Source organism: Alligator mississippiensis, chromosome 5, assembly GCF_030867095.1.
Source record: "Alligator mississippiensis isolate rAllMis1 chromosome 5, rAllMis1, whole genome shotgun sequence".
Classification (NCBI taxonomy): domain Eukaryota; kingdom Metazoa; phylum Chordata; order Crocodylia; family Alligatoridae; genus Alligator; species Alligator mississippiensis.
The window spans coordinates 9,069,862-9,346,208 of record NC_081828.1 but is presented as its reverse complement, the minus strand read 5'-3'; the positions used below and the strand labels follow the sequence as shown (position 1 = coordinate 9,346,208).

Below are 276,347 nucleotides of genomic sequence, written 5' to 3'. Positions count from 1 at the left end.
TGTTACCCATTCTGGAAGTAAGGCGAACAAGCCTTAAAGAGAGGACAGAACCATGTGCTCAGTTTTCTGCCCAGCTGAAAAGACATCTCAGTGGCCCCCTTACCCTATGCTGGATCCTTGGCTCTGAAATGACAGAGGATGTATCTACACAAGCCATTTACTGTGGAGTAGGATAATTAGCTCTGCAGTAAACATCTTATGTCTACACGTGCAGCCCTATTAGGCCTCAGGAAACGAATAAAATCCATGGCAGAGTAGTACTTGTAAATACAAGCACCATCCTACTGTGGAGTTTTTTACTCCATAGCAGTGCACAAGTAAACACTGACTCAGCTGGCTGGGGCACAAGGATGCTTCAGTGTGGGGACTGCCTGCCGGCTAGCCCTCCACTGGAGCACCCTTGTGCCCCAGCCATCCCCTCCGCAGCACACTGAGCTGAGTCAGAGCAGCCCCAGGCTGGCAAGCTGGGCCCCCTGCCACCTGGAGCTGCTCCAACCCAGCTCAACACGCTGCAGTCCCAGATGCATGTTCAAATGGTGTACCCAGGAGCAATAATCTCCAGCATGATATGTGCCAGAGTTTATTGCTGCATGCTAATAGCATATGTAGATGCTCCCAGAGGGAATATGCCAGGCTTGCACCAAAGCAAGCTCTCCTTGAATGGAGAGCCAAGGGCCATGTTTGTTTGGTATGAACAGGCCCCAGAATTAAGCATTATGTGCGTCGTGTCCCGCGGGCCTAGAACCCTTGGGCACATGGTCTTTTACAAGCCACTGTCATTTTAGAGCACAGAGATGTATCTATATTTTTTGCATGTGTGTTTTAACTTTTTTTTTATTTAAATCAATTCGTCTTGAGCTTTTGAAAAGCATTCCATCACAGCTCCAAGAAATGCCCTGGGCTGATGAAACAGCCTGCATTCTTCCTAGTGGGATAGAGCTGCTCCAAGGATAAAAACAACACTTTCAGACACTTTGAAGATTACCCAAATACATAACTGGTAGGGCTTAGCTTTTCTACTGCAAGGGTTAGAGATATGTATCCTGGATTAAATTCCCATATTCCTCTTCCCTGGATCCTTGATGCCCCAGCCAGCACCTCCGCAGCAAGCTGAGCTGGTTCAGAGCAGCCCCAGGCTTGATGATTCAGATGGTTGCAGAAGTGCATTATCTCAGATATGGCAAAGCAAGTTTGTTTCTTTTCAATTATCCTGTGACTAGAGACTTTCATAACAATATTTTGCACTTCTGTAGTGCCTCCTATCCAAGAAGCCTAAGGTGCTTTATGAAAGTCTCTGTGCACTCCTGGGAGGGAAATAAACATACAGATGGGGAAGTCAAGGCACCAAAATGTTCTCTTTTAAAGTCACATAACAGGTTGACCCAGGAACCAGCTGTAAGAGTCTTACCTCCCAAACAGCTAGGATCACAAAGCTCCAGTCTCCCTGTTTGCCAGCCAGAAAACACTAAGAAAAATTGGTTTAGACTGATTTTTATGATATGTATTAGTGCCTTTGTGGGGAGATAACAGTCCCATCAGGAGAGTTATTATTAGTAACCACTACACAGGATAAGAAAACTTCATGTGTGCAGTACTCTACAGTATAAGCAACTTTTTCTTTGCCGTGCTCTCATCAGATCATTTATTTTCCTTTAAAAGTCAGTTGTGTCTTGACAAGTGTTAATATTTTCTTCACTGCACTATGGTGCTTATCTCCTTCTGAACATGATGTTTGGTTAAAGAAGTATACAGGAGTGACTTATCCTTAGCCTAGTCGGGAACAGAGTGAAACTGCGTCACTGCGACATGCAGCTGAACCTCCATCTAGCCCCCAGGTCACTAGTACCTTAATGGGCTGAAAAGACTCTTGCCTTTAAAGAGAGAGATTGCAGCCAGGGATAAAGGTTCAAACTCTCTTTATATTAAATTTGTTCTGAAGTTCTTTTTCTGACCTTATAAATTTCCAGTGAGGATCAGAAGGAAGGGTATGATGGTAAAGAAAGAAAAGGAGTAATGCTATTGATGTTCCTTGGAAAGGCACAGAATATTTCAGCATGTTCCATTAGCAGAGCAACTTTCATATCTATGTCCCAGATGATTTCTACAGCATCAGTAGTTAACACCATGAAACAAAATGACTGGCATGCGTAACTATGTAACTCTCATTTCTTTGCGTTCTGTGTATTGTACCTTGCAATCTCAGGACTTACCTGTTTGGTGAAGAAGGCAGCCATTTCGTGTTCCAGTTATCCTAGATCAGCACAATCCAGTATCTCAAGACATGGAAATCTCCAAATTGGTCGGGGTTGCAAGGCTGAGTCACAGAAGGTTTAAACTGCAGCACAAGTGTAAAGTAAGTTGATATGACAAGGAACAGCCCAGTAAACTCTAGGAAAGAGTCCATCCATACAATGACCAAGTCCGACCTTCTATGTACTTTCTTCCCTAAATTAAGAGCATCTTAATGGCCATATAAAACTAACACCCATAGAATAGAATAATGACTTTCTTGTGCCACGCTTATGTCTGTACAACAACATGTAAATAAGGATTTACCATAGCCAGACAATACAAAGGCAAGAGGATAGTGCTTAACCATCACATAGCTATAAGAATACAGACAGATTTGGTAGACTAGAACAATTATACGTAGATGTTAGATGTTAGGGTTGGAAGGGACCTCAATAGATCATCGAGTCCGACCCGCTGCATAGGCAGGAAAGAGAGCTGGGTTCAGATGACCCCAGCTAGATGCTTATCTAACCTCCTCTTGAAGACCCCCAGGGTAGGGGAGAGCACCACCTCCCTTGGGAGCCCGTTCCAGACCTTGGCCACTCGAACTGTGAAGAAGTTCTTCCTAATGTCCAATCTAAATCTGCTCTCTGCTAGCTTGTGGCCATTATTTCTTGTAATCCCCGGGGGCACCTTGGTGAATAAAAACTCACCAATTCCCTTCTGTGCCCCCGTGATGAACTTATAGGCAGCTGCAAGGTCACCTCTCAACCTTCTCTTGCGGAGGCTGAAAAGGTCCAGGTTCTCTAGTCTCTCCTCGTAGGGCTTGGTCTGCGGGCCCTTAACCATACGAGTGGCCCTTCTCTGGACCCTCTCCAGGTTATCCGCATCCCTCTTGAAGTGCGGTGCCCAGAATTGCATGCAGTACTCCAACTGCGGTCTGACCAGCGCCCGATAGAGGGGAAGTATCACCTCCTTGAATCTGTTCGTCATGCATCTGCTGATGCACGATAAAGTGCCATTGGCTTTTCTGATGGCTTCATCACACTGCCGACTCATGTTCATCTTGGAGTCCACTAGGACTCTGAGATCCCTTTCTGCTTCCGTGCTGCTGAGCAGGTCATTCCCTAGGCTGTAGGTGTGCTGGACATTTTTCCTCCCTAGGTGCAGCACTTTGCATTTCTCCTTGTTGAACTGCATCCTGTTGTTTTCTGCCCGTTTGTCCAACCTGTCCAGGTCTGCTTGTAGTTGTTCCCTGCCCTCCGGCATATCCACTTCTCCCCATAGCTTTGTGTCATCTGCAAACTTGGACAGAGTACATTTCACTCTCTCGCCCAAGTCGCTGATGAAGACATTAAAGAGTATCGGTCCAAGGACCGAGCCCTGCGGGACCCCACTGCCCACACCCTTCCAGGTCGATACCGACCCATCCACCACGACTCTCTGGGTGCGACCCTCTAGCCAATTTGCCACCCACCGGACTGTGTAGTCATCCAAGTCACAGCCCATCTCATAGCCAAGTATATTTCTTCTCATAGTTGCCTTCGGGAAGCATTTGCAAGCAAAGGTCTTGATCACAGGCTCTAGCATAGTGCAATTAGTGTTGCCAACTGTCTGCAAACTTACAGACACTATAAAAAAGGCAAAAAATGCCTGTCTGTAAAATCCATAAAAAAATCAAGCCATCTGTAAAAAAAACAAACCAAAAAACCATGCAACTGGGGCTTGACTGAAGATTCCTCATCAGAAAGAAGCTAGAAGCAAGCATTGATGCACACAGAGCAGAGCAGCACCAACTGGCATCAGAGCAGGATTGCAATCCGCTGAAGGATGCCAAGAATGGAGGAGATTCTTACCTGCTTTGGGGACTTACAGACCCTGGCTGCTGCTCCCACAGTGTGGTCCAAAAGGGAGGGGGTGCAACCATGCCACTGCTGCACCCCCTCTGGATCTGCCTTTTTTTCATTATTCATTTGCTTGTAAGAACAGGGAGCTATTCACAATATATTTTACTTTTGGTATCATGGAAAAACTAGGGGTGCACCAATAAAGACTTTCATGGCCAATACCGCTGGCTGATTTATTAACCAGTCATATTGGCCAATACCAGTCTGATAGCTGACTTACAAAAATGCAGCCCTGCAGCTTGGAGAGCAGCATTGGGCTGGTAAGTCTGTGGAGGGGAAGGGGTGTGGAGGAGGGAAGAGGCAGATCAAGGCCCCCACGGTGAGGGAGGGGTGGGGCAGGAGCAGGGGCAGGCTCTGCCCAGCCAGGGTGGTGAATGCAACTCTTCCAGGAGTGGGAGAGAGCCACGGGAGGCTTGTCCGGGTGACACAAAAGTTGGGGAAAGGGGGGTGGCTCCCTGCTGCTGCACAGCCTCCCGGGGGGATTTGTACACAGGGCAGAGGCGGGCTGCCCACTGCAGGTTTGAGTTCAGGGGCTGCACCAGCCTCTTCCTGGTGGGGAGGGCTGGGCTGGGGCTGCACTTGGGATGGGTGGGGGCAGGGCAGGGTAGGCAGTGGCGGCACTGGGAAGGGTGCCAACAAGGGGGCTATGGCAAATTTTAGGGTGGCTATAGGCCACCCTATAGCCACTCCTCCTAGCACTGCTGTCATCTGCCCTGCCCCTGTCCAGCCTGAGTGCACCCCTAGCCCAGCCCCCACTGGGAAGAGACCCGCACAGCCCTTGGCCCTGAGCCTGCAGCAGGCACCCCACACCCTGCCCCCACCCCAGCCCCCACAAATCCAGGGGGGCACATGCCCCCCATGCCTGCCCCAGGGGCCACCCTCTCTCCCCACCCCCCCCCCCCGTGATTCTCAGACAAGCCTCTCACGGATCCCGGCAGGGTCACAATCACCAACCCTGGCTGGGCAGCACCTGCCCCTGCCCCACTTCCTCCCTCATTGTTGGGGCCTTGATCTGCCCCCCACCCACCCCCCATGCCCCTTCCCCCCAGACCTGGTTGCCTATGACCCAGCATGATGCTTAGTCCAGGTCCTATGGCTCAGAAATCCAGAGTACAAAATCCACCACCTCAATTGTTCCTAACTTTGTAACCTTATAGACAAGTTTATCAAAGAAGTCAAAGATGGCTGTTTGTCTATGGGAACTCAATTATTTTGTTACTCCCTAGAGACGGTTCCTTCAGCTCAAGGATAAGGGTCAGTGAGGTAGGAGTGGAATGGCGATGTTGTCCCATACACAAATAGCTATGCATGGATTTTTTCAGCCTAAATGATCTCTTTCAGATGAAGGAAAAGAAATAAAGAATATTGGGGAGAGCATAGGGACTTGGGAACATTTGGCATTTGACTGAAGCATTACATGGTAGTTGCTTCTCTAGTCCACCTGTGTCCAATAGCAAGACTCCTATGTATTTAAGGGTGCAGTAAACAAAACAGAAGTGAAAATATCATCTGCAAGTGGAAATATCATTATTGCTTTCTGTCTGCTCTGGATAAGTGGAGTATTTCACTCTCTCCAGAGGTGTTAAGCTGACAAAGTCCAAAGAGATTTGACTTATGAAATTCAATTATTTTTGTGGCATCTTCAACATCAGTTCAATAAAGAACAGCAAAGCTGGAGTCAAGAGGTGTGCAACACACCCCTCCTAAGCTAGCTAAGTACATTTCATGGCGGCAGAGATTAACCCCCTCTGCAAGGCCAGCTAAAGTTTTATGAGTCTACATTTTCCTAGTCAGCTCTTCCTGTCCTAACCACTGGTGAAATGAGATCCTGCCCTGCAATCAGGGCTGTTGATAAATTATGCTCACCCCTCCCTGCCCTCCTTGGATCCCAAAGTCACACTAGACATAACTTGCACCCTTTGATAAGTATACTTGCTTGCTTCCTTATAACTGACATCTGATAACCTCTTTGCTAGGAATAATACTCATGTCTTGTCATTGCATACCAGGTTATGTCGAGGAGATGACAGCGGGTAGTAGAACATCCATTGTGTATGACTAATAACAATAGTGTCACTTCACTCTTAAATTCAGGTTTGTAAGTTAAGTACACAGGAAGTTTGGCATGTACCCTGCCATGCAGCACCAAACCAGAAGTAAGTCACCACACCTTGCTGAACAGTAAAACAAATTAGCCTGGCTGAAGTGCCAAATGAACAGGGCTATGCTACTTCCAGTTCAGAAGGTAGCCTCCTTGGGGCAATACCCACTGTTTCAGCATCACTGGGCATGATTAAATCGATGGTGTACAGATGCCCTTACTGACCAACCTCCATCCCAAATGAAAAAGCTGTACAGCAAACCACTAAGGGGCCTCTTCTTCCTTTTCTCCGTGAGTACTTGAGCTAAGGTATGCTTAATATTCTGCCTCCATGTTTCACCCCATTTCCTATGAGCAGCATGCCACCACACACAGGGAAGGACTATCCATCTTTTCTGAATGTCCTCCTCCCTGGATGGAGCTCTGGTGATCTCTAAACTCCATTAGCTGTATATGTTTTTCTCCTTCAAACAGCTCTGCCAGGACTAGACAAACAGATGTATGGCTGAGTAGTTGAACTTGCTGGAAAAAATGTGCCTGCTATACAATTTGTTTCCAGCTCAAGTTTTATCCAAACATCCATTCTTTCCAGACTGCTAATCTTTCTAATTCACGTTTGATTTTTTTTTTTCTCAAACGGCTTTGCGTGGACTTTCTCTCCTGGGCCAAAATGTGGTCTCAGTAATACCCACTCAAACCCGTTCACTGCAAGGCAGTTGCATGGATACAGCTAAGAGCAGAGCACTGCTCACCAGGCAGTAGAAAGCAAATCAAGTTATCTTCTTCTATTTGTATTCATGGGCTGAACAGTTCTTCACACTGCAATATCCAGGGGGAAATAAGAATTTATATTGACTGTTTAATAGTTTATGGATCCAGAAGTGGAAAGGGCCTAATACATCTTCATCTGTACAGCTCCAGCTGTCTTGTTCTCAAAGATGTGACAAAAGGAAATGGGAAATGTCCCATACCCCACACAGCACAAACTCTCAGAGCGAATTTTCCCCAGAGCTGTTTGGCTAAAGGTCTGTGCTACTAGTTTTCAGGGTTATAGCTCCTTCTCACTTTTATGCTATCTTTGATTTAGCTTAGTGAGCAGTAGCTGAATCAGAGAAATAAGCTTTGTTCTTTCGTTCTTAAACATGAAGAGATGTTACTAGCCTTATCTCTCCCACCATACTCACCAGGGCAATGCTGCTGACTTCAAAACTTAATGCCCTCCAAGGCATCCGAGCCAAGCCAAGCGTGTGGAGCCTGGTTTCCTTTGTGCTGTATTGCTGCCTGTGCCCTGTTGAGTAACCGTGCATTTCTTCACCTTGTCTGTCATGCCGACACGGCAGTAGGCGGACTGCACAATGCGGTTCCTCATTCTGACAAATAAACCTGCCTTTGGCTTCCCCAGAGGGCAACCGTCTGATGGGTTGGTGCCTCTGAACTGTAGATCATGCGTGTGGATCATGATTTCATTAGAGCACCACAACTTTTGTTTAAAGACTCTAAAAAAGCTGGCTAAAACAAAAAGCCCCTGGCCCCAATCCTGCCGCTGTAACTCGGGCAAAACTGCAGGGGCCCAGCTTGGCAGCGGAGACTGGCAGCGAGGGCAGTGGGTGGGCTCCCTGTCTGATCTCTCCGGTGTTTCTCACCAGTGTGAGAGCTGGCACTGGGCTAGGAAACCCACCCACCACTGCTGCTTTCCTCAACCAAGTCCCTGCACAGCCACCCCATGGCCTCAGCTGGAACAGGGAAGGAGCTGTTAAGACAGCAGTGGTGGGGGCAGGTAGATCTCTCTGACCCGTCTCTGCACCCCAAGGATTAAGAAGAGAGGTCGGCGGGAGGGTGCTGAGAACAGACCTGATCCAGGGACTTAAAAAAAGTCCCTAGCTGCTTCTCCTGTGGCATGGTCTGCCCACCCTGGGGGGAAGCTAGGAGTGGGGGTACTGATACCCTGCAGCATCAGTCCCTGCTCCTGCACCCCCTCTTCAAAATCCTGGATCTGCCCCTGCAAATAACTGGTACTCCCCAGTAAGAAAACCATTCCTGTCACTTTTAAGTGAAATGCCTCCACAGCCAGTATGTGAAGATTACAGTGGTAGCAGAGCTAAATTAATTGCTGAGTATCTGCTCATCATGGAGAATAGATCTGCAAGAAGAAGAGAGACACTGTGGTATTTAAAAAAATCACAATATGCAATGATGTAGAGGGGTGAACATCTACATTTCAAAATTATGCAAATTGGTTCTAGACTGTCCAAAGATTATTCGTCATCCTCCTGCTAATCCTACTCGATAGCACAAAAGCAGCTACTGTACTTCTGTTATACTCAGCTCCATTGTCTTGGTCCAATGCCTTTCTGTAAACAGAGCTCTGGTGCTGCAAGTGAAGACTGCTGTAGTTTAAGAAAAATGCTGCTTTTAAGGAGTCTGTTTGTTGTGGCCTCATCTTATTGCTTCTTTAGTTCAGCTGAATTTTCAGAGAAGATATGCACGGCTATGCTTCTGTGTATGGGTGGTGCAGTGCAAGTAGAACTGCAGGTTAAAGTATGAAAAAATTAACCAAGGTCGATTAGCTTCCTCCTTTAACACTCAAGAAATGCCCTGCTACCTTTGTACTGCAAACAAATTCTCCATAATTTAGTGTCTCGGTGTAATATGGGTGTGTGCCACATAAATTAACCTACATCTCAGTGTGAAGAGTGCATGAATCATTTATATCAAAAGACTTTAGTGTGTCAATAGGACATGCATGCATGTGGTGTATGTATTATTTGAGGTTCAGAGCATATTGTGAAGAATGACCTTGCTGGGTCCGAAAGGTTACAGGGTGTGGCTGGCATGCCTGTGAAGTTTTTGGGACATAAGGTGATGTGTGTGCATCCCATGACAAGTGCATGGCATGGCATTCATTTATACTGCAGTGGCCGGGGATTGCCAGTGGCACATGTGAAAATACATGATGGGGATATTTTTTCTGTTCAGTTACTCCCTACTGGCTTCTCTTTCATCTCTAATATTTGGGAAGGGGCAGCAGTCGAGATTTGTACCCAGAATAGCACAGGGAGATGCAGCGACACAAGGCATGGAACAGTTATACAGGACTGAGTTCTAAAAGCTGTAGAAAATCCATAAGCTTTACAGAGCTCCATAATGGGAATGTCTGTGGAGATGAAACGGAGAGTAGGAACATCCAGTGTTGCAACGTAACCTAGTCGCCCTTCCTGGATGGACACCAGTCTGTTGTGAGTGGACCGACTGCTGGATTCTATGTCCTAGGTCTCCATGTTCTAGATAACTAAGCAATTGTGTTTTCTAGATCTGGGCCATCCCAGTATCTGGAAATTAATAGCCCTTTCCTTCCCAAATTCCCTGTTTTAGAGAATACAGGCATAGCAAGCAAATTTCTTAACCACCATAACTTCTCTCTGAAACAGCATGTCGCAGGGCACCTTAGTGCCTGCTCCTAAGAGAGGAGAAACTGCCAGGGAGAGAGCCCTGGCAGAACCAAGTGAGCACAGCTGCGGGTTGCCGGAGCAACTAAGGGGAGCCAGCTGCCTGTAGGGGGCAGGGCCTGGCCCTTATAAAGCCCAGGGCAGAAGCCGGGCTGGCAGTTCCCTGCTGGCAGCCGGAGAGGCAGGAGCTCTGGGAGTGAGGATGTGGAAAGGAGCCTAGCAGCAAGTACCATGGTCATAGGGCTTCGGGTTTGAGTTATAGCCAGACGGCTGGAGCTTGCATTTGTATTACAGCCTAGGGGCTTGTGGTTTTGCTTTATGTTTATGTTATTACATCCGGAGGCTTGGGTGAGGCTGTAGGGGTTGGAGGAGGCCTCAATCACAGGGACCCCAGAGAGTGTGGGGTGCCCTAGCGCCACGAGGGCGCATTATTGTCATAGCGCCAGGGAAGGCGCAGCTCGCACGCCAGTACGTGAGCAACTGGCGGCGAGGAGTGCAGCTAGTGGGCCGCGGGCGCAACCCGTAGGTTGCGGACGGGGACCTAGACCCCGGATTGCGTGTGGGGGGGGAACATAGACCCCGGCCCCAGAAAAGGGGCAATATTATTGAGTAGCCCAGTGTGGGCACGGCGAACCCCAAAGAGGGGGAGCGCCATTGTATGTTATTGAGTAGCCCAGTGTGGGCACGGTGAGCCCCAAAGAGGGGGGAGCGCCATTACTGAGGAGCCCTAGAGGCTCCATATCAAGGAGCCCGAGATGGGCATAGCGAACCCGGCCACAGGCTAGTGCGGTAACACCCCTCAGACTGAGGCAGGGCGCTGCGGTTGCCCCGAGAAGACAGGGAGTAGCAGCGCGGGGAGCCAGGGTCAGAGAGGGTGCCCGTGCGGTTGGCCTATAGGACCAGGGCCCGCTAGGGAGTCCCTGAGCGGGACCGTACCATCAGGGGAGGCCCAGTGGGAGTCTGGGCACGAGAGAGACAGACCGGACAACGTCCATTACATCTGCGAGGCTTGGGGCGTGGTATCAGGGGAGGTAGGAGCCACGCATAGCCCATAAGGCTGGGGCGCTTGGGTAGTGCCCATTGTACGGGGAGACCCACGAGGGGTCCAGGAGCTTTCGGTCCTGAGGAAACACAAGGCAGCCTCCCAATTACATATTCCATCAAGACGTGGCAGGCGAGAATGGAGGGTGCCCTCGGGCCGGAGTAGCGCGGTGAGAGGGCCTCAAGGAGATCACGGCCCTCCGTGAGGACCCCGCCGTGACACAGCACTAAGGCATTACACATTGGCAACACATAGTGGGGTGCATGTGGGTGCATGTGAGCCCCCTGAGATCAGCTGGGCACCCCCTAGAAGCGCCACCTATGAAACCGGAAGTCTGGTTTTGCTGCTGGCTCAGCTATCGGCCGCTGGGGGACCCCCCGCTCCTGGTTGGCGATTGACTGCTGGTGCCCCCCACCCAGACTCGGGAGGCACCAGTCACCCATGACATTACAGATCTTTAGGATATAATATAATCTTGAATGCAGCCCCAAGGCTGCTCTCACCACTCCAGAGAATTCAGTGGTTGGCCAATGTCATTAGGCTAAGAAGCCCTTCCTGCCTCCTCTCCACCACTCCTCTTCTCCTAGCACATGGCAGCCTCTTGAGAAGAAAAACATCCCTGTTTCAAAATAGTCTTTGTTTCCCGCTTGCCTACATACTTTGGCAGGGAGAGTCCCAAGCTCTATCCCCCATATTGTGGGCTGGCTTCTGTGTAGGGAGTTCAAAGTCAATGGCCTTGTTCCAGTAGCAGACTCGTTCAAGAGTGTTGAGCCATGATGACTGTTATGGTTCTTGAAATATAGTTCTACTCTCAGTATTAAGCCCTGGATACAAAATTCAAGCTTTCATCCACAAAGGAGGATGAAAGACAGCCCAAAAGTTACAGCCCCCAAACAGAGCCCTGGAACAATACAAATTTTTCCAAAATACATGGAGCTCATAATTACAAAGGCATGTTCCTAAACTGTAATGTAGGCATTCCTATTCAGCTTGAAAAAAATATAAAGAAAAAAAGAGACACTGCATAATAACAGGCATGCTATTTATGGATCACGGCTTTTTTTTCTGCAGCACAGATCAGCAGTATAAATGCTCTGGCATAGCAAGGCCAAATTTGAATCCATCTGGGGCCTAGTAAGAAGAGACTCCTCACTGGAGTATTAGGCTAGGGACAGAAATTACACATAACCTGGTATAAGTGATTGGAAACTGGTTCAAATCTGTAACACAACAGAAGTTCAGTGCATATAAACCGTTTTCAGAATGGCCAGAACCAGTTTAAAACAAACCTGGGTGGATGTAGTATCAGACTTAACTGATTTAGGCTAAATGAGTGTGCCCGCTGGGCCTCGAACATCTTGTCCCGGACGGCTTTGGTCCAGATAGAGGATGGTGTCCACCTTGTTATCCCAGGTGGCCCGTCGAGTGGATGTTTACTCCCGACGTGGTCCTCCCCTATCTCGCCTGCCACGACTTTGAATCTTACTACAGTGGGGGGGTCGGGACCACTCGGATTCCCCCGAGGGCGCGCTGTCTCCCTGGCGGTCTTATGCGAGGCTCCACCTCCCCTCTACCTCGCCCTTATACCCAGCCTGGCGGGTCACTGTTGTTCCTGTGGCCAAAATCCTGAGTGATGGGCCCCTGGTGTCTCCTAGGTTACCGTATACCTTGACTTTCCTTAATGCTAACCCCAATCCTGAGGCTCACACCACCATCAGGTCTTCCCTGTGCCCTGATACTCAACCCCTCCAGAAGTGGGAAACACAAACCATATCACCACAAAACCCTAAGAGAAAAGAGCGTTCTAGACACCTCTCGGTACCCACATCCAGCCCTTAAGGCCTAATCAGACAAATCCTGCTTCCCCTTGACTTTTATGGGGCTATCCTTGGTTCCCCATGTGGTTGTGGTACCCCGTGGCTCTCCCCAGGCTTCCTCTCCCTCGCCGCCCTGGCTCCTATATCTTCAAGCCCCCTGAGGCCCTCCACCATCCCACCTGGTCGGATGCTAGGTAGTGGGTTGGCCTCTACCCCTCCCCCATGATGGCCGCGGGAATTAGGGTCCCTCCGGGCTCTTCCTTCCTGTTCTTCGGTTCTTCACACGGGAGCTCCCGCTCCTAGTGCCGTGTTGTCTTCGCTGCAGCCAGCGGCTCCTGGCTCGCCGTGTGAGGTGTCGGATCCTCCCCGGCTGGGGAACACCGCTTCCGGCCCCGCTCGCTCCGCTCAGAGCTTAATGGAGGCCCCTCCGGCTGGGGTTTCTCCCAGCGTCTGTCCCCCCGCCTCTTTGCTGGCCACCCCCTTTATTTCCGCCGACCGGTGTTCACCGCTGATGTCACCGGCCGGCCGCAGCTGTATGAAGGTGTGTCTGATGACTCGCGCGGGCTCCTCCTGGTGTTCCCACTTCACCGCAGGTCTCGCTATAGGTGAGCATTCCCTTTTACTTTTGTTTTTTTCTCCCTGTTCTTCCACAGACTCCTGCTCCCGGGGTTCCCCCCTCGCCCGTTTGGGTCCTCCCTTTTGTCTCTCCCTGCAACAATGAGTTTACTGAACTTCTCTCTCACATCTCTTCCAGGTTCAAGTTAACTCAGTCCCCCAGCATCCCAGGATGCTTTGCACTTCCCCCGCAAACCCCTTTGCAGAGTAGGCAGGCTAGCCTTGGTCCAAGCTGTCTGCTCCAGCAGAGCAAGGAGGTGTGCTCTAGTGCCCCCTGGTTTCTGGCCTGGGCACTGCAGGCACGTGGGTGCATTTTTGGAATCAAAAGTGAATGTCTGTTCACTTGCTTAGTGTCTAACTCTAAGCATAAAGTCAACTTGCTAAATTTTCTGCCATGGTTTCTAGTTTTCAACTTAAATCCTCATTACTGCGTAGCTTTATAGTCCTATCCTCAGGCTTCTCAGGAGATCCTTTCATCAGGCTATTCTTAGGTTTCCCTGGAGACTGCAAACTCTACCCACCTTTTAGAGCCAGGGTCCTTCCCTTGTTTCATGATAAAGCAATGCCATTAGTTTTCTCCAGGCACTTGACGAGAGGAAGAGAAATGTACTCCATTCTTTCTGGCTAACACTATTTTAAACTGTAGCACTCTCGGGTTATGCAGTGGGTCAGCACAGAGCGAGTGAACCAAAGGTCATACTGGAAAGGCTGCAATGATCTGGACCTTCATCAAACACTTGAGGGCTCAAGAGGAGTGTGAACCATTCTCTTTCCTCTAATGAAAAACGAAACGATTGAAAGTTCTTAGTACAGAAAAACGTAGGATGTTCTGGTCCAACAACCACAAAGAATTACTGAGAGAAAATGACTAAGTGAGGGTGGCATGTAGGATATAGGAAAGCTTCTTCTTTTGTGTGACAAAAACAGTGTCCGTATCCTTATCTCTGTGCACTTTGGCGTTTTGGTTGATGCGGGAGCTCTTGGTCATCACAGACGTTACCAGGATCTCTATGTGGCAGTGGCTCTCGTCGATCCCCAAAGCTGTGTCTGCTTCTGAATGACAATAAGGGGATGCTAACCAGGGTCCGCTTGAAAGAGGGGTCCATCTAAACCACAGTTTAACTTTCACTTACTGCACAATAGGTGTGGACACAAGAAACATTTACTGTGGGGCAGCTGACATGCCATATGTTTCCCCTTTTCCCTTGGCTTTCAGCTTGGGATAATTTGCCTGTCTGTTCAAATCCTTATTTTCTGTGGCAGACTGAAAAGCAAATCTCACTTTACTGAAAGACCACATGGGGCAGAGGCTTGAAGATTAACCTGAATTTCACAGCCATGAAGAACAGGCTTGAAGTTAAAAATTCCTTTTGCGAGCACTACCAAGTCGGCTTACCCAGCCAAGAAATCATTCATTTGCTTTACTGGATCCCTTCTGAACACAGCGGAGATGAAATGCTGGAGTCCTTGTTAAGAAAAGGAGAAAAAAATGCATGCATATAGAAACCACTTCCTTTAACATAGGCTCCAACCTACAACCCTGAGATTAAGTGTTTCTCCCTCAAAGACACTTCAGAGGGAGATCAGGGTTCAAGACTCTCCTCGGGCTAAAGGAGGTTCTTCTCTGCCTAGGAGAGTGCCCTAATGACCAAGATATAGTAGCCCAAATTCTGTTCTACCTATTAAGCACGTAAGTGGATATGAGCACCTAACAATTAATCTCCTCCACTCTGCTTGGATCCCTGAAAAGCAGTGGATTGTCCTTCACCCCTTGCTGCTTTTTTGTGACTTCATCATATGGCTAAGATGACAGTGTGCTACAACAGTCAGTACATTAATGGGTATTCAAGACTTGAACAGGGTGGAACAGAATCGTATTTGGGCACCTACGTCCATTTAGATACTTACTCAGGGGAACAAAATCAAACTCAAAATCTTTAAACAACAGCTTTCTTAAACAACTCAACGGCCAACTGTTCTGGGATCAAAATGTTTTCGTCAAAAGTTTCAAGATTATTGGAGGTGCCTTTCTACATCGTGTTGCTCATAACTCCTACTAAAGTCAAGGAGCATTAGAGGTGAAGAGGAGTTTGATTTAATGCCTTCCTGGAAACAGAAGGGACAAATCTACGGTCATTATTTGTCCATTCCTTATATTTCTTGAGTAATGGGGTTTCTTGAGCAGTGCATAAAACTGTCTAGGATAAACACTGCTTCTTTCACCTTTCCGCTTCCAACCCGCAGCAGAATTTATTATTATCTTATGAACTTGTGGTTATTTTTTATCTTTTTTTTCTTACTCTCTACATCTTAAGAAATCAGAAATTGTCAAGAAGCCATATGATTCCGTCTCCGATTTCAGGAGAACTTTTAACCTTTTTTTTTCTAGCAAAACCTGCCTAACTGAATGGTGAAAAAGACAATATACAAACCATGAGCTCAGTTATACCATCATGACATTGAATAGGGTTTTGGTTACTACTTAGGGTGAAAAGGGTGGCAGGATCTGGTCAGGAGAGGAAAATGGGATAGATCTAAGGAGCATCCTCTCCTAACAGTGCCAGGTCTCTAGTAGTTTTCCCATGTTCCTCACCTTTCGCATTTTCTACAAAAATTCAAGTGCTTCTGCTAATACCTTTGTCTAGCTCCAAAAATCCTTTGCAAAGTTAAATGAAGCACTCCACTCAACTTCCTTCTGTTCGAGTCCAATACCCATACCGACAATCGGGTGCATACACAAGGACTGACTAATTGAATTGCTGCTTTCTGAGACTGCCTTCCTTTGATAACATTTTAATAAAAAGTTCCCTCTTGTGGATGGGTACAGGCAGAGTATGGTATTGATAGTGAATGCTGCCTAATGGAAGAGGTGGCTCTGCAGCTGGACAAAGAATCGGGAGCGATCAGATTCCTATAGAAAAGAGCAGTTATAAAAAGAGGTCCAAAAAGCCACGAATGAAAGAGATGAAGCGCTCATTATTAAAGCTAGTTACCAAGGTCTGTCCTTTGAAAGATCCATTGATGCTAATGAGTATTATATATCAGAAAGCAAAAAATACCCTAAAATTGTCCATTCTAAAGTCTCTAATGATCTCTCCTGAGTTGAATGCAAAAGACATTTCTCTATCTTCTCTCCTTTGAAAAGGCTGATAGTTTAACTCCTTCATTTCCTTTTTTTGTCCTGATTGCATTCAAGATATCTATGTTGCTACTCTTATTTTTTTGTGTAAAATACGTTTTTAAAACAAAGGCAGTGCCGTTAGTAATTCCACTGATACATCCTTTATTGGCAGACGAGATAAGGCCATGCATACATGAAATGCTTCCCAGGCTAGGTATGATACACAGGTGTGAAACCTTAAATAAGTCATCCTTGCATATTGTGACCATCCATGCATAACCCATAGACTTATGCTAACACTGGATGCATGGATGAATTCCAGGGGGAAAAGAACAAACGATTTGCATGTTCTGTTGCAGGGATTTAAGTGAAAATAGGAACGAGATAAATGAAAAGGACAAATCTAGTAGCGGATCCAGGCATGGGGCAAGCAAGGTTTGCCCACCCCTTTGGCTGTGCCACACAATCTGTGCCTGCTGCAGCTCTGCAGAGCCCTGAGCTCACCAGCTGATACAGCAGCAAGTGACCCAGAGCCCACGCTTTCATGGGCTGAATGCTGCTGTTGTTCCCCGCTCTCCATCTTTCCTTTGAATTCAGCAGCAGAGGAAAGGAGGGGATGAGCAGTCGTGGCAGCATTCACTCCCTGGACTTGGGAGCCATGCAAAAGCAGGGGCTCGAGCTAGACCCTGCGCTGAGAAGTTACACACAGCATAGCCAAAAGGGGCTTGACACTTTAGGGGTTTAATAAAGCACTAGAACAGGCTACTCAGAGAGGCTGTGGCATCTCCATCTTAGAAGTTTTTAAGACCCAAGTAGACAAAGCCTTGGCTGGGATCAGGGTTCAAATGATACTCTGCAGTGGTGGCAGCCAGAAGGAGCTGCTGCCGCCGCCTCCTGAGCTGGTTAGAAAGGTTCAGGGCAGGCTGGGAGCTCTTATTGTGGGGGGAATCAGCTCCCCCAAACTCCCCTGAACCTTGCTGTATTTCAAACCCTTGCTGGGTTGATATATTTAGGGGTGGTCCTGCTTTGAACAAGGGGTTGGACTAGATGTGACCCCCTGAGGTCCCTTCCCACCCAAACTGGCCATGCTGTGTGGAGCAAGGCCCCTGGTACATTTGAAGGGTGCATCTGGTTTGCAAGGCCTACATAGCAGACTGCCAGCTCAAGGAGCCCGGAGGCAGTCTGCAAGCTGCAGCGGCCGAGCTGCAAGCAGTAACCCTAAATACAGGCTGCTCAGCAGGACTGAGCCTGCTGAGGGAGATGAGTAGTGGTCGTGGGAAGTCAAAAAGCTCCCAGGGAAGGAAAGCCAGAGAGAGACTTCCAGAGAGAGGCAGCCAGAGTACAGACTGATACTCTGGTGTTCCTGTGAGGCACGTGTGCCCAGGCATGTAAAGGACTGTGGAAAGTGGTAAAGACGGGGGAAAGACTGTTTGAGCGGAGCAAATCCCTGGACCCGCTACAGCAGGGTTGGGCAATTTTTTTGGGCGGAGGGCCGCTTGCTGAGTCTTGGCAAGCCATCGAGGGCCGCATGACAGGCAGCCAGGGGCAGATAAATATTAATTTTCTAAATTTTTTAGGGGCCCCACGGGCCATATTTTGCCCACCCCTGCTATGGCTCTTAACAGTTAGATGGACCAGTACTCAGGTTTCGGGGGTAAAGACCGTGGCCTAGCTTTGTCCCTCTTGTTTATTATTCTTGGTCTGGGTTTTGTCTCATTTTGAACTAGGTATGTGTCTAGCTCACTGCAAGTAGATCTCACTCCGCAGGGTTGTGGATCTGCCTAGGAGTGACATACTGTTTAACAGCTAGTACTGGCATTTCCATTTATCTTCTGCAAACAAGGAAACCAGCCTGTGGAAAAGACCAGCGACTGATAACTTTAATGAGCTGAATATGTGCATAAGCAGAACATTTGTTACACTTTGCAAATAAGGGTATCTTTGGGTTTGAGTAGATATAATTTGGTATAATTATTCTCTCTCTCTCTCGATGAGGCCAACAGATCATAGGGATACCCATAAGTACTGTTTAAATATTAGCTGTTATTTAACCCAGTGTTCCCCCAGAGCTGGCATTCAATGCATTTGATTCCTCTTGGGTTTCTTAAAACACCAAAAAGAAATGCAATCGTGGTGTGAATGTGGAAGTGCTTTCCCTTAATATGCAGATCTAAAACAATGCGTAGTCTATAAAGCATCACCAGTGATATTTATGCCAGCATATTTCACTGACTGCCAATGTGGCATGTCCTCACCTTTACAGGATAACTTGGGAAAAGACAAGCAGCACTGTACAAACATCACACTCTATCCTTTTCCCACCACAGTTGGGCGCACTATTCTGTGGGGAGCTTTTGCAGTGAACTGTAGGCTAGCTCCAGGAATTGCGTGTGCTTGGGGTCAAATCCCCACACGTCCCTTTGTTCCCCTCCCATCATTTTGTCATACTCTTCATTCTCTCCTTTCCCTCCCATCGTCAGGTCTTTTTATTTGCTCCAGCTTTCATGTTGCCATTCAAGAGGTGAACTATGAACAAATCAGCAGAGTTCTTGCATTGAATTGTCTGATGGTTTAAGGTTCCTCCCATTCACATATGCTGGTGTTTATTGAACCTGGTGATCACTGTAGGTGCCACCTCTGGGTATGGACCTCTTCAGACTCTGCATCCTGTACTCAGTGACTTCTGCATTGCCATTTGGTCCTATGTGGGGTCCCAGTTCAGGATGGCCTTGGGGTCTGTGTAGCATGAGTGGGTGCATGAAGCAGCGGCAGATGCTCTGAAGGCCTTTTGAAGACTGATCCAGTTCCATCCCTTTGCCCAGCTTTGCTGCTTGTAAGGATGATAGGAACCAAGTCATCCAGAGCCTGTTGGAGGGGGGAAGACAGCAGTAAGAAGACCACAGGTACAAGGACCTAGCTTGAAGCCATGCAGGCAAGGCCAGCCATGCACATCCCACTACAGTTCTAAAATTACAAGTTTAGTAACATATTTACTGCTAACTAAACGTCCCCAGCAGCCTGGGCAGCCTCACCTCCAGCAGCCCCGAGCTTTCACACCCCCAGGACAACATCCAAATAAACCTCTTTATTCCCTTTTCAACTCCACAGACGGACATGCCCCTACAAGGTGGGAAAGTCCTGTGTTTCTTCCCTTGATCAGGCCAGTACACAAGGCCTGCTTGAATTTTTTTATTTAGCTACGGTGCTGCACAGAGCTGTTATTTGACCCCAGCAGTCCTTCCTGCCCAGAGTAGGGGGCTGGACCCGATAATCTTACAAGGTCCCTTCCAGCCCTAAACGTTTGGGAATCTGCGTAAGCTAACCCAGCAAAGGAGCATGCAAGAAGAGATGCATTTCCAAAACACTGTGGTTTGAGTGGAGGAAGTGGGATTTCACTCATTGGGACTCCTGGCTGCTGAGCTTAGAGATGGCCATGGGGACAGGCGTGTTGTGGGAATGCTTCTGGAATATTGCACCAGTACAGGATGGCCTCCATGTAGGGGCTGCAAACAGGTGTAGCACAGGGCTTATGCCTCTCAGAAATGGTATGCCTTGAGCAGAAGTTTTATCATCCCATCAGGAGGACTTACAATCCACACGCCTGTGTGCAAGGTTGAGGAAAGACAAGGGCGAGACGGCCTCCGGCACCCACTCCAGCCTGAGGGAACACCTTGCAAGTGCCCACTCCATCTTCCCTCCGAGCCTGCTCTTTCAGGCTGCTGCCACCCTTGATGGTGGGCTAGCTGCTTAGTGGATTCCTGAGTCTCTTTGTAAAGTTGTAACATCCAATCCATCCCTGGTACGTGCCATGTCTTTCCTTGGCATACAGCTACAGTTGCCATTATAGAGGACAGCCCGGTTGTCCTCTGGCATTTACTGATACAAAACCCGACGCCTTTATGTCCTCTATTTTTCTCTTCAAGCTTCAAGAGAAAAATAGAGGACATAAAGGCATCGGGTTTCGTATCAATATAGGGCAGAGTAGCAGAAAACCAGACTGTCCTCTATGATGGCCACCCTACGTGCAACAAACAGCGGGTGCCATCCCTCAGCTTCCACTCCTGATCCTGCTTAAACGCTTCCCAGCTCCTCTCCTCCTCCAGAACGACCAAACGGTTCCCTGGGACCAGCCTTCTCGCTTGGTCTGAAGGGATCCAGGCAACCTCCCCATTGCTGCTCTCCTGCCCTCAAGCTTTTTCAAGGTCTTTCCTCTCTGGGGAACTCCAGCAACTTGCCCACTCACTCACAGAGGCTTTTCCCAGATCTCAGCAGGCAAATTCCCTCTACTTGCCGGCAGCTTCTCCCTTCAGCCAAAATCTTTCCTTCCACCTGCCAGAAACCTATTAACTAAGCCTGTGTAAAGTGGGTAGTATTCGCTTCGGATTCGGCTGATTCGGGGGACAGTGATTCGATTCAGTGATTCAAATCACTGTCCCGAATTGATTCAGCCGAATCTGATTCAGTGATTCGGCTGCTCCGAATCTCTGAATCACCCAGGCCCATCCCGCCTCAATGGTTGCCCTGCCCACCCCAGCTCCTGAGACTTGGGGAAAAAAAGCCTTGGCTCACCGGGTGCTGCTGGGCAGTGGGGGTAGTGATCCTTGCAGCCCCTGCTGTGCTGGGGGCTCTGCACAAGCCCCCCGACACTCCCCCCCGCTATCCTCCCCCATGGCTGCCCTCACTGCCCCAGCTCCGGCCCTTTAAGAAAAAAGAAGCCACCATGGGCAACCGTGGTGGGGGCTAGGGGAGCAGGGGGAACTCGGGGGGCTTGTGCAGTGCTCCCCCATGCAGTGGGGGGCAGTGGGGATTGCCCTCGGCCCTGCAGCACCCGATGAGTGGGGCTTTTCTTTTAAAGCGCTGAGAGCTGGGGCGCATGGGGCAGCCATGGGGGGGCTGGGGGAGTAGGGGGGGGCTGGGGGCTGGCAGGAGTCCCCCCATGGTCCCCTCCCCACTCCACCAGCCCCCACTCCCCTGCCCCTACTTACCAGCTCCACGTCCAGCTGTAGCTCCCTGCTGCAGCCACCCGGGACTGTCCAAATCGATTCAAAGCTCTCCAAATCTTTCCAAAGATCTGGAGAGCTTCGAATCGATTCCAACCTTTTAGTTGGGTCCCTATTTCAATTCGGATTCAGAGGTTTGACCACCAAATCAGGCCGAATCTCCTTCGAATCGAATCACCGCCCGAAGCTTCGCACAGCCCTACTATTAACCCTTTAGATGAACCAAACAGCCTCCGTCCACTTCTCTCCGGGGCACCTGGCTAGAGACAGGGCCCAGGCCTGCTTCCTTCTTCCATGGGCCAGCCCTCCCCTGGTAAGGAGTCTTGCCAGTAACTTTGTAGAACAAACTCGATGTTTCCCTTCTGATCTGCTGCACTCAAAATAGGTGTTTTTTTGGCATACACAAGGAGGTCTGATTTTTTCAGGAGGGCAGATGCCCAAGGCTCTGCTCAGAAATGTAGAAAACCTGCCTGGAATTTCAATGCACTTTCCTGTTCTGGCAACAAAGCAAAGAAAGAAATGCCAGGTGTGTGTGGAGGCTGTAGGGCCCGTTACTGCGAAGCATGCGGCTGCTTTTTCTCAACAGATTTTTTTTTAAATCTTCCTCATCATCGGGAATTACTTCATTAAAGTGAAAATGCCTTGTGGCAGCAAGCTGTCATTCAAATATGAATTGAGTACTGTGCATGAATCCCTCTCGGACTACTCGGATCACATCAGATGTCACACCGTACAGACTATTTCCCTTAAGACTTTCAAACAGATTTCAGGTTAGATCTATCAGCTCAGTGCCATGATGAATTAACTATCTCTGTACGAGTAATACAAAAAATTATCCTTAGCATATTTCTTGATTTGTACGGGTACAATTGTTCAGTAGATTAATTTGCAGTGCTATTTACCCTCGCTGGTTAACTCGAGAGGTTTGGGTTTCATTCAGCTGGCATGTTTCTAGCAGATATAGTGGCACTCTTTCACGGCTAGTGAGGGCAGCAGAGCACACGTGCCGACTTTTATTTTTGCTGGGGGAGGGAAAGGGCCTAAGATGATGGATGTGGGGAAAAGTTTTACATGTTTTGGTGACAGCCCTCTTCCCAAGGGGGACCCAGGCCCTCAGGCCCCCATGTACTCAGTGCCTCTGAAGCAGAGTATAAAAGACACACCTTGTTCCCCTCATTTTACCCCAATTCTTCCAGGTTTTCTAATGAAGAAGCACTATATCCACTTTGCCAAACCTTCCCAGTCCCCAAGATCCATTGTTTGCATTGCAGAAGCTGAATGATATGGGTCTTATTTTGTAAAACTTCAGTCTGCCTTTCCCAGGTCAGCTCTGACTTTTTTTCCACCTCCCCCTTAGGAGGGTGTCTTTTGTATGAATACTCACTTAATCCTCCTACTTCTAAGTTTCTTAATTTCACATGTCCCTCTTCTCCCCTCCCCACTCCAGCAAATAATTTTTAGGACTTTCTGAATTTTTTTATAACTCAGTTGCCCTAACAGCCTTTTTATAAATTTATTTTGACCTTGCGGGAAAAGATTATAGAAGTGTTTTCTGTTTCTGGTACTTTAGACCTCTGCCTGTTCCACTGGAATGGAATATACTGAAGCCTCTCTAGAAGTAATCCAGATAACGGCTTTTGTTAAGCTTAACATTACAGCTTGATGCAAGTAGCTAATATTGCCTAATTAGGAGAACTACAGCAATGTGTTTTAATATTGATTTAGAAAAGAAATTTAATACCTGTGTGTAAGTATGGTTAGGAAATCTCCATTGAAAGTGAAAGGAGCCTTATGACACAGCCTTTTCTACCCAAGTGTTGCAATTCTGTGATCTAGGAAGGTTTTCTTCTAGTCAAGACATAGACGTGGGAGGAGGAGATGAGAGGCCTGTGTTCATCATAGACTTCTTCTGTGACTTTAGAAGGGTTCCTACACCCCAATTTCCCCACCTGTAGATGGAGATGGTTATACACTGAGCATTACGTATATGTTATGTACTCCTGCTAGTAGGTGGGACTGGTCCACACTGTGTCATGCCACGGCCAGGCACCTGTAGCAGTTGTCACAAGCAGGGGCAGTGGCAGTGGCAATTGCCACCTTGCTGCCAACACAATTATGCAGCTGTGGAAGCAGCCATTTCTTTGTTCTTCCACCCCAAGTTGGTGCCTGGGGTGGCTGCCCCAGTCACCCTGCCCTACATATGCCACTAATAGTCACAAGCCAGCAGGCCTTAAGGTATGACAGCTCATACTCAGCGCAGAGAGATCTTGGGTTGGTTATAAACCAAGGTGGAAAGGAATCAGCTGAGTACCCTAGAAAGCTGGGAGAGTGCATGTGGGAAGATGAGTTGCAAAAGAGAGGCTGTTCCTGTGCCTACAGGCTACAAAGGGGTCTCTGGCAGCCAATTCCACCATGCCAGCTAAATAGATCTTGCAACTCTCCTTCAAGGAAAGAAAATTATCTGCATTAGTGGAGTCTGCTGCCCCTCTGATTGCACAAAGATTTTGCTGGACTGAGCGCCAAGTTGAATAGCCAATCTTAACAACAGGCAGTTCCCAGCAGGGTGTCCCTTTGAAATCAAAGGAAATGGTGTGATGCGTTAACAAGCTTTTTATCTTGTGAGCTCTGCCTTATTTAACTGAAATAAAAACTTGAGCTGACATTGTTTGTAGGTGAATACGCTGCCTCTAGGGATACAGCTGGAAGAACTGAACAGATGTGAACAAAAGCTTCATCAAATGAGAAGGCAGATAGTGTAGACCATGCACCCTTTAGGTTACCCTTGGTCTTTTAGTGTTGCTGAGATGTGCATGCAGTGCAAGAGCAGCATCTGGTCTCATGGTTTGTTTTCCCCGTAGTGATCCTGTAGAGCACTTAGTAGTGCAAGAGCAGAAGCAGTGAGATGCACATTTTCAATGCCCAATTTTGCATCCTACACCATGGTGCCATGTTGGCAACTGTAACTTCATGACCAGAGACGATTGCAGTTCTCGTGGCAAATGTCTTGGTTAAAACACCAACCCCAGTATTTCATATCTGGATGTAACCCTGACTGCTAGGCGGGCTTCTTGTCACCTTAGCTGCAGCCAGCCTGTTGGACTGCTTTGGGATTAGATATCCAAGGTCTTCCAGATCCTGCAGCTCCAGGGAAGCCCATGATGCAGGTTGCTCCATTAGCAAGGATTTGGGCTTCGTGGCTTTGGTGCTGCCTGCGAAGCGGACTGCCTGGTAGCAAGAGTTCCTTGCATTCTCGCAGAGAAATTTGAAATCTTGGGGTTTTGTTCTGAAAGAGAAAGCAACTGGATTTTGAAATATCAAAATCTTCCACGAAACAGAATAGCCTTTCTCCATGTAGCTCTGAGCACGGACCAGTGACAAACTTTCAAACAATGCAACCGAAGTTTAATGTGTGGAGAGACCCAGAAAGGCCATCGGGTCAGTATTAATGCCACTGGAACGGAGTTTGGCCTATATCTCAGGGGAGGCCCTGTAATCCAGCAAGTTTCCAAAGCTGGATGAGATGCATTTATTAATACTACAGGGGAGGTGGTAGCACTACCTAGTACTGAGATTGACTGACTAGTCTCACTATATTCCACTGAACCAGCATTTCCAAAAACAGTAACAAAATCCACCACTTAGCGCTGTAGTCCTATCTCCCTTGCCAGTAGTGCACATGCTGGGAACAAGTTTCCTTAATTCCTACGATGGCAGAAGGTCTGAGCTGACACCGCAAATGTTCCCTTAAAAGCATTCTTGTAAGTCTGAGTGGATCCACATTGCCTGGCTCCACATCCCTTCTCTGCTTGTTTCCACACACACAACAGTTTTAGTGGCTTGATTACCACTATGTACTATAATCCATTTTTGACATTTCCTACACAGAGTATCGGCTCTTACCAGAAATACCAGTACTGTGTTGTCCGTTTCTCCCCCCCCCCATGTCCCCTTCCTTTCAGAATTTCTTCCCAAGCCTCTAGTTAAGGATCTCTCATAGCTCTGCTTAGTAAATGGTATTTTCCCATGAATGAGCTCAGGCTTTGTCTCCACAGGGCTTCTGGCCTCTGGTGCAAGCCCCTCATGCAGACACAATTTATAGTGGCGGAGCATGATTTGTGCTGCTGTAAATGACTCTGGTTGGGTCACTTGCACCAATGCAAATCAAGCTGTATAGGTGTAAATTGTGAATACACTAGGGATTTGCACAGGGCAGCTACACCCAGGGGTATAGTTGGGAGCCAACACTCCTACAGTCCTAGATATGGGCCCAGATCAGCCTTTTCTTATGCTCAGCAACTACATTGCAAACCATCCTTTTATTCTAACTTCTCTGAGACTAATGTATCTTCTATTCTTTCCTTAGTGACTGTTCATCATGGTTTTTCCATAATTAGGAAGCTGACAAATACATCCTGCAGCTATAACCTGATTAGCAGTACTGTAAGAAACTTTCCATGTTTGTAGGAAACTGCTGTTACGCTTTTAAATTAAAAATTGATTTTATAACATAATGCCCCTGTTTTAAAGGGACAAATATACCCCTCAAGGTCCACAGATTTTAAAATGCATTTATAGAATACTTATTTCTCAAGGACAGCTCTATTAGCAGAGAAGGTGGCATTTTAATAGCCATGTGGATTCAATTCTAGCTTTTGAAATAATCTATTATAAATTTGCATTGAAGAAAACCTGAGGTTTTTGGAAGGAGAATTATAGAACGAGCATTGTTTTATCTACTGGGAAAATAGGTCATTTTTTCTTGTTAATGTTCCCCCCGAACAAGCAATGAAATAGCAGCCTTTGAGTGACACTTAAGCGCACTGAATGGGCTTCACGTTATTTTCTGCTCCTATCTGTAGTGAAACTTTCTGAAATGCAGCTCTCCAGGAGATGCACTGTAACGGATGAGGTTCAGGTTATGCCTATGGAGCAAAATGAAGTTGTGACTGTATTGGGTCATAGAAGATTGTATTTCTGTATTGCACTGTAGAAGTTATAACGTGGCAGGATGCATTTCAGCACAGGCTCTACAACCCCCTGTGGTTTTCCAAAGGCTAGTCCATGCTGAAATCCATGTTGCCATGTCCTAATTGCTATCGTGAAGTCACCCTTGCCAGCAGGATTTAAAGCTATCATGGGGTGCCCACCTCTGCTATAGTCGCATCTTCATTCAGCTGCATGCCGTACTCACCAGGAGCCACCCATCGGTAACAAGGACAATAATAGTAGAAAGAGATGCATGAAAGCTACACAATACAGCATCTTAAAGCTGAAATTTTCAACATTTTCCAAACACAAGCCAACATTTTGCAAACATGGCTAGATCTAAAATTTAAGCATTTAATTGCCCCAGTGATTGATTCTTGTTGAAGATGATCAATGCAGGAAAAAACAGGGTGAGAGGGGAGGATATGTGTGATGTCTCTTTAAAGCTGGATCAGTTAGGCAGAAAGGTGGCTAGGAAAGGTTTTAGGCAGAAGCTCCAACCTTGAAGCAGATAGAGCCCTAAGCCCTTTAGAACAAGTGGCTTTTCGAATAAAATTTGGTGTTTGGTGCTGGAAAAAAACCTCTCCAATTCTGCACCATTGTCACATGACAGCACCAGCTTGTGCTTTCGTTTTCTCCCGTAGAAGAGTCAGCGATGATGAGTGCCAATAAAGACTGAGCCCAGATGTTGAAAAGTCCAACCTTTTTTAGTTCGCTTCAGGAACACACCGCGAAGCTACATCATACGCATCACGGAAACAGTGAAGACAATGCTCATCAAAATGGTAGTGACATTACAACGCAACGACCAGCGCAGGCAGCACTTCCCTCGGCAGGTGGCACTGTATCTTATCTTGACTTTGTGCCGACCTGTGTTACAATCACACCTTCATTTGACTGGGTAGATATACTCACCATGGGCTACCTGCTAGTAAATTGGATAATGCTGCTGCTTCAAGCAGAGCAATATGAACTTAGATAAAATGGTTGGGAGTAAAGCCCATCCGGCCTCTTCAGCTGAGTTCTGAGCGGGGTTGTGGTCCAGGTGTTTTGTGTTTCCAGCAAAAATAGGGAAGGCAAGAAGTGATATCCTTGATATTTCTAATTTCCAGCTACAAACACAGCTAAAAACAAAGCAAAAAAAAAATCTGGGCATTCTTCATACACTGCAAAGAAGCTAAAAAAAAGGGGGGGCGGGGGTCATAAGAGGACTTCTTGATTTCCTTTTTCATATTATCTTTAACCTCTCTGACACCGTTTCCTAAAGGGGACCTGGTAGTAATCTGTTTCACTGTGCTGTTGTGAGGATTAATTAGTGCATGTTTTTACAGCACTCATGAGATGGAGAGTGCTAGATAAATATTAAACCTTTTAATTATGCTCTCCGTTCACCCATTATAGGTCAGATGGATGCGGTAATTAACTCTCCGCAACCTGCCGTGGATGAGAGAGCTAAAGCAAGTGAAATGTGTGCATTATTTCAAACTACTGATATGTCCCACCCTATTCTGTTTCTAGCAAAACAACTGCCTAGGTTTTGCTAAATAAAATGTGGTGGGTTTTTTTTCTCCATTTCAGCCAGTTTTATCTGCAGCAAATGAGCTGCAAATAACAGAAATATTTACTTTAGTTCTGCTTTATATTTCTCTGCAAAACATGCTTTGAAAAAATATATATATCTACATTGAAGCAAACACAGGAATGAGATGAGCAGCACACCACTGATGAGGTTTCTGGATTTCCAGGATGTAAAATCTGGATGTCAAGCTACTGGGCTTACTAGCAAAAATTGATTTCTATTGAGGAAAGAGCCTTCTGCAAATGCAGTCTGTCTCTTCTGATCTCTGGCTACCTTTGAAATAAACACTAACCGAGGGGGATGCGTGTCTCCGTCTTGTGGCTGTTTGAAGAGTCTCATGTCAGAACAGGCAGTCTGTAGACTGACAGAACTAGAAACGTCGTCTTGAGCGTGGGATGGCTATAAGTAACAGCCTGAAAAAACTAGCAGGCCGGAGATCAGTGGCTGAAAGCCGACACCAACAACCGGCAGCGTTACGATTCTGCCCTGGAAGAAGTGTTTCACACTCCCTCTGTACAGGTGTAAATGAAAGCACCGGAGCAGCAATTTCGTCTATCCACAGATGTGCATGACCAATTGTGGAAGGCATTATTGCAACATTTCCCTCCTTTTACTGTCTGAAGGAGGAAGAGGACAATGAAAATCATCAGCATGTAGATGCATGGGCGACTGGTGCCTCCCAAGTCTGGCAGGGCATCAGATCGCAGATGGAGGGCGAGGGGGTCCCCCAGCAGCCGATCGCCGACCAGGGGGGGAGTCCCCCAGTGGCCGATCGCCAAGTCAGCGGCGAAACTGGAAGTGCACTTCTGGTTTTGCAGCTGGCGCTTCCAGGGGGTGCACGGCCGATCTCAAGGGATGCATGTGCACCTGCGTGCATCCCCTACGCATCACCAATGTGTAGATGTCCTCTTCTTCCATCCAGTCAGTGTTGCTGATTAGGAAAGAAGATTTAACTTAAAAAAAAAACTTGAGAAAAACTTCCTAACTGTGAGAACAGTAGGACAAGGGAACAAGCTGCCTAGGGAAGCTGTGCAATCTCCTTCGCTGGCAGTATTTAAGAAGAAGCTAGGTAGGCAACTGTCTAGACTGGTTAAAGAGCAGCAAATCTTGGGATTTGGTCTAAATGATCCTAAAGATCTCTTCCAACCCTGTGATCCTGAGAAGGGGGTGGGTTGGCCAAGCTCCGCAGCACAAAGCCCCGTGGTTTTTTGTTTTTCCCCTCCAGTTGTCTATCGGCTTTCAAAGTTATTTCAGATAAGTTAATGAAGCTGCAAATACGACTGGTACTAGAGAACGCTGCTTTTCATAGGGATGCCAGAGAAAGATGCAGTCTTATATCAGCAAAAGTATTGAGGAAATACCTGTGGTCAGTAAGGCAAGAGAATAATTTGCCAGCAGAGATCTGAGACAGCAGCACTACACATTTTGGGAGATCAGTGTATTGTTTATAAATAGGTTTTTGGTTGTAGCTGTGTTAGTCTAAGGACACAGACAGGCAACTTTCTTTGAGTAGATGTGATATCTTTTATTAAACCAACTGAGTAGTTGGAAAAAAGTTCTTGGCAAACTTTCGGGTGCACTCACTCTTCTTCAGGCGTAGGGAGTCTCTGCTGGTCTGAGACTCGGAGGAATTCTTCGATCCCTTGAATTCTAGGATTCCTCGGAGTCTCAGACCAGCAGAGACTCCCTACGCCTGACAAAGGGTGACTGCACCCAAATGCTTGCCAGGAACTTTTTTCCAAATACTCAGTTTGTCTAATAAAAGATATCACATCTACCCAAAACACCTTGCATGCCTTATTTAGGAATTTGGATTCGTGGCTTCTATTTTCACCCTTTTGTGGTGTTTATTAATGGCTGGTTAATGCTTTATTATTTTTCTAGGAAAAAAATACTTTGCATAAGCTTATCTGTATAAACTTGAGTTAGGAGTAATTTCTCCCATTAACACATGCATTTAAAAATACTCGAGTCATATTAAAGTCTTGTTCCGGCTTTTCATCCTGCATACACCCTGTCTGGGACAAGCCGTGGCCCACACTGCTATTAAGTGAAGTGAGAAGCAGCCCATATCTGGGGTGATACAGACTGGGATTTGCCATCCATAGCACGGTGCCTTCCCCTGCACAAAGGGGTTCCACAGCTGCCCTGGGAGAGGCGGGATCCGTGTCCAGTTCATGCTAGCGACAGGAAATCCAGATCCAGGCTTCTTCTCACTTCCCAGGGCAGCAGTGGGGGAAGTGGTTTTTTTTCCAACGAGGTCTTCTCACCCCTCTATCCCACTATGTGGGATTGGTTGGTGAACTAAGGGGAGCAATAAGTGCTCTACCCATTCCTGCCGAGGCAGGATCCTACTCCATCTATTAGACACACAAATGGACGTTGGTGCCTAAGTGTAATCCTATTCTACCCAGCTCAAGTCCCTGCAAAACTGTTAATACAAAAGATGGATATGTCCTGCTCATTGCTGCTTTTTTTTTTTACTTAGTTTTAGAGCTAAAATGACAACACATGAGAGAAATGCAAGCATTAATGGATTTTCAGGTATGCGACAGGGTGAACAGAATCACATTTAGGAGCCTAAGTTCATTTAGGCCCATAATGGGTACAGTAGGATCTGGCCAAATATGTCCAACCCTTTTATGGACTAGTGGAGACAAGGAAGTGTCCATCAGATGAATATAGCTGAGCAGTCCCCCACCCTTCCTTCTAGCATCTGCACCACTCTCCTACGCACTCCTCTGGCGGCCGCCAGTCTCTCCAGTTTGCACCATCTTCAGCATAGTGGGCCATTTAATTATTGCTTCTTCCTTCTGAAGAGCTGGCCCGTGCTCTGCTGTGTAAGGGAAGAAAGCAGTGTGCACCGACATTCATTCTTTGACTTCTGTAAAAGTGAGCCCAATGCTTGCTCGCTGCCACGCTCAGCACAGCTGGTTATTATCAGACCCGGAAAGACAATTCCCATTGGGAAAAAACTGATTCAACAAAATAAACATGTTTCTTAAGAACATATCAATTCTTTCAACATTTTTAAGGCTTACTGAAATGTTTCATTTTGATAAGGCTGAGGCCTTTCCTTTCAACATTATTCAAAGTAGCAGAATATGCTATATACCATGTGTAATATTTGAAACGATTCAGTTTGCATAAAATGTAATTGAAACAATGAATCTGAAACGAAGCATTGGGGTGTTGTCAAAATGAAACATTGTAATAAAGTTGTTTCAGTGTTTCCAAAATGATTTTTTCCCCCCCGAGTTTTCATTCTATGAGAAACGTTGGCATTTATATGTTTTGTTCTGATCTGGGGCAAAAGGAGATGGGCAACACAGGGGATGGAAATTCTGCTTTGTGATATTGTGAGTCTTATGGGGAGACTCCGACTTCGTAGATCCTTTCAGTGTCTTTCTCCTTTTGGATGTAACAGTTTTCCAAGGTGGCGGTTGTCTGTGGAGAGGTATCGTGTTGTGCTTATCCTTCATTTACTGAACTTTTCTTTTATTAGCATTCTTAATGACACACAGATACACCAAAAAGGAACATGCTCAGTGCCTGGTTTTGTGTGTGTTTTGTTTTGCTGGGGGGGGGGGGGGGGTTGATTTTTTTCCCCTTAACACTGATAAAGAATGAGGTCTTTATTATCCTGTTGCGGTGTGGAAATGGCTGCACACTGTGTAACAGCAGTGTAGATCTCCATCTGTCTGCTTTGATAATGTTTTACATTCACGCTGGAGAAGTGTGACTGACTATACAGTATAAGGCATTATGGAATCAGGTCACCCATTTTTCCCAACAGACAAGTGCAGTGTGCATTAAAATAATTAAAAAATAGAAAATAGACTGTCTTGGACTACAAAATTCTGCACCTGGTTCAGACTTTTATTCTTCTTTAGTCCCTGCAAAGGGTTCAGGAGTATAGATTCAACATTTTCGCTTAGGCCCATCTCTAGCTGAAAGAGGCTTGTTTCTAACAGACTTTGTGTGCTGTGCCCTATCATGTTTTGAAAATGGCCAGACGAAACCTTTGCAATTATTATCTATGCCTCAGTCACTCTTCTTTTCTGGGGCTCTCTTAGCGCATGGGTTTGTCTGCAGCCCCAGAATCATTAATGGCTTCACTTTTGGTCCATCTCAAGGCACACCTGGTGGCAATATTGTTTTTCATTTGTGTAGCATACTTTAATTTTTGCTTTTGGAGCAGCTTGTCTTCTGCTAAAAACTATCCATGCTGCAGCAAAGATTTTTGCTATTTATTTTCTAGCTTTGGCTGGAATAAAATGTACAAGTACTTAAGCTGAAGCAGCTTAATGGAAAATAGGCTTCTATACCAGATCACAGTCCAGCACAGAAAATAGCTGTATTTTTCTTACTGAAGTGGTGCAGAGCAATAACCCTAGTTATTGTCTGCCCAACTGCATGTCAGCAACCAACCAAGGCGCATCAAATGGCAGTCAAGGTGCAAAGAAAGCCAATTTTGTGCAAAATCCTTCTGTAATCAAAGTACCTGTTTTGAGAACAAAGTTGTTTTTCAGAAAGAAACATAAAACATGCCCAGGATGTCTACGAACGGGCTAAGTTCCCACTTGGCTCATCTTTTGGATGCTGTGGACATGTTGAAATAACGATACTTTATGCCTAACCCTTTGCACCTGATGTCTAGGCCATTTATAAAGTGGATGGCTTTGAATATTGCCATGTTTTACACGCAAGAAAGTGGAGGTGAAAAGGGATTAACACAGGAATGCTCCAGGATCAAGCAGCGAGTTACAATAGGGAGTTAAACTCCACCCCTCAACTCCCAGCATCCTGTTCTAACTACTGGCCCATACTGCCTGTGTCAACCTGGTTAGGCTGCTTCCCAAAAATCAGACGTGGCAGCCTTTGTGGACGGAGTATACAAAAAGGTTGTAGGGTCTGGCATGAGGTGAGGTGTTACGGGCCCTTGAATGCTTGCAAGGAGACTGGGGGATGAAAGGATGAACTGGAAAGGATAAACTGGTTCAGAGAAAGCACAGGACTATGGATGGATTGTGCAGAGCTGGAAAAAAGAAGAATGTCTCAGAGCAGCCAGGATCTGGGACCTTGTCATTCTAATGAGAGATCACTTGGGCTGTTTCATTTAGTGACCATCTGTTGTATTAATGTTGTTATCACTTAACGAGTGCCCAGGAGCTCTAGGCACAGATTTCCCCCCCCGCCCCATTGCATGGCTGTGAAATATTTGAATATTCTTATGAGCATCTAAGGTTAAACTTTTGGTTGTTGAATCTGCTTTTGGCAACAGATTTATAGTTTTACTTTATGTCCACAATATATTCTGCGGTGGCCAACAGGGTGGCACTTGGACCCACACCAGTGGCTTCGGTCACCTTATTTCTCACTACACTTGAGAATGCAACAGTGGTTCCTGCCACAACTGCCTCCAAGCCCTGGGCATCGGGACAACACGTGCAGTTCAGCAAACATCACACTAGTACCTCCCTGGGAAAAAGCAGGTTGAAAGGTAGCAAGCCTGTGCATAAATCCACTGACTCCTTGCAAGGGTTTTTAATCATCTTCCTTGTAAGCTCTGCAAGTGACCATTGGGACATCACCCCTTACCCACAGGGTCTCTGCTATATTTCTCTGTGCAAGGAATCATGAGCTTCATAGGTAGGGTGACCATATTATTTTTAAGGAACCCTGAGACACTGTCTGACATGGCCTGAGGTGTTGCCCGGGCCGGCTCTGGCCACGGCCCCCGCCACATGAGTGGCCAGCAAAGCAGGAAGCCAGGCAGACCCCAGCTAGAGTCCCCGTGCTGCAGGGGAGTGAGGGGAGTTTGATCCCCATCCCTGCCCTCCTCTCGCCTGAGGCTGCTGCCCGAGCTGGCTCTGGCCACGCTCCCCACTGCATGAGCGGTTAGCAGGGGGGAAAGCCAGGCAGACCCGGGCTGGGGTCCCATGCGAGTGGAAGAGGGGAGGAAGGGGGTTTTAATTCCCCTTCCTCCCCCTGAGCCTGCTGCCCACCCTCCCTCCACTCCCGGGCCCCTCCACTCCAGCGGGGAAAAGTCTGGCAGGGGCTGCTTCGCCCCCTCCAGGCAGACCAGGCTGCGCCAGCCGGGCTTCCCACCCCCACCCCCACCCCCTTGTCAGCCAGCCCTCACTGCTCAGGCTAGGGAGCCAAGGGGCAGGGCCAACCCTGCTCTGCTTGAGCAGACAGCCCAGCCCAGCCCAGCCCAGGGCTGCAAAGCATGCTGGGGGACTTGGTTTAACTTGAACCAGGAAGGGGTCTAGCACAGAAGCTCCATAAACCGGTTTGTCCTTGTCACAGCGGGGTCCTTCAGGAGGGCTGTGATCTCCTTACGGCCCCCTCGCCGTGCCAAGTCAGCCCAAGGGCACCCTCAAATTCTCGCCCGCCACGTCTTTGATGTTGAGGTAAAGTTGGGAGGCTGCCTTACAGCTCCCTGGGCACGGTTAGCTGGGACCTCTGTCCTCGTGTGTTCCCAGACCCCCTGGGGGCCCCCCGGTATGATGGGTGCTCCCCAGGCACCCTAGCCTTATGGGCTACGCGTGGCTCCTACCAACCCCTAATACCACGCCCCAAGCCTCGCTGATGGGATAGACGCTGGTATGTCTCTCTATATACATATACTGCCTGTCTCTCAGACCTCCTCTACGTACTCTCGCCTTCTCTTGGGCTCTCCGAGCCCACTCGGGGCCTCCCTGTACTGTTGCCCCTTTTCTGGGGCCTTCTCTACAGTGTCACCCCCTGTCTGGGGCCTTTACACTAGTGCCCCCTCCTGGGGCTCCCCCTGCAATGTTGCCCAAACTCGGGCTTCTAAAATACAGCCCCCCGTCTGGGGCTCTCTGCGCCCACTCTGGGGACTTCTCGGCAACGCCACCCGATTCTCTGGCCCACCGCGCTGCTACCCCTTTCTCCCAGGGCCACCGCACCACTACCCCCTCTCACCGGGGCATCCGCAGCACTCTACCCTGCTCCGGGGTTTGTCGCAGCACTAGCCCTTCTTCAGAGGCTCACCGCGCCCGCACTGGGCTTCCTAATAATATTGCCCCCTCTCTAGGGCTTGCTGTGGCCCTACTGGGCTTCCTCATAACACTGCCCTCTCTCTGGGGCTTGCTGTGCCCATCCTGGGCTTTCTAATAACACTGCCTCCTCTCTGGGGCTTGTTATGCCCACGCTGGGGCTTCTCAAAGCTGCCCTTTTCCGGGGCTGGGGTCTACACACCCCACAAGTTGCACCCTCACTGGCACCAGGGTTCCCATACCACTGGGGTTCCCCCTTAGAATACTGCACCCTCACTGGCGCCAGGGTCCCACCCCCTGTGGGTCCCTATGAGGACACTGCGCCCTCCTCAGGCGCTAGGGCCCCCCACCCCTCTGGGGGTCCCTATGAGGCCTCCTCCAACCCCTATAGCCTCACCAAACCACCGGTGTAATACCAAAGCCGAACATAAACTCGAGCCTCCTGGCTATAACTCAAACAGAAAGCCTCCTGGCAGAACCATGGTGCTCAAACCTCTCCGAGCAGCCATCCTTCACCCAGCTAGAGTGGTTCCTATGAGTCTCACCTCCGAGCTCCTGCCCCTCCGGCTGCTGGCAGGGAATGGCCAGCCTGGCCTCAGCCCTGGGCTTTATAAGGACCAGGCCCTGCCTCCTACAGGCAGCTGGCTCTCCTTAGTTGCCCCGGCAACCCGCAGCTGTGCTTGTTACCCTGGCAACCCTCAGCTGGGCTCGTTATGTCCTGCCAGGGCGCTCTCTCCCTCTCCCTGGCAGTTTCCACTCCCTAGGAGCAGAGCACTGAGGTGCCCTGCGACAGTCCTCAATCAGTTAAGTCTGATATGACATTCAACCAGGCTATCTTAAACCAGTTTCAGCCATTTTGAAACCAGTTTATGTGCATTGAACTTCTGTTCTGTTACAGGTTTCAGCCAGTTTCTGATCACTTAAACCAGTTTATGTGTAACTTCTGTCCCTAGCCTTAGTGATCTAAGTTAAAAGTCAATGAGGCCTGTGCTCTTAAATCCCTTTTTCTGCTGCTGAAGATCCCATTTATGTGAGGTAATAGAAGTATACAAGGGACATAAACAATCACAGTTCATGGTACAAATCGACTCCTGGGAGATGAGAATGTCCCCTGTTTAGCCCAAAATTACCCACTCTGTGATTTTTTTTTGCATGTTTGTCTCAAGGCTTGCAGACTTACAGACTCATAGAAAGTTAGGGCTGGAAGGGACCTCAGGAGCTCATCTAGCCCAACCCCCTGCTCAAAGCAGGACCAGCCCCAACTGGATCATCCCAGCCAAGGCTTTGTGTAGCCAGGTTTTGAAAACCTCCAAGAATGGAGCTTCTACCACCTCTCTGGGTAACCTGTCCCAGTGTTTCTACCCTACTAATTAGAAAATTCTTCCTAATATCTAATCTAAACTTCCCTTGCTGTAACTTGAGACCATTGCTCCTTGTTCTGTCATCTGTCACCGCTGAGAACAGTCCAGCTCCATCCTCTTATGAACCCCCCTTCAGGTAGTTGAAGGCTGCTATTAAATCCCCCCTTAGTCTTCTCTTCTCTAGACTAAATGCACCAGTTCCCTCAGTCTTTCCTCACGTCATGACCCCCAGCCCCCGAACCATTTTTACTGCCCTCCACTGGACTCTCTCCAACTTGTCCACATCATTTCTGTAGTGGGGGGCCCAAAACTGGACACAGTACTCCAGATGTGGTCCCACCAGTGCTGAATAGAGGGGAAGAATCACTTCCCTTAACCTACTGGCAACACTCCTACCCATGCAGCCAGTATGGATTAGCCGTCTTGGCAACAAGGGCACACTGCTGGCTCATATTCAGCTTATTGTCCCCTGTCATCCCTAGGTCCTTTTCTACAGAGCTGCTGCCCAGCCAATCAGCCCCCAGCCTGTCCCAGTGCATGGGATTGCTCCGTCCTAAGTGCAGGACTTTGCACTTTTCCTTGCTGAACCTCATGAGATTTCTTTTGGCCCAATCCTCCAATTTGTCTAGGTCACTGTGAATCCTAGACCTATCCTCCAGTGTATCTATTACTCCCCTGAGCTTGGTGTCACCTGCAGACTTGCTGAGGGTGCCCTCTATGCCATCTTCCAGGTCACTGATGAAGACATTGAACAAAACTGGCCCCAGGACCAACCTCTGGGGGCACTCCACTTGATACCAGCTACCAACTAGACATCAAGCCATTGATTACTCTCTGAGCCAGGGGCAGGCAATTATTTTGGGCAGAGGGATGCTTACCCAGTTTTGGCAGGCTGTCGAAGGCTGCATGGGTAGCCCCACCCCTTGACAGGTGCCCCGCCCCTGCCCCCTGGTCACCATCTTGGGACCAATGTTTTGGGACCAATGTCCCAGGGCCAGCACTGGTGGGGCCCAAAGTGGGGTGCAGGCCAGCAGAGGTCTGTGGAGCCAGGCTGGGCTGCACCAGCAGGGAGAGGGGGGAGCTGGTCCGGCTCCATAGAGCCCGTGCCAGCTGGGACCCCACGCTCCTGCCACCCTGCTCTGGGCCCTGCCAGCATTGGCCCCAGGGCACCGGTGTGGGCCCAGTGCTCCCACTGGCTCCCCACCTACTCACACCCAGTGCCCCCCAGCCCCGTGGTATAGGCAGGGGGCAGTGCACAGCCCCAACCCCCAGCCCGTACTTCCTTAGCTTTTCCTGCAAGAATGTTGTGGGAGACTGTATCAAAGGCCTTGCTAAGAGCAAGGTACACCACATCCACCAGTCTCCCCACATCCACCAAGCCAGTCACCTCATTATAGAAAACAATCAGGTTGGTCCAGCATGACTTGCCCTTGGTGAATTCATGCTGACTGTTCCTAATCACCTTCTTCTCCTCCAAGTGCTTAGAAATGGGTTCCTTGAGGATCTACTCCATGATTTTTTCAGGAATTGAGGTAAGGCTGACTAGTCTGTAGTTCCTGGATCCTCCTTCTTCCCTTTCTTGAATATTGGCACTATGTTTACCCTTTTCCAGTCCCTAACCTGTTCTTTTGCCACTGTTGGCTGCTCCCCTCCTCCCCAAACTGCTGCCCGGTGCTGTAGTCTGGGAGCTGACCTTCCCTGTGAAGACTGAGGCAAAGAAGGCATTGAGCACTTCAGCCTTTTCTGCATCCTGTCACTAGGTTGCCTCCCCCATTCAGTAAGGGCCCCACGCTTTCCTTGGTCCTCCTCTTGCTACCAACATACTTGTAGAAACCCTTCTTGTGGACTGCTGTGGTTTGATGCAGTGTGGCAGTTCCTACTGAATACAAGCAACTACTGCAGCATCTCAGATACAGCACCCTGGTGTGGTAACTGTGTAAATTGTGATTTATTTTATTGACAAGCACTGTAATTATATTCTGGAGAAGTTATACTTCACTCCCTCTCCTAGGAACTGTTTTGAGGTATTGCCAGGTGGCTGCTGCAAGTGGCTGTGTCTGTTCTGCACCAGAACTGGTGGGTAAACAGTTCCTGCTTACAGAGCATAAGTCACTGGGACCTGCAGATGGAAGAGGGCTCTTTGAAGTGTAAATGATTATTAAGGGTTGTTGGTTGTAGCCGTGTTGGACTAATGACATAGGCAAACAAGATTATTTGGGTAAATGTGATATCATTTATTAGAACAACTAAATAGTTGGAAAAATGGTTCTTTGCAAGCTTTTGGGTACAAACACCCTTCTGCAGGCACAGGGAGAGTTTCATAGAATCGCAGGATCACAGGGCTGGAAGGGACCCCAGAGGACATTGGGTCCAGCCCCTGCATAAGCAGGAAAGACATCTGGGGTCAGATGACCCCAGCCAGGTGACCGTCCAGTCTTGTCTTGAAGACCTCTAGGGTAGGTGACTGCACCACCTCTGGGGGGAGCTTTTTCCATAGTCTGGACACCCTAGTTGTGAAGAATTTTTTCCTAAAGTTCAGCCTGAAACTATCTTCCAGGAATTTGTGACCGTTGTTCCTAGTTTTCCCCCAGGGCACCCTGGTGAACAGTTGTTCACCGAGTCCCTGATGTACGCCTCTGATATAGCGGTAAGCCTCAGTCAGGTCCCTTCTCAGCCTTCTTTTCTGTAGGCTGAAGAGTCCGAGATCCCTCAGCCTCTCCTCGTATGGCTTGCCATGCAAGTCCCTGATCATACGGGTGGTCCTCCTTGTTGAAGTGCTGCAGCTGCACCAATGTTGAGTAAAGCAGGATAATCACTTCTTTGGATTTACAAGAAATGCGTTGATTGATGCATGCCAGAGTTGTACTGGCCCTAGAAGCTATTGCATTGCATTGCCAGCTCATATTCAAGCTGGGGTCTATTGTTACCCCCAGATCCCTTTCATTTGTAGCGCTGGCCAGGTTAGCGATGCCCAGCCTGTAGGTGTGCTGGGGGCTCTTCCTTCCCAGATGCAGCACTTTGTATTTCTCTACATTGAACCTCATCTGGTTCCCTTCTGCCCCACATGCCAGCCTGTCTAGGTCTGCTTGTATCTGCAGCCTATCTGTGGGTGTGTCCGCACAACCCCATATCTTGGTGTCGTCCGCAAAGTTGGCCAATGGGCTTTTCACCCCCTCATCCAGGTCGTTGATGAAGATATTGGACAGCACTGGTCCAAGTACCAACCCATGGGGTATGCCACAGCACACATCTCACCAGGACGACACCAATCCATTAATTTGGACTCTCTGCATCCTACCCCACAACCAGTTTCGCATCCACTTGACGGTTCTGCAGTTGAGCCCGATATTTTCCAGTTTTCTGATCAGTACCTCGTGGGATACCAGGTCAAAGGCTTTTTGGAAATCGAGGTATATGATGTCAACAGCTTTAATCTCATCCAGGCGACGAGTCACCTGATCATAGAAAGAAATGAGGTTGGTCAGACAAGACTTGCCTGCAATGAGGCCATGCTGGCTGTCATTCAGTATCATGCCTTCTGCAAGTTTGTCACATATAGCCTCTTTGATGAATGTTTCAAGGATTTTCCCTGGAATAGAAGTTAAGCTAATTGGCCTGTAGTTTCCTGGGTTTTCATGCTTCCCCTTCTTGAAGATGGGCACAACGCTGGCCCTCTGCCAGTCCTCTGGGATTTCTCCAGAGGCCCATGATTTTTGAAAGACCTTTGCCAGGGGCTCTGTGATTACTTCAGTCAACTCTTGCAGCACTCTTGGGTGGAGTTCATTTGGTCCTGCTGATTTATATATGTCTAATTTCTTTAACTGATCATACACCAGTTCTATGGCAATGGTGGGAATGGTGTCAATCCTGCCCTGCTTGTTCTGTGCTCTACCTGGCATGTTGTTCCCCTTGGTCTTGTGAAAGACCGAGGCAAAGTAGTCATTTAGGAGTTCTGTTAAACTCTAAGCAGTAGACTGACCTGGAGGCTGAGGGGACGGACCTGTGGCTGGTCAGGGGAGCACCTGACTGGAAGCTGAAGACAGGAGATATAAGCCTGGACCACTGAGGTGGAGTTTCCATTTGTTGTTTCTGTGTGTGCTCTCCTGGGTACAGTAGAAGCCAGGATGCAAAATGCAGGTCTGTGAAAATGCAAATCCATGGCAAGAACCTTGTCTGCCAATAATTCAGCACATCAAGGGGTAGGATAGGCTTTGGATGGCTGCAGGATTTTATTCCAAGCCCCTGCCACTGACCTCTTGTACAATTTCTTTTCTCCATATCTCTGTTTCCCTGCCTGTTAAAATCAATAATATGCCTTCCTCCTCTCACAGCGTTGGAAAACTTTGCAAAAGGTGACTAGTGCATAGAGGCACTGATAGACCAAGCGGGGGGGGGGCCCTTTAAAGCTTGAAAAACAGGACTGGGAGTCAGCTGGGTACAGGAGAGACCCTGTGGCCCAAAGCAAGCTAGGGCCTACTCAGGGACCTGAGGGCAGCTTTCCTTATACAAAAGAAAATAATTCCATCAAGGTGTGGCAGGAGAGAGAAAAAGTGAGGGTACCCCAGGGAGCTGGAGTGGGGCAGCCAAGGAGCTGGAGTGGCCACCAGGGGGCACCAGGGAGCACCACCAGGGGGCCTGGTGCATGGCCACCAGGGGGCACCATAGCCACCCTTGGGGCGTGGTTCTACTGCAGTCTTATAATTATTGCCATTCCTTTGGTTCAAATTCTGTCTGTCTCGTGGCATCCTAAATTACCAAGTGCACTATGGTATAGCCTAGGTTTTGCTAAGTGCCAGGAAGTTTTAGGTCATTACAAGACAAAGATTTGACTAATCTGCATGCTTTCAATGTGGGATTATTAAACATCAAGACAAATTGCTATGGGTGCACCGATAAAGATCTTTTTGGCCGATATCTATGGCCAATTATTAACAAGCCATATTGGCTGATACTGATCCAATTGCTGATATGCAGCCTGGCAGCTTGGAGAGCAGCATCCAACCAGTAAGTCTGTTGAGGGGGGAGAGAAGGGGTGTGGGGGCGCAGATTGAGGCCCCCATGGCGAGAGAGGAAGGGGGGCTGGGGCAGGGGGACAGGTAGGTGCTGCCTGGGTGGGGTATGGGATGGAGCCACAAGTGGCTCATCTGGGGGCACCGGGGGTGTGTGGCTCCTGCCACTGCATGCACCCCCAGGGGAGGCACAGGGGCCATGGGCCCCTGGATCTGCTCACAGGGTGAGGGTGGGCTGCCCACTGTGGGCTGGGCCTGGGGTGGTGCCAGGTTCTTCCAGGCAGGGGGGCAGGCGGGTGGGCTGGGGCTGTGCTTGGGGTGGGCAGCAGCAGCGCTGGGAAGGGAGTTTCCAGCACCACCACCACCCACCCCTGGCCTGAACCTGCAGCGGGCAGCCCACCCTCACCCCCTGTGCAGATCTGGGGGTGACATGCCCCACTGTGCCACCCCTGGGGGTGCATGCATCAACAGGAGCCTCCCCCCAGACAAGCTGCTCATGGCTGTGTCTCACACCCTGCCCTGCCCTGCCCTGCCCTGCCCTGGCTGAGCAGCCCCTGCCGCACTCCCTCACTCACCATGGGGGCCTTGATCTGCCCTCCCCCCATGCCCCTTCCCTCCCGCCCCCATCCCTTCCCCCACCACAGACTTACCAGCCAGACGTTGCTCTCCAAGCTGCCAGGCTGTGCTCCTGGCCCCGTGCATGCTGCAGCTGCACACATTTATCGGCGACATTATTGGCTACGTCAGCCAAAAAAAGCTGATTGCTGATAATGTCCATTTTCCTTTTATTGATGCTGATACAATATGGACCAGTGTACTGGTGCACCTCTACAAATTGCTGTACTACTGCTCTCGAGAAATGTTGTATAAAGTGCAGTTACTACTTGCCATACTACTACTACTCAAGAAATGTTGTATGAAGTGTAGTTAAGTGCATGAGCTGATCCTGCATCCACATAGGTTGCAGTGTTGCCATTGCGTTATATGGAGTAGAATTTGGCCGATAAATAAGACACATTAATTAAGCAATTGTAACTGAAAGAGTTTATATGGGCTGGAAAAAACCATCAGTTACTGTGCCATTGACTTGCTACCAGAAAGTGTGGTATTAAATCCAAACCAGGTGTGGCGGATGGTCATGAATATTTGATCCCACTGAGCAGAACTGCACTTGTTGGGCTGTATTTGCTACTGGCACAAGGAGGCTGCAGGCAAGAAGAGGTTGAGGGATCCAGTTCAACAAGACAAGCTGGAATGTTGCTGGGGCTAATGGATGGATCCCTGGTTCCCAAGCCAGACACGGTTATCATCTAGAAAATTGAACATTGTCTTGCTATTGCAATTTGCACATCAGGAGTTCTCGAAAAACAGAGGGAAGAAAGATTTGCTTTAACCACTGTCTCTGTGTTCACTACTACCTTCCTAACTTTTGATGAGGTACAGTCGTTAAGTAGGAGGATGGGCTAATATTTTTCATAACTCAAAAGAAGTGAAAATTGCAGATAGCACTTTACAATGAAAAGTGTAATTTGCATGTATAAATAATAAGTTAGGCTCTGTTGAAGATGGACAAGAGCTAATCAGAGAATCTTGGTGAAACAAGGTGGTTTTTGTTACAAAGGTAGCGTTATGATCAAAGTGGTTAGAGTCTGATTGTCAGAAGACAGAACAGTCTTGTTAAGTAAGATGGATGGATAATTAAAGTGCTTGAAGACATTGCTTTTCTCTGCCTCAAAACTCCAGATCTGAACTCACTTACCCTCTGGGGTACTCAGGTATTCAAGAAATTTTACCTTTAGAAAACCTCATACAACTTCGGTTGGGGGGGAGGGGAGGAATGATGCCATTATTAAAATGAATGTTTGACTTTCACATTCCCACACTTGTCTATAAAATCTGGGGGGGTTGTTTTTGTTTTGTTTTGTTTTTTAAAAAAGCCATCCATAAAATCAACTCAGTTCTGTCTTCTGAACAAGGCTAGATGTTGATGGGTAGACAGAGCAGAGCAGTGCCACCTGGTGTCTGAGCAGGAGCACAGTAATCTGCAGGGATCTTTGTCAGGGCTTTGTGGCCCATGGGAGACTCCAGAACTTCCTCCTCCCCAGCTGTGTGCTGCCACTGCTGCTGCCTGTCACCTGCATGTAACACTGCTGGGTTGAAAGTAAACAGGGCTGAGTGGCCCCAGCCAGGATAGGAAGGAGGAGGTGCAGCTGAGACAGAGCTGTTGAGCTGGGGAACAGAAACATCAGGTATGGGTCTGTTCTGGGATGCAAGCAGGTGGAGTAAGGTTGGGGTTACCTGGGGCAGCAGCATAGTTCAACGTGCAGTTGGGATATCAGGATAGGAGGGTAAGCAGGGGACTCTTGGGGCAACACGGTGTAAAACCATTGCCATAGTCAAGTAGGGTTGCCAACCCAAAAGGGTTTTTGTTGGGTTGTGTGTGGGGTTTTTTTGGTTTTGTTTTTACTGATGCTCTGCAAACTTTTATTGACAAGCCAACTTTTTTACTATGCTTGGTGTTAAACCCCTAAATTTTGAATATGACCCTTGGTACTGATGCCCAAGGCCTGGCAGAAGGGTTATATTTAATCTATGTGAAACATGTTAGTGGAAACATGTCAGCAACAAGTTTGGTTGTCAGTAAAAAAAATAATTAGATTGTCAGTAAAAAAAAATTCTCTTGCATAGAGGTCATGCACATGCGAGCTGTGCTGATCTGCTAATAAACTCTGAAAGCTTGCTGTACATATGGTGCAGAGGCAAATGTGGGTGGGACTGTGCCACCACAGCCTCTCTGGATCCATCCATGACTCCTTACATGTACTCTCAAACCGCATTTGAGAAGATCTATTCTCTTCTATTAGCCCATATTGCAAGGAAACCACAAACAGTTGCAATTACTTTTTTTTTTGCAACATGTCACATCGAAAATCATTTTTTGTCCAGGGCTGTATTGTTGTAACCCCCCCCTTCCCCCCCTTCCCAGCTTCTTCACTAGAATTTAAAACTGAACGTTGTTTCAATCTGTTATCAGCAGTACTATCAATTATGCAGCGAGGAAACAAAATCACACTATAAAAGAAAAATTGCAGCAGTTGTTGGTAATGGCAATTAATGTTGAATACAGAGTTCTAAAAGGAACCTAGAACTGGGAGCCATCTGTTGCAAGCTGCATTTGATGGTAGAGATGTGTTTTGTTATCTATCTATCTATCTATCTATCTATCTATCTATCTATCTATCTATCTATCTATCTCCTTTTTTCTGCTAGATGCTTTGCCTGCTTAGCTGGCAGGTATTTTTTATCACTAGCATATACCTGCAAATTAACCCAGATCATATTGAAATAACCCTTGATATGATATATTTCTGAACACGGCACATTGAGAATACATGATTCTATCCTTCTATGTGTTTTCTCACTACATTTATATTTTCCTGATCAAAGGTATGTAGAATTCTTATGAGAATCTGTGGTGAACTTGGAGGTCAATGGACTTGAGTGTCTCTCTCTCACTGGGCTCTGATGGAGGGAACAAATCATTCAAGTTTTACTGGCTCATGGAAGGACGCTGCATCTGGACCAAAGGTGGAGGCCTGTATTTGGGAAGCTGGGGTTTGTGAGTTCCAGCGCTGAGAATAGAAGCAAGTTATTGGTGCATCTTATTGGAAATACAGTTCTGCAGTTGAGTTTGAGTTGAGATTCTAGCTGCAAAGTTCAGAAGTATTTGAGTCTGGAGTTCTGGGCTGGTCTCACTTCTTAATACTGACTCTGCTTGATTCTGGTAATTGCAGGGGATGGTGATCCTGTAAGACTATGTACTGCTCAGTATTTAGCACACTTTACCCACTTGCAGAGGGGGAAACATTCGGAGCCTCCCCACTAGAATGGTGTAGATTATGCCTCTGTTATCCCAGGAGAAATCACATTTTCTGTAGGGCTATGCAGTTTGTGACACATTGCAAAGACTTACTCCTTCACTCAAAGACCATGCTAGGTAAACTGGAAATGAAGCAAAAAAAGTTGGTCATAAAGAAATAAAGGAGGGAGGAAGAGGAAACGAGGTAATAACATCCCAGGTATTCTACAAAGGATGGTTCTATGATTCTATGGTGGTGGCATCTGCATGGATGTCATCTCAAGATGGAGACCTTGTGCTCGACTGAAGAGAGTGTGCTGAGGAAAAGATTTGAGGAAGAGAAAGCCTTTCTTGTCCGGTGTCTTCAAAGCTTCATGGCTCTGCTTTTTGTCCTTGTGCCTTTTCCCAGTGGCAATGCCTAGGGGGTGCGTGGGGGTGCATGTGCACCCCATGAGAGTGCTGGTGCACCCCCTGTCAGGCCATGCTCCTTGCTCAGGCGATGGGCAGGAGGGGCAGGCAGGAGCACCAGTGCCCCCCCTGCAAGTGCCGGCCGGGGAGTGTGAGCACAGGCTGTAGGCTGTGGCCGCTTCTGGAAGCCCCACAGCCACTTCCAGGAGTGCCGCAGCCGCTTTCGGGAGCAACATGGCCACTCACCAGTTACTAAGTTTTGCCATGGGGGGACTCCCCCCCCCCCCCCCAGTTGGTGCAGTGAGCCATGGGGGGACCCCCCTGGTCAGTGACTGGTCACTGGGGGGGCATGTGCCCCCCTGACTAAGTTGGCACCCATCACCCATGCCTGTTCCTATTATGAACAGCTCTGATGTCTACCTCAAAGGCTAAAATCCAGATCCATTCCAGTTGCATTTGGCAAAAGACCTGGAGGAATAGTAGGGAAAGTCTCTCTAAGCCTCATTTCCACGTCCCCTGATCCTGGAGCTGGTCAAGTGTTCAATTACAAGAGCTAACGTTATGTCCCGTGGATTGCTTTGCCAGCTGAGAGTAGCCAGTGTATCGCACACTGGCTCCACCTCCTCCAGTCCCTTACACCACCTGGAAACCCCAACCACCCTTCCAAAAGATTTATTGGGTACCAAGTACAACGGTCCCAGCACTACAGTAATTTGTATTGCATCCTATCTGTCCATATTCTGACCTCTGGTGTAAGGGACTGGAGGAGGTGGAGGGGTCCCTTACACCACCTGGAAACCCCAACCACCCTTTGTACTGTTAGTGCCACGGTAATAGCCAGAGGTCAGAATATGGACAGATAGATGCAATACAAATTACTGTAGTGCCGGGACCGTTGTACTTGGTACCCAATAAATCTGTGGCTCTTGAAGTTGCGGGTGAGGTATGTTTCTTGCTTAGAGGAACAGCACAAGCATGCTGGAGTGACCAGCACCAGGTGTGGAGCAGTCTGTACCCTCTTACAACAATAAAACCCCTTGTTCTCTATTGAGTTTGTGGCTCAGCCACCCTTCCATGGGGCTCTGCGTTTCTTCATTTACCATCCAGGCAGGAGAGCATGAGGTCACCCAACACTAACGTCTGGCTTACAACAAGTAGCTTGATCTCTATGTATTTTTGCGCTTCCAAACCTCACCAAAGTCAAGGGATTATTGGCTGTACAAAGAATACAAAGTCAACGTCTAATGCAAGTCAGCCATTAACCTCTCCATGAAGATTCTCAAGTGCCTCTAGCTATACATCAATAGGTTTTTACCTGCCTTAATGGGAAAAAAAAGTCATGTTGGAATACACACTTGAAGTTTCATCAGCGACCATTGAAGCAGTACTGTAAGCCTATGTTTTATAGCACATTTGTGTTTAAAACTAGCAGCTCAGGCAGTGTACCCAGAAAGTCAGGAATTTAGTGCAAATTTCAAGTAAAAAATATAGCTTAACTACTTTTCCACATTAGGGAACAATGTAAAGCCACACAGCTCCACCATATCCACACTGATGTTGGTGACCAGGGTGGATGACTGGAGACCCTCTGGGTTAAAATCCGTGAGGAACATGGCACAGGGGACACAATGGTGGGAGTCTACTATAGACCTCTCACCCAAAGTCAAGAGCGTGACCAGGAGTTTGGCCGGGAACTGACTGAGGCTGCATGCTCCAGGACCATGGTTGTCATGGGTGACTTCAATTACCCAGACATCTTGTGGGAAGATCACTCAGCAAAATCTAAGCGGTTGCAAAGCTTTCTATCGTGCGTGGATGACCTCTATCTGACTCAAGAAGTCTGTGGGCCCACAAGAGATAAAGCACTGCTTGACCTGGTAGTGGCTACTCGGGATGACCTAATCAGTAATCTAGTGATCGATGGGAAGCTGGGTGACAGCAACCACGAGCCGATCACCTTCACCATCTGCCGTAAAGCTGGCAAGTCAGTCAGCAACACTGAAGTCCTTCACTTCAGGAAAGCCGACTTTGACAAGCTCAGGAGGCTTGTCAGTGAGGCCCTAAGGGACCATGACCCCAGGGGGATGGGAGTTCAGGAAGAGTGGTTGCTCCTCAAGGGAGCGATCCTCAATGCACAACCTAATTCTATTCCATCTCGGAGGAAAGGCAGCAGGAGGGCACAGCAGCCCCCCTGGCTCTCCAGGGATCTAGCAAACTGCCTGAGGCTAAAAAGAAAGGCCTACGAAGGATGGAGGATGGGAGTCACCTCCAAGGAGGAATATTCTGCACTGGTCCAGTCCTGCAGGGACTGAACCAGGAAAGCCAAGTCTGTAACTGAACTCCAACCAGCTTCAAGCATCAAGGACAATAAAAAGTCCTTTTTCAGATATGTGGGGAGCTGGAGGAAAAGCAAGGGCAACATTGGACCCCTGCTGAACCAGATGGGGCAACTGACAACTGACGCCCAGGAAAAAGCCAACCTATTAAATAGGTACTTTGCGTCGGTCCTTCATCAGTCCCATGGGACGCCCATGCCCACTACGGGACAGGGAGGTCCGGGTGAGAGAGACCCCTGCCCTCCATCAATGCTGACCTCGTGAAGGAACACCTTGAGAAGCTGGACACCTTCAAGTCAGTCGGCCCTGACAATCTACACTCCAGGGTACTCAAGGAGCTGGTGAGCGTCATAGCTCAGCCTCTGGCATGGATCTTTGAAAACTCCTGGCGCTCTGGTGTAGTGCCCGAAGACTGGAAGAAGGCCAAAGTGGTGCCTATCTTCAAGAAAGGGAGGAAAGTGGATCCGGCAAACTATAGGCCCATCAGCCTGACTTCTATCCCAGGGAAGATCTTAGAAAAGTTTATTAAAGAGGCCATCCTTAATGGACTGGCCAATGCCAACATCCTGAGGGATAGCCAGCACAGGTTTGTTGCGGGTAGGTCTTGCCTGACCAATCTCATTTCCTTTTATGACCAGGTGACTTATCACCTGGACAAGGGAGAAGAGATCAACGTTGTATATCTTGACTTCAAAAAAGCCTTCGATCTGGTATCCCATAATCACCTCTTGGCAAAACTGGCCAATTTTGGCCTTGGGTCCACCACGATCCGCTGGCTGGGAATTGGCTCCGTGGTCGGACCCAGAGGGTAGTGGTTGACGGAAATCAATCGTCATGGTGCCCTGTGACCAGTGGGGTCCCCCAAGGCTCTGTCCTTTGACCCATATTGTTCAACATCTTCATTAATGATGTGGACACTGGAGTCAGAAGCGGACTGGCCAAGTTCGCTGATGACACCAAACTTTGGGGCAAAACATCCACACCTGGGAATAAGCAGGAGGAGCTCAACCTCCTGCTCAGTGCAAACAATTACGATGTCATAGGGATAACAGAGACCTGGTGGGACTCCACCCATGACTGGACCACAGGGATAGATGGCTATACCCTGTACAGGAGGGATCGTGTAGAGAAAAGGGGCGGGGGTGTAGCTCTCTATGCTAAGGAAAGCTACGCGTCCCTGCAAGCCGATATTGGCGACCAGGGTAGACGGCTGGAGACCCTCTGGGTTAAAATCCGTGGAGAACACGGCACAGGGGACACAATAGTGGGAGTCTGTTACAGACCTCCCACCCAAAGTCCTGAGCTAGACCAGGAGTTTGCCCAGGAACTGGCTGAGGCAGCTTGCTCCAGGACCATGGTTGTCATGGGTGACTTCAATTACCCAGACATCTCGTGGGAGGATCGCTCAGCAAAATCTGAGCGGTCGCAGAGCTTCCTCTCATGCGTGGATGACCTCTACCTGACTCAAGAAGTCTATGGGCCAACGAGAGGCAAAGCGCTGCTCGACCTGGTGCTGGCTACTGGGGATGACCTAGTTGGCGACCTAGTGATCGATGGGAAGCTGGGTGACAGCAACCATGAGCTGATCACCTTCACCATCCACCGAAAAGCTGGCAAGTCAGTCAGCAACACGCAAGTCCTTGACTTCAGGAAAGCTGACTTTGACAAGCTCAGGAGGCTTGTCAGTGAGGCCCTAAGGGACTGTGACCACAGGGAGAGGGGAGTTCAAGAAGAGTGGTTGCTCCTCAAGGGAGCGATCCTCAATGCCCAAACTAAGTCTGTTCCATCTCGGAGGAAAGGCAGCAAGAGGGCACAGCAGCCCCCCTGGCTCTCCAGGGACCTAGCAGACCTCCTGAGGCTAAAAAGAAAGGCCTACAAAGGATGGAGGATGGGAGTCACCTCCAAGGAGGATTATTCTGCACTGGTCCGGTCCTGTAGGGAGCTGACCAGGAAAGCCAAGGCTGCAACTGAACTCCAGCTAGCTTTGAGCATCAAGGACAATAAAAAGTCCTTTTTCAGATACGTGGGGAGCCGGAGGAATAGCAGGGGCAACGTTGGACCCCTGCTGAACCAGATGGGGCAACTGACAACTGACGCCCAGGAAAAAGCCAACCTATTAAATAGGTACTTTGCATCGGTCTTTCATCAGCCCCATGGGACGCCCATGCCCGCTACTGGGCCGGGAAGTCTGGGTGAGGGTGATCCCCTGCCCTCCATTAATGCTGACTTCGTGAAGGAACATCTTGAGAAGCTGGATACCTTCAAGTCAGCCGGCCCTGACAATCTTCACCCCAGGGTACTCAAGGAGCTGGCGAGCATCATAGCCCAGCCTCTAGCGCGGATCTTTGAAAACTCTTGGCTCTCTGGTGTAGTGCCCGAAGACTGGAAGAAGGCCAATGTGGTGCCAATCTTCAAGAAAGGGAGGAAAGTGGATCCGGCTAACTATAGGCCCATCAGCCTGACTTCTATCCCGGGGAAGATCTTAGAAAAGTTTATTAAGAAGGCCATCCTTAATGGACTGGCCGACGCCAACATCTTAAGGGATAGCCAGCACGGGTTTGTTGCGGGTAGGTCTTGCTTGACCAATCTCATTTCCTTCTACGACCAGGTGACCTATCACCTGGACAAGGGAGATGAGATTGATGTCATACATCTTGACTTCGAAAAAGCCTTCGATCTGGTGTCCCATGATCGCCTCTTGGAGAAACTGGCCAATTGTCGCCTTGGGTCCCCCACGATCCACTGGCTGGAAAATTGGCTCCGGGGTCAGACCCAGAGGGTAGTAATTGATGGAAGTCACTCATCGTGGTGTCCTGTGACCAGTGGGGTCCCCCAAGGCTCTGTCCTTGGACCCATACTGTTCAACATCTTCATTAATGATGTGGACACTGGAGTCAGAAGCGGACTGGCCAAGTTCGCCGATGACACCAAACTTTGGGGCAAAGCATCCACACCAGAAGACAGGCGGATGATCCAGGCTGACCTGGACAGGCTCAGCAAGTGGGCGGATGAGAATCTGATGGTGTTCAACGCCGATAAATGCAAGGTTCTCCACCTTGGGAAGAAAAACCCGCAGCATCCTTATGGGCTCGGCAGTGCTATGTTGGCTAGCACTGTGGAAGAAAGAGACTTGAGGGTCATCATTGACCACAAGATGAACATGAGCCTGCAGTGCGATGCTGTGGCTAGTAAAGCGACCAAAACGCTGGCTTGCATCCATAGATGCTTCTCAAGCAAATCCCGGGACGTCATTCTCCCCCTGTACTCGGCCTTAGTGAGGCCACAGCTGGAGTACTGCGTCCAGTTTTGGGCTCCACAATTCAAAAAGGATGTGGAGAAGCTTGAGAGAGTCCAGAGAAGAGCCACGCGCATGATCAGAGGTCAGGGAAGCAGACCCTACAACGACAGGCTGAGAGCCCTGGGGCTCTTTAGCCTGGAAAAGCGCAGGCTCAGGGGTGATCTGATGGCCACCTACAAGTTTATCAGGGGTGACCACCAGTATCTAGGGGAACGTTTGTTCACCAGACCGCCCCAAGGGATGACGAGGTCGAATGGTCACAAACTACTACAAGATCGTTTCAGGCTGGACATAAGGAAGAATTTCTTTACTGTCCGAGCCCCCAACGTCTGGAACAGCCTGCCACCGGAGGTTGTTCAAGCGCCTTAATTGAACACCTTCAAGATGAAACTGGATGCTTATCTTGCTGGGATCCTATGACCCCAGCTGACTTCCTGCCCTTTGGGCGGGGGGCTGGACTCGATGATCTTCCAAGGTCCCTTCCAGCCCTAAAGTCTATGAAATCTATGAAATCTATGAAACCTGAAGACAGGCGAGTGATCCAGGCTGACCTGGACAGGCTCAGCAAATGGGCGGACGAGAACCTGATGGTGTTCAATGCCAATAAATGCAAGGTTCTCCACCTTAAGAGGAAAAACCTGCAGTATCCTTATAGGCTCGGCAGTGCTATGTTGGCTAGCACTATGGAAGAAAGAGACTTGGGGGTCATCATTGACCACAAGATGAACATGAGCCTGCAATGTGATGCTGTGGCTAGTAAAAGCGACCAAAACGCTGGCTTGCATCCATAGATGCTTCTCAGGCAAATCCTGGGATGTCATTCTCCCGTTGTACTTGGCCTTGGTGAGGCCGCAGCTGGAGTACTAGGTCCAGTTTTGGGCTCCACAATTCAAAAAGGATGTGGAGAAGCTTGAGAGAGTCCAGAGAAGAGCCACGCGCGTGATCAGAGGTCAGGAAAATAGACCTTACGATGACAGGCTGAGAGTTATGGGGCTCTTTAGCCTGGAAAAGCGCAGGCTCAGGGGTGATATGATGGCCACCTATAAGTTTATCAGGGGTGACCACCAGTATCTGGGGGAACGTTTGTTCACCAGAGCGCCCCAAGGGATGACGAGGTCGAACAGTTATAAACTACTGCAAGACCGTTTCAGGTTGGATATAAGGAAGAATTTCTTTACTGTCCGAGCCCCCAAGGTCTGGAACAGCCTGCCATCAGAGGTGGTTCAAGCGCCTACATTGAACACCTTCAAGAGTAAATTGGATGCTCATCTTGCTGGGATCCTATGAACCCGGCTGACTTCCTGCCCTTCGGGCGGGGGGCTGGACTCGATGATCTTCCAAGGTCCCTTCCAGCCCTAATGTCTATGAAATCTATGAAATCTATGAAATTTTCTCTCAGATCATGACAAATATAACACAGGTACCAGGTAGCCTGGCAGAAGGGAGAACGAGGAGTACTGGAAGGACTATCATATCCATCTACATCTTTAAAGAATTGCATACATCTTTAAATGCTGAGGGGGAGACCGGTTCTTTCATTGACTCATTCGAAAACAATAAAAGGCTAAGTAGTTTATTCTCAGATGAGAGATTTTCTCAAGGTAAAGCACTTGTTCATGTAACGTTGACTGTCTTGAAGTCAGAAAAAAAATCAGTTTAGAGCAAAAACGAATTACCTACAGAAATGTAAATGCCAGAAGCTTGCTGCTTTTACTGTGACTGCATCTATTTGTTTGGAGCTAGACAAAGATGAAAAAGGACATTTCAGCTAAATCTCCTCGGTGCACGGATTGTGGTTAAAAGCACAACAGTTCAGCAGCAGCTGCCCATGCAACAGCCAAGAGAATAAGCCTCTCGCACAGCATACAACTCTCTAGCCTGTCACAAATCTGATCTTCCCTCCCACAGCAAGCCGTGCAGAGAAATATGCCATGCAGCTTTGTCTTGCAAGTCAACATCTCCACGCTATTTTGGACCAGGTTGGCTCCAAAGCTAAAGCTGCTTGTAATGAACACTGCATTCGAGCCTCCTCTCTTTTAAGTCGAGGGGAGTCAGCTCATTTTATAGGGGTATGGAGGGTGGGGAGAAGCAGTCAGAAGGTGTCTACAATCAGAAAGTCCCTGGCCGTTGTAGTCCGATTTTAGATATACTCTAGGTCACTTCTGGACTACGGGAGAGGAATGTGGCTTTTTCCAGCCTGAGGATCAAATGGCAGAAGTGGCTTTCTGTTTAAGTATCAGTAAGAACACCCTCTAGGAAATCCCCAGGTAACCGCAGTCTGATTGATTTAGGATTTCCTTGTCAGAATGGAGTCTTCCAAAGGAAGGATTATAAGCCTTGCATCTTGAAACATGTAAAGCCAGACTGGAAAAAAAAATTGAACTATCTACTGCAAGGGAATGAGCTGGCGGTGGCAGAAGAATGGATTAAATAACCACATAAGTTTGTTCTGTCTCCATTTTCTATGGACATGGTTTATTTTATTTAAAAAACAAGGGCTGATGGCAACAAAAATCCAACTTCAACTCCTGAAACTTGTCACTGAAACAAAAAGTGGGCGAGCATAAGGAAAAACAAGAAGTAAGAATATATTATATGTGTGGTCCCAGAAGCCAGCGGGCTCCAGGGGAAAAGGAGAAAGCGTTGCAACTGGTGCAGTTTGTTCTCAAAGGGCACAAAACAATGAGAAAAGAGTTCTTGGAATAGAGACAGAGGGCAGCTCCTGTAATTAAATCGTCACCTAGAAAAGAAAAATAGAAAAGAAATTGCCACCTAGAAAAGAAAATAGCACTGGAATAATGCCTAGGAAAGGAAAAACTGGAATTGTGAACTCAGTATTTTAAAGGGTCCTCCCAACTACACTAATATCACCTACCAGTATCATCAACATCATTTCTACACGGATATGCAGGAGAACATTCTTCTTTTATGACAGTGAAAGCTTCATTGCCTAACCCCAAGACCTGCTACTGGGTAATATAAAACAGAAGCATTTATTCCACTTCCAAAAAAAAAGAAGTCATTGAGAGTTTTCCCGTGGTGCCAGAAGATAACATTACTTGCGCCATTTCTAGCATTATAAAATATCTATGTTAATTTTTGATTCACTTGAGCAAGGAGTTTGAATATCAAAAATTAATTCACATTTACACTGCATAGAATACAAATGAAGTCACTTCTGTGTGATCTTAGTAGATACTTTGTGAAGTCATTTTTTTTTAATCTGGCAATCCCAAAGACAGAAATCGGCATTTAAGGTTTAATCAGTTACACAAAATCCTGTCTTTAGAACTAAAGCATGGCACTGCCGCAGGTGCACACATCGCATGCTTTTTTTATATAATTTGGGGGTTCCTGAGAGTACTTGTCTCCTTGTTCTGTCTACCTGTATTTGAGTTCGGTGGGCTGGGAAAACTAGAAATGTCTTAGTAAGATGCTAGCATAACTGTAACCCAGGACCTAACATACTATGAGCTGAGTTGTGCTCGATTCACAGAGAAGAACCATTATAGCCCCCTGCTATATTAGCTCAAGCTGCATCAGCTCCTACTTGTAGCTCTGGAGGTCTCTGATTCAATTTGTCATGTGTCAGCCAAGAGACAGATGTATGGATGCTGTCCATAAATTAATTTACACATCAAGAACCTATACAGTAGAACTGACTATAAACATATAGAGATAAAACTCATCCGCCTGTAGCCAGGTCTACATATCCTTTCACAGCATTGGATGAAGTGAACTTGGGTTCACAAAAGCTCATGTACGCTCTCTATCTATGTATACACGTGGGCAGATCTAGAATTTTGGACAGTGGGGAGCAGATGGTAAGGTGCATCATTACATATAAAAACAATGCATTTTTCTCCGGTTAAAAATAAACTAGAAACTTGACTAATAGGCTGGGGGCCTAGGGCTGTATTATTCAATTTAAAATTAAAGATAAAACAAATATAACTTCACTGTAATGAGTTAAAAATAATGTGCAGGGCTGCAAAATAGACACTTCATTACCTGGAGCAGTTAAGAATTGTAGATCAAAGAATAGCTTGATTGGTAGAATATCAAGACCATTAAAAAGAAGAGAGGGTCATTAACATCCATTCGTTAACAGCTTGGCTTTCCGAGCCCAAGTGTTCATCACGCCAGTTCATGCATTCTCTCTTTTGCCCTTCTGTCTTCTGTAAACTAACCTCATTTTAATAATTTTATGCCTTTTAAAAATCTGTCTTGGCTAATTTCATTTTTTTCTCCACTCCTCCACGCTCTTTCTTGGAAGGCAGGTGGAGCCGAAAGATTTCTGCTATTTCTTGCCACACTTTAATTTCAGTTTGACTACTCAGGGCCGTTTTTAATGGTCCAGCTGTCAGGTTTGAACAGCCTGGGTTCACTGGGAAAGCAGGATTATTTCCGGTCTTTATTCTTGCAAGTCAGATAAACAAAACTGAAAAATTGAGCTGCAAACTGCCAGATGGGGCCGGCAGGGCTTATGCACGACGCAATGCCATTTAAAAACCATCCATTGTACTATTCAGCTCACCACAGTATTTTGGAGTGCTGTTTGTGCAAGAAGCACTAAGAAAATTGTATGCTAGACATGTGCCTAGGGAGGGCAAAGTACAATTTGTCTGACAATAGGATAAGTATGTGCATGTTACGTATTGCTTAAAGCAAACAGTTAGCAAAATTAAACTCAATTCTTCATTCAGGTTAATTCACAAAGGGCCAGAATTTTAAATGTATTTAGGTACTTAACGGTGCAGCCAAGTGCCTAACTCTTATTGAAGTCAGAGGGAGTAAGTTAGGCACATGCTTTTAAAAATCCCACTGGGCACCCTAACATTTCAAAATCTAGCCCATGGTTCTCCCCATCATGCTTTCTCATTTCCTGATTTTTGTCACTTCCCTTGAGGACTTGCAAGCATGCATCAGGTTTGCTCACTGCTGTGCTCTTCTGTTTGCGGCATGATGGAGGAGTCCTGGGAAATAGGAAGCTGGATTCTTGTTTGCCTACCACATACTCCTGGTCAGTGGGCTTGTGCCTCAGCTGTGAGATGCCCCGATGCACTGGAAACACAAACAGATTCCCAGTGACTCGAGAGATGCCAGAATCATTACTATATTGAAGAAAAGAGCGAGATCAGATTGCAGCAATTGTCCGGGTGTTGGGGCTGGGCGGTGCAGGCGCTCATGGTGCACAGTTGACAACCCAGAGGTGACAAGCTTGAGGCTACAGAAGAAGTGTTCCCTGTCAGATTCCACCAAATCTGTGAATTCTGCAAAACACCTTGTCACAGGAATACAAGAAAGGAAAGGATCGTGGTATTGAAGTCCTGCCCATACCTGGGAAGACTCTTACCTGCATTCTTCTCGGTAGACTCACTGAGGAGACTCCAACCCCGTCCCAATGTGGTTTCAGACCACTCAGGGGTACAATGAATACCATCTTTTTTGCTAGACATTAGAAGTGCCGTGAACAACACTGAGATCCTTACATGGCTTTCACCGAAACAGACTGAAGCGTTTGATTCAGCCAACAGAGAGATCCTATAGAAGATCCTGATAAGATTTAGATGCCCGTCAGAATTTGTTCCCATTCTCATACTTCTGTGCGGTGACGTGACAGCAACCATCCTTAACGAGGGTCAGAAATGGGCCCCTTCACTATTAGAACAGGATTCAAGCAAGGGCATGTGATTGTACCAACATTCACTAGTCCACATCTCATTGCTGATAAACTGCAATCTGGAGTCTGCGTTCAGTATTGCGTGGAGGAGAATCTCAGATTCACAGAATTCATAGATTCACCCAAGTTGAGGGCTGGAAGGGACCTTGTGAGATCATCGGGTCCAGCCCCCGCTGCTCTGGGCATTAATGTCAACCAGTTATGTTCCAAATCCAAGACAACCTCTTCTTTGGTAATCCCTCGCAGCCGAGGATGGTTGTCTTCCATTTTATAGAAGACACCTGTGCACGACTTCTTTTATTGTGAAGCTGTTGCACATCAGCTTCCACACAGCTCTTGACAGAACAGGACCTTGATCCAATGGCAAGGAGGCCAAGGCAGCTGGGGATCTCATTCTGCTGCAGTCTTCTTCTGCCTTTCCAGCTGTTGAGATTCTAACATCTTCATCTGCCTGCTCTGCTATTGAGGACTTGTAGACCCATGGCTGGAGGCTGGGCAGGCTTATTATAGTGGCTGCCTGTACTTGCCCATCACAGCACCATCAAAGGATATATGTGGTTTTTCAGGAGGGAAACTATTGCCATTTGCTGTCCTCACCACATCCTGGTGGTGCTGCCGCTGCTTGATTTGTGACTGCTTCTTCATTAGTTGCCCCTGCTTATTTCACAGCTAACCTCCCCCAAAGGTCATTCTACTATCCACCACATGTGGACACGCTGGATTGCAGTATAGCTCTGACCCACAGTCCAAGATAGCCAACATCTCCATTACTGATCTTCAATATGTTGATGGGTATGTTGTGGCCACTCAAATGAAGAGCTCTAGGTCACTCTTGATTGCCTCTATGAAATGTATGAAATGCTTGGACTCACAGTCAACTTTACAAAAATCAAGATCCTTTACCAACTCACCCCCAAACCAACTAGGCGCTCCTCCACACAATACAATTACAGTGCAGTCCTTGAGCATGTTGAGCATTTCCCCTTACTTTCCCAAAAAGTAAACATAGACAACAATATTCAACAGATAAAATCTGCCTGTCAGGCCATGAACGTAGAGCCTTGGCCTGGCCAGCACAGCCATTCCTCCCAGACTGCTTCCTTCCACTTGGTCACTCAGGCTGCTCAAGGTGATCCTGAAGCCTCCAGCAGGACTTAGATCCCTATCAACTCAATGGCACTGGAATAGCCAACTGGGGTCAACTGACCCTCCAGTTCCCCATGCAAACACCTGATCTAGAACAGGAAGTGTCTGGGCAATAGGTTTCAATTGATCCTATCTTGCCTTGTTGATCCCCCTGGCTTGTACTGTGACTCCACTCTCTGCTTGATCTCCTGGCTTCTTGACCTAGCTCACCAATGATCACTGCTCTAGAGGTGGACAAAAGAAGAAATTCAAGGACACCTTGAAAGCCTAATTAACCTCAGTTCCTGGGAGACTCAGGCACTGATTTGCCCCCAATGGCACTGTAATGGATGACAAGTCATCAGTCATTTTGAGCAAACTCACTGCAGTATGGAGGCGGACAGATAAGAAAGACAAAAGGAAAGAGCTGTGTCCCAACATCACCTGGATCTACTCCTTCCTTCCAGAACTATTTGCCAATCTTCTCTTGAACATGCGGATCATGGATCAGCCTCCTCAGTCATCTGTGGGAAGGACTCCCCAGTGACCTCATTTACTAGGAGACTGTCATCCTTGCACTGAGAGGCTGCCACTGCCAACGTACGTGTTGCGGGGATTAGCTTTATTGCAGCAATTATCACTTGGAGTTGTTCAGTTTCCTTGGTCTAAATCAGGAGAGGTCTCTGCTCTAACAGTAAATGGAATAGAAACCATTAACAGCACCTGCTGAATGGGAGCGGTGCAGCTGTTTCTTGCTGGAAGCCTTCTATTCATCGCAGACTGCTACTCTTGCTTTTCACCGCTTTCCCTCCTAATATTGTGTCAATACCAGGGTCTTTGTTCCATAGCTTAAGACTTCCTGTGGAGACTGCTGTCAACACACACATCTTCCCTCCCAGTACATCTTTTCATGGTTGGGGCTATCTGGCAAGGGTACAGTTTCCTTAGCCCCTCAAGGACACCACTGCAAGCCTTCTGAGGCTTTAAGTTAGATCTACCCAGTACCTCTATCTCAAACATTGCAAAATAACCATTCAGACCCTCACACAGAGGCCATTAGTCCCGCTGTGTAAGACATTTCTCTAGGAAGCTTAGCCCTAGTGAGAAGCTACATGAGCGGATAGACTGAGCTGGAGAACGCAGATGGGCCTTCTGGAGATCTCATCTCAACGTTGCTGCTGACCTGCATTGTGTAGTGCAGGGAGTCAGACTTGATGATCCGCTCAGGTCCCTTCTGACCCCACCTACTATGAAACCAACTGTAAGGTTATTTTTCCATGTGAGCAATTTTTGTAATTTCCGGAGGGATATAATACAACAGCAAAGAGGAGAAGAAATGGCCCGTGCATTCACTGAGTGGAGGAGAGGCACCAGGCTACAACATCTGTATTTAGAAGTGGCCCACATGATTGCATTTGCAAATGTTTGCTGTATTACCCAGACTGCATAATTATAATAATGACACGCCCATCAAAAGCCCTGCTACAAGGCTTTCAAAGTTCCTTAAAATGTTCAACATTGCTTTGTGTAATATGATCTTGGATCATCTTCTGCGCTATTACACATTGTGTTGTTTGTTTAACAAGGTCTGGCCGTTCTCTCTGCTGCGTATGCCTTAATTAACAGCACAGGTAATATAGATGTGAAGCACTTTGGAGTGCTTTTTTCTTTCCTAACAGAGCAGCATTTTCATGTGTGTAAGAGGTGTAGGAAAACCTGAGGAGGGAGGGGTGATGAAAGAGATCAGGACATCTCTGGAGAAGAAGTAGAACGGTGGAAGGGATTCGATACCTCTGCAGTATTACTGGGACATCTCCTTGTCTCCCAAGGCCTGCCCTGAGTTTAGCTTCCACATTTCTCCCATTTCCAGCCCTGGTCGTTGCTCACACACAATCCTGTTCCAGCTGTAGTTCAAAACCATCCACAGCTTGGTTTCTGACTGGCAGCAGAGGAGCCTGGTCCTCCAGGAGACTGAGGCTGCTCTACTCCTTCGGCTCCCCAGAAAAAGTAGCATAAGACGGCCCCATACTGATTTTCCATCTATCCAGTCCAGATCTGACTGTGTGGGGCCAAGGTAGAGGAGAGTTCAGCCTCTGTCCTGACTTAGACCTTGACCTCTGCTGTGCCGGCCATCAAAGGTCAGAGTTATGGGTGCACATTTCTTGCAAGCCTGGGCTGGGCTTATTCCCGTCACTTTATTGCTTGCTTTGTCCCCACCACCATCCTCTCATCTGCAGACCTTTTCTCCAAGATGATCACTAAATCTCTCTCTGTGTGACAAGCAGGGATCCTGGTTTTCTCTGATTTTAAAAAATCCCCAATTTTCAGATTAAAAAAGTAACCCCAAATCCACCTTTTTCCATGATTAAAATGAAACACCACTATATATACATCTATATATTAGTGATGTTTTATTTTAATCATGGAAAAAGGTGGATCGGGGGTTCCTTTTTAGTAGCTGAAAATTTGGGATTGTTTTTAAATCAGAGAAAACCAGGATCCCTGGTGATAAGCCCGTGTTTGGTGCTAGGTAGCCCTTTCTCCTGCCCTCAGAAACAGAGGAGGCTCTTGAGGGTAACCAGATCCCTCCGGCCCCCAATTTTTCTAGCTAGAGGGGAGTATGGTGCCATGTGGGCAGGGGTCATACCCACCAGAGGGACATGTGGGTGTTGGCTTGGGGCCAGTACCATGCTCTAGGCAAGATTAGCCCAATTTTCACCACATTGGGGCACGTGTCTACACATGTGCACCCTTAATGCTGCTGAAAAGTGGTGATTTTAGGATATGTGAGCCTAAATTTGATACCTGCCCAAACCAAGTATCAAATATAAGCAGGATTATTTGCTGCCCCTGGGCTGGGCACATGGCTCCTAGGCAGGGAAGGGGCTGGCCAGGGATCAGAGGGCAGGGGTGCGTTTCCAAGATGGCCAGCAATTGCTGGCAGCTGACTCTGGCTTCAGCATGGCTGCCAAGTGCTGGCAGCCATGTGTCCAGGCTGGAGCTCCCCCCAGTGGCCACAGAGTCACATGGCAGGGCTAAAGTTAGTCCCAAATCCCGCCATGTGCAGACACCTGCCAAAACCTGCTTAAACCACATTAGTTTAATATGCATTACATTTACAATGGCTTAAATTCTTGTGTAGACATGCCCAGTATTAATAGTTCGGGGATTTTTTGTTTAACCAGTTCTAATGCAGATTATATGCTGTCACGGCGGGGTCCTCGCGGAGGGCCGTGATCTCCTTGAGGTCCCTCGCTCCGTGTCAGGCTGGCCCAAGGCACCCTCTAATTCTCGCCCACCACGTCTTGTTGGAAATATATTAGGGAGGCTGCCTATGACTCCCTGGGCACGGCTACTCGGGACCTCTGTCCCCGCGGTTCTTCCGGACCCCCTGGGGGTCTCCCGATACGGTGGGTGTTCCTCGGACACTCTAGCCTTATGGGCTATGCGTGGCTTCTACCAGCCCCTAATACCACGCCCCAAGCCTCGCAGATGTAATGGACGTTGTCCGGTCTATACGCCCACTTCCCGGGCCTCCTCTCTAGTGTGGCCCACTCTGGGCTCCCTCTCTCGTGCCCAGCCTCTTGCTGGACCTCTCGTCTTGCCCACTCGGGGCCTCCCCTGCCGGTGTGGTTCCGCTCAGGGACTCTCTAGCAGGCCTCCGGTCCTATGGGCCAACCGCACGGGCACCCTCTCTGACCCTGGCTCACCGCGCTGCTACTCCCTGTCTTCTCGGGGCAACCGCAGCGCCCTGCCTCAGTCTGAGGGGTGTTACCGCACTAGCCTGCGGCCGGGCTCGCTATGCCCATCTCGGGCTCCTCGATATGGCCCCGCTCTCTAGGGCTGCTCAGTATGGCACTCCCCCTCTCTGGGGCTCGCCGTGCCCACACTGGGCTACTTAATAACGTACAATGGCGCTCCCCCTCTTTGGGGCTCGCCGTGCCCACACTGGGCTACTCAATAACGTACAATGGCGCTCCCCCTCTTTGGGGCTTGCCATGCCCACTCTGGGCTACTCAATAATACCGCCCCTTTCCTGGGGCCAGGGTCTATGTTCCCCCACACGCAATCCGGGGTCTAGGTCCCCGTCCGCAACCTACGGGTTGCGCCCGCGACCCACTGGCCGCGCTCCTCGCCGCCAGTTGCTCACGCACTGGCATGCGAGCTGCGCCTTCCCTGGCACTATGAAAATAATGCGCCCTCTTGGCGCTAGGGCACCCCACACTCTCTGGGGTCCCGGTGATTGAGGCCTCCTCCAACCCCTACAGCCTCACCCAAGCCTCCGGGTGTAATAACAGAGCCAAACAAACTCAAGCCTCCTGGCTGTAACGCAAACATAAAGCCCCCTGGCTAAACCTTTAGTGCCCAATCCTCTCAGGGCTATCATGAGCTGTACTCGCTCGTCGGGCTTCTCCCCATATCTCGGCTGAGGGAGCTCCTGCCTCTCCGGCTGCTGGCAGAGAACTGCCAGCCTGGCCTCAGCCCTGAACTTTATAAGGGCCAGGCCCTGCCTCCTACAGGCAGCTGGTTCCCCTTGGTTGCTCCGGCAACCCGCAGCTGCGCTCGTTACCTGAGCAAGCCTCAGGTGGGCTCGTTATGTCAGGCCAGGGCGCGCTCACTCGCTCCCTGGCAGTTTCTCCTTTCTAGGCACAGGGGCACCGAGGTGCCCTGCGACATATGCATTGCGGGATCCTGGAGCTGTAATTGTTTCTCACACATCAGAAATTCTGTATCAGTCAGATGTGGCAGATTAAAAAAACACTATTTCGAGTACTTGATAATACATAATTTTTGCTGCAGATACAAAAGGAGCATCAGGTCATGCTGTTGGGCCCAATATTAACTGAAATAAATTCCTTTCTCAACGCCAGTTAATGCAACTGTGAAATAGTCTTTTATATTTTAGTGAGAGTATCGGTGTAACTCCATAGCATTTACTACACTGTAATTATATCTTAGCCTAACAAACACAGTTTTCTCACTATTGCTGTCTACTCAGTAAGAAAGCCTGTATTTGTTGTACGTATATTTTTAAAATATCCTTAAAGAGAAAAATAACAGCGATTGGGAATAGTAACGTTAGTCAGTTTGATTTCACTTTGGATCTTTTATGAGGTATCAGACTTAATATCAATGTATTGCACCTTTTATCATCTTTTACATGGTATTACCAATTCAAGAGCAAGTCAGAGCCCCAAAATGTTGAGACTGGCTTAAACTATGAGAGTTTTAAAATGATAAATTCCTTCTCTTTGCCATCTGGATTTAGGGTTTGCATTTTCAAGGTTTCTCTCCCACCAGAAGGTCTAAAGAGAGATTCATTTCTTTATACTTCACAGGAATAATGTGTGTGTCACATGGATCGGATGAGCTTGAAACTCTCCGTAACAATTTGGTTATTTGCATCGAATTCCTTGGGTTCTGTAGATGTCGTGATCATTGGCGACGTGTAGGGGGTGCACACAGGTGCGCGTGCATCCCCTGCAAAAAGGCACCACGGACGCTGCCAGTGGCACCTGCGGGTGGTCGCCGCTCGCCACCCCCCTTGCTGCCAACACCACTGGCAGTGTCTGCGGGTGGTCTGTGATCACCATTTGCTGCTGCCAACATTGCCAGTGGTGTCTGCAGGGGGCCGCCAGCCACCAGGCAGTGCTTGGCACCCCCCACACCCCGCCGCTGCCAGCTCCGTGGCTGCCTGTGGGAGCTCCCTGCTTCCCACCACCACGCTCCCTCTGCCGACAGCACCGCCACCACCTGCCGGAGCTCGCCGTGCCCCTCCAGTCTCCAGGGGCACGTGGTGCTCATGGTCGTGATCATTGATTAGGATGTTACCACTTAGCACTTCAACTAGATTTGGAAATGAAGTGTTTGACTGTGGGATGCTCAGTCAGCACCTCCCTCAGACTGTATTCCTGTGAGAGTTGGTTTCCATTTTATTTAAAGGCAACATTTTCGGAAGCGCTCAGATCCCAGTGCTTTTCAGGGAGTGACAGGCTCTCAAGAGATGATGTTTAAAAAGAATTTAGAAGCCTAGAGATAAAGAGAGGAGTTACCTCCTGGCTTAATCACTGGTAGCTGGGCACCCAGATGCTTGAAACATCCCACCCCACACTTCTTGATCCTTACATATCTTTAAAAACTTGTCCTTACATCATGTAGGCGCTTGTGAAAACTCAGCCCTTTGTAACTTCTTCAAATCAAACGAGTCAGGGCTATAACCCGGGCATTCACCCGCTTTCCTGTGCCCCAACCCAATGCCTGGCCACAGCACCAACCTTCCCTTTCCTGTTCAGCTTTGTTATTTTTTTACTCCCACGGAGAACATGCCTGAAGGAGGAAAAAAGCAAAGGCGGCATAGCTCGTTCTTGCTACTGTGCACCGAAGCGGTACATAAGGGCTCCCATCGGACCATGCTGAATACTGCAAATAGCAAGGTGTGGCCGGCGTCACCTTGGGGCTCGCAGTTAATGGAGCAAACGAGGTGCCCTTGCTCGCTGGGAGGTGCCTGCCACACCAGTTTGTTTCTGGTTTGACAGTTCCTGGGTTTGGGTTTGTATCTGGTTGCTGACAGCACCGCCGTAGCGTTCTGCAGATGAATTCTCATTCCAGCGTAACTAATTCAGTAATCATTTCCTTTTGCCTGTCAGGATCTGGTGAGATAAACTCAGCTGTATAAATGTAATTTATACAAACTGATCAGTGTTAATATGCTGTCTGGTAGGTTGTTAGGATGTCAGTGAGCAAATAGCATAGTGGGAATGAACAGAGCATGCTGTTGCAATACAGCAGACTTTTTAAAAAGCTATCACATGGCTGTCCTGGTATTTCTAAATAGCAGGGATGGGGCTATTGCCTTTGCTGGCTAATCTTCCTTCAGTGGAGACAAAACAATGATCCTGTATGTAAAATCCCATATGTGCAATGAATCCTTACCATTCATTCAGTTTAGTATTTGCTAGGTGTTCACAAGTCCTAAGAGGAGTCTGGGATTGCAAGGTGTCCCCCTGCAATCCTAGGACTGCGAAGCCTAGGACTGCTAAGCTTCCAGATGAGGTATGTGCAGTCTGGCACGATCACATAGACAGGGGGCACAGCACGCGTTGGGAAGGGCAACACAGCAAGGTGAGGAGTGCCGCCAAATAAATTGCTCTGCTCCCCTGTCCCCAGCTAGACACAGGTCAGAGGGAGACACAATAATGACAGGACTTTACGTGGCTTAAAAGCACTGCACAGAGCGAACAGGCAGGTGACACATGCAGCGCTATAACACTGCGAATCAACCTGAACCAAAAACAATGCTGGATGAAGAAGCTGTAGCTCTGCAGCGGTCCGAGTTATGCCGGTCCTCCCAATCAGCCACTTTCTGCTATAGTTGGCTTCTTCATTTGATTTCCCTACTCAAAGTTTTCAAAGGGCTCCACCCCTGCGACGCGGCCAGGTGCTGGAGCTGCACCCTCTCCCCTGGGTTTCCTTGTTGGAAGAAAGCAGCCTGCTCAGATCTGCAGCAAAATTCCCATTGGCTCCAAGCGAGTTTGCCTGGGCAGGGATCTGGCCCAGAGAGAAGTGGGGGGCAGCACCTGGAGTTTCAGTGGATCAAGACAGACCATGACAGTGTGAGTAATCGTGTCCCACATGGCCATCACAACCCAGCAGTAAGGTCCTGGGCCTGGGCCCCTCTAGGTTACCACCTCCATGTTATTGCACTTTCTCTTCTTCCACAATCTGTGCAGTTCAGAGAAGCCCTTGGGTGATTCAGCCAAGGGTCAGGAGGACGCTGCACCGGTGACTTAGCATGGGACTTTGAGGGAGCCGCTAACTCAGCTGGGAAACTGGGAGGAAGCAAGGAGAGCCTTATTGCAAACCAGTGCTCAGGTGAACATCCAACCCTGGCATTTCCCCAGGCAAGGAGGAGCAGCAGAGCTTTCTTTTGATCCAGATGAGCCTGGATTCCAGGTCTGCAAACAAAGATATTGCTCTATTTAGCTGCAACATAAGTACCCATCCACTTAATGAAGGCACTGCAGCAATGGAATCAATGCTTGTTCTCTTGAATGCATCAACCAAAGCAGGCTCAATTTGCTGAAACGTCCATGATTGAAATGCTGAATCAGAACGTCAAAACATCACAATTATGGCGAGGGAACAAGAAAGAACACAGCCATGGTATTTATGAAATGCTTCAAATCACCCATGCTCCAGCTATCTTCTGCAAGATGATAGCATTGGGAATGGATTAACTCTAGCCAGGATCCAGCTTGGGGGAAACGGTCCCAACGCCTGGTTTCCACAGTCAGAGAATGCCAGTCCCCAGGCCCTTCGGAGCCTTACAGGCAGGTTGTGGTCCTCGCAATGATATTTCTTCCCTAAGCAGTGTTTTGGGGGCTGAGGAGTGAAAAAGAGCCCCAAATGTATGTTTCTTTAAAGACATGGCAAAGATGCCTCCCGATCTTCCAGCACTTCATTAAACTCGTGCTTTGTTGTTCTTACATAACACCATCAATTCAAGAGCTTTCTAAATTGGGGGAAGCTCTGCGGCGGAAGCATTTTGCTTGGCTCCTCTAAACAGCGATAAGGACCTTAATTAATGTTGCCGGGAGACAGATTAATCTTACACGGAGAAGAGCTGGGACTTCAATGATTTGTATTTAACTAGGAGCGAAATTCTCCCAGTGAAACAAGCTGTCTATTTATAAGGAGCTGATGAGATTCAGAACCTCTCCTTGTTTCTGTCTAGCGGTGAATGCTAAATGAATCCCAGAAGCGCGTCAGGAAACACGCCGTGTTGGTGTTTAATTGCGATGACCATTTGAGCCCGGCCTGGACATCAGCACCTGAAGTTAGTGACCCGTGAGAGTGAATTGGCAACGCTCTGCCAAGCAGCGAGTTCCTTTCAGTGAGCAAATCAGACAGTGTGTGGGTTAAGAACAGAGTCACGGCCTTCACATTGCAACGAGGAGCAGGAATTGGGAAAGTCAAAGACACTCAGATCTGGGTGGGAGATGAGTTGTATCCTTTGGAGAGGTAGGAGAAGCATACAAGCGCTGAGCGACCGCTGTTTGCTTCCAGACACCATGGCTGCTAATGGGGCGTGAGGCTGGCACTTTCAGAGTAGACACGGAGCACCAAGAGGGCTCAGCAGTAGATGCTCAGAAACCATGGTGCCTATTGTGCTTGTAAATACTGCAGCAGGCAGACAGGCAAAAGCCCACACCTCTCACATGAAGCTGGGAGAATAAATGCAATAGCTGTCAGCGGGCACATCTACACGTGCTGTTAGCACGCAGCAATTAGCTCTGGTGCATTTTGCACTGGAGTTTATTACTCCCGTGTGCACTGTTTGAATGCGTGTCTGGGATCATGGGCAACTGGTGCCACCTTAGTCAGGGGGGGCACATGCCCCCTCCAGTGACCAGTCAGTGATCGCACAGCCAGTCTCACTGATGAGGGGGAGGGGTCCCCCCATGGCTGATCGTGCTGACCGGGAAGCAGTGCTCGCAGAAGTGGCCACGGAGCTTCATCCGGCACTTCCGCTCCCCGGCCGGCACTCGCAGGGGGGGCACCAGCGCTCCCGCCTGGCCTCCCTGCCCATTGCCTAAGTGGGGAGCACGGCCTGTCAGGGGGTGCACCGGTGCTCTCAGGGGGTGCACGTGCACTTCCATGCACCCCCTACGCATCGCCAGTGCCTGGGATCGCAGCACGTTGAGTCAAGTCGGAGCAGCCCCAGCTGGCAGGGAGTCCAGGGAGGTCAACCTGCCATCCAACCTGGCTCAATGTGCCAGCAGGGCAACCCCCTCGTGCCCCAGCCAACCAGGGTGTGCCTGTGACTGGAAGAGAAGTTGAGGGTGCTCAACACTCTTCAAAATGGGGACCCAGGGTAACAGCAGTGCTTCTCCACTGATGCTCAGGAGTGTTAATTCTTTCCAAAGTCCTTTCACCCACCTGGGTTACTGTGTGCAGTCATGCACTGGCAATGAAAAGGTGTTCATGCCTTAGGATGCCACCTGTCTCTCCAGGGACACCTCGCCCTGCAGGGAGTCAGGAGCTGAATCATTACGATCTGCAGGGTCTGCTCTCAAATCTCAGAAGGGCACTTACTTCCTCCCCACCCATTAGAGGAGTGGACAGACAGACTAGCTGCTTGTACAGGAGGGCAAAGCATGACAGTCTTTGTGAAAGACATAGGCCGGGCCTAAACTCCACATGGAAAGACCCCCCAGCACTTGGGAAGGGAAGGACTTCTGGATCTAAACTTGGATCTGAGTTTTTGAGGTGGTGCTGCCTGTCTTTATACAGAATTGAAGCAGGACCCCACATCCCAGTGCTCATTTACTGTAGGATCTGTATCCCAAGACTGCTATGCAGCTCCAGCTCCAGTTTTCAGGCTAGGAGGTGAAAGGGAGAATAAATTAAAACAGGAATCAATGGTTTTGCAAACCCATCAGTTGACACAAGTTCCAAATATAGTGGTCCTGAGTTTAACAGACATGCCCCTGGCACTCTCATGTCACATTGTCATGTCAGAAATACTCCCGCTCTGGGTGGCAGGAAAAGTCTTGCCAGGTAGGAAAACCGCCAGCCAAGATAAGTTCCCATTCTGCGAGAAGGAGAGCACTGGATCCTTGCATAGAAAACAGACCCTCAGCTCACCTTGTTCTCTTTCTTTTTCTCTAAATGACATCAAAGAGCAAAGCTGACTTCAAAACAGCTTTGTAGCTAGGAAGCTGCTGTGGAAAGAACAGAAGGGGATGACAAAGCCGTACCCTTCGGACTGGAGAGTGACTCACGGCAAAACAATTTTCTGCCTACAAATATTGATGGACATTCAGAAATGTGGTGTTGGTATAAACTCTTATAAGTACAACTCGCTCCTTCTATCACGTTAATGTATGGCAGGCCTCGTGAAGATCCCTTCCTTCGTTTCACAACGTACCGGCTTGTTCTGCTGTAAGAATATGAAGTTCTTTGTAGGTAGCCAACATGCCGGTGCTTCATATTTATCAACCTGGCATCCATTTCTTTTTTATCACCCTGGCCTGAGAGTCCTTTGCAGCGGCAGCATTTCAGTAAAGTAACTTTCAAAGCCATTCAGGAGGTCACACACCTCCGACGGCAAACAGTGATTGCACTGAGCAGTCACTTTGGAGCGATGGGCTAAGGCTGTGAAATAATCCCTTCACTTGCAAGGTAGGTACTAATTGCACAGCTCAAAAAATGTTACATGAACTGTGTCTCTCTCTCTTTGTGGAGTAAGTTGAGGCAGAGACTTTTCCAGGCCAGGGAATAAAGAAGGTGTACAAACTACATTTATGTGAGGGATTTACATTAAAACTACATGAATTTCCCGCGCAAAGAAACTCAACCCTTATTTTCTTTTGCAGCACTATTAGCATCTTAACTATTCCCTGCCTGAAAAGCATGGCTTTGAGTGGAAGCACAGCTTTGAGCAAGGGATAGCACATTAGCGGCAGCCCTGGGAGAACAGCAAGAATCATACAAGTAATTGATAGCTAATACAGACCTTACTCAAGGTCTTAGGATAAAAATCACTCTCCTAGAGATGGCCAACACCAAATAGGACTTGAATGGGACTAAGTAGTAGACTAGAGGTAGGCAAAATGTGGCCTGTGGGCCTCATGCAATGTAGAAATGTGGCCTGTGGGCCCCCTAAAAATGTAGAAAATTAATATTTATCTGCCCCTGGCTGCCTGCCATGCGGCCCTCAATGGCTTGCCAAAATTCAGTAAGTGGCCAAAATAATAGCCCACCCCTGTAGTAGACACATCCCTGTAACACACATTTCACCTCCTCTGAGTGGAGTCAATAAGCCAGATCCCAAAAAGTGCTCAACATCCCGAGCTGTTCCTTTATTTCCTAGAAATGTAAGATTGGGAGAGAGATATAGGAAACGGATGCTGCTTGTTCGTGGGGTGCTGGAAAAGGAGAGAAAAGCACTGTGTTCCCAAACTGGATGGAGGCCACAGAAAACCCAGAGGAGCTTACTATCCATTACCCAACCCCTGGGAGGTCACTTACACTAGTGTTAACTCAACGGAAGTATAAAATTATACCAGTATTGCCCGGTAATGGTCCAGGGTAATGGAGAGCCAGGCACACAGCCCAGCCATCTGGAGTCCATCCCACTGTTGCAGGATGTATTGAAAGAGACTTGGGTGTGATACAGTTGTTACAGCATCCTTTTTCCCAGCATTGTTGGGGAAGCACCGAAAGGAGACCAAAAAGGCGGTCTGTCAGGACATAACAAAAGAAGGTATGTGTTGTTGAATAGGACACAGGTGTGCTATTGTGTGAGATGTGTATGCACTCCATGTAGAGCAAAGCAGCTTGCAGGGTTTTTCATAGATTTCATAGATTTCATAGACTTTAGGGCTGGAAGGGACCTTGGAAGATCTTCAAGTCCAGCCCCCCGCCCAAAGGGCAGGAAGTCAGCAGGAGTCATAGGATCCCAGCAAGATAAGCATCCAAATGTCTCTTGAAGGCGTTCAAAGTGGGTGCTTGAGCCGCCTCCAGTGGCAGGCTATTCCAGACCTTGGGGGCTCGGACAGTGAAGTTCTTCCTTATGTCCAGCCTGAATCGGTCACGGAGGAGTTTGTAACCATTCAATCTTGTCATCCGTTGGGGCGCTCTGGTGAACAGACGTTCCTGCAGACCCTGATGAGCACCCCTGATAAACTTATAGGTGGCCACCAGATCACCCCTGAGCCTGCGCTTTTCTAGGCTAAAGAGTCCCAGGGCTGTCAGCCTCCCATTGTAAGGTCTGTTTTCCTGACCTCTTACGATACATGTGGCTTTCCTCTGCACTCTCTCAAGCTTCTCCACATCCTTTTTGAATTGTGGAGCCCAAAACTGGATGCAGTACTCCAGCTGCGGCCTCACCAAGGCCGAGTACAAGGGGAGAATGATGTCCCGGGATTTGCTTGAGAAGCATTTATGGATGCAAGCCCGCGTTTTGCTCGCTTTACTAGCTGCAGCATCGCATTGCAGGCTCATGTTCATCTTGTGGTCAATCATGACCCCCAAGTCCCTTTCATCTGTAGTGCTAACTAGAGTAGCACTGCCGAGCCTATAAGCATGCTGCCGGTTTTTCCTCCCAAGGTGGAGAACCTTGCATTTTTCGGTGTTAAATGCCATCAGGTTCTCATCTCCCCATTCCTTGAGCCTGTCAAGATCAACCTGGATTGCTTTCCTGTCCTCAGGTGTGGACACTTTAGGGTGCATGAGAGGAACATGGAGACTGAGTATGCTGAAAGCAAACCTGCCAGAGGAGCCATCTGAGGAGCCAGGTTGGTTGCAGAAACAAATGTCCTCAGCTGGGTAAAGAGAAGGGATAAGAGTGGGAGAATACAATACACATTACTTAATGGCTACATACAGCCAGCTGCACGCTCTGCTACCAAGCTTTGTGCTGCAATTCATTTCCAAACTCAGATCCACATCAACCTTGTGATCCAGATTTTAATCTAACAGAGCACATGGCAACAGGACGCATGGTCCAATGACATGCAAAAATCTAGACCTCTTGGTTCAGAGATGATACCTTTTATTGGACCAGCGGTTCCCAACCTGGGGTTGCAACCCCAATCAGGGTCACGGGGGCCTTCAGGAGCATTGCAAAGTGCTCAAGAGTAACACTTCTGGGTTTGCTACCGGCGCTTCAGTGCACGCAGCTTCTGGGTTCACCACTGAGCACGGCAGGAACACCTGGGGGACCCCCCTCCAAAAAGGTTGGGAACCACTGTATTAGACCAACTGAGAAACTGCAAAAAAATTATATTTTTCTCCAAGCTTTCAGGCTCACACACCATTCATTAGGCTCAGGGAAAGTTAAAGATGGTAAAAAGTCCCTGTATGGAAGAAATAACCTTCTTTTTGCATAGAGAAAGCTGAAGCTGAAAATCTGTCCCTCTGGGTCCATGAGAGTGTCTTAGTGAGGTGCTCTTTGTTGGGCAGATCAAGCAGGATTTTTAACATTAACCTTCCCTGAGCCTGATGAAGGGCACGCGAGCCCAAAAGCTTGCAGAAAAACATATTATTTTTTGCAATTGCTCAGTTGGTCTAATGAAAGGCATCATCTCTGAACCAAGAGTCCTAGAGTTTTGCATTTCTTTTTGTCTCAGACCAACACAGCTACCAAATACATCCCTGAAACATGATCAAATGACCACATTCAACAATCAAGATATATCTGGAGAGGCTGCAATTAGGAACTAGAAATCTCATGAAAAGTGCACACTCTTGGGTCTCCAGACCAAAGATATTTTGACAGGGGTAAAAAGGCACCTGGACTTGTGGGTCCTGGCTCAGATAACCAGGGAAAAAGTATTTATCCATCTCACCATCATCCTTATTTGCACATCTCCCCTCGCCAACCTGTTTGCTGTGATGAGCAGTATCCGGCCGTCGTCAATATGACATGAGCACCAGGTAAGCCGTCTCTGGCAGTATCCAGAGAAGGCGTGAAGTCCAAGAAGGCTCCGAGAGAAAGAGAATCACCCAGCCTTGGCAATGGGATTTCAATGGGGAGCTCCTTACAATACACTGTCATGCTGATGGGAAACTCAGAAGTGAAATGACCCTGGGTGCTGCCACCCAGGACCAAGATGCTGTAGGAGAGAGCAGTCCAGGAGTTTGTACAGCGTGTACTTACCAAATGTTCAGTGCGTGCGTGCCAGTATTGTTTGTCCTTCACTTTCGTGAGCACTAAATTCACTTCAACATCCAAAATCCTGTGCAAAATGGCCTGGAATAATTTCCCATGAAAAAGGTCTGATTTTCAGCCTGGTGAAACTCTTTTCATACCTATATCAAAGCCCGATCTTGACATCTTTAATATCGGTATTGAAGCTGTAATATTTCAACCTATTTTTAAGATGACAAACCACATCTGCAGGGTAACTGCCATGTCTAAATGGATAGGTCCTTACAATAAATTTGTACAGAACAGCTATCTAGGAGGCAGTCGTACTGCCTGTGGTTAAGGACATTGCCAAGAACACACATTTCTCTGATGAACGATTAACAAGCAGTTCACAGTAAGGGTTGAAAATAAAATGAGCAAGCATTAGATCAGAGCCTGCCTATTATTCGGTCCTAATTAGAGCATCAGTTTAAGTAGAATAATACCTGCTAATAAAAGAAAGACATGATCATAATCTCTGTTGCTTGCTTCACCTGTTAGCCAGCCAACAAAAAGGAACATCTTTGTTTCATGTAGGAATTGCATAATTATAAGCAAGGTAATCTTAATTAATTTTATTTCGCTATTAATCTTAGTTAATCTTCTTTCACTATTGATACTGAATCCATGTCTAATCTACCACATACACCATTGCTGGATCTTGTTCTTATTTCATTTTTAAGATGCAAGGATGTTGGACAGAAAGTTGGGAGTAAAGTCTGAGCAGGTCTTTACTTTTGTTAGCTGTATTGTCTTTTTCTCTGCAAATTCTCCTAGTTCACCCCCTCCTCTGTAGTGCCCCCAGCTCTCTAAATCACACATTGGAGACTAGACAGTGAGCATAGGCATCACTCGGAGACTTGGAGAGAGTTGCACTGAATTCGGCCCTTAGTCTTTTCCAGGGGACACAAGCCTTGTTTCCCCAGCCTACGTGGAGCCTCAGTAGCTTCTGAGCCTTCTTCTATAGGAAGCAGAGCCACCAGTTCTTGCCCTTTGCTCCCTCCCGGCTCCAAACTGCCTGGCTCAGTAAGGGATCGCTCCATTCCCTCTGCAACCCATGGGCAGTAGGGGAGCTCAGGGCCACACCAGACTCCGGTCAACTCTATCCTACAGTCAACGAGGAAGAAAGAAAGAAGACTGCTTCCGATTCCTGCTGCTGCAGGGGAGCACAGATAGGGCCAGTGGTGGCACACAGGCAGTGCATGTGCACCCCCTGAGAGCACCGGTGCACCCCCTGACCACCCGCACTCGCTGCTTAGGCAATGGGCAGGTTTTTCCCAAGGGTGCCCTAGTGAACAGTTGCTCACCAGCCCTTGATGTACTCCCCGATGTAGCGGTAAGCTGCTACCAAGTCTCCTAGCCACTTCCGGAAGTGGCCGCAGTGATCGGCTGCCTCGCGATTGGCCGTGGGGGGACCCTTCCCTGTTGGCAAGATTGGCCGCAGGGGACCCCCTGGCCGGTCAGTGAGATTGGCTGCAGGGGACCTCCCCCCCAGTCACCGACTGGTCACTTGGGGGGCTCCAGTCACCCATGCATAGGGAGAGCACCATGGTCTTATGCAAGTGTTTATGCAGTTAACTATGAACGGTTGTGAGGTCAATACAGTTACCAGCAGTGGGATCTGGCCCGTACATCTGCGTTGTCCTTTGGCTTCCTGTTTAAAGAACAGGCAAGAGTAAGAATAATAGTGCGCTGGGTGCTCCGCTTTGGTAGTGGTTTCCCCCGTGACCCGTAGAACCCACTGCTGCCACAAATACACACCCATGGTGGGTGACTGTCCCTAGCACTCAGGCTGGGCTCCCCGTGGAAACAGTCACAGGACTGGCTGGAGGGTGCGAGACGGCCCAGTCTAGGTGGTGGCAGTCAGAGGAAGCCACTTTCCCCAAACAGCATGCAGCCTGAATAAGACCCGATCGAGGGCACTGATCTCTGCCACTGAGTTTGGTGTTCCAAGGATTTGGCCCTCAGCATATGCCAGGATATATTTCCTATTCCGTGTGCTTGGGTTTCAGGTGGTAAATTTTGTTTCCTTCTTGTACAATTACAAAATTTTCATTTAAAAAAGCAGCTAAGATTTGAAATCTCCCATGTCCCAGGTATCCAGGTTGTAGCCCTATTGGTCTAGAGGCAAAAGGAATCAAAACTCGTGGCAGAGGTGATATCTTTTATTAGACCAACTAGATTAGTGGTCTCCAAGCTTTTTAAGTAGGAGCTCACCTTTGGCATTTAAAAGCTACCCAAAATGTACTGTGTGCTGCCGCCCCCTCCTCCCCCCACCCAGCAGGTAAGTCTGTGGGCAGGGAAGGGGGGGGGGGGGCAATCAAGAAAAAATTATTTGGGGGTACAACTCCCCAGCAGGTAAGTCCCACCTGGCTGGGGCCTCACTCACCTTATCCCTGCTCCTGTCTCTGCAGCACTGTCCCTCACTGCGGGGGCCTCGATGTAGCCCCTTCCCCTTCCCTCCCCCATGGACTGACCTGCTGGGCTGGGGCGCATGCGCGTGCATGCACAGAGGCACTCAGACCCCCATCCCAGCCTCAGATCGACTCCAAGAGACTCCGAGATCTACCGGTGGATCGAGATCCACTGGTTGGTGCCCACTGAACTAGATATGTGCAAAAAAGATCTTTATTTGCAAGCTTTCGGGCACAGGCACCCTTCATCACTGCATAGGAGACTGCAAAGACTGTAAAAGTTCTCCCAGGTGGAAATGAAAAGTTCTGCCTAGGAGAATTTTTGTAATGGCATTTTTTAAATTTCTACCCAGGAGAATTTTTTAAAATGAAAACTTCATAATTTTATAAGAAGGAAGCAAAATTTACCACCTGAAACCTGAGACCCTGCTCCTGCCTTCACTTGAGCTAATTGTATTCTAACAGAGCACAGCGATACCTCTCCACAAAAGAGGTTGCTGCCCAGAAGAGCTTTCCATCCTTCCACACTTCTGCGAAATATGAACCATCATAACCAGAAGGAAATATGATTCTATATCCAGACAACTTTGAGGTAAAAATACTTTTCTAACTTTTCTCTGAGCCTAATCTGCACAAAATGAACTGTTCCAAACAGGAGACTTTCCCACACCCGCAGCTCTCCTGTAAAATATGAATTTTCATTTCTACCTAGGAGAACTTTTATAATCTTTGTCATCTCCTGTGCCTGATGAAGGGTGCCTGTGCCCAGAAGCTTGCAAATAAAGAATTTTTTTTTTTTTTGCAAATATCTAGTTGGTCTAATAAAAGATATCACCTCTTCCCATGAGTCTTGATTCCTTTTGCCTCTAGACCAATACGGCTACAACTTGGATACCTGGAAGATTGAACACAGTATTTGAGACCACTCAGGGAAACATCATAGCAATTTTCCCTTTTTACAACAGCATCTTTCAGCAGCAGGAATTAATGATGCAGTCTGATGACCTCTCACATTTTAGACTACCATTCAGTGCTTCATCAGCACATGGCTGAGTCCCATATTGGAAATAACGCAGCAAAACTAGCTTCAACTGCTGCTGGGAAACCAAGTCTACTGGCCTGCTGTTATTAACATAGATGCCTCCCGAATGATCTGTCTGGAGCATTTTGCAAGTCTAAATTTAAATCCCTAGGAAAATATCCATTTGACTCATGCTTGAATGAACACTATGTTGCCTAGAGCCTCCCACTCCACATTTCTGAGCTCAGGTCAGTTCAAGTGTGGCAGCGCAGATTTGCATTCACTAAACAAGCACTGGAAACAAAAAAGAGTCTGATTCTGGGCTCCCAATGTAAAATAAGAAACGACTCCATTGAAGCCAATAGAACAACCCAGGTGTAATATTACTGTAAATGAGATGAGGATTGGCCCCAGATCTGGCTAGGATGTTGCGATCTACTATTTCTTCTTCCCGTCCTTTATTTTCCTAATACTTGGGGACATGTTTAACATGAGCATTGCAGGGGTGCCTGGCAGCCTCAGCCTCAAGGAGGGGGCTCCTGGACTGAACAAGAACACTTAACCGTGCCTGATGCTATACAGCAGCACTTTTCATGTCTGGATTTCACAACATCTCACAAAAGTGGGCAAGGATAGCATTGAAAAAGATGAATAATATGAACATAATGAGGATTACTGCATTTTCCCCCATCTCTTCTTCCATACCCACATGCACAGGCTCGCTCTCGATGGTGCCCATCTCTGCTGTGCAGAGCCCTCTGTGCCTCTTGCAGTTGCTCCCTTGCCAGGTTTTAACTAAAGGTGCACGTGCCCAACTCAGACTTTAGGGGCCCCGATTCTTGTTTGTGCCAAAGCTACTTGGCACTTCTCCTGGCAGCAGGAAGGGATTGTAATGCATCTTTGAATGTAACTGTCCCTCTCAGAGGCAAGGGTGGCACAAAGCAGCTCAGATGGAGGCAGAAGCTCAGTAGGGACAGGTCAGCCCCTGGCAGATGCACAGTATTAATTATAAATATTTAGGGATAAATTTTGAACTCACTGGAAAGCACCTTACTCCTAGAGCAATTCCACTGATTTCAGCAGGGCTGTTTAGGTGCTACCTAGCCTGAAGCAGAAATATAGACCAGGCTACTATCAAATATGGGATCTTACTAAAAGAGATTTTCTTTTATAGTCTGTAAATAATCTTTTATTCTCCCCTGCTGCCACTTTGTTTAACACTGAAGCTGTATTTGATTATTGCATCTGACTCAAGTTCCCAAAGTTTCTGCCACGTCAGGCTACAGACATATGATGAGTATTCAGATTTGTCCTGTACCGACAATCTTTTATTAGCAATATATATATAGCATATAGGTACTGCTGACGGTGAGCAGAAACCTCGACGCTCATTGCAAAAAGCCTTAGGATGTGTGGTGAGAGTCAGCCTAATGACCCTGCAGTAAATTCATGGATAAACATGGAATTTGAAAAGTCCCCTGTGTGACATGAAAAATACTAGCACAATTAAACAAAGCCGTCCTGGATCTGGTTGGGGTCAAAATGATCGGCACAAAGGATCATAGACAATCCATTGCTGGTGGTGCATAAAAGGGTTTGCACTGGAAGTGTCAGGGGATTTAACTAATTCAGAACTGTGGGCATATCTACATGTGCAACTAATGCGGCTGAATAAACATTTATTGCTGGCTGGCACCGCATTTGCATGTGCACTTGGGACCGCAGCACGTTGAGCTGGGGCAGAGCAGCCCTGGATGGCAGGGAGTAAATAACTCCACCGTTGGATCGTACTTGTATCGGGCAGTACTATCGTACGGCAAAGTTAATTAGTTTACTCCAGCCTAATAGCACTGCACATGTAGTCAGTAACGTTTTACTGCAGAACTAATTAGCTCCTTAGTAAACGTCTCATGTAGACGCACCCAGTATAGTTTTATAGTTTCATAGTTTCATAGTTTGTAGGGTCGGAAGGGACCTGAGGAGATCATCCACTCTGACCCCCTGCGATGGCAGGAAAGCGCTGGGATCAAACGACCCCGACGGATGTTCGTCCAGCCTGTTTTTAAAGACCCCCAGGGTAGGAGCCAGCACCACTTCTTTTGGAAGTTGGTTCCAGGTCCTAGCTGCCCTGACAGTGAAATAGCACCTCCTGATGTCTAGCCTGAAACTACCCTCCGCTAGCTTGTGTCCGCTGTTTCTTGTAACTCCTGGAAGTGCTTGGGGGAACAGGGGCTCCCCCAATGCCTGCTGGTCCCCCTTGACTAGTTTGTAAACAGCCACCAGGTCCCGCCTCAGCCTTCTCTTGTGGAGGCTGAACAGGTTCAGGTCCCGTAGCCTCTCCTCGCAAGGCCTGCCCTGCTGCCCCCTGATCATGCAGGCGGCCCTCCTTTGGACCCTCTCCATGTTGTCCACATCCCTCCTGAAGTGCGGCGCCCAGAACTGGACACAGTACTCCAACTGCGGCCTGACCAGTGTTGCATAGAGGGGAAGGATCACCTCCTTGGACCTGCTTGAGATGCATTTGTGGATGCATGACAAGGTGCGGTTGGCCTTCTTGACCACATTCCCACACTGTCGGCCCACGTTCATTTTGGCATCAATAATGACTCCAAGATCCTTTTCTGCCTCTGCACTGACGAGAAGGGAGTTCCCCAGCCTGTATGTCTGCTGCTGGTTCTTCCTCCCCAGGTGCAGCACCTTGCACTTGTCAGTGTTGAAACCCATCCTGTTCTCATCGGCCCACCCCTGTAACCTGTCCAGGTCCAATTGCAGCCTATTCCTCCCATCTAGTGTGCCCACTTCCCCCCACATCTTAGTGTCGTCTGCAAACTTGAACAGGGTATTTTCTACCCCTTCACCCAAGTCACTGATGAAGATGTTGAACAGTGGAGGCCCGAGGACCGAGCCCTGGAGGACCCCACTGCCCACATCCCTCCAGGTTGAAAATGACCCGCCCGCCACCACCCTCTGGGTGCGGCCCTCCAGTCAGGTAGTGACCCATCTGACCGTGTAGACATCAACACCACTGTCTCCTAGTTTCTTACTGAGAATGGAGTGAGAGACAGTGTCAAAGGCCTTCCTGAAGTCCAGAAAGACTATATCCACTGCGACACCTGCATCCAAGGACTTGGTGACCTGGTCATAGGTTGGTTTGACATGACCTGCCCCTAATGAACCCATGCTGGTTGCCCCTGAGCATAACCTCCCTTGCTGGCCCTTCCCAGCCATGTGCCAGGATAATTCTTTCGAAAAGCTTCCCCAAGACCGAGGTAAGACTCAGGGGCCTATAGTTTCCTGGGTCCTCCTTCCTCTCTTTTTTGAAGATGGGGACCACATTGGCCCTTTTCCAGTCCTCCGGCACATTGCCCGAGCACCATGAGTGCTCGTAGAGCTGTGCCAGAGGTCCTGCAATGACCCCTGGTAGTTCCTTCAGCACTCTGGGGTGGAGATCATCAGGACCTGCGGATTTAAATACATCTAGTCGCTCCAGAAATTCCCTGACAAGGTCCTCATTAACCCTAGGCCTGGGTGTGCCACCCACAGGGCCCTTGGGGGTGCCAGTGGGGAGATATCCGGGTCCCTCCTCAGAAATACGGAGGCAAAGAAATTGTTGAATATGCCAGCTTTACCGTCAGGTGAGATGACAAGATTTCCTAGCGTGTCCTGCAGAGGCTCCACGTTACCTGGCACCTTCTTTTGCACCCCTATGTATTTGAAAAAAGACTTCTTGTTGTCCTTGATCTGGGTCGCTAGTCTCAGCTCCATTTCCACTTTGGCCTTCCTGACCGCCCCCCTACATTCCCAAGCTACCAAGGTATAGCCCTCTCTTGTGATGGCCCCTCCCTTCCAATGGGTGTACACCCCCTTTTTGTTGGGAGACGTTCCCGGATGCTTTTGGTGAGCCATGGGGGCCTTTGCACCCTCTTGCCCCCTTTGACTCGTGTAGGGATTACTTCCCTTTGAGCTTGGAGGATCGTCTCCTTAAGGAACGACCACTCCTCCTGGACACTCCCTCCTGCTCTGGGACCTCAGTGTTTCCCCCGCTAGTTTTCTCACCTCATTAAAGTCCGCCCTCCTGAAGTCGAGGGCTGCTGCCTTGCTGGAGGCTTTCGTCACCTTGCGCTGGATGGTGAATTCCAGCAGATGATGATCGCTATCGCCCAGGTGGTTGAGCACCCGCAGACCCCGTACCAGGTCGTCGCCCATGGCCAGGACCAAATCCAACAAGGCGTCTCCCCTGGTGGGGCTGTGTACCTCCTGGGTTAGATGGGGGTCCTGTAGGTCAGTTAAGAACCTGCGTGAGTGGTCAGACCTGGCTGTCTGCTCCTCCCAGCAGATGTCTGGAAAGTTTAGGTCACCCATGACGGCCACATCCTTGGACCTAACTATCTCCATGAGCTGGCTTAAGAATTCCTGGTCTCGATCTTCTCCTTGGTTGGGTGGTCTGTAGTAGACCCCCACCGTTAAGTCCCTTTCTCCCCGACCCCCTTGTATTCTGACCCAGAGCACTTGTGTTTGCTCCTCCTCTGACCCAGGGTTACTCACTGTGGATGTGTGTTGCTCCTTGACAGAGCGCCACACCCCCACCCTTCCTGCCTGTCCTATCTTTCCTGTAGAGCCTATAGCCCTTGATTTTCACTGCCCAGTCATGCGTTGGGTCCCACCACGTTTCGGTGAGCCCCACTATGTCTGGGTTGGTGCTGGCTAGCAGGAGGACTAGTTCCTCCTGCTTGTTCCCCATGCTGCGAGTATGATGAGATTTATCTGGCTAATCCTGGATAATCCCAACACCCAGATGAGTACTTTCAGAAGGGGTCCGTGGTCAATCAGCAGAGATTTAAAAAACCAAAAACGTGATTATATTTGATTCCATAAAAGTACAATCCAGACGTAGACGTGGACTCTGATTTAGCAGAGCCAAGTTGGAAGACTGTAACTTCTCTGGATGCTTAAAAATTCTGCGGAGGTTTGAAGCGTGCGTGTTTGGCCTATAGTTACTCTTGACTGAGCAGGAAGAAAACTGAGACTTTCCTTTAATACAACTCCCTTCAGTCTTTCTTCCACAGATTAGAATTTGTAAAGGCCAATGTTTTTCAGAAGTATTTTCTTTAATAAGAGGATTAATTATTGTTAAGGCCTTTAAGGATTTATCTGAGGATACGGGAGTGTTGGTTTGCAATTTTCTCCGTAGAAATGACCACAGCCTACAGCATAAGAAATTAATACCCGGGACAGTTAATAGCCATTGAGCTAGCAATCACAGCAAATACAGAAACGTCAGAGGGAAGTCAGGTTTGCTGAGATCCTGCAATCTGACTCGGAGGGGGGGTCCCTGGGGAGGCCCATTAAAAGCAGCGGCGTGCTCCACCAGACAGGCCCAACAATGACTTGGGTATTGAAATGATCGACTACAAGAATAGCATGCACTTGGCACCGTGACCACCTCTGACCACTAGAATAACACCCTGTCTGGCTGGCTCTGAGACAGGCAGGGTTTGTATGCTGCGCAGCGTGGTCTGCTGCGTACTGTGGTCTAATCACTCTTTTTTTTCCCTTCGTAGCTGGTCCTGTTGACTGACAAAGCTCCTTCCAAGTAAGAAAAAGCCACAGGTGGTGGCTCCCCTCATGTTAATAGGCTGCTAATGGTGCCTTGTCAATGGAAAGGGAACAGTGCTGAGTCACTGGACAAACAACACACGTGCTGTTTGAAGTGCTCCAAGCAGCAAGAGTGCAGACATTCGTGCCCGAAGAAATGCATCCAAGAATAGAGGAGCATCTCTGAAGTGCTTCTTTTCAACGTGCTTCCTGAAACATGCACTCTCCAGTGGACAGTGATAGGGACTTGCGCAGTCCTCCAGCATCCCACAGTGCTTTGCTCCCCTCCCCACCCACAACAGGGGCATGAAGAGGGGCAGGCAGCCAATGAGCACTCTTCTGTGTGCTTGAAGGGCCTCTGAAGGCTGAGACATGCAAAGATTCCTCTCCAGCTCCCCTGGAGCGCACCGCTGCTGCGTGGTTTTGTGACCGTTTTGAAGCACTCCAGACCTGGGGTGGGGGCAGAGGAGGTGCTAAATCTGCACAGGATTTGGAGCACTTCAAATCAATGTCTGGGCATGTCCTGAAGCCTGAGACATTCCCTGGACATGAATGATTGCACAGCCACTGGCAAGAATATTTGAGCACTCGTGGTGCACGGGCCAGGTCCCGGAAGACTGGAAAAGGGCCAATGTGGTCCCTATTTTCAAGAAGGGGAGGAAGGAGGATCCAGGCAACTACAGGCCAGGCAGTCTCACCTCCATCTTTGGCAGAGTCTTTGAAAAGATTATTAAGGCTCATATATGCGAGAGCCCAGCAGGAAAAATTACGCTGAGGGGAAACCAGCACGGGTTCATGGCAGGCAGATCGTGCCTGACTAATCTAGTCTCTTTTTATGACCAGGTTACAAAACGCCTGGACACAGGAGGAGGGGTGGATGTTGTATACTTAGACTTCAGGAAGGCCTTCGATACGGTATCCCACCCCATACTGGTGAACAAGTTAAGAGGCTGTGACTTGGATGACTGCACAGTCCGGTGGGTGGCAAATTGGCTGGAGGGTCGCACCCAGAGAGTCATGGTGGATGGGTCGGTTTCAACCTGGAAGGGTGTGGGCAGTGGGGTCCCGCCGGGCTCGGTCCTTGGACTGATACTCTTCAATGTCTTCATCAGCGACTTGGACGAGGGAGTGAAGTGTACTCTGTCCAAGTTTGCAGATGACACAAAGCTGTGGGGAGAAGTGAACATCCCGGAGGGCAGGGAACAGCTGCAAGCAGACCTGGACAGGTTGGACAAGTGGGCAGAAAATAAGAGAATGCAATTCAACAAGGAGAAATGCAAAGTGCTGCACCTAGGGAGGAAAAATGTCCAGCACACCTACAGCCTAGGCAATGACCTGCTGGGTGGCACAGAAGCAGAAAGGGATCTTGGAGTCCTAGTGGGCTCCAAGATGAACATGAGTCATCAGTGTGAAGAAGTCATCAGCAAAGCTAACTGCACTTTATCGTGCATCAGCAGATGCATGACGAACAGATCCAAGGAGGTGATACTTCCCCTCTATCGGGTGCTGGTCAGACCGCAGTTGGAGTACTGCATGCAGTTTTGGGCACCGCACTTCAAGAGGGATGCGGATAACCTGGAGAGGGTCCAGAGAAGGGCCACTCGTATGGTTAAGGGCTTGCAGACCAAGCCCTACGAGGAGGGACTGGGGCATCTGGACCCCTTCAGCCTCCGCAAGAGAAGGTTGAGAGGCGACCTTGTGGCTGCCTATAAGTTCATCATGGGGGCACAGAAGGGAATTAGTGAGGGTCTTCTCACCAAGGCACCCCTGGGGGTCACAAGAAATAATGGCCACAAGCTAGCAGAGAGCAGATTTAGACTGGACATTAGGAAGAACTTCTTCACAGTTCGAGTGGCCAAGGTCTGGAACAGGCTCCCAAGGGAGGTGGTGCTCTCCCCTACCCTGGGGGTCTTCAAGAGGAGGTTAGATAGGCATCTAGCTGCGGTCATCTAGGCCCAGCACTCTTTCCTGCCTATGCAGGGGGTCGGACTCGATGATCTATTGAGGTCCCTTCCGACCCTAACATCTATGATTCTATGAATCTATGATTGGATACATCATGGCTGGGCCACTGGTATTCAGGTTACTACTGCACTTCCACTGTTACTAACCGTGAGGAGCAGCCACAGGCCTGGACTCGTGATGCAAAAAGTCCTAGACTTCAGCTCATCACTAACCCCTCAACAATGGCAAGGGGCATTTGCTAGGACTGTGTGAAGCTTCAGTAGCCAATTCGATCTGGAGGAGATGAGGCCCAATTCAGCAGCCAAATCCCTGAATGCAAATCGAATCGGGAGACCCATTAAAAGATCCAAATTGAATCGGAAGCCTCTGAATTGATTCGGAAAAGAGTCAGCGCCAATTCAGAGATTTGGCCATAGACTAAACAGGCAGCAGTCCTCGACCACGCTGGACAGGACACGGCTGCCTCCAGCTGGTAACTCTGTTGTGGTGGGCAGAGAGGGGAGGGAAGGGGCTGGGACAAGCGCTGCCCAGGGACGGGGGGGACAGCTCGCGCCGCTGGTCTGGAAGCTGCTCATGTGGCAGCTTGTCCAGCAGCTCTTGCTGTGCCACCAGTCTGGGAGGGCATGGGCATGGGCAAGGGCATGTGGCCCAGGATCTGCACGGGGCGGGCGGCAGCAGGGCATAGCCCCCACTCCCAGTGCTGCCCCACCTGCGTCTTGCATCCCGCACCGCCACCCCCTTCCCCGAGTCCTGCACCGCTCCCCCCACCCCCCCGTCCCAGCCCCAATCCCTCCCTCGCTCTGTGGGTGTTGATCTGCCCCCCCCCAAACGCCCCTTCCCTCTGCCCTCTGCCCACCTCAACAGACTTACTAGCTAGAGGCAGCCATGCCCAGCATCGCTGAGGACCGCTGCCTGTTTAGTCTATGGCTGAATCTCTTTATTGGCGCCAAATCTTTGGATCCGGTTCAGCCGAGCTGAACTGGAACAGTAATTTGAATCTCCTAATCGAATCACTATCCCTCTGAATCGGCCAAATCCGAATCCAAAGTGAATACTTGCCACTTCACACAGGCCTAGCATTTGCTGAGGCTGCTTCACACAGGCCTAGTGATGCTGAGCACTTGCATTGCACCTCACCTCAGGATGGCAAAGTGCTTCACAAACTCCCATTAGACCCCCAATGGTGCCCTGCGAGGAAAGTCTTAATAGACCCATTTTGCAGATCTCAGGCACAAGAGTCTTTTTCTACCCAAGGCCTCTCTCTCCACCTCTCAGGCATTGAAGGAGCGCCATCACTGTTGGATGCAAGCTGCATGCAGGTGTTACCAGCCTGTCGTCTAACTTGGGATGCCAAACCTGATGCCAGACTACACGAGAGGCTCCAGCTCCCCAAGCTGCTAATGGACTGGTTGAATGGCCCTAGTACTAGACAACTGGGACTGAAAGCCCCAGCCTACGTACCCAGCAAAGCCAGGGGGATTTGCCTGACACCATGCAAGGAGTCAGCCAAGGGCTGTGTCCGATAGACATGGCAGAGCCTTTACTGTTGCTAATTGTACCTTCTAATTGAAAGCCATTATGAACCGTGTATTGCATCCCCCCGGCAAGCAGGCATGGGACGTACTTTTAGGTGGTATTCAGAAAACCTTAATTAAAAACAAATTTTCTAAAGGAGGATGGAAATAGATTGTTCTCCCTTAACCACGGGGAGCAAACAAGAACTGAAAGCAGGCAAACACTTGAAGGTCAGGGAGCGTGGGGGGCAGTGGCGGTTTGCCTGGCTGCTTGCATTTTCCTTTTGTTGCTCCTCTTTCTTTTAAGTATCACTTCAGATCCTCATCGTGGGCGCAGAACCCCGCGACTGCCTAGTGGAAGCGAGCTGCTTTCAAGAAGAGGAAAACAATGGAGGTGGACACAGGTTTAAAGACGGATCTGGGCGGATATGCTGACAGATGACTTGATAGGGAAGCAACAGGAAGACATTTCCTAAATTATTGATAGGAGCTTATTTCACAGAGGAAAACTCTTTCCTTGTCTCATAGACGTATGAAACCAGGGTCTGTCTCCACTGCCCTACTAAGGACCCCACAACAGCACATCAGATCTACACCAAGACTTGCAGAATCCAGCTGCCTTTATTTGGGTTTTGTCTTTATTCCTGAGCGTTTGGGGCTAGCTGAGCAATCATGGTGATTCAAATATGAGTTAGATTCTCAGAGCCCTTCCCCCTGCTCTGTACTATCTTCTCATCCCCGGGGACACCAGGCCGGCCGGCCCTTCATCACCTTACCCTTTGCAATGTCTTAATTCCCCCCATGGAGAGCAGCCTCTGCTTGTAAACTGAGGGAGGGGGAGGGAGTGCTCATTCAATCCCCATTTATGCATATGTGAGGCTTATCCTGTAATGTCTTTTTTCGTGGCGGAGAAGAGACAGCTTTAAGGCCCCGTCTGCAATCAGCATTATGGGTCACTTTATTAGGGCTTCTTGACACAAAGCACATTGCTCGTCCGGGTTCACTAGCTTGCAGACTAGCATAGACTACGCTGGGTGGTGCCAACACACCAGACCTCCCAGCCTGGAATAACTGGTAAGGGAAGGAGCGCTGGCAACACGACTGCTCGAACCTTTCTCCATCCTGTGCCCTCTGGAGTTGTGGTAGCAGGAGACTGAATCTATTTTCTTGAAGCCACCATTTCCTGCACAACTTGTTTTAACCTTGCGTGTTTCTTGGTTTGGAGCCTTTGGGTCAGTGCTTTCCTTTCAGATAATCTTACTGAGACATGACTGAGCCATCAAGGCTGAGTATAGACAGCCAAAAAGCCCAAGGTGGGATTGATTTGATCTTCGCAGGTTTCTCTAAACTGCGTAGATTGAACCAATGATGACCTGAACTGACTGTTTGCACCAGGGAAAGGCAGACAGAGGCTGCATTGGCCCAGGCCAGAAGGTGGGGGGCGCTAGAGCATGCCTCCCTGCCTGCCCCCCGCCCGATCCAGGCGTCTGGCCACAGGGGCAGCCCCGCGCGCCCCGCGCCTCTCCCCAGGCTGGCCCGGGATCCCAAGCTGTGGTCTGCACAGCTGCAGGGAGGGAGGGGGTGCAGGTAATTCCCCCCACGGGGCCGGGACAGCGTGAGCCACTGACGTGCAGGGGAGGGGGGGAAAGGAGTCTCCCCTTCTGGGGCCGGCTCCCCGAGCCCAGCATCTGCCCACATAGGGATTGCCCAAACCTTGGGCCCAGCAGGATGCACCGGGCAGTCCTGGGCTCTTGCGCCAGGTAGCGGGACCCAGTCCTGCCCTGTAGAGTGCTCCTGTCCCGGACACCAGGCACAAGCTCCCCGACATGTGTTACCAGCTGATGATGATCCCCCAGAGGGCTTGAGCAGGGCAATGGGGATGGGAGCACTCCATAGCGGGCAGGATCAGACCTCGCTACCTAGCGCAAGCTTCCCAGGCCACCCGCCTTGTCTTGCTGGAGCCCAGCACCATCAGCAGCCAGCAAGAGGAGCCGGGCAGCCCCAGGGGCTTGTGCCAGATGGCGGGGCCCAATCCTTCTTTCTATGGAGTTGGCCTGGCTAGGTAGGGAAGTGAACCCAGCCCCCGCCCGCCTCCAGGACCTGGCCTCCCAGCTGGAAAGACCTCAGCTCGGGGGGCCAAGATTGGGTTAGGGGGCTTCATTCCCCCCTTCTGCACCTCAGTGATGTGTGCCAGCCCAGGCACATGATGACGGGGCAAATCACCCCCCACAGCTGGGCAGAGCAGGGCTGGCCAGGGGACACCCCCCAGGGGCTGGGGGACTGGGTCATAACTTGAGTCGGGAGGGGTCTGGGACAGAAGCTCCATGGACCAGTTCAACCTAAATCAGTTAAGTCTGATACTACATCCACCCAGGGTTATCTTAAATGGGGTTTGGCCATTTTGAAAACAGCTTATGTGTACTGAACTTCTGTTCAGTGACAGGTTTAAACTGGTTTCTGATCACTTATACTGGCTTATGTGTAACTTCTGTCCGTAGGCCAAGTGTTGGAAGCTCCCCCCAAGTTGCACTACCAGTCCTAGAAGAAGCCAAGCTCTATGATAACGCAGTAAGAATGATAAGTAACAGTGACAGTTATAACTGTAGGATGTATTTTCAGTCCATTCAGCAAATTTCAGATAGTCTTACTTCAAACCCAAACAAAATGCTTCATTTGTGTGTGTGGCGGGGGGGGAAGAGCGGGGTTTAAGAACAGTTTCAAGATGAACGTGCTGTTCCAAATGACTATGCAGGCATTTCATTTGAAAATGTCAAAATGAAACACTGAGGTTTCATTTCTTTCAAGTAAAGCTACTTACTGAACTCAGGCCAAACTCAGGATCATTTTGGTTCCCCTTAAACTGCATTTTTTCGTGTATTTCCTTTATGTTGAAATAAACTCAGCCCCCGCTGTACTCGCAGCTACTAGAAAAACCTTAAAGCACCAAGGCAGCATATTTCATAACTTGCTGACTGCTATTTTGGGATAAGCATGAAAATCCAGGACGAAACAAAACAAGGAATCCTTACAAAATGGTGTTGGACGATGTCTCAAGGAGAATGGATGCAGCTGCATCGTCCAACACCATTTTTCAAACTCAAGAAGAGAACGCAGGTATATTAAAGCTTATTCTGTACATGTTTCTACATTCATACATATATGCACATTATATGCACTTGAATCAATAGCTACATTTTCAAGGCTTGTATTAATTATTAAATGTATGTATTGTTCTTGCTAACTACCAGGGCTGAGAAGCACAAGAGCCTGAGCAAATTAGCCTGAGCTAAAACCCATGAGTCCCTGTCTCCCTTGGGCTCCTTTAACAACCCCAGTCCAGAGAATACCGAAGGGTGGCCGGCACGGGGTGTATACTGTAGTGATGGACATGTTCTGATTGCTTTTGTGCACTTTAAAGTCTTAGGGCAGCTGCCATTTAGTGAGGCTGGAGGCCTCAACTCTTACCTTCCCCAGTCATTCAGAACAAAAGTCATTCATATGGAAAGCACCTGGTCCTTAGGCTATGGGAAAGCATCACAGGAGGCAAGTTTAAATCCAAGCTATCCCGTACAGCTCTTTCTTTCTGAAAAGCCTTTGTTTGACTCAGCCTGTAGAGAAGAAGGTGGAATTCTGCTTCCCTTTGTGCATTTAAATGGAAGTTTTCTAGCCACACAAGTGGAAGTCTTGGTACTTGGGCGCAGGGAGTGATTCAAAGTCCCCTGCCTAAGGGTGCAGCTGGGTACGGTACATACACAGCTACGTATGCATGTACCTTGGCATAAGATCAGGAAAAGGGGAATGGAAGGGTCCCAGTACCTGAGTGGCGAGGGTACTCATCCAGGACCCGGACACCTGGGTTCTGGGACCCTTCCCCCGGATGGCGTTTCAATCGGCATCTCTCTGACTTGTCAGCATCTAAGCATCATACTGCAGTTTAAGTGTTACCTGGCCCTTGCTTCACCAATACTTTTGAGGCTGCCTCTTGTATTTAATAGTCGGTCGCTGTCTACTTTCCCCCATCATTGATATCAACACTTTCTGGGGAAGCATTTCAGTTTTGGTGAAACCATTCTTTGATGGAAAACTCTTCCACTGAAATTTTTCTTAACCAGCTAAGGCGGAACGTGCGAGAGAACAGCTGTGAACAACAGCAACGTTAAATGAAAAAAAGAAAAACCCCACAAGGAAATGACCAATTTTTATTAAGGTGCTGCTTTCACATATGCTTGCCAGGCAAACTAGCACGTTTAGCTACAGAAGGATGTATTCGCTGTGTAAGGACACCTCAAAACAACAAATAAACAGCATTAGGATGGTGCATTGAGGAAGCTTGAAAGAAAGTAGGCTGTCCAGTATAGAGGCCGCGTTCTGCTCTGACATACATCTCCGCTCTCACTGGAGATGAACAAGTAAGAGCAAAAGTTACACCAATCATTTAGGAACATTTGGCTGAATGTGCAAATCAAGATACACCATTGCTCCAGTACAATATCTGCTCACTGACAGCTACATGAATCTCAAAACCAGGCACAGCTTCCTGCTGGCCCTTGGATATTAGTGGTGGTCACAGCTGTCTGGAAGAGTCTGTCAGGTTCCCAGGACTGGCTGTCACAGTCCAGCTTGCGGCTAACAAAATCTCTCCTGAATCCATTCGGTGCCATTGATGGACTGCTTTGGTTGGTGCCTTCTAAAGGATGTGGTTCAATGCCTGGAAAACAGCAAACCCGGCTTAGATTTACACCACGACAACACGGTTTTATTAATAAAAGTTGTTCCTGCTCATTGTGGGTGAAATTCTCCCCTCTGCAAGGGACCAGCATGCATCGCTCAGTTGAGATCTAAGTGATTCCTAAATACTCAAAATAGGACCTAAGCGGGATTTAAGTGGGGCATCAGTCTTGTGCTGGCCTTCTGCACAAAGCTGGATTTCCCCCTGCATGCAATTAAGACCAGAAACACAATGGCACACGGGCTCAAAGGACATGGGTAATTGCATCAAAGCCGATAGTTTCTCTGCAGATAGGGTCTCTGAGATTGTAACACAAACTTCCAAGTTAAGCTATGCATTTTATTCTTATGTATTATACAATCTCATACATTTGTATGCATAATCCTGAAGGAGTCCAAGTTCCTTTACAACATATATATTCTAGGCAACCAAATTGCTCCACCTGTATTTGAAATGTAGCTCCCTCTCAAGTGACATTCAATGAACAGCCCGCAGTAACCACATACCTCCGTGCCAGAGAGGCAGTGAAGGATGCCAGTTGAAGCTTTTATATGGGCAAAAAAAGCCATGACCTGCTGTGAAATGTGGCCAAAACGCGTGGGCTATCTTGACTTTTATTATGGAAATCACAGTGTGAAATCATGGCTTTATGAGTAGACAGCGACCCTGGCAGCATGCTGCATCCGAACACATGCTGGGATAGTGGCTCATTATTGACTCTAAATGCCCAGACCTGCTTTTAGCAGCACCCTGGACTATCTTGGGTGATTCTGGCAGCGAAAGGCCCTGCAGAAATTTCAAAACTGTGCCAAATTGCTTGGCCAGCTTAAAATAAAACACAACGTGCAGCATATTTTTCTTTAACATAGTTTCTGCTCACCACCATCATCACCCCTCCAGATTTCTTGTTAAATGAAAGGACAAGAGGAAGCACAGGGGCCTGATAACGGCACACAGTGTTCCCATCTCATATTCACTGATTCTCATGCAACCCAGGGTGGTAGTGACTGAAATGGCCCAGGCCAGGTTCAAACCAATGGATGTGTGTGTCTGTGTCACAAAATAGCCACCAGTGTGTGAGGAACCCAACAGAGAAACAGAGGAGCAAATGGACATCTCTTGACCCCAGAGAAGCCCCTTTCAAGATGGAAATGAAGGTGAAATAATGTGAAGAAACTTGCAGGGCTGCAGCTCTTGCTGCAGTTGTTGCAGGGATAAACAGAAGGTTTTGGTCTCTCGAGCTGTTAATCCAGCACTTCCCATCAACATCAAATACAACAGGAAAAACCCTTAAACCTATTTTATTTATATATGTGCTACAGAAGTTAGAGCTGGAAGGGACCTCCCCAGGTCATCTACTCCATCCGCAGGCTCTGAAGCAGGATTTGGTGCACCCAGACCGGTCCTGACGGATGTCCGTCTCCCAATGAAGGGGATTCCACAACTCCCTGTACAGTCCTCACTGTCCTCCTCATTAGAAAGTCCTTTTCCTGATATCTATCCTAAATCATCTTTGCTGCAAATGAAGATTATTACTTCTTGTCCTATCGCCTACACAAGTGGAGAACAACTGATCGCGGTTCTCGACAACAGCCTTTTACAAGTTTAAAGACTGTTAGCAATCTTCTTTTTTTCTAAATTTAAGCAAACTCAATTTTGTCGACTTGTCCTCGTCAGCCATGTTTCCTAAACCTCTTATCACTCTTCCTGTTCTCCTGGGGAAATTCTCCCCTCTGCAAGGGACCAGTATGCATCACTCAGCTGGGACTTTGTCTACAACATTCGTCAAGTGTATAGCTCAAAACTGGACCCCGCACGTCAGCTGAGGCCTCAGCAGCTCCGGGGGGAGTGGAACGATTGCTTTCCATGTCTCTCATGTTGTCATTCCTGTCACTAAAACCCAGAATGGCGTTTGTCTGTTTTGCAGCTGCATCTCATAATTGATTCATGTTCTGTCCGTGGTCTAGCAGCAAGGCAGTAATGCCAAGTATTTCCCATCTTCTAGGCGTGCATTTGATTTTGCCTTCCTAAGTGTCGTACACTGCACCTGTCTTTACTGAATTTCATTTTGCTGATTGCAGACCAGGTCTCCCATTTATCCAAATGCAAGCCCTTGCAACCCCGGCCAGCTCCGTGCCTCCCACATCTTCCAGGAGTAGTCTCTATGCCCTCATCCAGATCTTTAATGAAAACAAGGAATAGAAGAAAACTCAGGCCTGATCTCTGCAGAAGCCCACTTGAAACCTCCCCTGCTTTCCTAGTGAACCACTGATAACTACTCTTTGGGAACAATTTTTAATTCAGTTGTACACATACCTTGTACATCACATCTCCAGCTCCCCTTCTATCCATTAAGGCAATTATCTTGTCAAAGAAGATCGTTGGATTGGTTTAATGCCATTTGTTCTCTCTAAACCTATGATGACAGTTTTTTATCACCTTCTTTTCTTTCAGGTGCTTCTAAATCGATCGTTTAATCATTTGTTCAGGTATCTTTTGAGGCATCAAAGTTGGGCTGACTGGGCTGTAATTCCTCAGGTCCTCCTTTTTAATTGTATGTACTGTGTTTCCCCGTCCCCAGGCCTCTGGGACCTCCTCTTGTCCTCCATCGGGTCTCAGAAATAATCACCAACGACTCAGGAATTGTTCCTGCTAGTTCCTTAAGTATGCTAGAGCGAATGTCTGTCCCTGCTGACTTACTTGGATATGTCTATCTCAATATTTTAACCTGCTGTTTCCCTATTCTAGCTTCCACTCTTCCCCTCCGGTTAAAATTAACTGCATTTAAGTCAAGCAAAATAAAGTAGCTGGTCTTTTCATGAAGCAAGCAAGAAAGAAGACACTGAATGCTTCGGCTTAAGTCTTTGGAAATGCGCTGCTTGGCAAATTGCTGTGTCTATGAAGTAGGTGTATGGAGAAAAGGGTCCATACTGGGAAAGGTTTACCAACCTGGTGGGAACAGTGAAGTAGACGGGTGAACTCTCCACATGCAACAAAGCCCATCATCTGCTGTGAAGTTTTCTCCCAGGAAGCAAAGAGCTGCAGTGACAGATGGACCTTGGCTGCATCTACAAGGTAGGGGCTGCTGCCACGTTAGCCAGGCTGGCAGCCTCTGGGGCAGTCGGGTGGGCAACCCTGTACAGCAAAGCCAAACCCACTCTGGGGCTTTGCTGGCAAATCTCCACGACTCTGGGGTTTCACTCCCCAGCAGACAGAGCTCTGTCGGCATCACTTGGGAGTGCAGATACAGGCTTTGACAGACCCAGGTTATGGTCCAGGCTTTGGGGGATAGTTCCTGCCACAGTGGGTCAGCTCTGGGCCATCACTGGTGACAGCCAGCCTTTGCAAAACAAAAGATAAACAAAAAATGACAAGCATGGCAACTAAAGGAATTGAAACTCTGAAAAGCAGGGAGGGGAGATGCCAACATGGGCCCACACGTTCCTCCCGATCGCGACCCACGTATTCACCGAGGTTCAGAAAAGCTCAGGTAAGTTCCCCAAATCCTCTCCCTTTATCCCATCCTTTTCTGTTTTTGCAACCGCCTTTGGTCCTGCTTCGTTCCACGCACATCAGAGAGCAAAGTGCCTATGCACTGAGGAGAGGTCTTCCCATTTCCAGCCTTAATGGAAACCCCACAAGAAATACCATACAAAAGTCAATCTTGGTGGTATTTCTGGCCCTGCTTTGCAAATGTGAGGCTCAGATCATCTGCAATGAGCAGCAAAACTCTGAGGTCCATATTCCAACTCAGCCAGTGTCTCAAGAGCCCCCCTTCGCTAATTAGCAGCCATCCTAGCTTTATCATTTTTTCCTCCTCGTCTTCTTCATAAGCAATGGTACTTAACAAGCAACACTTCACAGCACTGCGCAAATATTAGTCTTCACAATAGCCTTGGGAGGAAGGCAGGTATGATCGACGCTAGCACGCAGACAGGGGAACTGAGGCAGGACGGTTAAGTGACATGCTCACGGGCACACAAGGAGCTGGTGTCAGAGCTACTGGTAGCACCCAAGAGATCCTAACGCCCATCCAAGACCTCTCTGGTATGTCTTACTGCCTCAGAGTAAATCACAGACAACAGCAAGCTTTTACCTTCAGAAGCTGCTTAACGGTCTCCTGAGCGACAGACACTTAAAACTTCTGAGCTCATGATATCATGAAAAAGCAGCAGAGACTTGCTTAATTTATGTAAAGAGGGCTTGCTATTGCCAGGATCCCTTTCACTCCTCCCATGGCATTATTCTCCTGCATTTACAGCAGCAGGAAGCTATGGTCTTGGGCCTCGGTGTGACCCGCGTGTCAGAATGAGATTTTTTTTCGTAATGTTTCAACAAAGCCAGACAACAGCTCCCTTCTTGCTGCTGGTGAAGTGGCCGGCCGTGCGAGGTAAGCTGCGGCTCCCAGGCCTCACGCAGCAGCTTGCTGGGTGGGACGGGAGACGAGGAAAGGCAGATTTGCTGCTTGTGCGTGTCCCTCGCTATTCTCAGCACAATTACTGAGCCCGAAAGGTTCCTTCTCTTCCTTTTGAAAGACACTGCTGGTTCACGGCTGTGAATGCATGCAATGGTCTTTAGCCATGACCTTTCTTCAGAAGCAGAATGAATGTTTTGTGCCATCTCAAGTCCTCGGTAGTATTCATAAATTCCCTCTCAAGGCCAAAGTACATCTTGTCTGTCCTGGTTTGCATTTTCAGTGCTTCTGCCTGGGTGTGAGAGATGAGCATCTTCATCTTGTCCATAGATTGCAGCATGAAACTGAGACAGGCCGAGACACTTCAGTCTTTGCAAGGGTCCCTCTCCGTGCCTCTGTGTGTGGGACACGGCACACACAGGAAGCAGAGCAATGCTAAACTATTCCCATCCATCTAGCGCAGGGTCCTCCCAAACAAAGTCAGGTTAGCTGCCCTGCTGGTAAGCACCGAGACCCCCTGACCAGACCAATAATGTAACGACAGCATCAGAGGACCCCTATCCCTCTCCACGTCATCGGCAATCCCTCGCAGTTGAGGAAGACCGTCTTCCATGCTTGCCTTATCTGTGGTCCCAAAGACAGCTGGCGAGGCCAATCTGGGATCGACAGGTCCTAATACAACTCGGGCACGTGTTTCCACGTGGGGCGGGTGGCTCTGGATTCTCGGTTCGGTCTGCAACACCCTGTTTCTGCCGCTTTTCCGTCTCCTGTTGTCGTCATGAGGTTTCAAAGTGCTGAGATCCTTGCGGCAGGTTCAACGGACAGGTTTCCCTCGCTGTATGCTGTGCATGCGTTCCTGGAAAACGGCACGTAACTCGAATTCGCATAAAGGAAATCCACTTTACAAAGGAACAAATAGGGATACGTTGTAAGACCTCGCCTGGACTGACCCCCGGACATATTTCTATCACTTTTACAAGACAAGTTTGGTACTCACCGACGGCAGGCAGTGCACACGAGCACAGGGGGGTGGTGAGTGTTTAGTCGGTGGGAAGAGAGGGTGGTGAAGGCTTCACTGATGGACCAGGGAGAGGGGTAGGAGATCGACTAGCGGGACGCTTAGAAGCCAGAATGGGGATGGCAGATACAGAAACATGCGTCGCGGACAGCGAGCGAGGAGCACAGATCCACACAGGAGACTATATTTTGGTGCGCGTCACTCCCACAATGCACCACAGAGTAGCAAACTGCGGACAGCCAATCGCATACGAGCAAATTTATCTTGCACATAACGAATTTTTGGTATAAAAAGGGTCATCGCATAAGGGGGAATTTGTACATACAGAACCCGCATAAAGTGAGAGACACCTGCACCACCAAGAAGGAGCTCTCCTGGCTGAATCAAACAGAGCCACTGACACAGGGGTCACCGGTGCCTAAATCCATCATCCCGTTTCGATTTTGCCATCCTTCAAAATCCTTCATTTTGAAAAATGACTCTGCTCCTCTGATCTGCTCTCCAGAGACCCAAGGGTGCAGGATGTTGGGAGAGGGGATAGGATGGACGGAAATGTCACCGTACCTATTTCATGACAGCTTGGGTGGCATCCAGTCCAGTGCCTCCGGTTTTAACATAGAGAACTCCCTCTAGTCTCACTGTCTAAAAGACAAAAACAGTGCACGGTCAAACAAATGCAGCATACATCTCTGTTACAAGAAAGCAACACCTGGGGCTTACCCCCCAGCCCACTGCAGGGAACCAGCCTCCAGCTATGGGGGAAATGGGCTGGCTGGCTTAGGGGGCAGGTCTTTTCCTCTCTAATCTGTATAACCCTGTAATGCAGGGGTGGGCAATTATTTCTGGCGGACGGCTGCTTACTGAGTTTTGGCAAGCATGGCAGGCAGCCAGGGGCTGATAAATATTAATTTTCTGCATTTTTTAGGGGCCCTGCGGACTGGACAGAATGGCATTCGGCCCCCGGGCTGCATTTGGCCCACCCCTGCAGTGTAATGACTGGGTAACAGATGCTACAAGGGTATAAACACCAGGATGGAGAGGAGTTATTTAGGGTGGTTCAGAGTACAGCATGATATCCAAAGACAAATTTAGTCTTAGTTTTGTTAACAGCAAGATCCATTAAACTGGAGAACAGTTACCTAAAGGACCCGGTAGATCCTTCTTGCTTTTCCGATGCAAAAGTGGATTGGGAGGATCAGTAGGGAAAGTTATAATATTAATTAGCACTTCCAAAGTACTGTCCACCCTGCAATCTCAGCATGCCTCATAATGAAAGCTTCACAATCCCACAGGAAAGCAGGGAGCTATAACCCCATTTTGCAAACAGATTTAAGGGAAGATTTTCAAAGATAAAGATGGCCGTTAAGCACCTATTTGGCTGCAAAGGAAACTTGAATTCTCGCATTTCTTAAATGCCAAGTGCCCGTCTTCACAAGCCTAATAATATTATTTTAATGTTGCTGCTGGGTGTACAGTGGCATGGGTTTAAGGACAAAAATTGAAAGCAGGTCTATCCAGTGCCACCATGCTGACATCCACGTAGATCATCGGCACAGTTTGAGCCTTTAGGGCCACAGCACAGACTGAGAGCACTTGAAGTCCCTGAGTAACCAGCGGCTGTAGCTGGATGTCCTCCTCTCCATGGGCCAGAATTGGAAAAAAGTGAGGCATGCACTTTGCCAAAGGTTTCACAGATATTTGCTGACAACAGAGCAGCAGTGATACTCAGGACTCTGAAGGGGATCGTGCTCTGCTAGACCCTGACTCTTCAGATCCGAAACCAGGCCAGACATCCTTCTACGCTGTGTCCCCGACCTCTCTCTGTGCTGCCCCAGACTCTTCCTCCCGATCCCACCATCGTTCCTAGCCAGTCCTACTTTCCACCTCTCAGACGTCTCATCCCAGTCCCAGTCTCCTTGCTGTATAAATCCGAGTGCCAGCCTTCTCCGTGCTGCCCACGACTGACACTGAGCCAGTGTCTTGGCCCATCCAAGTCCTCGCCCCATGCTGTGGCTCCTTGCAGGATATGTCTCCCCACCCCTATCAGCCCCATTTCCCTGCTGTCTAGTTCTCATACACTCTTTGCCCAGAGCTTTCCCCTGGGTTTTCATTCAACTGGCATCTCTTTCCCACCTAGTTGGTCCTGGTCCCTGACCTGTATACGCAGCCTGTCCCAGTCCCTCCTTAGCCAGTTCACAATTCTCAGTCTTACCCTTGCCAGCTTCCAGTTCCAGTTTCCCACAAAGACTCTTTGTTCCCCATCATCATCTACCCTCCCTGCCCTGCAAGGCTGAGAATCACCCCCCTTCGTTCAAACCAGTTAGCATCGTGCCTGGGCTTGCAGGGGAACCATTAAAAGCACAGAAGAGACAAGTAGCACAGGGCAGAAAATGCTTTTCCCAGCTTGGGAAAATATTTGAGGTGTCAAATCTTTGTCTGAAATAAAAAATGGAAAACTGAAATCTCTAAATTTTTCATGAACCAACAATTTGGGGGAAAAATCAATTTGGGTTAAAGTCACAATTTCCTGCTGTTTTTGGAACCCCCTATTTCAATGTTCACTTCTTCTCCTATTATAATTAACTTACATTTCAAAAGAAGTTGTTTTTAACTGAAAAGCCGTGTTTTATTTTGAACAGGTGGGAATGGGCCATTTGGACAATTTGGAAACTTTTTTTCCAAAATATTTTGAACCAAGACTTGTATTGAAATCGTTCCTCCCCAAGGAACATTTTGGTTTCAACCAACGGATAGTTTCCAACAACAACAATATTTCTGACCTGGCGCAGTGATGGGCTTCCCCTGCCCTCTGTCCCAGGGACCTGACCCACGACAGCCCAGAGCTGCCTACAGGTACCTTTACGGGGATGGGGGTCGGCTGGACAGGAGCTCATTCAATGCTGATGGAAACCTTGGGGAACGTAGCTGCTATGATCGACATCGTTACAGAACATGTGTAAAATGCAATCTTGCAATAGGTATATAAACGTGGCAACATTGCAGTCACTTTTCACATGGATTGTAAAGCACAATCCCAGATTCCTCTGACACCCCACTGCCAGCTTTCAAGTCCTGGCTCCAGGCTGAGGGAGACACTAGAGTTTCCCAAAGAAGTGACTGGTGAGATTTTTTTAACATGGGCAAAACAAGTTATTTTTCTATTAGCCTCATTTTTGGAAAGGGGTGAACTGTTTTAGCTGACCTTTTCCTAATAAAAACAGGAAGGCTGTTGAAGAAGGCACCCAGTCTGGAAAACTTCAGCAGAGACAGTGAAAATATGGCAGTTACAAGCAGCTGAAAAGAGGGTCTTATAATTGAAAGTGTCAAGCAACCTTAATAACAGGTAGTGTTATCAGAGATTAGTTCAAAAGCCAATAAGAAGAGTTTCCTGAATTCTGGGAACAACTTGTTCTGGACCTGAATGAATCCAGCTAGTTCCACTGTGCTGATAAAAAGAAAGTGTGAGTGTTTGGGTGTTTTTTAATTACTAGTAGTTGAATGCTCGGCATATCTCTATAATGGTCTATAAAGAGTCTTTATAAAAGGAGGGCAAGGAAGTCAGTGGGCTGTTTTTCAAGGTGAGCTTTTCCTTATGAAATGAAATGATGAAGTCTTCCTTATTTAGTCCATCACATTGCTTTGTAAGAGCAACAAACAGCTCAATGGTCCTAAATATCCTTCTTCTCCAGGCCTTCCCAGTGATTTATAATGCTGCAATTCCCTCCAGGCTCCATCACAGAGGTCCCTGTCTGAAGGTGGCTGTTTTAAAAGACAGTGTTGGCTCCCACTGGAAAATGTAATGCACCATAACTGCTTTGCAATGGGATGGGATGGACCGAGAGCAATGCCCCAGCTCCCACGGGCAGAAAGAAAAGGCCTCACCGTGTAACAGAGCTATTTAGTGTCAAGGGCCAGACTGTGGTTAGGCATATGGAGGGACACAAAGGATAGAGAGGAAAAGGGCCCACTAGGTACTCTTTCACACTGTGACACCAGTCACTATTGCACCTGTAGTGCTAGGCATGGGGGAGGACAACCATGCTCCCTATCCCTTTCCCCACCCGCTGACCAGGAGCAGGAAGCTTATCCTGCACCTTCCTACAGGGCAGCACAGCAGCCGCGCTGCACCATACCCCTTCTTCCTGCCCATCCACCTGCCTGGTGCCTCTCCTCCCTGCCCATTGCTTGCTCAAGCTGCTTAGCATCCTTCCCCCTCCGCTGCTGCAGCACTTGCCATCCCGCCATCGTTGCACACACAGGGTCTGCTGACTCCCCAGGTCTGCATTTGTGTTAATTGTGCATCGCTAATTTGGGCTAATTGTGCATGGGGGTAGTTCAGGGTTTCAAAGGCAACATAGCATGCAACTGAATTCCCTTCAAGTATCCCCTGCTGGGGCTAAGAGACTGTTCAGAGTAACTCTCTGGGTTGGAAAGGTTTGGGTCCTTCTTTTGCCCAGGGAGAAGAAGACCTCTTTGGCTGCAGGGCTAAGCTGCTCTATGGACAAGGAAGACAAGGACACAGGCAAGGGGAAATGAAGCCATACATAACAGCAGAGAGAGGCACAGCTTCTCACAGAGGTATTATTGCTCAGACCAAAGAGTCAGCCGGACTACTTGAAAAGAAAGGAAGATCCAGGGCCACTGGCCTGGGACTTGGGAGCACAGGGTACAATTTCCCGGTGTGTAACAGGCTTCTAGTTAGGAAGTGTCATAGGGCCAAACATATAAAGGTATTGAAATCAATGGGAACTGGGTGCTCTAGGTGCTTTTAGGGTTGTTGGTTGTAGCTGTGTTGGTCTAAGGACATAGGCAGGCAAGGTCTTTAGGTAGATGTGATATCTTTTATTTTATCGAGTAGTTGGAAGAAAGTTCTTTGCAAGCTTTCAGGTGCAATCGCCCTTCTTCAGGCATCGGTGCTTTTAAACTCCCAGGAGATGCCCATCTGTATCCTTAGGTACATTCATATTTTTCTAAAATATGGCCTTCCTTCAGGGCCATAGCTCCCCATCTGTAAAATGGACACGGCTAGCACTTCCCTACCTCGAGGAGAATTGTGAGGAAAGGCTGCAGGGCACTCAGACACTGGGAATGGAGCCTCTAAAGTCGCTAAGACAGAGGATTAACTCATGGGCTGAATCCTTGGGATCCAAAGGGAGGGTCCGGTGCAGATGTTCCCATAGGCTCTTTTGGCCAAATATTTATTAGGTGATTGGCTGCTGTCGCAGTGGGCTGGACTTGATGAGGATGACCCAGAAGGTCATGTCAGTATTTGAAGCAGAGTATGAACGCCGGGCAAATAGGAAACTAAGATCCAGAACTGTAGGCTGCAAAAGAAAAAGCAGTGATAGGGAAATAGAGAGCAAAAGTTGCTGTTTTTTCATAAATCCTGGACCGGATTCAGATCTGTGGGGAGAAAGCGCTCTGGGCCAGGAGCTGTCCCTCTGCTTTGTGTTTGCACGATGCCTCATTCAGAGCGGTCTGGAGGCAAGAGCGCAGCAATACCATTCAGAGATCGTTTCCATCACTATGACTCCACTAACTCCAAAGTAATCCCTCCGGACTGACATCAGCCTACGGGAGAGTGGAATTGGGCTGGGTGCCCTAAAATCTTGATCGTGGATTAATGCACTAACTCTTTTTTGCATTTAACAGCACTTGATAATCCTGGGGAACTTTATTTAGTATCTGTACTTAAATAGGCTAAGCCACTCATTCAATGTTAAATAAAGGGGCAGATTCCAGCTGCCCTAGCTCTCTGCAGAGCTCGGTAGTTGATTATGGGCCGTATTTACAAGGTTTTTCTGTTTGTCGTCCGATTGACAACCGATCTTGGAATGATTTTTGTAACGATTCAGCAATTCCCACATTTTATTTTCCAAGGGACCGTCAGCGAGTTCACAGAAGAATGACAAGCTTCTTAGCTAACGCAGCAGCAGAGACATACAATAAATAACTGCTTGTCTACTGAAATCTGAAAGTGTGACTGGGCCCATACCTCCTGAATGTACAGGAAGAAAAAATAGTCCTTTTTATAAGCTAGCATTTTTCTACAAACTGCAGAAACAAGAGCGCTGCTCACACCCCGTGGGTGATGCAGATATATGAAAGCATGACTGAAGGAGCTCAGGAAAAATGGAAATGAGCTGAGTTCATAACTAAAACTCAGTGTGATCTGAACCTCAAACTCACCTGTAGTTTCTCAAAGTCAGTTGGGTTTTTTATTCCATGGATCTGATTTTGTTGTGATAAGGATGGGAAGAGTTGAGATCCCGGGAGAGAGGCTGTCCTTACTGCTCCTTTCATCCGAGACAAGCTACCTAGCAATCTTGTCAGAGGCTGATCTTGCTTGGCTTCAGGCCCAGAGAAGCCCAGATACGCTGGAGGGAAGCTTTCTAGCTTGTGAATGAAATGTCTCAACTTTTTCAAACATCTCTCCTCCCTAGCCACGAAGTTGGCTTTGGATTTCTAAAAGGCCATTTTACCAGACTGTAAAGTTATCAGTATAGAAATGTGGAATAACCGCCACTCGGAGCAGCCTCAGATCCGAAATAAGAGCAGCAAGGCAAAAACAGAAAGGGAGAAAAGACAAAAAAATAAAACCCATCTAAGTACAAAACAACACAACCTGGAAGCAATATGAAATACAGCCGGTACAGAAACGCCATGCGGGTTATAGCCATGTTGTAAAAGTTCCCAAGGTACATTTATATTCTCCTCAAACACTTGTCTGGGCAGCTTTGGGCAGCCCACCTAAAGCTTTATTTCAGCTTTCTCACTCCATCAGGTAGATGTCAACGTTTCAATTTGCAGGTTAGGAACAAGTGACTGAATACGTGACTGTCCCCTCTGTCCCCTTCTTCGTCCCACATGCCCAAGGAGGGTTTTTGCAGATCCCAACTAATCTGTAAACTGTTTCAGGAATACAGGCATGCTCTCTGGAGTACGAAATCAGGGAGCAAATGCTGGTCTAAAACAGAAATCACGGGCGTGTATGTTGGTAGGAAACAGGACACGAGTTCACGTAACATTTTTGATGTGGTTAGTCTGATATTTGCTAATAGGTCACTGCAGGAATTGATCCTTTCGCCATGGTACTGTGGGCCTCCCAAGCACATCCAGTCAAACATTTTGATATGAGAACTTGCAGATCTTCCCAAAAAAACCTGTTATATTTTTCATGAAATGTTTTCTATTTTTTCAACCAGTTCCATTTACAAAGCGCAGGTAAATACACTCAAAACCTCCTTGCAAGAGACCAAACACCATATTCCTGTTTTGGGAAAAGCATTACTGAGCAGGTACAAAAATTAGGTTTCAACATTTGGGAAGTCCTGAAGAAAGAGATGCCTCTTGCCTCTCTTTAGAGACAGGCAAGGGTGATCTTTGCTGGCTGGTCCAATTCTGCGTTGTTCTGGCTCGTGTACATGTGTACCGACACTCTGATAACACCTATAAAATCCCTATTGCAATGGGCTGCCAAGGGAGTCTTCTTTAGTAAAATCAATAAGAGCTGCTTGTTTAAGCTCAGCTCTTTGACGACGGCACCTGCCTGCAGGCACAGATTCCTTTCGCACAAATACACGTGAAAGTGTTACAGTGCCGGGGGGGTGCGCTCTTCCAGCGGTGGGCTGCTAAACCAGCGCTTCTCAACCTTTTTTGTACAGGACCCTTGTGTAAGCATCAATGGCCAGTCCTGGCCCAGGAAATAGTTTAAATAGAAAACAGCGCCCTGGCCCTGCTGGTGCCCTTCGCTCCCGACCCACTGTCCCCGGCCCGGCACCTGCAGTGTATGGGGTGTGGGGGGCAGCCCTTACAGACTGGAGCTCTGTGGGAAAACCCAGGTTCCCACATTTTTCCCCTTTAAAGAAGAATCCCTTTTTAAAGTGTTTTGATTCATTTTTAAAGTTTGTTCGCAACCCTTCGATACATTCCCGCAACCCACTTTTGGGTTGCGACCCACGGGTTGAGAAAGGCCGTGCAAACAGCTCGTTCTGCTGGGTTGTGACACACAATTTGTGCACGGCGGCAGGGAGCTGCCAGAAGCGCAGCAATAACCCCCACGCCTCAAAGAAGAGATACTTGAAGACACATATCACAGGGAAAACCTATGATCACCTGGGGTTTTCACTGGGAGCTGCATGTATATCCTCTCTCAAGACTTCTGCTACTCATGTAAAGGCTTTACATCTCTATTGACATGCCCAGAAAATCCTGATCAAATCCTGCCTCACTTCTAAACACACGAGGCCTCTTTCTGCAACGAGGATTTATCTGTTGTACCCATCTGTTGTTCTACAATCTCAAACCATTCATGTTATGACTCCTTCATTAAGGACAAAAGAGGTGATGTTGAGTTTTGATGTAAATCTCATTCAAAAATGGGATACCACCAGAGTCGTGCGACTTCATCTAGGACAGGGATGGGCAAAATGTGGCCTGTGGGGTGGATGCGGCCCACCAGCCCATTCTATCCGGCCCGTGGGGCCCCTAAAAAATTAGAAAATTAATATTCATCTGCCCCTGGCTGCCTGCCATGTGGCCCTTGATGGCTTGCCAAAACTCAGTAAGCAGCCCTCCGCCCAAAATAATTGCCCGCCCTTGATCTAGGAGCATGAATAACCACCCTCCGAAAGGAACGCCTTGGCCAGTTCGGTGATGGAATGACTGTTTATCTCTACAGGAGATAATCTGTCAATGCCGACGTAATGAAGCTGATCTTACCTGTCGTCTGTAAGCTTAAACCAGTATCCAGCTTGCTGCGTGGCTTTGTACTGATGAACAAATAACAGAGAACGCACACTGTGATGATAAAAGCAAGCAGGACCACTGCTGCTATTGACAGTCCAACAAGGGCTCCAACACTGAGAAGACATAAAAGAAAGGAATTAAATACATAAAGTGGTCTATGATGGCTGTGAAATACATGGCCAACATGCCATCTGGAGCTCACTTGCCCTTAAGAGAGGAAGCAACCATATAATATTACTATAGGCACAGATTTGGGGGGAAATCCATAGTATCCAGGGTGTAAAATGACAGCGTGTCGTTGACCTCGGGGGAGCTACACCATTTAACAGCAGCTTGAGGGTTTGGCTCTTAAAGTCTTTATTATGGCATGTGTGCATGGTGGTCTTGATTCAGCTCTCACTGCTATAAATCAGAAGTAACTCCACTGAAGCCAATGAAGTGACACCCACCAGTGAGATCAGGGTCTCTCTAGGTGCCACGCACGCTCCCAAATCACTCAGCCACTGGAAACCTGTAGGAAGGGTGCATGCTATACTTGCAAACGGTATATTGTGCTGGGACATGTATATTTTCACTGTGGTGTTTTTAAGTGATATTACCCTTAACTTTTTAAAAATTGCAGAGACATAACTAAAGGCCTGCTAGCACGCAGGTCTATGTGCTGTCCTTTAGAGATGGTGCCTTCACCGGTTCTTTCTAACTCAGTCATGTGAAGAGCTAGGAATGAAGCAGATGCTGCTCCAAAATGTTACACTGGAAAAGGGCTCTCGAGCTCCAGGAAGGTTGCTTAGCGATCCATGCAGCCTCCCCCCATCCTCAACTCCCTTCCCTGATTCAGTGTCTCAGACTGAAAGTTAATTTTCATTGTAAAAAAAAAAGTATGCTTACTTTAAAGCTTGGTTCGAGCACATTGGATCCAGTCTATGCATATCTGTCACTGGCTTCCCCCTCTCTAGCACTGAAATGTCTCTAGAACAGGCTAGCAACAGGGGTTTGCATAAAGATTAAATCAGCATAACCCCTTTTAGTTAGCTTGGCGGGGCAGAGTGGAGCACTGCAGTTTTTACGGTGCCTCTGTATAAAGGCAATGTGCTTTAAGGGCAGATCAGTGAAGTGCTTTTCCATCTCTGACCACCTGCCAGGATGCACTGCTGCAAAGGGGCAATGCGAGCCTAAAGATTTAGTCATATATGCACAGCAGTGAAGGCATCGGACAACCAGGAACAACATACCGAGGAAGCAGGAACTAAACCACCATGCATAGTACGTCATGGTGCAAACTAACAGAAGGTGAGAGATCACTTCCTTCTACTTCCATACTTGTATACATTGTCTGTCTCAAGAAAAATGAGTGGTTCCTTGGTTCCCGGTTCTTCCTTCTACGTCTTTCCTCTGCTTTTCCTCCTATGGAGCTTCCTTGACATGCTGGAAAGCCCAAATGCTATGGTTCACTGTCCCGTCTCGGACAGTTTAATGTCACTATTAGCCAGCCCCCTATCCTACAGCCCAACCTAAGAGAGGACATCCCGAGGATATGCCACCACAGCCTTCTGATATCAGCTTGAGAACATGTGAAGCCCCCAAATACTAGTGTTACCACCCCCTTTGCTCGTGATTTTGACACAGCGACAGAAGAAAAGAAAGAAAGGAGGAAGCTGTGTCTCGGTGGGACCACGACTTGCGAGACGTCAAGCTCTTGCTGATGCAAATGCATACTCAGCACTGCTACTGGTAGGAGCCACTCGATCCGCAGCAGGGTAAAAACACTGGACCTCAGAATCGGTCTATATAGTCAACGTGTCTAGTTCTACGATAGTGAAAAGCCAATATATAAAGATCGCACAATTGCAATAGACAGGAATGTATACGGGCCAGCAGTGTCCACACGACTGTTAGCTCTCACGACTCACTGATCTCTCAGATCAATTAATGAGGTTTCAGAAACATGAGTTAATTCAAACTTGTGCACACCTACGTACCCAAAGAAAATAATCCATATCAACAAAATCCCTTCTACTGGGAAAGAACCGCTCTGTTCTTGCCTGAGACTTTTGAAGGGCATTTGTCGTCTGCCTGAGCCAAAGATTTTTGTACATATATATTTTCTCTTCCTTTCAGGTTTTTATTTTTTGACTTGTTGCTTTGTTTGTAAGAGCCACTGTGCCTGGTACTGGGGCAACGGGACACCGTGCATGTCCTTATAATCAGGGTGTCTAGGAAGGCTCCGATCTTATTTCAGGTTATTCATTTGGGGTATTTATAAAGTGGACAAATCACTAGAAATCAGTAGGGGATCCAGGCGCACAGCTACCAAATGAAAGGTTATTCTCATGGCAGAGTCCATTCCAGCTAGCAAGCAAGAAAAACTGCGTCTATTTGTGTTGCCAGTACTAACCCATTGGTGAGTTAGTTCTCCAAGAGAAGGAATAAGAGTTTGCAAGGGTAAGAGTTTCAAATAAAAGGCAGGCCCCATGCTCAGCCTTTTATAAAACTAGCAGATCAGGCCTGTACAGATAGCACACTCTTATTTATTCATGCATCCAGCTATTATCTCCTACTTGCAGCTTGCTTGTAGCTGCCACCATTCAGCTGTCCAGGAGGCACTTGTTGAGATAGTACATCTGCTCCACCATGAGATGGCTTGTGTAAGCTGGTCTGTGCATTATAAATGGAAAAGGACGGTTTCTGCTGCAGAACTGTAGAGTACTTACCATCACAGGTGGAAAGCTTGATAGTTTAAAGAATAGTATATAACACTTGGAAAGACGTGACCTATCCCATACCCTCGTTAGTCTCTCAAGTGAAGAACCACTTGAAACCATGACAAGGACTGCATGAGCAAATGAAGACATCTAGAGAACAGCACCTTTCTGAGCTCGTTAGAAGTGAAGAGGATAACCCTATTTGAGTCTGTTTTTAACCATGATACTTCACAACCAGATTCTTCGAGACACGTCCAAGCCTCTTGAGGGCTACAGGCAATTTGGGTACGTTTAAAACACATCTGCTTTTCATTTGAAGCTTTTTAAAAAGATCTTATAGATTTTACCAGATTTATTTCAATTATTTGAAGATAGTTTCCCCTAACTCTACACACTTTGACAAACTCAGCACATGCAGTAACAGGCAAACACGTTATAAACAGCAGTCAGAAATATGCTCCGATCACAATTATGATCTGCATGCTGAATCCTCCCATAGCTTCCCAATAACCCTTTCCCCTAAAGCCCAGGTGTAAAGATGGGTCTTGCAACATGTCTCATAGATCCTACTGGTCTCCTGGGGCAGGGAATTCGGTCAAAAGTTCTCCCAACGTCACTCCTGCCTTTTAAACACTGGAGGTGATAGGGGTTTAGTACTGGAATTATAAAATGAATAAGGAACGGCTAAAGGGAAAATGACAATGAGTTATGGTGAAAGAGGATTTACCAGGGTGGAGGAAGATTACTAGGTCATTCCTCCGGGATTGGCCTTGGGACCGCTCCTGTTTAATAGTTTCATCAGAGAAACTGGTGCAAAAACCAGGTGCGTGTTTATGAAATCTGTAGGCACTCCCCATACTAAGAGAGGATCATCCAAGAATTAGATAACCTTGTGGCTTGGACTGTGAAATCTCATAGGACAAGTTGCACAAGGTGCATTGACCAATCAGAGGAGGACCCTGAGCCACCGGAGCAATGCAGCTGTAAAAATGTTATTCCAGGATTAGGCAAAGTATTTTTAGCAACATCAGGGAAATATTAATACCACTGTACAATGCACTGGTAAGACTTCATTTAGTATCATGTACACAGTTCTGGCAGCTGTGCTCTAAGAAGATGAATTTAAGCTGCAACAGGTGCGGAGAACCTAGCCTGGGAGAGGAGGTTAAGAGAGTTTGGCTTGGTTAGCCCAGCAAAACAAAGGTTGGGAGGGGAGAGGCCAACTCACCATAAATACATCTGGGAGGTAAACAGAAGGGCAGCAGAAGTGCTATTATAGTTAGAGGATAATACGAGTACAGCAGCCAACGGTCGGGAATAAATATAGACCACAGAAGAAGGTCCCTAACCAAAGCAAAGTCCTGGAACAGCCTCCCAAACCAAGTCACAGGGCAAGGAACCCAAACTGGAGCTTGACAAGTGAATGGAAGGGACAGCAGGATAGGGCCAGGGCTGGCCTTGAAATCGGGAATGACAGCTTCTGATCTGAGGCTGGTGGCAGTCAATCTGTCAAAGGGTTGAAGAGAGGTAGTTGTGAGAGCCTCTTCTGGCCCACATTTCCCTCCCTCCTCTCTTCTTGAGCTTTTAATTCACTTGCAATACTTGGTCCACCATTATATATTGTATTTAATCCGTTACACCCATGCTCCAAGGCTTCTGTTGGTCACCTGTAGGGGCCAAAAAAGAACTTTTTTCTCTCTTGAATACAAAACTTAGCTGCATAACCACCCAACAACAACTCTGTGTCTATGAAAACATCCTACTTGTAAACTCGCCTCAAAAATAATTTACTTCCAATAATTTATAATGTATACAAAAATACATGGCAGCATGAGTATGCACTGGCTAAACACTTGAAGTTATAAATGACATCCTCTTTTCCTAGCCATTATATTTTTAGGAAACTGTTGACAAAAGTTCAGAACAAGTACAAAATAAGAGGGATGTAAGAGTCATAAGGACAGAACAGATTAGGACGCGTCTAAAGCTAGCTGGATGGATTTGTCACGTTCTTTCAAAACACATTCATTTAGAAGAAGCATGACCACTTCAGCCGACAAGACTATTCTGTAAGCAAGGCACACGTGGTGGGAAAGCAGTGTGATAAAGACATTTAGAGTAACAATCTTAATGAGAGCAATCATCTCTACTCTGCATAACTCTAATTCTAGGGAATGCAAATTAGCGATCTGCAGGAATAGCATCTTTTGTCTTGGGAGCATACGCGTTAATTAAGGAGAATAAATATTTACAAATTGAGAATCTGCAGTGCCTTTTGTATCCTCCATAAAAAAAACTTATTAAGTAACATTCCCTTTACTGCTGTTTCTTTAATCCACCCCCCGCAGAGGTATGAACAAAGAGTATGGAAATTACAAGCTCTTCTGAGGAGTTTGTGGATCTAAGATGCTGGACTGTTAAATTTAGTGTCTTGTTACCTCAGCTCCCCCTTCTGATCATTCCAGGAGATAACTGATGGGCTCCAACGTAAAAGAAATTGCATTTATTTTCTGTTGTACAATAAATAAGTGTCACAATAGAAGTTTGAAGGGAAAGAAGAGTATAAGCATCATAGTATTGGTGCCTGTCCGGGGCACTTCCTTAAGAGGCAGTTAGAAACCTAGTGCAAGTGCCCCGTTAGTGGATTGGAAATGCAAAACTCTAGAAGTCTTGGTTTAGCGATGATATCTGTTATCAGACCAACTAAGAAATCACAAAAAAAATATCTTTTTCTGCAAGCTTTTGGGCACATGCACCCTTCCTCAGGCTCAAGGACAATTTAAGATGGTAAAAAGTCCCCATAGGGAGAAACTAAACTTCATTTTGCACAGAGGAAGCTGAAGGTGAAAGCTGTTCCTCCGGGTCCATGCAAGTGTCTTTGTGAGCTGCATTTTGATGTGCAGATCAGGCAGGATTCCTTCCCTCATGGTGTCAGGAGGCACTTTTACCAACTTTAATTTGCCCTGAGCCTGAGGAAGGGTGCATGTGCCTGAAAACTTACATAAAAAGATGATTTTTTTTTTGCAGTTTCTTAGCTGGTCTAATAAATAGTACCATCTATGGGTGCGAAACTGGTTGCGGGGTAGGACGCAGAGAGTCCAAACGAATGGATTGATGTCGTCCTGGTGAGATGTGGGCAGTGGCATACCCCAGGGGTCGGTACTTGGCCCAGTGCTGTTCAACATCTTCATCAACGACCTGGATGAGGGGGTGAAAAGCCCATTGGCCAAGGCTGCGGACAACACCAAGATGTGGGGTTGTGCAGACACACCCACAGATAGGCTGCAGATACAAGCTGGCCTAGACAGGCTGGCATGTGGGGCAGAAGGGAACCAGATGAGGTTCAATGTAGAGAAATGCAAAGTGCTGCATCTGGGAAGGAAGAGCCCCCAGCACACCTACAGGCTGGGCATCGCTAACATGGCCGGCTCTTCAAATGAAAGGGATCTGGGGGTAACAATAGACCCCAGCTTGAATATGAGCCGGCAATGCAATGTAGTAGCCTCTAGGGCCAATAAAACTCTGGCATGCATCAATCAATGCATCTCTGGTAAATCCAAAGAAGTGATTCTCCTGCTTTACTCAACACTGGTGCGGCCGCAGCTGGAGTATTGCATCCAGTTCTGGGCGCCGCACTTCAACAAGGACGTGCTAAAGCTCAAGAGGGTCCAGACAAGGGCCACCCGTATGATCAGGGACTTGCATGGCAAGCCAGACGAGGAGAGGCCGAGGGATCTCGGACTCTTCAGCCTAAAGAAAAGTAGGCTGAGAAGGAACCTGATTGCAGCTTACCGCTATATCAGAGGCGTACATCAGGGGCTCGGTGAACAACTGTTCACCAGGGCGCCCTGGGGGAAAACTAGAAACAATGGCCACAAACTCCTGGAAGATCAGAAAAAACTTCTTCACAACTAGGGTGTCCAGACTATGGAAGAAGCTCCCCTCAGAGGTTGTGCAGTCACCTACCCTAGAGGTCTTCAAGAGAAGACTGGACGGTCACCTGCCCGGGGTTGTCTGACCCCAGATGTCTTTCCTGCTCATGCAGGGGGCTGGACCCGATGATCCTTTGGGGCCCCTTCCAGCCCTGTGATCCCATCTCTGAGCCAAGAGGTCTACAGTTTTGCAGTTCTTTTTGTCTCAGACCAACACAGCTACCAAATACATCCCTGACACATGGAAGATGGTGCATTTTAGCTGATTTTGGCTTTAGACTTCATTGCTAAAGAACAAGGAAGATATCTATACCTCCCTGCCTTTCTGCACCCAGCACCACCAGGGAGGGACTCCTGCCTGATCTGCACATCAAAGAGCAACTTGCAAAGAGACTCTCATGCACCCAGAGGGACAGACTTCCACCTTCAGCTTCCTCTGTGCAAAAATGAAGTTTATTTTCTACCTATGAGGACTTTTTACCATCTTTAATTTTCTCTGAGCCTAAGGAAGGGCACATGTGCCAGAAAGCTTGCAGAAAAAGATTTTTTTTTTTGCGATTTCTTAGCTGGTCTAATAAAAGGCATCATCTCCAAACCAAGAGTTCTAGGGTTTTTCATTTCTTTTTGTCTCAGACCAACACGGCTATCAAATACATCCTTTAATGGATTTGCCTGTCATGTGGGGAGTCTTGTGCGATTCAGCCTGCATAGATGCTTTCATAGCAGCCCCCTACCATTCGATGCTGCTGGAACAAGGGTTGGACAAAGAATACACTGTTGGGATAACTGTATCCAGCTGCGTTAATAATCTGTCTGTGCCAGCGGGAGCCGACACAACTTGGAGCTGATTAAGTATGCTCTAAATGGTGCGACAGAACCAAACCCATGCCAATCAGTCAAGGATTGAGGATTTACAAGGCCACCTTGCACTTTACCTGAGCTGTGCCGACCATTTGTCAGCCACAGTTCAGATTCCAGGCAAACAAACGCACAAAGATTCATGTGCCTTATTAAGAGCATACAGATGTTCACACATGGAAGCCACTATAACAAAAGCCTGGCTCTGTTGGGAAAGGAGAAATAAAAAATCAAGTTAGAACAGATCAAAATAAGTGTGTAAGAAACGGAGTGGAAAGAGTTCAGGGCAAGCATAAGAAATAGATAAAAGGATGAGAAATTGATAAAGGGAAACCCAGATTGAAACGGCATGCGAGAGTGCAGCAAACAAAGAGAAAGCAACTGTGCTGTAACAACAGAAAAATCCATGGGAACAGAAATGCTATAAAGCAGCAACAGAATTAACTGGTGAGGAAAGCAGAACGAGCAGAAATAAAAATAACTGGAAGACAAGGTGAGCGAGAGAAAGCACAAAGTATTCGTGATGGATATCCAAGACTCCACAATTAGCTGTGGAGCAGAGCCACAAAAGCAGGATTGTCTTGAAGATACTAGGATGGAGAACAAGACGTGACTGAGGAGGCACAGACTAACATTTGGGGCCCCGAGCCAGGAGGTGGGAGCTCCTGCATCCCACCCCAGCTCTGACCCTCCCTTCCTCTGGGCCCTTGCAAGCAGTCCCTGCTCACAACAGCATGGAGCAGGAGACTGCCTTATGTAGCAGCTGTAAACCACCTGGAATATGAAACAAATATGGAGGACAATAGATATCACCCAGGTGAAACACAATCCAGACGAAACTACCCTGTTCCTAATGCGTCTGCATACAGCAGGTGTTTAACTTAGGCTATGCCTATGCTGGAAAGCTTTGCTGGTAGCACTTTGTTGGTGTATGCCTCCTGACACTGCCATTTCACTAGCGTGTGCATGCTTGGCTGTCTTTGCTAGTGCCACGTGTCCTCACAAGTGGGTACGCCTATTCTACCCAGGGGCTCCCAAACAACTGTCATGGATGCTCATTTTTGTGGTGCATGTCGGGACACCGGCACTCCTCTCGGAGAACTGTGGATATCTGGGATCAAGTATTCGCAACTCCTTCTGTCCCTTCCCATAGTTTTTTTCTTTCTTGTGCCAGTTTTCAATTTCTCCTTCTTGCCCTGAAAGCACAGAGATGCTGAACAGATCAGTAGCGTTCTCATCTATTTTAGTGGCAGGTTGTCTGATTCTTCTGTATTTGTGGAAGTTTAGTAACTACCACAGTGGCCAGCCAGGCCGCTGTAAAAAGAAGTGGATGACACCGGTGGTGCAGCCCAGGCGCTGCAGATATCCACTGCCCTCTTGCACAAAGAAGCAGTGTTTTAAGATCTGCAAAACAAGCACTGAGTGTTGCGATCAGAGCATGATGCAAACGTGACCTAAAGCCGTATTCCTGGAGTTGTCAGAGCTTGCTTGGACAGTGGAGAAATGGGTGGCAATGGCATGCAAGAAGTTTGCAATCCCAGGTTACTATCAGTCAGTGGGCAATCAGTTTTGAATGGGAAAATTCATAGCAGGTGCAGAGCAAGTGTAGTTGTTATCCAGGGAGACAAAGACATTAAACATGACCGCTCCACAGGACTGGGCATTGGGTAACAAAGGGATGTGAAGCAACGGGCTGCCAGCACTTCAGTGGAATAGCAGCCGGGCAACAAGCCGCTGTTCTGTTTTCCCCTCCTCGCTGCCGACTGCATACACGGAAACAGGCACTTTTCCTCCATAATCTGCATGCTGATTGATCGCTGAGGATGTTTCACATTGATTGTCAGGAAACTGCTTGCTACTCACATCTTTAGGCATTCAGGCCATGTTGAGAAGCTGTCAACAAGGACACTGTTCCCAGCGCAGCACATTCACATCATTGGTTTTGCAATGCCAACAGTGATTCTGGTACGCTCAAGTCAATCCTCTTGCACCCCTAGCTCATTAATCCTTGCTCAGTGGGAGTAAGGGAAGATTGAAGGGTTGCCAGAGCAAGGGAAGAATGATTGTTGAGCGTGGTAAATTTTAACAGAAGCTAGAAATGTCTCATGAGGAGGCTGGACCTCAGCAGGTCAAATATTGCTCTAGCGTTCCTGCATGTGGTGGTGTTTGTATTGAAGTGCTGGAGAAGATAATTCATAGCAGCAGAGAGAGGAAAGAATAACTGCCGGCTTTGAAGAGGGAGACTCAAGGGCAGTTACAAAAGTCTATCAAAGGGCTGTACAGCTCCGGGGAGTCGCAGGAACATATCTGACTGCCCATCATAGTGGGCTGTTAATGCATCAAGTTTTACGAATTAATTGCTCTTGACCTGGCTGCACACACATTTTAGCTGAATTGCTAACCATAATTTACTATTTGGGACGTAGCCTTTCCTTTGTCAGACCAAGTAAATAAACCATGATTTTTCATGAATGAAGACTTTATTGAACGGTAGCAAACAATAAAATACTTCAAAATATATTTTCAACAGTGCAAAATAAAAGTTCAAGGGGCTGGCGGCAGCTGCATGCATCACAATCAGTGTGTGCTCACTCAGAACCGTTCTCCTTACTTCCCATTTGTGCCAAGAGGAAGAAATACTGTGGCTTTTATGCCGCACGTGGGCAGGAGGTGTGTGTTCATAGGCTCGGTGCAGCAGTTGCTGGGGTGAGAACCCAGAACACCTTGCAGCATGCGCATTCAGTGTCTCCAGAGGTAAGTACAGACAGTCAAAAAGCTGGAGGCTGAATTGATTCAGTCTTTGCAGGTTAGTCCAAGCTGCAAAGATTGAACCAATAAGCAAATGAACAGACATTCATTTTTTGTTCAGGAAATGCAGCCACATGCCTGCAGTGGCTCAGGCCAGAAGCTGCGGGGCGCTGGAGCACAGCTCTTGGAGACAAGGCCAGCATGGGCTGTGTGTTCCCTTCCTCTTTCTGCTGCCCTCAAGGTCTCTGGGAGTTGCAATCCACAATCACAACTGCAGGACTCTGCAGGGTTACTCATCACTTCCTCTTCCTGCTTCCAGGTGCTTCTGGGATTTGTAGTCCACAGTCACAGCCAGCACTAAGTAAGCCAGCAGGGCAGGACAGCTCTGTATTTGGGGAAAGGTGCGTTTAACCCCCCTCCCTGGCCCCAGACCCCAGCCAGGATATGCCAGGGGGCAAGGACCAGTGAGCCAGCCCTCACTGCTCCAGCTCAGGAGCACAGGGGCGGGGCTAGCCCTGCTGTCTGGAGCAGACACTATAGCCCAGCTCAGGGCTGCAAAGCATGCTGGGATGCTGGGGGAATGTGATTTAACTTGAACCAGGAAGGGATCTGCTTCTTTCAAATCCCCTCTCAGTCTTCTTTTCTGCAGAAACCCAGTGCCTTAAGCCTCTCCTCATAAGTCATGTGCCCTAACCCCTGAACCATTTTTGTTGTTCTGCTGGACTCTCTCCAACTTTTCCACATCCCTTCTATAGTGGGGGACCCAAAACTGGACACCGTACTCCAGATGTGGCCCCACCAGTGAAAACTAGAGTGGAATAATCACTTCCCCTGATCAGCTGGCACCGTTCCTACCCATGCAGCCCAGGATGCCATTAGCCATCTTGGCAACAAGGGCACACTGCTGCTTATATTCAGCTTATTGTAACTATCACCCCCAGGTCCTTTTCTGCAGAGCTGCTGCCCAGCCAGTCAGCCCCCAGCCTGTACTGGCGCATGGGATTGCTCCATCCTAAGTGCAGGACTTTGCACTTGTCCTTGTTGAACCTCATGAGATTTATTTTGGCCCAATCCCCCAATTTGTCTAGGTCACTCTGAATCCTATCCCAGCCCTCCAGTGTATCTACGACTCCCCCAAGCTCGGTGTCATTTGCGAACTTGCTGAGGCTGCACTCTATGCCATCTTCCAGATCGTTAATGAAGATATTGAACAAAACTGGCCCCAGGACCAACCCCTGGGACTCCACTTGATGCTGGCTGCCAGCTACACATTGAGCCATTGATTGCTACCCATTGAGCCCGACAACCCAGCCAGCTTTCTATCCACCTTACAGCCCATTCATCCAACCCATTCTTCCTCAGCTTGCTTGCAAGAATGCTGTGGGAGACGGTATCAAAAGCCTTGCTAAAGTCAAGCTATTTCCTAACTGTGCATGAATCCAAACAGCCCTGACTGAAGTACTGTCAAGGTACTGTATTTAAGGAACCCCCTGATGTCTCCCATCTCACAAAAGACCCAAGCTAACCAGCTGAGGCTGTGAAGCTAATTGGTTCAGAACACAACATGGCAATGCTGCAAACAAAGCATTTCCAATAGTTCAGATTTTTTAAAAAGAAGTTACATATTAAAAAAGCCAATAAAAATCATTGGAAAAATAGCCCAGTTAAAAGCCTAGAACATCAGGTAAAGTTTGCTGGATGCCCAGTGGTTTTCCAGAAAAATGGATCATGACTTTTATTACTGATAGCCCTTTCCTCTATCCTGAACACAGCCACCACAGGGCTTTACTGTGTGGCCTAGGGGTGCACCAATAGAGATTTTTTAGGCCGATACCAATGCCAATTTTTAAACAAGCCATATTGGCCAATACTGCTCTGATAGCCAATGTGCAGCCCCACAACGTGGGGCGCGGCCACTGGCTGGTACATCTGTTGTGGGGGAGGGTAAGGGGGGAGGGAAGAGGCGTGGAGGGGGCAGATCAAGGCCCCTGGGTTGAAGGAGGGAGTGGGGCTGGGGCAGGGCAGGGAAGGGCACAGGACGGAGCTGTGGCTTGTCCGGTTGGGGGAGGGGCAGCTCCCAGTGCTGTGCACACCCTGGGAGGGCATGGGGGGCATGTGCCCCCCAAACCTCCGCATGGGCTGGGACCAGGCTGCCACTGTGGGCTGGGACCGGGGCTGCACAGGGCTCTTCCCAGCGGGGGGCTGGGTCGGGCTCAGCTTCAGGTGGGTGGCAGCAGTGCTGGGAGTGTTGCTACAGCAAATTTTGGGGTGGCTCTAGCCCCCCCAACCCCTCCTCCCAGCACTGCCGCCACCCGCCCCAAGTACAGCCCGCCTAGCTCCCCCACCAGGAGGAACCCAGCGTAGCCCCAGCCCCAGCCTGCAGCAGCAGCCCACCCTCACCCTGCGTGCAGATCTGCCCTCTCGGGGTGTGTGTAATGGTGGGAGCTGCCCTCCCCCCCCCGCACCCCCTGGACAAGCCACAGGTCTGTCCCATGTCCCTGCTCCAGCCCCACTCCCTCCTTTACCATAGGGGCCTTGATCTGCCCCCCACCCCCACCATGCCCTTTCCTCCCCGCACCTCTTCCCCCACAACAGACTTACCAGTTGGACGCGGCTCCTCTCCAAGGTGCCAGGCTGTGCTCCTGGCCATCTGCGTGCTGTGCTGAGGTTGAGCACGTGCATGCAGCATTTATTGGCCACATCATCAGCCTCAATTTTCCTTATGTTGGTGCCAATCCGATATGGGACTGATGTATCGGTGCACCTCTAGTGTGGCCACGTTACATGGCAGTCCTCAAGGCAGCCCCTCTGGCTGCAGCAGTTCTTCTTTCAATGCTGGTATCCAGCGCCTCGCAGTCTAAAGGCAAGGACTGGAAGGAGGAATCAACTTTTATTGAAATATTTTGTTTTCTTGCAAACAGCGTCTTTGCTCCCCAGTTTCTGGCCACCGCTCCAAGCCGGCATACTTTTAAGAGATAGCATCCCTTTGCTCAACACTGACCGGCTGGCAAATCAAAGAACGGATCCTAAAAAGCACAGCCGGCGTCCCAACCAGTCCTTCCCGGCTGGGAAAACTGCAGCTGTGCCATAGTGCCCGCTACCTGAGGAGCGGAGAGCAGGGGTTTCCTCCTGATTTAAGGCCAAGCTGTCTGCTGGAGTAAGTCCATTTAAGTCCCCGGGATTCGGGCAGCCGAGACCTCTGCCCTTTGCTTTTTTTTATCGCACAAAAGACCAGGTTCCTTTTCTCAAAGGAACAAGATCGGTCTCTGCTAGGATTCCCACAGCTTCTCCCCCTGGAACAAAGCCCGTTCCCTGCCCAGCTCCCTCCCGCTGCGCTCCCCTGCCAGCCCCCTTTTGCGCGGCCGTCGCGGAGGGACCCTCACCCCCCAAGCGCCGCGCGGCCCACGGGGGCACAGAGCCGGCGGGGTCAAACATGAGTCTGGGGCCGCCTTGTGCCAAGCTGGCACCGGGGGCACCCTGAACTTTCCAAGAGATGGGAAGCCAGGCGACCCGGGGGCTGGGGGAAGGAAGCGGGCGCGGACCCTACCTGAGCCACCACATGTAGCTGTGCTCGTAGGGGAAGAAGCCGTGCGGGTCATCGCAGCAGTACTTCACGTCCTGGAAGCCGCAGCAGTACACGGCGCCCGCGTCGCCGCCCGCCCGCGGGCAGCGGAACCCGCTCACCGCCACCTGCTCCGCGCTCACGTAGCTGCTGCACTCCGCGCTCATCCTCCCGGCCCGGCCCGGCCCGGCTCCGGCTCCGGCTCCGCCCGGCGGGGGGCGGCTCCGAGCCTGCCCGGGGCGGAGCGGGGTGCCCGCGCGGGGAAGCGCGCGGCAGGGCAGGGCAGGGCAGGGCAGCGCTGCCTTTAGCTCCCTGCAGGGCGGCTGCCACGAGGATGGCGCTGCACCGCTGGCAGCCGCTGCTGCGCCCGCAGTTCAGCGCGTTGCCCCGAGGCAGCGCCCCCCTCTGCTGTGCGCCGGCCCCGCGCGGGGTTCGTGCCCCACTGCGGCTCGTCTCGAGCGGCGGCCGCTCCCCGACCTACGCTCGCTTGTGCCGCTGCTCCCGGGACCGTCCTCCTGTTTCACCGCCTGCGGGACGCTGGAGCTCCGGCCGGGAACAGAGGGAGTCCCGCGGAGGGCAGGGAGATGGGCTGCGGATTGGGGAACCTGAGTGATGAAGGCAGGCGGAGGGGCCTGGGCTTATTTCAGGGACGGGCACTTATTCCGGGCAGAGGGCTGCTTACTGGGTCTTGGCAAGCCATCGAGGGCCGCATGGCAGGCAGCCAGGGGCGGATAAATATTTTCTACATTTTTTAGGGGCCCCACAGGCTGGATACAATGGCCTGGCAAGCCGCATCTGGCCCGCCGGCCGCATTTTGCCTACCCCTGGCTTCTTTAGTTTGGAGAAGAGAAGACTGAGAGGGGGGTTTAATAGCAGTCTTCAAGTACCTGAAGGGGGGATCAACAGAGGATGGAGCTGGACTGTTCTCAGATGACAGGAGCAATGGGCTTAAGATGCAGCAAGGGAAGTCGAGGTAGGATATTAGGAAAAAAATGTCTCATCATGAGGGTAGTAAAGTGCTGGAACAGCCTACCCTGAGAGGTTGTGGACTCTCCATCCTTGGAGGTTTTTAAGACCCAGGTAGACAAAGCTTTGGTTGGGGTGATCTAGTTGGGGCTGGTCCTGCTTGGAGAAGGGGCTGGACTAGATGTGACCGCCTGAGGGCCCTTCCAACCCTCACTTTCTATGCCTCTGTGAACTCAGTGTGGAAATAATGTTCAGTGAAGCACCGGATGCACTTGGGAGCTGCTCAAGAAGGCTGATTTTGTTTTGTGAATCTGAAAAAGAGCTGTCCATTTAATTCAAATGACTATAGCGTTAATGAAACATCTGTTGATTATTTTGCCTAGTTTGTTGTGTTTTATACATCATACATGGTATAGCAAATGAATTCACATCCCAATGAAGTTTTTCTTCCACTTCAGTCCCAAATTGAATACTATAGCCCTAGCCCCCTTGCATACAGTAAAGCTTTTAGTTTGTTTTTCACTGGAAAAAAAATGGGTGTTGCGTTATATATGATGATGCACCGCACCATCCTACACCCCCTTTTCAAAATCCTTTAATTAGAGTGGCACTTTAATTAGAGTGGCTCTTAGGGCAACACCTTAGATGCAATGTCACTTGTATTCAGTGTCCCGCACTTCAAAATGGCAGTGGGGGCACTTTAACTAAAACTTGTACGACAAGCTTTAGTTAAAGTGCTCCCACACCATTTTGAACTGCGGGGGACGCTGAGTACACGTGACACAGAGGCTGCTGGAGCGTGCTAATTAGCACACATTGGAGCAGAGGTCCATCACATGTATAAGTGCCCACTGTGCTTAAGCCCTTGTTATTTGGAACCCAGCTCCAAACGGCGAAGTCCCAGCACAGGCCTGCTGGCTATTGCTTTAATTTGCTAGCCTAGATACTTTTACAACTCTTACAGAGAAGTTTCCATGCCCCCTGCCCTCCACCACCATCCAAATGGGAAGCTAAATAAAAGGGAAAAGCTTTAAAAATATGTCAGATAGTTCCCTATATACTGTCTCATGGAAAGGGATGAATTTCAGCAGTACTACCCACTGCCATGGTACCTAGCCTGATCTGCAACCCACTGGGCACGTCTACACGAGATGTTTACTGCGGAGCTGCCTAATTAGCTCCACAGTAAACATGTCCACATTTACACATACACCTGTTAGCCTGCTCTGGAGTTTTTTTGTGCACAGCAGCACACATGTAGATGGTGCTGGCTGGCTGGGGCTTCAATGTTGGGGCTGCCTGCCAGGTAGCCCCACACTAGCCCCTAAACAGCACCCCTGTGCCCCAGCCAGTCCCTCCCCAGTACATTGAGCCCACTCGGAGCGGCCCTGGGCTGCTGCCAGCTGGGGCTGCTCCAACCAGACTCAGTGTGCTGCACACAAATAAGCTCTTGAGCAATAAACTCTAGAGTTTTTTGCTCCTGGATGCACATTAAAATGACGCACCCAGGAGCACAAAACTCTGAAGCAGCTCTGGAATTTATTTATTTCCATTAATTGCATGTGCAGATGCTCCCACTGATACCAGTGGAAGTCTTTTCCAGAGATTTCAGTGGTGTTTGGGTTAGGCTCTAAGACTTTGTCCCATAAGTGACCTGCCCGGGGAGAATTTAGGTTTGTGTCTTTGCATGCATGGTATAAAAAAGGCCTTAAAGGAATTAATTAAAAATTATTCTACTTATATTTTACACTAGAATGAGGCCAACCTTATGGGGAACCAAGGTTAACATCTGCAGTGTTAGTTGTTGTATTTGTCCATGCTATCATTTAAAAATGTATTAGTTTGTCCAATAAAAGTTATCACCCACAAAAATATTTGCTTCGTTTAAAATAACGTTTTATTATAGCCAAAGCAAGCCCAGGGTCCCCACCCATTGAAGTGAATGAAGGAGTTCCTGCCTTAGGGCGCTGCTTCAGACCCTACAAATTCAGGGACATTGCTGTACCAGTTACTATTTCCTTGTTGTACTGCAAGCTCAAACTCTGGAGGAGATTTGACAAGATGCTCCTGCACCCATTGTTTATGTCCCCAAAGGGGAATATCTAGGGTGACCATACATGCTGTTTTCACCTGCCTCCATTTAAGCACCTGTCCTAGGCATCCCATCAGTTTGGCCAAATATGCTTTTATCCTGTTTTCAGCGGGATGCCTTGGGCTGGTATTTAAAACAGAATTGTTGTGCCAAAAATGAGACACTGCCCTTCAGTATGCTTAGCTGAGACCAGAGCTCAGAGAGAGCTGATCATGCCCCAGAGCAAGCTAGCGAGAAGGTGGCTCAGTGAGACAGATTCTGCCTTTGAAGGGAGAGAAACCTTGGTTCTGACCCTGCTCCTGTCTCCTCCAGGGGTATTTCTGTATGTGCACTGGATAAGTAGCAGTGGGATAGATTCTGCACCACTGAGCACTAAGGCCAAAATTGTAGGCCCCTGCTGTAGAGGATAGTCCAGCTTACTAACACTTGCTCTCCTGCTGGCCCCTGATCTGCCCATGGGCCAGTTTCAACCGGAAAGGTAGAGGGTACACAAGGCTATTGGCTAACAGGGAGGAGGGTCCTTTGTCAAACAGTCACCAATTGCATTTTTTCTGTGACTAACATTTCAGGGCACAGACAGAAGTTACATTTGTCGTGCGATCAGCCTCCTGAAAGCTCTCTACAGCCATGACGTGACACATGTACGGCTACAGAGCACTTTAAAAGGGTCAGTCGTGTGACAAATTAACCTTCATCTAATGAGAGATGAGATGAAGGCGCTCCACTTTGGAACTTCAGTTCTCTAGGGTCAGTCCCTTCCTGCAGTGCCCCATTCCTGCTGCTGTCTGCAGGAAGGGAGAGGGGGAAAGGGAGGGGAAGCAAGCTGCAGGCTGGGGTTTATCCAACCTGAACTGGAAGGGGCAGATGGATTGGAGCCCCCCAGCCTCATGGACCTCCAGCACCTTCCTCCTTCAGCTGAGACTGGGAAAACCCCAGCCCACAACTGTCTCTCCCTACCTTCTTCCCCCTCCCTTCCTGCAGACAGCACCAGAGCTGGGAGGGAGGGAGAGAGGCTTCAGGCAGGCAGCTGCTCCGCTCGACTGGCTCAAAAATGAAACTTGATCCTGCCCTCTCCACCCCCCCGGCCCAACAGGTAGACTTCTGTTGGGGCGGGGGCCCTAACTCATGGCACTTTATGTGAAGTCCTAACTCATGGCACTTTATGTGAAGTGTGTGTGGTCAGAGTAGTAAAAACAAACTAAAAGCTTTACTAATATGCATAGGGGCTAGGGCTATATTATTCAATTTAGGATTAAAGCAAAAGAAATGTTATTGGAATGTGCATTAATCCCTTCCAAGAGTGCTCAGAAGGACAGAGTAGTGTGCAGGGGGCAATAGGATCTAAAGTCTGCGCAGTGGCCCAAAATACCATTCACTTGGCTAATGTTAGTTGTGTCATTGCTACTTAATTCCCTTGGTGTTTTTCCTTCAGCCCAAGCTTCCAGAGTCATGTAATTAGGGGAGAATCTCCATGTTCATTTAAAAATATATATTTTTAGACATCCTGGGCATCTTTACACATGCTCTGAGGTGGGGGGAGGGGCACTTAAATAAGAGCAGCTCTCAAGAACGCCCACAGTGTCCCTTGTATTCAGTGTCCTGCACTTCTAAATGGCGGTGGGGGTGCTTTAACTAAAGTTTGTTGGATGAGCTTTAGGAAAAGTGCCCCTGCCACCTGTCTGAAGTGCAAGGATGCTGAATGCACATGATGCCGAGGTTGCCGGAGCGTGCCAATTAGCATTGGCACATTGGAGCAGGCATCGGGCACATGTATAGGTGGCCCCTATTTGTAGCATAAAGCTGGAGAACATGAACTCAAAGGACTCTGGGGGCCTGACTCACAATTCAGAGGTGCTTGGCCTTGGCTAGGAGATTCACACCCACCCAGCTACACACAGCTTTCCCATATGGAGAGACTCCCTAGTTTACAGCAAAGAGGTATTTTTAGCTTTGAAGTTCATCCCAGCAAGTTGTTCTTAGTAATTTCAGTCTAGCCCCTGAACTCCCAGCTGCACTTTCCCCTGTGAGTCTCTGTTTCTCTGCCCATTCCCGTTGTCTAGTGAATGGAAAGATGTGACGATCTGGCCAACTATTCCTAGATATCACAAGTTGAGGATGAAAATACAGGGCAGCAATGAAAAAATATTTGGTATTGAACATCAATATTTTACCTCGGAAGCTTGTACTTTGTCCCTACACAGGTCATATAAGGAATTTCCTCCCAAAATGATATTAAATTAGGACAAATAAACATGCTGAATAATTAGATGTAAGTCAGTCCTACACAATGGTCCATTAACTTGTTTTCCTTGTTGACTTAACAACTCTCACCTCTGATTGAGCTGAAATGAAGCAGAGCTTGCTCACCATTCTCCAACCCTCCCAGCCTTCTGTTCGCCAAACTTCCTTTGGAGAAGGTCAAAAGTGTGTAATGGCTTGTATAATTAAATTCTTCATAGTTAATTTGTGTGGTGCTGGTTTATCTACTGTGGCTGGTGCTAATGAGGACTCTGGGTTCATCACTTTGGTATGAATGATTTATATAATACATGGGGAACTACTGAATTCACTAGGTAATTGCTGGAGGAGTCAACATGCAAAACAGTTTCTCTTGAAAAGACATTTATAAACAGGATCTGATATTGTGAGTCACATGCATAGCATCTGGCTGTGTTGTAAGTGCTCAGCTTGTGCTCCTGCTCCAGTTATAAATGCCAGACGTCTGCCTTCCATAAAAGCTAGTAGTTTGGACCTGGTACAATATGTTGTCTTCTCCCCAGACTGTTACTAATGTCAGCTTGAATTGCTATTCTGGGCTTAGGCACATGGTCCTGGTCCATACACAGCTCTTCCGGCTCTCTTTGTCTAGCTTGATTGGAGGGGTGTTTTTCAACCCCACTTTTAACTTCTACCCAAGACAAATTCAAGAACACACCCATGAGAGAGAAAGTAATCTGGATGTCCAGCAGTTATTTTATAGACTTGCATCTGAAATATGATTCTTCTGCTCCTCTGGTGTTGAATCATGGGTACTTTCAAACTCAAGTCTCTCCTGAACTGAAGCACTAACTTCCATGGTAAACCTTGGGCTCAGCCATCAGCACTCATGCTGATTTTCAAGGGACCATTTTGGTTATACTTAATGACCCTCTCTTCAGTATTTTTCCTTCAGAGACTGCCCTAGACTCACAACATCCCACTATTGTTTCTGGCCATAGATATTCCTGTGGGCTACAATAAAGGTTAATGGAAAAAAATAAGTTCCATAAAAATGTTGGGAGATGTTATTCATTATCCTGCAAGGTGGGAAATATGTTGTACCACCAAAAGAGTTTGAGTAACGTACTTCCCCGTGGAATAAATTAGAGCCAGGGAAGGCACGTGAATGATGCATGATCGTCTCCCAGAAAAGTTGATAAAATGCAGTAACCCAGAGTCGAGGCAAATGTTCCTCCCAGCACTCATAGGGCACTGGCTTACCAACCCAGCTTCCAAGAAATACAAAATTAATTCTCAGCTCCTCTCATCTGAGGTTCAGATCAAATAGGTGGAATTAGGGCAGATGTTTGGATCATTGCTGATCCTAATTCCTAGGCCTCTGTGGAATGATTTTGCTTGAGAGGACAATCTAATTATTCAGTAGGCAAGATGCTGGACCTGCTTTTAGAACAGAGAAAAGGACTTGTTTTATGGCAAACTATGCAAGGAAACAAACCACAATGGAGCGAACAGTACGGATGGCTTTAGGATTACATGCCTCCCCCGAATGATGACAGCACCTCAAACTGAAAGCAGTTGTGGTGGAGCAAGTGGGCAACATGTTGTATTATGTCTTATTTGCCCTCGTGGCAGGCAGAAGTCTGGGGTTTGTAACTGCTATGGGAATACACAGTCACGGCACTGACAGTACCCCGAGATGCTAGACACCGAGCGGGAAGAGGGAGTTAGAGACGAGCAGGGTCTCTTTGGTGCCAGGCATTGTGTAATGGTGAGGCTGCGTGCATGGGCAGAGCAGGGACCGGGGAGTCATAAGCCTTGTACTCTGTTCCACTGATCCCATCCGCTGATTGACTATACAGCCTGAGGCAAGTCATGTTCCCCAACTGTGCCTCAGTTTACCCATCTGCAGACTCACAATGATAATGGGTGAGTATGAAGTTGGATTGTTTGTCCAAGAGCTATGACCTTAGACTATGTGTTGTTGTTAGGGTTTCTGCTGATATACCCGTGCCTCCCAGCATCCTGCTTGACTACCCTGCCACCTATTGGACTGTAGATTATTTTTCATCCCTCCCACACACATGCATACACACACACTCTCTGACATGATACAACTCAAAGCCCTTTATGGTGTACGACGTCTCTCCGATAGACTCTCCTCTCTTTGGTTTGCAGAGCACCAGCTGGAACAGGGACTTTCTGAGGCTCGGGTCAAGTGGAAGAGATTTCCATTGCAGTCTAAATCTGAAAGGGGATGGAGAAACAATGAGGTAATGTGTAATGGAAAGATTTATTACACGGGGTGATTTCTTGACACTGGTGATTTAAAGATGGACCTGCAGGTTGATGGGTCGGTGGTATTTGGTATGTGACAGCCACAGCATCAGACTTCATTTTTAAATGGCGTTAGTGGTTAGCATCTCAGAAATAAAGGCCTGTTTACATAAACAGAGAAAATGTCACCCTTTAATACTTATTGATCCTTGTTCCTAGAGGGAGAGCAAGGAAGATAGATGCAGTGGCTAGGCGCTGTCACTCACTTCCAGCCAATGACAGGCAGCAGATGTGCTTCTGGCTAGTGTCGATCTAGTTCCCTGGGAAGAAAGCATTAACTTTTATGACCTGCTCAAACCAAGCCAGGCTATAATTGTCCTTAGCACGCTTGTTCACATTTCTTTTTCTTTTCCTGATGGCTACAGTTCCTTTATACTCAGCTGAGGTCTGTACACACAATTGGGAGTGGATAAGAGATCACAACTCAGTTACTCACCTTGCCATCTGGTCCTGCAGGGTATGGATTAAGGAACTTAACTTCACTGGGCTATGGTTTCCCTATCTTTAAAAGAGATGTAATTCTGATTGCAGTGAAGAAGAAATGCAAAACTCTAGAAGTCTTGGTTCAGAGATGATGGCTTTTATTAGATCAACTAAGAAATAGCAACAAAAATAACTTTTTCTGCAAGCTGTTGGGCACCCGCACCCTTCCTCAGACTCAGGGAAAATTAAAAATGGTAAAAAGTCCCCATAGGTAGAAAATAAACTTCATTTTCACACAGAGGGAGCTGAAAGTGGAAGTCTGTCCCTCTGGGTGCATGAGAGTCTCTTTGCAGGTTGCTCTTTGATGTGCAGATCAGGCAGGAGTCCCTCCCTGGTGGTGTCCGGTGCAGAAAGGCAGGGAGGTGTAGACATCTTTCTTGTTCTTCAGCAATGAAGTTTAATTCCCAAATCAGCTAAAATCCAGCATCTATTTTCTAGATTTTTAGAGTTCTAGAGTTTTGCATTTAATTTCGTCTCAGACCAACAAAGCTACTAAATACATCCCTGGAACATGGAAGATGATAAATTGTAGCCAGTTTTGGAATTGCTGAAGAACAAGAAAGATGTCAAAACTTCCCCGCCTTTCTGCCATCTGACACCACCAGGGAGGGACTCCTGCCTGATCTGCACATCAAAGAGCAACTCGCAAAGACACTCTCATGCACCCAGAGGGACAGACTTCTACCTTCAGCTCCCTCTGTGCAAAAATAAAGTTTATTTTCTACCAATGGGGACTTTTTACAATCTTTCATTTTCCCTGAGTCTAAGGAAGGGTGCGTGCGCCCAAAAGCTTGCAGAAAAAGATTTTTTTTTTTTTGCAATTTCTTAGTTTAATAAAAGGTATCATCTCTAAACCAAAACATCTAGAGTTTTGCATTTCTTTTTGTCTCAGACCAACACGGCTACCAAATACATCCCTAATTACAGTGACACACTTAGAGAGATACAATACAGCTACAGCAATCTGAGCTACTTGGCTGTGAGAAGCTTGTCAGGTGTAGCGTTTTTTATTATCATTATTCTCCTTGGAACAGTTCTATTGAGAATGTTATTTCTGCGTCCATGGGATGGTTACTGGAATGGAGTAGCCATTTCATGAATTACTCATCTGTAAAGAATAGCAACGTGACAAACAATCTGCTGGGCTATTCTGGCTGTTTAAATTACATGGTGCATCCCATTAAGCAGTCACTTGTACATGAATAAATTATTTGATCCTTAAAACAGTGATTCAGTGCTATAACGTGGTAAAGGCATTCATATATTCATAAGTTCAAAATGATCTGTCACTTTCTATCACAGCTTGAATTTACACTGAGTGCAATGGAAGATTGAAGAGAAATACCTGGAAACAGCAGGCAAAATAGTGATTGCTGGATATGAGTGAAAAAGTAACTAGAGTATTAACATTTCCCATAAATTTCACTTTGAATTTGAACTAAACTTATTAAATGGCTTCTCTTTTACTTCTGTTAGACCAGTGATTTAAATTCTGTCCTTTTAGGAGGAGTTTTTTAAATCAAATACTGATATTTTACATGATTATTTGTCTTTGTTTACTTTTAAAGCTTCATTTTTGATTTCACACATTTTTACACTTCCTGGCTTTGCCCATAACCTTATAGCAGATGACCAAATAGCCATGGGAGAAAATGCCCTTGTAAAATTTCCACCCCAATTTCTAACTCAAAGAAATGTAAGTAATAACAACAACAGCAATAATAAATATGGCTAGTTCTTTCCCTCTCTTTTATGTGGGTTTAGAAACAACATCTATTAGTGAGATTGCTTGATATCTCCCTGTAAGCTGGTTAGTGAGCCTGCTACCTCTTGCAGGCTGACTTTGCCAAGGAGCTGGTCAATCCTTCCTTTCAAATGCAAAAACATAGCTTTAATTGACCTGGGTCAGTCTGTCAGGCCTTTAAATGCAACCAGAGTTCTTTGGGTAAATGTGATATCTTTTATTAGACCAACTAAGTAGTTGGAAAACTTGTTCATTGCAAGCTTTTGGGCACAAACACCCTTCTTCAGGCATAGGGAAAGTCTGTTGGTGTTTGTGTGCTTTCCTGGGTAGAACACAAGCCAAAATGCAAAACGCAGGTCTGTGAAAGTGAAAATGCAGTAAGCAGACAAGGTTCCTTGGGTGAATCTGATATCTTCTATTAGACCAACCCAAATAGTTGGAGAATAGTTATTAAGCAAGCTTTTGGGTTCAAAAACCCGACTATTCTCCAACTATTTGGGTTGGTCTAATAAAAGATAACAGATTCACCCAAGGAACCTTGTCTGCCTATGTCCTTAGACCACCATGGCTACAACCTACACCCCTGCAAAATGCAGTAAGGTTCATATGGAACAGAAGACAATAGGTGTGAAAAGGCAGTTGGGTGGGGGGCAGGGGGTGGAAAGGGAGAGAAGGTGATAAAATGTAGCTGGTAAAATACAGACAGGTTACCTGGGGTTATCAGATGTCAGGCAGGTTATAAGGTGCCATAAATCCAATGTCTATATTTAGTTCATGATCATTTGTATCTAGTAGATTTATGAAGTGAAGTTCATAGGCTTGCCTACAAAAGGTGTTTTGTAAATTCCCTTTGAGGATTAGACCTGCAAGATTGGAGAGTGGTTATCTTGTGAGAAGTGTGCACCCACAGGTAGGTGGGTATTTTTGTCTTTGATAGATTTTCAGTGCGCGTTCATTCTGGTACACAGTTGTTGTTTGGTTTCTCCTGCATATTTTCCAACCAGGCATTTAGTGCACTGGATGAGATATATTACGTTTCTGGAGGTGCAGGTGTAAGATCCAGGAATGGTGATGGTTCTGTTGTCCTTTCCTCTCACAGACAAACTAACCAATGAAAACTAATAACCCTTCTCTAAGGGGCTCTTTCCCTGGCCTGGACCGTGTCTGGCTAGAAATCGGGGTAGATGTATAATCACCAGCTTCCTTGGGATGGAGGAGGGGCAGTACTGTGAGAGGCAAACAAGCAAGTGATAAACCCATAGGAACAAAGACGTCACAAAAAACCTAATCCAGAATCCATAGTCCCTGTTTAAACCATACTTAACACAATCCAGTTTGTGGATGATTTCTCTGTTCCTCAGTTTACTATTCAAATCAGTTTTTATAATTTTGCTGTCTGAGAACAGCAATGGACTGTCCAGTGAGGCTAACGTGCTCTGCCAAAGGCCTGCAAGTCTTTCTGCGGCTGATGAGTGATGTCCACTCATTCTGTAATGTAGGGATCATCCAGTCTGCCCAATGTAGAGGTGCACTATGAGCAGGTGATGACTGGTGACATAAATGTCATTGGTGGAGTTGCAAGTGAATGAACCTCAGATGTTATAATCTGTCTTATTCTGTCCAGTGATGATGTTGTCTGTATAGATTTGGGGGCACAGAACGCATCTGAGTCCATTGCAAAGCTTGGTGCCTTAGGGAAACTAGGAGTTAAGTCGCTGGTTGCTTGAGAGACATGATGAGATTAGAGGGCTGTTTAACTGGGTTTCAGTCCCTCTCCTGCGGGACTGTGGACTGCTTCCCTCTAGCTCCTGCTCCTTGCTCTATTTCTAGTGTTTTTAACTGTGCATTGGTGAATGGCTAATCACCAGAGCTAGGCCTCTACCACAAGTGGGTCAGACCGCCCTATTACATTCCCGTAATAAGAGCTTGTTTTCAATTGCTTATCACCTTGCCAACCTTTTACAGTTTGAACTGAGATGTTCCAGTCTGAGTGGCAGCTTTCCCAGAAAATTAGAGCCAAGAGAGCTCAGCTAAGAACGAGGTTGGGGAAAATACTTTTGTTTTGTGATGTTAAAAAACTTCTGGACATATATTTTAAGAAACTGTATTGTCCCTATCTTTTGCAACATGGCCTTGAAATGTGTTAGGAAGATGAGCATTGCATCAAAGATGTCTCATACTGTTTGTTCTGTGTTTTCTATGTACAACCAGTAAAACCTTCCTGAATTTGGCCAAGTTAAAAACCTTTGAAAAATCTCAGTTTGTACACACCAAATGGAAATGTCCTAGCATTTAGCCATCTCCAGTGATTCTAGCACCCTAAGAGCTGGAAGGAGAAGAAGATGAGATGGGGGAGCAATGTAGAGATGGTCTGATGAAAGGCTGGAGTGTTTAGGGAGAACTGGGACTGAAGGTGCAAAAAGACTGGGTCAGGGAACTGGGCCTTGAAGTTGGTTGTGGCAGGACAGTAAGGGGTGCTACTGTGCTGAGCCACCCACCTCACTGTTTCACACCCAAAACCACTCTCCAGGAGTCTCCCCGGGGGAGCCTAGATCTGGCCACCCCTCTTCCTAGAGACCTCCCGCAAGCCAGGGGTAGTGCTGCCACCACCCAGGTACTAGTCTCTGTTAGGGCTCTGTGCAGCCAGGGGAGCACAGGCCCAGCCAGCTTTGGGGCTGCTTTGCCCCCTGGAATTATTTCTGTGTGCTTCTTATAGCCTAAAGCTTCCCAGAGAAATCTTAGGTAGGACAGAAGTAGTTAATAAACAGCCGAGTGCTGCTAGGAGTGAAACGCATCTCTGACCCCTCTCCCTTCAGGCATTCACAGCTAGGTGTGCTGAGCGAGATAGCCTTTTATTGATCATAGAGAGAGACTGGGGGAGGGGAAAAACAAAAGGATTTTAGAGAAGACACCTTGAGCAATACAGAATAAGTTGAGTCTTTCATCAAATTTGGGTTCAGTGACCTTTTTAACACATGGCTAAAACACTTGGGTCTAAACTACCAGCTAGATTCCAGATTTCTACTTGCAAATCATCTTCAGGCAGCCACCTCAGGTTCTCTGCTTCCTTTGTGTGTTGTTTTTTCAAAAAAAATTCTGCCTCAGAAAGCGAGGAAGAAGCAGCTCCCCTCCCCTCAGGAATTTTTACAGCCCAGTAGCCTAGGTGACCAGGTTGAACCAGAGTGAAACCAGAGGGAGAGCCGGAATGTCCCAAATCAGGGACAGACAGAGAGGGATTTCTTCACACCACTAATGGGAAGAAACGGGGGCATGGGAACCTTAGGCCAGAGTGGGAGAGAAAAAGGGAAGGAGCAAGAAGATAAGGGACAAGTATTCCAGGGAGGCAGAACTGGAAATGTCTAGACAAGGAAACTTGGACCAGGCTAGATTTGGGGAAAAGAGAGATACTGGAAATTAGGAGGTGAAAACTGGGTCTTGGATAGGAAGTCTGGAGTGGGAAACCAGGACTGGTTGGGTAAGGAGAGTAGTACTAAGGTGAGAAGCCCGAGCAGCAAAGAGCAGGAATGCATAGTCAAGAAGAACAAGACTGGGATTAGGAGCCATGGTTAGGAAAGAGGCAGGATATGCACAGGGACAGGGGCAAGTTAGAGGAAAGAGAAAGAAAGGATCGGGCATTGTCAGTAGCATAACTGGGGATAGCAATCAGGGTACCTGCCCTGGGCACTGACCTGGAGAGGGAGGGGGTGATCAAAATCCACTGCTGCCAGTGACCATGCATTCATGATCACGGCAGCAACTGGAAGTCACCACTTCCGCTTTGGTTTAGACACCCAGCCATGTCCCTACACTGCTGAAGCTCCTGGGGAATAGAAAGAAGGGGTTGTACACAGCAGAGTTCACATCCCTCCTGGGCTCGGCATGGAATCCAGGACTCCCAAGTCTCATCTCTCCGCTGAAGTCAACCAATATTTGTAAAATATTCTGGCCAAATATTTATAATCCCTGTCCAGTCATGAGCAGCATAGGAGGTAGCAGTCTACTGGTGCTATCAGTTGTTCTATTAACTCAAGCAATAGCAGGTCTGCATGATGGATCTACAGGTTTCAGCCCTGCTGCCCACCTGTTTGGCTGCCAGTGTGAAGTCATGTGGTGGAATTTATGTTTTTTTCGTTTGCTTAAAAAATATAGGGAATTGCACAGAATTTTTTTTTTTTGCAAAAATGTTGTTGGTCTAATAAAAGATATCATCTCTACTATGAGCTCTGATGGTATATTAAAAGAACATATAGGTTACGAAGTTCTACAATTGCTCAAATATTAGGAAATGCCAGAATTAAGACTGTCTGTTCTAACAGGAAAACTCAGAGTTAGTACTGGAAAAATGCCTTCATACCCTTGGGTGGAAGGTGGTAAAGAAGTGCAAAGTACTAGTATTCATTCTTCTAAACAAAGGATATTTTTAAGTCTCACCATTACTATTAACCCAGAGGGAAACAGTGATGTGTTATCTGACTGATAATAACTGAAATGCCAGCTTCCAATCCAGAATCACAGGGCAGGAAGGGATCTCCAGGGTCCTGTAGTCCAGTTCCAGAATGATGCACTCTTTCTATTCCTGATGGTTCTTTTAACAAGACAATATATTGTAAAATAATCCAAACAATCTGGATTTTTTTAATGAGAATACCAGCTCAGCATCAGCATCATAGATACCATTGCAAAGACGTGGGGAGTTGGCCTCTTCTTTTTCTTGCCAATATTATTATTGTGTCAGTCATGGCATGGTTTCCATCCCAGTGCTTTTGATGTCAAAAGCCACAGTTCTGTTTTCCAGCTCATAATAACCTGTTGGCAGCTCTCATTCCTCTCACCTGGTGGTAAAGAGGTTTCAGTGTATGCAGGTTGGTTTGTTTTCCTCCTTTGGAACATTTTTGGGCTGCAAAAATATCCAAGAAGAATCTGTTTCAATAATGCCCCATCTTTTGCTGAAGTTGAAAAACCTTATTACCTTTCAGTTCCCTTTTAATTGTAGCACAGAAGATAAGAAGCCCTCCCCTAAAGTGAACTGGTGTTCCTGAAGGATGAGAGAAAAGAGATGCTCATAATAAACAGCCAGGCCAGTCCTTAGCTTGATTAGCTGCTGTATAACTGCATGAGAAACAAGTATATGCTAATAATCACATTTAGTGCTTTTACAGCACTTTGTCTTCAAGTTATGTGTACAAATATATAAACCACTTGCACCTACATGGTAGGCATTATCCTGCTCAATCACGGAGGGGATAGGTAATCTGTTTATCATAGGCTTATTCATCCCTCATTACTATAGTGTTTGAATTCCTTCTTGTGACCTAGAGGCTCCTGTCATCTGAAGGAGGAAGAACTCTGCAATTAGGGCCTTGAGCAGCTGAATGGAGGCTAGCTGCCAGAGGACAGGCAGCCAGGAATCGCTGCCACCTGGGCAAGGAGCTGCCAAGTCAGGAAAGGGGGAACACCTGCAGCCAGCCAAGCAACTCCTGCTTGAACGAGGCTGATGATGGGAGAGCTCACAGCCAGGAGGCTAGCTAGCCATTGAGGAGCCCGCTGCCAGCAAACAATGACAGCGAGCTTCAGGCAGGACCAGCCCTGGGAGGGCAACTCACCTAAGGAGCAGGAGCAGAGCAGCAAACTGCAACAGGCCAGACAGGAAGGCAGCCTAAAAGCAAAGGGCTGAAGACTGTTGAGCTAAGCCCTAGCTGGGAAAGCAGGCGGGTCAGCAGGCGCAGGAAGGGCACACCTGTGGCCTGGTGGCTTTGAGGACAAATGCCACACTGGAAGGATGATGCATAACACCGGTGAGGCACGGGAATGGCTGTAGGGGAGGTCGGAGGCCGTGAATAGCCCATAAGGCAATGACTGCCAGGGGGCACATAAGGGCCAGGAGGGCCCACCTAAAGAAGGACTGGATTTGAGCGAGTGGGTCCGGAAGGGGATCTGCTGAGAAAAAAAGGTGTAGGTGTGTTCTAGGACCCTTAGACAGCGTCCCTTTAATCTAACAACTACATCAAGAGTTGGAAGGTGAGAGTAGAAGGGAAGGTACCTAGAATTGGGCAAGGGCAGCAGCCCTCTGGCATCAGGGGCAGCACGGTCATGCCTGGGGCCCGGGTCTGCTACACTTACACAGTCTCTAATGGATTTTTCCTTGCATCTCTATGAAGCAAGTAAATACTGCTATTACAGGATGTGAGCTCTGGATGTTGGCATACAGGATGCATTGATTATCTTCACCTTAGCAGCCTTGGTGGAGTGCTCAACTGCTGGACCTCAGGAGGGTGATTCGAAAAGGACAAGAAATGCTTCAACTGTCAGTTGCTGGTTATGCCACCCTAATCTTCAGTGTCCCTGACTTGCACCTAGTCCACATCAGCCATGCCCAAAGTAGGTAAAATGAACTGTTTAGAAGCAGTCCAGTTCCCAGAAGGGAAATATTCGCATCCTAATTTTGTTTCCTTGCAGCTGTGTCGGCATAGAACAAAAAAATTAATGAGCTGGAAATCAAAGCTCCCTGCTCACTCTTCGAGTGGCCAGAACAGGCTTGGTCTGAAGCACATTGGTAAGCATTGTGCAGACCTTTTGTGCTGAACTTGCATCATGGATATGTAAAATATTTCAGTCTCTAGGACAGTCAGTCTACCACTTCCTCATCAACTTTCACTGGACAAAATGCCCATTGATCAGTCCACAAGGTGGAAACTTGATGGCTGTATATAGCCTGTATCTGATCTCTAGTCATCTCGTACACCTGGGCAGATTTCCCACCCCTGGCAGCGTTCACTTACTACCTGAACTCCGTCACAGAACCGAGGGGGTTTGTTGACCAAGGTTCTGTCTTTAGTGTCCTCATCCAGCATCGCTAGTCTCAACCTTTTACCTGGATTCTCATTCTTGTTGTTTTCATTGTTCGTCCCAAAGAGGCAGTTGCTTCTGGGTTTTCTCGCTTTGGTTCTGGACAGATGTAGGTCATCATTTTCGGATTCAGACAGGCTGGTATCTCTGTCAGCCTCCTCCTGGTGCTGGTCGAATGGCTGTCCATCAGTCCAGGGAGAGGAAGCTCTACAGAGATGTTCTCTGTAACTCAAGACTTTATTACAGGGTTATAGTCACCTTGGGCACCTTGACCCCCTGGGCATCTTTGCCGGTGCTATTAGTTCTCAGTTTGGTGTCTCTATCTGCAACCGTTATTTGAAATCTTAGACCCCCCCCCCTCCTTTTTTTTTGTCTCCCAGGGAGTGAGTTGAGTCTTGGTGCTGTCTCGATAGAGGGTGTGCTCTGCCAACCAGTCCAGAATATCAGATAGCCACTCTCACTTTCTGTCTCTTACTTTGAATTCAGTTAGTCTGGCACCATCCACTACCAAGCATTTCACTTAAAGTATGTTGAAAAAGAGAAAAACGAAGACATGTGAAACCTTTAATTTGTGGGGAGGACTATTTTGGCCAATGTCATGTTAGAAGGCCAGAAGCCCCTCTACAGTTTTTAATACATTTCTTCAGTTCCTCTTTAGGGCTGATCATGACCAGATAACACTTGGTAAAGGCGGTTTATAGCATGAGTAAAGCCTCAGGTGAAGTCTTGGTAGTCAACGTGTGCTCTCTCACATCAGTCATGATTTCTGTTCCAGTCAAAGCAAGGCCAATGTGTTAAGAAACCTAATTGTTAAGAAATGGGCCATCTTCTGGTGGGACTGGCATCAAATCAAGGGAAAGGAATCAAGTTGTGGAAAGGGAATCAACTTTCAGCAAGGGAAGTTTAGGTTGGATATTAGGAAGAACTTTCTCACTAGGACTGGAACAGGTTACCCAGAGAGGTGGTGGACTCTCCATCCATGGAGATTTTTAAGACCTAGGCAGACAAAGCCTTGGCTGGGATGATCTGTCCAGATCTCTGAGCTGGGGGCTGGACTAGATGTGACCTCCTGAGGTCCCTTCCAACCCTCGTTTTCTATGATTTTATCTAACAGGAATTCTTCCTTTACAGCTGCCAAAATGCTGGCAGAATGCATCATTGCAACTTAACTGTCATGATTTCATAGACATTAGGGCTGGAAGGGACCTTGAGAGATCATTGGGTCCAGCCCCCCCCCACCACCCCACCATAGGTGGGAAGTCAGCTGGGATCAAGTGACCCCAGAAAGAAATATATCAACCTGTTTTTTGACGGAGTCCAGAGTAGGTGCTTGCACCACTTCTGGAGGGAGTTTGTTCCAGACCCTGGACACACGCACCGTAATGAACTTTTTTTCTTAAATCCAGTCTAAATCGGCCCTCCTGAAGTTTATGGCCATTAGACCTTGTTTTTCCCTTGGGGAGCTCTGGTGAACAGCTGTTCTCCCAGGTCGTGATGTGCTCCTCGTATGTAATTGAAGACTGCCACCAAGTCCCCCCCTCGAGCCTTCTCTTCTCCAGACTGAAGAGTCCCAAGTCCCTCAGCCTCTCCTCATACGGCCTGCCCTCCAGGCTTTGGATCATGCAAGTGGCTCTTCTCTGGACTCTCTCAAGCTTCTCCACATCCTTCCTGAAGTGGGGGGCCTCCCGATACTGGATGCAATACTCCAGCTGTGGTCTCACCAGGGCCGAGTAAAGCGGGAGGATGACTTCCCTGGTTTTGCTTGAGACGCATCAGTGGATGCACGCCAGAGTTTGGTTAGCTTTGCCAGCCACAGCATCACACTGGTAGCTCATATTCATCTTGTGGTCAGTCAAAACCCCCAAGGCCCTTTCAGTTGTGGTGCTAGCGAGTGTAGCACTGCCGAGCCTGTAAATATGCTGGGGGTTCTTCCTAACAAGGTGCAGCACCTTGCACTTCTCTGCATTGAAGGCCATCAGGTTTTTGTCGGCCCACCTTGAGAGTGTGTCCAAGGCGGCCTGTATGCCCAGCCTGTCCTTCGGTGTGACTGCCCTCCCCCATAATTTGGTATTGCCAGATTGGCGAGTTCACAACTGACTCCCAAATCCAGATCGTTAACGAAGATGTTAAAGAGTACCGGCCCAAGTACCGAGCCCTTAAGGACTCCCCTGATCACCCTTCGCCACGTTGATCTGCTCCCTTCAACTAGTACTCTTTGGGTCCGACCCCACAGCCAGTTGACTAGCCATCAGACCGTATGAGGATCAAGGCCACAGTTCCCTGTGATGATGAACACCTCAACAGATATGGTCAAAGTAAAATCAAGCAGAGTTATCTTAATTTACGGTAGTATCCCTCTATCTTGTGGAAGGAAATCAAATGAGTTCATTTGTGTATTACCTCATATTTGTCACTTTAACTGCTGCCTAATAATCCAGCTTTTATATGCCATGATTTGCTTTCTCCTTTTTTAATTAACTTGAAGTTAATCTGTACAAAGCTGGGAGTCAGGAGATCTGGCTTGTCACCATACCTTCCCTGCCCACGTGCAAATGGGGAAATCATTCTGCTTCAGTGCCCCCATCTGTGAAATGGGGATAAGCATATTTCCCTACCTCATAAAGTCATTACCTAACTTGTTACCTAATAATACTATATTAGTGTTATTTATAAGACAGCGACTCCTAGAAGCACCAGTCTTGTTCGAAAGTCCATTGTGCCGGGTACTGTGGAAACGTACTCCTAAACAAGTGTACCCTGCACCGTCTAGGCTGTGTTAATAGAATTGCATTTAGCAGTATATCAAAGTTAGCTGGGGGCTTGGGGGGTTTTGTGTTTTGTTTTAATTTAGGTTGGATTTGAGGTTCAGCAGAGTGCCATGAAAAAACTGTCTTTCTACTGGTATGTGGTACAATATATCCTTCATCTCCTAACCCTCTAAGAGTAGGTCAAGTCTAATTGTTGATTCAGTGCACCCAAGACAGATCACATGGCCCATGTTAAACTAAAATAGCATAGTCTGGATCATCTGTAAAGAGCAAGAATTACCACAGTGGTGACAGCAAGACTCATTGTAAGCTGCAAATTGGGGACATTTCCACAGAAGCTGGAAACCACGAACAGAGTACCATGGACATCTAGCATTTGATTGAATGAGGTGAAATGATAGTCAGCCATAAAAGACCACAAAATGATGGCTAGCTAACCCGGGAGCTCCTCCAGGGACGTTCTGTGTCACTCTTCATTCTATCCCCGACCTCTCTAGGCCAACCTTCAGAAGATCTACCAAATTATCTGGCTTAGCTATTGGGTAAGGTTTTCCAGGACATGCACAAATGCATATCGAAGATGGGGCTTTGCCTCTTCGTAGCTAATTTTGCACTGGGTTACTGTAAGGATCTACCATCCCGAGGAATAGCCATGAAGGGTCTACCATCCCGAGGGATGGCCATGAAGCCCTTGGAGTCACTTCAGTCCTCACTTTCTAGGTAATCGCCTCTTCGGTCTCCCACTGCGCCTTGTTGTAATGTTTTAAATACAGAGGAGTTTCCCTCCAGAGCTTCACAAGCTGCTGTCTCTAAATGACCACCAGGTGATTTTGGTTCTTGCCTTACGGGCTGATTGCATGGCTCCAATCTGTCCCTGCACCATGCCCCATGCCTCACAAGTGTTATTGCTCTCTGATGTTCACCTAATCACGCTCAGCCCTTCCACGGCCTCTTGGCACACTCAAGCCTCTCTATCAGCTCCTGGACCCTCTCTGGTCCCAAATAGGCCCCTCTGGGCTATCAGACCCCTCTCTACAGTTTACCCCAGCTCTCAGGTTCAGGCAGGAGCCCTGCTGCAAGCTTTGTGTCAGGAGCACCGCTGTTTATATCTGCAGGGCTAGACTGCCTGACCGTGTCATGGGCTTATAACCTGGCCCTCTCCTACTTGGGGGATGCCCTCCTTAGCTCCCTTTCCCACCTGCCAGCTGCTTTGTAGGCTTCTCTCCTGGAAGTGAGAGGCGCACCTAGTGCTCTGTCACAGTTGCCCATGAATACGTGTGTGAAGGCGATGCAGTCGTGTAGCCTGGATGATTCTGCATGCTTCCCTTTACAGCAGATGTTGGGTCACAGTTCAGAATAAGGGTGGAAGGATCAATACCTGTCATCAAATAAAGTGGCACTTTAAAGCTCTGGTTTATGCGACATTAAAACCGAACTGAATCGCACGGTTCATGTGCCCTGGAATCCTAACTCTCTAAGATCCCTCATTTATAGGGAAATCTGAATGTTTAGCTGAGTTTTAGATCTGAATTTTTCACTGGACATTTCTTCTGGTCTTTACATCTGGAGCTGCTGCTCTAAATGCTCTCTTCCCTGTCTCACAATGATGTCTATGGGAAATCCACAGTGGCTCTGTCTTGCTGCTGTTCGCTTTTTGAAGCTCTGAGGGCTTCTTGTTTCAAAAACAGTCGGGTACGCATGCAAGAGCTTTGGTTGTAAAAGGAATTAAAATCAGAATCCTGCATAATGCCAGCCATAAATGGTAATCCGCTTAACTTTTAACATGCTATTCAGCAGCTCTCTGAAAATAGCAATTAAAATAGAATCATAGAAAGTTAGGGCTGGAAGGGACCTCCAGGAGGTTGCATCTAGTCCAACTCTCTGCTCAAAGCAGGACCAGCCCCAACTAGATCATCCCAGCCAGGGCTTTGTCGAGCCTGGCCTTAAAAACCTCCAAGGATGGAGTTTCTACCACCTCTCTAGGTAACCTGTTCCAGTGCTTCACCACCCTCCTAGAGAGAAGTTTTTCCTAATATCCAACCTAAACCTCCCTTGCTGCAACTTGAGCCCATCGCACCTTGTTCCACCTGCCACTACTGAGAACAGCACAGCTCCATCCTCTCTGGAAGCCCCTGCAGGGAGTTAAAGGCTGCTATCAAATCCCTTCTCAGTCTTCTCTTTGCAGACTAAAGAAACCCTGTTCCCTTAGCCTCTCCTTATGTCATGTGTCCCAGCCCCCGAAACATTTTTGTTGCCCTCCACTGGACTCTCTCCAACTTGTCCACATTTTTCCATACTGGGGGACCCAAAACTGGACACAGTATTCTAGATGTGGCCTCACCAGTGCAGAATAGAGTGGGATATGTAATTACTTCCCTTGATCTGCTGGGAGCACTTCTACTAATGCAACCCAGCATATTCTTAGTCTTCCTGGCAACAAGGGCACACTGCTGGCTCATATCCATCTTGTTGTCCACTGTCACCCCCAGGCACTTTTCTGCAGAGCTGCTGTTTAACCTGTTGGTCCCAAGCCTGTACTGGTGCATGGGATTCTTTGGTCCTAAGTGCAGGACTTTGCACTTGTCCTTGTTGACCCACATGAGGTTTCTTTTGGCCCAGTCCTCCAATTTGTCTAGGTCACTCTGAATCCTAGCACTGCTTCTCTAGCTTGGTGTCATCTGAGAACGTGTTGAGGGTGCACTGTATCCCAGCTTCTAGATCGTTAATGAAGATATTGAACAAAACCGGCCCCTGGGGCACTCCACTTGATACTGGCTGTCAACTAGACATTGCACCACTGATTACTACCCATTGAGCCCAACAATCCAGCCAGCTTTCTATCCACCTTACAGTCCATTCATCCTACCCATACCTCGTCAGTTTGCTTGCAGAAATGTTGTGGGAGATGGTATGAAGAGCCTGTCTAAAGTCAAGGTATGTCATGTCCACAGCTCTCCCCACATCCACTGAGCCAGTCATCTCATCATAGAAGACAATCAGGTTGTTCAGGCATGACTTGCCCTTGGTGAATCCATGCTGACTGCTCCTAATCACCTTCTTTCTTCCGACATGCTTAGACATGGATTCTTTGAAAACCTGCTTCATGATTTTTCTGGGGATTAAATAAAAGCTGTCTGCATTAAGAAAGGATCCTTTATTTCTGCAACATCTTTAATTTCTTGGCCAGGATGTGAAGGAGAAACATAGCAGCAGTATGAAAACAGCCCATCCCAAACTGCATAGGGTTTGACAATGCTCAGTGCAAAGCCTATATATTCGCTTGTATTTGTATACAGTTGCTTGTATTTGTTTTAATCTTGTACCCATTATTGATACTATTTTCCTTAGCGTTACTTAAAGATGTCACGTGAGAATACAAGGAAGAGAAGCAACAAACATTCACTTTACTGACCCGAGTCTGTGCCAACTCAGGCTGCCTGCCTGACAGATGGAGAAGTTCTGAGTGTTCATTACTCTTTTCTGCAAATAACTTGTTTTCCACATTTTCTACTTCAGAAAAGTGAGCCATCATTCCAAGGTCAAAGGCTGAAATACATTTAATACAATAGTAATAACTTCATTCCCCCGCCATGAAATCACTTCTCACTTGAGCCTTATACAAGAGACATCCCGATACAGGTAAATATAGGTGGGAATTCTCTGTTCCAGGCAGGCGGGGAGTCTGGAGAGGGGCCGTCATGATAAGAATCTGTCTCAATATCCAGATGTCTCTCATTTCCTGTAAGATGTTGCAACGGATGCTAGTTATATCCCATTGCAGCTGGATGTCAGGGCACTCTGGGTGAGGCGCCTCTACATACCCACGTAGTCTTGTTTTAAAAACCTTTTACTTAAATATTCTCCAGATAGTTTGGCTCAAGATGGTGAAAATCTCCACATTCAAGAGGAAGGGGCACTGAGTGCAAAATGAGCCTTTAAGTGCTTGTCTGTGATATTTTTGTGTCAGCAAAGACTAAGTGCGGGCCCGCTCTCCAGAGATAGGTAGCTCCATTGCCTCGACTGCTCCTTCATACGCGCAGAACACATGTTCTGTGCTTCTCAGCAGCTGCATCTACACATGCACTTAACTGCAGAGTAGACTAGCTTCAGAATAAAGTGTCAGCATCGACACATGCAATGCTATTAGGCTGCAGTAAACTAATTAATGCTGCAGTACGATCGTACTGTCTGGGATGGTACCATCTTATGCCAGGGTAATTTATTGCAGTTAAATGCAAGTGTAGATGCTGCCCACAAGTGTAAATTGTGCCCGGTCAGCCAAATTTCTGCCTGCTGCTTGGCCACATGGCTCCACACTTCCAGCACCCTTGTGCCCCTGCCAGCCCCTCTGCTGCTCAGTGCTGCCACCTGGAGCCTGCGGTGAGCAACCCTGGTGTAAACTGTCCACCCCAGCTCAAATTGCTGCTGTCCTGGACATATGTATAGATGCTGTGCCCAGGACTAGTTTACTTAGGCTCAAAATGCTCCAGAGTTTATTGCTTCATATGAGTAGCACATGTAGATTCCTTCCAGCCCCTAATGTCTATGAATTTATGAATCTTTTCTTTTCCATCTTTTCTCCCGCAGGTCCTGAGAGTCCAACTCCACCAGTGCTCCAAGGAATACCAGCAAAACTATCGTCATCCGGCATTGCCTTCTGAGTCTACTGCTCCAGAGTTTGCTCACCAGCACCTCCGCACTGGCCCAGGTAAGTTTGCTTGCCCAGTCCTGGCCCCTTTCCAGGGCTCACATCCTTTACTCTCCACACTGGGAGCCCCCTTCTCCCCACCCAGTGTCTTAACTTTTGCGTGTCTCTGATATCCTTTTCCTGCCTCAGATTTAAAGAGGCTGTGTCAGCATTTAATCAAGCCTCGCTGCTGAATCTCCAGTGTTGGCTCACCCACAGAGTGAGTGCGGCAGGGACAGACTCCAGCTTCCTGCTACACCTTCCTATCTAAGACATCCATTTTAGCCTGGCAGGGTGCATCTACACATGCAATTAATTCGAAGCAATAAACTCCAGAGAAGTTTGAGCAGCGTCTACACATACACCTGGGATAGCTGGCAGGAAGCATGCAGGGGTCAGCCCCGGGATCCAGGTGACGGCGTCAGGTGGCGGAGAGGCTGACTGAGGCACAAGGGTGCAGTGTGGCTAGGTGGCAGGCAGCAATCTGGCTCCCTGCTGGCTGGGCTGACCGGGAGTAATTTATCCCTGTGTGTACATGTGCGGTTTAATCACAGTTAATTACCCCAACATAAGATAGTATTGTTCCCAATGATACTAACTGCTTACTGTGCTCTAATAGCATCACACATGTAGATGGTGACGCTTTACTCCACAGCTAATTAGTCTACTCCGCAGTTAAGCACACATGTAGACAAAGTCACAGAGGAGTTATAGGATCATTAGAAGATGGAGTAGACATCCCCTACTGGCTTTCTAGTCCACCCTGATCTGAGCAGGTGTGTCTGCCCACCTCTTCCCAGGTCTTTTTCCAGACTGCTTTTGATAATGAGATTGATCGTGTTTTTATTCATAGATGCTAGGGTTGGAAGGGACCTCAATGGATCATCGAGTCTGACCCCCTGCCCATGGCAAGGAAAAGTGCTGGGGTCATGTGACCCCAGCCAGGTGCTTGTCCAGTCTCCTCTTGAAGACCCCCAAGGTAGGGGAGAGCCCACCTCCCTTGGTAGCCCATTCCAGATTCTGGCAACCCTAACTGTGAAGAAGTTCTTTCTGATGTCCAACCTAAATCTGCTCTCTGTCAGCTTATGGTCATTGTTTCTGGTTATTCCAAAGGGTGCCCTGGTAAACAGAGCATCTCCTATTCCCTGCTCCCTCCCCCCCAGTAAATTTGTATACTGCCACAAGATCCTCTTTCAGCCTTCTCTTGCAGAGGCTGAACAGGTTCAGGTCCCTCAGCCTTTCCTCATAGGGCCTTCCCTACAGGCCTCTAGCCATACAAGCAGCCCTCCTGGACCCTCTCAAGGTTGTCCACATCCCTTTTGAAGTACGATGCCCAGAATTGGATGCACTACTCCAGCTGTGGCCTGACCAATGCCGCACAGAGGGCAAGCATCACCTCCCTGGACCTGTTCATAATGCACCTACTAATGCATGACAAAGTGCAGCTAGCTCTGCTAATTACTTCATATTGACGACTCATATTCATCTTGGAGTCAACAATGACTCCGAGATCTCCCTCACTTACTGCCACTGCGCTTCCGCCGCCGCTGCCATGCTCCTGCCATCATCGTGCCCCCCCCAGCCGCTGGTCATCCCCCCAGCCTATAGGTGTGCTGGTGATTCCCTCTCCGTAGATGCAGCACCTTGCACTTGTCCTTGTTGAACTGCATCCTGTTGTTCTCTGCCCACTTCTCTAACCTGTCCAGGTCCATCTGGATTTGGTTCCTTCCCATCAGTGTGTTTGCTTTGCCCCGTAGTTTTGTGTCATCTGTGAATTAGGACAGTACTTTCCACGCCCTCATCCAGGTCGCTGATGAAGACATTGAACAGCACTGGCTCAAGGATTGAGCCCTGTGGGACCCCACTGCCCACATCTTTCCAGGTCAATACCGACCCATCCACCACCACTCTCTGGGTATGACCCTTAAGCCAATTTGCCACCTGCCTGACTGTGTAATTGTCTATGGCACAGCCTTCAATTTGTTTATGAGAATAGGGTGTGATACCATATCGAAGGCCTTCTTAAAGTCCAAGTAGATGACATCTACCTCGACTCCTGCATCTAAGTATTTAGTGACTTGGTCATAGAGAGAAACAAGGTTAGTCAGGCAGGATCTACCTGCTCAGAACCCATGCTGGTTTCCTTTCAGCATTATATTACCGTCTGGACTCCTACCAATGTGATCCTTGATAATTTTTTCAAGGGTTTTCTCAAGGATAGAGGTGAGACTAACCGGTCTATAGTTACCTGGATCCTCCTTCCTCCCCTTCTTGAAAATAGGGACAACATTGGCACTTTTTCAGTCCTCTGGGACCTCACCTGAGCACCACAAGTGCTCAAACAGATGTACCAGTGGCTCTGCTGTGACACTGGCTAATTCTTTCAGCACCCTTGGGTGAAGCATATCTGGGCCTGCTGACTTAAACACATCCAGTCCTCCAAGTATCTCTTTACTACGTCAGCACTGACAGCTGGTGGGCTGGCATTCCTCCTGTTTCTATCAGTAATGCATTTGGGAGATTTGTCTAGATCTGCATTCAAGAATACAGAGGCAAAAAACTCATTGAAGAGCTCTGCTTTGTTCCTCCTCTCTGTCGTCAACGGCCCTAGTCTAGCCTGTAGGGTCCTATGCTGCCCTGAGCCTTCTTTTTCCTCCCTATATACATTTACATTAGTGATGAACCTCAATTCAAAACCCTTTAGGCTCAATTTTAATTTGCTCATACAAGTAAGAGAGAGGTCTCTAGTGGGACAGTTGGTGGTGTCAGGAAGCTGAGCAGAACTTGGTTTCCCTTATAGTAGTCCTTTTTGGCTCTCCGTAGCTGAGAGGCAGGGCTTGTTGACATGCACATGGCACTGTACCATCTAGCTGAGCTGTGTCTGGTTTGGAGCAGGCAGCACATCTCTGCATGGCACTACATTATACTGCTTGGAGATTTCCACAAGGGCCATGGTCCTGTGTAAAAGGGCGGCAGGTGGAAGTACTGCACTGTGCATCAAAACGCATCACAAACTGTCTTATGGAACTGAGGCCTGCCACAACAGACCCAACAGTTCAGTGACACCCTAACAGCAAATCCAGGGTACGGTGTTTAAAGGGTCTCAAAGAATTAGGCTACTCTTGATTTAGAGTTAGGTCCCTTAGGCTCTGCCCTGAGTACTTTGTATCACACTTCCAAGTAACACATTGTTTTGATAGCATAAATGAACTGACTTACAACACTTCTGTGCAGTAAGTATTATTATTCCCATTTTACAGATGGGGAAGCTGAGTCACAGAGTAATCGACAGCAAAAGGACAGTGACAAAGCTGGAAAGGGAGCCCAGCAATCATGATGGAAAGTCCCCTGCTAGAACCACCGAGTATCGGTATCTAAGAACTCGCATAGCTTTACTGGGATGGATTCTGTGTGCAGCGGTCTGCTTCACCTCTTACAAATGGACCACAAGATTATTTCAGGCTCAGACCCTGTGGGGAGTTGCAAGCCATCTGCAAAGCCCCAAGTCCTCAACTGGGAGTTGGCAGGCAGCATCCTGCAGGTGACACAGCATCTTGCAGAATCTGGCCCCTTCTAACCTACTTACACGAGATTATTAAGGAACACTACTACCTCTGGGAACCTTTTAACACATATTAAAGGGCTTCAAAATTAAATTGTAATTGAATATAGAGTAAGCAGGATAACGGCTTCACTGCAAGAATCGGGATGCAGAGTTAACTCAGAGCATTTTTCATTTCATGAAATTCTCACTGGTACATGCAGGGATCACTTATTATACAGCATGTGTGTCCAATAGAGAACTGGGGAGAGAGGGTCTAAACACAGACCTCTGCAAAGTGGCTGGGGCTCGGTGCTTGTATCCTGGAGGAGGTCTGACTCTATGGAGTACTTCTGGCTGAGGTCCAGGAGACGAGGTGGAACAGGCTTGGTGCTGATGCTAGTGGTAGTGGTGGCAAGGAGTTTCTCATTTTGCCTTGCAGACTTAAAGCAGAACCAGCTACTCTTCTAGAAGGAGGACCATGCCGCTTTATCAGCACCAAGCCCTGCCCATCCTACCTTCTGCAACCAAGTCAGAATAAATCAAGTTATCCTCCTTGCATAGCCCTAGTCTCAACACAAAGCATCTGCAATGGAAGTAGCCCCTCCCTTAGCCTGAATGGACCCGTTACCATTACAGAAAGAGAGAACATTGGCACCGTTTATAAATTCAGACCAGTACAAGTAATAGCAGGCCTTGACTCAAGGAACAGACATTAGGAATGGATTCAAATCAAAATCCAAACTGACATGCTGTTGTTTCTGAATGATCAGAAACGAAAACGTCATACTGAATTGTGGTTTCTGATGATCAAGTCCTGAACGTTTTCAATATTTTGAATTTCTGTCACAGTTTGCAACAGGAAATACCAGTAGCTTGAAATCTCAAACACTCTCACAGGTTAAGAAAGCTGTTTCCTGTTCAGCCGGAGAAGCTACTTTCTTTTGAGGTGTCTGTAAAATACCTAGCAATAAAGTGTGTTGCTTTTGGTAATCCATAAATAATAGCCAGTTACAATTAATGATGCAATTATAATTAAGGGCAATAAGAGGGGATTGTTCTATAAACAAGGAATTATCAGCTGGTTCACAAGCAGTGCAGATCGCAGGAGCAGTCTGCTTGCCCTGCCCCAATTTCTGAAGGATGGATGAATGCAGTGTGGATTACACAGTTAATCAGCAATGGCTGCTCCCCGTTTAGAGTTACTTATTTAACCCAATTAAAAGTACGATTAATACTTTACCTCGGATGAGGGCTGTTAATTTCTGCTGAAAGTGTCACATCTCCAGGGAAAAGAGGAAAATAAGGCACTGGGCTACCTTTTTTCAGAAAATAACCACTCCCCATTTAATTAGAATTAAAACTGCAGATCTCTGAGGCTTGGATTTCTCCTCTTTTTTGCTCCAGGAAACAAGGACAGCGTTACAGAACTGAGGACATGGGGGCTGACGTCACAGAATTTTGTTGGTCAAGAATTTCCGCTTCGGCCTTTTACGTTCTTTGGAGAACCAGGTTTTTCCTCTGCCGTCCATGTAAACGAAGCAATCCGGTGCCGCTCAGGGTAATGGTGTCTTGTGGCGACTGCTTTTTTCTCTCATTTTGCATAGCATTACAGGCAGTGCACAGTCCTCGAGTGCCTGGCCCTTTGAGTCCCTCACCAGGAACTGATAAGCCGCCTCCTCTCTAAGACGGGTCAAATCACCGTAAATGCCAACAAACGGCTCTGTTGGTTCCTGTGGCTGGCTGCGAAGGGAAGAGATGGACAGCAAGAAGCTTCTGGGCCCCTGCCCTGCACCCCGTGTTGATCCACGGAGCAATTCTGTTTGAAAAGCTGAGGGCAGAAGGGAAGTGGCCGATCCAAGGCCTGGACACAGTGCATACGGATGTACCAGTGCGAAAAATGAGTTGGCACACAACGTATAACCCTAATCCGGTGCGATTTCCTAGACTGAGTTGTAGAGTTACCCCAGAATAAACGGCAGTAAAAATACCCCTGTACAAATGACACCAGTGTCCATCTCATGTGTCCATAGCTATCCTGGAGTAACCATTTGCTAAATGCAGACAGGCTGTTATTGGCATCTACTGTAGCCGCCACCCTGAGATCCTTATTGGCTGCTTATTCTAGATCCCAGTGTCATTTACCTCACTGGATCTCTTGTGGGCTAAGATCAAGTGTAGGAAGTATCTGAAGTCCTGCCAGATTTGAGAGTCTGGGATGGAGGATGCTTGCCTGCAGTTTCTGGGGATATCTGAATCTCAAGACCTCCAGGCTTGGGCCTGCAGGTAGGATGCCTGCCAAGGGATTCGGGACTCTCTGAAGTCCCAGGGAGAGAGGCTGGGATGAAGGATGCTCGCCAGTTGTAGCGCCATACGTGGTGTTTGGAATGATTGAGTTCAGCCTGCTCAGTCCATATGGTTTTTAGAACAATTGAGTTCTGCTCAGTTGATAGGATTTGGAACTGATTTGGTTAATTTGACCTGAAACACAAAATATATTAATGGAAAAAAATGTACATCACTGGGCAAAAGCTATGTAATTGCACAGGTGTTAATCTGTTATGCGCCCAGACTCTCTGTATGGTGTTAGTGCTTTCTGGGCAGAGGAGACAGAATTTGCATGCACTTCCTAAAGAATATGAACAGAAAAGGCCTTCTACAACAAGACTTTAAAAATCCTTCAGCTATGTTTGTCTGCCATGCTGTGAATCACTTCTGCTTCCCTAAAATATAGTGATCCCTTAAATATTGGGTTTGATCTGATATTGGTATAGTTGGATTACTTAAATGTTCCCTTTGCTGGCATCAGTAATCAGAGCTTCTTCGAGTACATCAGTGTGATACAGTGCAGTGTAATGCAGCTATCTAAGCTATGTAAGTGAGCTGGAAGCAGCATAATTATCTGAATGCTGTGTTCTCCTTGGCCTACTTTGCCATGCTTCTTGCTCAAAACTAACTGGGGTATCTCTGCATGCATTGCACAGTGTTACATAGACATATTCTTTGTGATTGGGTTAACTCAAAGCTCTGAGAGTGCAGCCTGCCTTATCCATTGTGCATGTAATCTGGAGATCAGACTGTTTCAGTTGATCTTCCAGCCTGGAAATGGCCAGGGAGAATTACTCCTGAGTAGGTGACTTCTCCACCAGTGCAGAGTCAGCTTAGAAACCTTAGGTTTAGGATAGGTACTGTACCCAGGACTCCACCACTCAGTGGGCACATCTACACGTGTGCATTAATTGCATAGTAACTGAAATTACTACACAGTACAGGCACGCATGTACACATGCGTGCCTGTACTGTGCAGTAAATATGGAGACTTATGCCGACTTGATCATACATTTGATACCTACATCACGCAGGTATCAAATTTATGTCTGATGAGTTACTGCACATTTATGCCTGTGTAGACACCTTACTGCGCAGTAGCACTATGTGTGGACAGATTTGGGACCAGCTTTAGTCCCAAGTCAGTCCACACACAGCATTAATGCATCTTAATGTCTGCACATGTAGATGCCGGCCTATTCCCTAGTAACTTACTACGCATAAATTTAACCAGTGTAAATGCACGTGCAGTCATGCCCAGTGAAAGGACAAACCATAGCAGAGTAGAGACCTGTTGTGTCTGATCCTCTGCTGATGTCATTTGAACTGCTCCTTTCAACTCTCCTGTGCACTGGGACAAGGAGATGCTGAATCACAGAGCCACTGCTACTGACTCTTGGGCCCCTGTAACAGGGTAGTCTGTTCCTTTAAAAGGGAAGTTAGCTCTGCTGGGAGAGCCCAGCTGCAGGGCATTTGCATAAGCAGGGAGTGTCCTCCGAGGAGCTTTTAAAAGCTCCGAGTTCAAAGAAGAAAAAGAAACAAATTCTTGTTGTTACCAGAAGGAGGCAAACTGCTGTGCTGGAAGCCAGAGCCAGAGGACTCCTCCTCGAGTTCCTGGGACAGGGCAGAAGAGCTTGGTTTTGGTTTTGGTTGTTTAATTTTTGGCTTGTTTGTGCCTAAAGACTGTTACTTGAGAGGACTAGCTGAGGAAGTCCACAGGGAGCAAAACCCTCCTGCAAAAGCCAGCTGGCTAGGTAACCTGCTTACAGCCCCACATCAACACATCCAGCTGGGGTTCAGAGGCAGTTGCATATCTACCCCTTGTGTTACACACCTGCCTCTCACACAGATACCTTGTGTGATTTGGGACAAGTTCTCTGATCTTCTTGCGACTTTGCTATCACTCTGTCAAATGGGAATAATAATCCTTACTCATCTTTGAAGAACACTTTGACTTGGACAACCTGAAAGGACTAGGGTTATTTAGTCTGGAGAAAAGAAGACAGACAATTTGACAACAGTTTGGACAATTTGAAAACAGACAATTTGATAACAGTCTGCAAATACCTGAAGGGTGATTACATAGATGAAAATAGTTTTTTCTCTGTGGCTATAGAGGACAAGACTAGGAGCAATGACCTTAAGCTGCAACAGGGGAAATGTGGGTTGCAGATTAGGAGGAACTTGCTGACTATGAGGGTGGTCTATGAGTCTGCCCTCATTCTCCTGCCACGTCTTGCTGTTATATTAATTGTTGTAAAGTGCAAGAGGCTGCACATTACATGTCCCGATGCCTGGGGGATTATACACTGCTCTAACCTTCCCTATACCATGTCCCATGCCTCTCAGATGGCATCCATATTGCTACACTGCCTCACACTGTGACCCATGCTCCAGAGTCTCACGTGGGACTCTCACTCCCCACTGGAGCTTACAGTCACTGTACCCTCACACTGGGCTCCAAACTCCCGCCCCCTCACTGGGGTAACTTCCTAAACTACTTGTGGAGCTGGCCTATATGCAGACCTTCAGGTTGCCCTTGCAGCCCTACTCTGCGAGCCCCCAGTGCAGCCCTTCGGGCCACCCCTTGCAATCCTACTCTGCACCAGCTCTGCTCAGCCCTTCAGACCGCCCTCATGGCTCTACTCTATGTGGCCCATTCTCTTACTATGCCCCCTCACTAGGGCCAACACTCTGCTCCCTTGCTGGGGCCACTCTTATGTTCCCCACTCTCCTCCCCACTGAGGCCAACTCCTTGCCCCTTCACTGGGGCCATGGGGCCTTACACCCCATGGGCTCAGGTGTCCAAAGGCATGCCTGGCCCCACTGCCTGGCCCTACTACCCACTAAGTTGTGATGGCTGGGGCTATTAGGCACCCCTTACTCACCTTTCACTGGAGAGGGAACTGGCATGGCATTTCCTGGGGACCATCCCACCATAGGTGGACCCACTATACCATCCTACCCCATCAGGGTGTAGTTTTTAGTCATGCCCCAGGACCAGGAGCCTCCTGCCATCCCCACAGCTCCTGGCCTTACCTCCAAGGATGTTCTGAGCAGCAGCTCAGCTGGGTGGTGTTCTTCTGGCTGCCAGCAGCAGACTGCTGGCTCAGCCCTGAGGGTCTGGGTTAAAATGAAAGCTGCCCAGCCCCCTCCTCCTATCACAGGGCCCTCCTGCAGTCATGGCTACCTCATTAGGGCTGGCCTGTACCTATCAGCTGTCCTGCTGCCTGCTTTAAGCCCTAAAAGTAGCAAACACCTAAGGTGCTCTGACACATGTTCCTGCAATTGTACACCAGTATGACTCTGGTGACCTGAGTGGAAAGACCCCAGCCTTCAAATGAAGTAACAAAGATAAATCAATCAGTAAATCTTAGCTTCCCCCTAATACCCACGTGTTGAATCCTGCTTTATTTCCTTCCTACTATTACAGGAGTTCACTTTCCAACCAAACATTTGACTTTATAGGGTCTGATCCTAAATTTCCCTCTAAGGCCTAACTCCTAAAGCCAACAGGTGTTTTGCCTAAGAACTTCAAGATTGAGTTAAGTGCTTTCTTTTTCCCCTGCCATGCATATAATAGCCTACAATTCTGTTTCCAGACACTTCTTTTAGACTTGAATCTACACACCACATTTCATCCAGGAACAGCTTACACTTACCATAACTGCATGCAGTCAGATTAAATTGTTGTACAATAGCTCTCCATTCACTCAAATGTACCTTTCTTAACATGTTCTAAATCTTTTGGTAAAGCAGACAAGTTGCAATACAGATAAGACTTTTGCTGTACAGTCAGTGTTGTTAGATAGCTTCCAAGAAGCCCCAGGGAAGATCACTGTCAGACTTGAACAGTATCAGAATTTATAAGCCAAAGAAATAGTTTGTGCTCCCTGCATACTGGTAGCCTGGGCAGGCAATTCCTTACTGTGTGATTTACTCTGCAGTTTGCTGTCTGTCCAGTCATGAAGATCATCTTAGACAGTTAGAGCACAAATTCATCTAAAAAAACAATTACCTAGAATTCTTCATCTTGAAGGACCTAAACACTTTAAGAAAACCTATGATCCCAATCCAGCAAGGGATTTAAATATTCTGCATGCTTAATTCTAAGTAATGAGTATTTCCCTTTACTCCAATTAAAGTAGTCATGCACTTAAAATTAAACATATGCTTAGGTCCTTTGTTTGGTCAAGGCTTATATATACTAGCACTTAACACTAAACTGCTGGCACGATTAGGATGAGCTGTCACAGCAGTTTACAAATGATGTTACACATTACATTTAAACCATACTAAATCTGTGGAATACTAGTGTTAAAGTTAGAATGTGCTGTAAACATTTGCACATGAAGAGTTAATACTGATTCTTGCCTAGAGGACTCTGACCTGCCACTAGAGGGTTGGCTAGCAGAGGTGAAACTAGGAGCTAGGACACCTGGGCTCTATTCATGCTCTGGGTGGGGAAGGAATCAGGGGCACTGGGATGCTGGAGGACTGCAAATTGCTCATTTTATCTATGTGGAGGAGACTGAAGTTACTTTAACATGAGCTGGGTAGAACAGCCCAAAATTAACCCTTGCCTGAACTGGTATACATTTGAGACACTCAGAGGGCACTTATAGTGAGTTAATGAGCTATAACATGTGTATCCTTGTGTTTTACATGCCCTTAGTATGGTCTAAATGTAACGTGCAACTTCACTCTCACACTATACAAGAACTCTAGTCACCAATTTAAGGTAGAAAACAAAGAAGATGAGGAATATAATGAGGCAGTGCATTAATTGCCAAACTCTGGCTTTGACTAGAATGCTGGAGCTAAGACACCTGTTGTCTGAGATGTGGGGTAGGGATGGGGCTTGTCAGATCCTCAGTTACATACCTCACCAGAAGAAAAGTACTTCCAGCAGCATAATGCCTGCCACTACCATGGTGGGGCATTGGCTAAGTATTGATGTAGAGGGAAGAAATGAGCCACTTACTTTCCTGGCCAAATGAAAGCTGCACCTGACTGTGCTTCACTTATGAAATCACTTCATTGAAGCTGCTGCCTCAGGTGCTATGACTCATATAAGAAAACCTGAATACTTGAATAGACCATAGGGTCCACTTTCCTTTCCATTAGTGCAAGGGAAATCTTGATATGCCACTTCCGCTACCTCTGATTTCCCATAGTTGTGTAGGTGTAGATCCTACCTCTGGCTCCAGTCCAACTTCAACTTCATTTTTAGGATATATTCTTTAGTGTAAGTAGGGCTTAAATCTGAAAAGCTACAGCCATTGGGGGTGGAATTGGCTTAAGTATTCTCTACCATCCTGCCTTGCCATCTGTCCTTCCACCTCCTTTGTGTCTCTTTTTTTCTTCTACTTTTCTTACTACTTTGCCCTTTCATTTAAAAGACTTGTATAGCAGGAGCCAGTGGCAAGCCCCTGTTATGGACAACAGAACCTGGCCACGCCAGGTGGGAACTTACCCAAGCAAGCCTGGGAGAGCCATGTGGCTGCCAGTGTGTCAGAAAAAGGGTCTGGGACCAAGCCCCCGGAAAGGAATGGACCTGCAAGGGCAACAAAAGGAAGAGCCGGGAGATGGACAGGTGTTCAGCCTTTCCGCCAGAGAGAGGAAAACACAGGAGAGCCATGGAACTGTACAACCCATGTGGACATGTGGGACTCAGACAATCAAACCAAGGAGCTCCAGAGGAGTATGACCAGGACTTGGCAAGGACCCAACCGGAGCCAGGAAACTGAGCTAAGTGAAGTAGGCTGCTGGGATAATAGGAGCTGGGCCAGTAGCACCAGGGAAGGGTGGAGATAAGTGCTGCACCTCGAGGCAACCAGTGAAGGCATTGTAATTGTGAATACCAGATAAAATCACTTTCCGGACTGAGAAGCGTGACCGTCCATCAGGGGATGGATTTGGGAACTGCAGGAAGGGCAGAATTAATGAGCCTTAATGTAGAAACGAAAAGCAGATGTATTTAGGGATATTTGTGTTGAGAATCAAAAAGTGAATTAATCTGGGGACTTTTCAAATGAATTTATGGAATTAAAAAAAAAGGGAAATTAATTTATGGATTCTGGAATTAATTTATAAGATTGATTAATCAGTAAGAAGTAAATTAATTTATGGACGTGTTGAATGACTTTATAGGATTGATTAAGAAATAAGAAGTAAATTAATCCATGATCATTTTGAATGAATTTATAAGATTAATTAAAGGAAAAGAAGTTAAATAATTTGGGGACATTCCAACTGAATGTACACAATGAGGCCAGAAGTAGGAAGTGAATTAATGTTATGTTTGTGAATGTTCAAATGAAGGACATGCTATGACTTAACACCTAGCTGTTTGTAGTGGGGAATGAGAAACAAGAGAAGTGAAATGATGAATTGAGAATGCAAATGTGGGACTGATGTGAGTTATCTACCACAGACCTGAGGAAAGGGGCAGGGTGTAGGGGAGGTAGAGCCCTGCAAAAGAACATCCAGTCCAGCCAAACTGACCTTCCCCCCCTAGCAATCATCAAACCTCCCCAGGAGAACCTGAACATCAAGACATGGTGGGTGAGCGAGAGGGCAGGGCAAAGGACACCCGAGTTTCAATAGAACAGTGGTTCGAGAATTTGTACCCGCTCACAACTTGTTCTTGGCTTCTTGGGTTATTCCAGTTTGCCTGATGTAGGATAACAGGGTCCACATTGCCTTTCTGCAAATCTCAAAGCAGCTCCTCTCTTGGCCTGTTCTAGAGATAGGCACTCAAGCCTCTGGGGGCAGTATCAGTTACTCTAATATCTCCCCATTCCTCTCTGTCAGTTTGTCTGGTCATAGAATCATAGAAAATGAGGGTTGGAAGGGACCTCAGGAGGTCACATCTAGTCCAACCCCCTGCTCAAAGCAGAACCAACTCTGACTAGATCATCAGGATGGTCCGCATCCTGCATTGAGACAGGAGGCATAAAGGCTTACTTCTTTGTTCTTCAGGCACACCTTTGCATAATTATAGGTAAGTATAGTTGCAGAAGCCGTTTGAAAGTGTATACAACACATGAAAAATGCTAACAATTTTATTACCGTATTTTTACCACTTAAAAAAATTACACAACACAAAAGAACTTTCCCTTGTCAACAGTACTGTAACTGGACACGCTTAGAGACAGGGGTCAGTTGTCTCCTTTGCTTGCTTTATAAATAACTATTCTATTCTCTTGGTAACCACGGTGCCTATCAGTGTCCATGGATGCCTCCTAAAAGAGTATTTTGCTGATAAGGTTTTTTTAAAGGTCACTGTCAAAACTGATGAGGCTATAATTATTATTAAGTCTGAAAAAGGTAGATCTGTGGTCTAGTGCTCTCCACCCAGCACTGGCTTTAATCCCGACAATGACTACTAGGTAACTTTGATTAATTATATACCAATTCTGTGTTTCATATCTTCAGTACCTAAAAAGGGGTTGGTAAAGATTTAATATTAGCTCATAAAGATCTTGGAAGATGAAAATATTGTCATGTTCGCCGTTTTCTCCCTAATATTGTTTGATAATTGGTTGGCCTAAGTGTATGCAAATCTCTCTAAACATGAGGCCAAATCATCAGCTGTACTTGAGTGTAGTCCTGGTGAAAACAATGACACTGCTGATTTGCACCACTGCAGAACTGACATTTCAAAGGAGACGCACCTGAGCAGTGTGCAACCTGAGGACCTAAACAAGTAAAACTCATATATCAATAGGACAGTTTGCTGTAGTAAGCACTAGGCTTGATAGCAGTAAGGTGCTACTCAATAGAACCATTAGATAGTAAATGTCTTTCAGCCCCCAAAGCAAAGATCTTGCTTCGCTCCACAGGTACAACCTACTAAGCCAAGAGAATCAGAGGTCTCAGCTTAGCAGAAGAACAATGTTCAATATTAGTGAGGGGAAAACATCCCCATATCTAAAGTTGTTATCACAGTCCAGGTATGAAGCTGATTTCAACTACCCCTTCTCATCCCAGTGGGTTCTTCCCCCCACCCAATACAGAAATCTTCATGATTTCAAATAGCTAGTCAAGACTGAGTTGCTACTCGTTAAGATTAAAGCATTTTAAAATGGCTCCTGTTTTGAAAATGTTAAATGTTTAAAGCATTTAAAAATGGCTCCTGTTTTGAAAACGTTGCATTTTCTACTGTTTCTCTGTACTCCCAGTCCCACCCAACAACACCAGTTGTTGCACAACATTTACAATTATCAACTTAACATGGATTTCAACATTGGCTCAGGCAAGTGGCAATTTTCAAAGGCAAGAATAGTAAACTGAGGACAAAGTGCCCATTTCTGAATAGCTAGACAAAAGACTCTGGCTTTGCAGATGTTCAAGTGTCAGAACCCCAAAGTGACTGGGCCTGGTAGCAGCACCCTCCAAAACAGTGTGCTGCTCTGTGTCACCTGCCTACTGGACCACCCGCAGGATAGGTGCATCCGGGCAGGGCTGTGGGATTAGCCTGCTCCCATGCTGTTTAGCCTGTCCTCAGTGATGTGAGTACACAGCTCCTCTGCTTCTAGTTCATGGGAGCACTCCAGCATGGTGGAGGACTTGCTTCCAGGTACAGTAAGTTTGTGGCCTAGACGCTGGCAAGCTTTTTAGAAACAAAGGGCGCATCTACACATGCATTTTAATGCTCATTAGCCTAGTTTAATGTGCATTGAAGTGTCACTGAAAAACTGTGCTCTTTAGTTAATGTGCATTAAGATGGGCTAATGTGTATTTTCCTAGTACCTCACAATGGAGAGTGTTTATAGACATGCTCCAGGAGGCGGGGGGAGAGGAGTTGCTTTAATAAGCACCAGACGGGTCGTGTGTATCAGCGTCTCTGCGCTGAAAAATGGCAGTGGGGTGCTTTGAACTAAAGCTCGTTGAACAAGCTTTATTTTAAAGTGCCCGGCCGCCATTTTTCAGTGTGGGGACACTGAGACATGTGACTTTGGAGTCTGCTGGAGCACGGTAATTTCCATGTTCCAGCAGACTCAATTAATCGATCCTGCTCCAATGCGCTGGAATTCCAGCACATCGAAGCAGCCTCCCTGCATGTGTATAGAAGCCCAGAGGTACTAGATTTATTGTGCGTTAACAAAATTGCATTAATGCACGTGTAGACACACCCAAAGAATTTTAAAGGTAGCTCTCACAGGTCATGCAGTCTCCTTGAAGGAAATTTAGTCTTGGTACCTCTTTCCCTTCAAGAAGACTTCCCTGCCACCAAAGCAGCAGGTAGAGAAGGTGAGGTCTGTGCTATCTCACTAGGGAGAAACACATCCAGGTAAGTGTGCCTGGGGTTCAAGGAAATCCATTTTGGCCATCCCTTATAACCATGTCGCCAGTACATTAAGTGGTCTCTTCTACTCTGAGTTAGTTTTTAAAATGAAGTTCATGGTCAAAGTCACAGAAGGTGAATTGTAGTTGCTGATAAAATCTCTCTAAGGAAATTCAAGTTGCATTGAGTCTTTCTACCTAGAGGGATCCTAAATGACTGCTTATAATGTCATCAACAATCAATAATTTGAGTAAAGACACAAATAAATGTTTCCTGATTTTCTTTCCTAGGAAGGCACAAATTCAATTTAGTTTATACTTTAAAAGCATAAATTAAATCCTTTTTAACCACCAACTTAAGTTATTGTGTCCCTGTGTTTGCAGGATTAAGTTGTAAGTAGCTTCTGTTAGCCATGATTCCCTTCCCTCTTTTGGAATGAATGTTTGAATAACAGCCCTAATCCTCAATGAAGATGTGATAGACATGCTAGGACTTTTGAAAGTCACAGTTCATCTTTCTTCTTCAGGATGATTTTCCTTACAAGCTCATTGATATACGGTTTTATCTCATCAACAGAGACAGTAAAGTCCCAGGCCTTCACCACTTTCCCCTTAGGATTCACCAAGTACTTCCAGAAGTTCCAGGTTGGTTCCTCTCCTGTGGACTCTGTACGTGAAAAGAAAATACAGTAAAGAAATAAAAACCATATGAGCCTGTTCTTGAAATGACTATCACAATGGGATGACTAGCTTCTCAGAGAAAGGTGGTACAAAGAATTAAAGGATTATTTACTTTGAATGTCAGGAAGGATTTTCTGACACAGAGATGCTAGGCTGGGAATAGTCCCAGGAAAACTAATGGAAGCTCAGTCACTTGGCATGGACAAAACACTAAAAAATGCGCTGGCAGACAGATAGAGCCCAGGAGCATAGGAATAGCTGTAGCAGAATTAACCAATGGTCCATGTATCCTGCATGATGCCCTGATAGTGGCCAGTACCAGATGCTGCAGTAGGAAATAATGACATAGCCCAACTCAGGGGACGTTTCCTTGTAATTCTCATCATTGGTGGCTATTCTTTGAATGTCCTAATGTTTGATAGAGGCAAGAATTCTTGCGGGTGATATCTTTTATTGGACCAACAGGATGGCTGGGATAGATGTATCTGATGGCATAGGCAGGATCTAATGAAGTAAGCCCGCTGCTTACAAAAGCTTATGCTGGGCGTCTCTGGCTCAGCTAGTCCGTGCGCTGAAACTCTGCTCTGCCTTCTGCCTGACTTCAGACTAACATGGCAAACTACCTCTCTCTGGGACAGACATAGACAAACTCAAGTACTGCAGTATCCTTCCTCAGGTCTGATGTCTAATCATCTCCCCAACCCTCCCCACCTCCGGGATTGTAGAATATGAAATGCAGATGTACAGTAATTAATTTTTTAATCAGACTACAGCTTCATGTCTCTCAGTAGGCAATAAGATAGGAATCCAGAGCTAATCAAGCAGCTTTCCATCTGTGACAATGGGTCTTATGATGGGAAAAACACCTGAAATCAGAATGCCAGGTACCACTGAGCACTAAGCACACTCGTGCTAGTGACTTTCATGGTAGTTTACTGCAGTGAATATATTGCTTGCAACAGCAGATTTTCTTTTCAGTGGACCAAGGGGGGAGCAATAGGATTTGCAGTTTGCATGTGGCAAGCCTGTGGCAGCCAACCAGAAATAAAGAAGCATGAGGATGAGCATGGAAGAAACTTCCCTGGCAGGAATGTGAGCTCTGGCAACGGAGGATTGCCTTTAGCAGTCACATAGCGGGGAGAGCAACATTACTGTGAGTCCAGGGGCGAGTGGAGACAAAGTGGTGGTGCTGGGAGAAGGAGGCAGTTCAGTGTGCTAACATGCCAACAATGGTGGGAATTAGATTTGTTTCACCTCCTCAAAACTGTTTTCTCCCTAGTTGCTGAAGACTTTAATTTCAGTTCAGTACTTGAATGGTGCTTGGGGCATTCGCTCAAGGTATGAGAAAGCAGTTCCTAGATAAAGAGCAGCCTGCTGTATTGGAACATTTTGCTAGCTGACTGCTGGAAAACAACCCAAACTCCCACAGCCTCTTGGCTCTGTCCCCACAGATTCTCACTGCAAATCATGGGATGGGTTCTGCACTACAGTTACTCCAAACTCCTGGTGAGGAATGTGGAAGGGATTTTTCCAAGCAGGTGCTTGTACCGCTTTGTCCTTGGGGTAGGTATTGTGGATAATTTGCCTCCTCTCAACCTGCAGCCCTGCTGATGCATCTCATCAGTCCCAAATCTTTACAGGCTCTGCCTTGTCATGACCAGGATCTTTTGGAGGAATGACTGCAAAGTGGAGAGAGGAAAAGCAGGCACTAATTTCCATAGTAGTGGGCACATCTACACATGCATATTTAAGGCACTTGAATCAACTCTGGAGCTTATTGGTAGAGTTGGATCACGATGAGTTATTCCCTTAGGCTTTAAAGTGGCACTAGGATCTGCATATCAGCATCAGAATTTGAGTACACATCACCTACAAGTATTTCATGTAGGCATTTAGTAAATACCCCTAACGATGCAGTTGGGTATCCTAAACTTGAAACTTCTGGATGCCTTGTGTCAGCTCAAAGCCAGTCAGCACCAGGGACTCATGTCTTAGATAAGGCTGCTGCAGATAACACTCACCAATTAGATATTTGAAGGCAGCGTTGGCACCAGCACCACTGACCGCAGTTTTGCTGAACAAAGGGAAGGTGGCTCCATAAGTCTTTCGGGCAAAGTTCTCAATTTCTTTGTCGGTGTCTGGTTCCTGCTGCCCAAACTGATTACATGGGAATGCCAGCACGTTGAAATGATACGGGCCGAGGTCTCTCTGCAGCTGCTGAAGAGCTTTGTAGTGGCTGTCTGTATAGCCACATTCACTCGCAACATTGACAACCAGGGACACCTGAAGCAAAAGAAGTTAAAAACATGCTGTGCCTGTTAATTTGACAACACCTTCTAACAAATAGGTTTAGATTAAAATGATCCTCAGAGGAGTGGTTTCTTTTCTGTCATAGCATTGGCACTAAACTAGACAATCCACATAACAATGTAGATTCACAGATCTTAAGGCTAGAGGAGATCATTAGGATAATTCAGTCTGACCTATATAACATGGGCTATAAGGGTGAAGTTACACATTTTACTTAGACCATAGCAAATCTGTGGACTGTTAAGCAGTGTTAAACCTTAAAGTTTAACTGTGAGTGGTTGCATATTAAGGGTTAATATCGTTTCTTGTCTGCACAGCTCTGACTTGCCACTAAAGGGGTGGTGAGCAGGGGGTGGCTAGAAACCAGCACTCCTCCCCTCTGTTCCTGCTCTGGGTGGTAGGGATTGGGAATGGTACATCCTGGGATGCTGGAGGACTGCAAATTGCTCATTTTAGCTATGTGGAGCAAACTGAAGTTACCCTAAAACAAGCTGAGCAGCATAACCCAGAGTTAACCCTCACCTGAAATGGCATAACTTTGGGATGCTTAGAGGGCACTTAATCACAAGTAAATGAGGTTTAACGTGTAGATGCTGCTTTTTAGTGCCTTCTTACAGTCTAACATGTACCTTTACCCTAAGACTTCATTAGTTCCTGGAATGAGCCCATTGACTTGTAGGTGAGCTAGATCAGAATCGTCAGACAGGCATCCAGATTCAATTAAAAAACTCCAAGTGGTGGAGGAATTACTATAGACCTTGGGAACTTCTTCTAACAGCTCATCATTTTCAGTGTTTATTAAAAATACATGTCTCATTTCCATCTGGAGTTTCTCTGACTTCAGTGTCTGTCATCCAGGAGCTAAGACCTATCTTATTCTACAGTCAACTGCAGTGCTACAAATATTCATTCTGTGGACCAAGCACCAGCATCCCTGCCTTTATCGGGAGATAAATAAATAGACAACATTTTATCTTGCTCCCATTTGTAACAGCAGGATTTTGCTACTGGCTGCACTGGGAGGAAGGTCACATTAAAAGCTGGGCCACTTGAATATAGGTGAAAGCAGGTACAGCTCTACTGAAGTAGGGTCACATATGCTTACACTGACCAGGGCTACCCTTGGTCAAGCCAGTATGAGCCCACTGATGTTGCTGGTGTTGCTAAGAGCAGAAGTTCTCCATATTTTCCCTCCCTAATCTTCTGTACGTGATCTTGGACTTGGGCTGTTTGGTTGCTGCTGTGATTCAATTAGTAATGATTTCCCCAAATGGCCCTAAACTCCAAATTGTATAGGTAAGAAATTCTCACTACAGGAGACCCTCGCCATTCGCAGGGGTACATTCTCGTATCCTCCGCGAATGGCAAAATCCGCGAATAAGGCACTACGTTTATGCATGCCATCTGCATTCATGAACGCAGTGTCCCCTGCGGCTGGGAGGGGACATGGCTGCGCTAGCGGCAGCGAGAGCCCGGCAGCAGCAAGCATGGAGCTCCCAAGGAGCTCCTTTAAGTGTATTTAAGATGCAGGTTCGGCATTCGCAAATATTTCATAGATTTCCTAAATGTCATAGACAATTGGGCTGGAAGGGACCTCAGAGGATCATTGAGTCCAGCCCCTGCCCCATGGGCAGGAAGTCAGCAGGGATCATAGGATCCCAGCAAGATAAGCATCCAAATGTGTCTTGAAAGCATTCAAAGTGGGTGCTTGAACCGCCTCCGGCAGCAGTCTATTCCAAACCTTGGGGGCTCGGACAGTAAAGAAGTTCTTCCTTATGTCCAGCCTGAATCGGTTGTGGCGGAGTTTGTGACAGTTCGATCTTGTCATCCCTTGGGGCGCTTTGGTGAACAGATGTTCCCCCAGATCCTGATGAGCACCCCTGATAAATTTATAGGTGGTCACCAGATCACCCCTGAGCCTGAGTTCTTCCAGGCTGGAGAGCCCCATGGCGCTCAGCCTCTCATCATAAGGTCTGTTTTCCTGACCTGATCATGTGCATGGCTCTCCTCTGCACCGTCTCAAGCTTCTCCACATCCTTTTTGAATTGTGGAGCCCAAAACTGGATGCAGTACTCCAGCTACGGCCTCACCAAGGCCGAGTACAACAGGAGAATGATGTCCCGGGATTTGCTTGAGAAGCATCTATGGATGCAAGCCAGTGTTTTGATTGCTTTACTAGCCACAGCATCACACTGAAGGCTCATGTCTATCTTGTGATCAATCATGACCCCCAAGTCCCTGTCATCTGTAGTGCTAACCAGCGTACCACTGCCCAGCCTATAAGCATGCTGCCGGTTTTTCCTCCCAAGGTGGAGAACCTTGCGTTTTTTGGTGTTGAACACCATCAGGTTCTCGTCCGCCCATTTCCTGAGCCTGTCAAGATCCACCTGGATCACCCTCCTGTCCTCAGGTGTAGATGTTTTACCCCAGAGTTTGGTGTCATCAGCGAACTTGGCCAGTTCACTTCTGACACCAACGTCCACATCATCAATGAAGATGTTAAATAGTATAGGCCCTAGGACATAGCCTTGAGGGACCCCACTGGTCACAGCGCACCAAGACGATTGGCTCCCGTCGACCACCACCCTCTGGGTCCTGCCATGGAGCCAATTCCCCAGCCAGCAGATCATGGAGAGGTCGAGGTCGCAGTTAGCCAGTTTTGCTAAGAGGTGATCATGGGGCACCAGATCGAAGGCTTTTTTAAAGTCAAGATATACAACGTTGATCTCTTCCCTCTTGTCCAGGTGATAGGTCACCTGGTCATAAAAGGAAATGAGATTGGTTAGGCAAGACCTACCCACAACAAACTCATGCTGGGTATCCCTCAGGATATTGCCTTCAGCTAGTCATTTGAAATGACGAATGCTGAACCCACGAATAGCGAGGCTTTCCTGTTGTTGTAATTATACTTTTTTTTTTTTTAAGTTTAATCCTCACAAAATAGCCAGGCAATTTTAAGGTATTCTTATGATTGCATTGCAGTGTGAGTTGCCTCTAATGTTTTCTTCAGAGAGGATTAAAACTGATTTTGACAGCTCCTCCATTACTGTATGAGTTTATCATTAACAATAAGATTCTGCATTCACGCAGAGCTCCGTTTTATTTGCACAGGGCTCTACTTTTCAAAGCACTGTGCAAACATTAATTAACTGAATTCACAACTTAAGAATGTCAGTGCTATTTAACACAAATCTGTTGTAGAAAAGAGGTAGGATAGGAACCAGAACCCTGCCTTGCTTACACCTGCAGTCATAGTGGCAGCATAGACTTTGACACTTCATTCTTAAACTGCAGACAGATCTATTGATCTAAGTCAATCAAAGCATCTACTAAAACCTACATTACTAGCAGAGGCATAACAAGGCAACTGGGCACCTAAGGCACAGGATGCATGGGGGCAGGGGCGACTTCCAGCTGTTGCTGTGTCGCTGGCATGATTGTGCAGCTGCAGGAGCAGCTGTTATTTTTCTGCCTCCCCCAACAAGTTGGCTCCCAGGGCTGCTGCCCCAGTCACCCCAGCCTAGTTATGTTACTGATTACTACAGCCGTAACAACAGCTATTTGTATAGATTTTATAGATGTTAGGGCTGGAAGGGACCTCACGAGATCATCGGGTCCAGCCCCCTGGTGACTGTATATTGTATCTTTCAATCAAGGAGCTCAGAAGGATCATACAAATTAATGTGTCAGTCCCATATAATCTCTGTGAGATAGGTCAGGATTATCATTACCCACTCGAATGGGACCCCTATCCCATTACTGAAGGAGAGAAGGAACCAAGGACCAGCTGGCTGGACAAGCCAATAATGCCAGAGGACCCCGGAATAAAATGGCCATCTGCCCAAGTAATTGATAAGCCTGGGGTGGAAGTAGTGTCAGGTGACGCAGAGAGGGATATATAAGCCCAAGACGTGAAGCAGGCAGGGCAGTGTGGCCTTTCAGACTGCTGGAAGCCGAACTCCAGGGAGGAGAGAGGCCAGGCTGCTTCAGGAAGAAGGACTGCAGACCACAGGAGAGCTGGAAGGAGACCCCTGCACCACTGGGCAGCAGATAAATGTCTGAATCTGTGTTGGAGCATTGCCACGGTTGGGTGTTAACTCAGGGTGGGGAGCTCTTTTTTTTTGGGAACAGATGGTCATATTTTTTCATTGTGTTTAAACAGTGGAGGACCAAGTTGTGGCTGGACGTATGGGGAGGCCAATGGGCCGTGACACACACACGGTGTCGCCCACCCATGTCAGGAGTTTTGCCTGTCAGCAGCCAGAGGTGCAGGCCCCAGAACCCGGAAGCCCCCACACCTATCTCCTTGGCAGCTGGCAGGCTTCGTGGCCTCAGCAGGGGCTAGCAGGCTGCGCCTTCACACACACAGTGTCACCCATGTCACGAGTTCTGCTTGTCCTCAGCTTGAGGCGCAGTTTCCCCCAGACCCCTGCACCTATCTCCTTGAAACTTGGCAGGCTTCACTGCTCCAGCAGGGGCCACCACCCCTGCAGTTTTGACCCTGCTGTGGCTTAACACATACACAAGACATGAGTTTTTTGCTTTCAAGACTTTGAGGTGTAGTTTCCCTGAAACCCCTGCACCTATCTCCTTGAAACGTGGCAGGCTTCATGCCCTCAGAAGGGGCTACCGTTCCTGCAAGTTTCATCCAAAGCAGGCTAGAAATGACAAAGTTATAGGCTGTTTTAAGCTTCCCCATTATATGGGCAAAAACGTCGAAACAGTGATCAGTTGAAACGCAAGTCAAAACAGAACAGTGCTGTTTCGCGCAGCCCTAATACACACTGTGCTATCAATTCCCTGCTGGGCTGGTCAGGATGGGGGGAACCCCTTCCTAATCAGAGCATCCTGCCAGGGCCTGGCCACACCCCGCCTCCGCCCAGCACTGGTTGCTCTAGCACCTCCTGCTTCTAGCCTGAGCCACTGCAGGCATGTGCCTGCACGTCATAGAATCATAGAAGTCGGGTCGGAAGGGACCTTGTAGATCTTCAGGTCCGACCCCCTGCCGGGGCAGGAAGAAAACTGGGCTCAAATGACCCCAGCCAGGTAGGCATCAAGCTGCTTCTTAAAAACTCCCGGGGTAGGAGCCAGCACCACTACCCTTGGAAGTTGGTTCCAGATCCTAGCCGCCCTGACTGTGAAGTAGTTCTTACGGATGTCTAATCTAAACCTACTCTCCAACAACTTGTGGCCGTTATTCCTTGTTATCCCAGGAGGTGCTAGGGGAAACAAGGTCTCCCCCAAACCCTTCTGGTCCCCCCTAGTGAGTTTATAGATGGTCACCAGGTCCCCCCTCAGCCTTCTCTTGTGAAGGCTGAACAGGTTCAGGTCCTGTAGCCTCTCATTGTAGGGTCTGCCCTGCTGTCCCCGGATCAGGCGGGTGGCCCTCCTCTGGACCCTCTCAATGTTGTCCACATCTCTCTTGAAGTGTGGTGCCCAGAACTGGACACAGTACTCCAGCTGCGGCCTGACCAGTGTCGCATAGAGGGGGAGGATCACCTCCTTGGCCCTACTTGAGATGCACCTGTGGATGCACGATAGGGTCCGGTTAGCCCTGCCGACCGTGACCTCGCATTGCTGGCCCATGTTCATCTTGGAGTCAATGATGACTCCAAGATCCCTTTCTGCCTCCGTGCTCTCAAGAAGGGAGTTTCCCATCTTATAAGTGTGCTGCTGGTTACTACTGCCCAAGTGCAGCACCCTGCACTTGTCAGTATTGAAACGCATCCTGTTTTTGTTAGCCCACCCCTGCAACCTATCCAGGTCTTTCTGCAGTCTTTACCTCCCTACTAGCGTGCCCATCTCACCCCAAATTTTGGTATCATCAGCAAATTTGAACAGGTTGCTTTTCACCCCGTCGTCCAAATCGCTGATAAAGAAATTGAACAGCGCGGGCCCAAGGACCAAGCCCTGGGAGACTCCGCTGCCCACTTCCCCCCAGGTCAAATATGACCCGTCCACCACCACCCTCTGAGTACAACCCTTCAGCCAATTTGCAGTCCCTCTGACTGTAGGCATCGATGCCACAGTCGCCTAGTTTTTTAATGAGGATGGGGTGGTCAACAGTGTCAAAGGCCTTGCTGAAGTCCAGAAAGACTACATCCACGGCGACACCTGCATCCAATGCTTTTGTGACCTGATCGTAAAAGGCAATCAGGTTGGTCTGACATGACCTGCCCCTAGTGAAACTGTGCTGGTTGCCCCTGAGCATCATCCCCGATGCCGGCCCATCACAGATGTGCTCCTTGATGATCTTCTCAAAGAGTTTCCCCAGGATTGAGGTAAGACTGACGGGCCTATAGTTGCCCAGGTCCTCCTTCCTCCCTTTTTTAAAGATGGAGACCACATTGGCTATCTTTCAATCATCTGGCACCTGGCCCAAGCACCACAAGCGCTTGTAAAGCCATGCCAAGGGTCCTGCAATAACCCCTGCCAGCTCCCTCAACACCCTGGGGTGGAAAGCATCTGGACCTGCTGATTTGAACACGTCCAGCCCCTCCAGAAGCACTTTAACCCAGTCCTCCTCAACCTTAGGTCTTGAGGCGTTCCCCTCGAGTCCGTCTTGAAACACGGTGGGGGAGTCCCGGTCCCTGCACAAGAAAACGGAGGTGAAGAATTTGTTAAAGAGGTCTGCCTTCTCCTCTGGCGCAACCACCAGATTGCCCAGTGTATCTTGCAGGGGCACCACATTTCCTGGCGCCTTCTTCATCCTCCCTATATATTTGAAAAAGGACTTTTTATTATCTTTGATCTTGGACGCTAGTCCTAGCTCTATGCCCACCTTAGCTTTCCTAACAGCCCCCCTACTGGCCTGAGCAGTGGAGGTATACTCCTCTTTGGAGATAGCCCCCCCGCTTTCACCGGGTGTACGCCGCCTTTTTGGCAACCAGGCATTCCTGGACGTCCTTGGTGAGCCAGGGGGGCTTTTGGGCACTCTTGCCCCCCTTGCTTCTTGATGGGATCGTCACCCCTTGGGCCCTGAGTATCGTCTCCTTAAGGAATGACCACTCATCTTGGGCACTGACTTCCCCTGCCCTCGAGAACCCCAGCGCCTCTCCCACCAATCTCAACTCGTTGAAGTTGGACCTCTTGAAGTCTAGGGCTACCGCCTTGCTGCACGCCCTTGTCAGCCTGTGCTGGATGATGAATTCCAGCAAGCGATGATCGCTATCACCCAGGTGGTCAAGGACCTGGAGCCCCCTTACCAGATCATCGCCTGTGGCCAGGACCAGGTCCAACAGGGCATTTCCTCTGGTGGGACTGTGCACCTCCTGGGTTAAGTGGAGGTCCTGTATCTCGGCCAGGAACCTCCTGGGACGGTCCGATCTGGCTGACTGCTCCTCCCAGCAGATGTCCGGGTAATTTAGATCACCCATGACAACTATATCCCTTGCCTTAAGTGCCTCTACAAACTGGCCCGAAAATTCCCGGTCCAGCTCCTCCCCTTGGTTGGGGGGTCTCTAGTAGACCCCCACCGTTAAATCACTCTCCCCATGACCCCCTTGTATCTTGACCCAGAGCACTTCAGCTTGCCCCTCCTCCGACCCCATTTTGCTGGCAGAGGATGTGTATTGCTCTTTGACATAGAGCGCCACACCCCCTCCCTTCCTTCCTTCTCTATCCTGCCTGTAGAGCCTATAGCCCCTAATGCTCACTGCCCAGTCGTGGGATGAATCCCACCACGTTTCTGTAAGCCCTACTATGTCTGGGTTTGAACTGCCTACTCTGAGGGCGAGTTCCTCCTGTTTGTTCCCCATACTGCGAGCATTGGTATACAGGCATTTAAGGCCTTGCATAGCTGCGCGTGCCATCCCCCAATTAGGAAGACTATCTGGACCCCTGTTTCTTACTTGGGCACATGTCTGGGATGTCTTTACATTTACAAACTGATTTAACCTAGATGGGTTAGACTAACCTGTAAAGAGTGAATCAATTCAGGCTCAGACTTTTTGAATGTCTGTCCCTAGCCTTGAAGTTTGGGTTCCCAGCTGCCCCTGCCTGCATGGCTTGGGCTGGTCTCCATGGAGACCCCAGCTGCACCTGCACGGGAAAGCTTCGGCAGGGGTTGCCAAGGAGACCAGCCCCAGCTGCGCTGGCAGCTCACATGGCAGGGCAGGGCAGGGGGGCTGCTCTGGAGCCCCTGGGAACTTGGGATGGGGGCAGCTTGCTCTAGGGCCAGGGCAGAGCTGCAACCTGTAGCTTGCATGCTCCAAGCAGGGGATCGTGGCTCTGCCCTGGCTCCTTGCAGTGGTGACAGCCTGGTCTGCAGCAGGGGCAGAACCGTGATCCCCTGCCTGAGTGCCCCTGCCCAGAGTGTGCAGGCTACAGATCGTGGCTCTGCCCTGGCTCCGGAGCAAGCTGCCCACATCCCAAGTTCCCAGCGGCTCCAGAGCAGCCCCCTGCCCTGGTATGCCAGCACCACTCAGGCTGTGGCTGGGGTCTCCATGGAGACCAGCCCAAGCCATAAGGCCAGGGGCTGCTGGGAAATGGAGTCTGGCTGCTGGCTGCATCAGCCACTTTGTGCCCCCATGTTTTATGCCTAACTTCAGTTTGGAAAAAAAACAAGATGGGGGACTGAGACTGAGATCAACTGTTAGAGGCTCCACAGTCAACCAGTTGATCACGATCTACCGGTTAGTGGCTACTGCTATAGAGCAATTCCTCATGGCTTGATATCTGGAGTGTCAACTAGAAAATAAACGTGCTTTTGCTGCTTCTACAGGAATTTTTTTTTTCCATGTTGGCTTGTCCTGCTGGTTGGTTACTTTTCTTTTTTGTTAAAAAGGTTTAACAAGAAGCTTGGAGCATTTGTATAGGCCAGATGCTTGGAACTGGATGGCTTGGGGTACTTGTAATGGAATACAGATCTAGGTGCCACCAGGTTGACAGTTCAAATGGTGCCAATACTGGGAGAAACCTACACGGCGACTATCAGAAATGAGTTGGCAGTCTCAGTCCCACTCTGAACAAATGGATATCTATAATGCCATCACTGCTGGCAGCTTCAGCAGAGATGCTGTGGAGTGCAAAAGAAATGTCATCCTTATTCCCAATGTGGAGGGAAGACAGATATTGGGTGGGTGGATCTGAGAGAAGCATGCATTACTGCTCTTCCTGCTCTCCCAGCTTGTTGTGGGAATGAGCAGAGGGGTTCAGGGCTGTCAACGCAGCACTTTTCCTAAGTGCTAAAATGCACACACATAGCATTTTTTCATTCCTGTAATATCAGATAAAATATAATCTGTAAAATCCATGGAGGAAATTATGATGGGCTGAAAGTCCATGAACTGCATCAGAACTTGGGTTATCTGAATGGAAAATATCAATTGCAAAATGTATAACACAGGGTAACTGTCTTGGCTTTTTGGACATTCACAGTTGCCAGCACACCGGGTATCACGATCATCCAGAACTTTTTGCAGCATCCCTGAACTACAGTAACATCAGTAGCTAGTAATTTAAGGTCTAGGGTCCAAGATGGGTATTCCTAATTCCACCTAGTAGAGTGTGGTGGGGTAGAGTCCATGCACATTATGGCTCTTGGCTTTAAAGCTTCTGTGTAGTTTTACTTGCTTTTAAGGAAAAAAGAGCAAGTCTTTAAGGGTGAAGATGATTTAATCCTCTTTAGTTGCATACACAGCATGTCTACACGTTGCTGTGCAGTGACATTGCTATGGCACCGTGCTTTAGTACTTCCAGGCTTGCTTTATGTAGTATAAAAAAACAAAAGGCACAAAACTAATTTTTAAGTGTTTCTATCCTGCATTACATATGATGAGACTAGTGGACGTGTTTGAGATGTTTTAAAGCTGTTTACAAATAAGCCATTCACATTCATTGTCTCAATAAGATGGTGCACTTAAGACTTTTTAAAGCTTTTAACTGTTTTAATTAAACCCAGTCTTCCGTTAGATTTCCTCTTTTCCTATCTGCTTGTGGTAGGTTGAATGAGAGTCAAGTTTGCCATCTAGCGTACAATGCCTATAGTTCACCCTTGACTTTTTTTCAACATTGTTTTCCTCCTACTGAGCCATGCATTGGCCTCTGCGTTGATACTAGGCTTTCTTTCCTTTTTTCATAGAAAATCCAAGCATTTTAATAGTGAACTCACCACTCAATATTGCAAACATATTAAACACTGGTGTACATCATGCATATATTATATGGCTCCCTGGTGAAAAGGTCACTGAGAGGATTATGAATTCACTAATGGAGGAGGATGAATCCACTCAGACTAGCAAGTTGAACTTGTAACTCAGGCAGTAGTGGAGTTTTCTGTTTTTAAACCCGTAAGTCTGGGGTTCAGTCCAGCTGATCGCCTGTTTAGGGATGCCATTTTACCTTGGTTTGCAAAATCATAATGCAGAACGCTATATGTTGTAGATCTGCATTAACCTTACATCAAATGCATACATGTAACACTGAATTGTCCAATTGCTGACAGCTCTAATTTATGTAAAGTGCCTTCTATAAGTATAGAGGCATTTTTGTATAATGCCTTTTTTAAAATGCTTTATTAACATTACTTCACTAGGGCTCAGCATGGCATATCTACCTATCATAAAACTAGGTTAATGCAGTTAGGCCTCGATGTGTAAACTGAGGCTAAAGTACAGCACAGACTGGAGCAGTGGAAACGTGGGGATGAGATCCTGAAAGTGGTGACTTCCACATACATGCTATCACCCTTCGAAACACGTCCTTGCTGCTGCTTCTGAGAGGAGGGAGCACAGAGACTGACACCACTTTTAAAACAAAACATGAGCTTTCTTCAGTTACTTAAGATTAAACTATTCTTATCTGCATTTTGGTATCTTTTTTTTTTTCTGAGCACTCATCACTGCACCTCATACTGAACGTATTTAATGTAGATGGACTATACAACGTTGCTGTTATCCTTGATTCAGTCTAGGTGAACGGCCCTCATATGGAGTAGACTGGAACACCTGGCACTTAAATCTTGTCTGATCCACTCACAGCACTTTTGTCTCAATTAGTCCTACCTCTCCCTCCTGTAAATGGGTGCACTGCTGTCTTGGTCTGCATGGAGCGTCAAACCTACTCATGCCCGAGATGTGCCAGGGTTTGGTGCCTGCCTGCAACCTTCGGAGACTGTAATCCCTAATGCTCCTGCAAGGCAGGTGAGCGCTCCTTCAACTCGCGTGGGAAGAACTCTTTTTGGAGCAAGTGGGTGCTGAGTTCCCTCTCCGGGGGTACATTCAACACAGTCTAATGATTAAATAATTATTCACCTTTAAGAGAATGTGTGTGGATAGGACACTTGAGCATCCAGCAGAGTGGATTTGATTTTTAACTCGCTGATTTAAATCGGCTAACAGGAAACCTTTATTTAAATAACTGACTTTGCTCTTTTGCTTTCGTACTTTCTCATTATTTAGCTAAAGACATTTTTCATCCCATTAGATGATACAACCATGTTGATGTGTCAGTTAATATAGTCTTAGCTCCAAGTGTGGTGCTTTCTGCTAACTGCAGATAACTTTATCTTTCTACAATTACATTGTTTAACAATTTATTCTTGTACTTAACTTTTATTGTTTTAAAAATGGGGGATGCTATGTCTTATTACTAAATTGATTGTTTTTTCACTTGTGATTAGTGTCAAGTTCAATTTTTTTGAAAGAAGATTGGAATTCAATTAAATGGCTGTCTTCATTAAACAAAAGCACTTGAAATGGGAGAAGTAGGCTGTCCTGCCCTGAGTGATCGCCTGATGATGAGGTGGAAACAGGTACATCTTTTTCATTCCTTCTATCCTACAATTTTATTAGGTTTTCCATGGTACCTCTGTACGGCAAGAAGCCTCCTTAAAGGGATCATGGGATCGGCTACACCGTGAAGAGGCCCTGACACCACACAACTGCAGTAAAACTGCAAACACCGAGCTGGAAAAAAAGCCTGAGAGTTGGGGACAACCCCCCAGGGAGATGAAGTCCCTCAGGGAGTTTCTCAAACCACTCACCCAAAGAGGAACTTCCTAGTTCTTCCTCCCTTCCACATGGTAGGCAACTCCTGGCCTGAGCTAGGGAAGCTGAACGGCCCTCTTATAGAGCAGACTGGATCACCTGGCATTTGAATCTTGTCTGATCCACTCACCGCATTTTGTCTCAATTAGTCCTGCCTCTCCCTCCTGTAAATGGGTGCTTTGCTGTCAACAGTAGGGAGCCCTATTTTAAGGTAAGTGTGTAGGTGCTTCGATCAACTTTATACTTAGGCCACATTCATCCAAATCAGCAAATGAGGCTGGGCCTGGTTCTTTTAGTTAGTTAGTTAGTTAGTTAGTTTTACTCTTTTCCCTTATGATCCATCAGCTTGCAAGCAGCTGGCTTGCCACCTCTACTGGCCAGGGTGGAAAAATGACCCAGGTATGTCACAATGCTGAGGAGTGGAGCATGTAAGACCGTTCTGAAGCAAGTAGGATATGTGCGCAGCTCATCCTGCTGTGTCCTGCATCCACAAGGTACGATCTTTCTCTTGACATCAAGACTACATATCTTGCTCTGGCTCAACCCTGAATTGTCCTTCTACAGCGATCAGTAGGTGAAAGGTGCAGCCTGTTACCTATCAGACTAGATGGTGGTGATGATCCACCATACACCTATTAAATGAGAGGGAATACACCATTGTGATCCTCTGGTGAAGGCAAGAGTGTGCCCAGATGGTGGTAATGATCCATGCACCTGGGCTGTTGACTAGATGGTGGTGATGATCCATCATAGACCTATTAAATGGGGAGGAATACACCGTTGTGATCCCACAGTGAAGGCAAGAGTATGCCCAGATGGTGGTAATGATCCACACACCTGGGCTGTTGCCTAGATGGTGGTGATGATCCATCCTACACCTATTAAATGGGGGGGAATACACTGTTGTGATCCCCCAGTGAAGGCAAGTGTGTACCTAGATGGTGGTAATGATCCACACACCTGGGCTGTTGCCTAGATGGTGGTGATGATCCATCCTACACCTATTAAATGAGAGGGAATACACCATTGTGATCCTCTGGTGAAGGCAAGAGTGTGCCTAGATGGTGGTAATGATCCATGCACCTGGGCTGTTGCCTAGATGGTGGTGATGATCCACCATACACCTATTAAATGGGGGGGAATACACTGTTGTGATCCCCCAGTGAAGGCAAGTGTGTACCTAGATGGTGGTAATGATCCACACACCTGGGCTGTTGCCTAGATGGTGGTGATGATCCATCATACACCTATTAAATGGGGGGGAATACACCATTGTGATCCTCTGGTGAAGGCAAGAGTGTGCCTAGATGGTGGTAATGATCCATGCACCTGGGCTGTTGCCTAGATGGTGGTGATGATCCATCATACACGTATTAAATGGGGGGGAATACACCGTGGTGATCCCCCCTGAAGGCAAGAGTGTGCCGGAGGGACTCCGCCTCTCCGGAGCTGAACCTGCAGGCCACGAATTAAACTCAAGCAGGTTCACAGCCTGCTTTCTCCCCCTCCCTGCAGGGAGAATCCGCTCCCACGTGCCCCTCGGCTGCCAAGTTCAGCTGGGCAAGGACTTCCAGCATGGCAAGCGGGGGACCTCCCCTGGCCCTCGGCCTGGTGCAAAGCGCGCAGGGCCGGGAGAGCGCGAGCGCCACGTTGCAGGACTGGGAAAGCCGAAGTGTAAAAGCGAGTGTCTGCTCCTCCTCGTCCCTGGCTCGGCTCGGCTCGGCTCGGCTCTGCCCCGCACCGCCCGGCTCGCGCCCTCCCTCCCTCCCTCCAGCTGCGCTCGCGGAGGAGCCCCCCTCCCCCCCCGAGCCCGCAGGGCTCCTGCCCCGCACACTTTGCAGCGGGGGGCGGGCAGCCGCGCGTGCCACGTCTGCAGGGCGCCGCCTGCACAAGAACCAGCCTTGCACACGCACGGGTTAGCTGGCAAACGCTTTATTCGCAGCAGGGGGGCTGCAGACGAGGTGCATGCAATCCCCCCTCCCCTTCTGCATGCAAAGAGGGGCTGGTTAGTGCAGTAAGAGCCGCAGGTGATCTCCCTGCAGGACTTACCGAGCCTCTGTATTTCTCCAAGGAAACTAGCTTGCCCCTGATGTTGACCACTTTAAAGGTATAAAAATCCACTTCTTTCTGCTGAGAGGCGGAGAGGGCCAAGAGCAGCAGGGCCACCGCGGCCAGGAGCATGGCTAGGGAGAGGAGGGCAGCTCTGGGCAAGGCAGGGGCAAGCCTGTGCTCCACACTGCCCTCCGGATCTAGCATGCTGCAAGGCAGGAGCTGCACAGCCCCCTCTCATCAGAGCACAGCGCTGCCGCAAAGAAAGGACTGTAGCAAAAGGATTTGCAGCAGTTGATCTCTTCTCTGCAAAGGAAGATCTCTTCCTTGCAGGAGTTGATCTCTTCCCTGGTGGCATCTGGGTTTCATGCAGCCCCCCTGACCGCGCGTGGCCTGGAGGCATCGCAGTACTCCATCCTCAGGGAGTGTTTCTTGGTGGCAGTGCACATGTAGGTCAGGGGTAGGCACACCTGGCACGGGTGCCAGAGCAAAAGCATTTTGCTTGGTCTCGGGGCAGACGGCAGGAAAGGGGCTGAGGCTACGTTGGTGCAACAAGGATCGGGCCTCTTGTGGCTTCCCCGCCGTCTGCCACGCCAGCAACTTGCTAGTCGAGGTTGTGGGTGTTTTTGGTGCTCTGCCCAAAACTGTTACAGACCCCTGATGTAGATCGATGCAAGCGCTGGTCTCATCAGCTCGACTGATTTCGTGGCAGTATCCTTGAAGATGCTGGGTACCCGAGATAAATGCAAGCACTGGTCTCATCAGCTCGACTGATTTCGTGGCAGTATCCTCCTCCTTGAAGATGCTGGGTGCCCTAGATAAATGCAAGCGCTGGTCTCATCAGCTCGACTGATTTCGTGGCAGTATCCTCCTTGAAGATGCTGGGTGCCCTAGATAAATGCAAGCGCTGGTCTCATCAGCTCAACTGATTTCGTGGCAGTATCCTCCTCCTTGAAGATGCTGGGTGCCCTAGATAAATGCAAGCGCTGGTCTCATCAGCTCAACTGATTTCGTGGCAGTATCCTCCTTGAAGATGCTGGGTGCCCTAGATAAATGCAAGCGCTGGTCTCATCAGCTCGACTGATTGCATGGCAGTGTCCTCCTCCTCGAAGATGCTGGGTCCCCACCTGTGTAGTTCTGCCTGCGCCTGTGTTCTAGGAAAAGAAGGCATTTGGGCCCTTTTTTTTACTGTTGACCTTCTAAATGTGTATTTTTAATATACTTACTATTTGTTGGAGCAGCTAACCTGCTATATACCAAAGGGTGTTGCAAGCTTGATCTTGATCTTTAGGGAGAACTGTGCAGGCCGGGAGCGGTCTGAGGCCCTCGGGGGTTTGTTTTTTCGCGCGGCGGGCTGTGGCCAGCAGCCCGCCCGGACACGCTGGGTCAGGGAAGGCAGGCGGTACGCTAGAATTAGGCACGGACGCTTAGTGGTTGATTTAAGATTATTTTACTTACACCGAAGATGGTCGCGGTGCAGGCAGGAAAACTTGCTTGAGTTGCGGTTACAGGCAGAAAAGAAGAGAGGCGGACTAGAGTTCCTTCTCGTGAACCTTCTAGCCCAATCCGGTTGAGAGCTCTAAACCGCGAGCCCATCGTGTCAACCGAAGAAAGCACTCGAAGCAAAGAGCTGTGAATACACTCACACGAAGTTTGCTAGGCTCCGTGGAACTTGCGCGCAGGGAAGGGTACGTCGAGGGATCAGGCGGCGACGGGGAGAGGCGAGAGGCTGATCAGACCCCTATAGCCTTCTTGATATACACGCTGGGTCCGATAGGCTCCGCAGCACTTAGAGATCTTCACGAGATGGGAAGTTCTCCTCCTCCAGATGGTTGTGGAGTCCTCCCTTGCGGGGTTCTCCTTGGAGTTCTCCAACTTGGGTGGAAACCGCTCAAGCCTCTTATACGGCTAGCAAGCCAATCGCTAGCCGCCACGTGGGAATAATTTAGAACTGGCCAATAGTGGGACACAAATTTGAATACGAATGGCGGGAACTCCTTGCACCGTGCATTTCTCTGTTGCAGCCTAGAAATGCACCCTGCAAAGAAAGCTACGAGTGGCGGGAAATAATTTAGCAGTGCCGAAGCGCACACAAACAAAAATCACACCCTTGGGTTGTGACATCCCCCCCTTGCTGAAGGCACAGCTGAATTATGCTGTACGCTCGTCACTCGAGTGATTAAGAGCTCTTACCACGAGTTGTTGAACTAAACGAATAAACATAAAATTTGCTAACATAAGAAGTTCGTCCTCTAGGGATCGAATCAAATAATAACCAGCACAAATACATATGCACATGATCAGATTCATAACAAAGAACTGCACGATCAGGGCTTCAGTGGGCGTCATGGCGAAGTCGCGTGTCAGGCCCTCACTTTTCCGATGATGTTATCCTTCTTGGGGCTTCTCTTCACCACGCACTCTGAATTCCGGATCTGTAAACAGAACTCTCAAAAAATAAGTTAACATATAACAAAATATTTACAAAATTTCCATGGAACTACACTATCATTTCTAAAACATATAATACAGGTGTTTGCTACTTTGAACTACCCTCTCTTGCACACTCAACTAGATGAAATCATCGAGGAGCCATCATCTAATTCTTCTAGGTAATGAAAACCTAACTCATAGGCCAGTTGCCATTGGCCTGCATCCCCTAAAATCCGAAGTTGCCGCTTATTGAGTCCAGAACGCTGTAGGAGAAATCCAAACATGTATCGCTCCTCTGGTGTTCTCTGTGGCAATGATGGAAGGTCGGATTCGCGGTGTCTTGTGCCTTGAATCTCGGTCGGGTGTCGACGTTCCCGATCACTAGATAATCTTGGCTCCATCAGGATACGCAGTCATGACAACTGACGAAGGAGGTTACTCACGGGTTGGTTCACCATTGGATTGAGCAGAATCCGGAGGACAGCGATGTTCTTTCACCCATAAACCTCAAGACAACTATCTATGCTGTGAACGGTCACTGGAACGGTTCCAGGGTCTCGTAGATGACGGTGAGGCCATGGTCTTATTCGCTGGAGTGATGTCAGTCCCAGCGCACATGCTCTGGGGTTCCAGGCACAGTACGAGACTCCGATAATTGCTAGCATGAGATGTTCTGCGCCGGTATGTTCTGGCCGTCCGTCATGCCATGCGTGGGCTTTTTGACCGATCAGTCCTGCAACAAGCGCTGGCAGTGGAATAGGCCAGTGAACGTTAACTGCTACCATGTAGATGTCAGTGACATGTCCTCTACTCCATGAAGCTTGTCTGACCAAGAAGCTTGCTTCTCCTGGTCCAGCAGGTCGGACCCAAGTTCCACGACCAAACGTCCCAACCACACAGCTAGGGTTTCTTCAGGTTGGATTCTTGATTCTCTGCACAAATCCTGTAGTTCAGTTCTGGTGCGAGCATAGTAGGCAGTAGCAACTCGGTTAGTTGTTGTTACAGGCTGAACTACTGCTGCGGGAGTCACTGCTGCTGTTGTTGCTTCAGGCAGGAGGGGCGGATGCACTCCTCCGCTCGATTCTCCCTTCCGTCGGCATGAAGGCGTGGTCGCCAAAAGCGACGCTGCGTCGGTGAGTGGGGTCGCCAAAAGCGACGCTGCGTCGGTGAGTGGGGTCGCCGGAAACGACGCTGCGTCGGTGGGCGGAGTTGCTGACCGAACTCTCGCGGGTTCCTCCGAAGCTCCACCCTTCTCTTCTGGTTCTTCCACGTGGTCTCCCTCTTGCTAGGCACCATCTTGTCGTGGCGTTTCAGGATTTTCTTTCGCAGCCGCTTCTTTGACCGCTCGAACGGCCATACGCAGCTGGGCTTTCAAACTTAAATTCTTCTGCATTAGATCAGTTACAGTGCGAAAAGTTGCAGTTAGCACTCCCCCCTTGTCGTGTTGTGGGGCCACCCTCTCATCCGCGGCGCGTTCCTCCGTCTCCAGATCTTCGCGGAGCTCGGATGGAAGCTCGCAACCCCTTAATCTAGACGCCAGCATAAAGGGGGCAAACCGGTCGATCGGCACCGGTTCTTCACTTTCCTGAGCACATCTTAGGCAACGGGCACACTCCCGGGTGAGGGTCGGGTTCACTGAGCCCGCCGGGTTGACTCTGGCGAGGGACACAGTGTTGAGGGGCCTGAACAGGACCCACTCATCACCCATTATACACCCGAATGCCGCGGGGTGCAGATACACTTCCCTCTCTCTCAGGGCTCCGTCTTCGGAAGCTCCCTCTTCTCCCTTCAGCGAAAGGCGTCCGCTGATAAACCTTTCACCCGTTCCGCCCACCTGGTGGTAAGCGATATGCACCTCCAGTTCCATAAAGCTTTCTACTTGGCGTTTTCTACTGCGCCAAGGACAGTTCTTAACTAATTCTAGCTCCAGCGTGCCTTCCCCTGATCCCATCCTCGTCGCCATGTGCGGGCTGGGAGCAGTCCGAGGCCCTCGGGGGTTTGTTTTTTCGCGCGGCGGGCTGTGGCCAGCAGCTCGGACATGCCGGGTCGGGGAATGCAGGCTGGCAGGCTAGAATTAGGCACGGACGCTTAGTGGTTGATTTAAGATTATTTTACTTACACCAAAGATGGTCGCGGTGCAGGCAGGAAAACTTGCTTGAGTTGCGGTTACAGGCAGAAAAGAAGAGAGGCGGACTAGAGTTCCTTCTCGTGAACCTTCTAGCCCAATCCGGTTGAGAGCTCTAAACCGCGAGCCCGTCGTGTCAACCGAAGAAAGCACTCGAAGCAAAGAGCTCTGGATACACTCACACGAAGTTTGCTAGGCTCCGTGGAACTTGCGCGCAGGGAAGGGTACGTCAAGGGATCAGGCGGCGACGGGGAGAGGCGAGAGGCTGATCAGACCCCTATAGCCTTCTTGATATACACGCTGGGTCCAATAGGCTCCGCAGCACTTAGAGATCTTCACGAGATGGGAAGTTCTCCTCCTCCAGATGGTTGTGGAGTCCTCCCTTGCGGGGTTCTCCTTGGAGTTCTCCAACTTGGGTGGAAATCGCTCAAGCCTCTTATACGGCTAGCAAGCCAATCGCTAGCCGCCACGTGGGAATAATTTAGAACTGGCCAATAGTGGGACACAAATTTGAATACGAATGGCGGGAACTCCTTGCACCGTGCATTTCTCTGTTGCAACCTAGAAATGCACTCTGCAAAGAAAGCTACGAGTGGCGGGAAATAATTTCACAGTGCCAAAGCACGCACAAACAAAAATCACACTGTTCTAGGAAAAGAAGGCATTTGGGCCCTTTTTTTTTACTGTTGACCTTCTAAATGTGTATTTTTAATATACTTACTAGATGTTGGAGCAGCTAACCTGCTATATACCAAAGGGTGTTGGAAGCTTGATCTTGATCTTTAGGGAGAACTAATATAGAAGTACTCGGGATGAAACGCTAGCTGCTGCCCCCATTCATAAATGATTATTGTGGGGTAAAGCATCCTTCTTAGGCCTTTTTGAGTTTTCTTTGGGTTACAGGCCAGCTGCTCTAGGGTGAGGTTTAATGGCCATGCCATTTGTCCAGACCATATGGTTTGGTGGTTTTAAAGGTAAAAACTTTGGGGCTCCATCACAGTTGGAAATGGGCCCTGTGGGTTAGCTAGGTAGTTTGGCATAAGCGCTTGAGACACAGGTATAGTTGCTTTGGATCTAGGGCAGTCGTGTCTTACTTGAATGTCCTGAATGAGGGAGTTGCCCACGTGCCAGTTGTTTGAGGAAACAGGACTGGGTACATTTTGTAAAGAAAGAAATGACACTAGAGCTGTGGTTTTCAACCTGTGGTCTGGGGGTCCGCAGACTATGTCTAAGGGGTCTGTGAAACATGACTGTGGTCTGCCAAATGTGTGAATACCCACACTTACAATTCAAAGGGGTCCGCACCTCCATTCATATTTTTTTAGGGGTCCACAAATGAAAAAAGTTTGAAAGCCACTGCACTAGAGAATACTTGACTCCTTGTCACCTATTTTTGCTGCAAATGGGGGAACAACAGGCCATGCCATGAACTCTGCTACCCCTTGGCAAAGGGGAAACCACATGCAGCATTTAATAGTGAGTGCTGTAGTTGCCTGTGTACAGAGTATTGAAAATGGATCCCTTGGACAGGAAGTGAAACTTTTTGTAATCCAGCAATGTGTTGTCTTCACTTTTGGGTGCAGGTTTGTCAAGGGGAAGGGTCATCATTAAATAAGTAAGATACCATATTTTACGGTGTATAAGTCGACCCCATATTTCCGCACCAAAACATTTGGATTTTTTTAGATCTGGTGTAAGTTGACCCCGCCTTACTGGTGGGGTGGCAGGAAGGTAGCTGGGTGCGTTGGCCATGGGAGAAGGCAGCGGGGACAGTGTGCAAGGTGCTGGAAGCCCAGGCGGGCTTGTGGGAGAGGCGGTGTGCTGGTGGGCTCTGGGGAAGTTGGATTGTGCCCCTGGGAGCTTGGGCAGCACACGGCCTGTTGGCAGCCTGCTTGGCCAATCCTGGGGATTGGCGCCGCCACCATGGAGGGAAGGACTGGCCCCCTTGCAGCTCGCCTCTGGCCATGGGATGGGCGGGCAGGCTCTGCCGAAAGCAGGATCAGGCCCCTCGCTGCTTCTGCCTTCAGCAGGCTCTTGCAGCTGTCAGGACGTCTGGGACTGCCCAAGAAGGGACTGGCTTGTCCCATGGGCAGCTCAGGGTGTTGGGCAGGGGCAGTGGGGGAGGCTAGGGGTGTCAGGCAGGGGCAGGGGAAGAGCTGCCTGGTACCGGGCCAGGCAGCCCCTGAGCTACAGGGAGTCCTGGTCCTTCCCTCTGTGGCCATGCCCCACCTCCGCCCCACCTTTCCAGGTCTGGCTGGGCAGGCTCCCAGTGGACCATGTGCAGCCCAAGTTCCCGGGGCCCAATTCAACTTCCCAGAGCCCACCAGCATGCCGCCTTCCTGTGCAGCAAGGTGGTGGTGCAGGGTCCAAGCAGTGCTGCTTGCAGGGAACAGTGTATAAGTCAAGATGGAAATTCAGCTTGATAGTGAACGGTGACATCTGTAAGGCATGGCTGTGGTGTAAGGGATGATCAGAGCCACGTAAGAAGCCCTTAAGGCCCTAAGAAATGAGACCAAAGCTCAGGAGTGGATGAGATCTCGCTCAGGGATCCCAAGTGCAGTCTTCCTTTTCTAAATATTTGGCTATATCCAGGCGCGGCAGACGAGCAGAAAGGGGAGAATGCTTAAGGGACCGAGGGTATAACGGGAGCAGGGTGACCACCAAAGGGCATGAGGGCCACCCCTGGGGTCATAGCCTGTTACAGGCAGATTATACCCATAATCTGGGAAGTGACTTGGTAATAATTGTGCAATACTATGACCTGATGAAGAATGCCTTGCATTGGAAAGCTTGTCTAGCTGTATCCCAACTCTGCAGTTGGTCCAATAAAAGAATATCACCCACAAAAAACCTTGCCTCGTGCCGTACTATATTGCGCCAGTGATTACGATCTGCTTCCTTGATAGGGTTATAATTTCTCCTCGAAACTCAGCCTGGCCTCTTAACATCAGTGCTGGTCATGAGCATTTTATTAACATTTCCTTTGCATAAGCAGAGAAGCCAGCTATGTTTCTGCACCAATCCACAGAACAACCCCTTTTTAAGTGAGAAAAGTAGAAATGGTTGTAAGCATGGTAAGTCCAGAAGTTATGCAAGAGGCAAGAATTTCTTAGGATAATATCCTTTTATCAGACCAACAGTGTAGTTAGGGATAAAGTTAGACAAGCTTCTGAATGTAAGTCATTCTTCCTCCCATCTCTGAATCAAGGAAGCCAAGCACACGTTCAGCACAGCATAGGGAAGAGGCCAAGAGAGAGGTTCTTAGGTGTAGCAGATGCACAACTGGCAAAAGAAAAGAAGCTGAGCCCTGGGAGATCAAGGCCTATCAACAGGGGGAATCAGTCTCCTCTTCCTTGTGTGGAAAACATTCAGAAGTTAGATAAATTATAATGGGCCGTAAAGCCAATATCCGTGTTTAGTTCTCAGTTCTTAGTGTCCAGAAGCTGAGACTGACACCCTCGCCCCAATTCCCTCTTTGGATAGCCCTTGATCTCTCCTTTTGCTAATTGTATTCCTAGACTCAGAGACCTGAGGAAGAATGTCTTACATCTGGAAGCTTGTCTAACTTTATCGCAGCTACATAGTTGGTCTCAATATCACCCTGAGAAATCCTTGCCTCTTCCTTGTGCAGAAGGGATTCAGGAGTTGTGTAAATGATAATGGGCCATAAATCCAATATCAGCATCTAGTCCTTGGTTCTTAGCATCCAGCCAGCTTATTCATCCAAGCCGAAGTGTGACCCCACGCAGGGACCTGAGTTACAGAGGAGATCCACGTGACAAGCATTTTTCAGCGCCAGACTTTACTCTATGCTTCAAGTGACGCATTCAGCGAGGTACCAAGTCCTAGTGGGCCTGGTACTGCTGTTCATGGGGCGGTCCTCCTGGCTGAGCTATCCATTGTACCAGTGCAATGAGGCTATTGGGGCAACAAGATTGGTAAACCCCATAGCAGACCCTGCCAGGGTGCGGGCTGTTGTGGGTCTGTTTGGTGCGACTTATCCCAGCGCCCCGTGGTACAGGTGTGCATCTGCCCCAGTTCCCAAGAAACTGCTGATCCTCATGGCTGCTATGCCTCAGCCAGGGCCTGTGCTGCCCCACTGGGCAGTTTGGCTAATGCCACCTCTGCTGCAGTCTCCAAGACCTATGGTGATCTAACCCCAACCTCTGGAAGGAGACCGTGTTCACCAAGTCTCCTTGGCAGGAGGTCACTGATCATCTTGCCCGGACCCAAGCCAGGGTCTCGGTGCAGAGACAGCTGCTGTGGCGATAGCTTGAGGTGTTTTTGTACTGAGCTGAGCCTGGCGAGCTCCATGGAGCCCCTTTGCTCCCTGAGGGGACCGCAGCAGTGCAGGTCCCTTCGCCTTGCCAGGCACGACTGGAACGGAGCAGGAAGGGGAGGAGGAGTAGTCGGCTGCCCTAAACCCTGATGCCTTTGCAGAGACCAGCTGGGAGGGCAGGAAGCGGTCACCCTCTGTCCCCTGGACAACTATCTCTCAATGCCTGGGGGGGGACCTGCTCCCTCGGAGGGACATGGGCACCCCACAGCTGCTGGCTGAGAGGAGCTGCCCCACTCCTGGGTGGGCTGAGGTTATTTTCTCTCCTGCCGTGGCTTACCTTTCCCCCAAAATGCAGTACACGGCTGATATGGCAGCCAGGCCAGAATGAGCTGCTTGCATCGGGGCCTGCCGCAACCGGACGAGGTTTTGGGGGAGCTCACCCCAGCACCCTTAGGGAAGCTGCCAGGTACTGGGCTGGGGGGGGGCAGGAGCTGCTGGCCCTTCCCTGCGCTCCCCTGCCTGCTGGCAGGGCTGGGGGACCCCACTCCTGACCTCCTCCCACTCGGGCCCTCCTCCCCTCCGGCAGGCTTTGCCCCCTGGATGTGTATGTGAGGGGAGGGTGCGTCCCGGGGGGAGAGGGGACCCTGTCTTGCTGCTCCCAGGCAGGGTTTTCCCATTCCCAGGCAAGGAGGCTGCGGGAATGCCCTGTGCCCAAGGGCACCCCCCGCCTGCGGGGCAGTGCTGGCAGAGACTCCTCCTTTCTGCTGCTGCTGGTTTTGGCTCTGAGATCTATACGTATTGTTACAGCACCCATGTGTCTCCCTGTGGGGGTGGGACTGTCCTGCCTCCTTTGTTCTCCCCCCACAGTGGATTGCCCCATGGGGGGAGCATTGCCCCACCTGCTAAGGGGCAGGTGGAAAGCTATCCGTGGGGCAGCCTTACTCCACCTGCTGCTGCATATGCATGGGTAGCAGGACATCGGGTGCTGTTGGACTCCCCAAATCACCCCACCCCTGCGTCAGGGCAGGACTTGTTTGGTGATGAGCTCCCCACTGGCACAGGGGCTCCTCTGAGCTGGCAGGGCGACTCTCAAGGCAGTTGGAGCCTAGCCCGGGCACCGAGATGGGCTTCTGGTCCCTGCAGGGCTCCACTGCACATCCTCCGCGAAACAGATTGGTCGCTGGCAACTTCAGCTACTATTATTTGAAAATTGGGAGAGTCCTTTGGAGAGCTCAGATCAGGTTGTGGTACTGGGGGGTGGGGCAGGGAAGGCTTCTCTCCCAGCCCCCCAGCTTTTATCTCTCCCCTGGCACGTGGCACCAGGGGACCTCTGACCTCTTCATCTGTTTGGGGTTTTTTTGCGGGGTTTTTTTTTTTGCTGTAGAATTGTCTTGTGGACACACGTGGCTGAAGGAGGTGGTTTGCTCCTGATGATTGAGGATTTGTCCAATGGTTTAATGAGTCGGGTCCACTGGAGCCCTCTGGCCTTCAGTGGTGTGGCTGGAAGGCCAAAGGACAGGAATAGTCCAGGCTGAATGTCAGTATTGAACATAATGGCCAGGCATTGAGAATAAGGCAGGCAGGCAGATTTAGGATGAGTTTCTGGAAAAAAAAAATCAGTGTAATGGTTAGAGAGAGAAAATGTAGGTTACATAGTCACTTCCATTTAAACAGGGATCGTATGACCCCGGTTGCTCATTTCTCATGCTGCTCGAGTATTTGGATTCCTGGACAATATACGTTGGATCCCAGACATTCCTTCTGGTTGAATCTGTTGTAAAGTTGTCATGTTTCTGCTTTTCAAAGGGAGCTGTGTTCTTAATGCCTTAATGTAGGGACTAGAATAGTAACAGTCTAATCCCAAAGGGTTGTGACATAACCTTTTCCCTGGCAAGAGCAATGACCCAACCACTAAAGTATGACTTAATTGCAGCGTTTGTCAGAAGAAGCTTACGTAGGCAGGAGGGAGCTTCTTAGCCAGACACATTAGCAATTGCAACCCCTGCAAAGGAAACAGCATGTTTTGTGATAGTTGTGTCAGCCTCGCAGAGCGGTGGAAGTACCTCTGTAAATGCCATGCGTGTCTTGTGTAGTGTTATGTCTTGCACGAGTTGGAAATGTAATACAAGTGTGTGACAGAAGGGGAGCAACCCTGCAGAGTCCTGCTGGCAGTAAGTCTGCACTACAAATCCCAGAGGCCTCTGGAAGCAGGAAGAGGAAGTGACCAGACGATTCCGGTTTGGCTCTGTGCCAAACGGCAGGGGAGAGATGGGGGGGAGAGGAAGGACTGGACAGCACAGCTGAGCGACACACTGAATACGTGTGACCCCCGTCGTGGAAACCTGCACAGGGTGACTCTGGACTAAAGGCTGGCTCCTGGGTGGACGTCCGGAGGTCAGGAAAGGGAACTTGTGCTGAATGTATGTATTCTGGCGATACCGACCCTCTGAGTATATGTTATTATACCATGAATGTCTTCTTACCTGTAGTTGTTCCTTCCCTTTGGCCTGTTGGCTTGTGACCCGAATCCTAGAGACTTTCTAAGTAAAAGTGAGAAAGGCTTTTTTGGCTGTGATGCTCGTGCCTGATCCTGCAGGGGTTTGGTACCACTGGTGGCAGTAGTGGGATTGGCGGACAAAGGACGTAAGGCATAGGGCAAACTGTTGCAGCGTGTGCATAGTTTTTGTCGTTGTGTGGGCTTTGAGCAGGGGAGACAAGTGCTACACAGGGGCAGCACCCTTCTGGGAGTGGGGACGAACATGTGCCCTACTTACTGGTTTAAGACCTAGATTCAATCCAGAACCCTATAGCGGGGAGCAATAAGAATGGGTTGACTGGCATGAACAGTTTGAAATGGCAGCTGTGTTAAATAAATGATGTAAGGCCACTAAGCTACAATTCCTGAGCCTGTTGCTCACAGGAGAGACTAGGGTGGTCTACCTGTGGCTCAGCAGTGGGATTGCAAGCACCTGATAGGGGCCTTGGGAGATGCTTTGGAACCAGATGCTGGGTGGGTGCTACTTTCCTTAATTGTAAGAGGACCTCACCTTAGTCGGTGCAAGAGTTTGGCCTGGCTCTAGGACAACTAGTTGTAAAGGCCTTCCCACAAGCCAGCCCAGAGATGTAGGATATGCTGGATTGTGACCATTTTCTCAACAATGCTTTCAGTGGGGAGGTGCAGGCCCACCTCTGGGAAAACCCCAGGGCCTGGATGAGGCTATAAAGCTAGCCACTAAGTTAGAGTTGGCAAACAAGCTGAGGGCTCTAAGTACCCAGGACACCAAGACAAAGGTACATATGCATGCCAAGGAGGAGAAGTTGGGAGTACACACCCAAAGCCTGGAACCACTAGCTTTGCAAATGATGATGGAGACAATAAAGACTATCCAGGGTGAGCTGGATCAACTCAAAAAGAGTATGAAAGCTCAGCCCCAAGGCAGATGGGTCAGTAGAGACCTCCTGGATCACAATGGCTGGGATCTCGTCAGGAGGCTGCTGACCGATGCTGGCACTGTGGCCGCTGTGACCACTTTAGGAGGGAATGCCCAGAGAGAAGGTGGCATTCTGGGCAGGGAAACTAAAGCAGGCAGTGCAGAGGCGCCTATCCGTTGCTGGTAAACCCAGAGGCCTGCAGGATGAGGTGGTAATTGTCAGTGCCGCAAGGTTGGGATACTACCTGGAGGGGAAGCTAGGAGAGGTCCCTTGCGAACTCCTCCTGGACTCAGGTGGCCAGGTATCCATTGTACTTCACCAAGTATGGGAGCAAGTTACAAAAGAGAGTGAAAGGGACCTTCGACCTTGTAGATTAGTGCTCGAGGCTGCCAACGGGGAGGTGCGCCCAGTCCTAGAGGAATGGTGTGCAGCCATCAGCTTCCAAGACCTGTAGCTGCCATGCAAATTCCTCGTAGCAGAGGATGCCGATTAAGATGCATTGTTGGGCACCGATTTCCTAAAACAATTTCAGGTCGCCATGAGTTTTGCTGATTGTTCCTGTTCCTTTCTGGAGCAATGTTTTCCCCTGTATACCACAGATGGTCAAACCGGAGTGTGTGAAGTAGTAGTGGAGAAGAATATGGCAATACCTCCTAGAAGTGAAATGATTGCTGACAAACAGAAGAGATGGTCCTGCAAGGACTAGGAGGGCTTATTTGAACCTAAGCCCAATAAGGAATTGGGGCTTCTAATGGAAACTGCAGTGGGTAAAAGCCACAGGGGTGAAATCCCAGTGCATGTTGCCAGCATGTTGGCAGAACCTCAGGTCTCATCCTGGTACCATAATTGGCATGTTTGAAACTAGTGTGGTTGTCCTGTAGGAGGATCCTGGGTCAGGGAGATCAGTTGCTATGAGCACTGAGCTCAGAGAATAACCAGCACCTTGGAGAGCCAGGTGAGAACCACCAATGGACTGCAGGACTATTGGCATGTGAGTTCAAGTTAAGTCAGTATGGAAGCAGGGACAGTGCAGGAAGCACTGCTGGAGTATCCTGATGTACTCAGCCTGGGGGACGGACAGGCCTAACAAAGCACCGGATCGACATGGACAGTGCCAGACCTGTCAAACGAGTGCCACAAAGAGTACCTATTCATTTCCAGCAGGAGCTTGACCAGCAGCTGCAAGGAATGGAAGAGAGGGACATCATCAGGTTCTCTGTCAGCCCACGGGCTGCTCCTGTGGTGTTGGTGTGGATGAAAGTGAGAAATGTGTGGTTCAGTGGATTACCATGGGCTGAATGATGTTACTGTTAAGGGTACTTACCCTTTGCCTTGAATTGATGACATGCTGGACTCTACCCATGACCTAGCTAGTGGGTACTGGCAGGTGGAAGTGCACCCAGAGGACAGAGCTAAGACTGCATTCTGCACTAAGAAGGGGCTTTTTTAGTTTAACATTATGGCTTTTGGGCTATGCAGTGCTCCTGGTACATTTTGGAGAGTGATGGATATTGTATTAGTGGATTTACAAGGGACCTCCTGCATGATGTACCTAGATGGTATCATTGTGGTGTGCTCCTGAAAGATTCATCTTTTGCAGAAACTGAGAGCTGTGCTTGAGAGGCTGAAGGAAGCAAATCTAAAAATTAAATCTGTCAAATCTCAGCTTTTCTGCAGGGAAGTGAACTTCTTGGGACATGTGGTCTCTACAGAGGTGGTAGACCCTGACCCAGGGAAAGTGGAGACCATCAAAACCTGGTCAGTACCTTGAAATGTGAAAGAATTGTGCAGCTTTTTGGGTCTAGCCTGCTACTGCAGCTTTGTGGTGAGTTTTGCTACCATTGCAGACCCCTTGCATAAACTCTCCGATAAGATAAAAGAATGTCAAGATGCCTTCCAGGAGCTAAAAGAGCAGTTGATGTTATCCCCTATCTTGGCATACTCTGATCTTCATTTACCTTTCTTGTTGGGTGCTAATGCAAGTGACCTGGGCATTGGGAGCTGTTTTGTTCCCAGCTGAAGAAGGCCAAGAATTGGTAGTATCCTATGCCAGCTGAACCTTAAACAAAGCCAAGTGCCAATCTACAGCTGCCAGAGAGGAATTGCTTGATGTGGTGACCTTTACTAAGCACTTTTGGCACTTCCTCTTGCGAAGACGCTTCATGCTGAGAAAAATCATAGTTCTCTCCTGTACTTGCACAATTTTCAACAACCTGAAGGACAGCTGGCCAGGTGGTTGGAACAGCTGGCTGAGTTCTACTGCCAGATGTTGCCTCCCAGGGCGATGCACTGCCAGAATGCCGATGCTTTGTCCCGTAGGCCTCACGTGGATGAGGGGGGTGAACCTAAAAGCAGGTCAGTGGAGATATGACCGCTATCAACAGCAGAGGCAATCAGGAGTGAACAACAGGAGCAGCCGGAAGAGTTCGACCACCTGGCAGCATGCATCACTTCAAGAGGCAACCATGGAATACCAACACCTTGTTCGGTAGACTTCACACAGTGGAAGTTGAACCTGAAGATGAAACAGTGGGGATACAACCACTATCAACTGCTGAGACAGCCAGGGGTGAACCAGCCCCAGAGGCAGAAAAAGCCAGATGGCTGACAGATTGGTGGAAAAAACAACGGGAAGATGCTGACATCAAAAAACCAATAAGGTAGAAGGAACTCAGTAGCAAGGAATTCCCTGAAGAAGGGCAATGTCATCCTCACCTAAAGCGATACCAGGTAGTGTGGCATGAACTAAGCATTAGGCAAGGAGTCCTGGCGCAGAAGCTTCCTGGGTTTGCCCAGAGACCCAAGCACGTTCAAATAGTGGTGCCAGAGAGGGAAATGCCAATAATTCTGCAAGCCCTGCACGATTCCTATAGTGGGGGACATTTGGCTTGAACAGAGCCTCTCCTAAGGTCCAGGCCTGGTATTTCTGGTTAGGCTGGAGGCGATTTATTATGGACTGGTGCAAACTGTGCAATGTGCAGCACACAAAAGGATGAGGAGTAGTCCCAAGGTTCCTGTGATCTCCACACAGTCTGGATGACCCCTGGAAAGGACAGTCATGGATATCCTGGGTCCCCTACCCACTGCACCACGTGGAAACAAGTATGTCTTAGTAGTGGCTGGCTATTTCTCCAAGTGGGCTGAAGCCTACCCACCCTTTCCCCGATCAGGAGGCTCAGATGGTGTCGAGAGATTTGTGTGCTGTCACAGTGTACCTCAATCCCTCCACATCGACCAAGGGAGAAATTTTGAATCTCAGCTATTCTGTTGCATCTGTGACCTTTTGGAAATTTAAGAAAACCTGCACGGCACCCTATCGGCCCCTGATCTGATGGACTAGTGGAACAGTTCAACTGTGCTCGGGTTGTCTCTGATTCAAGACAACCTGACAATACAAAAGGAGGTACTCCCGTATGTCACGATGGCCTATCAGAGCAATGTCCGATTGTCTACAGGGTCTCCGCCATATACGGTGCTTGGATGGGAGATTTTTCTCTCTGTTGATGTTGTCTCTGGAATAAATGCATCGGAAGGATTTAACAACCTGTTTGAACATGTTATAAAAGTGGCCGGTTACATCCAGCTCAGTTAAGAGACATCAGGCTGTAGCCGCACACAGGCAGAAAGACAGCTGTGAGCTCGGGGTCGCTGGACAGGTGTGTGAGCTGTAGGTGCACAACAAAACTAGGAGGCAGGGTCGGTGCCAGAAGCTCTGTAGTGATTTCAGTGGCCTCCCTACAGTCAAGAAGTTACTTGAGGTGTTAGATGAGCTGGCGAGCAGGCTGACCGGACAAACACGGGTAGTACTATAACCGGATGAAGCCCTGTGTGCGCTCACGGGACAGACTAGGGGGCTAGGGATGCCTTTTTATCGACAATCATAACCGAACCCCCGCCAATACGGCCCCAAATACGCCCAATGGGGTGCTGGCAGACGATGCTTCTAGGCCAGGAAATGTTGGGTGAGACCCGTGGCCTGATGAGAGCGAAGATGAGCGGATCCAACGGGGAAGGCTAGACGTGGGGGCAACATCAGTAGTGACCCCCATCCCTGAAGTCTGCGGTGGACCACGGAGGGTGGCTCGGTGACGCCGGGGCACGTCCCGTTGAGACGGGGGGGGGGGACATAATGTACGTTTCGTGCCATGTGATGTATTGCGCAAGCTGGAAATGTGATAGGAGCGTGTAACAGAAAGCGGGGGGGGGAGGAGGAGGGTCCTGTGGGCTGTCATTCCGGACTACAAATCCCAGAGGCCTCTGGAAGCCGGAAGAGGAAGTGACGAGAGTCGTGCCCCCGGGCGAGTCTGGACTGCGGATCCCAGAGGCCTCTGGAAGCAGGAAGAGGAAGTGAGCGGCCAGTTCCGGTCTGGCTGTGTGCCAGACAGCAGGGGAGCGATGGGCAGAAAGCGGGGTCGGGCTGGCACAGCTGAGCCGCAGCCGCCCCGCCCGTGACCCCGCCGGGGAACCGGCGCGCAGCGACGCGGGGCCGGCGCCTGGGGCCCGGCTGGAGGTGGGCGAGGGACTTCCCGGGCTGAGCGTGCGCGTCCTGTGACTGCCTTCGGGGTTATCCTGGGGCAGCTCTGTTTACCTGCTTTGGTGCCTCCCCTGCGGCCCCTTGGCGTGTGCCCTGGTCCCTGAGACTTTATCCCGAGGAGCGAGAAACCCCCTTTGGCTGCCTGACCCCCATGGGTCGGGGTCGGGCCCGGGGTTTTTAGTGAAACGAAGGCTGAGGAAGGGGTCGAGGACGCCCCTGTATTGCTGCAGAAAGGGCCTGGTGTCATCTGTCTGCACAAATGCCCGGAGGGGAGCTGCCAGCAGCATTGAGCTGTTCACCAGGGGCATCTTGATGGCGCGGGGGGTACGTATGTGGCAGGAAACAGTGCTTAGAAAGTTGTGTTGTGTTGTGTTGTGTTGTGTTGTGGGGGGGGTACCGGCATCGTCTTAGTTGTCGCGGGGGCGTCCGAGTGAATCGCGCTTATCTCCAGTCCACCTGAAAGCAAAATACCTCCAGTTCCTTTTTTGTGGTGCTCCCCCTTCCTCCTTTTCTCCTTTGGGCTCCCCTTGGAAGGATTATAATTTTGCACTATGTATTTTGCACAGTTTCTTGCCCAGTGCTGAATAAATCCTAATGTTTTCCAGGGATCGTACTAATAGGCTCTGAAATTTAAAAAAATTTATATATATATATACTAGCAGCCTTTCCCTGTTATCGTTATCCCCTTTCTGTATGGACGTAGCTCCGGGATCGAGGCCAAATGTTATATTAGCGCTTTAATGTATTCGTGCTGATTTTTCATGCTTTAACAACTGGTATATTGATGAACATAAACTACGTGTTGGTAAATCATAACACTGTCTTTAAGTGTAGGTACTTCAGTAATTTTCTCTGAACTTTGCAGTGTCAAATTGTATTAACTACACTATCCCTTGGTGTTAGTGACCCTAAATGTAAATCCATTTTTTTTAGGGAATTGGGGCTCGTAGTAGAAATGATATCTTTTTATTTTATTATATTGCAAAAAAAAAAAAAAAATTGTAAAAAAAAAAAAAAAAAAAGTTGCAAAAAAATCTTGTTGCTCTAATAAAAGATATCATTTCTACTACAAGCCCTGATTGCCTTTTCCTCTAGACGAATACAGTTACAGTCTGAATACTAATCCTTTTTTAGCGTATTTAACTTTTATCCAGTACAGCCTATGAGTTCATGCGTGGTTTTAATAACTTTCTTTTGGCTCTAACTTTTTTTTTTTTTTTAAATGAATAGGTCTGCTGATGGTGTTCAGTAAATTTTCAAGACAAAACAGGTACCTATTTCTATTCAGTGAAGTAGACAACAGTAAGTAATATCAAATGCAACTGTTGTAAGACTCAGAATCCTCTTTAGAAACTTCATTTGTCTACCTTTTCTGATCTCAAATTGGCAGCTATGCATAGATTCAGAATTTCCTTGACAAAAAAGAAACCTTGGCTTGGGAGACTGTAATCAATAGCTTGTTTGCAGACTGTCATGAGTCGGACTGTATGCCAAGTGTTTGAATGTACTCCCTTCCAAAGCTTTTCTAAAGCAAGGGTTCAGATAAACTATTCCAAAAACATGTGTCACTGCTTGGGGTTAATTCTATATGAGCGAACCTACAGCTTGCACAGCATTTTGAAAAAACATCCTATTGCATAAGTTGTGTTAAAACAGTTCCTTAACTTAGTAAAATGTGCACTCATTTTAGGGCGTGATTACAATAATACTTGTGGCCTGATCCGAAATATGGTAGGAGTCCCTTCATTCATTCGAGTTTGCCCAGGGTCAGGCATACCGTGTGCTTTCATTGTCGTGATGCTGGACAAGGATGAACTGTAGGTAATGTTCACAACACCTCTTTGAGACTGGGAAGTAGTTTCGGCTGCATTTTGTAGGGATCGTTATCAGGGCAAGAATGAGAATTTAGGAGTTTCACACCAAAGTGTGGTCCAGTGTTAAGGCCCACATCCCTTTTCTTTACTTTTTCCCACTTACATTGACTCTGTGGAAAAGAAGAACAAGTATGTCAATGCAAATAAATAAAATAACCTGCAACCTGTACATCTTGTTTATGAAAACTATTGAGATGAAAAGAAATACAGTATCTGTCTGCTTGCTTCTGTATCAAAGAAAATTGTTTTAGTCCCATCAAAAAGGAATTTAATGGTCAGTTGTCTAAGTCTGGTATAAAGCATTTTATGCAGATGGAAACTTTTCACAGGAAGCTGACTACCAAATTTCTTAGCTTGGGACTAGACTGGAGAAATTACTAGCCTTTCAAATTGGGTTGCAACATTTAAAAAGCAACCTCCTTGCTGAGTGATAAGAGATTACCACTGAACCCAAATAATTGGATTTATGGCAACACCAGTTTTTCACATAATATACAGTTCAGCTTGCTGTCTTTCTGCTCTTCTTGCTTGATGCTGGAAGTGGGATCTTTTGTGAAATTAAATACTTGGACTTCTAGGACCAGAACAGGCAGGAATGTCAGAGGGGCAAAGCAACAGTTAGATGCCCTGGGTCATTGCTGGTAGATGCATAAGCCTGAAGTGCTGCAGTAATTATTAACATTACTGCTCAGAGCCATAAATCTCTGTGATTTTGGTGTTATAATCTAGATGCAGCTTCTAAATTCTAGCAATATGAATAAATGCAATTTAACCATATTGAGCTGTAGGGTGAACATTTTTTTTTTTTCTTTTTACTAATGCCATGAAGAATGAGTAGTGCTTGAATGACTTGTAAATGCCCTCGGACAAAGTGCATATGAAAACCATATACAGCTGGGGCACAGAAGTTATCCAGTCCCCTCCCTCTGCCCCCCTAGGTATGCTGATACAACAAAACTGGACACAAAGTGTAGTTTCCTTTTTAAAAATAAAAAGGTTAAATGATGCTTAAGAGCAAAATTAAATTTTTGGGAGGGGGAGAGGTGAAAGGTTTCACAAAAGAATAGAAATGTCTCTGAAATTTTAATAAACACACAAAAGCCCCATTTTTGCCCTGTTTGGATCGAAGCACTTCCCTCTAGTTGGTGCAGTTCAAATATAACCTTTGTTAATACGACTGGATGAGAACCAGGAAATGAAACTTAAAACTGTCAAAAGTGAAACTGTCTGGTCCTTGCATTTTGCAAGCCCGCTGAACTGTAATGGTGAAAAGCCAGCTAGGTGTAGAAACCTTAATCGTTATTAAGGTTAGGTTTTGTTGATAATTCTCAGAACATTATGTTGCATTTTAGGCCAAAAGGGACTATTAGAGATCTAGCTTGACCATTGGCCATTATATTTCCCCCAGGTCTCTTTATGCTAAATACAGAGATTTGAGTTGGACTTCAGGAGGTAAAAACTTTGTGTTAAGAATGAAGCTAGAGGCCCCTGAAACGTCAGGGAGTTGATCAGGTGAGAGATGCCTAGTCGAGCTGTGCCCTGTGCTGCAGGGGAGGGCGGGCAGCCCTCTTGGTCACTACCCATCTGGTCTGATCTGATCCGTGAGAATTTTATCCTGATAGAAAAGTGTCTAATAACTGGGAACACAAGTGTGAGCGGGCTTACCAACTAGGCCTCTGAAAGGAAGATTTACCCAGCTATTCAGAGCAGTAGTTCATCCCTGCCAGCTTCAGCTGTGTCCGTGCTTCAGAGGAAAGTAGACGGACACCCCCCTCCTCACCCTCCGTTGAATATAGTTAACCAATTTATGTATCAGGAGAAAAAGGACTTTTTTTTTCATTTTTTGGAAAACCTTGTCTGCCCAGGGTGGGGGAGAGGAATGTACCTTCTATAAGTTTCATTAATCATAGATTCATAGAGTCAGAAGGGACCTCAGTGGGCCATCTAGTCTGACCCCCTGCCCCTGGCAGGCAAGAAAAGAGTCACCAACCCTGGGGTCATGTGAACCCAGCCAGGTGCCTGTCCAGTCTCCTCTTGAAGACCCCCAAGGATAGGGCAAGCACCACCTCCCTTAGGAGCCCATTCCAGATCCTGGCAGCTCTTACCGTGAAGAACTTTCTCCTAATGTCCAGCCTAAACCTTCTCTCCAGTAGCTTATGGCCATTGTTCCTTGCTGTTCCAGGGGGTGCCCTGGTGAACAGATTGTCGCCTGCTTCATGTTGCTCCCCACTTACAAATTTGTATACTGCCACATGGTCCCCTCTCAGCCTTCTCTTGAAGAGGCTGAAGAGGTTAAGGTCCCTTAGCCTTTCCTCGTAGGGCCTTCCCTGCAGACCTTTAATCAGAAGAGTGGCTCTTTGGACCCTCTCCAGGTTGTCCACATCCCTCTTGAACTGTGGCACCCAGAATTAGATGCAGCACTCCAGCTGCGGCCTGACCAGTGCCGCACAGAGGGGGAGAATCACCTCCCTGGACCTGTTTGTGAAGCACCTATGGATGCACGACAAGGTGCAATGGGCTCTGCCAACTGCTTCATCGCATTGGCGACTCATGTTCATCCTGGAGTCAACAGTGACTCCGAGATCTCTTTCTGGCTCAGTGGAGTTGAGAAGGTTGCTCCGCAGCCTGTAGGTATGGTGACAGTTCTTCCTTCCTAGATGCAGCACCTTGCACCTGTCCTTATTGAATTGCATCCTGTTGCTCTCTGCCCACTTCCCCAGCCTGTCGAGGTCAGCCTGGATCTGGTTCCTCCTCTCCAAGGTGCTAGCTTCACCCCATATTTTTGTGTCATCCGTGAATTTGGACAGGGTGCTTTCTACCCCCTCATCCAGATTACTGATTAAGGTGTTGAACAGCCCTGGTCCCAGAACTGAGCCCTGAGGGACTCCATGGCCCGCATCTTTCCAGGTTGACAACGACCCATCCACCATCACTCTCTGGGTGTGACCCTTGAGCCAGTTTGCTACCCAGTCTACCGTATAGTCATCCAAGGCGAATCCCCTCAGTTTATTTATAAGGATGGTATGGGCTACTGTGTCAAAGGCCTTCTTGAAGTCCAAATTGATAACATCCACCTCGACTCCTGCATCTAAGCAATTGGTGGCCTTGTCGTAAAAGGAAACTAGGTTAATGAGGCAGGACCTGCCTGCTAAAAACCCATGTTGGTTATCCCTCCGCATCGCATTAGCTAGTGGGCTCCCACACCTGTGCTCCTTGATAATTTTTTCTAGGATTTTCCCAGACATAGCAGTAAGGCTGACTGGTCTATAGTTCCCCGGGTCCTCCTTCCTCCCCTTCTTAAAGATTGGGATGACGTTAGCCCTCTTCCAATCCTGTAATCAATTTATAAGATTAATCATTTCTCATCGGTAGTAGAAAATCTGATTACTTTGAGCTATGTATTACAAGCATAATGACATTTTGATAATCATTTAGATAGTTTTGATATTCATGTAAATATTCAGGACCAAATTCAGCTCTGACATCACTAAATGCAACCTTCTCAGCAATAGCGGAGCGGGACTTATTTTGGCTTTTGTTGCATTTACCTTTTGGCAGGCTAGAAAATTAACGCTCGGGCTTTAAGTGTAGCCATGCAGTTTGGTTTTATAATAATCTCTGAGATAAAATAGTTCTGAACTTTGAGCTTTTATCACATTAAATACGATAGTATTCACTGTGGCCCTATATAATAGTAGTATTCGCTTTCTTTGCCTTTTTGTGGACGTGGTACAGAGAAAATTATTTAATTGAAGGAAACTGTAAAAATGATGTTGGTTTAAATAGTTTTGATATTAAATTTATTATTTTTAACCTAGAAAAACTGCAGTTAAAAGTAAGAGACTAGTTCAGTCTGAATGATCTTTCTAACCCTTGTCCTGTGTTGTAACTAATGTCAACAAGGTTTCATTCACCCTCCAAGCTACACGTTCATGTTTTTGAAGAAGCTAAACTATGACCAGCAAACCCTTGTTCATCAATCAGAAAAAAATCAGCTAATGTAACACAGAAATGATCAAAAGTCATTGCTGGGGGTGGGGGTGACTTACTGGTGATATTCTGTTTTTAATCCTTTGAGCCATTCAGTCTTCAGAATTAGTAATAGATGAATCAAGTTATTTAATTTAAAAAATACCAGTAAATACTAGTTTTCTGAGATTTGATTTACTGCCAGTGTCTCAGATGTCACCAGCTATCTCATTTGATACTTTTTAACTTTTACACTATTTTCCTTTTAATTTTAGCAGTAATTTTGAGCAATACGAAACAGGTTAAAGAGGGAAACTTAAATTTTCCAGTGATGCTAGTGGGCCTGGTATTCTAATCTAAAGATAAGGCTACAAGCTGAATTGCAGCCTCTGTCAAGTAAGGTTAAATAAGTCCATACTGTTATATTGGAAGAGCATTTCTCTATGTAGCAGCAAGATAATTGAGAAAACTGAAAATGGTGCAATAAAAGCAGGGCGGTTCCTGTCCTGCTGTTATCACAGTGATAAGCACTCCTCAGTAATGTTGTTTTAATAAAAATTCAGCTCTCTGATTTTGGTGACGGTGTTGCTATTAGTAACCAGATATTTAGGACCACTAGCCATCCGTGTATGTTTTCAACTTGTACCTTTATTTCTAAGTTTAGGTGCTAATCAAACTACACAAGATTTGCAGGTTTTACTTTTCATGGCTAAGAGAAACTGAGTAAATTAAGTCATAAATGACGTACATTGGCCTACAGTTTATTTGCTTCCACTTGATGACAGTATGCATTAGTCAGGTCACCTAAGCCTAGAACCAGCTGTGCAAAAAAAACCCAGCCCAAACTTTTCATTAAATCTGAGTCCAACCGAAATATTCCTGTTTTATTTTAGTTTAGAAACAGTTTAACTTTCCTTAAAAAGAAAAAAAAGCAAAAACAAAATCCCTCTCTTCCCTCCAAATATTTGCAATCCAAGTCTTGTTCTCCTGCACGAAAGCCAAACGCTGATAAGAGCTAAAAGCGAAACGAATGAGTCAGTTACTCATCTAAGCAGAAAGAAATACAGTATATGCAAATAGAAAATATTTGAGATATTTAAGGTAGTGTTGGAATGATATAGCCTTGATAGTCCAGGAAAAATGTGAGAGGCAAGGATTTTGCAGCGTGAAAAGTTGTATTAGGCTGGCTATATAGTTGCGGGAGAATTTGGACAAACTTTTGGGCAACAGGGTCCCCTTCCCCAGTACTTGAACGTCTCCCAACTTGGCAGAAGCTGTAAGAGGTCCAAACTGGGGGGGGCACGAAGGGCAGACCCCGCCCCTGCTCCATGCAGCTGGCTTCAGCCCTGACTCTGAACCTTCGTTCTGCCTTCCCAAAGCCAAGCCTGCCACTCATTTTGGGGTGTGGTCAGTGAGAAAAGGTAGGATCGTCTCAAAAAATGCTTCCCTGGATTTTAAAAAAAATAAAAAATCCTTTTTTTATGATTTGAATTTATTTCTAGGTCTTGCTTGTAACTTAGGAGATTAAAAAAAAAATACAGGATTGTTTTTAACTTAACAGCATCTATCCAGTTTCACCTGTCTTCGGAGCTGTATCTTCTGCTTGCCAGCTGGAGTTGTAGCTTATTAGCGGAGTGCTGGATCCAGCTTTTGGAGTTGCTGCCCGCATGTTTTTGCAGCCAAGACTCAAATATGACTCTGATGTTCCTTCAGCAGCTAGAAGGGAGGCGAGCCAGGAGGAGCTTATCTCATCTTGGCTGCAAGTTTGTGTATGTCCTATGAAAAGGAGTGGGAGTCTGCTTTACAGAGATAGACTCAGTCAACTTTTAATATTCTCATTCTGTTAACACAGCCCTGCAAAGAGCCGAGTGAACTCTTACGGCCTCACATGCAACTGAAATTGGTGATAGCTCTTGAATCTCAACAAGGGAAGACCCGCCTATGACTTTTTTTATATATTTTTAAATCTATCCCTCTAATATAACAAATATAAATTAGTCTTAATTGTTCTGTTTATGGACAAACATTATAGCTGAAATATTGAAAGACCCCCTTCTCAAAAAGAAGCAAAATATAACTAATTGTACACTACAAATGTAGTGTGTTCTTGTTTTGAGTTTTGTTTCATTTTGTTCTGGTCGGTTGTTTGCTTTGTTTTTTGGGGTTTTCTTTTTTTCAGAAAGAAGATGGAAACCCAGTGATCTCAATAATTTAAAAAAAATCCCATCAGTTTATAGTACATGGTTTGAACCTTCTCCTAAAGTGTTTGCTAGTGAAATAGTTGTAGCATTGTGCAGATTCATGAACCAGAAATTGAGACTTGCTTAGTCTACCTTCAAACCGAGGAAAATGTGGGGGGAAAAAAAAAATCATCGTGAAAGATGAATAGTAAATTAGTCTTTTTATGTTCAGGTTGAATAATCTGAGCTGTTATAATACATAAAGAAATAAGAGCTTTACAAATACATTACTTTGAATCTGACTTCCTTTCTGTGTCTGTTAAATACAATTTTGCATGAATTATATTGTAATAAAATCTAGGCAGGCCTTTGGTTGTTAATTTTTGTGATTTTTTTTTTTTGATATTTTTTTTTGCAGTGTTTCCATTTTTCCCCAGCTGAACAATATGGGTATCTATTTGATGGCTTGCTTAGCACCCATAAATTCCTGTGGTTGCTACCTACAAGATGTGTAACTTAGTGGGTAAAGTATCAGCTTTATATTTCAAAGGTACTGGTATTCAAGTTTTGCCACAGTTATAAATATTTTAAAACTGTTCTTTCTCCTTTGTAGAGCAGCACTTGTAATCTCAAAATTATTTAGAAGTTTTTACTAGTGCCTGTCACAAGCCTCCCTTCTGCTTCTGAGCAACATTAGTGTTCTTTGATTAATTAAAAAAAAGCATTTAACAGCCTGATCAAAGAAATAAGACTTGTTCTGCCCCCCCACCCATCATGTACTGAGTGATATTACTAAGGCCTTAGGGCTCGGATGGGCATTTAGCTAAAATGTTTGGACAGCTCTATTGATTGTAGATGCTCTTTTACATACTTTAGTAGATCTGACCTGAAACCATGTATTAATAGTTCACATCCAAAAATATATCATGAAAGGTTTTATGGAGGCAGGTGTTAAGTAAGAATAAAAGGTCAAAACTTTGCTTCTCCACAGTTTGAGTTGTAGAAGAAATGTTTTTTCCTGTATTCATATACATGTTGTATGTTTTGAACTGAGTTAGCTTCCTGCAGTGGCTGCTTTTGGTCATGCATTTTCATAGATTTCAGAGACATTAGGGCTGGAAGGGACCTCATAAGATCATCGAGTCCAGCCACCTGCCCAAGGGGCAGGAAGTCAGCTGGGGTCACAGGATCCCAGCAAGATCAGCATCAAAATGTTTCCCAATTCCAGAGCCCAAGTACATTGTCTCACAGGTCATGCAATAGAAATATTTACTGCAGACTTCTTAGCTACATGGTCTGCTTTAAAAATCAAAATAAGGAAATAGTTGGTCCCAAGAAAAGATTTCTCCTTCTCCTGATCTGGATGCCTGTCTAGTAGTCAGTGAAGTCAGATTCCTCCTACACAAACCTACCTTAATATAATGCATCAAACAAGTATTATCTGATAACGATTTGATCAATGGCAACTCGACCTGGGCCAGACTTCGCAGCCTAGAAACAAAAGGGTCTGCTTCGAATTGCCAATTCCTTCAGCTAACTACTTCCCCTATTGCCCTTATTGTTTATACAGTTTATGAATCTGAATATAATTAAATCACTTCCATACAGGAAAACAATGTTGTAATCATTATCAGCATGCATTTTTGATGGGTATTAAGAGATTATTTAAAATCATTTAAGATTCTGCTTAAGCAAGGAGTGATACCAACCTCCTAAATTCAACTCTAAAAGGCCTTATTAGGCAAGATTTTATTTTGCAGTAATGTTTTTGTTTTCTTAGTATTTCCATTCACTTTCTTCCCTCGGTGTATGTTGTTGACGTGTTTCTCGGTGCTTTTCTAAAGTCGAGAGATCTATTCAAAACCATTTTATGGCTATAAAATGAAGAAAAGAAAGAGAGCATAACATATGTTCACAATTTAACACTGTGATAAGTATCTTGTTGTTTTCTGTCCCCTCCCCCCTTTTTAGTAGAAGTAGCCTAACCCTAACCCCTCCCCCCTTTTTAGTAGAAATAGCCATTAGTAAAATGTTTGTGGATCTTACTTTATTAGTCATTTTATTGTTGAGTAGTATTTACACTATTTTTGGAAAATGCTTCCTTTCATAATGGGTACATTTACTTATTCTGTAGGGAGGACTGCTTATTGCATAGTCTCACTGGAGTTTTGCTATTGTTCTTATCCTATTTTTAACTGTACACTACTATTTTTCTCCAGCAGACAATCTGCCAAGTTTCTTGCCTGAACTGTGGATTTAAAACCAACTTCAAATTACTGGAGAATTTCAAGTGGTCTTAAGTGACAGAAGAAGCAGATCTTCACAATAATGGAAGAGGCCAAAAGCTCAAAGAATGGAAATCATGATCCGAGGAAGTCTGCCCGTGTTGTCTATGAGGAAGGCAAAACAGTCAGAGTTACAATCAGTCAGAATTACAAACATAACAGAAATGATAAATCTGTGAAAGACGTGGGGAGAAGTTCTCCAAGTGGGAACAGTAGCAAAAAGAATAAGCAAAATGATGTCTGTTCTGAAAAACCTGGGGATAATAAATCATGTAAGGTAAATAGTTGTAGTCCTGGAACTAAAGATGCGGTGTCAAACCTTCAGGATCGAAGTCACGGAAAAGCAAAAAAAGTACCTAATTTGCCAGCAGCAGTAGAAAACCTAAAGCAGGTAAAAGCTCAACAAGTGGGAGAAAACTTTCCAAGCTCTCCTGTTTCTGGGAACGGAGTCAGTATGGAAACCTCGGCAGTCTCCCAGAGAGGGAAATCAGCACTGGAATATCCACCAGGGACTCTCCTGTTGAAAACACACACGGATCAGACTGGTGACCCTGGTAAGACTGTTTCAGATCAAAGAACTGTGGAGCATAAGTCTGATGATTTCAGTGAGTATTATACAACACTAAATCCATTGTTTTCCTGCAGTGAAATTATTACCGCTCTGAAACGAGCTCCAAAGTGTTTCTGTCTTGCATGTCTTTTTAGTTACATACAGCAAATCTTCCAGTACATTTACAAAGAGCGTTCTGTGAACTTGGACCTTCTGTTACTGAGGAGTGCACGTCACAATTTGTCTTTTCTCCACTGTAACCAATGGAGCATTTATTTATTTAGAGCCATGTTTTGGCTGGCGCGTCAGTCGTGGGCTACTTTGAGAAGCGAGATCACATTAAAACAAAATCTTTCTAATATCACTGTCTTGGCTTAGCAGTAATAAAAAGAAAAACGCATCTGCATTCTAGCACAGGAATGCCACGCTTGCCTAGGGGTGGATCCAGAGGGGGTGCAGTGGGAGCAGCTGCTTGGGGACCTTTTAAGTCCCTGACTCAAGGAAGAATTGTCCTGTCCCTTTCCCTCTGGGCTCAGTGATGCCTCCCCCTCCCACCTGTCACTGCTGCTGTCCCAGGCTGCCCTATGGGCAGGGTGGCCTTGAGCTGCTCCTGCCCTGCTCCACAGGGAGCCAGGCTTAACAGGGACAACAGCAGCAGGGCCAGCAGGTGGGTTTCTGCTTCCTGCCCACCTCCCAGGTGTTGCTTGCCAGCACAGGAGCGGCTCAAGGTGGGGGAACACACCTGCAGCTGTGGCTCAGCCTGGCTTCCTGTGCCTCCCTCCCAGTTGAACTGGGGCAGGAGTGGCTGTGGAGCTGCAGCTGGGGAGCATGAGGACAGCACCGTTGGTGCGTGGGGGAGGAGGGACCGGGACGGGATGTGCCGCTGAGCATGGACGGAGATGGAGGGGGAACAGAGCAAGATGGGGGGGGATTCTTACCTGTTCTGGGGGACGTGAAACAGTCCTTTCCTGCTTCTTCTGCAGGGTGGTCTGCCCACCTTTGGTTGAGGGGGCAGCTGGGAGTTGGAGGCAGTTCCCATCCCTGCTCCCTTGCACCACCCCTGACAGCAGGATCTGTCCCTGCACTTGTCTTTTACTTGGTTGCTGTGGAGGTGTTTTTCTCTCCAAATCTTCAGAAGATTGAGGCACTCTTTCAGTCGCTACTTCTGTGAGCCCTGTGTTTTTAGGTCTCCTTCAACTTCAGAATATGCAACTGCATTATCTGCAGTGTTGAGCTCCTTTGTCTAGTTAACCCCTTACTGTAGGAGCTGTCAGACCTTTTCAAAGTATGGATCACAGTTTAATAGAAATATTGTTTCCTGGGCCATTTGCTGTTGTGAGGATCACCTCCTCTCCCATTCGTGATCATATAATATCATTAACAACTACAGCAATTATTTACATGGAAAATATTGGTAAAGTCGCAGTGGGAAAATATGGAATGCATTTTTAGCTGTCTTAATGATGTTTAGCAACTGGAAAAGTTAGTCTAATGTGTTCAGTTTTATGAGCCATCAGCAAGTACTGTATGGACCGCCAGTCATCCACAGTCCAGAAATTGTTTAATTACTTGATATCTAACTGCCCCCAAGCTAGCTGTCTCAATACCATTTTCACTCTACCCTCTTAAAATCTCATTCTTTTTGGTGATACTCTCATGGATGATGTCCTTGGTTATAAGAATAATGGTCAGTGTAGCTGATTTGTACAGGTTAACAAATTATGTACAGATCATAGTCTGCTGGAGGCATTGTCTGTTCAAGATCCTTCATGTGTATAATTGACAGCAGCATAGGTGTTATAATGAACCATAAAAAGCTGTGGTGTCACAGTATGCATTGGGTGCATTGTTAAAATCGCACCGTCTCAAGTGGATGCGGTTGTAATGCTTAGATAATAGCCTTGTAATGTATTTCTGAGAGATTTCTGTAATATATTTCTTTAAAATAGCATTATGTAGGGTTTTTTTAACTTTACATGGCCAGTGTAACACATTAAACCTCTGTGTTAATGTTTATTAGTTGTATTACAGTAGCACGTTATACTAGGTATTGTACATGTGCTTAGCAAAAGATGACCCCTGACCTAAAGAACTACTGTAAGCATGGGCAGAGCTAGGATTTTGAAAAGCAGGGCATGCAGATGGTGTGGTACATCATCACATTTAATACAACATGTGTTTAAGATCAAACCAAATATAACTATTTGAATGTGTGCTCATTTGCTAGATTATATATAAAGTTAAAAAACCCCACAACAAACTAGGGAGAAATGTCTCATAGTCATTATAGCTAAATGTGTCTCTTACATATCTTTTTTATAAAACAAAATCTAGCCTTCTTGAGCATCTTGACAGTGTCTCCAATACTTCACTGTCAGTCATTTCTTCACCTGAGTTAATATTACCACATCTGAATTAAGGTCTTTGGCTAGAGCTAAAAACATTTTTTAGGGCCTTAAAATAGAAGAGAGAGATTACCAGGAATGGCTAACAGGCAGCTAAATTGCAGAAGAGAGATTTGAAAGGACTGTTAAAGGTAGTTAACACCTGTGGACAGGAATCAAGGAGACAATGAGCCACAGTCATAGTTCATAGAGAAGTAAGGCTAGAAGGGACCTCAAGCGATCTAGTCCAACAAGTTTCAAACCTGCATCCCGGTGTTATTAGCACCACACTCCAACCAACTGAGCTCTTAGCACTGCCTGTAAAGAAATGCTGCTGTCCCTCCCAGGCAGGTGGTTTGAAAAGTTTGGGGCAAGAATCAAAGGGTAGGGGTTGCAACTAGACCACTGCATGCACCAGCCCCCCTCCCCAGTCTGCCTCTGACTGTAAGACTAGGTTACTAAGACATTGCATTGATGTCTTTAAACTTTCTCTTCTGTAATATAGAACTCCTTAAATAACTTTTTTTATTAGATCAACTGAGTACTGTAGTTGGAAAAAAAGTTCTTTGCAAGCTTTCAGGCACAAGCACCCTTCTCTGCTGTTTACTCTATGCCTGAAGAAGGGCACTTGTGCCCAAAAGCTTGCAAAGAACTTTTTTCCAACTGCTTACTTGGTCTAATAAAAGATATCACATCCACTCAAAAATGCTTGCCTTCCTATGTCCTTAGACCATAGGCGACTAGTAGGGGGTGCACAAGGGTGCACGTGCCTCCCCTGATGCGGACGGTGCCCCCTCCCCTGACGGCCAACGCTGATACTCTCGGTAGGGCTGGTGCCCCCCCGACAGGGCCGCCACCATCGGTAGCTTCTGTGGGTGGCCGCCCCCCCCCCCGCCAATTCAGGAGCCCAGAGACCACAACACAGCCGATTTTTAACACTGGGTTTCTTTTTGAAACCTCTGGATTTATCCTTTGACATGTTTGTACACCTAGCAGTGCTAACATTGTGCGGCAAGCCTGCAGCAAGCACTTTTGGAAAGGATCTCAAGGCTGCAGTCTAGTCTGTTCTAAAGCAATGGTGAACAAGAAATGCATCACTGGAAGGCACTGCACGGGAGAGCATTCAAGAGATTCTAGCGTCTCTTTCTTCAGAGACACTTTTATTCCTTATGACGCTGACCATTTGCTTCCCATTAAAATGACTGAAAACCGTGCATCCTCTCAAGTTCAGCTTACAGAGAGAGGAATCCTGTGTGAAAGCACGTAGAGACAATTTTGTAGTGCTAATTTTTATATTTCCTTTATTTTTGTTAGCTATTCTGGAAAATAATAATAGCATTCCAACTCCATCCTCCAGGTAAAATAAAGAATCCTGAATCAACTAAGGAACATAATTTGGAGACTGATTATTTAGAAAACACTGCTGTGATTGATGAATCTTCTTTGACAGCAGAGCAGCAGCTCGGCCTGAAACAAGCAGAAGAACGACTGGAAAGAGATTATATCTCCCGCCTCGAAAAAGTAGGTGGTGATATTTTTGTTGCGTGTTTTCCCTAGAAGAAAATTAAAACCAGTGTCTTCTGCAGCTGTGTTAAGAGCCCTTGAACTCCTTTTGATCTGCATGCTAGTGAGACCTCACCTTATGCTCACTGTAAGTGTGGCTGGATAGGAATTGCTTCCTTATGCAGAGTAGATATTTTGGGTGATGTGGATTCCTCCCACTGTAGCTGATGCATGCATTGCATTCCGGCCTCTGAAATAAGAGACTTGGACTGGAAAAGTGAATATACAGCCCTCATATGGTAGATGCACAACACAACCAACATTTTTAATTCCACACTTCTTTTTTTAAAGTAAGATCATTCCATTATCTCTCCTGGGTGCATCTGAAATAGTAGTTGTCCCATCATTGTAAATAACTGTGCTAAATAATGCCATATTTCAGTATGCATTTCTGCCAGTGAAAATCTGCCATCATTATGTATTCCTTTCAATCTGTTCAAAAGCAGTACCCAAATCAATATTAGGACTATTTAAGAAAAACAGAACGCAATTTAAGAACAAAACAAAGATTTTCCTCCAGCTTTACAAGTGCACTCAAGGACTTCTTTAATCTACCATAATCCTTGGGGATATCCTTGATTTCCCCCTCAAAAATCCAAGTTGGGTGACTGCCAGCGTGTTACATTTTTAAATTAACGTTTAGCTTCCTCTTACTAGGTTTATTTTTCAAAGAAAATAAGGTCCCAGAATATTAGCGATGAAAACAAAATAAGCAAGTTACCTTGCATTGACATTTTATCTGAAAATACAAAGTAGTAAAAAATACCTAAGGTTTTTTTTGTCAGATCATAGAGAGAGAACGTTGCCCAGACTGCAGTATTTTTATTTTGTCACAGTACATCGATATTTTTTTTTTTTTTTTTGGTTAAAAAGCATATTGAGATTGCAGAAGAGTTTTAAAATGAACATTCCCTGTGCATTAATCTCTAACTTACAAAATCTGTGGATTTATCAACTACAAACCTGTTGGCATGGAGGCAGAATGGTGATACAGGTATTTAACAGTTACAATAGTTGTCAGCTGTGAACACTATTGAAAAGGATAACATTGTGATGCATATTTACTGTTGTTTCATTAAGGAAAAAGACAGTAGGAGGATTCAGGTTGAGATTTTAAAAACTTCAGCATGAGAGGGCAATTGTCCACTGTCCCTGAAATCAGGCTCAAGGTTTGGGAGCTCCCATGTCTAAATCCTGGCATTGACACTAGATTTGAGCAAATCGCATAACCTTTCTTTCTCGGTTTGTGTCACATGGGGATAATCTGTACCTTGCAGAGGTCCTGAGAAGATTACCAGTAGTTAACACTTGTTATAGCACTTTGACACTAAAAGTTCCCACATCATTGCCAAGTTTTTATTTATTCATGACACAACTGAGAACATAAGGCGTTTAATTCACTTTTTCTGGAACTGCTGGCAAACATATTTAGATCACGTTTTTTAATCTTATCTCCTTTTTTTCCCCTCAGCGCTCCCCAGAATACACCAATTGCCAGTATCTATGCAAGCTTTGCTTAGTTCACATTGAAAATATCCAAGGAGCTCATAAACATATTAAAGAAAAACGCCATAAGAAAAATATCATGGTAAGTTAACTAGTTAAGAGTTTACAATACATGTGTTTTGTTCTTTTTTGACAGTGAACCACTTTTTGATACAAATCTGGGAATCTGATAAATCAAGACTGAAAGAGAACTATCTATTAGTTTAGTGTTGGTTGGGTATTTTATAACTAAATCTATTTGAAATCATTTGTTACACATTGCTTAAAAGCATGCAATTCTCTTTCCTGTTTGTATTGTTGAGACTTTATACATAGCATAACAGTTTGGTTGAGCTTGTAAGTATGGATGGTGGGCACACCGGCTTATCCAGGGAATCCAGAAATGCCCAGTTTCTCTCCTGGGATACTTGGGACTAATGCATTTAATGAAGTTATTTTCTAGATGTAGAAATCCAGAGTTTCTGTGGGAGGTGTTGCCACATCAATCTGCCAGTCTGGCCCACAAGAACGTGTTGAACATAAACATGGCATTTCTTTCAGAGGCTTTTCCAGTATGCCATTACGTAAATTCTTTAAAACGCTTGACTAATCCTTTTAGAGAAGAAATCTGTTCTCCCTTCGTTACTCTTTTAAATCACTCTTTTATGAATAGATGGAATAAGGTGTTTTTTCTCCAGGCATAGGCTGCTGAGGCTATTCTGAAGGAGATCTGTTAGAATCGTAGACAGTGAGGGTTAGGAGGGACCTCAGGAGGTCATCTAGTCCAACCCCCGCTCAAAGCAGCGCCGTCCCCCAACTAGATCATCCCAACCGAGGCTTTGTCTACCTGGGTCTTAAAAACCTCCAAGGATGGAGACTTCACAACCTTTCTGGGCAAGCTGTTCCAGAGCTTTACTACCATCCTCATGAGAGTTTTTATTAATATCTAACCTAAACTTCCCTTGCTGCAACTTGAGCCTATTGCTCCTTGTTCTGTCATCTGCCACCACTGAGAACAGTCCAGCTCCGTCCTCTTTTGCACCACCCTTCAGGTAGTTGAAGGCTGCTGTTAAATCCCCACTCAGTCTTCTCCAGACTAAAGAACCCCAGCTCTCTCAGCCTCTGCTCACAAGTCGCGTACCTCAGCCTCCTAACCATTTTTGTTGCCCTTCACTGGACTCACTCCAACTTGTCCACATCCTTTCTGTAGTCGGAGGGGCTGAAAACTGGACACAGTACTCCGGATGTGCCCTCGCCCCTGCCAAATAGACGGGAATAATCACTTCCCTCGATCTGCTGGCAACCTTCTACTAATGCAACCCAGTATGTCATCGCAACAAAGACACACTGTTGGCTCATATTCAGCTTATTGTCCATTGTAACCCCAGGTCCTTTTCTACAGAGCTGCTGCTTAGCCAGTCAGTCTCCAGCCAGTAGCGTTGCTCCATCCTAAATGCAGGACTTTGCGCTTGTCCTTATTGAACATCACGAGATTTCTTTTGGTTGACTCCACCAATTTGTCGAGGTCTCTCTGAATCTTAGCCCTACCCTCCAGCATATCTACTGCTTCCCCCTATTTTGTGTCGTCTGCAAGCTTGCTGAGGGTGCACCCCATCCCATCTCCCAGGTCACTGATGAAGATATTGAACAAAATTGGCCCCAAACTGAACCCTAGGGTCTCCCATTTGGTACCAGCTGCCAACTAGACATTGAACCATTGATTAATACCTGCCCCTGGGCCGTGTCACATCTGACCCACTAGCCTGCCTTGACTTGATGTTCCGAAGACGAACTCACCTGAAGGTGATACGGTGGTCCTCTGTGGGCCAGGTGTGACTGCAGCGTGTCTTCTGTGGGCATCCTCCTCCTGTGTCCCCCACCCGCTTTCCACTCGTGTTATTGCCACTCTTGTTGGTACATCATAGGTGTTTGTCACTTGGGCAGCCCCATGGGGTACACTGAGCTTTGGATCCTTATGGTATGTCCCCTGCTCATGTTGATGCAGGAACATAAAAAGAAGAGCAACTAAACAGATAAGATGAACTCAAAATGGCTTGGCCTGATAGCTAGGCAGGGCACTGATGCCTTGCTGTACCGAGCCTCTCCCCCTTCTTGGGGTGCGAATTACTTTGGGCCTTACGTGCTCCTCTTGTCTTGCTGTTGGGCCCTTTGAGTCTCTTGTCAATGTGGTCTCTCCAGGCAGACCCTTCTTGTACTGGCACTGGGCCCCTCAGGGTGGCTGCTGTTGTGCCCTCAGGAGGCCCGTGCTCCCTCCCAGCTGACTGCTGACCGAGTTTCAGGTACATGGGGGTCCCCGGTGCGTCCCCACAGTTTGGATGCTGCTTCCAGGATCTCTTCCCCCAGTTATCTCCCTGTGGGTTGTCTCTGGGTACCATCTGGCCTTTCCCAGGTACTCGAGGTACTGCTTCCACTGTCCTCGCTGCCATTCCCCTTAGCCCCTGCCTCCGGCATGTTTTTGGCCCATTGCCCTGGGGCTCCAGGCCAGTCGGGAACACACTCCTGGTTGGTGCGGTGTTGGCTTGCACACGGGCAATTCAGCTGTCTGTGTCGCTGCAGGCAGGCAAGTCAGGCGTGGGGCTGTTACATTACCCTTTGAGTCCAGCCAGTTTTCTGTCCGTCTCACAGTTCATTCATCCAACCTCTACTTCCTTAGCTTGCTTGCAAGAATGCTGTGGGAGCTGTTAGATAGATCACCTGCTGAACAGGTTTATACTGCAGTCTGGCACCTGCAAGACTTGCCCTAATCTCCAGTGCTGGCAGGTTCAGAATTGAGGGCATTCTTGAGAACAATGAGAAAAGTCATATCTGGGTTCTGTTGTTCCTAATGTCCCTTTTTAATATACATACCATGGTGACCCGCAGAGAGACAAGGGCGAATCTTTGAGATGCACATGTCTTAATCCATTGAAATCTTTATAGATAAGAATTAGGATCAGGAACTTTCAGAACTGAAATGGCAGCCGGTGTGTGACAGTTTTGCAATGATGTGCTCTTCTTGGCTCGTTCCATGTAGGGTTTGATTTGTGCTTGTTCAATCATTTGTGGGCTGTCTTCTGGGTCATTCCAGGTTATGGTGTTGTAATCCAGTTTTGAAGTGACAGAAATGCAGATCACTGTTACTAGTTCCTCACTTGAGCGAAAGGTCTGATCTACTGATCCAGAGAAATTAAAAATGGTTTTCTTGGTTACTACTGCTGTATTGCCCTCCACAAAGATTGAAAAAGCCATTATGACCTCTGTGTTGTACTGTCTTGATGAAATACTTTAGCTGGAAGCCAAGGTCACAGTTTTTGTTGGTTCCTTCAAAAGCTGTAACCTTGTTACAAGTACCGCCTCTGATTTTAACAGATTCGAGACATTATTTTTAATGCAGATTCCTCAAATCGTGAAGCAACAAGGGACCAGTGCTGTCTGCAACATCAAGAAATATAACGTTGGTTTCAGTCTTTGAGATTGTATGAGCTCGTTTCTTATAATCTCTTCAATCTGCTTTAAATATATGTTGAATATAAAAGGTAATAGGTTGAGCCTTGAGTATCTAAGGAAAAAAGGCAGGTACTTTTCTCACCACAGGCCACTTGTTTTCAAAGCAATAATTCTGTGTGTGAAATCATAGTGAACATCCCGTTGCTAATTTTGCCACAAGTTTATGTACCTCCAAATTGACACGTACTTGGAATTCACCAGACTGGATAAGTTCATCTCTTCCCTATTACCATTGTCCATAATTCAGTTTATTAAGTACTTGTGGCTGCACAAACACCAGTGTTTCATGTTTTTCTTCTCTACTTTTTAGTCCTCTTATCTTGCACAGAGCCAGATGGTGGTGGTTATCAGGAATATCCTAAAAAGTCTAAGATCACTCTCACAGAACTCAGACTCGCTGTCTGTCTGTCTCTAGAGACCTGGCAGCAAATCAGCCTTAGTTGGAGGGCTCTGGCCTTGAATAGTCTCACTTGTACTGAATTACAAGCACTGATTGTCTACAGTCATACAACTCTGTATGCATCCCATCTCATTTTGGAAGTTAAGCAGGGTTGGGCCTGGTTGGTACTGGGATGGGAGACAGAGTCCAAGTTTGGTGACTTAAAAAAAAAAAAAAGGAGGGGACAGGGTGGAAAGGAGGTAGTTGAATCTAATGGGTAAAAATAGAAGAGGTAGAGATGGTTTGTATCTTGACGTTTGGCCATGTTATAATGCAAGACCAAATATGATGATGAGTGCAGTCTACATGTATAAATTATATTTTGTAAAATATACTTATCCATTCAGACACCGTAGAACTAAAACTAGGTTCAAACCTTATATATATTGCGCTTCTAATTTTAGATATGCAGGCACACACACATTTCTATTAAATATTATATATTCATAATTCAATAGTGCAAGAAAACCAACTAGGTCATATATATATCTGTACCATTACAGCATACGAGAACTCAGATCTGATGACATTTATCATGCTGAGTGACTAAATCAGCTTACCGGCAGCAACTTCCCCACCGTAGTCAAAATCCATGGCAACAATGTTAAAAAGAAACCTTTACAAATATATATTTTAAGTTTAATTTTTCAAAGTAAGAAATAAAAATAGAATTTACTGGATAAGTAGAGTACGTACATAGAAGTGTAGAGGTCCAATATACATCATTTATCTGCTTTAGCATGGAGTTCTGTTTGCGCATAACGGACCCTTACTTGCTGAAGCCATGCTATTTACTGGCCAAGATATTTCTACTGCAAGTTACACATTTTAATCTGTCAGTTAATTTTAGGAGCAAGCTGTGTTCACATTTAAATCTTGGTGACTTAAAACTACATGGTTTTGATTCATCTGAAGTAGTTAACTCCATAGGTGAAATTATGTATAATTTAATTGATTAACACTTGCTTGGTCTTGCAGAAAGGGAATTAGCTTCCTAAGAGTCAGGAACTTTCTGCCTCACTGGTATCCCTATGCACTCTCCTTTCAATCGTGATGGCTTCTCTGGGTTGGACTGAAGGAGGTTTCTCTAGTTTTTAGTCGCTACGCTAATGTTTGTTCAGGAAAAAATTACAGCGGTCTTGGAATTCCTTTGATGGATAGTATGTCAGAATTTTCGGCCACGAAATGTGGTTCAGAGAATGTTAACATCCCAATTTCTTCTGTGATGTCAGCAAGAAAGAACCTACTGGTAATGCTGAGGATCCAGTCTTTCCATAAGCTGTGTTGGCATACAGAGTTTGATAACGAAGTTCAAATCTCGTTTTGGAAATGGTCTGAATAAGTTAAATTTCAATATATTAAAATGACATATTGGTTTTTTTAAGACATCAAAATAATTGTGCATGTGTGTAGATAGATATATGAAGATAAAATATATTTAAGCGTAATGAAATAAGATGAAACCTTTGTCTTTTTAAAATATCAGCTTGTCTTTCTATCATCTAAAAATGTTTTAGGAAAAACAGGAAGAAAATGAGCTGCGTGCCCTCCCACCTCCTTCCACTGCACAGCTGAATGCTTTAAGTTTTACACTCATTGAAGCAGCAAATGAACAAGGCATATCAGATGATGACTTCAGAATCCGCCAGGAAATTGTAAATGAGATGGAGAAGATTATTCAGCAGCCCTTACCAGGTATCCATGGGCCCCTGTGATTTCTTCAGGTGCAAGCCCGATTTCCTTTATTTAGTGTAACAATTATAGGTAAAATCTTGATGTTTTCATTAAAGATGAAATAATAAATTTGGGAGTTAAAATAACTTGATATTATCTGGGTAATGGGTGTGAATACAGGCGTTTTAATATAGAGCAGAAGCTGTTTTCTGTCAGCCTATAGCAAACCTACAGAGTACTTATGGCCCTCTTTTATTTATTTATAAAGCACATTTTTGGGAAAAGAAACCCTGAACAGGTGTAAAAAACAAAAACCCAAAAAACAAAAAACCCAATTTTCCCCCCTCTCCCCCCTGAATCTGAGAGATGCCAGGAGTGTCTTGCCTTCCCCGATTTTGGCAGAGGGCCTGTTTGGGTCTCAGTGGGGGATGGCCAGATGTTAATTTACTCGTGCAGTTGGAGTCTGACAAATTAGATGCCAGATCCCCAAAAATTGCACATCCTGCCATGCCATACATACATGGCAGGATGTACGATTTTTAGGATTTGGCATAAATTTAGTTGGAGCCCATGACAACTGCTAGGGTTTTACAGCTTCCTGGATGCCTGGACTCAGGTAACAGGGAAAAGACCCAGTCCCAGTCCTGTCCTGGGCAGCCTATCTGCAGGCATACTTTCTGAAAGACCTTGCTATCCTTGACCCACAGAGCAAGGCATCATCAGCTTAGGACCTGAAGCTCTTGGCTCCCCATGTACCTGTGACCTGTACTGTAAGGTGCTGCCTACAGTTGAGGAGCTCGCACAGGCACTCCAGGTACCCTGGAGTTGTCTCATGCTGGATCCCAAAACTCAGCTGAGCATCAAGATCTAGCATGGGACAGACCTGACATACCACACTTTCAATTTAAGGAGTGATACAAACAAGTCACAGAGGTGTTCCACATTATATTGCCTATGTTGCATCTTTGAGGTTCATTTGCTGTATTATTGCACTGTAAATTGGCTTTAATGTGTGGCACTTACTAACTATAAACCTCTGCTAGGGCCCAGAAAGGGATTTAAGGTCCTGTTCATGTTCCAGTCCTGCAAAATTTTACACTCAGACTTTATACGAGCAGGTATTTGAACTGGTGGGGATTTAACAGATCTCTTTTCTCAGTTTATTTATAACTGTTTAAAATACAAGCAAACAATAAAGAGGTTTAAATAGTGTGATTAAAACTAATTTCCCATCTAATTTGTTAGGTTTTACCTCTTTACCGCCAGTTTTCTTGGTGTCCAACAAGACTTTGAAACCTGATTAAAAACATGTTTTAGCAATTCTTTTAAAAGACAGAAATAAAAAAGAAACATTTATTTTAGGCATTATCTATGTGTCTTAAAGAAGAAAAGCCACAATCCAATGTTTCCAGACAATCCAATGTTGTCATTTGTAGATGACTTTTAATACAGAAGAACAGCTCACAATGACTATAGGTTCTAGAATGATTTTATTTGACTTTGCTTTACCTTTTTACTATCTCCTACAGTGCTAACGGATCTGCTTAAAATATGAGAGCACACAAGTCTAGGCACTATATTAATAATAGTGAAATTATCCATGATTCTGCAATGAATGATGTATTGAGCTTTCATTGGCAGAAAATACCTTTTCAAACTCTGATTTTATTTATAGAAGAAGTGTTTAGAAATTCATATTATTGCCTGTTTTATAAATTAACTGATATTTTTCATCTTACAATAAATTTAGGTCTTTTTATTCATTTAGGATAGTAATTTGATTACTTGGTCCTGGTACCATGGTATGTACAAGGAATGACATTTGTAGGAATGGGGTTTGAGAGTCAGCAAAGACTTTGGCAGTTGATCAAATGCTGACATGAAATTAAATTCTTTAATACCCATGAAAACTGTTTTTTAAAACCACCCAGCAATTTCTTGATAGTGGCTTCAATTTTACAGGATTAAAAACAGAATGCATACCGGCATAACAAGTTAGATAATATTCTTTTTTCTCTTACTTAATTTGGAGGGTTTGAAAATTAAATTCTTTGAGTCTCTAGTTTTCTGTTATGCGACATAATCGATGTGGCTTTACTGAATAGATGGAAAGGTGAATTAAGTATTCATTGAAGTAACTTGGAATACTATCGCTGGCTCAGCATCTTTTCAATTATCTTTTCTTTGTTTTCCAGATTGTTCACTGCGGATGTATGGCTCCTGCCTGACTAGATTTGCTTTTAAAACTAGTGATATTAATATTGACATAAAATTCCCCCCCAGGGTAAGTAGGTTGCTTTTGTCTTAATTATTTTCAAAATTGGCCTGTAAACTACATTAATATCTATTCAGTTGACTTCATTTTCCATTAAGGCTAATTGTTGTTATAGTAGCAAATAGCATGTAAATTAAGCGCTATTAGTGTTTTGATATCTTGTACAGCTAATTGACAGAAAAGGTTTTTATTAGTTTGAACTTATTTTAATTGAATACATCTACATGGTACCTTTTAATTTCTAGTATTCTTCAGTCTAACATAATTTTTAAAGGTAAATGAGAAATAGTTTACCCCAAATAAACCAAGTGGTTCTTATGTTCAGAATGACCCAAATAGGAACAGTTGAAAGGTATTTAGAATCCACATTTTATTGAAAATGTAACTTAAAACTGATATTTTATTTCCAACTTGGTTTATAACATATTATGATCATATTTACCAAGAAATCTTCCCTAGCAGTGAAGCTGGCTTTTTATTAGGCTGCTAGTCATGAACGTTGCATGCCCCCAGGGGCTGGGGGGGCATGGCAAGCTTCCGCAGGTGACGGCAGCAGCGGGAGCGTGGCAGTGGCAAGTGGGGACCTCCCACAGGTGGCTGTGATGCTATTGGTGGCAGGGAGCATGTGGCAGTGGACTGCCCGCAGACACCACCGGTGGTGTCAGTGGCAAGGCAGGGTGGTGAGCAGCAACCGCCCACATGCGCCGTCAGCAGTGTCAACAGCGCCTTTTCGCAGGGGGTGCACAGCCACGCTCAAGGGATGCATGTGCAGTGCTGGTAGTAATGCATTTTTACTACACTGTGGGTACATCTGCACATGCTATTAATGCACTGTAAACTTACTGCGCAGTAAAGTAAGGCACAGTAAGCTTTCTCCAGGAGCATGTCTACATGTACACCTGTCAGGAGTAAATTTGCTCCTGACAGAAACAGTTCAGTGCAGGGCTACTCCTGCCCTGCTCTGCCAGCTTACCACAGCCAGGGGGAACTCTAGGCTCCCCTGGGTGTCAGCTCCAGGCTGGCAGGGGGCACTGAGGCCAGGCCTGGGCTGGGGCAGGGGGGGACGGACAGTGGGGAGCTGTCCCGCCTCTGGGGCAGCTGCCTCCCAGCCGTGCCCCCTGATCAGCAGATTGCTACTGGTCAGCTCAGGCAGTAGGAGGCGGGAGAACAGCTGGTCAGAGTGCAGTGCTGGGAAGCTGGCAGCTGCCCCGGAGCAGGGGACAGTTTCTTCTACTCTCTGCTGCCTGGGCTAACTGGAAGCAATTTGCTCCCAGCCAGCTGTCTACACATGTGCTACTGTGCAGTAAATCTGTACCTGTATCTACAGGAGCTGACTAACCATGCATTAGACTAATGTGCTGTGCACATGTAGATGGTGACAATTTACTACGTAGTAGATTAGTATACTGCACAGTAAAACATCTCTTGTAGGTGCTGCCTGTGTGATGAACGTAATAAAAAGTAATGCAAGAAACACACCATAAAATAAAAAACAAACAAACAAAACACTAGCCAATCTCACCCTTTCTGCACTGACTTGTTCCAGAAAAGCTTACAACATTTGTGGTGGTATTTTGGCCGGGCATAGCATGCTGAGTATTGCAGCAATAGCAAAACTGAATCGTAGAAAAGTAGGAACTCTTGGGAACATGAGTACATAGGAAAAGTAGGCTAGAAGGAACTCAGAAGGTCATCTAGTCCAACTTCTTGCTCAAGGCAGGGTTATCCTTGACTAAGCCACCCCAGGTCTGTCTAACCTGCCCTTGAAAATATCCAAGGATGGAGATTCCACAACCTCCCTAGGTGTAGTCTGTTATATTGCTAAGCCACCCTCGTAGTGAGAAAGTTCTTCCGAATCTCCAACCTAAATTTCCTATGCTGCGGTTTGAGACTACTGCTTCTAGTCCTGTCCCTTAGAGCTACTGAGAATAGTTTAAAGGCAAGAGACTGGCAATAATAGAGTATTTTAGGACAACTTTTTGAAAACAAATGTTGAATGCCACTTAGTGGGTGAAGCTCTGAGTGCATAAAAATAATTCTTAATAATTTCTGGTGAACTATTTCCCACTTACCTTTAAAACTGTGTGTTGCAAACGTATATTAGATTTGTGAAAAATTAAAAAGTCCATGTTTAATAACGTTGTTTTGAGTAGTTCTGACATGAAAATCTGCATTCTTGACAGTGTGTGTTCATTTATAAGTAAGTGTTGGCTCTTGAATTGTTAAATATGCACTGAGCAGTTTGGGCTTACTTGATGAAATCTGTTTAATGTGAAGCCAAAGCAGATGTATTTTTTAGAACAGTTCACTAAATGCAGCCTAAATGAGAAAGCTATCCGAATTATTTATTAGCACGTAGTTTCAATATTGGTTAATTATTGTGTCTTATTGTGAAAAATTAATGATAAATGTTGTTTGTCACAATTGTGCAGCTTAGATGTAGTTCAACCAAATTTGTAATTCATCATCTCAATTTCTGAATAAAATAACCTGTCCTAATTTGTTTGGTCGTTTTTAGATGAGCCACCCAGATGTTCTGATACAGGTGCTTGACATTTTAAAAAATAGTGGTGAGTTTACTTTTTTTCTTTATATTTTTAATCAGTGCTCTCATATTTGACTTTTCTATGGGACTCATGTTGCTAACAAAAATACAAATAAGATTATTCAGAATATTTTAATTATAAGAAACCTACAAACTGTGTGTTTTCTTATAGTCTTTTTAGAGTAAGTTCAGTGCTGTTAAACAGTATTATTCAGACACTGTAAAACAAAAATGTTCTCCCTTTACTCACAGACCAGGTTTAGCTTGTGCTTGCTTAGTTAATCCTAAAGGAGCACATTTTACAGTACAATTCAGTTTCTGTAGTACTACTCCATGCCTGAGAGACCGCTAGGGTTTGGTTTGGTTTTTTTTAAGGGTGTCCTAGACTGTCTGAATGTTGACTCTGTGTCACTTGTCAAGCAAGGGGCATAAACCAACCATGTAGTCTCATACCCCACCCGCACAATGAAGAGAGATCAAATTGAGCCAAGTGAGATCTTTGCACTCGCATTTTCTTAGGGATTATAATTTTATTGGTGATTTTTCACACCTCTGACAGTTCTGATCATGCAGTTTAGCTTTGTGCAAAGTAAGATCCCTTTTCAAAATTGGGGTTTGCATTCCCAGGCATGCCTGCCTTTTATTGTTCTGTAATGTATTCTTGCAATAGCAGTTTCAAAATTTCTCTCTCCAGCTTGCCTATAGATGGCTAAATGGGTGCATAAATGCCTGTTTATGAGCTCATGTATTTGTATAAAACTCATAGATACATTTCATCCTGGCTGTTACCTAAATAAAGTGTATTTCCATGATTGTATCTTTTTACCATAGTTTTTAGAGAGAGTGTGAGAAGTTCATAGTTTTAAGATTCATAAATCATGGGACAGACTAATTAGCTGCACAGTAAGCTAAATTACTCTGCACCAGAATATTCTTCTAAATATAAGTACTGTCCTGCTGTGGAGTTTTTTACTGGACGTATTTAAATCAGCTGGTTCTTACGAACTCCACCCCGAGCGCTGAGGGAATTAGCAGAGGTCATTGCGGGACCCCTGGCACAGCTTTATGAGCACTCGTGGTGCTCTGGTGAGGTGCCAGAGGACTGGAAAAGGGCCAACGTGGCTCCAGTTTCAAAAAAGGGAGGAAGGAGGACCCAGGAAATGAGGGGGTAAAAAGCACCCTGTTCAGATTCACAGACAACACTAAGATGTGGGGAGAAGTGGGTGCACTAGAAGGGAGGAATAGGCTGCAATTGGACCTAGACAGGTTACAGGGGTGGGTGGATGAGAACAGGATGGGTTTCAACACTGACAAGTGCAAGGTGCTGCACCTGGGAAGGAAGAACCAGCAGCAGAGCTACAGGTTGGGGAACCTACAGGCTGGGGAAGACCTTCGATACAGTATCCCACACCATACTGGTGAACAAGTAAAGAGGCTGTGGCTTGGATGACTACACAGTCCGGTGGGTGGCGAATTGGCTAGAGGGTCACACCCAGAGAGTCATAGTGGATGGGTCAGTACCAACCTGGAAGGGTGTGGGCAGTGGGGTCCCACAGGGCTCGGTCCTTGGACCAGTACTCTTCGAGGTCTTCATCGGCGACTTGGACGAGGGAGTGCAGTGTACTCTGTCCAAGTTTGCAGATGACACACAACTGTGGGGAGAAATGGACACACCAGAGGGCAGGGAACAACTACAAGCAGACCTGGACAGGTTGGGCATATGGGCGGAAAACAACAGGATGCAGTTCAACAAGGAGAAATGCAAAGTGCTGCACCTAGGGAGGAAAACTGTCCAGCATACCTACTGCCTAGGAAATTACCTGCTTGGAGGCACGGAAGTGGAAAGGGATCTTGGAGTCCTAGTGGACTCCAAGATGAACATGAGTCGGCAGTGTGATGAAGCCATCAGAAAAGCCAATGGCACTTTATCGTGCATCAGCAGATGCATGACGAACAGATCCAAGGAGGTGATACTTCCCCGCTATCGGGTGCTGGTCAGACCGCAGTTTGAATATTGCGTGCAGTTTTGGGTGCCGCACTTCAAGAGGGATGCGGATAACCTGGAGAGAGTCCAGAGAAGGGCCACTTGTCTGGTTAAGGGCTTGCAGGCCAAGCCCTATGAGGAGAGACTGGGGCACCTGGACCTCTTCAGCCTCCACAAGAGAAGGTTGAGAGGCGACCTTGTGGCTGCCTATAAGTTCATCACGGGGGCGCAGAAGGGAATTGGTGAGGCTTTACTCACCAAGGCACCCCCGGGGGTTACAAGAAATAATGGCCACAAGCTAGCAGAGAGCAGATTTAGATTGGACATTAGGAAGAACTTCTTCACAGTTCGAGTGGCCAAGGTCTGGAACGGGCTCCCAAGGGAGGTGGTGCTCTCCCCTACCCTGGGGGTCTTCAAGAGGAGGTTAGATGGGCATCTAGCTGTGGTCATCTAGACCCAGCACTCTTTCCTGCCTATGCAGGGGGTCGGACTAGATGATCTATTGAGTTCCCTTCTGGCCCTAACATCTATGAATCTATTGGGGGAGTCCCTGTTCCCCCGAGCGCTCCCAGGAGTGACTAGAAATAACGGTCACAAGCTGGCAGAGGGTAGATTCAGACTAGACATCAGGAGGTGTTACTTCACTGTCAGGGCGGCTAGGATCTGGAACCAACTTCCAAGAGAAGTGGTGCTGGCTCCTACCCTGGGGGTCTTTAAGAGGAGGTTAGATGAACACCTCTCTGGGATCGTTTGACCCCAGTACTTTTTCCTGCCATGGCAGGGGGTCGGACATGATGATCTACTCAGGTCCCTTCTGACCCTACCAACTATGAAACTATCTGTCATTTGTCATTTCAATAATATCATGGCTACAATTGTTAATCTCTATTTTTTGATTATTTAAATATTTTAAAGGAAAATATCCTTGCTACAATGGAATATTTCCCCACCAACTTGCTTATCACTTGCTTTTCTGCATGCTGTATAAAACAGGTCATTGAGCAAAGTGTTTCAGAAATTGGAAAATAATGGGGCCCTTCAGGACTAGAGCCAAGTACAGACATTCAGTTTCTCCTTGGAGAGTCACTGTTATCCTAGGAGACATCACAAATGTACAGATCTTCAGGATTTTTCTCCCAGAGCAAAAATGGCAATTGGAGGAGAAAAATAACCCAGGAACATCCAAGTTAAACCAACAATCAACTAATCTGTCATCCTCCCAAAATCATACTTTATACCGGGAGAAAAATTTGGGACATTGTGAACGTATACAATATTTTGTGTGTAAGAAACCGTTGCCTTTCTTACAATACATTATTCACTGACTGAACCAAACTGTCCAGCTCATCTCCCTTTTTAATTCATGTTATAGCTAAGTGTTCCAAAGGTCAGGCCATCTCATTAGAGAGAAGATCAAAATGGATGGGAGTATATCTTCTTGTATTATTAGCTGACTGGTGTACTTTCCCTGCTGCACATAAAGGCTTGTTCCACTGCAGCTAAAGTGACATTCTTTGCTCGCTTCAGACTTTACCGGTGTCAAGAAATCTTCAAAGCAACAACATCGAGTAAATTGGTGACCTTATCAACCATTATGCCTTTGAATTGCTGTTGTGACAGTTGCCAAGTTTGTAGGAATGTTAGTACCATTGATGTTTGACTGATGCAGCTGAAACTCATTACTTACTCTACAGAGACTGTATTTTTTTTTTAAATATTCTTTTCACTGTGGGTCCTACAACTTCCCGTTCATCTGTGGTTTGTTGTTTTGTTTTGTTTTGTTTTTTTGGAGTTCTCTGCTATCACAAGGCACGTCCAGACCAGCATGGATGTTTGGTTCCCTGGGGACACTGCACCGCTGCATCTTGTGCCTGGGGAACACCCGTGCAATGCATGGTTTGGCGTATGGCAAGTTAGCCCGGGTGGTTTAGGGGAGGCTGGGGCCAGCACTTAACTGGCCCCAGCCGCCTTATCTGGCAACCTAAAGGTCTTCCGGGGCTGCAGCAGTGGTGATTCTGCTGCACAGAGCCTGGCCAGCAGCCGCAGCATGGCTCTGGGCGGCCAGCTCTGCTTTTGAGTGGTGTGCACTGCCTGTGTGTGCACTGCTTCACTTTTTTTTTTCCCCCGCAGGTTTTTTTGGCCCCTGGATCCAGGGGTCAAAAAAACCCACAGAGGAAAAAAAGGTGGAGCAGCACACATACGGACAGTGCTCCGTTACAGCACAAAGAACATCTAAATGTGTGGTATGTGGCGCCACCAATGCATTTGCGGCCCCAGGCTTTTAGTAGCAAGGGATCTGAGAGAGTTTCGTGACTGCCCTGCAGTTTCTGTACAAAAACGTGAATGCAGAGAAGCTCAAATCACACGTGCAACCCTAATAGATGTGGCTTTTTAAAAGACTTTTGGTCTTGTATGATGCTCGTGATACCTACAGTGGGATTGATACTGACAGCAACATTTTGAGAAACAAAGTAATAGTAAGGAAAATAATTGGGTTTTTTGGTAGAAACACCCTACAACTTGCACAGGGTCTTGTCATTTAATCTTTCCACGGCTTTAAAAGGGTGTTGTTTACCAGCGTCACAAAACTCAAAAGCAAAAACATTAAAGAAATTTGTGACCTTATCCAACAATGTGCCTTTGACTTGCTGTTGTGACAGTTGCTATGTTTGGTAGTTAATGGCAGCTCCTCTAATGGGATAAGTGATCATAGCATTGATTACTGTTTAGGCGCATGACACCTGTAACATAAAGATTTCCTAAATTCCCTTAATTTCAGTCTAGGTAGTAGGACACAAAATTAGGGGTAGTCGTGAAAGATACTATATATATATATATATATATATAAATATAACATATTTCTTTTCTTTTCCTTGTTTAGCTATTTACTCAGATGTGGAGTCAGATTTCCATGCCAAAGTTCCTGTTGTTTTTTGCAAAGATGTTAAAAGGTTTGTGTAGTACAGGATCATGAACATGATATCACCTTTTATTTATACTTCACGGTAGCTGGTTGCTTTCATTTCTAGCAGCATATATCACTGTAATAGTTACCCTTACTGTTGAAAAGGGAATTAAAAAGAAGAGAGATTGGAAAGAAAAGTGAACTTTATCTTCACACTAGATCTAACTCAGATTCACTAATATGTTAGATGTGGGAGTCTTGGTAGTATTATCCCTTTAAACAAGGAACAGAGACACTCATTCTTAGGTGATACTTAAAACTTATTCCAACCATGCAGTCTAAGGATCTTAAAGCATTTGGAAACAACATTTAGCCTTATAACCCCTGGGAGAGGTAGAAAGAGAGATGTGGGGGGCAACTTTGCCAACTGCTGAAATGCAGCTATCTACAAAATGAAATGTAGCTCCAGTTCAATGGTGCGCAATAACAATTTAAGACAGGAAATACCCGATTGCTGCTCCAAAGGAGTAAACACTCTGGGGCAAGGACTGTCTTCTCCTTACATGTGTATAAAGTAGGTGATACTTTGTAAGGATGCTTGGAGCCCTTTCAAGGTATTGTTTCAGAAGGGCAGCAACTGGTATGTTCTAATTGTTACGTGTGAACAAGCTGAGAACAAGTCAAATCAGTAAAACCCCCTCCAACTTTAAGGGTAAAAACAGATGTTGCCTGATGCTTCATGTTGTCACCATAACGGTTTTTATGGCAGCATAAATGCTGAGCAAATAGACATCAGTTCCCTTCGTTGCACCACATGAAAGGAAAATCAGTGACATGATAAATGGTGGCAACAGATAGTGCTGCTTTATTGTGGCAGATGTTTATTACTTCAGTGGTGCGTCTCTGCAGATGTGGCTGGCCAGGGGAAAACCCCGCTCTTCTTAGGGTCTGCCCTTGATGGTGCCAGGGGTTTGGCTGAGCAGGGAAAGTGAGGGGAGATCACATTGCCCCTTGCCCTGCACCATCAAGGGCAGGACAAAGGGCAGTGTGTGTTTTGCCCAGTGAAACGGATCAGCTGTGCCATGACAGTTGTCACAGCTGATCCGCTTCATTCGGCAACATCTATTTCTAGCCTAACATTCCTTCATCTGGGGTTAAAGTTGGTGGGGTTTACTGCATTTGAATTGGTCTAAGCCTGTTCACACGTTAGATTTACCAGCTGCTGCCCTTTTGAAATGTTCCCTTTTGAAAGGGCTCCAGGTGTTCGTGTGTCCACAGAGTATAAAAAATAATTTGAGGAGGAAGGGTGAAATTTCCTGAGAAGATTTACCCATCTCATCTCAACTCTTCGATTTAAAAAAAATAAAACAAACAGGAGAGATTTAACAAATTGACCAGATTTGTTTCTTTGCATTTAATCTGAAAAGTCAAAGCCTTTCTGTTTTGAAAAACAGAATAAATTTATCATGTGAGAGAGAGGATAAATCTAGAGAGTACAACTGAAGCAAATAAAACACACATCGGAGATGATAGTCAAGGCACCATTTTAGCATATCATGTAGTTTAATCTAGGTTTTTTGGTACTATGTTTTGTCCAAGTTCTGCTTGGTTGGTGCCTTTCCTGCACCTCTCGTGAAATCCTTCCTGCAGGTTTATTTCTTCCACAAAGCCAAAAAATATTAATCTTTCTTAGTCAGATGCTCCGTCTATACACAGTAGTATTTAATGCTCAGGTGGAGAAAAGAGAGAAAAAGGTATTGGCATTTCTTCTGGGTCTCCTGTGTGTTGCATTCTATCAGGCATTTTATTAATAAATAGTAAATTGTTTGGATGTCGCCAATATTTCTTTAATAATTGTGCGATTTGCATCTTTCAGGATGACAATACCCACAACAGTTTTGTCTAGATTTGAAGGCAGCTGTTTTGAGGAATGGACGAGGTTTTATTTAATTTTAATCTCTGTGAAATACAATTTAATTAGTACTTTACAAAATCTTGGTCAGAATGCATGCACAGTGGTATAATCAGCATGTTTCTTTGTGTACATATGACTTTTTCGTTTCTTATATACATAATCCGCAAAATGTATTTTTGACTAAAGCAGGAGGAACTGTAAAGGGTTTTTATAAAGGTATGATCTAGAGAGCATGCCTGGCTAATACAAAAAGAGAAAATGTATCCCTGTCTTCTGCTTGCATACAGAAACTTGAGAATAGAGAAGAGAAAGAAAGAGTTCGTCTGCATCTGTGTAGGAGTTAAAAAAGATAGCCATATCTGAGACAGTCTAACAGGACTTGCATCGGATGTCGATAGTCTCAGGGATTTATATCTGGGGTACAGTCACTGTAGGCTAAAACTATGTATACACTATTTCAGCCCCAAAATGTATACCTCTAGATTCCTCCTTATTATTAGGGTACAGTTTTATGCATATATTTACCCTTTTCTAACATATCAGATACAGTACTAATTATTAAAATATTTAGCACTTCATTGCACTTTTTATTTTCAGCCTCCGTTTGCTGAGCAAAAATAAGTTGTGCTCTACTTCATGTGTGTAGGAGGAGTTTAGGTGAGTTAAATAAGGCCACAGTTAATCAGAAGCAAAGCTGATCATAGAAGATAATCATCAGTGACATTTTTGCATCTTGTACAGGAAAAGATTTTGGTTGGTTCCACATCTGATTCCTGAGTCTTCAGTAATGAGGGTTTATATAGGTACCAGGGTGCTTGTTAAAATGACCCATCGCTTTCATGCATCAGTTAGTCATGTCATCCTGAAGTCAGGCAGAAGGTAACACAGGGTGGCAGTCTCTAAGGTGCCACCCTGCTCTACCTTCTGCCTTTCATGTAATATGAGAATTTCGCTGTTTGCTTTTGGTATTGTGAGATCTGCAGTCTTTTAAAATCTGTCTGTTCCCTGCAAGATACAGTTCTGAACTTAAACTGTTTTCTTAATTTTCTTTTAATTACAGTGGTTTAACTTGTAAAGTGAGTGCTAGAAATGATGTGGCCTGTCTTACAACTGACTTGTTGGCTGCCCTTGGCAAACTGGAGCCTGTCCTTGTTCCCCTGGTACTGGCTTTCCGCTACTGGGCTAGAGTAAGTTTTATAAAAAATAAAGACTGCTTAAGTGCATTTGTTCCTGCTTTGACAACTGTGTATAACATATAGTCTGAAACAGCAATGAATTTGCTACAGAAATAGACCTCTGTCATCAGACAGCAATTCACGGTGCTACTAAAGTTGTCAAAGATGTTCTTTATCTCACTACATGAAAATGGCCAATATAGCCTCGCATATCATCTTTCCCGTAAATTCTTCACATTCTTCAGCATTTGTATGCTACAATTAGAGAAATAACCATTAATCTAAGGAGAGAAGAATTGAAAGACATGAGAAGAATAAAATTGTTTTCTTACTCCTGAGCCTCATTAGAGGTTGAGAAGAAAAATTGACAAATACTGATAGGAGGAGCTGCAGAAGGGAAGGCAGCCTTCTATTAACAGGGACCTGAAAGAGAGAAGAGTCTGTCCAAAGTGAGTAGAGAAAATGTAAAAATAAAGCCCATAGCACTATGTAATAAGCAGGGATCCGGGTTTCCAATTTCCCATGGGAAGACGGAGAAAAATGTGGATTTTCCCCTTTTACCTGGAAAAATGTGGATTTTTTATTTTAATGTAGACACCTGTGAATTTGCACTTTTGCAAAGAGCTGTCTACAGGTTGGCAGAGTTCCAGCCTGCAAGGGGCTAGAGGGAGTGGAAGGAGGGTGGTCAGGCAGGGGCCATGGCCAGGCAGGCTGGGGAGTAGCTCCTGCAGGTAAGTGGGGAGAGGAGATTGAAGCCCCCATAGGGAGGGAGGAAGTGAGTTGGGCAGGGCTGGGGCTGGGGCTGCTGCCCAGCCAGAGGGTGTGTGAGGCTTGGAGCCTGGGGCTGGAATACACAGCTGCAGGGCCCCAGTGGGGAGTGGGATGGGGCCACAGACAGCTTGTTCGAGGGTTGGGGCTGGCTCCTTGCCACTGCACACACTCCTGGGAGGGCAGGGGGGACCCCTGCCCCCAAGATCTGTGCATAGGGCAGGGGGGACCCCTGCCCCCAAGATCTGTGCATGGGGCAGAGATTGAGCGCAGGCTGTCTGCTAAGGGCTTTGGCTCCCCACCCTGCTGTCCTACCCCAGGGTGTCTGCAGCCCATTGGGTGTGATTGGCACAGCAGGGCAGAGCGGGGCTACGCAGGGTTGTTCCTTGCCACTGCAAGTTCTGTGCTGCCCTGGCGAGGCATCCCCTGCCCACATGGCAGCGGTGGGGGATTGTGCCCCTAACTGCTGCCATGTGGGCAGGGGATGCCTCACCAGGGCAGTGCAGAACTCACAGCAGCAAGGAGCTTCCCTACGCGGCCTCACTCTGCCCTGCTGCGCCTGGTTGCACCCACTGGGCTGAGGTGGCCCTGGGGGAGGGCAGCAAAACGGGGAGACTGAGCCCACAGTGGGCAGCCTGCCCCTACCCCACGCACAGATCAGGGGACACAGGTCCCCCTGCTCCTTGGGAGTGCATGCAGCAGTGGGGAGTCGTCGTCCCCCCCCCCCCCCCCCCGTACCCCTCCCCACTCTGCCCGAGCCCGCAGACGGCAGGTAGTAGGGGGGTGCCAGCCTCTCAGCTCCACTCCATTGTAGCAAGCCGGGGCTTGGGGGCTGCTGCGGAGAGGCAGGGGGCTCTGGACCCAGGTCCCTGGCTCCATAGCCCTGGCAGCTGGGGGGCCCCTCTGGTAGGGCTGGAGTGGGCAGAGGGCTGTGGGTGTGGGGAGTAAAGGGCACCAGCAGGGCCAGGGAGCTGTGGGGTGGGGCTGGAGTGAGGGGCACTGGCAGGGCTGTGGCTTAGGAGTGAGGGGCCTGGGCCTGTGTTCTGTGAGCTGAGGAGGAGGGATGTCTGATTTTTCCATGATAAACCCAAAATCAAATACCAAAATTTATAGGTATTTAGAATTTATTTTATTATAGTGATTGAGGCACTAGGCTTCCAAAATTGTCTAAAATGGCTTTAAAATTGTTAATATATCAAGAAAATATTGTGTTCAGTTGATACCTATGTATATGTGTGTGTGGCGGGGGGGGGAGTGTTAGGGTTATGTGGTTATATTTTTTTTTTTTTCAGAGAAATTTGCAATTTTTTTTAATCAGGGAAAACCAGGATCCCTGGTAATAAGGATACAAGCCTTTGTTTTTTGTGAATACAAACAAGCAATTTATTGATGAATCATCAAACCCTTGGAAATAGACTGTGGCTATTCAGGAATTTGTTCCAATATATAGTGTTGAACATACAGTAGCCATTCTGAATTCTGCGTTCCGTGCTGTGATTGGAAGCCAATGGAGCGGAGTGTGATGTGGAATATGTCCACTTTCTAGCTGAAGACAAGCATGTGCATTTTTTTTTAAGTTGCCAAAAAAAGGTGAAGGATGGAGGTGACTGGGAGGAGAGACCTTTTTTATTAAATTGCTTCTAGTTTCCCAGTCCTGTGACTGCTTTTAAGGAGCTTTTAAGGAACATTTCTAAAATTCCTAGCTTGATCCTTAGAAAATGCAATTTTTATAGTCATAAAATCTTCCCCAACTCTAACTTGCAATAAAGTATTGCTCATAAAGACATCTGGTGGAATTCAGCTAATGATTTCAAGGCTGAGATTCTCTTTCCAAAGGGTATGTCTGCACCACAAAAAAGCTTGTTCTTAAGCTTACTTGGGTTGAAATAGCAATAAAGGAAAGGCAACTTTGATTAAAAGATCAAGTTAAAGCCTACTACAAGGGATCCTGGCTTTGAATTTGAGCATCTAACTATAGTGTAAACTGCTATTTTAACCTAGGTTAGCTAGCTAGGGTCGGCCAACCAAAGTGAAGAACGCTATTCTTTGCAATGTAGATTCACCAGAAGAAGGAGTTTTATGCCATGGTCAGATTGGTATGGACCGGGGGGTAGTGGAAGCGGGGGTTGCTGTCTTTCTTGGATCTCTTGAGTGATTTTGATAAGCCTCACAGCAGCAGCACACTGGCCACCCTTGTCCCCCTACTCTACCTATGGCAGGGTAGGGTGCTCTGCTTTGTGCCTGTATGACAGAGTTGACTGCGTTGTTTTGATAATAGGTTAAACAAGGATTTGTACAAGATGATTTGGATAGGGGTGATCCTGCCTCAGGCAGGTGGCTGGACTAGAACGACTTCCAGAAGTCTCTTCCGGCCCAACTTTCCTCTGATTCTAAGGAGAACACAGAGCCGACTGCTTAGAGGGAGACTCCCTCATGGGGTCCAGGTGCCAGTAATGCTGCTCAAAATCCCAGCAATGCTGCAGTCCTTACATAGAGCCTTACCATCACATGACATAGTCCATTACGTAGTCATAGAGCCTACCATCAGAGCTTTCCTCTGTATTTGCCTTTTAAACCAGGGATTTGTAAAGATGGCATCAGGCAGCAGTATATCATCCACAATCCCTGCACCAAGGGATGTTTTCTCAGCCTAGAATTGCAGCTTATTGTTAGGGTGTCATAAATTCATAGATGCTAGGGTCGGAAGGGACCTCAATAGATCATCAAGTCCGAGCCCCTGCATAAGCAGGAAAGAGTGCTGGGTTCAGATGACCCCAGCTAGATACTCATCTAACCTCCTCCTGAAGACCCCCAGGGTAGGGGAGAGCACCACCTCCCTTGGGAGCCCATTCCAGACCTTGGCCACTCGAACTGTGAAGAAGTTCTTCTTAATGTCCAATCTAAATCTGCTCTCTGCTAGCTTGTGGCCATTATTTCTTGTAACCCCCGGGGGCACCTTGGTGAATAAAACCTCACCAATTCCCTTCTATGCCCCCGTGATGAACTTATAGGCAGCCACAAGGTCGCCTCTCAACCTTCTCTTGCGGAGGCTGAAGAGGTCCAGGTGCCCCAGTCTCTCCTCGTAGGGCTTGGCCTGCAAGCCCTTAACCATACGAGTGGCCCTTCTCTGGACCCTCTCCAGGTTATCCGCATCCCTCTTGAAGTGCGGTGCCCAAAACTGCACGCAGTACTCCAACTGCGGTCTGACCAGCGCCCGATAGAGGGGAAGTATCACCTCCTTGGACCTATTCGTCATACATCTGCTGATGCGTGATAAAGTGCCATTAGCTTTTCTGATGGCTTCAGCACACTGCCGACTCGTGTTCATCTTGGAGTCCACTAGGACTCCAAGATCGCTTTCCGCTTCTGTTCCACCAAGCAGGTCATTCCCTAGGCTGTAGGTATGCTGGACATTTTTCCTCCCTAGGTGCAGCACTTTGCATTTCTCCTTGTTGAATTGTATTCTGTTGTTTTCCGCCCACTTGTCCAACCTGTCCAGGTCTGCTTGTAGTTGTTCCCTGCCCTCCGGCATGTCCACTTCTCCCCACAGTTTTGTGTCATCCGCAAACTTGGGCAGAGTACACTTCACTCCCTCGTCCAAGTCGCTGATGAAGACCTTGAAGAGTACTGGTCCAAGGACCGAGCCCGGCGGGACCCCACTGCCCACACCCTTCCAGGTCAATACCGACCCATCCACTACGACTCTCTGGGTGCAACCCTCTAGCCAATTCGCCTCCCACCGGACCGTGTAGTCATCCAAGTCACAGCCTTTTAACTTGTTCACCAGTATGGTGTGGGATACCGTATCGAAGGCCTTCCTGAAGTCTAAGTGTACGACATCAACCTCTACTCCTGTGTCCAGGCATTTCGTAACCTGGTCACAAAAAGAAACTAGATTAGTCAAGCATGATCTACCTGCTATGAACCCGTGCTGGTTCCCCCTCAGCATAATTTGTCCTGCCGGGCTCTCGCAAATGTGAGCCTTGATCATTTTTTCGAAGACTTTGCCAAGGATGGAGGTGAGACTGACTGGCCTGTAGTTGCCCGGGTCCTCCTTCCTCCCCTTCTTGAAAATGGGGACCACATTGGCCCTTTTCCAGTCCTCCGGGACCTGGCCCGTGTGCCACGAGTGTTCAGATATTACCGCCAGTGGCTGTGCAATGTGTCCGTATGTCTCAGTTTGGGTGGACAGTCCCAGTTTCTGTAGGCTGGTCCCAGCTGGTTGGTTAAAGGTCCTGAGCCGGAGTCCAGCGGGGAGGCAGAGCATCACGGTGCACCAGGCAGGCGGGAGAGCAGGCATCGCTGCCTACTTAGTGCCCATTTGTATACCACTTTGATTCTTTTGCGTTATGGGAAACAGGTGAAGTGTGGGTGAGAACCTCACCTTTAAATCATACTCCTGAAACCGCCGTTCTGTCCTGGGCTGCATTCTAGCCTCTGCAACATGATGATGCAGAACAGCTGGGAAACACCGGCTGTCCTGTTAACAATGATTTGTCAAAAGGGACAGTGCCCTGTAAACCCATATTCTGTGACCTCTTTCCCAAAATTAATTTCCAGCGAAAGCATGCATTTTTTGCAAAATCTACTGCTCATCAAAATTATAGGTAGCTTTAAAAATGAGCTCATGTGGTTCACCAACATCTTTACACTGTATCTTATAGGGACATGAGTGTTGATCATAAGAAATGAGCTCTAACAGGCCTGTTGAGCACACTTCAGATATTAAACCTTTCTGTAATTCAGTTTTGATGTTGGTATCAAGTAATACTTGACTTTAAATGATTTGAGTTCAACAAAAAGTGCATTCCGTTATGTAGTATTGTTATAGATTGTTTTATGAAACGCCAGTGCCATAGAATACATACAAGCAAAGCAATATGAACTAGAAAAGCGAACCTTTTGACTCTAAAAAGTACAAAAATAAGTCTCTTGAACAACTGGAAGAATAGTCTACTGCCAGATATGAGGAAGTCCTATATATGTGAGGACTGAACAACATCAAACTTCCTGGGAAAAAGCATAGGTCCCAGATAGGATGGTGTACATGACCCACAGATGCACAGAATAGCCTTGCTGTGGCTCATGAGCCTTGTGCAGCCCCCAGACAGATCTAGGGTAGCACATGGTAGAAAGCTGGGTGACACACACTGGGGAAACGCAGGAGTTTTTGTTACCAATCAGCTCTTAGCTACATGAAGATTTTGGTAGGCTGCTCCTTCGGGCAGGAAGATTGGCTACCCCATGTATATGTGACAGTAGTCCTAGTAAAATTCCAAGATCTTCACAAATGATTGGTGTTTACATTTTAACCTGGGCTGAAGTGTAGACACAGCAGAATGGTCCAAATAATGCAGTAACATGGAAATTGCAAGGTGAGAACGAAGGAGTGAGATGCTGCATTCTGAATGCATTGCAAGTCAAAAGGAGATCTTGCAGGAGGAATGTATATAAAAGTTTATTGTGTCTTTTCATTTCTCACCAGCAAAAGAGAACAGCTGATGTTGTGTACTGTAGATTTTAAAATGAAATGCTTTCTGCCCAGCTTTTGCAAATGCTCCTGAATAATTTTGAATCCTTTTATTGGTTTATTTATCTGATATGTTGAACTATATGGTAAATTTTATCAGAAAACTAATAGCTTCTCTTCTTGTAGTTGTGCCATATTGACTGCCAGGCAGAAGGTGGGATCCCCTCGTATTCCTTTGCCTTAATGGTGATATTTTTTCTTCAACAAAGAAAACCACCTATTTTACCATCCTATTTAGGCGCTTGGGTAAGTTATTGGTTAATAACATAATCCCACTCTGGCAATAATTTAAGGGGTACATAAGTAGCTTATAGGATTGCAAATTTTGTTTTATCTGACTGGATTAGTAGTTCATAAAAAAACAACAACCCAGAAACAAAAACACTGTGCATATTTTTTTTCTCTGACAGTTGATATGTGCCTGATATTTCTGGGGGAGGTGAAAGTCTCTCATAATACACTAAGTAATTGTACAGTGCTGACTTTGGGAAAAGAAGAAAGTTTTTCTTTTTTAATTCTGTAGCAGTCTGTTGATATGGCATTGATTACCCTGGCCATATACTCTTGTATGGTTTACTGCATCTGATCCTGTCTCAGAAACCCTTTAACTGTATTTATAGATTGAAGGCTTTGATTCAAAGAGGCCAGATGATCACCAGTTGAAAGTTATAGAAGAGAAGTTTGTACGATGGGAATACAAACCACCAAATAATGGAGCAGGGAAAAACTCAAATGGTGTTGAAGGCAAAACTAAAGCTGAGCAGCAAAAAGGTGGCAGCAAGAAGGCTTCAGGCTCAGAAGCAGATAACCAAAGTAATGCTAAGGAGAAGCATGGAAAAGTGAGTCATCGTTCTGTCTGAGGGCAGACCCTACCTGGTATTTGTTCTGCGTGATCACTAAAGTTTTAATCTAAAAGGACTAGAAAAATATTGGAATTTCCGTGTCTTATTGCAACTAAATATTTTTGTCTTTGTTTCAGTCTCCCTTAGTATTTGAAACACCCCACCAGGTGTCCCTGGGGCAACTGTGGTTAGAACTGTTGAAGTTTTACACACTGGAATTTGCTTTGGAAGAATATGTCATCAGTATACGGGTACAAGAACTCTTAACCAGAGAGAACAAGAACTGGCCTAAAAGGCGAATAGCCATTGAAGGTAGGTTGCAGAAATTATGCATTGTCCTTTGTACTATACCTAGTTTGTATCTCACTGGCACGATCTTTTGACAGTGGATTGCATCAGTTACAAATGGTGGGGAAAACGCAAATACTTTTTCTAGCTAATTGGACTGCTTGCAAGTGTGTCAGCCACCAAGTACTGCAGCATGGCATGCTGACTCTTGAAATACTTGGCTTTGGTTTTTAACCACCTTTTTCTCCTTTCTTTATATTCGTATGTACTCTTCCTTCTTCTGGCTTATCTCCATCTGTTTCATTCCCCTTTATCTGTGTTGCCTCCATCCATTTTTTTTTCTTCTCCATTGCTTCTGGAAATGTGAGAACATTGCCTCCGCAGTTCTCATGCTATTGGATCTTTTAAACGCCTTTGATCATCCCATCAGTCTATTTTCCCTGCTTCTGATGCTTAGGCAGAGCAGAGGGGAGAGCACTGATCAGAGGAATAGAGCTAATTCAATGGACTGGAAGCCCTCATAGGTCATATTTCCACAATAGGAAGCTGACCTGTAGCTTCTTGGGAAGATTGTTGTGTCCTAGAAAATGCCCCAAAATCTGAATCTCCTGCCCAAAAGAGCACATTTGGCAAGTGTGATGTTAAGTGAATTTGGGAGTGACGCCTAAAGTGTATTGATAGGAGAGAGCCAAAGAGAAGTAATTAAGTTTTGTCCGTTTCTAGTTGAAAAACAATGGGGGGGCTTCCCGGGGGGGACTTTTTTTTTTTAACGTTGTTTATTGGGAAAGATCAAAAAATATAATGTACCAGAACTTTGGCTTGTCAATGGGAACGAAAATGAGGGTTTGAAAAAAGGTTAGGAGGGAAGATTAAACTCGGGTTTTATAAGGGTTTGAGATGTGGTGCGATTAGCTAAATCCAAGAGTGAAAAAGTTGATGTTGATTGAAAGTTGCAAGGTAGAACATATTAGTCATTCGGTCATGGACTTAAGCGGATGAAGTCTCCTAGATCAGGGATGCTCAACCCCAGCCTGTACAGCCATGTCATCCAATCCATGAGGCTTCCCAAGGATCTGGAAATTTGGCTTTGGGCATTGGCAGCATTAATTGCTGCCTCCATGGTGGCAAACTTTTGGAACCTGGGGGAGACACAGGGGCTGGATAATGTGGTCCTGCATGCTACATCACGCCACTATGCAGCCAGATCCAGGTGTGCTGGATCAAATTGGCACATAGCTGGATTGGACTGGTATAGCCATGGCAAGGTGGGGCCAGCTGGATTGGGCTCATGGAGGGCCCGCACAGAGTACAGCTGGACTGAGTTGGTATCACTCATCCACTGTGGAGCCATAAACTTGAGCAACATTGTCCTAGACCAATAGGAGTGGACCTAGGAGTGAATCTTAATCAGTAGTTAATAATACTCTGGTCAAGGAGGTTTAAAGTATGAGGAGATGCAAAAGAAAAAGAAAAGTAGAAGGAAGGTCTGAGGGGAAATAGAGAAAAATGTAAATGAAATGTTTCAGAGGCAAGAAGCAAGTCCAGAGAGAAAAATGTTTTAAAAAAATCCTCCTGCAAAAAAAAAAAAAAAAATGTGGGAAGCAGGGGTAAGGTGGGTAAAGGTCTACATTGGTTGTGATCAAGCAAAAGAGCTTGGGAGGGGGAGCAGGGGGCTGGACAGATGACCTCACCGCACGTGTCCTCCTAAGCGGAAACATGCATTTCCCTGGGGACAGATACCAGCTGCACATATTTGTGTTGCTGCTACTTGTCCCTGGGCATGCCCTTGCACACACTCTGGCATGTAGCAGATTGTCCCAGGTGGGGTACAGGAGGCTGGGGCCAGCACCTGGGCTGGCCCCAGCAGCCGTACCTGGGATCCTGGGGACCTCCTGGGGTTGCAGCAGGAGCGATCTGGGTGCATGGAGCCTGGCCAGCAGCCAGAGCATGGCTGCACCAGACCAGGCTTCTGTTTCGGGTGGCGCATGCTGCAGCCATGTGTGACACCTTGCTTTGCTGCAATTTTTTGGATACAGGGAGTTCCTGGTATATCATTTTTTCTTCCACACTGCAAATATGCACCACGGAGAACCCTTTCACATGTTCTGCATGCATTTTCCGGTGCCTCAAAAGCCTCTGAGGCACCGCAGAGCGCATGTTCGCACTAGTATAGACGCGCCCGTATGTCTCTTGCAGCCCTACTTGCCTATGCTCCTGTATGTGGAAATTGAAGCCTGTAAGGTATAATAAAGAAATGAGCTATGAGAAAGAGGATACAGAGGACCAGGAGGTGATTAAATAGTGGTTATTTGGGGAAGGAGGGATTGTATATGGCCGTTGTATTTTTAACTGAAAAAGGGTTTTTTTGTTAAAAACTCTCTTGTTTGCTTACTGTGGTTAATGTAAGAGGAAGAAGCAACCCCATATAATGTACAAATTTCCAGGTCAAATTGTACAGCTACAGCAATAATGAGTTGTCTTTTGATTTGTGAACATTAGTTTTCTGGTAGCTTTCAGATTAAAATAGAAAGCCCTACAAAGTGACGTTTTGACAGTCAGTTTGGTGAATATCTCTTTGCTTTTAAAGATGCTAATTTTTAACACTAAATTCCAAGGTAACTATTGAGTGAAGGAGAAAACATGGGCAGAATTATATAAAAATTAATTGTCACATATAGATATTTATTTTCATTTCAAGTTTATCAGTTGACTATAATGTGACTTTTTAACAAAGCAGAAATATCCCACAATTTTAATTAATATTATCCTCTATAGTGAATAATAGACATTCACTGTTGGTGTACAGTGATTATACAGGAACGCCTATAGAGAATCCCAGAGGATCTAGTTCCTTAAATGGTACTTAGGAACAGTATGTATCTGAGCTATATTTATTCCATTTTGTCCTTCAGTCTTTTCATGAGAACAGTCAGGTCTGCAAGGAGCTGAAGAGGAGAATGCATAGCATAAATACAGTTCTGGACTGCACTGTAATATGCTCTTATTCAAAATGCAGTGCACTAATAATTTAATAGTGTAGTTCAAATAGATGACTATCAGTTAGTAAGTAAACTATATAAATTGGGTAATAAATTATTACTATTTGAATGATCTTTTTTCTAGATCCTTTTGCACTAAAGAGAAATGTTGCACGAAGCCTAAATAGCCAGATGGTGTTTGAGTACATCCTGGAGCGATTCCGGACAGCATATAAATATTTTGCATGTCCACAAAGTAAAGATGGGACTAAATCCAAACCAGATACCAAGAAGAAAGAAAAGGGAAAAATTAGCAACAAGAAATCTACAAAATCTGGAGACTCTGTAGCCAATTGTTGCCTTCCTCAGGCGGATAAAGTTGGAGAAAAACAGAACACAGGAAGTGGATGTAACATGCAGGAGAGTGAAGTTGAATGTAATGAAAAGGAATCTGCTTCCAAGAAATGTATTCCGAAGAACAAAGACAATGTATTGGCAAATAAAACAGATGCGTTAGGCTCTAATTATGAAGAAGACAGAGGGGAAACTGTATCCCTTATTCCTAGTGAACGCTGTGAATTAAAGCAAAAATTACTCAAAGAGCAAGATGATCTAGAGACTTCACAAATTTGTGTCAATGAAGATGAGTTAAGACACCGTTGTCATTGCAGTGAACATCAGTCGTATGACTCAAATTCTATTAATGAATTTTCTGATGCTGAAAGTCAACAGAATTCAGTAACAGAACGTTCACAGAAGAATACGTGCGCTAGCACTAGCACGGCAGCTACCTCGCTCAACTGCAAAGCAATGGTAGAAGTTTGTGACCTTAAGGATGAAGACAGACTCTGCACAGAAGAAATGCATTATGTGTTTGATAAGTTTATTTTGACTTCTGGAAAGGTAAGATGCGTTTTAAAGATGCTCAAATGGATTTTTTTTTATTGATACTACATGAACACATCAATAAAACATACACTATATTTACCCAAATCAAAGACAACTTGAAATTTAAGATGACCCCCAAATAATTAGATTCTGTATATAGACAAATTATACATTTGTTACAGTTTTCCATGTATGGAATCTAAATTTTGGAGGGTCATCTTAAATTTGTCCCCGACACCACTGCAGCAGGGGGCAGGTCGTGGGGCTGTCAAGCAGCCTGACCCCTGCTCCCTGTCCTGCTGTGCCTGCCCCCTACCCCTCCCCTGCTTACCTTCTATTGTAGCTCTGACCCTGTTCTGGCTGGGGGCACAGAGCACCTGGTGGCCCTGGCACATCTGAGCAGCTTGTGGCAGAAGCAGCACTGGCCTTATGATCATGCTGGGGTCAGGGCTGCTGCCACCATTGTATTGCCACAGCTGCTGCCAAGCAAGAGAGTGCCAGAGTGGGGCTGGAGCTGTGATTGAGAGTAGGAGACAATGGGGAGTAGTTGTGGGGGGAAGGATTAGAGGGAGCAGCAGCAATGGCTGTGACTCTGACTCTAAGCCCAGGTTGAGGCAGGAGCTGGAACTGCTGCAATTGCCTCCCCATCCATCCCCCCCATACATGAATCCAAGACAAGGAGCTCCCCCCTGCATTGCTTTCCCCCCCCCCAGTGGTTAATGCAGGGGAAAGCTCATCTTGGATTTGAGTAAATGCACTACTTGGCTGCAAAGTACATCACTTCACTTTGTGATAGAAATGCATCCTTGATTTCCAAACAGATGTATTGTTTTGTTACTGTCCCATTGCCTGTCATGAAAAGCCTATGTCTCTTTAACTGTACTTGCTCTCTCAGGACAGTTTAGTTTATAGACCAGTAAGAAGATAATGTGAGGGTATCACCATGGGTTGAGAGAAGTTGTAACACGATGTTATCAGCACCATGATCCCTTTTCCTGAAAAATAATCAGGATTTGCCCTAGTGGGGGACATCATATGTGATCATTCCAGGTTATAGAAGTATTGACTGTTGGCAAATATCACTTAGATCTTACTAGAAGTACTGTTTATGCAGAGCCACTGCTGTGCCTGTGCTCACTCCTGAGGACTGCAAGGTTTGCCTTCACCATATTCCCTTCCTCTGGGAGAAGGAACAGCCATAAATTTGATGGTAGAAATTTGTAGCCTTTCAGTGTAATTAAAAGTCAAACAGCCCAGCTCGGGCATCTTCTTGGCTGCCCAAACTGAGAGAAGAACCTGGTCTGCCTGCAGCCCTACAGAGCTGGCAGGCCTCCCTGGGTTAACTCCCAGGTGAGTTTTGCCATGGGAAGCTATTGAAGGGCACCCTTTGGCATTGGCCTTTGGCTGGGGATGGAGGTGAGGACTGAGGGTTATTCTGTTATTTCCTTCTTTTGGGTCTCTTGAATTTATATCCCTTGTATAAAGGGATATAAATGTTGTATTTGTTGGAGGGAGGGGGTACTATTTACAGGGGTGTAGGTTGTAGCCGTGTTGGTCTAAGGACATAGGCAGTCAAGGTTACTTGGGTGAATTTGATGTATTTTATTAGACCAACCCAAATAGCTGGAGAATAGTTATTAAGCAAGTTTTCGAGTTCAAAAACCCTTTGTCAGGCTAAGGAAGTTTCAGCAGTTGGTCAGCAGGGGTACTATTTATGCATTTTAAAGGCCAGCTGTAGGCCAAGGTGGGTATGGGATTAGGAGGGACGTTGGGAGAGAAGGGGAGGATCTCCTTTGCATGGGAGGGAGGGGCGGGAGAGAGTGGGTGGCATAAGAGAAAATGGGAAGAGGTTTTTATATATAGGGCACATCTGCACATGAGATTAATGCTCCTGAATAAACTCTGGCACAGTTCACGCCAGAGTTTATTACTCCCAGGCGCAGTGTTTACACATGCACCTAGGACCACAGCATGCTGAGCCCTGGTTGGCAGAGGGCCCAGGGGGGTTAGCTTGGCAGCCCAGAGCTGCTCCATCCTGGCTTAGTGTGTTGTGGAGGGGCTGGCTGGGGCACGAGGGTGCTATAGTGCAGGGCTAGCTGGCAGGCAGCCCTGCACTGTAGGACCCTTGTGCCCCTGCCAGCCTTGGCCATTGTCTACACATGTTTTGCAGCACACTAAATAACTCTGCCAGAGGATAGTATTTGTCCCAGACAGTACCATCCTACAGCAGAGCTGTTTAGTTTACTGTGACCTAATAGTGCCGCACATGTAGACAGTGACGCTTTACTGCAGAGCTAATTAGTCAACTGCAGTAAAGCATACATGTAGATGCCTCCATAGATGTTAGTGTGGTTGGGATGGACCAGAGGATTTGCGTTCCTGCGTAATAGCTGGGGTAGTAGGAGTAGGTAGCTGGAGTGGAGTGAAGCTCTAAAATGTTGGGGTGTCATTTGGGGAGTCTGCCATTTATCTGTGGGTTGTTATAATTTATTGTAAGCTACTCTGAGCCTTTCCGGGGGGAAGGAATATGAAGTGAAATAATAAATGGATAAGCAGAGCAAAGACCTGCCAATATAGTGGTCAGAGATCTGCAGACCTTCTGTTGCTGATTAGATGTTTGGGAGCAAATTGATAGTAATCAGTTTTCATCAAGCCAAAATCCTAGAGTTCTCAGAGGCAAAAGTCCTGGTCATGAACATGATCAGTGACTCCGGTTTGATCAGATCTCTTTATTTTGGCTGTCACTGGAGGAATTAAATTGAAGTTCAGGGAAACTGGTCCTTTAATTCTGAAAAACTGTATAAGAGCACTATGATTTCTGCAGCGTCTTCATTAATACATTCCTAAAGAATTGTGTTTTGTCATGCTCCCTCTTAATTATCCTCTTCCGTTGGCATGGTGACTTTTTTCTACCATGTATCTCAGTATGCCTCGTAACATGGCATTTGTGGGGATAATATTGCATGTTATGGAACTGAAGGTTTTAATGGAATAGAACTGGTGTGACTGATAGCTATGCAGTAGAGATATATATTTTTTCCTGATTATGATCATTGAAAATATTTGGGATTGCTGCTTGCTGTTTTGTTGTGGTTGAAAAGTCCAGTTTGTTAAAGGGATACTTTTAACTTTAAAATCTTTTTTGGAACTATATATATCTATATCTATTTTAATCGGTGATTTTTTTAATTTTTTTTTTTTTAATGTTGGCTGGTCACGATAGGCAAATTGAACTGAAATAAGTTGAGAGACAAGCTGCGATCATTTGTGTACTTAAATATTGTCAGGTGCTGAGACCTATGAATAAAGGATTCCTTACCTTCTTCATTGCGTACATTAAAATAAATTAATTTCTGAAGTTACCAGACTTAAAACTGAATCTCAGAACCATAGAGTTGTAAGGGACTTCAAAGGTTATTTAGTCTTAACACTCTGCATAAATACAGGACGTGTTATACCTAAACCACCCCAGGCAAATACTTGTCCAGCTTCTCCTTGAAAACCTGCTATGACGGAGATTTCACATCTTCTCTGGGCATCTTGTTCCATTGCTCCTCTGTTCTTATTGAGGAAGTAGTTTTATGCGTGTTTAAAAAAAATCTAACTCTACTTTTCTTCAATTTAAACCTTTTGAATTTTTGTTCCCATTTCCCTGGCCTCCTTGATTACTTTTATCTTCTGGTGGAATTTCTGAGCTCTGGTGTGATACCCATATCTACAGTTTTGCTGCCAGTACAGAAACAAAGCACAAAAATGACAAAAGAGAAACCCAAGTGTTCTGACTGCACGGTTGCTACTGAGCCACCGAAACAGGGAAGCCTGTGGTTTCACAACATTGTCAAAGCAATGAAACACCTGTACTGGCAAGCCACGAAGAGCAGCTCAGCAATGCCAAGGCCTCTTAGAAGTAAGCTGCAATCTGTATATTTGTCTCCAGGAGCCTAACCTGAAAAGATACAATATAGATTTGCCTCCAGGAGCCTAACCTGAAAAGATCAGAGGTGAAAAGGGTATCTCACCACAATGCGGTACAAAATAAAGTCAGAACCAAACCACACTAACCACAAAATGTTCTAGCGCTCAGCCAATCCCAGTAAAGTTCCCAGGAGTTCAAATGACTCAAGAAGGATGGAGTTGTTGCTCTAGCACAGGTTCACTCAAAGCTGCAGTTTCTTGTGCATGGCGGTATATGCTAGAGGAAGGTGAAGAAGGTTCAAAACCCAATTTGTAGGCCACACGTGCAGTCCAAACCCTGGCACAAGCCAAAGAAACTCAGGTTGAACAAGATGAAGGAAACAGGCTGATGTGCTTCTATGACTATCTCCATGATAATGCCAAGCAAGCAAACCTTTTAAAGAGCCTGTGCCAAAAGGAGGACCAATCACAGTTAATTAATCTTGTGACTTTCTTTTGAGACTTTAAAAAGTGACTTTCTTTTGAGACAAAATTTGTGCTAGCAGTTAGTAAAAAATGGGATAGCAGGAGCAATTACAGCAAAAGGTAAAAACCAGAAATGTGAACTGAACATTCCTAAATTAGTTCCACTACTGTTACAGACGTGTTGTAAATTGGTCTGTGATCGAATGGAAGACCAACAGGCAACCATGCGATTGGAGCATAAGAATCAGCAATTGTGCTCCCAGTTAAAATCTCAAGAAATCAAAGCTGAACCACTTCCCTCATACAATCCAGATTTAGACCCAGTAGCGGCCTCAGCACCAGTACAAGGTATAAAGATGGAAACCCCTTTTGTTCCAGATGGCATGAAAGCACCTGAAGCACCCCCTCCAGCTAGGTATATGGTAGAAGAGAGGTCCTTTAAGGATTCAGAAATAGAAGAAAGCCAAACACTGTAAACGAAAACCAGATGAGCCCCCGCTCACCTGGGTAGGTAGAGTAACATAATCCTGCTTGGGAGACAATTTTACAAAACGAGAGTTTCGAACTCTTCTGTGGAAAATTCGTGGAGGTGGCAGTATGTTAAACCTTCCAGATAACCCCCAATGGGATAAACGAGCATTGAGTCCAGGAATATAGCTTGCAATTTATTTGTCCCTCGAAGGTGAACCTTTGTCGGAAGGGTGGTAGAATACCAAAGAAAACTGCTGTTATTCTATGATTGGTTTATCAACAAAAGCAATAAGAAATGAAGCGCAAGGGAGACGTGACTGGGCCCCAGACACGGAACGTGTTTCTCAACTTCCGTTAGCTTGCCAGTTGATTAAAAAACATGCGCCTAAGCAAATCGTGTTAATTCATGCGTTATCAAGACTAGCAGATGACGCAACCTTAAAGCATGCAGAAAAATCCAGGATTTTTTTTTAAGAATATCCCAAACAAGGACAAGTAAATCAGGTAGAAGTAGATCAAGTCACCCAAAGTCAGGAGACGAATTTTCGTAGCCGTGGAGGATCCTGTGGCATAAGCAGAGGAAGAGGTGGAGGATCCGGATGGACTCCTCGTGCCTTTAATCAACTAGGAAGTAGAAAAGGGTTTAAACAAAGTGTATGGCAATGGTGTCAACTAAATACACCAGATTTAATAGGACCTGAAAAGACAACCACCCAGCTTGTGGCTGAAGCATACAAGCGGGGTTAGAGGCCAGAGAATTAGGGATGCCCAGGCCCTCGCGATTCGGGTCTTGGTGATCAATCCGAATCACGATTTGTGAGTACCTTGGGAGAGCCAAGATCACCATTAGATAATCAACCATGGGAAATAGTAGTGACAAATAAAAAGAACATTCCAGTGCTAATTGACACAGGAAGCCAAATAACAATTTTACCTATAAAAATCCAACCAACAGGTCAAACCATTACATACACGGGAGTGACAGGCTCAACGAAACTTCCTCAATTTCAAGGAAATGTACTAATGGCAGGAGAAGAAAAGTTATGTAAATACTATTATCACCCAGGCAAATCAGGAATTTTCAGTATTGATTGCATGCCTGCCAATTAGTGAAGTTCAATAGAATGTTCAATATTAGAGGATCAAAGATTTACTATTACTCTCAATAAACCTAGACCTGTTGTATATGCTAAACAGTTTTACTTAGCTCCTGAGAAGCGAAATTTCATAGAAAATTGGAAAGAAGGTCTTTTACAAAATAATGTCCTAGAGCCTTGTATCAGTAGACACAACAGTCCTGTTTTTTGTGTACCAAAAAAGGACACCAAATTCAGAGTAGTAATGGACCTAAGGAAAGTAAACATGAATACAGTATTGTATAGCGCAGCAGGGCAACCTGATCGAAGAAAAATGTTAGCAGAATTGCAAAAAGAGTTACTAAACCATTCTTAGATCGTAATATTAGATTTAGCTGACATGTTCTGTTCAATTCCTTTGAAAGATCCAAAAGGGATAACGGCAATCACTGTAGGAGCTCAGCAATATAAGTTTAAAGTTTTGCCCATGGGTTGGCACAATAGTCCAGCCTTTGCTTAGAAATTACCCTGGTGTATTTGTATACATTGACGATATTGGAATACTATCACCTTCCAAGGAACAAGCTGAAGTGCGAAAGCTAGAAATAATCCATTTATTAGAAAACGAAAGATTTAAAGTAAAACCCTCTAAAATTCAGGAACCCTCGCAGGAAGGAACAATATTGGGAACAAAGCTAACACCCCAAAGTTTTTCTCCCAATAAACAACTTGTTTTAAAAATTCAAAACTTCGAGGTTCCTCAAACCTTAAAACAAGCTAGAGGATATTTAGACCTATTTAATCAACTGAAAACCTTCGTACCGGGACTAGCTAGTCATTTAAGTCCTATGCGAGCTCGTGTTAGGAAAAACTAGAAGCCTACTCCAGAAGCTCAAAGAAAGCTGGAAATATGTGTCCAAAATATGAACTTGCTAAAAGCTCCAGTACGGATTCATAATCCTGTACCAAAAGAACCTATTAAAATTCACTTATCTCATGAATTAGAAAATTAGGCCTGGATGACAAAACAAAAGACAGCTAGTAGCATGTAACTCTGGTACCTACACTTCCAATAAACTGTCCGTAGATTTAGTCACATTACAATTTAAGACATTGCTTAATGCGTTAGAACCAGTTAATTATGGAACAACAATGTGTGCTGTGTTAGTGCAGGAGCTCTAACTTGGCTTGTTGATGCAGGTGTTCGAATTGAGTTAATTCCTGTCAAATAGACAGTACTGTTAGAACGTTGTCTTACTTTGTTACGAAACCAGATATCAATTCGAAAGGAAAAAGAAAGTCTAGTAGAATTTCAGATCAAGAAAGCAATTAAACCTACCATGTTTTATTTTGAAGAAACAAAAGACAATCCGTGGTTATCGTCTGATGGATCCAAACAGGGAGCTCAGTGCAAGGGAACCATTTATTGTGAACAATGTAAAGCCAGCTTTGAGAGCTTGCCAGAAAATAGATCAGCACAAAAAGGAGAATTATTAGGTGTAAAACTAGCTTTAACACATGCTGAATGGAAGCACCCCGACGATCCAGTTAAACTGGGAATCGATTCAATGTTTGTGTTTACTATAGCTACAAATTTAAATGACCAAAATACTCAATCTTTGCTAGAAAAAGGAAATAGAGCTCATTCAGAAATCTGGAAAGACATCATGGCGATAGTTACCAAATTAAGAAGTCCAATACATATCAAACATGTATCTGCTCATCGGAAGGATACACCCAAAGGACATCAACGAGCAGATCAACAAGCTAGCGCTTGGGGAGCAGAAATACACCCAGATGATTCAAAAGAAGAAATAGAGATAATACAGTGGCATACTGCTCTTGGCCATGTCAGTAGCAAAGCACTATACCAAGTAGCTGTAGACAATAATATCTTAGTTACTAGACAACAGATAGAAAAATTAGTATTAAAATGTGAGAAGTGCAGCAAATACAAGTTTATCCCTAGTCATAAACAGCAGCAGTTAGAAGTTTATAACCCACAAAATTTTCAAGCTAATAAAGTATGACAAATAGATCATATTAGACCTTTAGAAGGCTGCAAAAGGTATCATTATACCCTTACCATGGTAGATTTAGGAACAAGGAAAATTACAATAGTTCCCCAGAATAAGTTAACTACAGCTGCTACAAAGATAGCTATCCAAACAGTAAGTAGATATTGAAAAAACCCTAAAGAAATCCAGTCAGACAATAGTTCAGCATTCACATCCAATAAAATACAAACTTGGGTAGCAGAACAATGCCCCAAAAGCACAATGGAAATTTCACACCCCCTATCATCCTCAATCAGCTTGAGTGATTGAACGAACAAATGGAATAATTAAAGCTCAAATTAAATTACTGAATCAAGGAAAATTTACTGATTGGCAAATTTGGGTACCCCAAATAATGCAGTCAATAAATAACCGAGGGGACACGCCAAAACAAAACTTAAAAGCAATCAAATAACCAAAATGGAAAACAGGCGACCCTGTCCTAGTTAAATAGCCTAACAGTCCAGAACCTAAACCTGCTATGGTTCAGGTCCTGTTGAATCCAAGTATGGTGAAAATAATATTTCATGATGGGCAAAAATATACAGTTCCAATTTCATGGTGTCGTAGTCAAAAGTAATGAGAAGCGAGTCTTCCTTTTATATTTTTCAGATTCATTTTAATTAGCTTCACCCAAGAAAACTCATCACCTACCTGTGATTTCAATGCAACCATTTACATCCATTCCTATGAGAAACCATTAGTGCTACTTAACCAAACACACTCTAATAGAAGATCAAAATGGGTAGATAATTGTAGTACAATCTATGAGTGCGAAATTTGGGTTTATTGTAATTGCGATAAAGGGCAAGTAAAAGCCTATAATACGTCTAAATTACAAAATGTATATTTGTCATATAAAGAAAACTGGACCAAATTACTGATTAACAATACTTGCAATTTACAAGACATTACTGGAAAAGGTTTAACACTTCCCTGAAATTTATATGCCTGTCCAGGTTGTTCTGTAAAAAAAAAAAAAAAAAAAAAAAAAAAAAACAAAAAAAACAAGTTTCCCTCATAAAAATGACTTAGGTGGTATGTGGTTATTTCAGTATTGGAACTGGACCCAAAATTTGCTCAACTTAGATAATAACACTGATGAAAACGGTTGTCCATGGTTTAATTTTAATCTCAATAAGTTAGTATCTTGTTAGCGTTCACCTTATCCAGTTAATTGACAAGTTACAAATTTTACTGACGGAACAGGTTGTTTTTTACGTGCTATCCAGCCGTTATATGACATGGCAACATGGGAATGTTCAAAACTATATCACACCCATTTGTAGGATGTTTCGATGCTGCCCAAGATAGCCTCAGTGTTTCTCAATGTGGCTATCCTGACATTTTCGCCTATTGGAATAGTTCCAAATGAAGCTCACCTTGGATAATAGAAAATCGTTCTATTATTAACAACAAGTGGCTTCATGCATCAGCAGGAATTCAAGTTTTCACATTAAACCCAGCTTATATTACCAAGCAAGAAAGACATTTATTCTTAATACCAAACAGCAGTTGGTTTGATCCAGTAGACAACTGTAATATTACATGTTTCAACAAATTAAACGCCACTGTTCGTAATAATTATACTCAGTTATACACATTACCTCTATTTGCAGTATTACCAATCGGACCCACGCGGCCTGTATATCAAATTACAAAATTACCCAGCTACTATTGATCCACCGTGGAAAATTACTTTAACCGTTAATTGTTATAAAACTCATAACAGACCTTCTCTAGAGCAAAAATTCCAGTTGCAGCAAAATATACTAAATACTAAATTATTACGTGCCATTGTAACTCATACAGATCATTTAGAAAATTTAGTGTCTCGACAAGTAAAAGTTTCTTTACATCATTTAAATCTAACTCATGCTACTACAAAAGCCTTATCCAATTTTCTTTTAACTCATAAATGTACAGAAGTCCTTATAAATTTTACCATCAGAGAGCGTTTGTTAGCTCGTGTATTTAGTGAAACAAAACTACCACAGGTAGAATTCTGCAGTCCGCCATTAGAGCAGATAGAAGAATCAAAATCTGTAATTACCACACGATGCGCACTTCCTACAATGACAGTGTGTAAAAAGCTTATACCTGCTTTAATAACTAACCCAGTATTTGTAGTATGCTTAAATAAAACTAGTACGAGCAGTGTGAAAACGATAGATTAAATTTTCAGAACTGTGTAAAAAAAAAAAAAAAAAAAGTACGGTTCTTAAATAAAGCATTAGTGATTCCCAAAGTTATTCTATGTCAAATAGAATTTACAAACAGAACGACCTATGGTATTTATCAGTTTCACGATCAAACAGTTGTTTGTGAACAAAATAAGTGTGTACAGATCAACGGCAGATATTTGTTAAATTCTTCAGGACCATATAAATATGTTTCGAGATGTAAAACACTATACAGTCCACCTCAATGATTATAAAAATTTTACTGTACAAATATTGTTACAGCAATTAGATCGCTTGTTAACTCAAATGGACCATACTATAAGAAAAATGAAAATAATTAACAATCAACTTCAAATTTAGATTGATGATGGCCGTATTTTAAAATATCGGATCAATTCCGTACAAATCCACCAAGAATTCGCTATATTCCTGCATGGCAACAAGCTTTCGTAGACATTGCCCACTGATTTTATCCATTATTTGCTGCAACTCATAATGCTGTTGTTACTAACTTAAATAATTCTGCGAAGATCACTAGCAGAGTTGCACATCTTCTGTGGACAGCAGGAGATTAGCTTTGGATTTTGTTGATCAGAGGAGTTTACATTAGACTTCAAATTGGACTCTATCCTTTTCTGAGAGAAATGTATCCCTATTGTCAAAGATACCATTGAGTCTCTGTAAAGTCAACCACCATTATCAAGCTACGATGAATACTCACGATCAGTCTTATCTCAGTATAACCATTTCCAAAGTACTGAGCAAGTCCACCACCTACCTTTTTATTATTATTACTAGTTATTTTAACTTTTCTTATTATTCAGCTTCAAGACCTATTACATCAATATTTAATTCCTAAATGAACTTCAATTACTCATCAACGGTTTTATAGAACTAGTGTATTATTAGTTTAAGCTTGTTGTTGTTGATTTAAACCAGTGTTATAAACGTATTATTATTACATATTTTTTATGTGGTATTGTCTAGAATTTATATTTTATTGTAGTTACATATGTAAAACTACTAGTCTTTCCCGTTTAATTTTTCATCATATCTTAGTTATAAGATTTATGTTAATCTATAAAGTAAATGGTGCTTAGAAACAGCCGCTACGCCTAATGCTACCAGAATTAGCAACACCATTGCATCTGTGCCAACAGCAGTAATGAGCTCTAAAGTGTAAATTCACCCTAGTCATTCTGACCATTTTAGGAATATTATTCCTAATCAAATAAAATATTCCTCTGAACCCCCTCATATTCATGATGTGAATGTTTAAACTTGCTTAGGACCTGTGGGACGTTCAAAAGTTATTTTGGCAAATTTATTCACAAAAAGAAGGGGATGTGATACCCATATCTACAGTTTTGCTGCCAGTACAGAAACAAAGCACAAAAATGACAAAAGAGAAACCCAAGTGTTCTGACTGCACGGTTGCTACTGAGCCGCCGAAACAGGGAAGCCTGTGGTTTCACAACATTGTCAAAGCAATGAAACACCTGTACTGGCAAGCCACGAAGAGCAGCTCAGCGACGCCAAAGCCTCTTAGAAGTAAGCTGCAATCTGCAAATTTGTCTCCAGGAGCCTAACCTGAAAAGATACAATATAGATTTGCCTCCAGGAGCCTAACCTGAAAAGATCAGAGATGAAAAGGGTATCTCACCACAATGCGGTACAAAATAAAGTCGGAATCAAACCACACTAACCACAAAATGTTCTAGCGCTTAGCCAATCCCAGTAAAAGTTGATCCAAATGTGGTCCTAAATTCCACTTAGATGCGAATAAATTTGAGCCGAAATTTGAGCAAGGTGTGCAGATCTTCGGGTTCTCATAGAAGTGTACTGCTGGGGGAACAAATAATCTAGAAGCTTTGCGAGTAGTGCACGACTGACGGCTTAGCTGATGTGCTCCAGGCATCATCTTTAAGGGTGTCTTTAGAAATTGCGCATAAGAAGTAACAAGGCTTGAGCGTGCTGTATTGGATTTTGTGAGTATACTCTGGTTATTCCTTCCTTCTTAAATAAACAAAAACTTGCTTCAAAGGTCTGCGTGTCTATCTCAAAATAAGGTATACCGCTCAACCCATTACGGGTACGACATCTGGGACCTGAAGGTGATATGCCAAAGGGTGCTTCTGTATTGTGCTCTGTATGAACACTGTCCTTGCTCACCCTACAAATGCTCTTGGTTGCACCAGACTTGTATGGAAATAGTTTTGGAATGTGTGGAAATACTGTAAATTAAGCGTTTAATTTATTTATTTCATTGAATAGCCTCCAACTATAGTATGCAGCATCTGCAAACGGGATGGCCATTCCAAAAATGACTGCCCAGAGGATTTTAAGAAAATTGATCTAAAACCACTACCACCAATGACAGAGAGATTTCGGGAAATACTTGATCTAGTGTGTAAGAGATGCTTTGGTAAGTACTCCGTTACTGTTGGGACAGTTAGGACTTTTTATTGTGCTACAAGTCGTAATTTCTATACAGCGAACTTCTGTTTCCATAAACGTAGGTAATAGCTCTGCTGATTTCAGCAGAAGGACATTAAGTTACATCCACATCCTTGAAAATAGAAATTACCCCGTGTTTGTATTTTCTTGTCATGCTGTTTGATTTCAGTAGAAATTCCAGTCTAGAATTTTATCCCAGAATAAGTTTGAGGAAGAACTTTCATCTCGAGTTTTTCACTGGTTTTGGAGATTAGTGGCTTGTGTTTGTAAGGCGTTCGCTCTGCTCCGTAAAGGTGCCTCAGTGTTTGCTTGATTCTGCTGTTTCTATTTAGGAAAAGTCCCCTCTGATTGGTTTTGTCTGAGTAATAGCAGCAGGCTCAAGCCCCAAAATAGAATGCTCTCAGCACTGACTAATACAAAAAGGTGCAGAAATACATTTTATTAACTATTCATAGAGAAATAGCGTTAGGAAATACTTCAGTCTGTGAAATGATGATACATTTGGTGTAAAAAAATTAGCAGAACATTACGTCATGTTTTTTCCCCTAGATGAATTATCACCTCCTTTATCTGAGCAACAAAACAGAGAACAGATTCTGGCAAGTTTGGAAAGATTTATTCGAAAGGAATATAATGGTATGTAATTAATATCAGGTACAATATACAATTTGCTGTTAAAATGCCAGTAGTCTGGAAAATATCACTGTGCTCCACCTTACTTATTTGTCCTGTTTAAGATTGAAATGTCTCTATTTGTTGTGTATCCATAAATAAACCTGCAGCTAGTTAAGCTTGATCTTGAGCTCTCTGCCCTTTTTCTTTTGCTTTCTAATGGTGCTAGCATGAAGGAGACCTGCGGTGGTGTAAATGATATAACAGTTGGCATCCTGACCTCAGCACAGGAGGCATGCAAGGCCAGGAAAAGTGCATGCTTGAACTATTAAAAAAAAGTATTTGTGTGTATTCAAAAACAGATCAATCAAAGCCAGCGCCGCATTGTATGATAATAAAACAATTCAGCGCGTGTCGAAATTAATATTTAATTAGCAAATCTCTAATGCACTGGGCTAACAAAAAATCACTTGTATTTTAATTCCTTATCTACTGCACGTACAAATTAATGTAATGTCCTAGCTTCCTCTGTTTATCTAAAAGGAAGTCTTGGAGGTATCCAGTAAAAACTAATTTTAAAGCCCCTTTAGCGTATTGCAGAAAATTGATTCCCAGCCTCCTGCCCCAGTGAAGCAAGTCACTATAATAAGCAGTTATTTAAAAAAAAAAAAAAAAAAAAAGTTAAACAAATGAGCAAAATCAGCAACTCTCCTGTGACACTTTCTATCTATTCTTTTGGCTAGACAAGGCTAGGCTTTGCTTATTTGGCTCTTCAAAAAATGGATTTGGATTCCGGGACAGTGACCTGGATATCTGCATGACTTTGGAAGGCCATGAAAATGCAGAGGTGAGAGGTTTTGTTGTTTTTTTTTAATGTTTCACCCCGTACAATGTATACTCTTAAAATGAAGACAGGTTTATGTTTCACTTCCTACTCAGGTAGGTAGGCTGTGAATTTACAGTGTGCCACCTACACTGCGGCAACACCCCACTGGAGCACTCTTTGGGCACATTAGGTGTGATGTCACTTATTCTGCTTTTTGCCTTGCACAGACGCTCACTTGCAGTGAGCATTAAAGGCTCACAAGGGGAATTAGTGCAGAGTGACCAGTGGCTTACTGTGCACTCTGTTGCTTGTGGGGACAAAGCTTTGCTCCATGAAATAAAGTATTTGGTATTAAGCTCGTTTGTTAGGATAGAATCTATAGTTAATAGCTCAGACTTTGCTACTTTTTTTTTTTCCCTAGAAACTAAATTGTAAAGAAATCATTGAAGGTTTGGCAAAAATCCTTAAGAAGCATCCAGGTATGTGGTTTAAGTGTGTTTTGCATGGTGATTACAGGTATTTATTTGTACATTTAATATTTATGGGCATGTTTTATGTACTGAAGTCTTGCCTCTTCAGGTTTAAGAAACATCTTGCCTATAACAACAGCCAAAGTGCCTATAGTAAAATTTGAACACCGACGGAGCGGCTTAGAGGGAGACATCAGTTTATACAATACACTGGTGAGTATCAGTTTCCGTAAAGACAAATCGTACTCTTTTTTGGGTTGTTCTATACAGACAGTAAACTAAGAAGTCTAAACAGTTAAAGGGACTCAGAAGTTAACTGGGGCAGTATTTCTGAGTCGGAAGCGATAATGATGTATCATTGTTTTAAATATTTTAATCAACTAGGTCCAAATTCTCAGCCCAGCTCCTAGCTCAACTAGCTAGGCAGAAATGGAGCTGTTATTGCTGTATTCCCCATGGTCCTTTTGCCAGCACGATCCCTGTGTGGCTCCCAAGTTCCTGACTTGCATCATACTGCTGTTCCTTTTAAAGCCTCTGCATGAGCAGAGGTGGGGACAGGATCTGTCCTAGAGTGATGTCACGTTTGAACTGATTACTCTGCTGGTATTTTCAGGTGATACGTTTTACTAAATGCTGGTCTAAATTTAGCCTTCAGTTGTGTTTATGCAACCCCTGTGGAATGATGCATGAGTCTTAAGTGAGCAGAGACTCCACTGCACTCAAAATTTGGCTCCTTACAATCCTTGTGTCTGAATTGCAAACTAAACTGAGAATTATTTTCTAACTCTTGTCTGACTCCTTTTTTTCCAGGCACAGCACAACACAAGAATGCTGGCTACATACGCAGCTATTGATCCTAGAGTACAATACTTGGGTTATACAATGAAAGTTTTTGCTAAGGTAATAGCAAATGAAAACATGGCTCTTATTCCTGTTTGTATGAAACTATGCTCCCTGCTAGACGGTCCGTGTCCTGAAAAAACTCACGTGTGCTAGTGCCTAAGAAAACAAGCAGAACCTTTCTTAAGCTGCTGATGTCCTGAGTGGCCACGTATATTGACATAGTCAAGTCTTAGAAACAAATTCTGACCCCAGAAATGTATGTTATTTCCTTTGAAGCCAGTCATGTTACAAACACATATTCCAGTGTAGAAGCTGGCCTTTAATGCCTTCTGCTGGCTGGTTAACTGTTTTTGTTTCTTGGAAAGCTGATATTCCAAAAAAGTCATTTCTTGAGCTCAAGCCAGTTGCAATTACAGAAAGCTTAACAAGTTGTGGCTCAGAATGCACTAATGCATCCAGCTGATAAATTTTACAGCTAAAGAAAGCTGCTTGTTTCTCTCTCTCGTAATCTTGTAATGAAGCATAATAGTAACTGTTCTGTGCAGTGAGATTTTTGGAAATAAACAGTAAATGATTTGGTACACAGCCAGCTCATTATTATTATTCTCCACCACCATTTAATTGGCTCTATTAATGTATTTTAATGGAAACACTAATGGGATATATATTTTATTACTGGTATAAAGCTGTACTGCAGTATCAGCAGCTACTGTGCTGTATTCCAGTGGGGTACCATAAAATCTGCTTCTGACTTCGCTCCAGAATGTGTTCCAGGATCCACTGTATTTTACCGGTATCAATAATGAATTTCCCAAGAGGGACTGGACAGTCTAGTTACATTTTTAGAAGACCCCATGATTGGTGGGGGGAGATTCCTGACTTCCTTTGGCTAGGATTTTCCTCTAGTGGCCTTCTACAAATCACTTGGAACATTTTAACTAAGTGTTTCTGTCTATAAAAACTGGGAGAAAAGTTTTGATATATTAATAAACAAAATATTTAGATTAGGATTGTCCAACTTCTAGGCAGCTGGGGGTCGCAAACCTGGGGTCCCAGCCCTAGGGGTCACTCACCATGTAGGTGGCACCCACCCCGTAGCCCCAATCTCATACATAGCCACTCTCCCTGCTGTGTGGGCACAGCTCTCCTCCTCCTCTGTTCCTCCCCAGGGCAGCACAGGCAGCCCAGCTCCATGCTGCTGCAGAAGTAACACCCCCTCCCACCTGCATATGGTGCCCACCTGCTGTGCAAGCAACCCACATCTTTTCTTGGCTACTGAGCAGCATGGCCCCCTTCTCTGCTGCATGCACAGCTTGAGTACGCCAAACCTTTCCTGCTGCTCTTCCCTGCTCCCCAAGAGTAGAGGCAAGAAGTAGAAGCTGGAGGAGGGAAGGGAAACCCAAAGAACCCTGCTGCTGGGGCAGGGAGTGGTGCCAGGGTGGAAGCCCATGAGCCATATGCTAACCTTTCAGGGTACTGCATACAGCCTGCAGACCACCAGTTTAGACGGTCCTGTCTTAGATTCATGTTACAGATATTGCTGTGGTAATTGCTAGGAGTGCACTGACAAAGGCTTAATTTTTTTTTGGCCAATACCAATGACCGATTATTAACCAGCCATATTGGCCGATACTGACCTGATTGCCGATATGCAGCCCAGCAGCTTGGAGAGTAGCATCCAGCTGGTCTGTGAGGAAGGAAGGGCATGGAGGGGGCACATTGAGGCCCCCATGGTGAGGGAGGGAGTGGGGCTGAGGCAGGAGCAGGCACTGCCCAGCTCAGGCAGAGCATGGGAAGGAGCTGTGGGTGGCTTATCTGGAAGGGGCAGAGGGCATGGCTCCCACTGCTGCATGCACCCCAGAGAAGGCATGAGGGACATGTTTCCCCCTGGATTTGAGTACAGGGAAGGGCAGGCTGCCCGCTGCAGGCTCGGGTCCAGGGGCTGTGCTGGCCTCTTCCCAGCAGGGGCTGGGTTGGGGCTGCACTTGGGGTGGGCAGTGGTGCTGCAAAGGTGGGCTACAGCCACCCCAAAATTTGCTGTAGCCACCCCATAGTGCCGCCCCCCCGCCCCCCCCCCCCCCCCCCCCCAGCGCCACTGCTGCCTGCCCTAAGTGCAGCCCCAGCTCAGACCCACTACCAGGAAGAGGCCAGTGCAGCCCCTGGTCCCGAGTGAGCAGCCTGCCCTCACCCCATGCACAAATCCAGGGGGCACCTGCCCCCCATGCCTTCCCATACAGCAGCAGGAGCTGCCCCGCAGATAAGCCACCCATGGCTCCATCCTGTGCCCTGCCTTGGCTGGGCAGCACCTGCCCTTGCCCCTTTTCCAAACCCAGCTCCACTCCCTCCCTCACTGTGGGGACCTCAGTGTGCACCCCCTGCCACCTGTTCCCCCCCCACAGACTTAACAGCTGGACGCTGATCTCCATGCTGCCAGGCTTCACTCCTAGCCGCGTGCATGCTGCAGCTGCACACGTGCACTGAGCATTTATCAGTGATGTTATGGACCACGTCAGCCAGAAAAACCGGTTGCCAATTATGTTAATTTTCCTTTTATCAGTGTCGATACGGTATGGACCGATGTATCAGTGCACCTCTAGTAAGTGCATTAACGTGTGTACACTTTTATATCAAAGTAAACTGCCAATAAGTTATTTTGTATCCTAGCCAGGGGGAAAGAGTTTAAGAGTCCATGCATTTGCCCTGCATTTCCTAATGTTGGAGGCCATTGTTAGCACTTGAGTTCAGATATTAGTAGCAAGAAATACTGCTGCTGTTTTTTTATAGCAGACTTAAAAAAAAATATCTTCCATTTTGGTACCAGTTACTACATAATCAAAAGTTTGGGTTTTTAAATACAATTACAAATATTTATATTTTTAAAAATGTCTTGAAAGTAACGATAGGATATTAAATATGGTGATTTTAACTGAATGTCCTTATCTGTACTATTAATAACACTAAGTTTGATATTCTTCAAGTTTGAATGTGGTAGTTCCCTTTGTTTAAGGTTTGCTTTTTGTATTTCACACAGACTGAAAAAGGAGAGTAAGCTTCTGGTTTCATCTCTTGGGATGTTATGCCCTTGCCCAGGGCTGTCCAATGTCCAACTTCTAAACCCCTGGGGGCTGCACCACAGGCACCACCCAGACACTGCCCCATGCTACACTGCACACAAGTGCACCTCCCTCCTCCCTGCTGCACCATGCGGATGCGATTTCTCCCCTAGTCCCTATCTCTCTTCTCCCCCTTCCCTCTCCCTAGGGTATAGGGAGAAAGCTGCAGCCAGAGTGGGGAGCCTAGAGACAGCCCGGGAGAATAGCAGCCAGGTGAGAGCCTGAGGCTGCAGATGAACAGTTCATAGGTCACAAAGCCTGCCAGTTGGATAGCCCTACCTTAGCCTAATGCTGTGAAGTATAAGCTGAAATGATACTAGAAAATCATTTCATATAAAAAAAAAAAATTCATTACAGTTAAAAACAAAAACCAAAAAACAAATCCCCTCCCCCCCCCCCCCCCCCCCATGAAATGTGAAAAAAATCCCAAAACCATCTCTGTTAGCATAAATTCAGGAAAACTGTTTTTATAATGCTGAAATTGTGAATGTAAATAGACTTATCTGTTAGAAACTGTGCAGAACTTGAGAGAACATTTATAAAAATTTTGTACCTTAGTACTGGGAAGACCATCTCCATGAGATCATAGCAGGTTTATGGATTGGTCAGATCTTATTCCTGGACTTCTTGACAGCTATCACAGGATGTGTAGACGTGTACTTTTTTAGACTTTGTGGAGTAGTTATGAAGCATTTTTTTTTGCTAATGCTTAAGTCTTTGTTCAGTGCCATAGTTATTATTAAATATCTGGTGGCTTAATTTTTATTCAGTAAATCCTTTAAAATATGTTTTTTTCAGCGCTGTGACATCGGAGATGCGTCGAGGGGAAGTTTGTCTTCATATGCCTATATTCTTATGGTGTTGTACTTTCTACAACAAAGAAACCCACCAGTTATCCCAGTTCTTCAGGAGGTAGGTTTTTGGGGAAGCAGTAATGGAAGAAATTATATTCCCTTTTCTAAATGAAATACAAGATCCCCTGGTCCTGTGGGTTAGAGCAGGGGTGCTCAGCTTCTGGCCCATGGGCCAGATCTTGCTCCCAGAGCTGTCATCTATCCCCACAGGTCCAAAAATTTGGCAGTAGGGGAGCAGTGGCTGCTCCCATGCTGCCAAATTTCTGGACCCGTGGGAAGTCGCAGGGGCCAGATAGCATGGCCCTGTGCACTAGATCAGGTGTGCAGGATGGCACAGGGCACAATCTGGGCACACAGGACTAGTGTGGGTGGTGCCAGGGCCTGATCTCAGTGGACAGGGCCCAATCTTGGGGTGCAGAGGCAGACAAAGGCAGTGTGGAGCTTGATCCAGGCCCAATCCTGCCACTTGAGGCCCAAACAGCTTGCTTACAGACCAGCCCCAATACTTATCTTGCCTATGGACTGAAGGTTGAGCACCACTGGGTTACCAAGACAATTGAAAATGCTGGGTTGCTTTTCATCATCTTTTTCCTAAATTCTACTTTGTAGTATAAATCAGATTTATTGAGAAAACTGCAGGAAAACCAGGAGTGTATATTGTATCTAGTTTGTGCTGTTGCATTCACGGTCTTGGGGTTTGGTTATAGGGAAAAGGAAAGGAATCAGTCAGAAAGGATGCATGGTGATATAATTAGGAGCTGGGAGCTCGACATCCCTGGGTTCCAAGTCCAGCTCTGCCATTGATTTGCTGTATAGCTTCAGGCAATTTAAGTGCTTTGACTCAACTTCTTATCTGTCAAAGAAGGGAGAAGTTTACCTGCCTTCCTGATGAGATGCTGACAAAAGAATTAACTGGAAAATATTTATGCAGCACTTTGTAATTAGTGTTTTCTAAGTGCTGAGAATTGTTCTAATAAAATAATATATATATACCTCCATTGCACCTCAAGTTGGAATGAACTACACTAACGCAAACACCTTCCTTTCCTTGCATGTAATCTAGTTCTGAGAATTATCCCTGCCTGCCTTTTCTCTTCACTGCATGCAAAAGTTTGAGCTACTCCAGTTGATTCTGGAGACAGCTGTTGCCTGGCTACTTCTTGGAGTGCATTTAAGTTGCAGTCAGATCTTTTCCTCCATATAAATGAAATTATGTTCAAAATAAGTAGGTCTGCTATGGTCTGCTTAACTTGAATTTTAGTGAAGAGGGAGCAGCAGCTGGTTGCAACCAGATGGAATGACTTTTTGCATTTCTTCATAGTCATAAAGAAAAGAAAAGTAAAATACCAAAATATTTGATATAGGAGTAGGATTGCCTGCATTCAGGTATATTCAAATGGCATCGGAATATTTTCTTTGTGCTTCCATGTAAACATATCAAACTACAGCTGAAATAAAAACCTGTTTTGAAATGTATCTTAATGAGCTGTTTTACAACTGGTTTACATTTACTTGAACCCAAGGTGCCACTGACTAATGGAAATGTAACTGTTCTTCTATTCTGCAGATATTTGATGGAAAACAGATTCCACAGAGAATGGTTGATGGGTGGAATGCCTTTTTCTTTGATGACATGGAAGAACTGGTAATATTCTAATTCCAAAGTATTCACTAAATCATCAGTCTTGTCTACATGGGGAAGTTTTGCCAGCTACGCTAGTACAAGTTTACTAGTATAGTTAAGTTGTTATAATTATTTTAACATAACTTTCCATTATTCTGAAATAAATGGCTTTGGGGAGGGGCAGGTTTAGCTTAAACGCCTTCCAGAGTGACAAGCTGAACAAGGAGAGAACTCTATTCCACCAGCATAAGAGTGCAGCACTGGGAGTTAAATCATTATAACTACAGAGGTTAAAATTGACACCTTAATTTATATAGTTGTAACTGTCCCATGTAGACAAGTTCCTACTTAAGATATAGCTTAGGGGCGGGAAAGTACTTTGTTGGTTGTACCTGTATAAACTGTGTCTTAAATTGCATGTAGAAAAAGCGTTTGCCTTCTCTTGGAAAGAACACTGAATCACTAGGAGAACTCTGGTTAGGGTTGCTGCGATTCTACACTGAAGAATTTGACTTCAAGGAATATGTGATCAGCATTCGGCAGAAGAAACTATTAACCACCTTTGAGAAACAGTGGACCTCCAAATGCATTGCCATTGAAGGTACTTTATTGGATTTCTGTTCTGTTACCTAGCAAGAGAAGAACACAGTTGTTTAAGGGATCTCTTCTGGTGATGCACTGGATCTTATGGCAAACCCTGGTTAATGCTTCTGAGAATTCAGTTTGCCAGTACACACATGGGACAATAGACTCCTAACTTTAAATATAACTGTAACCCAAAATTATCTTCTCCCACCTATGCTATGAGTATACTTACCATAGGACTGTCAACATGGAAATATATTCATAAAATGCAAGAGAATTTTGCATTGTAACATTTTATGAACTCCTACATATTTGTTCTCCTTTTTACAGATCCTTTTGACTTGAATCATAATCTTGGCGCTGGAGTCTCCAGAAAAAGTAAGATCTCAATGCCTGCTGCTGAACTTGTACTCAGCAATTTTTACAGCAAGGTGCCTTTCTGTTTTCCAATGATTTTGTCCTTTCTTCAACAGTGACCAATTTCATAATGAAGGCATTTATCAATGGGCGAAAACTGTTTGGTACCCCATTTTATCCAGCAGTGGGAAGAGAAGCTGTAAGTTCACATAGTTTGTTGTACAGAACTTGTACATGTTTTCCTTTCTCTGTCCATCAAAATGGGGCATTCAGAGCAAACTGTTGTACTTTCCTGCTCACTTTCATAGCAATAAGACATACAATGAGATTAATAATATATACAACTCAACATAAGGCTAAATACCAAGCAAAGTATAGTAGTGGAAGCAGAATTACAGTCCTGTAGGCATTTTCATCATTCTTGGAAAGTGGACTATATTTGTATCAGGGACCTTGTGAAAGCAGGTGTTACCTTGGCAGCATCCCAGGAACACTTGAGTTGTGATACAATTTAAATTTAAATCTATTTGAGAAGAGCGGGAAGTTAGTATTGTCTGTATTTTATTTGATTAAAACTCCAGAGCTGGGGTTAGTATGGAGGAGTCCTTTTATATGCCCATCTGAACCCAACTGCCTCTGCTTATAAATGCATATTCCAGTATTGGGAGTCAGTGCAGGTCATCTCTCAGAGTATAAACAGATGCCGTGGAGTTTCACTGGCATTTACAGGGACCATTGTCCAAAGAGGTCAGGCCCCTGCTGCTTCTGAGACTTTGGGGACCCAGTCCTGCAGGACAGTAACCCTGGGTGCCACACCCTAACTTGGGGCACATCTCTGCAAGAATGGAAGTGCAAGTGGGTTGGCAGCAAGATAGGTGTGCCAGGGGAATTCCCAGCACCTACAATAAGCAATCAGATGTCCTCCTCTTTGGCCCCTTCTACACGTTACAGGTATCACACAATCAGTTAATTATGCATTTACCTTGAGACCAGCTACACATGCAAAGTATCTATCATGCCATAAAAAGCTCTAACCAGGTATGAAGTTAGACCTTGAAAATGTGTACTAACTTTATAGCTGGTTACTATCAAGCTTTAATTTGCAGCAGCAGGGTCATTCCTGTGGTTGGGAGCCCTGACAGCTGACACGGCTCCCAGTCACACGGGAGAATTGTGCCCAGTCAGGACTGGGAGTCCCACAGCTGAGCGGACTTAGCCCCAGCAGCTGCTGACTGTTACAATACTAGAACTAGGGAGCAGCACTCTGCATGTGCCGGGACCGAGAGTCCCGCAGCTCCAGATGCTGGGTTCCTGCTGCGTGCCTCCTGGTGCCAGGGCCCAGCTGGGTCACAGCAGCCCACGGGGGTGCTACTGCAGTTTCCCAGCCTCAGGGGTTTCATGCAACTCCAAGGCTGGAAGATCGTGGCAGCTGCGTCTCCCAGCCCCAAGAATGCATTGGGCACCACCACAGCTGAAGCTCCCAGCTATGGGAGCTTGCTTCTTGCTAGTATATTGGGACCATTGCACCCCCCTGCACGAGCAATAAGGCATGATGGGATCTAATGTGCAATGCCCTCTGCCATGCATTTGTGGCATGGTAGGAGACATGATTGCATGGATCATGTATTAGATCTCATTGCACCTTTACCTGCACATGTAGAGGGACCCTACAAGGCATCACAAATTGTGACAGCCTTTGGTTACAACAACATTTTTAGGCACTTGGAGTGCAACAGGGGGCTAGGAAGTCTGTATGATTGTAACTTGTGCCACCACAAAAAATGTTATGGCAGCACAAGAGTACTGTTTGTCTGCACCCTCAAAGAAAGGAATACAGGACATCCAGGAGTGAAAGTCTGGAGATGCCACTGCCCTTTCAGTCTTTGAAGGAGTCTTTCCTGCTCTTCACCATCTGTTTTAAGTTAGTAAATTAATCCATTTTCCAGTGTGATAGTCTTATGCTTTTCTTCAGGAATACTTCTTTGACTCCAAAGTGTTGACAGATGGGGAGCTGGCACCTAATGATAGATGCTGCCGTGTCTGTGGAAAAATTGGTCACTACATGAAAGACTGCCCAAAAAGGAGGAGGTGGGTAAACTATGCAAAACTGTTGTTTGAAATTAAAATATATTTAATCCAGACAGTCCTACGTAGTCAACAGAGGTTTTATGATGTGGCAATTTAATACCGATAAGAAAAAATTGCATTACAGAGAAAATAAGAATTTTTTGTATCTCTCTGCTTCCAGGTCTACATCTAAACATGCCACTTTGCAGTGTTTCCTCAAAGGAGTGTTCCCACATATGCGCACACATCAAATGAGCAAGATATGTGCCAACAACATTCTTGAATTATCTGCTCTTAATTACATGCTGTTGTATAGCCTTTGTTAGTAATTATTTTTGTTGTTTAGATCAGGGATATCAAAGATACGGTCTGTAGAGCAGATCTGGCCCACAGAGCCCTATCCAGGTCACATGTTGCCTGTGAGTTTTGAACTAGACCTACATGCAACACGTGGCATGCCTTGGCCCTGCATGCCACATGTGGTGTACAGAGCCAATCCAAGGCACGTGCTGCACGGAGTGTGGGGCCAGTCTGTGGGCCGCATCCAGACCATGGACTAGTCCCATGCCACTCATCCAGCCTGCCTGCCCTTATGAGTTTGTCCTCAGTTTAGATTATAACCTTTGAGATGGAGCCATGTCTTACTACTGGCTTTTATAGCACACGACTTATAAATAGTAATAGTGGATTATATATTTTGACTATGTTTAAAAAGAAGCAAAGCATAGGAAAAGAGTTTTATTCAGTTCTTCACTTCTGTTCCAGTTTGGCAAACCTTCTCCCTAGCTTCCTCCAACAGTTAGCATTTGAAAGAACGTTACTTTTTCATTCTGCATTAGTCTGTGCTTTTACATGCGAGGCCCAGGTTGCTAACCTAGCCTTACAGAGAAGTCATACCTATGCTGTACCTCATCCTTTACCTAACAAAGGGGATAAACAAATGTATATTTGGAGTTTCAAAAGGGAAGTTGCTGTTACAGACAGCAGCTGTTAATCTATAACAGTTATGTGTACACAAGCCTATAGTAATATAGATGTAGCAAACCTGCTCCAATGTTAACCCTGCTTCATCCAGGATTTAAGTTTGAACAATTTAACCCATGTGCATGCATCTGAGTATAACAATGCTGTGAACTCCCAACCAGCAACAGCTCCCTCCCCCAATCTGAAACTGCTCTAAGTGTACATTTATCTAGTAAGCTCATTAACTTGTCTCAAACCATTCTTCCTTAACAAGAAAAAAGTTGAGGTAGTTTTTTCTTGAGGCTCTGAGGTGGTCGTGTTCCAGTACATCTAGTGTGTGTGTTACCACTTCATTTGACATAGGAATTACAGAACTGTTCAGAGATCTTTTCTTTTTTGGCACCACCATTAATGAACTTTATTGTGCAGGCTGAAGAAAAAGGAGAATGAGAAAGATGATGAAAAAGAAGTGAAAGAAGATGATAGGGAAATGAGAGAGAAGAGATGTTTCATCTGTGGGGATGTGGGACATGTTAGAAGAGATTGTCCTGAACTTAAACAAACTCGACAGAGAAATAACAGCGTACCAGGTAAAAGTAGTCTTGCGCGTGATTGTTATTACTGGATAATTCTGAGGCCCTTTGCTTTGACAGCCTTCATTGCCATCTTTAATTTGCAGAACATGATGTTCGCTGTCCTTGTAAGCATAAACGTGTTCCTAAGTACCCTCTTTCACTAAAAGGGATGTTGCCTCTTGAAGAGTTTTTGAATGGGTGAGTGCAAAAAGGTGTGTTCAAGTCATCTTTCCATTCTTTTGATCCTGGACAAGTTGGGGGATTAGTTTGGATCCCAAGATGACTTCACCTCAAGAATAGTCACCTTGTGGGCAGAGGATCACCAGAATGCAGAACTGAAGTCTAAAAGCATAAGCACATACTGGGTCAGACGAGCGGTCAATCTAATCCAGTAGCCTGTCTCCAGCAGTGGCAGGAGTGGATGCTTTATAACAGTGGTGTTCAACCTCCAGTCCGCAGGCCTAATCCAGCCCATGGAGTTGTCATCCAGCCTGTGAGGCTTGCACCAGGTCTGCAAATTTGTTGGTTAGGGAGCAGTAGCAACATTAATTGCTCCCAGAGCTGTGGCAATTAATGGTGCCACCAGTCTGCCACCACCAAATTTCCAGGCCTGTGGGGAGCCCTGCAGTCCAAACAACATGGCCCTGGCGTGCCAGATTGCACAGCTGCCCAGTTTCTCTGCCGCTGGATCCAGTGTGTGGGGTTGTGCTGGCAGGACAGATCACACTCACCAACCGGCCCTGCGCACTGACCCCATGCTGGATCTGGCCAGAAGAGTGACCCTACACATGGTATCCAGCCCATGGACTCTCCCCGTGCCATTGATCTGGCCCATGGGGCCAGAGAGGTTGAATACCAGTGCTTTAGAGGTAGAATATTTAACCAAGTATATCTAGAGTTATCTATCCTGTATTCGTTACCCTCCCTGGCATCCATGATTGGTTTAGACATACCAAAGAATACATCTCTGACTGTTCTTTTTTAATAGCTATTAATAGATCTGTTGTCCATGAATTTGTCTAGTCCCTTTTTGACCCTCGCTATACTGTCTGCTCCTACAACCTCTGGTGGTTATGAATTCCACAAGGTAACTGCACTGATTAAAAAGTTACTTTCTTGTTCTAAACCTGTCTCCTACTAATTTCAGTGGGAGCACCCTAGTTCTAGTATTCTGGGATTTGGTGACTAACAGTTCCCTGTTCATTTTGTCCACCCACTTCATGGTTTTGTAGACCTCTATCCATATATACCACCTCAGCTTTCAGCTTTCCAGGTTGAAGAGTTGCAGCCTTTTTAGTCTGTCCTGGTATGGCAACTACCCCATAACCCTGATCGTTTCCATTTTATTTTGAATTCTCTTCTTAATGATTCTCAACATGTTATTGGATTTTTGGTCACCTCTGTACCTTTTGCAGATGTTTTTAGAGAGCAGTCTACACTGACTCCAAGGTCTCTTTCTTGAGTCTTAACAGCTAGTTCAGAATCCAGCATCGTGGATGTATTCTCAAAGTTATTTTTCTCCGTGTGTATTACCTTGCCCTTGTCAATATTTGAAATTCTTCTCCCTTTTTTTTGCCTGCTCGCTTAGCTTGGTGAGATCTTTCTGCAGCTTCTTTCTGTCAGTTTGAGATTTGACTACCTGGAATAATTCAGTAATGCAAGCTACTGGTACACTCATATCGCATCACAATACTACACCAGGTTACACCATCCACTTCTGGTGGATGTGTGAAGTTGGCTGTGACAGCCATGCCACCTCAGAATTCCTTTCTGTAACTGCAATCTCATCTGTTTCGTGCCACCTGATCGATGGAAAACAGCCAGAACAGGGATGAGGATATAAGTTCTTGTTCATTGAGCCCTACAGAGAAATAGACAGCAGATGGCACACTCTGTTACATTCAGTGGCCACAAGGAGAAGGTGTTTTAGCTAAAACTAAGCTTTATTTGCCTTACTATACAAATAAAATTCCTTTTATGTTGCTTACCCTTGTCCATACTGAAGTACTTTGCAACTGAAAGTGGATTTTGACAGTCAAGGTCAGAGATCTTTCACTGAGAGAGATCAGTGGCGCCTGGATCCAGAATTTTGGATGATAGTCTCTCAGAATTATAAGGATCTTCGTTGCATCTATTCCTCAGTGATAAAGTGCTGCTTCTCATTGTCAAGAGTTGTATTAAGGCCACAAGCATTGGATCCCCAGGCACAGTCTAGTGGTTGGAGAGGGTGCAATAGCAGTAAAGATGTGAGAAAATAGCATGCTATGGGTGTTAGGACTTCAAGTGGTTAAGATCACAAAGTCCCTTGGAACTGTGTGGAGACAGATAACGATAATGATCTGGAAAAGTGGAGTAAGGTGTCTTTGGGAGGAAGTGATTAAAAATATAACTATTAAAGCGGGAAAGGGGGATATGCTTGAACTGACATATTAATATATTTGAACTTTATTTAGGGTTATTACAATGCTGCTTTTTATACATCAGATATCATAGACTGATATTGATGTTAACTGAATTATACTATTTATGAACCCACTTAAAATATCTCTTGGGAAGATCTTCTCTCCTTGTCTCTCTTTGGAATTGTAACATGCTCAGTCACATACTTGGGGTGGTGCAGACACTAAGGCACATGGTTGACAGCTCAGAGGCCTCAAGTTCAAGGTCATAGCAGGCAAGGTTCTTTGGGTAAATCTGATATCTTTTATTACTCAAATAGTTTGAAAAATTCTTCTTAGCAAGCTTTTGGGCACAAATACCCTTCGTCAGGTTGAGGAAGCATCTGCAGATGGTCTGTGCTCTTCCTGGATGGAGTGGTAAAGCAGCCAGTGGAAGAAAGCCACTCAGTTAAAATGTAAATTAAGGTGATCAGTAGGTGAGAGATAGGCGAGTTGCAGGGAAATGAGTGTAGCTGTAGTCAGAGGATGAGACACAGGAGGGTGGAAGGGAAGGGAATGAGAATAGCTGGTAAAAAGTGGAGGGTTTACATGGGGAGTCGCATGTTAGGCAGGTTGGATCTATGACACATGACACACAGTATCTATATTTAGTCCACGAATTTTTGTATCCAGTAGGTTGATGAAGTGAAATTCATAGGTTTGTCTGTGAAAGGTATTTTGTAAATTCCCTTTGAGGACTAGAACTGAGAGATTGGAGAGAGAGTGATTGTCCTGTGAGAAATGTGCCCCCACAGGTTATTGGGTATTGAGTCTTTGATAGATTTTTGGTGTGCGTTCATTCTGGTGCGCAGTTGTTGTATGGTTTCTCCTACATACTTTCCATCAGGGCATTTTGGTGCAGGTCATAGCAGAAGCGCTCACAGTGCAGCCTGTCAGATTCCAGCGAATATGTGATTTCTGCTAAATACTTTGTCACACAAGGACATGAAAAAAAGAAAGTCTCATACTGTGAATAATAGAGATCTTGTTTTTTTAGCAGGCCAGAAAAACAACACTAATTTTAATGTCAGGAGCAGTCACTGTTGTAATGGAACGTTTCCCGCTCTGTGCTACTTCGTACCTCCCTGATTCGTGAAGGTGCTGCTGCATAATGCAAAAATTATTTAAGTAGAGAGACTGTTTAGAAAGAGGAGGGGTCTTTGCCTGCAGTTGCTGAGGAAGGACTGAACCTTGATAGTTCAAAATTTCGGAATGAGGCAAGCTGAGCAGGTGTTAAATAAAAAGTGATTGAAATAACTATAGTTGTATAATTGCCATAACGAATAACTTCCTTTAAAATCACTTCAGAAAGAAACAAAGTCTGGTTTCAAAGTATTCTATTTTACTCCGCATTTGGGAATTTTATAAATAACTGTCTTAAATTGCCTGATTAGTATATAAAATAATAGTAATAAAAATCATGGTAGTAATAAATACAACGATAATGATCACGCAAAATGCTTCATAAACATTAACAAAGTCTCCATCCCTGTGGGGTAGTTTAATCTAATCCGATAAAGACTCAAGGCTTTGGCTAAAATTTTCAAAAGTTCGGTAACTTAGCCTTGATTCTAATTTCAGAAGTGATTTAGGTACCTAGGTAACTGTAAGTTGAGAGGAGTTAGGATTCCTGTGAACATAGGATGTAGGATCATAAATGATAAAAAAAATACTTTAAAAAATATTTTCCTTTTCTTTTTTTTTTGTGAAAATTGTCCTACCGTTGGTAATGCGGGTAACACCCGACTGTTTCTAGTGGTGGGCACTGATTTAGATGGGACTCCCATGTCTGCCGGCTGAGAGAGCCTTGCCTCTGCTGCAATTCACGCTGATCAAAGCAAAGTGCAATTTCTCATTATGCTTCATCCATTGCTGACACTTGTCAATGGAGAGGAGTTTTGCTCCTCTGTGTAGGACTAATGACATTAAATTATTTGTCCAAACCACATGGCGAGTTTAGATTAGAACTCGGGTGTTTCAGGCTCCCAGGCATATATGCTCAGTCTCCTATAATATTATTTCCTATAATTTATATTCAGATGTCTTTTTCTGATACTTTCTTTAGGTGCTCAGTTGGTCCGAAGCCTGGTGAATCCACAGCTCGTGGCTGGGTCGGTTCAACAAGTGGAACGACCCTTACGCACTAGACAACCGTCAGAATGTGTAAGTTTTAATTAGTTTGATAGTTTTGAAATAAAAGCTTTTTACCTGTAACAGTCAGCAAACCTGGTCTGTGCTACTAGAATGTAATATGCTGTTCTGGGTAATTAAGGACAATACTGCCCTTAACACTACATTACTGATTAGTGAAATGATTTGGGTTGCCAAGGAATGTTGCTTGGAGACCACGTATAGTCTCTCAAAATGGAAACTTTATGGACAAGATTCATTCTGTGCATGAAGCAGTTCTCAAAGACCATCATTATTATGAGTCAGGATACCCCAAGAGGCTGAGCTTTGAGCACTGTGCCTAGTTCTCATGATAATGAGAACTTAAGAAATGCATGTAGAAAAAACTGAAACTGAAGTTCAGCTCAACTCTGCTGTACAAAAGACTGTAGTTTGGGGAGGATTATGATTCTCTCTCTGTCCCTAGCTTAGGAAATTGGAGAGTCTGCTGCAGGGGGTGACCGTCAAAGATAGGGGAAGCAGAAGGGGAAAAGAGTCTTTTCATGGAAAAACCAGGACGCTGGTATTTCCCACCTATGGTGTGACCAAAGTGGAGAAAGTCCCGTATATTAAAGAAAAAAGTTTCCCCAACTTGTTTGTAAAAATTGTCTCATTACTATACAGCTAGATAAACAGCTTAACTTCCCCCAAGTGAAGTTTGTTATCCAGAAGTATTTAACTAGTCTCAGCTTCTGGCATTAAGGAACTCCTTAGGTACAATACAGCAGAAATTCATTGATTTTGAACTAATTGTCTGCTATTTGAATCGACAAGTAAGCAAACACACAGGCATGAAAGCTGCTGCACCATAACTAGACTTTATGTAGTTACTTTGAGAACTGTAAATTTTAGATATAGAGTGTAATATTTTGTTAATTCATTAGCAGTTGTCCTGCAGAATATTGTAAAGATGATGCAGTCCTGTTACTGTGCTGCTTCACGAGTGATCTGCTATTACGGGTGGGTTTGAGGTTGGAAGCAAGTTCTCAATTGCTACTTTTAAACTTGTATTTAATCTGTTAAACTAGTAATTGTCTCTGCCAGTTGTCTATTCTTGCATTTTCTTCCTAATTTGATGCCCCTTACACAGTGATATTTAATGCAGCAGCAGGGACCAGTCCCAGCTTTGCCCATAGAAAGTCACCAGGCCTGTCACCACGAAGAGCCATTCTACGGACCGCCAGTGTGAAAGAGACACCCAGGATTGGGAAAGAATTAAGAGAAGGGCTAGTCCCTCTGGCTAATAAAGGGAAGTACTTGCCAATCTAGGCCTAGGGAGAAGCAGCCAAAGGGGCCTGACAAGTTGTGCAGATACTTTGTGAAGAACGGAAGCAGCAAAGCTGGGAAGCTCTCTCACCAGCCAGCCTAATTCATGAAATATTCCTTTTCCTAGTGGCAGCAGCTAGCAGCTCTCCCACCTGTCTCTTACCCCCGTATGTTGCCGGAGTAGGGATGAGTGTGGAAAGCAAGAGACTGGGCTGCTGCCAATGGTGTAACTTTGCTACGCTCTGAACCTCTGTCTCATATCAGGAAGTAAAGGATGAGACTGGGTCCTCTGAGTTTCAATTTCTAATTCAATAGGTTAAATACATTGTTTAAAAGTATTGAAAGGCAGCTCTGGAAACTCCCAGAGAAGTGCACCAAGCAGTGAGAACCACTCTTGCAATGTAGCCTGAGGAGGTTGGGGTTGGGGAGATTGTAACCACTCTTGCAATCTAGCCTGTTGGGGTTTCGTGAGAATGAATTATATTGTGCAACTCATGGCAGGAGAAATGGGAAGGCTAAGAATCAGAACCATATATTTGCAGAGCCTCAGTAGCCTGGGGCTGTTGCTTGTTTGATACGATGTTTTTGATGGAGGGATGTGCTATGTACAGTTACGGGCCAAATTATCTGCTGGAGAAAATGGGAATCGGTGCAGTTGCCTGTTAACACCAGCAGCGACTTTAGCTCTGCCCATCTCCTGAGCTCAGGGGGTTAACGTGTGTGTTGTGGAGCCCTCTGCCCTCTGATGTGAGGATCTTATGCATAGGCTTCTTGTTAAAGAGAAACACCATGACATAGCTAGTAAACTAATCAGAAATACATACTTTTTTTTCCCCTCCAGTCTGATTCGCATCAGTCATCTTACTCTCCACAGCCTCAGCAATTTACACAGACTTCCTCTCAGCCAGCCTCCATTAACCAGACTCAACCACAGGCAATATCCCAGTCTAAGCACGTTCCGCAGCCACAGCAGGGCGCACAGCCACCCCATCAGGTCCAGCTGCCTTTGTTTAACTTTCCCCAATCTCCCCCAGGTCAGTATTCTACCTTGCATAACCTGGGACTGCTTCAGATGCACCACCACCACCACCACCACCAAATTCAGCTCCCCAACACTTCATGGCCTATTCACGGGCCCGTTATTCACTCTGCACCGGGTAACCCTCCTCATTCTGCAAATGTTCCATTTTCTGTGAGGTCTGGCAGCGGCAACACCACAAATAACCAGAGCAGTGTAAGCTTGAATGATCCCAGTATCATCTTTGCACAGCCTGCTGCCAGGCCCATGGGAATCCCCAGCACTTCTCATGAGGGACACTGGCACAACCCTGTGACTCCAAACTCTCTGGTGAACAATGGCACTGTGGGGAATTCAGGTAACTCTTCTCTCTTGTATCAAACATCTCAGACGTTGTGTACAAATGCTAAGTGTTCTAGAACCAGTTAACTCTTTTAAAACTATTTTAACAACCCTCCCCCCAAACTCCAAAACCTGAGGCTTAAGAAACTGAGTGACATACACGGGCTGTACTGTGACTTGGCAATATCATTTAAAGTGTTTTCCAGGAAAATTTACACGAGTTTGTATTGGCTGTTTGTTAAGCATTGGTAGATCGTGCCATCAGCAGCTCTGGGAAATGCTGGCACTTTCCACTGGGAAATTCAGTAACATATTAGTTTGGCAGAATAAAGTGAACCTTTCACGTCAGTGCAAAAAAATGCATTTGAGTGCAACAGTAGGGCTGAGGATTCAAGCACTCGATTCAGGGCATTCCAATACATTTCTTCAACCTTGACCATCATTCCAACTCTTTATTTTCAGATCTGGTCTCTATTCATGCTGTCTGTATCATTTGTAAACTACATTACACAGATACCCTTAACGTTCTTGTAACATCATTGTATGGCCAACAGTCAATTTGCCACCGGGGAAAAGGGACAGTAGGAGGTGTGGGTGTTTACCACGTGCTGCCCACAGGAAGTGGTAGCCACATCACTTTCAGTGAAGACAAAGATACTGCCTTTTATCACACACTTGCCATGGGTAAGAGCAACTGGTGGGAACAATTGACATATACAGTAAACATCCACCCCCTTCATCCCACAGTAGGTATGTTGTGTGTCCATTCCCTCAGGTTGTAAAATCAAGCACTTAAAAGTTAGAAAATGCCAGAATTAAGATTGTGCAATTGTAGTATGCCCCCTTTGTGCATCATGATACAGACTTTAATTACACTTTCCTTCCACAGGCCCACTGCATCGTTCCGTGCAAAGAATAGAGGACGTTTTTCCTTTCCTTCTAGATTTTTCTATGATACCCACTGCTGTGGGGTCTGACTCCTTCATAAACACTCATTAATTTTTGTAACACCTCAGCAAGGTTATGGTGGTGATATCCCCATATTAAAGATGAGGAACTTGCACATTGAGAGATTAAGATAAAAAGTTTCCACTAATTTTAGGTGCCCAACTTGAGATACCTTGGGCTTTAGTTTTCAGAGTACTTGGGATTACATGGCACTTAGTATATTTGAAAAATAGCTCATATTGACTTCATTTGCAGCTGTGAGCAATCAGTACTTCTACAAATCACAGCCCAAGGACTTAAGTTGGACATTAAAAATGAAGGACAGACCATTAGTAGCCGCTTCTGAGAAGTTTGGCAAGTAACCCTACTACCATCAGACATAATATCTAATAGACAAGGATAGATTCTAGTTTTCCAAGGCAGCATGTAGCTTTTTAACAATACGACCATCTTTTCTTTTGCTACAGTCACTATACATTTTCCATCTTCTGCAGCAAATTAGACCAGGGTTTTACAGATGAGCATCACTTTTACATTCTGGATCATACAGAAGATCCAACCTATGTATTGAATAAAGTGTGTTTGGGGTGGGGCGCGGGGTAGTATGTTACCATGATGCATATGTACATGGGGGGCAGGGGTGTTTTATGGTTATGGGATCAACACTCTGGTATTTCATATCTTTTGAGTGCTTGGCTTTGTAACCTTACTAGTGTTCTCTTAAAATATTAATTTTCCTAGTTATTCTTATTATTTAAAAAATAATCCAACGTGACATCTAAATAACAGAAATCATAGAAAATTAGGGTTAGTAGGGACCTCAGAAGGTCATCCATCTAGTCCAACTTCCTGCTCAAAGCAGGACCCATCCCCCAACTAGATCATTCCAGCCAGAGCTCTGTTGAGCCAGGCCTTAAAAACCTCCAAGGATGGAGATTTCACCACCTTCTAGCTAACCTATTCTAGTGCTTCGCCACCCTCCTAGTGATTAGTTTTCGTAATATCTAACCTAAACTTCCCTTGCTGCAACTCGAGCTCATTGCTCCATGTTCTGCCATCTGCCCCCACTGAGAACAGTCCAGCTCCGTCCTCTTTGCAACCCCCCTGAAGGGAGATGAAGGCTGCTATTCACTCCCTCTCGGTCTTCTCTTTAGACTAAAGAAGCCCAGTTCCCTCAGCCTCTCCTCACAAGTTGTCCCCCAGCCCCTGAACCATTTTCATTGCCTTGTGCTGGACTCTCTCCAATTTGTCCACATCCTTTCTGTAGTAGGGGACCCAAAACTGGACACAGTGCTCCAGATGTGGCCTCAACAATGCAGAATAAGAGGGGGTTAATTACTCCCTTGATCTGCCAGCAATGTTCCTACTAATACATTCCTCCAGTTCATTAACATAGACAGTCACTTTATATCAGAGGTGTCAAACTCATCTGGCCCCCCAGATTCTTGAGGGTTTTAGTGGGCACAGATGCATGCACCTGTCTCACCGCAAGTTTTAGCCCTTCTGCGATTTCCCCTCCAACACTCCTTTGTCCCAGGACTCTCTTGTCGCCATCCATGGGTCCTTTTCTTAGTCCCATTGCCTTTGCAAGTCCAGTCCCTGTTTGCAGTCCTCGTGGTTCTCATTCTAGTCCAAGTTGTTCTGCTGAGGCAGTCCTGTTTTCCTTTCCAAACTTGCTATGCAAGACGCAGTTTTTCCTATGTTATTTATCTTCCTCCTCAGTTTTGCAGTTTGTGAAATCCTCATCTTATTTGTGCTTCCCATCCAACACAACTGATTCCAGTCCCAGAGTCTTTCCCAGCCAGCCCTAGCCTTCCTCTCCCTCTTTCAATGTCTGCCCAGCCAAAACATGCAACTTCCTGTAGCCCTTAATGAACCTGAGCAACACTGTTCTCAAATGACAATTAATTATGTAAGTTGCTTAATCCAGAGCTATTTGGAAATGGGATTTTTTTAACGTATTGTAAAAGCAGAACCTAAGATATAAAACATGAGCAAGACTAGTCTAAACAGTGGTATGTGTAAAAAAGCATTTTGCTTGCAATAGTGAGAACCGTATGAGAGTTGGCTCCTGCATTGTGGGCCTTGCCTAGTTTTATAACAGTGGAAGCCAAACAGGCTTTTCAAGAGGTGGTTCAACGCAGTTACTTTTTAATGACTAACATCAAATTAGAATAAAGATGCCTCATCTTTATATTTTTAAAGGATAGAATATTGCACAGCCTTCTAGAATTGGAAGGCATACACAAAGAGACCAGATTTAATAATAAGCACTAAGCATTAATTTTTGGAATACCCTGACTTCTGGGTGCTTGATTTCTCATCTTTCATGCTTCAGTAATACTAGGGTTGTGAACTGACTAGCATACATGTTGTTGTATAGTTACTTGAGGGTCTTTTTTATATTTATAGATAGAAATATATGTTAAGTTGGTATGAAAATGTATGAAGTGTCTTAAATGTTCAGGAATTAGTACAATTCCACTCATAACACTTCGTACAGATCTGTTGCGGTCCTGCAATACAATGATTGCCCCCAAATCAGTGGACTTCGGTGATAATTGAAAACCTCTGTCAGATCAGATGTTAACATTGTTGAGAACTTGCACCCTGTGTCGTTAGAGTTGCACATTTCTTCTTGCACTGACTGGGATCTTCTGTCACGGCTCTAAGGGCTGATTCATCTTCTGGCACCAACAAGCTAATTGTACTACATTTAAGCAGTGAAGTCATTCAGGTCACAAACAGTCATTTTATTTTAAATATAACGGTTTTATTAAGAATCTAACTTTCTGAAGCTAGCTGCTTTTGGTCCCCGACATTTACTTGTTGACGTGTAAGTTGTATTATGTGATTTACTGTTTAATTATTTCAACTTGCAATATGCTTTTCCCTTTCAATTGAAAAATAGATCAGGGTTTCCAAGGACAGTTTGGTAAAATGAACCCTCCTTCTGTCCCTTGGGACCATGGGACCCCTACCCATTTTCCTCTCCTCCGAGGAGCGTGGCCTTACAATATGCCTCAGAACTACATGCAGCAGGGAAATGCCAGCTATCCACCGAACAAACCTTTCTACCCTCAAGGTACTAGAACAAGTAAATGAATCAACAGCTCATACAACATGTCTGCTGAAGCTATATGTCTCTTTACTGTTTGAATACCATAGAGGCCAATGAATTACTGTTCAAAAGCTCAGGCTCTTTGGAACCCTAAGTTTGAATCCCAGCAGAGTTGCATCAATACTTCCTCTTCCCTTGGTAGATAAGGGAAGTCCATGCAGAGGTCTTTTAAAATTAAACCCTAAAATCCTCCTTGCACTGCATGGACATTTCATGGCGCTTCCTGAAACAGTAGGAGGTTTGGCCCCGTTTTCCTTGATCACTGATCTCCATGCTTATACACATACGGCTCTTTCACTGCTGCTCTCCCATACTATCACCCACTGAAATACACGTGGCTTTAAAGTGATTTTTTGTATGACTATGGCAAGACCCTGTAGCTATTTCTCTCGTAAGTAATCCTAACCAATTGTGATCATCTTTCATACAACTTCAGGGAGCTACTTGTAAGTAAAGCTTACAAGATCAGGCACTTAAGAGCCCAGTCATTCAATATGTTGTCACGCTCAGCTCCTACTGGTTTCAGTGGAAGTTGAGGGCGTGCAGCACTTTGTGGGGTTGGTCTCTGGGTCACAAATGGCTTGATCTAAATCCCATTGAAGTCAGTGGGGCAATGATCTTTCATGCCAATAGGAATTTGGATTGTACCCCAGAATCTGCTCAAAAGGACCCAGACACCATAGTGCTGGGGCAACTTTTATAAACCCAGATAGAATCCTTAGCATTAAAAGCACTGTATATAAAGCCAGTTACTTTTTCACTTGCATCCATTGAATGAGGTGAGATTTCCAGGTGAGACCCACATTTTCTACTCTTCAAATTATTTATTTTATTGTATTTTAAAAGAAGTCAGATGCACTGGTGTGAAAATAAAGATGCATTTTGATTCTGTGGGATTTTTACCAGCTGGATTAAAGCAGCATTATATTTTATATATACATAAGAGTAACACAACTGGAATCTCTTGTCACTCAAGTAGATGCTTGTGTTCATAAATGTATAATTCAGTGAATATAGCCAAGCACTTTGAAGTACATCTTATTTGCTGAAGTAATTGTAATCCATTTTCTTTTAGCTGGTCCACTGATGCAGAGTAACCAGCGGTTCTCGCTTCTGTCTCAAGGACACCCACACTTGAATATGAATTACATTCAACAGAAAAAGTGAAATGTAATGGGAGGGGGGAGAAAAATCAGGTTCTGATTTTAAAATCTTACCACATGCAACATGTTTAGATAAAAGATTATTTAAGACTGTTTTTAAACTGTATCATTTGTACATAGATATGATCTATAGTTTTTACTAGTATCACAAAACTGAGTGATACAAATTTCATCTATTTTATTACCCTATTTTTAAGGGGAATTGTGTTTTTGTTTTATCTTGATAAACTGTAAAGAGAGAGAATTTTTAAAATTAAGTTCTTTATTTTCTATTAGCTGTATTCATACTTTGGTTGCTTCAGACTTTATATATATTGTTCTAAAAAAATAAAATTAGAAAGGGATTTCATGTGTTTTAAAATTTGTCACTTCTATTCTTTGCAGAACTATGTAGTGCCAAAAAAACTTTTTAAAACAAAAAATAAAACAAAACCGCAACACAAGCATGAAGGTTTTTCCTTTTCCGCGTTTGTGTATTGAATTTGCTTTGGTTTATAATTGGGTAACAAATGTAGCCTCATGTGAAAAGTTTGTAAGAAGTGACTTAAAGGAGCCGGGGCACGTACAATGAGCTTAATATCCCCCTTGGGGGGGTTTCCAAAATCATTGCCTTTACTATTCACTAATATTTTATTGATCCTATCATTTTCCTTTAAATGCTTCCAATATGCATGGATGAAGGAGTGGGTTGCTGCTTCTGGCTTCGCAAGCAATCCTTCCAGTTACGTGCAAGTGCTCCAAAGAAATCTGACCGCACCATAACACTCAGTCATGGGGGAAGAGGTAACTTGCTGTTAACCTGGTCCTCCAATAGATGCGTCTTGTTCACATTCTGTATATGATGCACCTCAAGAGGATAGAGGCTTTACCTGGCTCCGTTGGAGGAGGTCAAGGTAAAGTCTTTCTTGACCTTTCTTTGGGTTTGGACAGATAGCAGCTGTATGGATCCAGTGATACCAGTATAAGCTGTTCCAAAAAACTTTGTCTTCATGCTTCTATAGTGATACAGGTGTAGCAAAAGAGCTGTAACAGTTTCATCCAGGATTAAGTTATAGTGATTTAACTAATTAGAATCACTGCAGGAGACGTAACAGGTACATTGTAATGGATGATGTGTGTTCCCCAAAGGCAGCTTCCCTACCATTTTTTTTAAATAGTTGGGTAGGTTTGCCCATTGCTTAAGTCAGGCCCTTTCAAGAGAGAGGCATTTCATTTTCCGGCTCTTAATCCTTTATTCATCATTCTTAAGGCAGTGTGATTTAAACAGCAAATTTGAGACTATGGCCAGTTTACTCTGCAGCAATCTTAAAGGTCTCTTTTGAATATGCATAGATAGCTCTGGTGACTATTGTCTGGATATATTTAAGTTAG

At 46.2% G+C, this 276,347-nt stretch overlaps 3 protein-coding genes and 1 long non-coding RNA gene across 22 annotated transcripts; 2 read left to right on the top strand and 2 right to left on the bottom strand.

The window, feature by feature from the left end:
- Positions 1–89,335: 89,335 nt before the first annotated feature.
- SHISAL2A (shisa like 2A) lies at positions 89,336–118,074 on the bottom strand. The gene is made up of 4 exons (XM_006265505.4): positions 117,851–118,074; positions 104,037–104,176; positions 95,880–95,957; positions 89,336–89,862 (listed from the first exon to the last, which is right to left on the bottom strand). The coding sequence occupies exons 1-3, from the start codon at positions 118,030–118,032 to the stop codon at positions 95,926–95,928; spliced, it is 354 nt and encodes a 117-aa protein (XP_006265567.1). The 5' UTR covers positions 118,033–118,074; the 3' UTR covers positions 89,336–89,862; positions 95,880–95,925.
- Positions 118,075–133,183: 15,109 nt separating this feature from the next.
- LOC109281092 (uncharacterized) lies at positions 133,184–145,750 on the top strand. The gene is made up of 3 exons (XR_009462314.1): positions 133,184–133,499; positions 141,906–142,026; positions 145,266–145,750. It is a non-coding gene; the product is annotated as an uncharacterized LOC109281092 (long non-coding RNA).
- Positions 145,751–154,925: 9,175 nt separating this feature from the next.
- Positions 154,926–174,448, bottom strand: GPX7 (glutathione peroxidase 7). Its single transcript, XM_006265504.3, has 3 exons — positions 174,193–174,448; positions 159,868–160,129; positions 154,926–157,832 (listed from the first exon to the last, which is right to left on the bottom strand). Exons 1-3 carry the CDS (start codon positions 174,397–174,399, stop codon positions 157,669–157,671), a joined length of 633 nt encoding a protein of 210 aa, XP_006265566.1. The 5' UTR covers positions 174,400–174,448; the 3' UTR covers positions 154,926–157,668.
- A 10,838-nt stretch (positions 174,449–185,286) lies between these two features.
- Positions 185,287–275,419, top strand: TUT4 (terminal uridylyl transferase 4). Of its 19 annotated transcripts, none has more exons than XM_019479213.2 (33): positions 185,287–185,449; positions 192,226–192,265; positions 194,278–194,381; positions 199,437–199,541; positions 201,238–201,908; positions 205,595–205,758; positions 207,272–207,388; positions 212,749–212,926; positions 215,101–215,189; positions 217,699–217,750; positions 222,591–222,660; positions 225,590–225,716; positions 232,129–232,248; positions 232,623–232,841; positions 232,982–233,156; positions 236,256–237,013; positions 249,440–249,590; positions 250,172–250,258; positions 250,978–251,081; positions 251,482–251,539; positions 251,640–251,743; positions 252,341–252,430; positions 256,285–256,398; positions 257,908–257,985; positions 258,388–258,565; positions 258,880–258,927; positions 259,023–259,105; positions 260,879–260,994; positions 262,366–262,526; positions 267,015–267,112; positions 269,226–269,760; positions 273,604–273,777; positions 274,889–275,419. In XM_019479213.2, exons 5-33 carry the CDS (start codon positions 201,347–201,349, stop codon positions 274,978–274,980), a joined length of 4,902 nt encoding a protein of 1,633 aa, XP_019334758.2. In that variant the 5' UTR covers positions 185,287–185,449; positions 192,226–192,265; positions 194,278–194,381; positions 199,437–199,541; positions 201,238–201,346; the 3' UTR covers positions 274,981–275,419. The 19 variants fall into 19 exon arrangements, with proteins under 19 accessions (XP_019334758.2, XP_014454138.2, XP_019334759.2 ...); XM_019479211.2 differs by lacking the exon at positions 185,287–185,449 and adding an exon at positions 190,751–191,319; XM_014598652.3 differs by lacking the exon at positions 194,278–194,381.
- Positions 275,420–276,347: the final 928 nt, after the last annotated feature.

Excerpts from the sequence above, each read along its gene's own strand:
- TUT4 (XM_014598656.3), top strand. The coding sequence starts at position 201,347 with ATGGAAGAGGCCAAAAGCTCAAAGAATGGAAATCATGATCCGAGGAAG. Across the intron at positions 225,717-232,128 it reads CTTTCCGCTACTGGGCTAGA|TTGTGCCATATTGACTGCCA; the intron begins GTAAGTTTTATA and ends CTCTTCTTGTAG. Across the intron at positions 259,106-260,878 it reads CAGCAGTGGGAAGAGAAGCT|GAATACTTCTTTGACTCCAA; the intron begins GTAAGTTCACAT and ends GCTTTTCTTCAG.
- GPX7 (XM_006265504.3), bottom strand. The coding sequence starts at position 174,399 with ATGCTAGATCCGGAGGGCAGTGTGGAGCACAGGCTTGCCCCTGCCTTG. Across the intron at positions 160,130-174,192 it reads TGGAGAAATACAGAGGCTCG|GTGTCCCTGGTTGTCAATGT; the intron begins GTAAGTCCTGCA and ends CTTTTGCTTCAG. Across the intron at positions 157,833-159,867 it reads TGCCTTCAAATATCTAATTG|AGTCCACAGGAGAGGAACCA; the intron begins GTGAGTGTTATC and ends TTTCACGTACAG.
- SHISAL2A (XM_006265505.4), bottom strand. The coding sequence starts at position 118,032 with ATGAGCGCGGAGTGCAGCAGCTACGTGAGCGCGGAGCAGGTGGCGGTG. Across the intron at positions 104,177-117,850 it reads AGCTACATGTGGTGGCTCAG|TGTTGGAGCCCTTGTTGGAC; the intron begins GTAGGGTCCGCG and ends ATGTCTTCTCAG. Across the intron at positions 95,958-104,036 it reads TTTAAGCTTACAGACGACAG|ACAGTGAGACTAGAGGGAGT; the intron begins GTAAGATCAGCT and ends TTTGTCTTTTAG.